Here is a 267,126-nt window from a genome sequence, read left to right as displayed (position 1 = left end):
AATAATTCCCCAAAATGCATCCTCTATCACTGTACTTATCACACTAACCTGTGATCTGTCCCCCAGCCCTAAGCCCTGAAATGCATATCATCTGGCACAAAGACATCGCTTACATTTGTTGAATAGCCGCGTGCTTAGACTTGATCCGATCTTATTCACCAGTTATACTGTAAGTCTCTGAGTGTACCCAACGGGAGTCTATTCCTCTTTTCTCGGAATTCAACAGTCTTTAATTATGTCGTGTCCAGTGTTGCTCTTACTTGTTTCATGCATGTGAATCTCATCTACTGGCTATAGTGTAAGCTTATAAGGACTGTCTGAGTCTGATAAATGTTTTACCTTTCCTAAAGTGCTGGTAGCATGACATTTACAGATGCTACTTGACTTAACTTGGGGTTACCACCTGCTAAACCCATCCAAGTTGAAATATCTCGAGTTGAAAATGCATTTAATACACCTAACCTACTGAACACCACAGCTTAGCCTGGCCTACTTTAAACGTTCTCAGAACATTTACATTAGCCTGTAGTCAGGCAAAATCATCTAACACAAAGCCTATTTTATCATAAAGTGTTGAATATCTCAAGTAATTTATTGAATACTGTACATTACTTCAAAACTGTAGTTGTTTCGTACCATCATAAAGTTGAAAAATCGGAAGTCAAACTATCATAAGTAGGGGACGGTCTGTACTTAGCGATCAATTGCCTAAAAGGTTTTTTGACACTGTATTAGGAGATATGATCATATTCCTGCTACTCTGATTCCCCTAGAATCTTGGGTAGGAAAATGTTTGAATTCCTTAGGCTACTCTAAACAGTTCAAAGCCCTGAGAGTCTCTTCCTCCACAACTACTTGTTGCTAATGAAGCTTTTGCCTGCTGATTGAAAGAGTCAGACCTACAGTGAAAGCATTAACCTATAGAATAGATGGTCTCTGGCATAGCTGATACTGTCAGTGCATCACCCACAGCTTCTCTGATCCATTTTTTTATTAGCTCTGGGGCCCATCTCCCACTTTCTGTTTGGTTTCCTTTCAATCAATCCACTTCACTATTATTCCCGGAAACCCAGAATTGTCCCAAGGGAACCATAGCCATTGCCTGAGTAGTGTCTGAGTATGAAAGCAAAACTTATTTGCCTCAAAGCTAGATAAGCCTGAAGGTATGACTTATGCTCCAGAGCTCTCCACAGGATCAGGCTGAGGCCAGACATCATCTGAAATTGTACCTTTGCTTGGCTTCTTTCCCCCTTCCCTATCTTACTCCTCATTCTCTTCTTAAATTAGTGAGGCAATTAGGATCTGTACTTAATAGTGTCTGGGTTGTAGCATAAAAGTAATGAAAAAAAGCTTTATGTTCCATGATTTTAAATGTTACAGTTTAATAAGTCTTTGTTATTCCCTCAGGATGTGTATCTTTGGAATATAAACCATCAACAAAACCAGACCTCAGGAGTCTTTCTGCCCTATCCTTTAGAAGGACACATTCTGCCCTGAGCGGGATGATAGGAATAAAGAAACAGCACTTTGGTAGGCCGAGGCAGGCAGATCACTTGAGGTCAGCAGTTTGAGACCAGCCTGGCCAACATGGTGAAACTCCGTCTCTACTAAAAATACAAAAATTAGCCGCACATGGCAGCGCACACCTGTAATCCCAGCTACTCGGGAGCCTGACGCACAAGAATCGCTTGAACCTAGGAGGTGGAGGCTGCAGTGAGCTGAGATTGCACCACTGCACTCCAGCCTGTGTGACAGAGTGAGACCCTGTCGAGAGAGAGAGAGAGAGAGAGTGAGAGAGGAAGGGAGGGAGGGAGGGAGAAAGGAAGGAAGGAAGGAAGGAAGGAAGGAAGGAAGGACAACAAACAATAAGAACTGACCAAATATTTAAATACTTCTTTTTCTTTTTGTTTTCTTTTTTTTTTTTTTTTTTTTTTTGAGACAGTCTTACTCTGTCAGTGCAATGGCGCAATCTTGGCTCACTGCAACCTCAGCCTCCCGGGTTCAAGCAATTCTCCTGCCTCAGCCTCCCAAAGTAGCTGGGATTACAGGCACACACCGACACGCCCGGCTAATTTTTGTATTTTTAGTAGAGACAGGGTTTCACCATGTTGGTCAGGCTGGTCTTGAACTCCTGACCTTGTGATCTGCCCGCCTCGACCTCCCAAAGTGCTGGGATTACAAGTGTGAGCCGCTGCGCCCGGCCCTCATCAAATATTTCATAATCAATTCTAATTTATTTACAGATGACATTTATCTATTTCCACTTTTGACAATGCTTTTCTGATGAGCATCTTAGTGGCTTTTTGGAATTAAATAATGCAAAATGAGTTCACTAATCCTGTAGTGTTGTCCAGCATACAGTCCACATTTCAATAAATTTTGCTGCATGATCACTTTATAGAAGTGCATCCCCTAATGGCTCCAATTCCCCTCTTACTATATCCCTTGTAATACTTTGGATTCTCAAAAACAAATCTCAGCATCTATTCTAATGAATGGAATAGTTACATAAGATAACACCCTTTGGCCAGCAATTTCACAAATTTGATTTTTAAAATTTATTGGCTAGGCGCGGTGGCTCACGCCAGTAATCCTAGCACTTTGGGAGCCGAGGTGGGTGGATTACCTGAGGTTGGGAGTTCAAGACCAGCCTGGCCAACATGGTGAAACCCTGTCTCTACTAAAAATTAAAAAAATTAGCCAGGTGCAGTGGCTTGTGCCTGTAATCCCAGCTACTCAGGAGGCTGAGACAGCAGAATCGCTTGAACTCGGAAGGCAGAGGTTGCGGTGAGCCGAGATTGCGCCACTGCACTCCAGCCTGGGCTACAGAGCAAGACTTCATCTTAAATAAATAAATAAATAAATAAACAAAAATAAAATGTCTTTAAAACTCTTAGATGTGCACTGGCCATCAGAGAAATGCAAACCAAAACCACAATGAGATACCATCTCACACCAGTTAGAATGGCAATCATTAAAAAGTCAGGAAACAACAGGTGCTGGAGAGGATGTGGAGAAATAGGAACACTTTTACACTGTTGGTGGGACTGTAAACTAGTTCAACCCTTGTGGAAGTCAGTGTGGCGATTCCTCAGGGATCTAGAACTAGAAATTCCATTTGACCCAGCCATCCCATTACTGGGTATATACCCAAAGGACTATAAATCATGCTGCTATAAAGACACATGCACACGTATGTTTATTGCGGCATTATTCACAATAGCAAAGACTTGGAACCAACCCAAATGTCCAACAATGATAGACTGGATTAAGAAAATGTGGCATGTATACACCGTGGAATACTATGCAGCCATAAAAAATGATGAGTTCACGTCCTTTGTAGGGACATGGATGAAATTGGAAATCATCATTCTCAGTAAACTATCGCAAGAACAAAAAACCAAACACCACATATTCTCACTCATAGGTGGGAATTGAACAATGAGAACACGTGGACACAGGAAGGGGAACATCACACTTCGGGGACTGTTGTGGGGTGGGGGGAGGGGGGAGGGATAGCATTGGGAGATATACCTAATGCTAGATGACGAGTTGGTGGGTGCAGCGCACCAGCATGGCACATGTATACATATGTAACTTACCTGCACGTTGCGCACATGTACCATAGAGCCTAAAGTATAATAATAATAATAATAATAATAATAATAATAAACTCTTAGATGTGGTAGATGCTGGTGGATGGTGAAAAGAGCACAAGCCTTGAAGTGAGACAGCTCTGGTAATGAATTCTAGTTCTTCTTATTTTATGGCCTCAAGCAAGTTGTTTAATTCTCCTGAGCTTCAGTTTAATTTCCTTAACAAAAGTGTTATGAATAAATGAATGGGCCAGGCGCGGTGGCTCACGCCTGTAATCCCAGCACTTTGGGAGGCCAAGGCGGGCGGATCACTTGAGATCAGGAATTCGAGACCAGCCTGGCCAATATGATGAAACCCCATCTCTACTAAAAGCACAAAAAAATTAGCTGGGCGTGGTGGCGTATACCTGTAGTCCCAGCTACTCTGGAGGCTGAGGCAGGAGAATCGCTTGAACCCAGGAAGCGGAGGTTGCAGTGAGCCGAGATCATGCCATTACGCTCCAGCCTGGGCGACAGAGTGAGACTCCATCTCAAAAAACAAACAAAAACAAAAAACAAAAATTAGGCCAGGCGCGGTGGCTCATGCCTGTGATCCCAGCACTTTGGGAGGCCAAGGCGGGTGGATCATCTGAGATCAGGAGATCAAGATCAACCTGGACAACATGGTGAAACTCCATCTCTGCTAAAATAAATACAAAAATTAGCCGGGGGTGGTGGCAGGCACCTGTAATCCCAGCTACTCAGGAGGCTGAGGCAGGAGAATTGCTTGAACTCAGGAGGCAGAGGTTGCAGTGAGCTGAGATCGCACTATTGTGCTCCAGCCTGGGCAACAAGAGCAAAACTTCGTCTCAAAAAAAAAAAAAAATTAGCCAGGTGTACTGGTGCATGCCTGTAATCCCAGCTACTCAGGAGACTGAGGCAGGATAATCACTTGAACCCAGGAGGCAAAGATTGCAGTGAACCGAGATCGTGCCATTGCACTTCCAGCCTAGACGACAGAGTGAGACTGTTTCTCAAAAAGAAAAAGAAAAAGAAAAAAAGAAATGAATGAGATAATATGTACCTGTTGAGAAGGAACTGAGATGTTAATCTGTGTTTTGCTCAGGCTGCTGTAGGTATTTTTGCCTCACTCATCTGAAGAAAGTAGCCCTCTGCTTCAGGGAATGGTTAATAGCCCTAATGTCGCAGGGCCAAAATTAAAAGTTGCCTGACACTTAGAATACAACCTTCCATCTAGTCTTGGAGGTGATATTGCTGGATTATTGGAGGTGGCAAGAGGCACCAAGGGTTGGGAGAAGAAGTAGACCAATACTGGAAATAAAGTTATTTGGGGACTATCTCCCCAAGTTTAGGAGAAAGTGCTTATAGGTTTCAAGAAAATCAGGGACATGTGTGCTCCCACACAGTACCTGGGTCCAAGGCCTCTGATCGTGATAGCTGACTTGGCAGTGTGCTGCACTGCAGGGGGCAAGAAGGGTTGGTCACTAGACTTCAAGGCTTCCAATTTTAGAATACACCTCTGGCTCAATCTGTGCTCAAAAGTAGAGGAATCGCCAGGCATGGTGGCTCAAGCCTGTGATCCCAGCACTTTGGGAGGCCGAGGAGAGCAGATCATGAGGTCAGGAGACAGAGACCAGCCTGGCCAACATGGTGAAACCCTGCCTGTACTAAAGACACAAAAAATTAGCCAGGCGTGATGGTGCACGCCTGTAATCCCAGCTACTTGGGAGGCTGAGGCAAGAGAATCGCTTGGACCCAGGAGGCGGAGGTTGCAGTGAGCCAAGATTGCAACACTGCACTCCAATCTGGGCGACAGGGTGAGACTTCGTCTCAAAAAAAAAAAAAAAAGTGGAGGAATCACCTATCCACAAGGACAGAACCACCTGTAGACCTAGGAGAGACGAGCTCTTGCCCTGGGTCCCACACTTTAGAGAGCCCTACTCTGGCCCTCCATGGGATTGTGCCCCTCTTTGTGGGGGAAGAGGTCCACAAGGGGCATGTCCACCTGGAGCCCACACCTCACCCTTGTAGACTGTGCTTCATATAAATGGGACCCCAGAATTCCCAGCCCAAATGGCCTGAACTATTTCCAGGTCCTGAGCCAGCCTCTTTCCAGGATTTACATTCCTGAAGGCAGCCATGCCTCTGTGTACACGCCCTCACATGAAGGACAGTTAAAAGGTGACTTTTTGGCAGGAATGGGGATTGGTGAACAGAACTTGGATGTGTAAGCTGGTCTACACACACACATGCATGCAAGTTCCTTTATTGTCCTGAACAGAGCTGGGATGGGAAGTGAAAGAGGGGAAAGAAGGAAAAAACACCAAATATACAGGAAAAACAAACTATTTTTTTCTATACTCACACCACTCTCAATACTTCATGTCTGTCACCAGATGTGTGGGGTTTTGTTCCCATACTAAGCAACTCTCCAATTCTCTATGGACACCAACTGGGAATTAAACTCACTTCTGACACTGTCTAGCGGGAGTCAGTGCAGATTCCAAAGGTTAAGGGCTCAGTCCCACAAGACTGCCCCCACATCAACTACCTATCACAAGTCCAGGTTGCCACCTGTGCTTCTGACAGACTGTCTCTAAACCAGAGGTTCTTATGACCTCCTCCTTAGGCTCAATCATTTGCTAGAATGACTCACAGAACTCAGGGAAACACTTTACTTACATTTACCCATTTATCATAAAAGATACAACTCAGGAACAGCCAAATAAAAGAGATGCATAGGGCAAAGTATGTGGTAAGGGGCATGCAGCTTCCATGCCCTCTCTGGGTACACTGCCCTCCCAGCATGTCCACACATTCCCCAGCCTGGAAGCTCTCTGAATACTGTTCTCCTGAGTCTTTATAGAGGCCTGATTGAATAATCACTGGCCGTTGGTATCAACTCAGTGTTTAGCCTTCTCTACTGCCTGGAGGTCAGGGGATGGGGCTGAACATTCCAACCCTGTAATCACCTGGATGGTTCCTCTGCAACCAGCCACATCCTTAAGCTATCTAAGGGCCACCGAGAGATGCCTCATTAGAACAAAACACTGCAATCACCCAGGAAACGAAGCTCTGTGCAGGAAAAAGAAGAAGACCCAGTATATATTTCTTATTATTAATCACAATATCATCGCAGGCCAAAGCTAGGGCCTAGGGCCAGCTTTTCTTACACCTGCACATTCAAATGCAGAAGCCCAAGAAGTCCTCAAATTCTAAATTTGAACAAGGACTTCCAGCTTGCTATGAAAATATATTTGTCAAGACAGAATGACAGAACCTATTTAACAGGTTGTCAGCTTGATTTATAACTTTTTTTTTTTTTTTGAGGCAGTTTTGCTCTGTCGCCCACACTGGAGTGCAGTGGCGTGATCTCGGCTCACTGCAAGCTCTGCCTCCCGGGTTCACGCCATTCTCCTGCCTCAGCCTCCCCAGTAGCTGGGACTACAGGCACCTGCCACCACGCCTGGCTAATTTTTTGTATTTTTAGTAGAGACGGGGTTTCACCATGTTACCCAGAATGGTCTCGATCTCCTGACCTCGTGATCCGCCCTCCTCAGCCTCCCAAAGTGCTGAGATTACAGGTGTAAGCCACCGCGCCTGGCCTGATTTATAACTTTCAAATATTTAACATAAACTTCCATTTGTACTCTCGTCCTAGACCCTGAAAATATTAGGAGTGGGCCAGCCAAGAAACCACAGGACTAGGATCATCAACACCCAGCAGTGGTAGCCAGTATGGTCTGAAGACCAGAGGGCTTACCTCTGAATATTCTGGAATGTGTAGGACCCTGGGAAGGTGAAGATACCCTAGGAAATGCCCCCCTCCTCAAAGTAAACATGACAAAACCCAGATTTCCCATCTCCTTTGACCAATGTGGTACAGAGCCAGATTGAACTTCATTTAGAACAAAAATGGGCAAAGACTTTTGTCTGTCCTGTTCACTGCTTCCTCCCTCCATAGCACTTAGAACAGTACCAATATACTTTTTTTCTTTCTTTCTTTCTGTTTTTTTTTAGAGACAGGGTCTCACTATGTTGCCCAGGTTGGTGTTGAACTCCTGGCCTCAAGCGATCCTCCTGCCTCAGCCTCCTAAAGTTCTGGGATTACAGGCATGAGCTACCACGCCTGGCCCCAATATACTTTTTTTTTTTTTTTTTTTTGAAGCAGAGTCTCGCTCTGTTGCGCAGGCTGGAGTGCAGTGGCATGATCTTGTCTCACTGCAACTTCCACCTCCTGGGGTTCAAGCAATCCCAGCTACTTGGATTATAGGTATGTGCCACCACCCTCAACTAATTTTTTTATTTTTAGTAGAAATGGAGTTTTACCATGTTGGCCAGGCTGGTCTCGAACTCCTGATCTCAAGTGATCTGTGTGCCTCAGCCTCCCCAAGTGCTGGGATTACAGGTATGAGCTACCATGCCTGGCCCCAATATACTTTTATTGAACTAATGAATTCTTGCTCCCAGTGTGAGGGACCAAACTCATGCCTGCCACATGTGTAAGCTCCTGTTTTTTGTTGTTTTTTTGTTTTTTTGAGACGGAGTCTCACTCTGTCGCCCAGGCTGGAATGCAGTGGCGTGATCTTGGCTCACCGCAACCTCCGCCTCCCAGGTTCAAGCGATTTTCCTGCCTCAGCCTCCCGAGTAGCTGGGATTACAGGCACCTGCCACCACACCCTGCTGATTTTTGTAATTTTAGTAGAGACAGTATTTTGCCATGTTGGCCAGGCTGGTCTCAAACTCCTGACCTGAGGTGATCCACCCGCCCCAGCCTCCCAAAGTACTGGGATTACAGGCATGAGCCACTGCTCCCAGCCAAGCTCCTGGTTTTGTGCTACCACATATTAGGTGTCAGTGTCAGGTACTTTATTTTATTTTATTATTTTATTTTATTTTAGAGACAGGGTCTCACTATGTTGCCCAGGCTGGACTCAAACTCCTGGGTTCAAGTGATCCTCCCACCTCAGCCTCCTAAGTAGCTGGGGCTACAGGTGCTCACCACTGCCAGGCACGTTTTCTTTGTGCTGAACACTATGTGATACTTATTTGTATCTAACTTGTCAGATGAATCTAGAATACTCTGTTTATTTTCTAAATTATTTTAGCACCTGTGGACTGTCTGCTAGGCCCAGACTACTGGCTAGGTCTTGCCTGCCAGGTTCTCTTGCTTACTGTCATCATAAGGAAATGACATCCTACTTTCTGATGGAGACCCTATCTATTAAAAACTCAGTTTCTTGGGTCCTGTATCTGAAACCACTTCTGTTTCACCCACAGCTTTGGGGCTCTAGACTTTCTCTATTTATGACTTTCCAATCCTTCACGGTACAGTTCTGTTTACTGGTTGTGCCCACATTTAATGTAGTACCTGCCTCTCTCCCATCCTAGATGCAAACCTAAATTAGAAATCCCACTTACAAATAGTTCATCGCCAGGTGTCTGCACAGTAGACATGCCCGTTTGATCTGTGGGCCAGAAAGTGATACTCCTACTGTCACTCTTTAGGACAGTTTATTCAGAAGAAAGTTATAGAAACAGTGAGTCCATCTAAAAGGCATCTTCTTTCTTGACATTCTAAAGGCTGAGGAGTACTGTTTTAGAGACTTCTGGCCGGGCGCGGTGGCTCATGCCTGTAATCCCAGCACTTTGGGAGGCCAAGGTGGGCAGATCACCTGAGGTCCAGAGTTCGAGACCAGCCTGACCAACATGGAGAAACCCTGTCTCTACTAAAAATACAAAACTTGCCGGGCATGGTGGCTCATGCCTGTAATCTCAGCTACTCGGGAGGCTGAGGCAGGAGAATCACTTGAACCTGGGAGGCAGAGGTTGCGGTGAGCTGAGATCACACCATTGCACTCCAGCCTGGGCAACAAGAGTGAAATTTCATAAAAAAAAAAAAAAAAAAAAAAGGGAGAGAATTCTGTAAGTCCCTATGCACCTCTGTGTTTCTCAGCTCCCTGCCATCTGCAGAGAATGCATCCATTCTCTGAAGACTAAAAACCATATGATCTCCATCCTGTTGTTGAGCTGTGATCACAATTGCAGCTAGGATTTTATTAGTCTGAGTTTGACCACCTTCTGAGTTTAACTAGCTTAGTAGTTTCACTACAGTGCAATTCTACTAATAGTACCAAGCTAAGTAAGCTGTATTCTCAGTACTCAGCATCCTGCCTGGCATGTAATATTATTAAGTGAAATAAGTAGTCTCTCCCTCTAGAGAAAGCTTATGTCAAGAACTGTAAGGGATCTGAGATTGTACCCTACTTACAAGTTAACACGTTAGCCTGTCATAGTTTCACGGATGTTTATAGAAGACATGAGACTCCTGGATCAAAGATAAAAATAGTTTATTACCCACAGCAATAGCAGTATCTACAGTGTCTGAATCTTTTGAGCCAGCTCCCCAAGTCCCATTCCCCACAAGATAATGTAAATAGGGCCAGTTAACACCAGTACAAGGAACTCTGAGCTTCGGGAATCTGAATTTTTTTTCCCCAGAGTTTTTATGGTTTTATTTAACACAACTAAAACTTACACATGGGCTGTGTGAAAGAACAAAATTTCAGCAAATTGAGTTTCAAAGATCTTTTTTGTTTTGTTTTGCTTTTGTTTTTCATTTTTTGTTTTTTGAGACAGATTCTCACTCTGTCACCCAGGCTGGAGTGCAGTGGTGATCTTTGCTCACTGCAACCTCTGCCTCCCAGGTTCAAGCCATTCTCCTGCCTCAGCCTCTGGAGTAGCTGGGATCACAGGCACCTGCTACCATGCCTGGCTGATTTTTGTATTTTTAGTAGAGATGGAGTTTCACCATGTTGGCCAAGCTGGTCTCAAACTCCTAACCTCAGGTGATCTGCTCAACTTGGCCTCCCAAAGTGCAGGGATTACAGGCTTGCGCCACCATCCCTGGCCAAGTTTCAAAGATCTGATTGGCTTTTATTGGCAATTCATAAACCAGGCAGCATCCAGTCTACAAAATAGAAAGGAGCTCTGATGAGCTAAAGAGAGTGGGTGAGTTTAACAGGCAAAAAAAAGTGGAGAAAAACAGAAACAAGAAACAAATAGCAGATTTGTCATTTCAAGGTTATCTTCCTTATAGGGACATAGGCAAAATCTTGTTGGCTTAATGGGATTTGGCTATAATTTGTCTCCTGATTTCTCAGAAGATCATATCTTACAGGTATACAACCTAGGTTTCAGTTTGCTGAACTTCAGCATGAATGACTCTATTTGAGGCCTGCCGTCTTTTAACAGCTTTTAACAGCTGTCTATTCATTTTCTTTGCTGTGCAACTTGGCCTTGGGATTGGTGACTCATGGCCAGCCGGGCTTCTCTTTCCTCTATGACTTTTCAGTTCTTAGACATTGTGAGCGATCCCAACACAGTAAGATTTATTGCACATCAGCAGCACTTACAGCTCCTTGACACTGTAGACCAGAAACTCAGAAGCCACTGAGCAGCATGTGCTTTGTCTTCTTGTTGTTCCCATATTCAATGTTGGGAATCAAGATCTGGCATTTGAACTTTCTCCACACTCTGTTGTCAATGCCTCTGGGTTACAGTCAACCTGCAAACAGCCCTTGTTTTCTGGGTACCCTGTCAATCTATCCTTTCCTGCCCCTGTGGATTTTTAGGTTTCAATGAGAAATAACCAGAGTAAAAAAATACACACACACACACACAAACTATAAATCTGTTTTCATTGCAAATGAACAAAACAATTCAAATATTCGGAAACTCTCTGGATATCATATTAGAAATATGTATTTCTAACCAAAGGTTACATTTGATCATGTTTAGTCTGAATGTTCACAGTGAATTCATTAGTTGTGTGGTTGGGTCATTTGGAATTATACAACTCAATCTTTCAAGTAAAAAAATCTATTCACCACTACTGAAATGAACTTCACATTGTAAATATTTGGCCTAATGGGATAATTATGTTATTAAAAAGAAATTAAAATTGTTTCATCTTTAAGCAATTGGCACAGTGTATTCTCGGTACTTTTTTTTTTTCTCTACTTGGTGGCAGTATAAACTGGAAGTACAGGTTAAGCCACCTTTCTGACACTTGGAAAGTTGAAGACAGGAGGCAGAAAGGCCTGTCACAGCTGATTTCATGTTATGACTTGTAAATAGGCCCAGCCAAACTACCGTTGCAGTAGTTCAGGGAATTAAAAAAGGCATCCCCAGGGCTATGCAGCAAGAATATTTCTTGCACGACAGGATTGGAAAAATAAAGAGGGTTTCTTTGAAAATTGTGCTTGATGGCCCAGATTGAAATATATGCCAAAGGATAAAAAATTCTTGGCCGGGCATGATGGCTCATGCCTGTAATCCCAGCACTTTGAGAGGCTAAGGCAGGTGGATCACCTGAGGTCAGGAGTTCGAGACCAGCCTGACCAACATGGAGAAACCCCATCTCTACTAAAAGTAGAAAATTAGCCAGGCATGGTGGTGCATGCCTCTAATCCCAGCTACTTGGGAGGCTGAGGCAGGAGAATCGCTTGAACCTGGGAGGCGGAGGTTGCGGTGAGCTGAGATCGTGCCATTGCACTCCAGCCTGGGCAACAAGAGCAAAACTCCATCTCAAAAAAAAAGAAAAAAAAAAGTATTTTTTAGTAGAGACAGGGTTTCTCCATGTTGGCCAGGCTGGTTGCTGGTCTTGAACTCCTGACCTCAGGTGATCCACCCACCTCAGCCTCCCAAAGTGCTGGGATTACAGGCATGAGTCACCACACCCGGCCAAAAAATCCTTTTCATTCAAAGTCTTATCAATTATCTTATTGTTTGCACTCATCTTTTCTATAAGTAAACCTGGAAAAAGCTATGAACTCTGAAATCCATCAGCCTGGGTTCAAATCCCAACTCAATGTCTTGGCCAGATTATTAGTATTATTATTATTTTTTTTTCCTGAGACAGAGTCTTGCTCTCTCACCCAGGCTGGAGTGGGGTGGCATGATCTCGGCTCACTGCAAACTCTGCCTCCTGGGTTCAAGCAATTCTTCTGCCTCAGCTCCCAAGTACCTGGGACTACAGGCCCACAACAATGCCCAGCTAATTGTTGTATTTTTAGTAGAGATGGGGTTTTGCCATGTTGGCCAGTCTGGTCTTGAACTCCTGACCTCATGATCCACCTGCTTTGGCCTCCCAAAGTGCTGTGATTACAGGCATGAGCCACCACGTGTGGCTTAACTTTCAAAGATTCATTTTCCTTACCTGTAAAACAGGAATATAATGGCACCTAAAGGATTTTTTATATGGATTAAATGAGAATATAGAGCTCTAAGCACAGTGACTGATCAATGGTAAGCAGCAAAGAACTGTTTTGTTGTCTCGTAATTGTTAAAATAAAATTAAAAAGCAAATTTTGATACAAGTTTGTAATGAAGACCACACTAAAAACTCCTGAAGACTTCATCACAAGATGAGTAAGAGAAGATTTTAATGGCAAATAATCCATTTATTAATCCTTCTATCCTCTTCCTAATCTCTTCACCCTTCTGACACTAAAAGTTATACACATAGTCTTGGAATATGGAATATTTCTTCAAAATATACTACTTTGCCGTATTATTAAGGAATTATAATCCTGTTACTGCTTGTATTTTTTCCAACTGGTTACATGAAAAAGATAGCCTATTAAGAGATTTATAAACATGAAAATTTAAAAATGATTTTTCTTTTCATTTTAAAACTGATTTATCACACAGTCATATAAGAAAAACTTTCAGTGAAATTACATAAAATGTGGTGGCTCACACCTGTAATCCCAGCACTTTGGGAGGCCAAGGCAGGTGGATCACCTGAGGTCAGGAGTTTGAGACCAGCCTGGCCAACATAGTGAAAGCCTGCCTCTACTAAAAATGCAAAAATTAGCTGGGTGTGGCGGCAGACGCTGTAATTCTAGCTACTTGGGAGGCTGAGGCAGGAGAATCGCTTGAAACCAGAAGGTGGAGGTCGCGGTGAGCCGAGATCACGCCACTGCACTCCAGCCTGGGCAACAAGAGCGAAACTCCTGGGCAACAAGAGCGAAACATGAGCCAGGTATTGTAGCTCATGCTTGTAATCCCAGCACTTTGGGAGGCCAACGCAGGAGGATTGATTGAGGCCAGGAGTTTGAGACCAGCCTGGGCAACATAGGGAGACTCTGTCTCTACAAAAAAGCAAAAAAAAGGTAAAAATACAAAAGTGTTTTTCCCACACTCACAAACCATTTAACACAATACTTCTGACACCAGGTGTGTGTGGGGAAAAAAACCCACAAATAATTCTGCAGTAGACACTAGCCGGGTGTCCTCTAATTCAATTAAATCCTGACACTATTTACCTAGAAACAGTGTCAGATCGCATGGATTCAAGGCTAAGTCACACAAGGATGCCCCCTACTTCAGATGCCAGTGACGAATAGTCAGTTGTCACCTGTACTTCTGACTGACCAGCTATAAATCAGGGATTCCCATGAGTCTCTCATTGGCTTTGATTAATTCTCTAGAACAGCTCGCAGAACTCAGAGAAACAAGTTAGTTACATTTACCCATTTATTACAAAGGATACAGATGAACAGCCAGACGGAAGAAATGCATAGCTCATAGCATATGGGATGGGTGCAGAGCTTCCATGCCCTCTCAGGGAGTAGCACCCTCCAAGAACCTGTATGTTTTTTTTTTTCTTTTTTTTTTTTTGAGGCAGAGTCTTGCTTTGTCACTCAGGCTGGAGTGCAGTGGCACCATCTCAGCTCACTGCAACCTCCACCTCCCAGGTTCAAGCAGTTCCCTGCCTCAGCCTCCTGAGTAGCTGGGATTACAGGCACCAACCACCATGCCTGGCTAATTTTTGTATTTTTAGTAGAGACGGGGTTTCACCATATTGTCCAGGCTGGTCTTGAACTCCGGACCTCGTGATCCACCCGCCTCAGCTTCCCAAAGTGCTGGGATTACAGGCATGAGCCACCGCGCCCGGCCCCATGTTTTCAACTATCTGGAAGTTCTCTGTACCCAGTCCTTTTGGGTTTTTATAGGAGGCTTCATTATGTAGGCATGATTGATTACATCATTGGCCATTGGTGATCAACTCAACCCTCTCCCCTCTATGGCAGTTTTGGAAGTGCCAGTCATGGCTCAGTCTTTCCAGTGATCAGCCCCAATCCTGAAGCTATCTAGAGGCCGCCAGCCATCAGTCATATCATTAGCATACAAAAGACAATCCTACCACTCAGGAGATTCAAGGGTTTTAAGGGCTGTATGCCAAGAAAAAGGGAAGAAGACCTAATATATACAATCGTTCATTGCTATCTTTGGGGGATTGGTTCCAGGCCCTCCCTCAGATACCAAAATCCCCGGATGCTCAAGTCCCTTTTATAAAATGACATAGTATTTGCATATAACCTAGGCATATCCTCTTGTATACTTTAAATCATCTCCAGATTACTTATAATACCTAATACAATTAAATGATTTGTAAATTGTTGTTATATTGTATTGTTTAGGGAATAATGGAAAGGAAAAAAGTCTATACATGTTCAATACAGACGTAACTATCCTTTTTTTTCCAAATATTTTCAATTTGTGGTTAGTTCAATCCACTATGAAATATGGCATACAACATGGTACCTCTGGCTCAGAGCTCTAAGACGGAGTCAGGAGGCCATTCTACAAAGGACCTACAACCTGGATTTTTGAAAACCCAGGAACTTGCCTTTACCTTTGAACTGGGCCAAACTGCAATCACCACAACATCCTGGAAAACAGCTGAATTTCACCAGTACTGCAACTCCTGAACAGCAACAACCAATGAACTATAGACTCACATACTAAGCCAGCTGCCTTCACCAATGATAATTCTTTCAAAACAACTTCCATAATCACCCTTAACTTCCTTATAAATCTCCTCTCTCCTCCCTCTTATTGGAACACAATTTGGCTTCCAGCCAAATGTATGTCTTCCGAATTACAACTCCTAAGACCCCAGTAAAGCCTTGTCTTACTGCTTCGCAGTCTGGTCTTATGCCTCTTTTTCTTCATTGACATGCAGAACAGATACAGAGAACCAAATGTATATATTTTATTGTAAATCACAATATTATAATTTGTTAAACAGGTTCATCTTTATGGGCCCAGTTCAGTCAGTCCTCAATGAACTTTTTATTGACTGAATAAAGTAATGAATAAATCAATGAATGATTATATGATTATAGCTTGCTTCTCCCCATAAGTAAATTGACTTTTTGGCCAGGTGTGGTGGCTCATGCCTATAATCCCAGCACATTGGGAGGCTGAGGTGGGAGGATCACTTGAGCCCAGGGGTTTGAGACCAGCCTGGCAATATAGGGAGACCCTGTCTCTTAAAAAAAAAAATTTTTTTTTAATAAAAAGTAGGCCGGGCACAGTGGCTCACGCCTGTAATCCCAGCACTCTGGGAGGCCGAAGCAGGCAGATCACTTGAGGTCAGGAGTTCGAGACCACCTGGCCAACATGGTGAAACCCCATCTCTACCAAAAAATATAAAAAATTAGCCGGGTATGGTGGTGAATGCCTGTAGTCCCAGCTACTCAGGAGGCTGAGGCAGGAGAATCACTTGAACCCAGGAGGCAGAGGTTGCAGTGAGCTGAGATCGTGCCACTGCACTTCAGCCTGGGGGACGGAGCAAGACTCTGTCTCAAAAATAAAATAAAATAGAATAAAATAAAATAAAATAAAATGTAAATTAACTTTTTAAAAGGGAAACCATTTTAACCTAGTGCTATCAACCCCGTTTCATTCCTACTGTTGCTATCTCTCCTTTCTTTTCCTGTCATGGAAGAATGGCTATCTATTCTATCTAAAGTATCTCTTCCTTAACATACTTCTGGAAAATATTTACCAGTTGTCTTGCAACTAGTATGGGCCTTGTGACTAAGTCTCACGAATGGAAAGTAAGCAAAATGATGTATCTGTCTCTGGGCCTATCCCATAAAACACTGAACTTGAGATCCTCCCTCACTCTTCATTTCTTCAACCAGATGCAGAAAAACGAGCGGAGGATTCCAAGGCCCAAGAAGACACTGCAGCTACCAGATAAAAGATACTTGGCTTTTGAGTCCATGAATGACTGTGTGGAGTAAGCCTCCATCCACTTCACCCCCAACCAGTTTATTTATATATTGGACCATGACACGAATAGAAAATAGTTATTGTTTAACCATTGAGATTTTGTGTAAACAAATGAAATTAACAATTACATTTGACTGGGCACTGTGGCTCATACCTGTAATCCCAGCACTTTGAGAGGCTGAGGCAGATGGATCACGTGAGGTCAGGTGTTCAAGACCAGCCTGGCCAACATGGTGAAACCCTGTCTTTACTAAAAATACCAAAAAATTAGCTGGGCATGGTGGCGCGCACCTGTAATCCCAGCTACTCGGGAGGCTGAGGCAGGAGAATCGCTTGAACCCCGGAGGCGAAGGTTGCAGTGAGCTGAGAGATCGCACTACTTCACTCTAGCCTGGGTGAAAGAGTCAGGCTCCATCTCAAAAAAAACAAAAACAAAACAAAAAAACCCCAGTTACATTCAGAGCATTATATTCCCCCCGTTCCTTGATCCCTCCAGGGCTGGAATAAAAAGCACTTAAGCAGCTTGGTACACACCAGTCATCACCCGCAATATATAAGGGTTTGGAAGGAAGGAGCAGGTCCTTTCATTAGCGTTGACCACTTGACTCCTGTGTTGTCTTCCACTTCCTCCCTGCTTTATCTAACCTGAAATTTGGTCAGTGCCATTCATGGAAGAGCTGAGTTGTAGCTTTTTTTTTTTTTTTTCCTCAGACAGAGTTTCAGAGTCTCGCTCTGTCGCCCAGGCTGGAGTGCAGTGGCGCTGTCTCGGCTCACTGCAACCCTCTGCCTCCAGGGTTCAAGTGATTCTTCTGCCTCAGGCTCCCCAGTAGCTGGGATTACAGGCATGCACCACCATACCCGGCTAATTTTTGTTTTTTTGATAGACACAGGGTTTCACCATGTTGGCCAGGCTGGCCTTGAACTCCTGATGTCAAGTGATCTGCCTGCCTCGGCCTCCCAAAGTGCTGGGATTACAGGCATGAGCCACTGCGCCCGGCCAGGAGTTGCAGCTTTTTATGCTCATGAGGTAGCCTGTTCTGGTAACGGGCACTGCTTCCTGAGCCTGAGTTCCATTTTTGCTTGCACAACTTAGTCTTGATTTGGGGGATTTTAGCTTCATACACCAGGAGCTCCTAGGAGTAAGACCTTGCTTTGCTTTCCTTTTGCTGAGTCCTATTCCAGAAGCACACTCTATACTAATGAACCATGGTAAACATCCTAAAGCCAGCTTTCTGTACATTTGGAGTCCTGAGTTTTGTCTGTCCTCTTCATACCCTGCCTCCCACTCTTGCTGGGGAATCTTACTGTGCCCTGGTGCCCTAGTTGGCAGACCAATCATTTGTTTCAACTATGCGCATTTCCCTTGAAGTCTACTGAGGCCCCTTTGCTGTGCTGAATTGCCAGAGCATTTACTTTCAGCTGGGCCCACGCCTATCTTTTACTACCTGGTGTGGGTGGGTCTGGAGCAAGGTATCCTCTTGACCTTCCTCTCCAGCCTAGAGTGACCTCTGCGGTGCCCTACAGATGAGTTCTGAAATAGTACACTTCAGACGTTATAGAGGTATTTTGTTTTCCCATTGGCATTTCATATTTTAATGAATTTGCTTTAATTATGATAAATGTGTTTGAATCATAGAGTATCATAAATAAGTTAATTGTTTTAGGGCCTTATATCTTTATGAGATATGGATATACTGCATTTGGTACATGTTTGACATGCACATATTATTTTATTGTGTTAAATCCAGCCTACCCACACCTCAACTTAAAGTTTTGATGACTCGACATGTTTTACAAAGGTTCCAGCCAATTGCCCTACTGTAAAGTCATTGTGTAAGCAAGCTTTAAAATGTTTTCCTTCCTTAATCTTACTTTTGTCCTACAGTTCTTCCAAGTATGTCTTCCTTTCATTAGTTGGCTTGTAACTTTACTACCTAGCTAAATAGGCCTAGTTGTTTCTCAACAATGACTTCTATTATTGAGCTTATGAAAGTAAGAAAATAAAATCAAACCTACTGCTTGTGGATATAACTTGTCAATTATCAATTCACAGGAAAACAGCTGCTTCAAGTAGTCTGTCCTACACTCCAGGCAGCAACAATGACAATAAAAGCCCTCACCCCACAGATGTCCTGGAAACACCCAGTTTCCATGCTGGAAGGGCAAATCTATTTGCACTTGAAGGTCACCACCTACACTAAGGGTGCCTGCAGAGTCCAGTAAAGATAGCTAACACTGAGTGGCTGTTTTTGTTTTGTTTTGTTTTTGAGAGAGTCTTGCTCTGTGGCCCAGGCTGGAGTGCAGTGGTGTGATCTCAGCTCACTGCAACATCTGCCTCCCAGGTTCAAGCAATTCTCCTGCCTCAGCCTCCCGAGTAGCTGGGATTACAGGTGGCTGCCACCACGCCTGTCTAATTTTTGTATTTTTGGTAGAGACAGGGTTTCATTATGTTGGCCAGGCTAGTCTCGAACTCCTGACCTCAAGTGATACACCCGCCTCAAGATTACAGGCATGCACTGCACTCAGCCAACACTGAGTGTTTAATATGCACCAAGCATTATGCTGCACTTTTTATTTATTTATTTAATCACTGCAGCATTTTTTATTTTTTATTTTTTTGAGACGGAGTCTTGCTCTGTCGCCCACGCTGGAGTGCAGTGGCGCGATCTCTGCTCACTGCAAGCTCCGCCTCCCGGGTTCACGCCATTCTCCTGCCTCAGCCTCCCGAGTAGCTGGGACTACAGGCGCCCACCACCTCACCCGGCTAATTTTTTGTGTTTTTAGTAGAGACAGAGTTTCACCGTGTTAGCCAGGATAGTCTCGATCTCCTGACCTCGTGATCTGCCCGCCTTGGCCTCCCAAAGTGCTGGGATTACAGGCGTGAGCCACCGCGCCCTGCCCCACTGCAGCATTTTTAGAAGGCCAATACTATTATGGTTGAAACTGCCTTTGCAAAATTCTGACTGAGACAGTGAAAGATCTAACTTAACAAACTCCATCTGCTAACCTCCAAGCTGTCCTTGTTCATTACTGGGCATAGGCTGAACTAACTTTGGGAGAAACTTAGTTTTTGGTTTAAAACAAAAATGTTTAAAACAAAGACAACAACATCCCTTTCCCAAAGCAGACCTCCTTGCCTGGGGACTAGATTGCCTTTGTAGGACTAACATTAGCCACAATATTAGAAATTATGGTTTAGAAGTCATGCAGCTGGAGGCTACAAGATTCTGACCCTCCCTAAACTGCTCCTAAGATCAGTGGTTGAGATATTTTGCTGACCTTGTACTTGATGGATCAGTTGGCACCACCCAGATTGATAAACTGCCTCATCTGATCTTGTGGCCCCCGCCTAGGAACTGACTCAGCACAAGAAGACAGCTTGAGGCTGGGCGCTGTGGCTCACACCTGTAGTCCCAGCACTTTGGGAGGCTGAGGTGGGCAGATCACAAGGTCAGGAATTCGAGACCAGCCTGGCCAACATAGTGAAACTCTGTCTCTACTAAACAAAACAAAAAATTAGCCGGGTGTGGTGGGGGGCGCCTGTAATCCCAGCTACTCAGGAGGCTGAAGCAGGAGAATCGCTTGAACCTGGCAGGTGGAGGCTGCAGTGAGTTGAGATTGCACCATTATAATCCGGCCTGGGCGACAGTGCAAGACTACGTCTCAAAAAAAAAAAAAAGACAGCTTGGACTCCCTGTGATTTCATCCCTGACCAAGCAGCACCCCTGGCTAACTGGCTTCCTCCAATCCACCAAGTTCTTAAAACCTCTGCTCCCCGAATGCTTGGGGAAACTGATTTGAGTAATAATAAAACTCTGGTCTCCTGCACAGCAGCCCTGCGTGAACTACTGTTTCTCTACTGCAATTCCTCTGACTTGATAAATGGGCTCTGTCTAGGCCGGGGGCAAGGTGAACCCCTTAGATGGTTACGTTATCACTACAGATAAGGAAATGAGGCTTGTATGTCTTGGGTAACTTGGCGAATGTCAGTGTCAATTAGGATGGATTCAACTGCAAATAAAAACTTATGAGGAATAGCTTACACTAGTGTTTCTCAAATTTTAATCTATATAAGAATCACGGCCAGGCGCGGTGGCTTACGCCTGTAATCCCAGCACTTTGGGAGGCCGATGAGGGCAGATCACGAGGTCAGGAGATCAAGACCATCCTGGCTCACACGGTGAAACCCCATCTCTACTAAAAGTACAAAAAATTAGCCGGGCGTGGTGGCAGGCGCCTGTAGTCCCAGCTACTTGGGAGGCTGAGGCAGGAGAACGGCGTGAACCCGGGAGGCAGAGCTTGCAGTGAGCCGAGATTGTGCCACTGCACTCCAGCCTGGGTGACAGAGCAAGACCCCATCTCAAAAAAAAAAAAAAAAAAAAAAAAAATCACTTGGGACTGGGCATGGTGGCTCACACCTGTAATCCCAGCACTTTGGGAGGCTGAGGCAGGTGGATTACTTGAGCCCAATAGTTTGAGACCAGCCTGGGCAATGTGGCGAAACCCCATCTCTACAAAACATACAAAAATTAGCTGGGTGTGGTGTCGGGTACCTGTAGTCCCAGCTTCTTGGGAGGCTGGGGTGGGAAGAATCACTTGAGCCCAGGAAGTCAAGGTTGCAGTGAGCTGTGATCACACCATTGCACTCCAGCCTGGGTGACAGAGTGAGACCTTGTCTTAAAAGAAAAAGAATCGCTTGGGATCTTGTTAAACACAGATTATAATTCATTGGGGGGGGGGTGGGGTTGAGGTTCTGCATTTCTAATAAGCAATCAAGTGATGCCATCACTGGTCTGCAGACCACACTTTGAATATCAAGTGCTTAAGCCACAAGAATACTTACTGCTTAACTAATGGAGCGATTTGGAGGTAGGTGGTTCCAGGATTAATTCAACAACTCTATAATTTCCTTCAGGACACAGTCTCCTTCTCTATCTTTCTTTCTTTCTTTTCCTTTTTTTTTTTGAGACAGAGTTTCACTCTTGTTGCCCAGGCTGGGGTGCAGTGGCGTGATCTTGGCTCACTGCAACCTCCGCCTCCTGGGTTCAAGCGATTCTCTTGCCTCAGCTTCCCAAGTAGCTGGGATTACAGGCATGTGCCACCATGCCCGGCTAATTTTGTATTTTTAGTAGAGACAGGGTTTCTCCATGTTGGTCAGGCTGGTCTTGAACTCCCAACCTCAGGTGATCTGCCCGCCTCGACCTCCCAAAGTACTGGGATTACAGTCACCTGCTACCACACCTGGCTAATTTTTGTATTTTTGGTAGAAACAGAGTTTCACCATATTGGCCAGGCTGGTCTGGAACTCCTGACTTCAGGTGATCTGCCTGCCTCAGCCTCCCAAAGGGCTAGAACTACAGGCAGGAGCCACTGCACTCAGCCCTCTATCTTTCTGATATACCATCATAAGTAAACAGACTTTTTAATCTTAGGCTATTGACCAGGAGCAGTGGCTCATGCCTGTAACCCCAGCACTTTGGAAGGCTGAGGTAGGCGGATCTCCTGAGGTCGGGAGATCGAGACCAGCCTGACCAACATGGTGGAACTCCACCTCTACTAAAAATACAAGAATTAGCCAGGTGTAGTGGCGGGCACCTGTAATCCCAGCTACTCGGGAGTCTGAGGCAGGAGAATCGCTTGAACCCAGTAGGCGGAGGTTGCAATGTGCTAAGATCGCATCATTAAACTCCAGCCTGGGTGACGGTGAGTCTCAAAAAAAAAAAAAAATCTTAGGCTATTTTCTCATGGTCACAAGATGGCTACCTCTGCTTCAAGCATCATATTTATAGCCCTAAACTATAAATATGGTTTATTCCCTGAGACTGCGCACATTGCCAAATGGAAAAAATCTAGTAAGAAAGATCTGTGAGTTGCCAGGTGTGGTGGCTCATGGCTTTAATCCCAGCACTTTGGGAGGCCAACGTGGGCAGATCACGAGGTCAGGAGATTGAGACCATCCTGGCCAACATGGTGAAACCCCGTCTCTACTGAAAATACAAAAATTAGCTGGGTGTGGTGGCACGTGCCTGTAATCCCAACTACTCAGGAGGCTGAGGCAGGAGAATAGCTTAAACCAGGCAGTCAAAGGTTGCAGTAAGCTGAGATCACGCCACTGCACTCCAGCCTGGCGACAGAGCGAGACTCCGTCTAAAAAAAAAAAGACCTAGGAGTTGACAGAAATACAGGTAGAAGAAGTAAAGGGTAAAAAAGGCTGATAGGTAGGCATTAAACAGTGTCTATCATTGCTAAAGAGTAATATAGCCAGGATTCAGATGAACCTCTGTTCAAAGCTGTAATACCTCTCGTCTGTTGAATTGCCTATCACTGATGTGAGGTGGAAAAATCTCAGAAGGCAAGCCTAGAATGTGATTGTTCTATACATGTTTAACTCTGATGACTTGTACCATGCCAGCCTGAAGAATGAGTGTGCTATAAAAAAGGGAAAGAATTTGTTTAGTACCTAGAGATGAAGACCCAAATAAGCATTGTCTAATTACAAATGTTCTGCTCAGCAGAGAGCTATTCTGTTATAAGGCAGGGATTATTTTTCTGGATTAGATGTGCCCATAAAAATATCCCTTAAAAAGATATCTTTTATCTTAACTCCATACTCACCAAGAAAATTTCTGATACTTCATTTGGCTTGCCAGGTAATTGGATACCAGAAAGGGATGGGTGTGTGGAGTTCTCTGATAAATCTACACAAGTGTTTGTTTCTCTGAAAGTGCATAGTTCCCACTGGGAATAAATTCATGGATTAAGAGAAGAGCTTCAAGACAACCCATGTCCAGACTGAAATTTATTATGTAATAAAAGTGGAACCACAAGTCATTATGAAAGAAACAGATTGTGTAGGAGATGTTGGAAAACTGGTTCACCATATGGAAGGAAATAAAACATAATCCACATCTAACATCACATATGGAACCTAAACCATTTAAAGACCTAAATGTGAATGGTAAAACTATAAAGTTCACAGATTAAAAATATAGACCAGTATATTTTTAACTTAGAGGCAAAGAATAAATTTTTAAACAATATTTTAAAAGCCCAGTGAGAAATCAGTTTACATGGAGTAGTTGGTTTCTCAGGGAGCATGTAAGAAGAGGGTGTTCACTGAAGAAATGTATATGGTGCTGGGGAATAGGGAGCAACATGGATGCCATCACTGAGAGAGACAATAGGTTGGACCAGGTGCACTGGCTCATGTCTATAATCCCAGCACTTTGGGAGGCCAGGGTGGATGGATCACCTGAGGTCAGGAGTTTGAGACCAGCCTGGCCATCATGGTAAAACCCTGTCTCTACTAAAAGTACCAAAATTAGCCGAGCATGGTGGCAAATGCCTGTAATCTCAGCTACTCGAGAGGCTGAGGCAGGAGAATTGCTTGAACCCAGGAGGAGGTTGTGGTGAGCCGAGATCACACCACTGCACACCAGCCTGGGCAACAGAGCAAGACTCTGTCTCAAAAAAAAAAAAAAAGAGAGAGAATAGGTTGGATATAATGGATCAGGTGTACCCTATAGCAAGCACATAAAATCATACGTATTTTGCATAATACATTCAAATAAAAAGATATCTATTAAATACGTTAAATTGCCAATGGGAGTAGGGGAATGGAAACAGTATGGTGATAAAATGGAATGAATGGATGAATAGATAGGTACATAAATAGAATGGGGGGTCTTCATGGGACCAACAATGATAACATGCCAGTTACTGAAGAATGCCATTTAATTCAACCCTTGGTACCTAAGATCTAAATACATAAAAAATACATAAATTAACACATGTAGGCATGCATATATACAGACATTTATGTACAGTTTCATATATAAATATAAATTTTTTGAAGTTAAAAAAATGAATACATGAAGATTCTTGTTTATTAGTTTTCTTTTTTTTTGAGACAGAGTCTCGCTCTGTTGCCCAGGCTGGAGTGCAGTTGCACAATCTTGGCTCACTGCAAGCTCTGCCTCCTGGGTTCATGCCATTCTCCTGCCTCAGCCTCCCGAGTAGCTGGGACTACAGGCACCTGCCACCACGCCCAGCCAATTTTTTGTATTTTTAATAGAAACAGGGTTTCACCATGTTAGCCAGGATGGTCTCAATCTCCTGACCTCACGATCCGCCGGCCTTGGCCTCCCAAAGTGCTGGGATTACATGCATGAGCCACCATACCCAGCCTGTTTATTAGTTTTCTTGTAATTTCTTTTTTCTTTTCATTCTTTTTTCTTTTTCCTTTTTTTTTTTTTTTTTGAGATGGAGCCCTGCCCTGTCTTCGAGGCTGGAGTGCAGTGGGGTGATCTCAGCTCACTGCAACTTCTGCCTCTAGGGTTCAAGCAATTCTCCTGCCTCAGCCTCCCAAGTAGCTCTGGGACTACAAGCATGCTCCAACATGCCTGGCTTATTTTTGTATTTTTAGTGGAGATGGAGTTTCACCATGTAGGCCAGGCTAATCTTGAACTCCTGACTTCAAGTGATCTGCCCACCTTGGCCTACCAAAGTGCTGGGATTACAGGCATGAGCCACCTCACCCAGCCAGTTTTATTGTGATTTCTTATAGTTGTCCTGATAAAATTCAGTCTTGGAACTCGCAAAGCTGAATCAGAGCCTGCATCTGGGACCCATCAAACCCCGCCCCAATAAGTAAGCCTAGTCCATGAACATCATGTCTCTTTCTTTTCTTTCTTTTTTTTGAGACGGAATCTTGCTCTGTCACCCAGGCTGGAGTGCAATGGTGCGATCTCAGCTCACCACAACCTCTGTCTCCCGGGTTCAAGCAATTCTCCTGCCTCAGCCTCCTGAGTAGTTGGGATTATAGGCGTCCACCACCATGGCCGGCTAATTTTTGTATTTTTAGTAGAGACAGGGGTTTCGCCATGTTGGTCAGGCTGGTCTCAAACTCCTAACCTCAGGTGATCTGCCCACCTCGGCCTCCCAAAGTGCTGGGATTACAAGCATGAGCCACCATGCCCAGCTTCGTCATGTCTCTTTCTAACTACAACCATAAATTTGGAAGATTTCAATTATTAAAATTGGATTCCATCTTTCTGTCTGGTTAGAATGTATCCTTCCTTTCCTTCAAACAGGAAGTTATAAATTTTCTTTTTTTTTTTTTTTTTTTTTTTTGAGAGGGAGTCTCTGTCACCCAGGCTGAAGTACACTGGCATAATCTCAGCTCACTGCAACCTCCACCTCTCAGGTTCAAGCGATTCTCCCACCTCAGCCTCCCAAGTAGCTGGGACTACAGGTGTGTGCCACCACACCGGGCTACTTTTTGTATTTTTAGTAGAGATGGGGTTTCACCATGTTGGCCAGGCTGGTTTTGAACTGCTGACCTCAGGTGATCCACCCACCTAGGCCTCCCAAAGTGCTGGGATTACAGGTGTAAGCCACCACACCTGGCCTACATTTTCATTTTTATCTCTACTTAGTTACTGTCTCTTTGTCTAATTAAGTACTTCAGTTGATGGGAAGAGTTGGGCAGTTATTAAAGATAGATAAACTCATTTGCACTAACAGTTTTCACACTCTCGGTATTATTACAGTAAGTTATTTTCTTGGTCAATGTAGTTTTTTTGGTGTGAAAGTAGATATCCTTTTTTCGTGTTTTAAAAATAACTCCTGATATTTGAGGGATAACATTTAAGGTGAAGACACTATAAATAGAAAACTATCTCACTGAATTGTAAACTGGCATTTAGAATGGAAAAAGAAAAAAAAGAAGTGTGTTTATAAATGGAAGAGAATGTTTGTACAGGAGGCCAACTGTTGTTTTTAAACTAACCTTGATGCTAGGATTTAACCCTTTGCTCCTAAGGACATTAAATAGGTTAACTTCTAACCACTTGGAATCAAAGGGCAACAAGGACAAAATTATGAAAATTCTTAGGTAATGCCTGAATTTAGAAATTCTATAATCTAAGTGCCAAGTAAAAGGTCAAGACAAATCCTTTTTAGCCTGGCTTTTTATAACGGCAAGTTTGTAAGTTAAATAACCAGTATATTTAAGGAAAATAGCTGCACAAGTAAAGCGAACTGTTAAAATATCTGCTTGATTTTAAAAATCCAAATGAATATACAAAAACTTTTATAATAACCAATAGAAAACTTAGAACAGCTAAAAATGTGTCTAAATTATGTGCTTTTTATAGTTCCAGTCCAGCTCCAAAGGAACATTATGAGTTTGTGGCTTTACGCTTTCTTCCTTTTAAAATGCCATTTATATGCATACAGGTGTAGCTCACTGCTAGTGCCTGGTGTTCCAGTTTGCCTCTAGGCAAGACTAGCTGGGAATGCATTTTGCAGATGCTAGACACTACACGCCCTCATCTCCCATAAGATATAGGACTTAAAGGCAAAATTGTAACAAATTCTAATTATATGCCTACCAGACTAAAATCTGTGGACCAAGTCACTGTAGTTGTAGAAATAAAAAATAGAATCAATCCAATCAAATTGCCAGAAATAATTCAATAAAAGGGGTTCTCCAAGGAAGCAAGTTTTTCTAGACAAACAGAAAGAGGTGTTTGAAAAAAGAATTACTAAATTGATAAGGAGTAACCTAGGAAAGATGTGCTTCTTTAGGATTTTATTCAAGAACCAAGATGTATTACATTATTTAAACAACTGCTCAAAAAAACAAGATTGCAGGCACTGTCATTTGTCTCCTGGTGCTTTCCAATTGGAGAACGAAAATTGAAAAAGGAGAAAAAGGCACAGAGACGATTAGAGGAAGCTGACTCCAGGAAGTAATTTTGAAAATATTCTGTCTTGTACCTATTAGGCTAATTAGGCTTTGGGCAGAGAAAGGGCTATAAAATAAGGTGACTATTTAATTTATTATCCAGACATTTTGAGAGTGAAAGGGAGCACTGTTAATAAATACGCAAGGGTAATAGGTATAAACAAGGACTGTCCCAGGCAAAATGGAGGTATAGTTCCCCTAACTGTAAATGTGGTACTAGTTCAGGAGCACTAGAGATGCTTAGCTGATGTCTGAAATTCCACAGGCTTTATTCCTTTTTTTTTTTTTTTTTTTTGAGATGGAGTTTCGCTCTTGGAGTGCAGGTGGTGCGATCTCAGCTCAACTGCAACCTCCGCCTCCTAGGTTCAAGCGATTCTCCTGCCTTAGCCTCCCGAGTAGCTGGGATTACAGGTGCCTGCCATCACGCCCAGCGAATTTTTGTATTTTTTAATAGAAACAGGGTTTCACCATGTTGGCCAGGCTGATCTCCAACTCCTGACCTCAGGTGATCCACCCGCCTTGGCCTCCCAAAGTTCTGGGATTACAGGCATGAGCCACCGCACCCGGCCAGCTTTATTCCTTTGACTTAAGTCAACAAGGCAGTTGGCTCAGTTTCCTGGAAGAAGTAACCACTAAACCTATATATATATAATTTGAGACAGGGTCTTGCTGTGTCGCCCAGGCTGGAGGCATTGGCACGATCACAACTCACTGTACTTTTCATTGCCTGAGCTCAAGCCATCCTCCCGCTTCAGCCTGCCTAGTAGCTGGGAATACATGCATGAGCCACCACAGCAGGCTACTTTCTTTCTTTCCCTTTATTTTTTTTTAGAGACGAGGTCTCACTGTGTTATCCAGGTTAGTCTTGAACTCCTGAGTTCAGGTGATCCTTCTGCTTCAGCCTCCTAAACTGCTGAGATTACAGGCATGAGCTACCCTTCTTCCTAGCCAATCATTTATATTTTAATATGAACAAACTTTTCAGAGTCTTCTCAGAGGGCAAGTTGGGAGCGACTCTGCCGCCAGTCTGGAGATCTCTGAACTATTTTTGGCTGAGGGAGGAGGAAAAAGATAAGACCGACCCCCACCCAGGGAAGTATCCGCATGCAACCACAGGTGTCAACCAGGCCTCCTTAGCTCAAAGGATCTGTGCTTACCTATGCCCATGAAACACATGTTCCCCCAAAGATCCCATCTCATATCAGAATATAGAGAGTGAGCTCCCAGCTACTCATGGATCATTCTGTTCTACATAAGCCAGTTTAGAAGCTCACAGGATAACTGCCTTTTTTATGAAGTTGAGTGACTGCTTTTCCTTCATTTCACCAACTAGAGAAAAGTCCCTGGTTGAAGTTTTAACAGTCCCATACCACACCCAGAGTGGGAGCACTGAGGAAAGAATGGGGTGAATAACTGTGAATTCATGCTAAAAAGCATCCTTTCTCACAAAAAAGATTATGGGATTTTTTTTGCACTTCTTAACTCTGAGCAATTTATATCTCAGAGCAATTTACATCTCTCATTTAATCACATCTTAACCTGAATGCATGTATTAAAAACAGCCACAAAATAAATAAATGAATAAATTAAAGTCTCTAGGCTATAATTTGGGCCATCTTTGACCAGTAATTTGCATCAATGCCATCCTTGCTTTTCACAACAGGTTATACAAGCAAGGTAATAGCCAGTGATCACTCACTTTTTATGAATATATAAATGAATACTAGAGGATGTCTCTGGAGAAGATTACAGGTTTTATATAAAGCTACTTTTAGATATAAGGTCCTGAAATAGAAACTTACAATCTGAGCAGAAATCAAATGGCTCCAGGATTCCTGTACCAAGGTGTTCTTGCCAAAAGATCTGCTAGGGCAAATGCATCATCTGTAAAAAGGCTAAAAACCAGCCTATAGTCCACCCCAGCAAGGTTTGCTGTCTAGAGTAGCTGCGTCCAATAGGACATTCTGCAGTGATGGACATGTTCAGTATCTGTGCTGCCTGACATGGTAGCTATTAGCCAAGTGTGGCTATTGAATACTTGAAATGTGACTAGTACAACAGAGGAACTGAATTCTCATTTTGTTTTGATAAGTTTAAATTCAAATACCCACATGTGAGTACTGGCTACCTTATCGAACAACACAAGTCTAGAGGCTAATCCAGCCTAAAGAAAGCAATCCAGGCCAGGCACAGTGGCTCACGCCTGTAATCTCAGCACTTTGGGAGGCCAAGGAAGGCGGATCACCTGAGGTCAGCAGTTCAAGACCAGCCTGACCAATATGGTAAAACCCTGTCTCTACTAAAAAAATACAAAATTAGCTGAGTGTGGTGGCGGACACCTGTAATCCCAGCTATTTGGCAGGCTGAGGCAGAAAAATCGCTTGAATCCAGGAGGTGGAGGTTGCAGTGAGCCGAGATTGCACCATTGCACTCCAGTCTGAGAAACAAGAACGAAACACCGTCTCCAAAAAAAAAAAAAGGAAAGAAAGCAATCCAAAAGTCACCTTTGAATTCAGCAAGGAATCTGACAACATTTCATAACTTAATATTTTAGCTGTATAAAAAACTATACTTTCCCCTATTAAATTATCTCAATTCGGCCAGGTGCAGTGGCTCACGTCTGTAATCCCAGCACTTTGGGAGGCTAAGGCAGGCAGATCATAAGGTCAGGAGTTCGAGACCAGCCTGGCCAACATAGTGAAACCCCATCTCTACTAACAATACAAAAATTAGCTGGGTGTGGTGGCCCGCGCCTGTGGTCCCAGCTACTCAGCAGGCTGAGGTGGGATAATTGCTTGAACCAGGAGGTGGAGGTTGCAGTGAGCCAAGACTATGCCATTGCATTCCAGCCTGGGTGACAAAGTGAGACTCCGTCTCAAAAAAAAAAAAAACCCAAGTCTTCACAATGGCCTTCTAGGCCTTTCATAATCTGGCCTTCCATCCCTCACTACCTTCACTCATTACCTCTGGGATTTCAGCTCCTGCTCTATCTACTCTTACTCATGTAGCCCCAGTTCTAGTGGCCCCCTTGCAGCATTCTTGCCTCAGGGTCTCTGCGTTTGCTGTTTTCTCTGCCTAAACTACTCTTCTCTTACCTATACTCACGGCTTGTTCCTCCCCTTCCTTTCAATTAATGTTCAAATATTATGTTCTCAGTGAGGCCTTTCCTGACCACCCTATTTAGAATTGTAATGCTCACCACCACCCAGACTCCTTACTTCTTTCCTCAACTTAACTTTTCTCTTTAGTGTTTTTCCTCTCCTAATATACTTTTTCTTTCTTTTCTTGTTTTTGAGACAGACTGGAGTGCAGTGGCACAACCATGGCCCAAGGCAGCCTCAACCTCCCGGGCTCAAGTGATCCTCCCACCTCATCCTCCTGAGTAGCTGGGACTACAGGCATGTGCCACCATGCCCAGCTAGTTTTTTTTTTTTTAATTTTCTGTAGAGATGGAGTCTTCCTATGTTGCCCAGGCTGGTCACAAACTCCTGGGCTCAAGCAATCTTCCTACCTCGACTTCCCAAAGTGTTGGGATTACAGGCGTGAGCCACCATGCCCAGCCTTTTCTAATATACTTCTAACATAATTCAGTTACTTGTTTTGTCTCTCTCCCCATCTAGAATGTGAGCTCTATGAAGGCAAGGATTTTTGTTAGTTTTGTTTACTTCTGTACTCAGTGGTGTACTAATAAATGTTTAACATCTAGCTCAGGGATGGGGGCAACACCCTGATTTGCCGATTTCTGTGGTGTAAATATTTCCACTACAGCCAGTTTCAAACTACCAACAAAAACTTACTGAACATAGAGCTGAACAAAATCTGAGAAGAGACAAAACTAATATGTGGTGATTGAAGTCAGAAAACAGTTATTCTTGGGAGCAAAAGCCAGCTAGAAGAGAACAGTACAGGGACTTCTGAGTAGATAGAAATGCTCAGTTTCTTGAAAGGATGCTGGTCACACAGATGTATTGAGTTTGTGAAAGCTCATCAAAGTCTACACTTGCAATATGCACACTTTCCTGTCTTTATATTATACTTCAAGAAAAAAGTAAATTTAAAGAATATATAGGGGCAGACACAGTGGCTCACGCCTGTAATCCTAGCACTTTGGGAGGCCGAGATGGGAGTATGACTTGCGGTCAGGAGTTCAAGACCAGCCTGGCCAACATGGTAAAACCTTATCTCTACTAAAAATACAAAATTAACTGTGGTGGCCCATACCTGTAATCCCAGCTACTCAGGAGGCTGAGGGAGGAAAATCACTTGAACCTGGGAGGCAGAGATTGCTGTGAGCCGAGATTGCACCACTGCACTCTAGCCTGGGCAACAGAGCAAGACTCTGTCTCAAAAAAAAAAAAAAAAAAAAAAAGAATATATACTGAGTGCTCTTTTGACCAGGCATGGTGGCTCACTCTTGTAATCCCAGCACTTTAGGAGACTGAGGTGGGAGGATCACTGGAGCCTGGGAGATGGACATTGCACTGAGCTTGGATTGCGCTACTGCATTCCAGTTTGGGCAACAGAGTCAGACCATGTCTCAAGAAAATTAATTATTTTTTTTAAAAAGAATATATAGTGCCCTTTTATGTTCATAAGTTGTAAAATACTTCTCTCACTCCTCCCAGTTTCCAGAGCGCCACCCTTTTGTTACTGAATTTTAAGCTCATGGCCTTCGGTCTTTATCTCGTGACAGTGGGTCACCTCTCTAAATACACTTTCATTTAAACTGATGTTCCCATCTCAGCTGATCCAGGTGACTGGAAATGACTGGCTGTACTTGCTGATGGGGTCGCACACTAATGCCTAGACTAGGCCAGCAATATCACATGGCCCTATCATCGTGATCTCTGGCATGTACACCTGACACAGAATGCCAAGTATAAGTTAATGAAAAACAAGAAAAACCAGGGGAGGTGTCTAATAATGTCAAGACTTCTTAAAGAGAAAATATAATTATATAGTTTGTATTTTCAGCAAAAAACTCATGGGGGTCAGGCTACACATTGTTATGAATGTAACATTCCTGCCAAATTGGATACTTGGTATTAATATTTAAATACTGACTTAAAAGTCCAGGCTCCGTGGCTCATGCCTGTAATCCCAGCACTCTGGGAGGCCAAGGTGGGTGAATCACCTGAGGTCAGGAGTTCAAGACCAGCCTGGCTAACATGGCGAAACCCTGTTTCTACTAAAATACAAAAATTAGCCAGGCGTGGTGGCAGGTGCTTGTAATCCCAGCTACTTGGGAGGCTGAGGCAGGAGAATCACTTGAACCCGGGAGGTGGAGGTTGCAATGAGCCGAGATCACACAACTGCACTCCAGCCTGGGCGACAACAGTGAGACTCCATATTAAACAAACAAACAAACAAAACAAAACAAAACAAAATAAAACACACACACACACATAACTGACAAATACTGATTTAAGATGCTAATTTATATTTATTTATTTATTCATTTTTGAGACGGAGTCTTGCTCTGTTGCCCAGGCTGGAGTGCAGTGGCAAGATCTCATCTCACTGCAACCTCCGCCTCCCGGGTTCAAGAGATTCCCCTGCCTTAGCCTCCTGAGGAGCTGGGACTACAGGTGCGTGCCATTGCACCCAGCTGATTTTTGTATTTTCAGTAGAGACGGGTTTCACCACATTGGCCAGGCTGGTCTCCAACTCCCAACCTCAGGTGATCTGCTTCCCTCAGCCTCCCAAAGTACTGGGATTACAGGCGTGAGCCACCGTGCCCTGCTGGTGTCATGGGGAGGCAGCATTGGTTTATTCCTCATTCCTCCTGCACACAGTATTTCTTATTCCTCCTGCACATAATAGCAGTGGCTATTAGTGGAATTGCACTATTAGTCAAAAATCCTGAATCTGTTTTCTGCTGAGCAGGCATATTTCATAGAATCATAGTAAAATAGAGCCAGAAAAGTCATGTGGAAAGTATACCACTGTGTAACAAATGGCACCTTAGAAGTCTAAAATTATCCTTGTGCATCAAAAAGATCTGACTGCATTTACTTGCTCTGGGTGATAGTTTATTAATCTGGAGGCTCCTATAAACAAACAACTTTAGGCTGGGCACAGTGGCTCACACCTGTAATCCCAACACTTGGAGAGGCCAAGGTGAGCAGATTGCTTGAAACCTGGAGTTCAAGACCAGCCTCGAACATGGTGAAACCCCGTCTCTACAAAGAAATACAAAAATTAGCTGGGCGTGGTGGTGTGCACTTATAGTCTCAGCTACTGGGGAGGGTGAGGCAGGAAGATTGCTTGAGCCAAGGAGGCAGAGGTTGCAGTGAGCTAAGATGGTGTCACTGCACTCCAGCCTGGTGACAGAGCGAGACTCTGTTTCAAATAATAATAATAGTAATAAACAACTTTGGTTTAAAAAGCCCAGAGTAGTCTCAATATGTCAATAGTTAATACTGTAGTGCCCAACCAAGAAAATCATATAAATTAATTTACCTGGAGTCAGAGGAGGATTTGATTAATATGTGAATCAATCCACTATGCCAGAAAACTTTGGATATGGATTGGGTTTTGCTTTTTCCAGCAATATCTAAAGTCAACTACTGTTCCTTGCAGCAACACTGATTTATACAGACAATAGCAGCCGTTGGTATACCTCAACACCAAGAACAATATAACTCTAGCTTACAATTGGTTATCTCTTTTTTTTTTTTTTTAAGAGGGATTCTCACTCTGTCACTCAGGCTGTAGTGCAGTGGCATGATCTCAGCTCACTGCAACCTCCACCTCCTGGGTTCAAACGATTCTCCTGCCTCAGCCTCCTGAGTAGCTGGGCCCACAGGCCCACACCACTGCGCCCAGCCAATTTTTGTATTTTTAGTAGAGATGAGGTTTTGCCATGTTGGCCAAGCTGGTTGCGAACTCCTGACCTCAAGTGATCTGCCCACCTTGGCCTCCCAAAGTGCTGGGATTACAGGCGTGAGCCATTGAGCCTGGCCTATTAGTTATTTCTTTGAAATTTGTATTTAAAGACCATTCATACAAAAGAATATATATGTATATAAATAAAATCTCTCTATAAAGTTATCTTATGTACCAGCCTATTTTTATTCATTTTTAGTGTAGAAATATGTCCTGGAGGGAAAAATAATTCAAGCTTTTATCAGTGAAGAAAACCTTGGACTTTTTTTTGAGATGGAGTCTCGCTTTGCCGCCCAGGCTGGAGTGCAGTGGCGCGATCTCAGCTCACTGCAATCTCCACCTCCTGGGTTCAAGGGATTCTTCTGCCTCAGCCTCCTGAGTAGCTGGGATTACAGGCATGCGCCACCACGCCCAGCTAATTTTTGTATTTTTAGTAGAGACAGGGTTTCACCATGTTGGTCAGGCTGGTCTCGAACTCCTGACTTCGTGATGCACCCTCCTCGGCCTCCCAAAGTGCTGGGATTACAGTTGTGAGCCAACGCTCCCAGCTGAAAACCTTGGACTTTTTAGGCAAATCAAAACCTAAAGAGTTGATTTTGTTTGAAATTAGATCCAGTTATTCTTCAAAAGATGAGTCTTTTTTATGTTTTATAAGACATTTCAGAGGTAATTTAGTCAAACTCAAAAATATTCAAAACCACAACACTGACTTCTTAATTATTAGCAAAAGTTTCTTAATTTAATAAACATTTATAGAGCACCCACAACTGGATTTAATTTCTTGCACCATTTCTTGCTGGGAGATTTCATATGCATAAATTTCCTTATCTGCAACATAAGAGTAATAATTTATGTCATAAAACTGCTTCAAATGAACCTAGTTAGAAAAAAATAGTAACTTATAAGACATTATAAAACCTTGCATGGCTTTGCATTCAAGTTCTCTTGCTGAGAGCTTATAAAGATTTCCTGGCTGGGTGCGGTGGCTCACGCCTGTAATCCCAGGACTTTGGGAAGCCGAGGCGGGTGGATCACCTGAGGTCAGGAGTGCGAGACTCAGCCTGGCTAACACGGTGAAATCCCATTTCTACTAAAAATACAAAAAATTGGCCGGGCGTTGTGGCACGTGCCTGTAATCCCAGCTACACGAGAGGCTGAGGCAGGAGAATCGCTTGAATCCCAGAGGCGGAGGCTGCAGTGAGCCGAGATCACGTCATTGCACTCCAGCTTGGGCAACAAGAGCAAAACTCGGTCTCAAAAAAAAAACAAAACAAAACAAAAAAAGATTTCCTAAGGGAAGATGACCAAAGCCTGAGTTTTGGTTTATCACCTTGAGTCCTCCAACTGTGAGCTGTGTGAAATCCTTTCTCCTGAACTTTCCATCTACTGAATACATCTCTTCTGAACTCCCTGCCATTCAAATCAACATTTCAATTCACCTGTCTTATAGGAAGTATATACTATGTTTCACTGATTGACACAATTTCAAAGGAGCAGTAGCTCTGTCAAGAGCAGTAATAAATACATGTGAACAGGTAAACAGAAGATACAGTGATGAAACCACAGCTGACAGCTTGCCTCTCTGCTCCTAGTCACCTCCTGTGAACCAGGAAGCATTCAAGCCACACGCTTTGCTCAAGAAGAAATGTCTCATAAGCAGGTATCAAGGAGGCAAGCATTTAGCCAAAGTCAGATATTCAGAAAAATACCACCAGGACACTTTGAGCAGCTTTTTCATCTGTGAACAAGATAATTACTGAGACTGAGGTGGTAACATTGATTATTCCCATTAAAAGGGTAATAAACATATTTTTATTTATTTGTTTGTTTATTTATTTATTTATTTATTTTGAGACAGAGTTTAGCTTCTGTTGCCCAGGCGGAGTACAATGGTGCAATCTCGGCTCACTGCAACCTCCACCTCCCGGGTTCAAGTGATTCTCTTGCCTCAGCCTCCCAAGTAGCTGGGATTGCAAGGCACCCACCACTACGCCCAGCTAATTTTTTGTATTTTTAGTAGAGATGGGGTTTCATCGTGTTGGCCAGGCTGGTCTTGAATTCCTGACTTCAGGTGATCCGCCCACCTCAGCCTCCCAAACTGCTGGGATTACAGGCGTGAGCCACCGTGCCCGGCAAAGGGTAATAAACATATTGTCTCCTATAAGTTATGTTCAGAGATAGGTATTGACACACAAACCCAAACCCAACAACACAACCACTAAATGAAAATGGTGGGAACCAGCAATCCCACTTCTGGGTATATATCCAAAGGAAATGAAACCAGTATGTCAGAGATATCTGCATGGCCATGTTCATTGCAGCATTATTCATAACAGCCAAGATATGGAAACAACCAAATTGCCCATCAGTGGATACATGGATTTTAAAACGTGGTAAAGAAGCCAGGCACAAAAAGACAAATACCTCATGATTTCACTTATATGTGGAATCTAAAAAAGTTGAATTTATAGAAGTAGAGAGTAGAATGGTGGTTACCAGAGGCCTACAGGTGGGGGGGGTGGACAGGGAAAGGGGAGACATTGGTTAAAGGGTGTGAAGTTTCAGTTAGACAGGAGGAATAGGTTCTAGGGATCTATTGCATAGCATAGTGACTATAGTTAATAACAATATATTGTATCCAGTATTAAAAATAGCTAACAGAGTGGATTTTAAATGTTCTCACCACAAAGAAATAAAAAGTATTTGAGATGATGAATATGTTAATTAGCCTGATTTGATCATTCCACAATGTATACATGTATTGAAATCACATTGTACCTCATAAATATATATAATTATTATTTGTCAGGTAAAAATGAAGTAAAGCTTAAAAATAACTCATAAGATATCTTTTCCCATTTTTAGAAAGGAAAACAATGAAGCAATAAAATTTGGTTCATATCCTTGTTGGCTGGAAACTCCTAGAAATTCTTTGAGTTTACTAGTAATAAAGAGTTGATTTCTCTGCTTGAACCCGCGAGGCAGAGGTTGCAGCAAGCTGAGATCGCGCCACTGCACTCCAGCCTGAGCAACAAAGTGAGACTCCATCTCAAAAAAAAAGTTGGTTTCTCTATACCAGTAGTTATATTAGGTACATGATGTTTTAAATTTACATCTCTCTACTGACTAATGATATTGAGCATCTTTTCATGTGCTTATTTGTCATATGTGCATCGTCTTTGGTGAATTATCCAACTATTTGCTTCATTTAAAAAATTTTTGTCTTCTTATTTAGTTATAAGAGCTCTTTATATATTCTGGATTCATTTTTTGTTGTTGTTGAATGCAGGTTTTGCAAATATTTTCTCCCAGTCTAGGCTGTGCTTTCATTCTCTTAACAGTATCTTCCAGAGAGCAGTTTTTATTTTGATGAAACCCAACCTATTTTTTTTTTTTTTTTTTTTTTGAGATGGAGTCTTGACCTGTCACCCAGGCTGCAGTGCAATGGCATGATCTTGGCTCACTGCAACCTCCGCTTCCCGGGTTCAGACGATTCTCCTGCCTCAGCTTCCTGAGTAGCTGGGATTATAGGCACCTGCCACCACACCCAGTAATTTTTGTATTTTTAGTAGAGATGGGGTTTCACCATGTTGGCCAGGCTGGTCTTGAACTCCTGACCTCATGATCTGCCCACTTTGGCCTCCCAAAGTGCTGGAATTATAGGCGTGAGCCACCACACCTGGCCAGTAAATGGTATTTTCTTTTCTTTCTTTAGACAGGGTCTCACTCTGTTGCCCAGGTTGGAGTACAGTGGCTCACTGCAGCCTCAAGCTATTGGGCTCCAAAAATCCTCCCACCTCAGCCTCCTGAGTAGCTGAGACTACAGGTGCATGCTACCATGCCCGTCTAATTTTCAGTTTGTTTTTGCTTTTGTTTTGAGACAGAGTCTTCCTCTGTTGCCCAGTCTGGAGTGCAGTGGCACGATCTTGGCTCACTGCAAACTCTGCCTCCCGGGTTCAAGAATTCTCTGCCTCAGCCTCCCAAGTAGCTGGGATTACAGGCGCATGCCACCATGCCCAGCAAATTTTTGTATTTTTAGTGGAGACAGCATTTCACCATGTTGGCCAGGCTGGTCTTGAACCCCTGACCTCGTGATCTGCCTACCTTGGCCTCCCAAAGTGCTGGGATTACCAGCGTGAGCCACCACACCCGGCCACACTCATTTTTTTTTTTTTTTTTTTTGAGATGGAGTTTCGCTCTGTTGCCCAGGCTGGAGCACAGTGGTGTGATCTCAGCTCACTGCAACCTCTGCCTCCGGGGTTCAGGTGATTCTCTTGCCTCAGCCTCCTGAGTAGCTGGGATTATGGGCGCACACCACCATGCCTAGCTAATTTTTGTATTTTTAGTAGAGACGGGATTTCACCATGTTGGCCAGGATGGTCTCGATCTCCTGACCTTGTGATCCACCCACCTCGGCCTCCCAAAGTGCTGGGATTACAGGCGTGAGCCACCGTGCCTGGCCTGATTTTCATATACTTTTTAATAGAGACAAGGTCTTGCTATGTTGCCCAGGCTGATCTTAAAATCCTGGGCTCAAGCAGTCCTCCCATCTGGGCCTCCCAAAGTGTTGGGATTACAGGCATGAGCCATTGTACCCAGTCATAATCTTAAAAATTGAATTTGTAGCCAGGCCTGGTGGCTCACACCTGTAATCCCAGCACTTTGGGAGGCCCAGAAGGGAGGACTACTTGAGCCCAGGAGTTCAAGGCAGGTGGATCACCTGAGGTCAGGAGTTCAAGACCAACCTGGGTAACATGGTGAAACCTCATCTCTACTAAAAATACAAAAATTAGCTGGGCATGGTGGTGTGCCCCTGTAATGCCAGCTACTCAGGAGGCTGGGGCAGGAGAATCACTAGAACCTGGGAGACAGAGGTTGCAGTGAGCCAAGATTGCGCCACTGCACTCCAGCCTGGGTGACAAAGGGAGACCCTGTCTCAAAAAAAAAAAAAGAAAGAAAAGGCCGGGTGTGGTGGCTTACGCCTGTAATCCCAGCACTTTGGGAGGCCAAGGTGGACAGATCACCTGAGGTCAAGAGTTTGAGACCAGCCTGTTTAACATGGTGAAACGCTGTTTCTACTAAAAACACAAAAAATTAGCCGGGTGTGGTGGCTTGTACTTGTAATCCCTGCTACTTGGGAGGCTGAGGCAGGAGAATCACTTGAATCCGGGAGGTGGAGGTTGCAGTGACCTGAGATCGCGCCATTGCACTCCATCTTGGGCAACAAGAGCGAAACTCCGTCTCAAAAAAAAAAAAAAAAATGCAGATTCTGATTCTGATCCCGCAGGGGTTTGTTTGTTTGTTTTTTGTCGCCCATGTTGGAGTGCAATGGCAAGATCTCGGCAAGATCTCGGCTCACTGCAACCTCTGCCTCCCAGATTCAAGCAATTCTCCTGCCTCAGCCTCTCGAGTAGCTGGTTTTACAGGTGCCCGCCATCACACTCAGCTAATTTTTTTGTATTTTTAGTAGAGATGGGGTTTATACCATGTTGGCCAGGCTTGTCTTGAACTCCTGCCCTCAGGTGATCTCTGCCCATCTCTGCCTCCCAAAGTGCTGGGATTATAGGCGTGAGCTATGGCGCCCAGCCGATCCAGCAGGTTTTAACTGCACCTATTCCTGGCATGATTATGCATTTCTAACAACATTTCAGGTGATGCTCTGATGTTGGTCCAGAGTACATGGTTATAGACTTTATTATGAATAGCAGTGAAACTAAATGGTCCCCTAGACAGTACAGGGGTCCTCTTAGGAGTTTTCTCAAGAGATTACAGTCACAATGCATCTGCAGTCTGATGGCACAGACATTTGTGTTTGGGCAAGCAGTTCTCCCATTCTTCTCATGAGTTTATTCAAAACTCTTCAGTAGATGCATCACTTGGTCCCACTTTCACCACCCACCTCAGCCTCCCAAAGTGCTAGGAATGCAGGCATGAGCCACTGCACTCAGCGCATATGTCGTATTTCCAATTATCTAGGGATTTTCCAGACATCTTTTTGTTATTGATTTCCAATTCTCTTGTGGTCAAAGAACATACTTTGTATGATTTAAAACCTCTTAAACTTGGCCGGGCGCGGTGGCTCACGCCTGTAATCCCAGCACTTTGGGAGGTCAAGGCGGGCGGATCACAAGTTCAGGAGATTGAGACCATCCTGGCTAACACGGTGAAACCCCATCTCTACTAAAAATACAAAAAATTAGCTGGGCGTGGTGGCAGGCGCCTGTAGTCCCAGCTACTCGGGAGGCTGAGGCAGGAGAATGGTGTGAACCCGGCAGGCGCAGCTTGCAGTGAGCCAAGATTGTGCTACTGCACTCCAGCCTGGGCGACAGAGCGAGACTCCATCTCAAAAAAAAAAAAAAAAGAAAAAAGAGAAAAAAAAACCTCTTAAACTTATCAAGATGTGTTTTATGGCCAAATAGTTTATTTGGTAAAGGTCCTGTGTACCCTTAAAATTATGTAGTTGTTGGGTGGAGTGTTCTATAAATGCCAATTAGGTCAAGTTGGTCAATGGTGTTGATCAAGTCTTCTGTATCCCTGCTGATTTTCTGCCTACTTGTTCTTTCAATTATTAAAAGATTTCACTTGAAATCTTTAACTATAATTATGAATTCATCTATTTTTCCTTTCAGTTTAATTCGTGTTGGAGCATGGGATTTATTTTTCATTTTCATTTCTCAGATCACTCTAATATGCAGCCAGAGTTGAGGGACATTGCTTTAAGCCAATGGTTCTCAAACTTCAGCATACATCAGAATCACATAGGGAACTTGTCATTAATAGAATAGATTGATGGACGCTACTCCCAGAGTTTGTGGGGTGAGGCCCAAGAATTTGCATTTCTTTCATTTTTTAGTAGAGACGGGGTTTCACCATGTTAGCCAGGATGGTCTCAATCTGCTGACCTCGTGATCCACCCGCCTCGGCCTCCCAAAGTGCTGGGATTACAGGCGTGAGCCACCGCGCCCGGCCAAGAATTTGCATTTCTTATAGTTCCCAGGTATTTCTGATATGCTGATCCAGGAGCCACACTTTAAGAATCACAGTCTAAGCCAACATTTCTCAACCTTAGCTGCATATTAGAATCATCTGGGGAGCTTTAACAATCCTGATTCACCACACAACCCAGATCCATCTGCTTTTAAAGAATAGAATGTGAGGCAAGTTTCCACTAAGCAGTTCTCTACTTGACTTTTCCCTTTGGCTTCGTGATTTTGGGGTCCCAAGATTTATTTTCCTTTCACAAGTTCCAGCACTTTGGGAGGTAGGCGGATCACCTGAGTGCAGGACTTCAAGACCAGCTGGTAACACAGCGAGACCTCATCTCTACAAAAAAATACCAAAATTAGCCAGTCATGGTTGTGCATGCCTGTAGTCTCAGCTACCTAGGAGGCTAAGGGGGGAAATCACCTGAGCTGGGAGATCGAGGCTGCAGTGAACCGAGATCGTGCCACTGCACTTCAGCCTGGGGCACAGAGTGAGACCCTGTCTCAAAAAATAAAAACAAACAAAAACTAGAGCTCTTCTGATAGCCCAGGAGCCAGTTTAGAGATTCACTAGGCGAAGGGTCACGAGAGGCAGAAGGGAATATTTACAGATGAAGTCATCCAGTCCATCACAGCTATTCTATAAAAGGGGAACCTAGGCTGGGCATGGTGGCTCACGCCTGTAATCCCAGTACTTTGGGAGGCCGAGGCAGGCTGATCACCTGAGGGCAGAAGTTCAAGACCAGTCTGGCCAACGTGATGAAACCCCGTCTCTACTAAAAATACAAAAATTAGCCGGGTGTGTTGGCGGGCACCTGTATTCCCAGCTACTTGGGAGGCTGAGGTAGGAGAATCGCTTGAACCTGGGAGGTGGGGGTTGCAGTGAGATGAGATCATGCCACTGCACTCCAGCCTGGGCAACAGGAGCGAAACTCCATCTCAAAACAAAAAGAAAAGGAGGGGGTGGGGAACCTGGCTTGCTGTGGGCAACTAGAAAGTATGAAAAGAGTCCAGAATTGATAGGCTGCAGATGAGGCAGTTCTTACCTCACTGTGCCCCTAAGCTTCAGACCAACCCACATAGCCATTGACAGCAGATATTTGCACTTGGATATCCTAAAAGCATTTCAAACCCACTTCCAAAAGTATTCTCCCTCCCTCATTTATCCCATCAACCCCCACCTACTTTGCCTTTGGCACCCAACTCAATAAATAGCCCAGGGCAAGACCCTGGGAATCATACCTCTCCCTTTATCTCCATGTCTTCTAAGTTACCAAATTCTGCTACAAATCTTTTAGATCCATCTTCTCCTCCCTATTTCTTCTGCCACAGTTCAAGCCCTTAGTGTCCCTGGATTTTGTTACTACAGATGTCTAACAGGTCTCCTGGCTTCCACTTCTTGACCTGTTTCAACACATCTGCTGCCCTGCCAGCCACCATAGAGAGCTTTCTAAAACAGAAAGTGTATGTCATTGCCCTATTTGTTATTCATTTGTTCTCTACCCCTGGCAGGACAAAGCCCAAAGTCACAAACAGTCCCAATGTATTTATGATTTGGCCTCTGACCTCTTCTCACATGTCATCTTTCACCACTCATAACTTCAGCCAAGCCCAAGTTTTGCAGTTCCTTCAATGCCACCTTTGGCTTTGACACTAATGGCTCACTCTTCCTGGAAGTGCCCCCCTTCTTCTACCCTTTGCCTGGCTAAAATTAACTCACCCAGACTCAGCTCAGGCTGGTATTTTTCCTGGCACCCCTTTTATACCTCCTTTTGATACTTCCATAACATCTTGTGCAAACAAGAGTCACTACTCACCCTGAACTGTGTTTGCTCACACATCTGTGTCCCTCGTTAAACTGTGAGCTGTGGGGTGGCAGGCACACTGTCCTATTCAGCATTTGATATTAAATATTCATCCAACAAATATCTGAGAACCTACTATATGCCAAATACTGTAGATGTAAAGGGTATAGCAGTCAACAAAGCAAAGACACCCCTTGCTATGAAGTGGGAGGTGGCATAAATAAATGACCTATACATAGAATGAAAAGTGCTGTGCAGAGAATTAAAATAAACAATAATATGAAAGTGACTGGACAGGCCGGGTGCGGTGGCTCATGCCTGTAATCCCAACACTTTGGGAGGCCAAAGCGGGTGGATCACCTGAGGTCTGGAGTTTGAGACCAGCCTGACCAACATGGTGAAACCCCGTCTCTACTAAAAATACAAAATTAGCCGGGTGTGGTGGCATGCGCCTGTAATCCCAGCTACTGGGGAGGCTGAGGCAGGAGAATTGCTTGAACCCGCGAGGCGGAGGTTGCAGTGAGCCGAGATGGCGCCATTGCACTCCAGCCTGGGCAAGAAAAGCTAAACTCCGTCTCAAAAAAAAAAAAAGAGAAAAGAAAAGAGAGTGACTGGACAGGTACTTTAGATTGGGTATGTCAGGAAGTCCCGTCTGGGGAAGCGACATTGAAGCTGATAAGTGAATGTCAACAAGGCAGGCATTCTGAGCTTTGGAGAGAAGAGCACTCCAGCAGGGAAGACTACCAGAGCAAAGTCCGGGAGGGCCACCAGAGCAAAGGCTGGGAGGGCCAAAGGTCCGTGCGCCTTAAAGCGTGGGAAAGTAGTGAAGATGGGGAGACAGGAAGGCAGGGGCTAGATTTATCTTTGCAGGCTAGAGTAGAGTTTTGATTTTTTTTTTTTTTTTTTTTTTTTTTGGAGACCGAGTCTGGCTTTGCCGCCCAGGTTGGAGTGCAGTGGCACGATCTCGGCTCACTGCAACCTCCGCCTACCCGGTTCAAGCGATTCTACTGCCTCTGCCTCCCGAGTAGCTGGGACGACAGGTGCGTGCCACCACGCCCAGCTAATTTTTTGTATTTTTAGTACAGACTTGGTTCCACCATGTTGGCCAGGATGGTCTCGATCTCTTGACCTTGTGATCCGCCCACCTAGGCCATCCAAATGCTGGGATTACAGGTGTGAGCCATCACACCCGGCCAAGTTTTTATTTTATTCCAAGTGTGATAGAGAGAGACATGATCTGACTTACATGTTTTGAAAGATGGCTCTAGGACTGCTATGTGGCTACTGGGCTGTCCGGAGGGGAAACTGAGACCCGTTTGGAGGAGAGAGAAGTTGGTGGCCTGGATAGAGTGGTGGCAGCAGTTCTGGAGAAAGTGGATGGATCTGGGTTATGTGGTGAGTTACAGTGGCCAGGAACAAATGACAGGCAGATGAATTAGGGTGACCCTTAGATTTCTGGCTGCATGCAACACTCGGGTAGTTACTGGGGAACCAAGCAGACGCTCAGACACTTCCGAGCCTTCAGAAATCCGTTCCCCCGCCAGGCTTCGGTGTGAGTTAAAGTCGGGCAGCCGGAAAGCGACAGGCTCAGACCCGCAGCCGGTGGCCTCGTAGCGCCGGGACGCCGGGACGCCTGGACACCGGGAGAGCGCGGGGACTCTCCGAGCCCAGCGCGGGGGTTTCCGCATCTTACGGGCGGGGCCGGAAGAGGAAGTCGCGCTGCCGTGGCGGCCCCTGTAGCAGCGACGGTCCAGTCGTAGCCCGGCCGCCCGCGCCTGTCCGGTCGGGTCCGGCCACGGAGGCAGCGCAGCGGCGGGACCCCGAGCCTACCCCGCCGAGTGAGCTGCGCCGCACCGTGCCGCCCCACCCGGCACCCACCAGTCCGATGGGGCCGCAGCGGCGGCTGTCCCCTGCCGGGGCCGTCCTACTCTGGGGCTTCCTGCTCCCGCTGGTAAGGGGGCGGGAAGGCGCGCAGGCCTCCCAGGGGCTGGGCGGGGCCGGGGCCAAGGCCGGGGCTCCCTTCCCCTACTCCCCGCCCGGCCTCCCCTCTGCCCGCGCCTCCGCGGCCTGCTCTCGCGCTCCTCTTTCTTCCCCTCCCCTTCCCATTACTCATCTCTTTCCTTCCAGCCTCCTCTTTTCCACCCTCTTTCCCCCAACTTTCCCGCCCCCCACTCGGTTCCCGCCCATTGAAGTCCGGCGAAATACCTACCGCAAAAAGATCAGAGGAGCCCCTTAGGTTACATTGACCTTGGTGCTTCTCGATAGTTGCTCTCTGTCCCAGCATGTTTAAAATTGACCTCTGGGTTTTATTGTCTAAGCCTTTCTTACCGCTTCTTACCCTTGGGAAGAAAAAAAAAAATTATACAAGGCTCCAGGATGTTTAGCGGTTCGAGGACTGCACTTTAATTGCACTAACACGGATGTCTTTTTAAAATTTCCTTCCCCCACTGTAGTTCCTGCTTCGCCTTAGGGCTCATTTGATTCTGTTATGAGGGGTTTTTTTTGGGGGGGGTGTTTTGTAATAGCAGTAATTTAAAATAACTTTTAAAAGAAGACACCAAAATGTAATGCTTTTAGTGGTTTTCAGTTTTCTGTCTAATTTAAAGGGATGGGTGGGGAGCATCGGTTAAATATAAGTAAGAAATATGTGTTCATAGGTTTGTTTTCATAGTTACAGAGAAGTAATAGTGTTTTAAAATTCAGCCTCAAGTAATTCGAGCTTCAGTGTGGGAGTGGGGTGTCAGGAACCCGGTGTTTCAGTTTTTGTTTCTAGTGACTTTTACTTAGGGAGTTTCAGGTTGGAAACTTATGCATGTTATTTATTACAGAATTGGTGTCGTGTAAGCTTGTTTCGTTCTATTGAATGTGTGATTTCTTTGAAAGACTGTTTTGCTGACTCTCCAGTTTAAGGGGTTAGTATTAGTGAATACAAAAGTGTCTTTAATATTTATTGAAAAACCAAAATCTAAGCCAAAAAGTAAGTGCCTTTTGGTGTATTCATAACTTTGACAAGCAACATCAGGAACCTGAGAGAATGTATCTAAAAATTGCTGGGGGAGGGGAGTTCGATATAAAAAGAGCAACAAAGTAGCAGTGTTCGTCGGAGTCTTTGAGGTGTTTACTGTGTAATCAGACAGATAATACTTATGTCCAAAAGATATTCAGATAGTATGTAGATGTATGCAAAACTATAACCTAGATATAAAACTTTTCAAAGTGTTTTTGCACTCATTTTCATTTGAATCTCTTGAGCTGATTTTAAGAATGAATATATATCACATTCGTACTAATCCCTTCTCAACATAAATAGCTTAGTGATACATCAGTTCCTCATAAACTCAATGAAATTCTTATTAAAGGCCCTAAGCCCTCTCATCAGAAAACTCTACTTAAGAGACTTGTCATATGATTTCATAGCCTTCACAAATCTAAAGATCATCCCTGTTCTAAATTGTATCTAGGCTGTCTCCCACGTTCTGGATTTTAGGCCTTTTTTTTTTTTTTTTTTGAGATGGAGTCTCACTCTGTCGCCCAGGCTGGAGTGCAGTGGCACGATCTTGGCTCACTGCAACCTCCGCCTCCCAGGTTCAAGCAATTCTCCTGCCTCAGCCTCCCGAGTAGCTGGGATCACAGGCAAGCACCACCACGCCCAGCTAATTTTTGTATTTTTAGTAGAGATGGGGGTTTCACTATGTTGGTCAGGCTGGTCTCGAACTCCTGACCTCGTGATCCACCCTCCTCGGCCTCCCAAAGTGCTGGGTTTACAGGCGTGAGCCACCACGCCCGGCGATTTTAGGCCTTTTATATTGCACCTATGTACTTTGTTGTACCTCACCATGGTAATCTGGGGTTCTATACTCCTCGGTTCTAGGGTTGTTGTGAAGATTAAGTAACATTTTTCTACACTGCAAATGTTTGGTGTGCATCTTATTATATGGTATGTAATATCCTGATGACTGAATAAACTGACAATATCTGTTTAAATTGTAAGGCTCTTTTTTCGATACCAGCTAGTATCACTGATTTTTCTATTTCTTGTTGATTTCTTTATGGATTTGTTTTCTTCTTGGTTCCTCCTTCCTTTAATTTCCTGAGACGGTCTTTCTCATTCCTTTCGTGTTCTGAGAACTTGGGTAGATCTGGTTTCCTTTTCCTCAGCTGGAATTCTTTCTCCTTTCTGGATACCTAGTTCCTTTCCTCCAACTCTGTCTGAAGTCTTCTACCATTTTCTCCCTGAAGCCCTTTGTTTATTCCTCTTCCCTAATTTTACAGCTCTAGGTAGGCTTTCTGAGTTCATTTGATTAGTGATGCCAGCTCAATCATTTCATTTCTCCTCTCTGGGCTCTTGAAACTGGCACTACTTGTCCGGGCGCGGTGGCTCACGCCTGTCATCCCAGCACTTTGGGAGGTCCAGGTGGGTGGATCACAAGGTCAGGAGTTTGAGACCAGCCTGGCCAATATGGTGAAACCCCATCTCTACTAAAAAAAAAAAACAACAAAAAAAAATTAGCTGGGCGTGGTGGCGCGTGCCTGTAATCCCAGCTACTCGGGAGGCTGAGGCGGAAGAATTGCTTGAACCCGGGAGGCAGAGGTTGCAGTGAGCTGAGATCGCGCCACTGCACTCCAGCCTGGGTGACAGAGCGAGACTCCACCTCAAAAAAAAAAGAAAGAAACTGGCACTGCTTCCCCTTAGTCATGTAATAACAGGGCCAACATCCTCATCTATAATAGAAGCAGCACATAGTCTTCAGAAACCACTGGCACATCCATCTAGAAGAGGCAGAGGATTTAGTATTGGAAAGGCCCTTAAAGATCATTTGCCTACCCTCCTCATCTTGTCATCTTCACATCAGAGTGACCTCACTGTGTATTTTGAACTGAAGCTACAGCACATCTGGCTGTTTTAATATTTTTTAAACCCATTAGGTCTAGAAATAAAATGAGTGCCTAGCAGGTAGTTAGCTGTGTCTTGACCTTGCCATAAGTACATTTTATTTTTTGGGTTTTTTTTTTTTTTTTTTTTTGAGATGGAGTTTTGCTCTGTCAGCCAGGCTGGAGTACAGTGGTACGATCTCAGCTCACTGCAGCCTCCACCTCCTGGGTTCAAGTGATTCTCCTGCCTCAGCCTCCAAAGTACCTGGGATTACAGGTGCCTGCCACCACACCTGGCCAATTTTTGTAATTTTAGTAGAGATGGGGTTTCACCATGTTGCCCAGGCTGGTCTCGAACTCCTGACCTCAGGTGATCTTCCTGCCTGGCCTCCCAAAGTGCTGGGATTACAGACATGAGTCACCATGCCTGGCTGCCATAAATTCATTTTGCACCTCTCCTTCCCCAGTTCAACCCTGACCCTGGGCCGCAATGGTCAGAACTTTATTTCGCAGTGTGGACCCAGTCATGGGATTCTGTTTCAAAGACAATGGATGTTGTTTAGGCTGGCTCTGTCTTTTTTTTTTTTTTTTTTTTTTTTTGAGATGGAGTCTTGCTCTGTAGCCTAGGCTGGAGTGCAGTGGCCCTATCTCAACTCACTGCAACCTCTGCCTACTGGGTTCTAGCAATTCTCTTGCCTCAGCCTCCCGAGTAGGATTACAGGTGCATGTCGTGATGCCCGGCTAATTTTTTGTATTTTAGAAGAAACGGGGTTTCACTGTGTTGCCCAGGCTGGTCTCGAACTCCTAAGCTCAGGCAATCCACCCACCTCGGCCTCCCAAAGTGCTAGGATTACAGGCGTGAGCCACCGCTCTTGGCCCTGGCTCTTTTTATTTTATTTTATTTATTATTATTATTTTTTGAGATGGAGTTTCACTCTTGTTGCCCACGCTGAAGTGCAATGGTGCGATCCCAGCTCATCACAACCTCTGCTTCCCAGGTACAAGCAATTCTCCTGCCTCAGCCTCCCGAGTGGCTGGGATTACAAGCATGCGCCACCACGCCCAGCTAATTTTGTGTTTTTAGTAGAGACGGGGTTTCTCCACATTGGTCAGGCTACTCTCTAACTCCTGACCTCAGGTGATCTGCCTGCCTCATCCTCCCAAAGTGCGGGGTTGCAGGTGTGAGCCACCGTGCCCGGCAGCTCTGTCTTTTTAAATTGCTTCAAAGTTCTTTGAAGAATCCTGAGTCTTCCTCATAGTGTCTTTATAAAAGTTCTGTTTTGGAGGATTGCTTGAGCCTAGGAGTTTGAGACCAGCCTGGTCAACATAGCAAGACCCCACCTCTACAAAAAATTAAAAAATTAGCTGAGCATGGTGGCTTGTGTCTCTAGTCCTAGCTACTTGGGAGGCTGAGGTAGGAGGATCACTTAAGCTCAGGAGTTTGAGGTTGCAGTTAGCTATGATCACGCCACTGTACTCCAGCCTGGGTGACAGAGAAGACCATGTCTCTAAAAAAAAAAAACACACACACACACACACATAAATGAAAAAATAGTTTTGTTGATTTTTTTTTCTTCAAAGAATTTGAAGTAGCATATAGCTGCATCTTGAACTTCTTACAATGAAATGATAATCAGGATCCCCAGCAGAAAAATCTGTTGCTGAAAATTTGCCTTCCTTTTGTATACTACACCAACTCAAAGATTCTTCAATTCTTTCTCTTCTGCTCTGTTCCCTCAACCCCCAGGGGAAAGTAGGTATGTTCTGCTACCCAGGCAGTAAGAAATCTGCTGAGCTGCTGTGCTGTGGAATGAATTGTGTCCCTCACACCCCCAACAGCCCCACCCCAAATTCATATGGTGAAGCCATAACCCCCAGTGTATTGATATTTGGAGATGGGTCCTTCAGGACATCATTAGGTTTAGATGAGCTCATGAAGACGGGACCCTCATGATAGGATTAGTGCCATTTTAAGAAAAGACATCAGGCCAGGTGTGGTGGCTCATACTTGTAATCCCAGCACTTTGGGAGGCTGAGGCAGGCGGATCCTGAGGTCAGGAGTTCGAAACCAGCCTGGCCAACATGATGAAACCCCGTCTCTACTAAAAATACACAAATTAGCCGGGCATGGTGGTGGGCGCCTGTAACCCCAGCTACATGGGAGGCTGAGGCAGGAGAATCACTGGAACCCAGGAGGCAGAGGTTGCAGTGAGCCAAGATCGTGCCTCTGCACTCCAGCCTGGGCGACAGAGCAAGACTGTCTTGGGAAAAAAAAAAAAAAGACATCAGAGAGCTTTCTCTCTCTCTTTGCCATGTGAGGACACAGTGAGAAGGTAGCTATCTATAAGCCAGGAAGAGAGCCCTCACTAGAAACTGGCCCAACTGGCACCTGATCCAGAACTGTGAGAAAATAAATTTCTGTTGTTTAAACCACCCAGTTTGTGGTACTTTGTTATGGAGCCTGAGCTGACTAAGACATGCTAGGTTTATTACATTTCCTCCTTTTAACTTTCAGGTTCTTCACAATTTTTGTTTTACCTTGCCTCTGAACTGTCTGTGATTTCTACAACCCATTGGCTGCTTTCTAAGTCACTAATGGCTATATATCTCTTTCCCAAAATTCAACACCTATAATCTCCTTTGAAACTCAAAAAATCCTGAGAAGGTTCAGGAAAATTATGACTTATCCTAGATCACATAGAAAGTCATGAAAAATAGGACTAGAACCAAGGTCTTTTGGTATTTTTCCACTAAATTAGGCAGTAATAATTTTTCTTTTTTTCTTTTTTTTTTTTTTTTTTTGAGACGGAGTCTCGTTCTGTCGCCCAGGCTAGAGTGCAGTGGCGCAATCTCGGCTCACTGCAACCTCTGCCTCCCGGCTTCACGCCATTCTCCTGCCTCAGCCTCCCGAGTAGCTGGGACTGCAGGCACCCACCACCATGCCCGGCTAATTTTTTATATTTTTAGTAGAGACGGGGTTTCACCGTGTTAGCCAGGATGGTCTCGATCTCCTGACCTTGTGATCCACCCACCTCGGCTTCCCAAAGTGCTGGGATTACAGGCGTGAGCCACCGCGCCTGGCCTTTTTTTCTTATTAATGTAATATAAATAGGTTATATATGTTTTAATAGCGACAGAATCTTGCTATGTTGCCCTGGCTAGTCTCAAACTCCAGGGTTCAAGCAGTCCTCCTACCTCAGCCTCTCAAAGTGCTAGGATTACAGATGTGAGCCACTGTACCCAGCTAATAATTTCTTTCTGAATCAAAAATAGAGTACAAGACTGATAGGATAAATTTGTGAACTTTATTTATAAGAAAAGGCTTAAAAATAGGAAAAGTTGGCCAGGCATGGTGGCTCATGCTTGTAATACCAGCACTTCGGGAGGCTGAGGCAGGAGGATTGCTTGAGGCCAGAAGTTTGAGGCCAGGCTGCACAGTATAATGGTAAGACCCCATCTTTAAAAAAACTTGATAAATTAGCTGGGTACAGTGGATCATGCCTGTAGTCCCAGCTGCTCAGGAGGGTGAGGTGAGTCACCCAGGAGTTGAAGGCAGCAATGAGCTGTGACCATGCCACTGTTCTGTAGCCTGGGTGACAGAGTGAGATCCTGTAGGTAGGTAGGTAGGTAGATAGATAGATAGATAGATAGATAGATAGATAGATAGATGGATGGATAGATATGCTTATTATATATTTGATCAGTTGTTTAAAATCACCTGAAATTTGGTCTGTTTATGAAAATCCAAACCATAAAGTCTCCAAGTATAGGCCCTTCCCTCAAGATAGTAAAAATTTTTTTTAAGTTGATTGTTTTTAGGCCAGAATTTGCCAAGCTTTACCATGCCCTATGGTCTTAAATCAGTTCTGACTTAAGCATTTATATTACTTGCCTGGCCTTGTAGGCATTTGAGTTTGTGAATTCTAATTTAAATCATAAATGGCTAGGTGTGATGGCTCACGCCTATAATCCCAGCACTTTGGGAGGCCGAGGCAGGCAGATCACGTGGTCAAGAGATCGAGACCATCTTGGCCAACATGGTGAAACCCCATCTCTACTAAAAATACAAAAAAATTGGCCGGGGGGCACCTGCTCTAGTCCCAGCAACTCAGGAGGCTGAGGCAGGAGAATGGCATGAACCTGGGAGGCAGAGCTTGCAGTGAGCCGAGATCACGCCACTGCACTCTAGCCTGGGCGACAGAGTGAGACTCCGTCTCAAAAAAACACAAAAATTAGCTGGGCGTGGTGGTGCACACCTGTGGTGCCAGCTACTCGGGAGGCTGAGGCAGGAGAATCACTTGAACCCGGGAGGTGGAGGTTGCAGTGAGCCGAGATCACTCGCCACTGCATTCCAGCCTGGCAACAGAATGAGACTCCGTCTCAAAAATAATAATAATAAATTCTATAAAAGTTGAGATATTAAGTAGGAACATTATTTAGAGAAAACCAGGAAGAAGGCTGAATCTAGGTAACAAGTGGAGTATAAGCCCCGTGAAGCAGGAACCCTACCTAACTCATTTTCTGCTGTCTCCCCTAACGTCTCATAGACTGCAGAGTATTGAATGAATGAATGAATGAGTGAATGAATGAATAGTTGCCTTGTCTTCTCCCCACACCCTGCTACCCCTTAGCTTTGCTAAGGGGTGCATTCTATGTTGCCAGATTGTCCAGATGGAAGGAATGATCCTGTTCCTGCTTTTCCCACGGCCCACAGACAACTTTGATTCCCTGTAAATCCCTATTTGATGTCCTAGCTCCCACTTAGTCACTATTTAAATAATTACTCGTAATCTCTGTAAATTTAATTGTAGTCACTTTCAGGGCATCGTTTTCATAAACCTTGAATACTGGATGTAAGAATAGAAACAGGCCGGGCGCGGTGGCTCACGCCTGTAATCCCAGCACTTTGGGAGGCCGAGGCAGACGGATCAGAAGGTCAGGAGATCAAGACCATCCTGGCTAACACAGTGAAACCCCGTCTCTACTAAAAATAAAAAAATTAGCTGGGCGTGGTGGCGGGTGCCTGTAATCCCAGCTACTCAGGAGGCTGAGGCAGGAGAATGGCGTGAACCCGGGAGGCTGAGCTTGCAGTGAGCCGAGATCACGCCACTGTACTCCAGCCTGGGCGACAGAGCCAGACTCCGTCTCAAAAAAAAAAAAAGGAATAGAAACAATGTGTGTTGTCTTGATTATATAAGTTATTAGGGAGGAAAGAGTGAATGATGAGAAAGTTTTTTAGGCCTGACTTTGGAACGTGTGTCATTCAGACAATCCCAACTCCGCCTTTCCTGCAGGGGCTCCTTTCAATTCTTTTATTCTGTTGCTGTTGACTTAAAACTGACACCTGTGTAAAAGAGAAAGATATTTGTAAAGAAAGGGATATCTCTTACATTGCTATGATGTAAGGGCAGGTGACTGTTGCTGCTTCGAATTTACCAGTGATTACATTGTAACTTTATATATTCTGGTTTATGAATACAGATTTTTAAAAATTGCTAGTTCTCATTCTAAATAAATTGTTTATTAACAACATTTGTCCCCCAAGCCCTCCCCCTATTTGGTAACTAAAAATAGAAGCATGCATAATTTAATTTGTACATTTTATTTATTTATTTATTTATTTATTTATTTATTTATGAGATGGAGTTTCACTCTCGTTGCCCAGGCTGGAGTGCAATGGCACGATCTCAGCTCACTGCAACCTCCGCCTCCTGGGTTCAAGCGACTCTCCTGCCTCAGCCTCCCAAGTAGCTAGGATTACAGGCATGCGCCACCACGCCTGGCTAATTTTGTGTTTTTAGTAGAGATGGGTTTTCTCCATGCTGGTCAAGCTGGTCTCAAACTCCTGACCTCAGGTGATCTGCCTGCCTCAGCCTCTCAAAGTGCTGGGATTACAAGCGTGAGCCACCACGCCCAGCCAATTTGTACCTTTTATAAAGAAAGATTACATAGGGGTTAATTGGAGAGAGTTATAGTCACATTCAAATATTATCTCTTTAAACTGAAGACAAGTATATCTGATGGAAAACAATACAAATAACATGAACCAGGTTTAACTTACAGACCGTGTAGGGGAGTGTTGAAACTGGGACCCAGTGACGCATCTACTGAAGAGTTTTGAATAAACTCGTAAGAGGAATGGGAGAACTGCTTCCCAAACACAGATGTCTGTGCCATCAGACTGCAGATGCATTGTGACTATAATCTCTTGAGAAAACTCCTAAGAGGACCCTTGTGCTGTCTAGAAGACTAGTGAGTTTCACTACTATTCATAATAAAGTCTATAACCATGTACTCGACCAACATCAGAGCATCACTTGAAAACTTGTTAGAAATGCATCATCATGCCAGGAATAGGTGCAAGTAAGAACTGCTGGATCAGAATCTGCGTTTTTTTTTTTCAGACGGAGTCTCCTCACAGTTTTGCCCTGGCTGGAGTATAGTGGCGCGATCTTGGCTCACTGCAACCTCTGCCTCCCGGGTTCAAGCGATTCTTCTGCCTCAGCCTCCTGAGTAGCTGGGACTACAGGCACACACCACCATCCCCAGCTAATTTTTGTGTTTTTAGTAGAGACGAGGTTTCACCATATTGGTCAGGCTGGTCTCGAACTCCCGACCTCAGGTGATCCGCCTGCCTTGGCCTCCCAAAGTGCTGGAATTACAGGTGTGAGCCACTGCACTGGCTGGAGTTGTCCTTTTTTTAGATTTGCGAAATCTTTTGACACTTGTCATACCAAAAGCTATTTAGTAGAAAAATGATCAAAGGAATAGGCAACATTAAGATATATTTAAACATTAAAATTGTTCTTTTTTTTTTTTTGAGATGGAGTCTCACTGTGTCGCCCAGGCTGGAGTGCAGTGACGCCATCTCAGCTCACTGCAAGCTCCGCCTCCCGGGTTCACGCCATTCTCCTGCCTCAGCCTCCTGAGTAGCTGGGACTACAGGCATCCACCACCATGCCTGGCTAATTTTTTGTATTTTTAGTAGAGACGGGGTTTCACCGTGTTAGCCAGGATGGTCTCGATCTCCTGACCTCGTGATCCACCCGCCTTGGCCTCCCAAAGTGCTGGGATTACAGGCGTGAGCCACCGCGCCCGGCCTTTTTTTTTTTTTTTTTTTAATTGATACAGAGTCTCACTCTGTCGCCCAGGCTGGAGTGCAGTGGCTCAATCTCAGCTCACTGCAGCTTCCACCTCCTGGGTTCAAGTGATTCTCAGGCCTCAGCCTCCCGACTAGCTGGGATTATAGGCGCCTGCCACCATGCCTGGCTAATTTTTGTATTTTTAGTAGAGACGGGGTTTCGCCATGTTGTACAGGCTGGAAACATTAAAATTCTTTAATTTGAAAAGAAAATGATAGGGAATATGATTGAAGTCAGTTGGTCTGGACAAAGTAAATTAAAATTGTTCATGAGATCCCAGAATACCGTAACAGGCACCTCATAAAGTCAGAGAAAAAGGAAGTAGAACTTCACAGTATGGGCTAGTAAACTTGCTTCCTTTGTGTGTAAGGATCGAATAAGATGCTGAATATAAAGGTGCTGTTGTGAGCTTGATTTGATGGCCCTGGAGGACACTCGATTCCAGGACCAGTCTGAAGGAATTGGCCTGTAAAAGGAAGATTGGGGGTGAGCAGTAAGGAGCATTTGTCATAGGGAAAGGAGTTCCATGAGCTCTACAGTCCTAGAACTGGGAGTATTTAGAAGAGTATAAGGAAAGGATTTAGGGCCGGGCGTAGTGGCTCACGCCTGTAATCCCAGCACTTTGGGAGGCCGAGGCAGGCGGATCACAAGATCGAGACTATCCTGGCTAACACGGTGAAACTCCGTCTCTATTAAAAATACAAAAAATTAGCCGGGCGTGGTGGTGGCCACCTGTAGTCCCAGCTACTTGGGAGGCTGAGGCAGGAGAATGGCGTGAATCCCAGAGGCGGAGCTTGCAGTGAGCGGAGATTGCACCACTGCACTCCAGCCTGGGCGACAGAGTGAGACTCCGCCTCAAAAAAAAAAAGGAAAGGATTTAGGATGTGGGAGGAACTGATTGGTTATTAGAGGAACTTGAGAAGCGGTAGGAAACCCATGCCAGTATTGTAGAAGAGGAGTTAACAGCTAATGCAGAGAAATATGTGATCATTATTAAAACTGGAGTGTGATGGTTGGGCACTGAGAATGAGGTGCTTGGGGATCTAGCTGTGTGAAGGGACTTGAAGTGACGGCAGATTTCAAAGACTGCTGATCTTGGTTTTAGAGAGCTCAGTTCTAGTCCTGAGACTGACTGACCTCATCCTTTTAGTCATTTTGGATCTGTTTCATATATAAGATGAAGAGACTAGATTATGTTATTTCTAAATCCGTTCTACCTCTTAAATGATTCTTTTCAATTGATATGGGGTCTGGCTATGTTACCCAGGCTCGTCTCAAACTCCTGGCCTCAAGCGATCTTCCCACCTCAGCTTCCCAATGTGCTGGGATTCCAGGTATGAGCCACCATGCCCAGCCTCTTTTAGCTCTTGATACTAAACTTTTTACTAAAAGAATTTTTTTTAAGGTTTTAATGAAGCCATAGAAGACCAGACCACCGTTTATTACAAAGGAAAATTCAGACATTCTGGAGCATGTCTCTAACTTAGAAGGTGAAAAGGAAGGATCTTTGTCAAATGATCTAATACTAGTATGAGTGGATCACCTAATTTGGCACTTGTAATGTTCAAACAGACCCTGACTTTTTTTTTTTTTTTTTGAGACGGAGTCTGACTCTGTCAGGCTGGAGTGCAGTGGCATGATCTCAGCTCACTGCAAGCTCCGCCTCCCAGGTTCATGCCATTGTCCTGCCTCAGCCTCCAGAGTAAGTGGGTCTACAGGCGCCTGCCACCACACCCGGCTAATTTTTTTGTATTTTTAGTAGGGACAGGGTTTCACCATGTTAGCCAGGATGGTCTTGATCTCCTGACCTCATGATCCGCCCACCTCGGCCTCCCAAAGTGCTGGGATTACAGGCATGAGCCACCACGCCCAGCCCAGACCCTGACTTTCAAGCCCATTTTCTGTATGTTTCCCAACTTAATTGACACAGCACTGTGGTTTCCACTGTTCTGTTCTTTTATAGCCTTGTTACTCAAGGTGTAGTCCATTGACCATCAGCATCACCTAGGAGCTTATTAGAAATGCAGAATATCAGGCCAAGCATGGTGGCTGATACGTGTAATTCCAGCACTTTGAGAGGCTGAGGTGGGAGGATCACTTGAGGCCAGGAGTTTGAGACCAGCCTGAGTACCACGGCAAGATCTTGTCTCCTATAAGCACTGCTCCTATAACAGTGGTTCTCAAACTTTAACTGATGTCAGAATCTCCAGAAGGGCTTGTTAAAACATAAATTGGTCAGAACTTCTGATTCAGTAGGTCTGGAATGGGGCCCAAGAATTTGCTTTTTTCTTTTCTTCTTCTTTTTTTTTTTCAGACAGGGTGTCCTTCTGTCACCTAGGCCCTAGGCTGGAGTGCAGTGGCATGGTCATGGCTCCCTGCAGCTTCAACCTCCAAGCCTCAAGTAATCCTTTCACCTCAGCCTCTGGAGTAGCTGGGACTATAGGTACACGCCTGTACACCAAGCTAATTTTTTTATTTTTTTGTAGAAACGAGATCTCTCCATATTGCCCAGACTGGTCTAGAACTCCTGGCCTCAAGTGGCCCTCCAGCATTGGCCTCCCAAAGCACTGGGATTGCAGGCGTGAGCCACCATGCCCTTCCAAATTTGCTTTTTTTTTTTTTTTGAGACAGAGTCTCGTTCAGTCACCCAGGCTGGAAGGCAGTGGCGCGATCTTGGCTCACTACAACCTCTGCCTCCCGGGTTCAAGCGATTCTCCTGCCTCAGCCTTCGGAGTAGCTGGGACTACAGGCACGTGCCACCACGCTCGGCTGATTTTTATATTTTTAGTAGAGACGGGGTTTCACCTTCTTAGCCAGGATGGTTAAGAAGATCTCCTGACCTCGTGATCCTCCTGCCTAGGCCTCCCAAAGTGCTGGGATTACAGGTGTGGGCCACCATGCCCAGCCCCGAATTTGCATTTTTTTTTGTTGTTGTTTTTGTTTTGTTTTCGTTTCTGTTTTTTGAGACCGAGTTTCACTCTTGTTGCCCAGGCTGGAGTGCAATGGCTCGATCTTGGCTCACCGCAACCTCTACCTCCTGGGTTCAAGTGATTCTCCTGCCTCAGCCTCCCGAGTAGCTGGGATTACAGGCGTGGGCCACCATGCCCGGCTAATTTTTTGTTTTTAGTAGAGACAGGGTTTCTCCATGTTGGTCAGGCTGGTCTCGAACACCCAACCTCAGTTGATCTGCCCACCTCGGCCTCCCAAAGTGCTGGGATTACAGGCATGAGCCACCACGCCTGGCCAATTTGCGTTTTTAATACCTTAAAAACTATTAAAGTTTTTGCTAGGAAGTCTTTGGCTTTAATTACTTCCTTCTCATGATTATCAGTTTCAAGTTTGCTTTTAATCTCCCCAGTAAGACTATACTTTCTTGTTTTGTGTTATTTTTTCAACAGCTTTATTGACGTATAATTTGCATACCAAACAATTCACCCATTTAAAATGTATAAGTCAATAATATTTAGTATATTCACAGATACGTGCAACTATCACCACAGCCAATTTTATAACATTTTCATCATCAGAAAAAGAAACTCAATAGGTGGAGCACTGAGGAATTTTAGGGCAGTGAAACTATGTAGTACAATGCTGTAATGATGGATATCTGTCATTGTACACTTATCAAAACCCATAGGATGTACAACACCGAGAATGAACCCTAATGTAAACTATGGGCTTTGGATGATAAAGATGTGTCAACGGAGATTCATCAGTTGTAACAAATGTACCACTCTGCTGTGGGATATTGATAGTGGGAGAGGCTACACATGTGTAGGATAAGAGGCTCTGTTGAAACTCTGTATTCTCTGCTTTATTTTGCTGTGAAACTAAAACTGCTCTAAAATAAAATCTTTTAAGAAAGAAAGAAGTCCGGGCATGGTGGCTCATGCCTGTAATCCCAGAACTTTGGGAGGCCAAGACGGGCAGATCGTCTGAGGTCAGGAGTTTGAGAACAGCCTGGCCAACCTGGTGAAACTCTGTCTCTACTAAAAATACAAAAATTAGCCAGGCGTGGTGGTGGGCGCCTGTAATCCCAGCAACTCAGGAGGCTGAGGCAGGACAATTGCTTGAACTCGGGAGGCAGAGATTGCAGTGAGCCGAGATCACGCCATTGCACTCCAGCCTGGGCTTTAGAGTGAGACTCTGTCTCAAAAAAAAAAAAAAAAAAAGAGAGAGAAAGAAACTCTATATCCTTTAGCCGTACCCCTTATCTCCAAATCCTACCAGGACCCAAGTAACCACTAATCTTCCAAACATTAATCTTTTGTATTTCTTTTACATTACATAAGTAGTTGGCAAGGTGCTAGATATATTTATTAGAGATTAATATGTATAAACAGTTGCATCATCTAACTTAATCCTTATCATAACTGTGAGGTCTGAGTGTTTATTGTTATCTCAAAGCTGAAGATATTGAAACTTAAGATGGGTTAAATATCTTGTAACATAACCAGTAAATGATGAAACTAGCATTGTATCCTTGTGCTATCATTTAAAAACTCATTCTCTTAACCTTTCTACCATATCTATTGTAGTAAACTGAATTTTCGAAGCTATGCAATATCTATGAGAAATTTTACTAAGATATTTAAAATGTCATGGAAAGCCTTAACTTGTTTGGGCATGCTGGCTCCCTCACAAAATTTGCTGCATGTTCTTTTCTTTTAATAGCCTCTTTATGTATCTCTCCACATTTTTCCTCAAGCTCATATAAATGCACAGATACATTGTAGGGGCTTCTTGAGGGGTCATTATATAAAAATAGGATTATACTATAAATATCACTCTAAAACTCACTATGGACATCTTCTGTTTCTAGAAATAGATCTAGCTCTTTGTTTTGAGTAGCTATGTACTGCACATATCATAATGTAACAGTTACCTTATTGGTGGAAGTTGGGTTTTTTTGCTATTACATACAATATTGCAGTTAATATCCTTAAACATTTATCTTTGTGCTTTTGCATACTATATCTGTAGATATGAATCACAAGATTCTATGTATTACAATTTTTGATAGATACTGCTCATTTTTTATTAAAAAGGTTATACCACTTGAGCAGCAGCATGCACAGTTAAGACCCAGATCCTGATCTGGGTATCTTTCCTCTCCACAAGGAGCTTAATGGAATGGCTGGATCCGGATGTATAGCAGATAAAGGACAAGGTCAGCCTAGGATACCTGTGTCAAAAAAACAAGAAGTCCTCAAAGACAAATGGAGTCTTGTTTTTTGTTTTTTTGGGTTGTTTTTTTTTTTCAGATGGAGTCTTGCTCTGTTGCACAGGCTGGAGTGCAGTGGCACGATCTTGGCTCACTGCAACCTCCACTCCCCAGGTTCAAGCGATTTTCCTGCCTCAGCCTCCTGAGTAGCTAGGATTACAGGCGCCCACCACACCCAGCTAATTTTTGTATTTTTAGTACAGACAGGGTTTCACCATGTTGATCAGGATGGTCTCAAACTCCTGACCTCAGGTGGTCCACCCGCCTCGGCCTCCTGAGGTGCTGGAATGATAAGTGTGAGCCACTGTGCCCAGCCTAATTTTTGTATTTTTAGTAGAGACGGGGTTTTGCCATATCGGCCAGGCTGGTCTCGAACTCCTGACCTCAGGTGATCCACCCGCCTCAGCCTCCCAAAGTGCTGGGATTACAGGCATGAGTCTTGTATAAAGGATACAAAGAGCCAGCTAGAAGAGGCTCTAAATGACCAAATTTGGAACAATCTGAATATCAAACAAACCATTGTAATTATACCACACTGAAATTTTTAAAAAATTAATGCATCTCTACTGATACTAAAAGATGGTAGGGGAGAGAGTAAAGCTCTTTTAAAAAGAAGGATATGGCTGGGTGCAGTGGCTCACACCTGTTATCCCAGTACTTTGGGAGGCTGAGGTGAGTGGATCACCTGAGGTCAGGAGTTCCACACCAGCCTGGCCAGCGTGACAAAACCCCGTCTCTACTAAAATACAAAAAATTAGCTGTGCGTGGTGGCAGGCACCTATAATCCCAGCCACTCGGGAGGCTGAAGCAGGAGAATCGCTTGACCCCGGAGGCAGAGGTTGCAGTGAGCCAAGATCATATCATTGCACTCCAGCGTGGGCAACAAGAGCGAAACTCTGTCTCAAAAAAAAAAAAGGATACTAGCCAGTAAGGGTAGAAGGAATGACAATATTTTAAAAATTCACCATTTTGTAATCCCCAGTATGATATGGGAAATTAAATGTAGGCAAGGATCATCATGGAGGCTAATATCCTGGTGAGAAGAAGCTGTTGGGCTGTTCACATGGTGCCATAGATTACTTACTCATCAAACATAAAGGGAAAAACATGTCTTTACACTAGAGAAATCCTATGGTTACTGCCTTAACCAGATCGTCAAAGTCAGCATCACTAGTGCAGGAAATCATGACGTTAATGTGTTATTTTGTTGGATGCAGTAAGAAGTACCCAATTCACTTATGAAGCATTCTTTCCAAAAATGTTTAAATTAAATCTAAGCAACCTTCGTGTTTATCTGCAGGATTATCTTCTTTAGTTAGAACTGTAAATGATTTTACTATATGACCTTAGGTAGGTTACATTAGTGACTTGTCTGAGTCTCAGAGCCCTTGTTTGTAAAAACAGTGACATTGAATCAGAAAAAATGTATGAAAGTAACCTAGCATGTAGTTTGTTATATTATAAGAATGTAACATACTAGTTCATCTCTGCTGTCAGAATCCATTCATAGCCACCAAGTATATAGCTGAATGAAAACTACATTTCTCTTTTTCACATCTTATTTCCTTATCTAATTCTATGTAATTTGATGGCATGTTTTATGAATTCCCTATACTTGCTTAGATCCATGAGCTGTGAAGCCCCAAGTATGCCATAAACCCTCTAATCCAAAATGTTCAAGGGACATTTTAGGTAACAGAGCATGGGATTAGAACATTTCTATACTCATTAGAAATTTACGTTGGCTTGTATAAAACTACCAATTTTGTAGATTAAAATTGGTCAGATATCAGCAATGTCATGTGATTCAATCTAATAATGTGCTTTGGTGGCAGAAGCTTAGTATATCAACATTTGCCAAGCATTCTTTCTTTTTCCTTCCTTACGGTTTTAGAAAAAGATTTGCTCAGAGGAGGAGAGAAGGATTTGTATTGAGCCAAGTTTTAAGGAAATTGTGATGTGAACTCTTAATCTGTTGTGATGTGTATTCTAAATATTTTTGGATATTTCTTCATTTTATACTCTCCTCTCCCCCCAGGTACAACAGTTATTCTTTCTAATCATTTCTTACCTCTTGGCTTTTCTTTCCAGGTAGTGGGAAATGAGACAAAGCTTTTCTTTTTCTGTACTTTAAATTCTGGATTGGTCTTTTTGAATAGGCAGTTGCAGAATTTTGAAAACATGAGCAAGAATAATTTACTTCAAGTTCCAGCTGGTTCTCTTCCAAAGATAGCACTTAGAAATGATAATGTACTTTTTTTCTTTGTACCCTAGTTCCTAGTAGAATATGGAAGGTAAGACAGATTGATGGATTTTGAGTACATGTTGTTTTATAGAATATAAACAATGGCCAGGTGCGGTGGTTCACACCTATAATCCCAGCAGTTTGGGAGGTCAGGAATTCGAGACCAGCCTGACCAACATGGTGAAACCCTGTCTCTAGCAAAAATACAAAAATTAGCTGGGCATGGTAACACACGCCTGTAGTACCAGCTACTTGGGAGGCTGAGGCAGGAGAATTGCTTGAACCCAGGAGGTGGAGGTTGCAGTGAGCCAAGATTGTGCTACTGCACTCCAGTCTGGGTGACAGAGCAAGACTCTGTCTCAAAAAAAAAAAAAAGAATATAAACAGTGAAGTAATAATTCATAGGAGATTGGAAAGGAAAGTTTCCAGCTGTGAAGTATTGAAATTACATCATAGCAAGAATTCTCCCTGGGGTACGGCCCTTATAACAAGAGTCATAATTGTTACTCCCTTGAGAAAGTGACCTATCTTCCTTAAAGAAGGTGTGCTGGGCAATTGTGTATAGTTTTAATATTCCTGACCCTCCTTTTTATTTCCTCAAACAAGAAGAAACAAATTCATGGAAGACCATCCCTCTCAAGGAAATGTGATCACCCCTGCATATAAATAGCGTTATTAAAATCCTTAGTTGTTGGCAAGCCATAACATTGCAAGTTTGAAAGTTATTGTTTGTCTCCTAGACAGCCGCTCAGGAAGCAATCTTGCATGCGTCTGGAAATAGCACAACCAAGGACTACTGCATGCTTTATAACCCTTATTGGACAGCTCTTCCAAGTACCCTAGAAAATGCAGTAAGTAAATCACAGTTACTATTCATAAACATAAAAATAGTGAAGAAGGAGGCTGGGCGCGGTGGCTCATGCCTGTAATCCCAGCACTTTGGGAGGCCGAGGTGGGCGGATCATGAGGTCAGGAGATCGAGACCATCCTGGCTAACACGGTGAAACCCCTTCTCTACTAAAAATACAAAAATTAGCTGGGTGTGGTGGCAGGCGCCTGTAGTCCCGCTACTCAGGAGGCTGAGGCAGGAGAATTGTGTGAACCCAGGAGGTGGAGCTTGCAGTGAGCTGAGATCGCGCCACTGCACTCCAGCCTGGGCGACAGGGTGAGACTTCGTCTCTGGAAAAAAAAAAAAAAAAATAGTGAAGAAGGCTGTGTACAATGGCTGATACCTGTAACCCTAGCACTTTGGGATGTCAAGATGGGAGGATCATTTGAGACCAAGTGGTCAAGACCAATCTGGTCAGCATAGTGACACCCTGTCTCTATTTAAAAAGAAAAAAGAAAAAAATATTGAAGAAGTGAGAATGACTGATAATTATGTTTTATTGTGAACCATTGTCATATACGGTTGTTAATAAATAATTATTGATTTTTCTCAAGTATTTTTCTCTCTGGGAAAATAGGGAATTTTAAAATACTTAATTCTAAGCCTAAATATTTCTAATTCAAAAGATATTGTCTTAAACCAATACTGATAACCAAATGCAGTATTTATAACTGAATGCATTTGGGATGAAATAGATTTTTAACATGTTAAAAAGACATTTCTTATTTTCAGACTTCCATTAGTTTGATGAATCTGACTTCCACACCACTATGCAACCTTTCTGATATTCCTCCTGTTGGCATAAAGAACAAAGCAGTTGTGGTTCCATGGGGAAGCTGCCATTTTCTTGAAAAAGCCAGAATTGCACAGAAAGGAGGTGCTGAAGCAATGTTAGTTGTCAATAACAGTGTCCTAGTAAGTTATAAAAACAATCATATCTTATTTTGAGTTCATGATGTGAAATTTCACAAAAATGGAATTAATGTCTTTGTGTGTGGTTTAGAGGCTGAGTTTTGAATGATCTGATGACAAGATTCTTTGTAAATAAATAATCAAGATCTAATAGGCATTTACTTGGAAAGTTTTTCAGTTTTTCTATTCCTAGAGCAGACAAGACTTTGTTAGGAACAAATATATATATCTGCATATATATAGATATATATGTGTTACACATATGTAATATGAATATATCATAAATGCTATATATATTATAGCATTTATCAGTTTAAGTTCATGTTAAAAGGATTCAATTTTGAGAACTTATGGAGCATTAAGAAAGAATACCTGAAATTTTGTCTTATAACTTAAAGAAAGATGTAATATTTACATTTAATGGAATAGTATTTTATTCTATAAATATATTAGTAGTAAATAAGTTTTCATAATTTTTTTTCTTTTAGTTTCCTCCCTCAGGTAACAGATCTGAATTTCCTGATGTGAAAATACTGATTGCATTTATAAGCTACAAAGACTTTAGAGATATGAACCAGGTAAATTAGCAATTACATATTAGATAAAGTTTATAAATATTATATCTCTTTATTTTTAATCACTAATGTTTAATTTTGAGTGTTATATTTGCTCCATTTGCTAACAAGAAGCTATAAGGCCTATCAAGTTTTTGTTTGGAAAGTACTCATCTCTCATTTGGCACAAAGTGTCTCAAAGCCTAAACTTTAGAAAGGATGTTTGTTTTCAGTTCTTTAAAAATTTCTTGTCATGTCATTTATCTTAACTTTAAATTCCTGAACAAAATATGATTGTGTAGAACACTGCACTTTAAAGATTTTATAAACCAAAGCATATCGTCATACTTTTGACTAGAGAATATATCATGTCATCAGACAATAATTCTAGTCTTCTTAACTGTCTGATGTATAATGTCCATTCCAGAGTGAAATGTGGACTATTGCTGTTATGACTATAGTAGAGAGAAAAGTTATTCCTGTGTTTAACTGTTATTTTGCCTTTCAGACTCTAGGAGATAACATTACTGTGAAAATGTATTCTCCATCGTGGCCTAACTTTGATTATACTATGGTGGTTATTTTTGTAATTGCTGTGTTCACTGTGGCATTAGGTGGATACTGGAGTGGACTAGTTGAATTGTAAGTTTAATTAACTTAAGCGTTTTTGTAATAAATGGTTAAAAATTTCTGCAATCATTTTAATTATATAACAACATTTAAAAATTTTATCTGCCCTCAGAATATGATGCCAGTAAGCCCAGTCTGCAGGTTTGTCCTCATGTAGATCATTTACATTTTCACCAGAGAGAAAAGAGTCACAGATTTCTCTAACTCTTCCACTGTCAGAGGAACATTGACATCACATCAGAGACTCTTTTAAGTTAAAATGTTTAATTCTGTCTCCCAGGAAACGTCATGGGAGATATCCTAATATGCCTATTGATTTAGATTGGAAGAAAATAAGCAAGAGAAAGTGGGGAGTTTTTCAGCTCCTCCTGGGCTGGGTCATTACAGTGTGGCCTCATCATTCTGTTTAATGCTTTAGGAATTCTAAGGATGTTAGTAATGGCCATCTTTTTTTTCACTTAGTCAAGATTTATTTCAAGGCTTGAAAACATTCAGGCCAACTAAAATGGTACTACTGTCACTTTTTATAATACATAAATAGGCCAGGCACGGTGGCTCATGCCTGTAATTCCAACAATTTGGGAGGCCGAGGCGGGCAGATCACCTGAGGTCAGGAGTTTGAGACAAGCCTGGCCAACATGGTGAAACCCTGTCTCTACGAAGAATACAAAAATTACCTGGGTGCAGTGGTGCGTGCCTATAATCCCAGCTACTTGGGAGGCTGAGGCAGGAGAATTGCTTGAACCCGGGAGGTGGAGGTTGCAGTGAGCTGAGATTGCGCCATTGCATTCCAGCCTAGGTGACAAGAGTGAGACTATGTCTCCAAAAAAAAAAAAAAAAAAAAAAGTAAATAATTAATATAAAACTTTGAAAAACATAGACACAGTTAAATAACCACTAAACACCACACTATTCAATTCTCAAAAGCAATGGCTATTTAGCAAACTGTAAGGTAGCAGTAAAATATCAGAGAACTTTTATGCATTTAGAGAACATAATTAGCCGCAAGCTAGTCAGACAAAATAAACATAAATGTTTTTACATTTTCCATTTTTTTTTTTTTTTTTTTGATACAGAGTCTCGCTCTGTTGCCAGGCTGGAGTACAGTGGTGTGATCTTGGCTCACTGAAAACTCCGCCTCTCCGGTTCAAGTGATTCTCCTGCCTCAGCCTCCCAAGTAGCTGGGACTACAGGCACACACCACCATGCCCAGCTAATTTTTGTATTTTTAGTAGAGATGGTGTTTCACCATGTTGACCAGGATGGTCTTGGTCTCTTGACCTTTTGATCTGCCCGCCTTGGCCTCCCGAAGTGTTGGGATTACAGGCGTGAGTCACCGTGCCTGGCCTCCATGTTTGTTTTTAATTTTGCTTTATAAAGTCATGGATAAATTGAGGCATCTCTCAATTTTAGGATTTCTCAATTAAAAATTATTTATTTATATATATTTTTTGAGATGGAGACTTGCTCTGTCACGCGGGCTGGAGTGCAGTGCTATGATCTCAGCTCACTGCAACCTCCGCCTCCCAGATTCAAGCGCTTCCCCTGCCTCAGCCTCTTTAGTAGCTGGGATTACAGGTGCCTGCCACCATGCCTGGCTAGTTTTTGTGTTTTTAGTAGAGATGAGTTTTCACCATGTTGGCCAGACTGGTCTTGAACTCCTGACCTCAGGTGATCTGCCCACCTCGGCTTCCCAAAGTGCTGGGATTACAGGCGTGAGCTACCATGCCCGGCCTAAAAATTATATTTTCTAGCCTTGGCAACATAGCAAGACCTCATCTCTTCTAAAAATAAAAAAATTAGCCAGCGCCAGGCGTAGTGGCACATGCCTCTAGCCCCAGAGGCTACTCAGGAGGTGGAGGTGAGAGGATTGCTTGAGCCCAGGAGTTTCAGGTTACAGGGAGCTGTGATTGTGCTACTGCACTCCAACCTGGGCAACAGAGTGAGACCCTACTAAAAAAAAAAAAAAAGGCCAGCTGCAGTGACTCATTTTTGGGAGGTCAGGTGGGCAGTTCACTTGAGCCCAGGAGTTCAAGATCAGCCTGGGCAACATAGTGAAACCCCGTCTCGGCCAGGTGTGGTGGCTCACGCCTGTAATCCCAGCTCTTTGGGAGGCTGAGGCAGGCGGATCATCTGATGTCAGGAGTTTGAGATCAGCCTGGCCCACATGGCAAAACCCCATCTCTAGTAAAAGTACGAAAATCAAACAGGTGTGGTGGCGTGCGCCTGTAGTCCCAGCTACTCAGGAGCCTGAAGCAGAAGAATCACTTGAACCCAGGAGGTGGAGGTTGCAGTGAGCCAAGATCATCCCATTGCACTCCAGCCTGGGTGACTGAGCGAAACTCCATCTCAAAACAGAACAAAACCCATCTCTACAAAAACATAAAAAATAAAAATTATATTTTCTAAGTATTTTTATTGAAAGAAATGAAAAAGCCACAAACTGCATTGTTTGCCATAAATTCATACACCAGAAAGTAAAATGCAATCCAACTGAATCTGTATATGCTTCCCTTTTCTCCAACAACAGCTTTAAATGTTTTCTATATACTTTATAAGTTTTATTAAAATCAGTTCTAATTAATTTATGCAGATTAGAGGAAATGATTTATAATAAATTATCCTTAAAATTACCTTTTACAAACTTCTAACCCTACTGCCCCCATAGCTACCACATCTGCTGCTAAAGTGAACAATGATGCAATGTACTGTTTCTGGGGGCGCAAAGCATCTGTAGTCTTGATTTCCTGAATAGCCAAATATTTCAACTTTCTGCCAGTTTAAACAAAAAGACTCAAATGGCCAAAATTATACAGTGAGAAGAAAAATCTATAGCATGAAGATTAACTAAAACTTTAAAGCATGTCCGTATTTTAATTTAAATATAGAAATTTCAAATGTACATAAAATTCAGATTTTCCTATTTAGTAGTAACCTTAACTCGGTCTCCTTACAGTTTTGCACTTTTGGCTCTAAATTAAAAAGAGTCAATGTATATTCATAACTCTCAATGAAAAAAATGTGCCCAGAGCATATTATTTCATGTATGAAGGGCAAAATATATTTGCCTTGTGAATTGATCTATCGCTTCCATTTAAAAGATCTTATTTGTAACTAAATGAAGCTAAGGTTATTTGTAATTTCTTAAATACTAAAATTTGATTGACTTACATCAAGAGGGAAATGTTGAGAGTTTAACAAGTGTAGGTTCCTGGAGCGTTGAGCTTTAAACATTTTATGTATTTGGAAAGCATGTTTCAACATATATCAGTCACATCTTTCATATGAGCATGTTTTTTTCCTTCATTATTAATCTTTAATCTTTTTTTTTTTTTTTTTTTGAGATGGAGTCTCACTCTGTCACCCAAGCTGCAGTGCAATGGTGCAATCTTGACTCACTGCAACCTCCACCTCCCAGGTTCAAGCAATTCTCCTGCCTCAGCCTCCCAAGTGGCTGGGATTGTAGGTGTGAACTACCACACCCAGCTAATTTTTTGTATTTTTTTTAGTAGAGATGGGGTTTCGCCATGTTGGCCAGGTTGGTCGCGAACTCCTGACCTCAGGTGATCCGCCTGCCTCGGCCTCCCAAAGTGCTGGGATTACAGGTGTGAGCCACTGTGCCTGGCAATTATTAATCTTTATAAAGCATAGTATGTAAGATCTCCATATTTCTAAAATCATTTTGTATATTACTTAGGGAAATTTTAGAAATAATTTTCCAAAAGCTGCTGATTTGTTGAAAATGTTTTCCTATTTATTATAGATTCTTACTGTACTTCCATTACCCTGTAAATTTTTTCTTCTCTAGAATAGTGCTTCTCAAACTGTAAAGTGCATATACTTATCTAGAGATCTTATTAAAATACAAATTCAGGCCAGTTGTGGTGGCTCACACTTGTAATCCTAGCACTTTGGGAGGCCGAGGCAGATAGATCACTTGTGCCCAGGAGTTTGAGACCAGCCTGGGCAACATAGTGAGACCCATCTCTACAAAAAGAATTTACAAATTAGTTGGCTGTGGTGACATGAACCTATAGTCCTAGCTACTCAGGAGGCTGATGTAGGAGGACCATTTGAGCCCAGGAATTTCAGGCTGCATTGAGCTGTTACCATGCCACTGCACTCAAGCCTGGGCAGCAGAGCAAAATCCTATCTCAAAAAGATAACAATAAGAATAATAAAATACAAATTCAGATTTAGTAGGTTTGGGATAGGGGCCCAGATTCTGTATTCTGTTTTTTGTTTTTTTGAGATGCAATCTCACTCTGTTGCCCAGGCTGGAGTGCAATGGAGTGCAACCTCTGCCTCCCAGGTTCAAGCAATTCTCCTGCTTCACCTTCCCCAGTAGCTGGGATTACAGGTGCACGCCACCACGCCTGACTAATTTTTTGTATTTTAGTAGAGACAGGGTTTCACCGTGTTGCCCAGGCTAGTTTTGAACTCCTGAGCTCAGGCAATCCGTCCGCCTCAGCCTCCCAAAGTGCTGGGATTACAGGTGTGTGCCACCGTGCCTGGCCCAATTCTGCATTTTTAACAACTCCCAAGTGATTTAGCTGGCCTATGGACCACACTTTGAGTTTAGCAAGGCAAGCTTTTTTATATACATGCTAGGACAAACTCCTCCTTGAGAAAATTGAAAATTGGAGGGGAGTACATATCAGCTTTTTTATTTGTAAAACATGATGATGGAGCAGAAAGAAGTAATTTGTTGCCTTAGGAAACCAGATTGGGAGAGGAAATGTCCCATACCTGCAGGATCATGGATTTTAAAATTGAGGGGGCTGATTCTAAGAGCAAAATAAAGATAGAGAGAAGTAAGTGTATGTGGGAGGAGAAAGGGGTGGTGACCGTATGGAGAAAGAGAATATGAATCAGTGATATAAAGGAAAAAGTTCCATAAAAAGAATTATTAAAAACGTAAGGCCCATCATTTAGCAAGTAATGACAGTTGGATGGAAAGAGAGTAAGGCTTAGGGAAGGGAAAATGTGCCAGAACAGGACCTCACAACCCAAAATTACTCTACCAAATGAGAGATGTACCTTAAGCAAAAGGGAAAGATGCCTGGGTTCTATAGAAAGACTTTTCAGCAGAGTGTTAAAATCTTTTTTGTTTTTTTTTTGGAGTCGGAGTTTTGCTCTTGTTGCCCAGGTTGGAGTGCAGTGGCGCGATCTTGGCTCACTGCAACCTCCGCCTTCTGGGTTCAAGCAATTATCCTGCCTCAGCCTCCCAAGTAGCTGGGATTACAGGCATGGATCACCACGCCCAGCTAATTTTTGTATTATTAATAGAGATGTGGTTTCACCATGTTAGCCAGGCTGGTCTTGAACTTCTGACCTCAGGTGATCCGCCTGCCTCGGCCTCCCAAAGTGCTGGGATTACAGGCGTGAGCCACCATGCCCAGCCTAAAATCTTTTTATAATAAGGTCACTGGTCCTCGGCCTTTATAACCTCTAGATGGCATGCAATAAAGCTTAGGTTCCTATTGCATATGGCTCTCAAGCTGATATGAAAGTACAATTTTTTTTTTTTTCAAAAAAGATGAATTGTAATTTTTTTTTGTGTGTGAGTTGGAGTCTCACTGTCACCCAGGCTGGAGTGCGGTGGCATGCGGTCTTTGCTCACCGCAACCTCTGCCTCCCAGGTTCAAGCGATTCTCCTGCCTCAGCCTCTCAAGTAGCTGGGATTACAGGCACGTGCCACCACACCTGGCTAATTTTTGTATTTTTAGTGGAGATGGACTTTCATCATGTTGGCCAGGCTGGTCTCAACTCCTGACCTCAAGTGATCTGCCCACCTCAGCCTCTTAAAGTTCTGGGATCACAAGTGTGAGCCACCACACCCAGCAGAATTGTAATATTTTAATGTGATCTAAATCTAGTACATTGTATGCTTTCCTTCAAGAAATTGCCTGTGCTTTTTAGTTCAATGACTATGAATAGATAAATATTTAATTATTATGGCTTATATGTATACTATGACAAAAATTTCTTTAAATGTATTTCTGTAGTGGCAGATATCATAATTAGCACCTTTTTACACTCAGGTGCCACATTTATAGAAATTTATTTAATACCCTGTCATTCAGCTCTAGAGTTTCAGGGGAGGTGCTAGCATGTCTCCATCAACCCTCTCCCTGCTCTTTTCCCAGGCAATCTACTCTTTTTTTTTAATTTTTAAAATTAATTTAAAAAAATATATTGAAAGAAATAAACATTTTTAACCTAAATTTTGTATTGAGCCCAGACCTAACAAGCAGGGCCAGGATTTGCCCAGGAGGGAGCAGAGTTTAGAACAGAGTTGTTGAAAAGTATTCAGAAGTAGTATTAATAATATGTCGTAGGTCGCATATAACTAGGAGGAGACAGTAGTAAGGTTGCCCAACAAACAACAGTTGCAGTTCTTTTCCTCCTCGACTTCTGTCTCTGTTATTAGCTCTGTGGCCTAGCAAGGGTTGAGACAATATTTCGTTATCTTAAATAAAGGTAGGACAAAGTTATGCTTTGAATTTCTTTTGAGTCCTTTATAATACATTGATGAGCGTAGACTAGGCATATAGTAAATGCTAAGTTGATTGAGAGGAGAATTTAGCATTTACATTTAAGAGAAGCGGCCAGGTGCGGTGGCTCACGCCTGTAATCCCAGCATTTTGGGAGGCCAGGGTGGGTGGTTTGCCTCAGCTCAGTTCGAGACCAGCCAGGGCAACATGGTGAAACCCCGTCTCTACTAAAATACAAAAAATTAGCCGGGCCTAGTCACATGTGCCTGTAGTCACAGCTACTCGGGAGGCTGAGGCAGGAGAATTGCTTGAACCTGGGAGGCAGAGGTTTCAGTGAGCAGAGATCACGCCACTGCACTCCAGCCTCAGCAACAGAGCAAGACTCTGTCTCAAAAAAAAAGAGAAGCTAATTTTTAGAAGTATTTTACTACCTGTAAGTTGATAATAGTAAGTTTGTAAGAAGCATTGGTTTTAGTTTGAAATTTATTATGTCAATATAATTTTCAAATTAGATAATATAAACATCCACAAGTATTACTTTGTTTATATAATAAATGTCATCTCTTTCTTTTTTTTTTTTTTTTTTGAGACGGAGTTTCGCTCTTATTGCCCAGGCTGGAGTGCAATGGCACAATCTCAGCTCACCACAACCTCCGCCTCCCGGGTTCAAGCAATGCTCCCACCTCAGCCTCCCAAGCAGCTGAGATTACAGGCGCACACCACCACGCCCGGCTAATTTTTGTATTTTTAGTAGAGACGGAGTTTCACCATGTTGGTTAGGCTGGTCTTGAACTCCTGACATCGTGATCCACCTGCCTCAGCCTCCCAAAGTGCTGGGATTACAGGCATGAGCCACCATGCCTGGCCAATGTCATCTCTTTCAACAATTTTGCCTGCAGAAAAAAATGTTTCAAAAGTTAGTGGTTGAAACAGATCATCTCTGGAAAGTAGCATTTAAGAGGATTTTACTTTCTAGATTAAATATTTCTTTTTAGGGTACAGTTTTTAAAAAGTACATTACTTGCTGTAACAAAATAGCTTAGAAAAATAATAAAATAAAAGTATTTTAATAAATAAAAATACATTGTTTTCTTCAGAAACAAATTTAAATTGGTGTTAGAGATAAATTTTTTAAATAACTGTACTTGGCTAAGATTTGCTAAAGTTCCTGTGTGTTTGTACAGGGAAAACTTGAAAGCAGTGACAACTGAAGATAGAGAAATGAGGAAAAAGAAGGAAGAATATTTAACTTTTAGTCCTCTTACAGTTGTAATATTTGTGGTCATCTGCTGTGTTATGATGGTCTTACTTTATTTCTTCTACAAATGGTTGGGTAAGAAGTCATATTTTATGTTTGCTACTGTTAACATACATTCTTTTCACTGACTATTACTAGATTTATCTTTTCCTTTAAGCCATTCTACCTGGAAAACGTATGTGAATAATTTGGTTAATATTAATTTTTTTAAAATTATCAGAGTGTTAGGTCTCTGTTACTCTGAGATAAAAATATTCAGATTAAAAATACAATATGTGCCAGGAGCAATGGCTCACATCTGTAATCCCAGCACTTTGGGAGGCCAAGGTGGGCAGATCACCTGAGGTTGGGAGTTTGAGACCAGCCTGACCAACATGGAGAAACTCCATCTCTACTAAAAGTATAGAAATTAGCCGGGTGTGGTGGCACGTGCCTGTAATCCCAGCTACTCGCGAGGCTGAGTCAGGAGAATCGCTCGAACCTGGGAGGTGGAGGTTGCAGTGAGCCGACATTGCGCCATTGCACTCCAGCCTGGGCAACAAGAGCGAAACTCCGTCTTAAAAGAAAAAAAAAAAAAAGGTACGTTATGTTTTCAGATAAGAACACTTCTTCGTGGATGACTTGAAATAACTGCCATGGTCCCTAAGTTTTCCTCTCTGTAGATGAATGATATAGTTCAGTATCTAAGCAGTGGATTAAGGAGTTCTTGGTGGCTATATTTAGTTACATGAAATAGAAGATTATTCAAATTACTGATGTATTGCCTCTACTTACTCCCAAAGTGTAGTTTATCTTTTGTCAATTTGCAAATCAAGATGTTTTATTGCTTGAATTTTATGTTACTTATATAAACATTTAGGATCATATTATATCTGAAGACACACAGGTACTTCCCTGTGGTCTAGAGAGTAACTAGTCCTTTTTTTTCCTTGAAGAAAGTGGGAGCAGGAACTATAATGGCTTGTCCATCTCCTGAACAGTCTTATTAATGGCTTAATAGAATGGAAATTTGCCATCCCTGGACTGTATACAGCACAAAGAGAAGGGAGTCCAGGGTAAAAGGAGTGTACCTGATAAGAACTAGCAAAAAGCCCTTTTAAGAACCACCAAAGGCTACCATGCTTATGTGTATAGCATTAGCATACATTTCTGGACTAGAAAACTAGGGCCTAGGATTTGTTTCATTCAGCTTTTTTTTTTTTTTTGAAACAGAGTCTCGCTCTGTCGCCCAGGCTGGAGTGCAGTGGCGCAATCTCGGCTCACTGCAGCCTCCGCCTCCCAGGTTCAAGTGAGTCTCCTGAGTAGCTGGGATTACAGGTGTGCGCCACCGTGCCCAGCTAATTTTTGTATTGTTAGTAGAGATGGGATTTCACTATGTTGACCAGGCTGGTCTCAAACTCCTGACCTCAAGTGATCCACCCGCCTTGGCCTCCCAAAGTGCTAGGATTACAGGCATGAGTTACTGCGCCCAGCCTCATTCAGTTTTTGTTCAGTTTCTCTTGTCCTGTGACAGCAGTTTAAAAACTAGACCTATGATATCTTTTTTTTTTTTTTTTTTTTTTTGAGGCAGTCTTGCTCTGCTCTATTCTGTCACCCAGGCTGGAGTGCAGTGGCACAATCTGGGTTCACTGCAACCTCCGCCTCCTACATTCAAGCAATTCTCTTGCCTCAGCCTCCCAAGTAGCTGGGACTACAGGCACATCCCACCATGCCCAGCTAATATTTGTATTTTTATTATTTGTATTTATTTATTTATTTGAGATGGAGTGATTCTCTTGCCTCAGATTCCCGAGTAGCTGGGATTACAGGCATCTGGCACCACCCCCAGCTAATTTTTGTATTTTTAGTAGAAACAGGATTCCACCATGTTTGCCAGGCTGATATCAAAGTCTTGACCTCAGGAGATCCACCCGCCTCGGCCTCCTATAGTGCTGGGATTACAGGTGTGAGCCACTGTACCCAGCTTATGACATGTATTTTTTAATTAAAATTAAGTCATTCTGGCTGGATGCGGTGGCTCTCGCCTGTAATCCCAGCACTTTGGGAGGCCAAAGTAAGTGGATCACTTGAGGTTAGGGGTTCAAGAGCAGCCTGGCCAACGTAGTGAAACCCTGTCTCTACTAAAAATACAAAAATTAGCTGGGCGTGGTGGTGCGTGCCTGTAGTTCCAGCTACTCAAGGGGCTGAGGCAGGAGAGTCGCTTAAGCCTGGGAGGCGGTGAGCCAAGATTGCCCCATTGCACTCCAGCCTGGGTGACACAGTGAGACTCCGTCTCAAAAAAAAAGAACTCATTTTGTTAATATCACTCATTTTAAACTGTTGTTGAGAGAGCAAGTACTAGAATGATATTTGTATTATGTTGGCATCAAACAGGTGATTTTATTAATTTAATACTCCTTCAGATTAATTTCTGTTATCAACTCTCAGTTTATAGTAGTCATTGATAGAAAAAAGAGAGCCCTGTACTTTACCTGAAAGCATATTTTAGTTTTTGGTAAGAGATTTCCTTAAATTCATTGCTATTTAAAAAGAAGACAGCCGGGTGCAGTGGCTCACTGCTGTAATCCCAGCACTTTGGGAGGCCAAGGCAGGCACATCACCTGAGGTCAGGACTTTGAGACCAGCCTGGCCAACATGACAAAACCCCATCTACTAAAACTACAAAAATTGGCTGGGTATGGTGGCGCACGCCTGTAATCCCAGCTATTCGGGAGGCTAAGGCACGAGAATCACTTGAGCCCAGGAGGCAAAGACTGCAGTGAGAGCCGAGATCACACCACTGCATTCCGGCCTGGGCGACTGGACGACAAAGTGAGACTCTCAGAAAAAAAAACAAAAAACCTCACGATCTAAATTTCAGCTTAGTAAGTAATTCAGGTCATCGTATAGTCACTTCATTGGAAGTATGATTCAATAAGGAAAGCTAAAGAATTAATATTGCTTGTATAAATATTTTCTTATCACCTTTCCTTCTGTTCTCATGTAATTTAGTGTTTTGTTTTTTTCTAGTTTATGTTATGATAGCAATTTTCTGCATAGCATCAGCAATGAGTCTGTACAACTGTCTTGCTGCACTAATTCATAAGATACCATATGGACAATGCACGTACGTATCTCTTACAGGAAATCTTATAATGTTGGTGTTTATAATTTAAAACAATACAAAAGTAGGAGTATTATTTGAAACCTATATAGTCCGATATACATTGGACCTATAGGTGTTTAAATTTAAATTTAAGTAAAATTAAATAAAATTAAAAATTGAGTTTTTCATTCTTATTAGCCACATTTCAAGTGCTCAATAGCCACATATGACTAGTAGCTACTATACTGGACAGCACAGATATAGTACATTTTTCATCATCACAGAAAATTATATTGGACTGATAAACATTTTATTATGTCTCATTTGTTTTACTTAAAATCAAGACTTTCAAAATTGGTATTTCAGTCACTTCTTATGACTGTGGTTAACATTTGCTACTTCTTATATCAAGTGAACATTGTACTTCATCTGCGGTGTTAACTATTTCAATCTGTTTTTTAGGATTGCATGTCGTGGCAAAAACATGGAAGTGAGACTTATTTTTCTCTCTGGACTGTGCATAGCAGTAGCTGTTGTTTGGGCTGTGTTTCGAAATGAAGACAGGTATGAATACTCAATGTATTTGCTTTTCGATTAAGGATGAATTGTTTCCTATCTTGCCCTGATACTTATTATGATTATTACGGAATTTTTTTGCTTCTATGCCAGAACACCAGTCTTGTAATGAACTACTTCTTAAATAAGCAGATCTTATGTTAATGTATTTGAACTCATATAGAGAAGGAAATATGAATTATGATTTCAACACATACACTGAAATAGACTTTAAAAATATACTTAATTTCACGCCTGTAATCCCAGCACTTTGGGAGGCTGAGGCAGGCGGATCACCTGAGGTCGGGAGTTTGAGACCAGCCTGACCAACATGGAGAAACCCCGTCTCTACTAAAAATACAAAAAATTAGCCGGGCGTGGTAGTGCATGCTTGTAATCCCAGCTACTCGGGAGGCTGAGGCAGGAGAATCGCTTGAACCCGAGAGGCAGAGGTTGCAGTGAGCGAGGGTTGCAGTGAGCCAAGATCGTGCCATTGCACTCCAGCCTGGACAACAAGAGTGAAACTCGATCTCAAAAAAAAAAAAAATATATATATATATATACGTGTGTGTGTGTGTATGTATATATGCGTACGTGTATATATATATGTATGTGTGTGTGTGTGTATATATACACACACACTTAATTTTGGTATAGCCACACAGTTGAGTGCAGTGCAGCTCTAAACAATGAAGATCTCTATGAATTGATATGCAGGGAGTTCCAGGAGAGAGAGAAAGAGAGAGTGCAGAAACAATCAAAACGTCCATCAAACTTTGAATGGGTGAATACATTATGTTATATTTACACAATGGAATACTATTCACCAATAAGTAAGCCATATACCACATGCACAAGCATGAATGAATCTCAAACGTAATGCTAAGTGAAAGTAGTCAGATACAAAAGAGAACATACTTGCCAGGCGTGGTGGCTCATACCTGTAATCCCAGCACTTTTGGAGGCTCGAGGTGGGCAGATCACCTGTGGTCAGGAGTTAGAGAAGCCCCGTCTCTACTAAAAATACAGAATTAGCCGGGCGTGGTGGCATGTGCCTTAATCCCAGCTACTTAGGAGGCTGAGGCAAGAGAATCACTTGAACCCGAGGCAGAGGTTGCAGTGAGCCGAGATCACACTATTGCACTCCAGCCTGGGGAACAAGAGTGCAACTCCATCTCAAAAAAAACAAAAAAAGAGAGAGAGAGAGAGAGAGAATATACTCTATGATATATAAAGTACAAAAGGAGCACAATCTATACTTTTAAAAAAGTTTTATTTTTAATTATTATGGGAACATAATGACTATATATATATATTTATGGGATACATGTGATGTTTTGATATAGGCATACAATGTGAATGATCACATCAGAGTAATTGTGGTATCCATCACCTCAAGCCTTTATCATTTCTTTGTGTTGGGAACATTCCAATTTCACTCTTTTAGTTATTTTTACAATATACAATAAGTTATTAACTATATCACCTTATTGTGCTACCAAACACTAAATCTTATTTATTTTATTTAACTATATTTTTGCACCCATTAACCATCTTCACTTTATCACCCCCACTCTCTACCTTTTTTTAGCCTCTGGTAACCATCATTCTACTATCTCCATGAGTTCCATTTTTTATTTTTATTTTCTTAATTTTAGCTCCCACTATGAGTGAGAACATGCAATATTTGTCTTTCTGTGCTTGGCTTATTTCACTTAACATGATGTCTTCAGTTCCATCCATGTCTTTGCAAATGACAAGACTTCATTATTTTTTATGGCTGAATAATATTCCATTGTGTGTATTTGTAAAATTATATATATATATATGTATGTGTGTATAATATTTCCTTTATCCACTGATGGACACTTAGGTTGATTCCATATCTTGGCTATGGTGAATAGTGCTGTAATAAACATGAGAGTTCAGGTATCATCTCTTTGATATATGGAGTTCCTTTCTTTTGCATGTATATCCGGTGGTGGGATTGCTGGATCATATGGTAGTTCTGTTTTTAGTTTTTTTGAGGAATTTCCGTACTGTTCTTCATAGTGGCTGTGGTAATTCACATTCCCACCAACAGTGTACCAGGTTTCCCCTTTTCCTACATCCTTGCCAGCATTCTGGGATGAGATGATATCTCATTGTAGTTTTGATTTACGTTTCTCTAATTGCAATCAGATTTCATCTGATTGGAGATGTTGAGCATTTTTTCATATATCCGTTGGTCATTTGTATGTCTTCGGAGAAATGTCTATTCAGATATTTTGCCCAATTTGTAATTGGATTACTTGTTTTTTTTTTTCTATTGAGTTTGAGCTCCTTATATATTCTGGTTATTAATTGCTTGTCAGATGGGTAGTTTGCAGATATTTTCTTTCATTCCGTGGGTTGTCTCTTCACTTTCTTGATTTTTCCTTTGCCATGCAAAACCTTTTAGCTTGATGTGATTCCATTTGTCCATTTTTGCTTTCATTGTCTGTGCTTTTCAAGTCTTACTCAAGAAATCTTTGCCAAGACCAATGTCCTGGAGCATTTCCCCAATGCTTTCATCAAGTAGTGTCATAGTTTCAGGTCTTAGATTTAAGTCTTTAATCCACTTTGATTTGATATTTGTATTTTTTTAAGTGAAAAAAGCAAAGTGCAAAAAATATGTAGAGTATGCTGTCTTTTATGCAAGAAAGAGGGGGATATAAGAAAATATACAGATATCTGTTCATTTGTAGGAAGATAACCAGAAAAAATATATACTTAGGTTTATATTAATGGTTTATTAATAAAATTATTGAGGACTGAAAGGATTTAATGGCCTAAAATTTGGGAAACAAAGCTCATACAGCTTTATGCAGCTTCAGGTAGGATAATCAATGGATAATTACTCATGTCAATTTCTGATGGAGTAAGTTGCATAGCTCTTGTTTTCTTTATGTTCAAGCTATTTGGATCTGTGTTAACACTGATATTTTGTTAACAGCTGTTTTCTAGAACAAGACATGTGTTAATGCACTTATGTCTGATGTAAGTTCTTCTGAGGTAGCCTCTTCAACTTTTTCTTAGTGTAATAATATTCATTATTCTACTAGGACAGTAAAATGACCAAATACAGAGTATATGAGGGGTTTTGTTGTTATGCTTGCTGTTTAATAATTGAATAGTCAGAAATCAGCCAGGCATGGTGGTGTGCACGCCTTTAGTCCCAGCTACTTGGGAAGCTGAGACACGAAAATCACTTGAACCCAGGAGGCGAAGGTTGCAGTAAGCCGAGATCATGCCACTGCACTCCAGCCTGGGTGACAGAGTGAGAATCTGTCTTAAAAAAAAAAATGGAATAGTCAAATCATAGCAATTAAATGATATTACCTCAGTGATCTATGTCTTTTGAAAGGCTTCATCTAAACATTGATAAAGCAATAGAGTAATATCTTTTGATTTTAGGTGGGCTTGGATTTTACAGGATATCTTGGGGATTGCTTTCTGTCTGAATTTAATTAAAACACTGAAGTTGCCCAACTTCAAGGTAATGTATACAATACTACTTTGCTAGTTAAAATAAATTTTTAAAAGACAACTTTATTAAGGCATAATTTACCTACAATTAAATGCACCAATTTTTGGTGTACTGTTTATGGAAATTTTATGAATGTGTAACTTTATAACCACTATCCCAGTGAAGTTGTAGAACATTTCTCATCTCTTCCAAAAGCTCTACCATGGCCTTTGCAATCAGTCCTAACCCCCAGGCCCAGACAACCACTGATTTGCTAGCTAAACTATTGTTTTTTTTTTTTCTTTCTTTTATTTGTATAAATTTAAGGGGTTCAAGTGTAGTTTTATTACATGGATATGTTGGGTACTGATGAGGCTTATAGTATAACCATCACTCGACTAATGTGTATTGTCCCCATTAAGTAATTTCTCATCCCTCACCCCTTCTAACTCTTCCACCATGCCGAGTATCCAGTGCCTGTTATTCCTCACTCTTATCCATGTGTACACTTTATTTTAGCTAAATTTTGTTTGTTTGTTTTTGTAGAGATAGGGATCTCGCTGTGCTACCCAAGCTGTTCTGAAACTTCTGGCCGCAAGCAGTCCTTCTGATTTGGCCTCCCAAAGTGCTGGGATTACAGGCATGAGCCACTTGCACCCTGCCTAAAATATTTTTTTTTATTTATTTGGTTTTTTGTTTTGTTTTGTTTTGTTTTTTGAGATGGAGTCTCACTCAGTCTCCCAGGCTGGAGTGCAGTGGTGCGATCTCGGCTCACTGCAGCCTCCACCTCCTGAGCTCAAGTGATTCTCCTTTCTCAGCCTCCCAAGTAGCTGGGATTACAGGCACCTACCACCAAGCCCTGCTAATTTTTGTATTTTTAGTAGAGACAGGGTTTCACCATGTTGGCCAGGCTGGTTTTGAACTCCTGACCTCAAATGATCTGCCCACCTGGGCTTCCCAAAGTGCTGGGATTACAGGCGTGAGCCACTGTGCCCGGCCTGCCTAAAATATTTTTAATCATTCATATAATGTGCCAAATTCATAAAATCTTTAACATGACCAAATATCAGGGAAGCACATTTCTTCTTTTTTTTTTTTTCCAAGACAGAGTTTTACTCTGTCACCAAGGCTGGAGTGCAGTGGCACGATCTCAGCTCACTGCAACCTCTGCTTCCCGGGTTCAAGTGATTCTCCTGCCTCAGCCTCCTGAGTAGCTCGGTTTATAGGCACGTGCCACCATGCCTGGCTAATTTTTGTATTCTTAGTAGAGACAGGGTTTCACCATGTTGGCCAGGCTGGTCTCGAACTCTTGACCTCGTGATCCACCCCGCCTCAGTCTTCCAAAGTGCTGGGATTACAGGCGTGAGCCACCAGGCCCAAACCAGCACATTTCTTTGGTTCGGTGATTTTTTTTTTTTAAATAAGATAAAGAAGATAAGGGTTTTAATATGTAGAATAAAACTATACATAGTATTAACCATAAGATATCTTTTTAAAAGTAATATTTAAATGTATATTCATATATTTATTTGCGCTTGAAAAATAATTTAATGCCTTAATTTACATTTAGGAAGATTGACCTTAATTTTGTTTCTTTCTTTGACAGTCATGTGTGATACTTCTAGGCCTTCTCCTCCTCTATGATGTATTTTTTGTTTTCATAACACCATTCATCACAAAGGTATGACCATATTTTTGAAATGGGTGAAGAAACATGCTAAAAACTGATCATCTTAAATCTGCTCCTAGATTATTAATTTTGCAGATGTTTACCACTGAGTGAATTCTAATTCTCTTAAAAGAATTGTCATTGAAATTGGCCTTTTAACTTTCAAGTCTTTAATCCATTTTGTTAGATTTTAAAATGTCTCTTGACTGATACAAATATGAGAATATCTGTAATTTTCTTCCCTTTTTAAAGTATTTTTTCTTATGAGCTAAATGTTTACTGTAGGCAATATAGACAATAAAAAAATAAAATATCATTTCTGAAGCCCTAGTTTGAGACTAAGAAAGAGCAGCACACTGGAAATCAGAAGGCCTAGACTGTAGCTCTGTAATCTTGCAACCATAGGCAAATTACTTAGCCCTTTCTGCTTGCATTTACTAACCCGTTGTATGAGGGAGTAGTGCTAGCTATTCATCTTCCACCTCCACCAGTGGAATTCTTTTGGTTCCAACTAACAGAACCCAACCTAAGCCTTCTGTACCAAAAAGGTCCCATTTATCTAGGCTGTGTTTGTAGGCCAGTGTGGGGCTGGCATCTAGAGAAACTAGACTCAGGGCCACATACTCTCCCTTTTTGCTTCTGTCCATTTGTTCATTCTCTCAGACTGGCTTTTTCCATGAAGTTAGAATCTGAGCAACTGGCAGCTCCTAGGTCATATATTCCCAGATCTGCCGCTAGCTCTTCAGTAAAATGAGGAGAGGTGTTGGGTGAGTATGGTGGTCCTTAATTATTTGTCAAGCTTTTCTACCTTGATCCTTTTCCTTTCTCATGAATATAATATTAATTATTGCTTAATTCCCCTACTTTCTGCCATTTTGAGTCTTGCTTTGTAACTTTATATTATCCATGTATCCTTTGTCACTCTCATATATTTAAGTATTTGATATTCTCTACTTTATTTATCATTCCTTCTTTTTTTTTTTTTTTTTTAAAGGCCGAGTCTTGAGGCTGAAGTGCAATGGTACAATCCTAGTTCACTGCAGCCTCAAACTCCTGGGCTCAAGCCCAGGAGTCCTCCCACGTTGGCCTCCCAGAGTATTGGGATTACAGGCATGAGCCGTAGTGCCTGGCCTCATTTCTTCTTTACCCATTCATTAAACCTATCATCTGTGAAATCACTGTAAAAATCTACACTTCTGATATTTGCTATAATGGCATAAAGACAAACTGTACCCTATTGGGGAGCTAAAATTGTAATAGGTAACAAATATAATTAACTGTCCCAAAGTACAGCTAACCAACCAAACTTTTTTCTTTTTCCTCTTCTTTGAGACAGGGTCTCAGTCTGCCGCCCAAGCTGGAGTTCAGTGGCTCAATTATGACTTACTGCAGCCTTAACCTCCTGAGGCCCAGGTGATCCTCCCACCTCAGCTTCCCACATAGCTGGTACTACAGGGACATGCCATTACACCCAGCCAATTTTTGTATTTTTTGTAGAGATGGGGTTTTACCATATTGCCCAAGCTGGCATATGCGCCAGCTGGCATATGCCTGGCCTAACCAAACCATTTTACTAGCACCTTTCTGTCACTTAATGATGAGCCATTTGATTCATTGACTTCACTGAACAATAGTAACCTAAAAAAAAAAAATTCATAGAACTAGTATTATGGGTTATAACTAACTTGTTAATTTGGCCAGGTGCGGTGGCTAATGCCTATAATCCCAACACTTTGGGAGGCCAAGGCAGGCAGATCACTTGAGGTCAGGAGTTCGAGACCAGCCTGGCCAACATGGTAAAATTATCTCTACTAAAAATACAATAATTAAGAGGCCGGGTGCGGTGGCTCATGCCTGTAATCCCAGCACTTCGGGAGGCCGAGGCGGGTGGATCACTTGAGGTCAGGAGTTCAAGACCAGCCTGGCCAACATGGTAAAACTATCTCTACTAAAAATACAGTAATTAAGAGGCCGGGTGCGGTGGCTCATGCCTGTAATCCCAGCACTTCGGGAGGCCGAGGCGGGTGGATCACTTGAGGTCAGGAGTTTGAGACCAGCCTGGCCAACATAGTAAAACCCTGTCTCTACTAAAAATACAAAAATTTGCCAGGCACAGTGGTGGGCGCCTGTAATCCCAGCTACTTGGAGGGCTGAGGCAGGAGAATCGCTTGAACTCACGAGGTGGAGGTTGCAGTGAGCCAAGATTGCGCCACTGCACTCCAGCCTGGGCAACAGAGCGAGACTCCATCAAAAAAAAAAAAAATACAATGATTAGCCAGGTGTGGTGGTGCATGCCTGTAGTCCCAGCTACTCAGGAGACTGAGGTGGGAAGATCGCTTGAAGCCAGGAGCGGAGGTTACAGTGAGCCGAGATCGTGCCACTGCACTCCAGCCTGGGCAACAGAGTGAGACTCCGTTTCAAAAAATAAAATTGTTGGCCGGGCGCGGTGGTTCACGCCTGTAATCCCAGCACTTCAGGAGGCTGAGGTGGGCGGATCACGAGGTCAGGAGATTGAGACCATCCTGGCTAACACGGTGAAACCCCATCTCTACTAAAAAAATAGAAAAAAATTAGCCGGGCGTGGTGGCAGGCACCTGTAGTCCCAGCTACTTGGGTGGCTGAGGCAGGAGAATGGCGTGAACCCAGGAGGCAGAGCTTGCAGTGATCCGAAACCGTGCCACTGCACTCCAGCCTGAGCAACAGAGTGAGAATCTGTCTCAAAAATAAATAAAAATAAAAATAAAAAATAAAATTGTTAATTTATTAGGGTATTTTTAACTTGGTTCAAAAGTGTTTTTGTAGGATACCCCATCAGAGATCTCATAGCAAAAGTGAAATGTTCCCTCTACAAAGCCATTTCCATAAATAACAGATAATCCATAACATATGACACATATATTACACAGTAGATATAGCTGTAAACTGTAACTAAACTGTTTTTTAAAATAACTTTTCCATTCTGACACTACTCTCACTTTGTGAATAAACATATCTGCCCCAGCAAACTGTTTGCATTCCATATAGATAGAATGTTTCAGAATTTTAAAGGTACAGGATGAAAATAAAGGTGTCTTTTAGCCTTCTTTCTTTTGTGCTTAAGAAATTTTTCGTCTTCCTATTTCTATCTTAGTTCCTACTGACTAGGAACATGATTTCTAGCAACCTAATATGGTGGAAAAAGCTAAGTGCTCGCTCTTTGGAGTTCACTGCTGTAGATTTACTTTAATACCTTCTTCTGAGTCTGATTTGTTTTTATTAAGGCAGCAGGCCTTAGTTTAGTAGGTAACTCAAAAATCAGATTGCTGATTTTCCTGGTTTTCACTGTAAATTTGAAGGATTAAATATTGCATATTCTAAACATGTTCTTGACCCAAGTATTAGTGGCCTTCTAGTGAGTTGGCAAGGCAGGTCACCATAAGAGTACAGCAATAAGAGCCTGTCTTATTCATTTTTTTCCATCCACCACTGTGCTCAGTATTGTGTCTTACAAGTAGTAGTTACTCAGGTATCTTTAAATGTATGGGAGGATGTCAATGATGGTCTTCAGTTAAATGTTTTACATAACAATTAGAAAGTGAACCAAAATGAACTCTTTATCTGGAAATGTTATCACAACCTGGGAATCTGCTTTAAGGAACTGTACTTAGTATTAGTTTATTTTCCTAAACTCCTTTGACTTAACCCTTCTGTAACCCAAAGCTTAACATGAGCAAAAGATTTCTACAGCTACGGGTTTTATCTTCCTTTCTACTCAGCTCAGGAATCAGTGAGGTCCTTTTAAAAACACTCAAGTGGTTTCTCCTGTGCACCCCACCCACATGGAAAATATTATAGTTAGTCAATCAAATTTTCTTGAAATTCAGCATTTGTTTATCTTCCCTGTACCTGCTTTGCTGATACACTTACAATAATACGAAAGATAAAATGAGTGGTTCATGCAGTCTTAGCTTGCCGCCTCACAATGTTTTCCCTTTCCACAACAGACTTGGCTATCAGGAAAAATTTTTTAAATGAACCCCTCACACAGCCCACATAAAAAGACTTTATCCAGGCACAAGGGAGGGAAATTTAGCTAAGGTTAATGTTTTGATTGGATCATAGAAAGCAGCCAGGGCTGAAATTGGATGAGAGTTAGGCTAGAGAAGCTTCTCAGGTTCTATAGGGTTGAGTCTTTTCAAGTTTGGTTTCATTGTTTTGTTATTGTGGTGAGTAGCCAGAAGGTCAGATGTATATTTATTCAAATAAAGTTACCAATATTTTTTACAAAGCTAAGTGTAAGAGATTTTAGTATGATCTTCTTCATTGACATTACTGAAAACTGCTAAGAACATATAGTATAAGGCATAATGTAACTAAAAATACTGTACCTAAAATTTTTAACCCATTACAAATGTCAAATATGAATATGTCATTACAAATCAGAACTGAGGGTTCGCTTGAATTATTTTTACATGATTCATTTGCCAATTTCTGAGAATTATTGAGCTCTGATAAAGTGGAGCAACTGTACTAGGTGGACTTTGTTTTAGATGACTTCAGTGTTTGCTATCTACAAAGACTTTAGGAAAAAAGCAGTCTGCAGCCCATTTTCAATCAGTGTAACTGGCCATATGCCATGGGGCTTAAATCACACTTGAATGGCGGCAGATTGTTCTCTTTAAATGATTAGACAACTTCTTTTCTCTTCCTTCTCAATTTTAGAATGGTGAGAGTATCATGGTTGAACTTGCAGCTGGACCTTTTGGAAATAACGAAAAGGTAGGGATGGCAGTGAAATAGAAATGGCTATCCAGTGTATGTATGTGTATCCAGTTAATAATTTGCCTTCCTGTGTAATTCATTGGTCACGTAGTGCATGTTAAGGTATTGTAAAACTTATTTCTCAGAAAATATAGCTCTTTTCTTAGTTATTCTAAATTATTAAATACCTATTGACTTGGGTTTCATCCTAGAATGATGGAAACTTGGTGGAAGCCACTGGTCAACCCTCAGCTCCCCATGAGAAAGTAAGGATTGTATTTCAGATATGTTCATTGGACTTTAAATCATACCCTCTGAGACAAGACTCTTCTTTGGGGAAAAAAAAAATCCAGATTGCCAAAAAAAATAAGGCCTGTTCTATTTCTGTGTTTCAAGGCCTGGTTCTATTCTTGGTAAAGAGAAAAAAAAAGGTTAAATGTAGGGATACTTGGTTAATACTGTTAATCCTACATGTGTGTTGAGCTTCATTTTTTTCAAAACTAATCTTTTTCTTTTGGAAATAGATAGAAACAGAGTATTTCAAGTTCCTTTAAACTGTCAAAAGAACTATTCTAATGTTAATCATTCCCTTTTTAGAAGATATGGGTGGCCAGGCACGGTGGCTCATGCCTGTAATACCAGCACTTTGGGAGGCTGAGGCAGGCAGATCACCTGAGGTCAGGAGTTTGAGACCAGTCTGGCCAACATGGTGAAACCCTGTCTCTACTAAAAATAGAAAAATTAGCCAGGCGTGGTGGCTCATGCCTGTAACCCCAGCTACTTGGGAGGCTGAGGCAGGAGAATTGCTTGAATCTGGGAGGCAGAGGTTGCAGTTGCAGTTGCAGTGAGCTGAGATCGCGCCACTGCACTCCACTTGGGCGACAGAGCGAGACTCTGTCTCCAAAAAATAAATAAGTAAATAAAAGATATGAGTAAAGATTGCCAAGAAGTTCATTGGTGGCCTCTGTTTTGTTTTGTTTTGTTTTGTTTTTGAACAGTTGCCAGTAGTCATCAGAGTACCAAAACTGATCTATTTCTCAGTAATGAGTGTGTGCCTCATGCCTGTTTCAATATTGGGTTTTGGAGACATTATTGTACCAGGTAAGCAATTGTAACAATTTTAGTTAAAAAAAATACTGATGATTTTAAATCGTCATATGTATAGAATCTGTTAAAAGTTACCTACTCTGTATTAACTATTTCTGGCTGTCACTAGAGCTGAGATTGTCATAACAAAAAAGCTTGTTGAGGGGTAGAAGGTAAAGCCCAAATGGTAACAACTAAAGTACTGTAATAGCTCCCATGGCTCAAAAAGTTTGTTAGAGGAAGCAACTAGGATCAGTTTAACCTTCTTCTTCAAGAAAGTATATTTGTGACTCTTTTTAGAAGTTGAATATAATAATGCCAAACAAATAGTTTATATTACTTATATTTTAAGATAATAGTTATGTTTTAGAAAAAGGGGTTTAAGAATATTAGGCAAGGCTGTGATCAAGAGGAGAAACATAGAAGAACACCAGCTTGTAGGACTGCATAATACAAAAAGACACAGTTTATAGTGGAATTGATCACCATCTCTTAGCATGTCTGCTCTGACAGTGTAGTTTTGCCTTAGTTTCCTCACTGTACTGTCTGTAGAATAAACTTAATCCAAGCCCAGTAATAATTTAGTTTAGAAGTAATTAATAATATTCCTCTATCAACTGAGTTTTTCCTTCTTCATTTTTCTTTTTTTTTTGAGATGGAGTCTCGCTCTGTCGCCCAGGCTGCAGCGCAATGGCATGATCTCAGCTCACTGCAACCTCCGCTTCCCAGGTTCACGCCATTCTTCTGCCTCAGCCTCCTAACTGGGACTACAGGCGCCTGCCACCACACCTGGCTAATTTTTTTGTATTTTAAGTAGAGACTGAGTTTCACCATGTTAGCCAGGATGGTCTCGATCTCCTGACCTTGTGATCTGCCCGCTTTGGCCTCCCAAAGTGCTGGGATTATAGGCGTGAGCCACCGCGCCGGCTCCTCCTTCATTTTTCTTACAGTCTCCCTATGTACTAACTGCCTGTGGTGGATGGATGAGGAGTACTGGTGCTTCTGAAAAAGCCCTTCTATTTACATAGTAAAACCAGGTAGAGAGAAAAAAGCTAGCAGTGTTGCCTTGCAAGTTGACATGGCAAAGTCCATTATAGCAGCTCTCTTAGCTCAGTGAATCTTGATTCACATAATTGATAAAATAAGGAAAACATTCTATTGAGTAACCTTACACTTCTTTGAATATCATTAAACTTATGCCTGATTTTACCATTTCCACACCAAGGGCTATACAAGATCTTCTACATAGAACTTGGCATAGAACTGGTAAAAATAGTATATAAATACTACATTATTGAAGTAAATGTCAAAGGTCTAAAACAAAAATATTTCTCCAAAGAGCAGAGGTACTGACAATACATGACTTAGTCCTAAAAGCTAAATTTGAATTTAGGGAGGAAAAAAGTACTATTTTTTAAAAAACGTGGAAATGTGATTAAACAGCAAAAACAACAAGGGACTTATTTTATTAATTTTGTAGAGAACAAAACTAATTAATTCAAATAACTAATGAAGACAGTAAAATTATTTTATGATTTTTAAGTTGTTAAATGTCATTCTTTCTGTTTTTATAACATTATAAATAAATACAAGCTGAAATTTCTTCTTTGGGAAGAAGAAAAGGTTCAACAAATTTCTTACAAGAAATAGATATTAAATGAGTTGTTTCTGCATAATTGCATGTTTACAAATGAAAGCATGAGCCGAGCGTGGCGGCTCATGCCTGTAATCCCGGCCCTTTGGGAGGATGAGGCAGGTAGATCACTTGAGGACAGGAGTTCAAGACCAGCCTGACCAACATGGTGAAACCCCATCTCTACTAAAAATACAAAAATTAGCCATGTGTGTTAGCACATGCCCATAATCCCAGCTACTTGAGAGGCTGAGACAGGAGAATCACCTGAACCCAGGAGGCAGAGGTTGCAGTGAGCTGAGATCACATCACACTCTGGCCTGGGTGACAGAGCGAGACTCTGTCTCCAAAAAAAAAAAAAAAAAAACCCAACTGAATAGTATTCCAGTCTGTGTATGTACCACATTTTCTTTATTCATTCATCTGTTCATGGACACTTAGGTTGCTTCCATATCTTGGCTGTTGCGAATAATGCTGCAGTGAATATGAGAATGCAAATATCTCTTTGACATACTGATTTCAGTTCCTTTGGATATATACCCAGTAGTGGGATTATTAAACCAAATGATAGTTCTAATTTTAATTTTCTGAAGAACCACCATACTGGTTTCCATAATGGCTACACTAATTTACATTCCCATCAACAACGTACAGGGTTCCCTTTTTGCTACATCCTCTCTAAGGCTTACTTTTCATCTTTTTAGTAACAGCCATTCTAACATATGTAAGGCGATCTCTCATTGTGGTTTTAATTTGCATTTTTCTGATGATTAGTGATTTTGAGCAATTTTTTCATATACCTATTGGCTATTTATGTGTCTTCTATTGAGAATTAGCTATTCAAATCCTTTGCCCATTTTCTAATTGGGTTGTTTACTTATTATTGAGTTGTTTGAGTTCCTTATGTTAATATATTTTAGGTGTTAACCCCTTATCAGATTCATAGTTTGCAAATATTTTCTCCCATTTCATAGGTGTTTTCTTCACTTTGTTGACTGTTTCCTTGGCTGTGCAGAAGCTTTTTAGTTTGATGTAAACCCATTTGTCTGTTCAATACATTTTTTAATGATAAATTTTAAAAGCTTTCTTCATGGCCGGGCTTGGTGGCTCATGCCTGTAATCGCAGGACTTTGGGAGGCCGAGGCCAGTGGATCACGAGGTCAGGAGATCGAGACCACTCTGGCCAACATGATGAAACCCCATCTCTACTAAAATACAAAAAATTAGCCAAGCGTGGTGGCACACGCCTGTAGTCCCAGCTACTCAGGAGGTTGAGGCAGGGGAATTGTTTGAACCCGGGAGGCGGAGGTTGCAGTGAGCCGAGATCGCGCCACTGTACTCCATCCTGGGCAACAGAGCAAGACTCCGTCTCAAAAAAAAAAAAGTTTTCTTCATGACATGGAATATTGAGCAGCTAATAAAAATGATAGTTAAAAACTATTTAATAGCTTGAGGAAATGTTTAAACTATGGTATTAAGTATTTTTAAAATCAGCATATAAAATTTTGTCAAGAATTTGAGGTACTTGAATGTTCTCATAATGCAACAATGAAGATTCAATATAACATATACTGTTACTATTGTTAACAGTTGAATTTGCATTGCTGTTATTGTTTTAAGAAAATAATTTTTTTTTTTTAAGGCCTGTTGATTGCATACTGTAGAAGATTTGATGTTCAGACTGGTTCTTCTTACATATACTATGTTTCGTCTACAGTTGGTAAATTTTTTTTTCTTTGTATTAAATGTTGAATTGTATTGTCTGGAGGAAAAGACAGAGGTCCAAAAATAAAGGAGTACAGTTTAGGCATGGTGGTTCACCCCTGGAGTCCTAGCACTTTGGGGGCCAAGGCAGGCAGATTGCTTGAGCCCAGGAGTTCTAGACGAGCCTAGGCAACATAGTGAGACCCCATCTCTATAAAAACAGTTTTAGGGCCAGGCACAGTGGCTCACGCCTATAAGCCCAGCACTTTGGGAGGCCGAGGCAGGCAGATCATGAGGGCAAGAGATTGAGACCATTCTGGCCAACATGAGGAAACCCCGTCTCTACTAAAAATACAAAAAAAATTAGCTGGGCATGGTGGCATGCACCTGTAGTCCCAGCTACTGGGGAGGCTGAGGCAGGAGAATCACTTGAACCTGGGAGGCAGAGGTTGCAGTGAGCCAAGATTGCCCCACTGCACTCCAGCCTGGTGACAGAGCAAGACTCTGTCTCAAAAAAAAAAAAAAAATTTATTTTTGAATTAGCTGGCTGTGGTGGTCATGCCTATGGTCCCAGCTCCTCAGGAGGCTGAGATGGGAGAAATGCTTAAGCCCAAGAGGTCAAGGCTGCAGTGAGCCATGATCGTACCACTTCACTATAGCCTGGGCGAAAGATTGAGTCCCTGTCTCAAAAAAAAAAAAAAAAAGAAGAAAAAGAAAAGAAATAGCTAAGTGAGGGAGAAGATGAAGAAAAGAAAAAAAGTATAAAAAAATTCAAAAAGCAGTCTCAGCTGGGCACAGTGGCTGGCCAGACGTGGTGGCTCATGCCTGTAATCCCAGCACTTTGGGAGGCCAAGGCAAGTGGATCACTTGAGGTCAGTAGTTTGAGACCAGCCTGGCCAACATGGTGAAATCTCATTTCTACTAAAAATACAAAAAGTAGCTGGGCATGGTGGCGCACACCTGTATTCCCAGCTACTCGGGAGGCTGAGGCAAGAAAATTGCTTGAACCTGGGAAGTGGGTTCAAGGGACAAGATTGCACCACTGCGCTCCAACCTGGGCAACTGAGCGAGGCTCCGTCTCAAAAAAAGCAGTTTGAGGCCACTAAGTATGGTACTCTCCAGGGCTTTAACATATTAGTATCCAAAAGCAGATTATAGGAGTGTTCATTAATTCTCCTGTGTACCTTTGGACAACTCAAACTCCCTGTTCCTCCATTGCCTCATCTTTAAAATTAGAAACTATACTAAATTGTTTATAAAGGGAATATTCTGAGATCCTATGTTCCTAATAAAACCCTGAGTCATTAAGAAAAGTTCAGGCCGGGCGCAGTGCTCACACCTATAATCCCAGCACTTTGGGAGGCTGAAGCAGGCGGATCACCTGAGGTCGGGAGTTCGAGACCAGCCTGACCAACATGGAGAAACCCAGTCTCTGCTAAAAAATACAAAATTAGCCAGGCATGGTGGCGCATGCCTATAATCCCAGCTACTTGGGACGCTGAGGCAGGAGAATCGCTTGAACCCAGGAGGCGGAGGTTGTGGTGAGCTGAGATCGTGCCATTGCACTCCAGCCTGGGCAACAAGAACAAAACTCCGTTTCAAAAAAAAAAAAAGAAAAGTTCAAAAGTATGTGCTTATTAACAAAGCTTAGGAAGTATGTAATCAGTGTTAGGAAGATTTTTTAAAACAACCTATAGTACCTATTGGTACAGATTTAGTTATCTAAAATACGAAACTATTTAACATCTTTAATAGCAACAGATAATTGAAACTCTCATGAATTATTATCTCTTATCAATGATACATGGTTAGGTTAGTAATAATTGAAATGCTAACCAGTTTCCACATTTTTCAAAAGCTCCGTAGAAGATGTCTCCTAATCCTATCTAGGAAAATGATGAAATTACAAGAAGTCATAGAGGAAAAATATCCTCAGAAATATTTGAAAACCAGTACATAAATGAGAGGGGAAAAAACCCACCTTTGGTAACATGTAGAAATGACTTATAGCTTGGTATTCTTCTTGCAGCCTATGCTATTGGCATGATACTTACATTTGTTGTTCTGGTGCTGATGAAAAAGGGGCAACCTGCTCTCCTCTATTTAGTACCTTGCACACTTATTACTGCCTCAGTTGTTGCTTGGAGACGTAAGGAAATGAAAAAGTTCTGGAAAGGTAACAGCTATCAGGTATGTGCTTATACTTTGGTTACCAAGTTATCTTATGACTTAATTTACTGATTTTGGGTGGGAACAGCCTATATGTAGCAAAGCTTTTATGTACCAAAAAGTACTGTAATACCCCCTTACTCACTGTCCACCTGCTGAATCATCATTTGTGACCTCCCCTGCAATCTAATGCCAAAAGCCTGGTGATTCAAGACAAAACTACAGAAAAACAGCAGAGGACATCAGGGAAAACAAAATAGCATTTTCAACATGTATTTTCAAAACCTACAAAAAAGCAGACTTCATGAAAGATACAATTCGTTGTTTAAAATAAGTACTTAATTTTGAGACTAAGCATTAGCTATTTATAGTAAGAGTCCTAAGGTTTTGCAGATAAAAAGTGCACTCTGGCCAGGCATGGTGGCTCACGCCTGTAATCCCAGCACTTTGGGAGGCCGAGGCAGATGGATCACCTGAGGTCAGGAGTTCGAGACCAGCCTGGCCAACATGGTGAAACCCGTCTCTATTAAAAATACAAAAAATTAGCCGGGTATTGTGGCAGGCACCTGTAATCCCAGCTACTTGGGAGGCTGAGGCAGGAGAATCACTTGAACCCAGGAGGCAGAGGTTACAGTGAGCCAAGATCGTGCCATTGCACTCCAGCCTGAGCAACAGGAGTGAAACTCCATCTCAAAAAAAAAGTGTGCTCTTCAGCATCTAAATGGGCCTAACCAAACTAGATAGGGCACTCATTTGAGATTTAAATGAATCAAGATTTAGCTTTCTTTAAAATTTCTAAACAAAGAAAATCTTGATACCAAGGTCTCTTTTGCTTGAGTGGTTTCTTCATTGAAGTTAAAGCCTTTTCTTTTTTTTCCCCCTAAATGTTCTTGGTATTCCAGTACAGTCTGTTTGCATTGAAATTAAGAACAGTTGGGAAACCCTAGCCTATTGAGGTCAGGGCCATGGCACTGACCCCTTCATGAAGGCACTTTGTGAGGCAGTTAGCTCTGCTTTCCCCTATTACAACTACCACCCTCCTCCATCCACCCTCATGCTTCTGTGTCAGTTGTCACGTGAACAAAAAGAGAGACACTTTGGATGGGTGGCTGAAATTCTGATAGTAGATAAACAGTTCAAAGTCCATGTCCATCTTGTGCTTGGTCTTTCATGTCATTTATAGTGTTACTTAATGAGAGGTGGTTAACACGTTAAGTTACAGACTACTGTGATTTGAAAAAACACTGGTTTAGAATTCTTTTGAGGAAATCTTAAAATTTCTTTGAGATTGGTTAAGCTAGTAATACCTGTCTTGCCTATGTCACAAAGCTGTTGGTTGTGTCAACTTATACTGTTATACATAGAATTAGTTTATGATCCTAATGCCCTTGACTAAACTAGTAAGGTAATTTTTAACTTTTCCATTCAAGATGACACTCACATAGGTTTTTTATTTTTATAGATTTTTAAAAATAAAAGTGTATCGTATGATATACACTATGCTAATAACATCTAAAAAACACATCTCAAAAAGTACCCTGCATCATTTTTTAATGGTTTTATATTTCTTCATTTAGCAAATGTTTATGAGTGATTCTATGAGAGGATACTATTTTTGGTATTGGTGATACAAGATGATCAAGTTAGAAAGAGGCCTATTCTCATGACCTCTTGAAAGTTACAGTCTAGCCAGGCGCGGTGGCTCACGCCTGTAATCCCAGCACTTTGGGAGGCTGAGGCGGGAGGATCACGAGGTCAGGAGATCGAGACCATCCTGGCTAACACGGTGAAACTCCGTCTCCACTAAAAAATACAAAAAAAAATATTAGCCGGGTGTGGTGGCGGGCGCCTGTAGTCCCAGCTACTCGGGAGGCTGAGGCAGGAGAATGGCATGAACCTGGGAGGCGGAGCTTGCAATGAGCCGAGATCATGCCACTGCACTCCAGCCTGGGGGACAGAGCGAGACTCCGTCTCAAAAAAAAAATTTTTAAAATGAAAGTTACAATCTAGTGGGGAATAGAGATAAAGTCATTAACAATAAAGTGTGATAAACATATTAGTTACGGCAGGTGCCATGAAAACTATAGATGGGATATCCAGTGCTTGTGGTTTCAGGAAAGAGTCCTAGGTGATTTGGGGAAGGCTTTCTAAAGAATATTAAATTTATGTCCAGACTTTAACACTGAGCTGTATGTTCCATGTTGAAGGAACCACGTCTTCCGAGGCTCAGAGGGAAGAGAACATGGCACATTCTAGAAACTCAGTGAAGGTTAGGATGGCTATAATGCTGAGTAAGGGTTATGGGAGCTACAGGAAATGAAAACTGGAGAAGGAAGCAAGAGTGAGAGCCTTGTAGCATCTTATAAGCCACATTTAAGAGTTTGGACTCTATACTAAGCATTGGAGACCATTTAAGGTTTTAAGAAATCTAGAAAATTAAGAGAGCAAAACTGGGGACAATTATTGCAATAAGAAGTGATAGAAGGCCAGACATGGTTGTTTACACTGATAATTGCAGCACTTGGGGAGGCTAAGCCAGGAGGATCACTTGACCCCAGGAGTTTGAGACCAGCCTGGGCAACATGCAAGACCCTGTCTCTACAAAAAAGAAAAAATTTTCTGGGCGTGGTGGCACATGCCTTTGGTCCTAGCTACTCGGGAGCCTGAGGTGGGAGGATTGCTTGAGTCCGGAAGATAGGGGCTTCAGTGGGCCAGGATTGCACCACTGCACTCAGCCTGGGCAACAGAGCAAGCGAGACCCTGTCTCAAAACAAAAACACAAACAAAAAAGAAGTGATAGAAGCCTAAATTAGCAAAGTAGTGAGATGGAAAGACATGAACAAAGTTAAGAGAAATTTAGAGGCATAGTAGGGCCTGATGATGCAGTCAGTATGGGTAGAGGAAAAGAAGTAGAGTCCAGGGCTTCTGGATTGGGAAACTGAGTTGGGGGATGGTGATGAAGGAAAGGCAACAGGGTTAAGGAAGATGATGATGAATTCAGTCTTGAACATTTCAGAAGTACCTATTGGATCACCACAAAGAGAGAAATAATAGGCAGTTGAATAAATAGGTCTGATGTGCAAGAGACATACCTGGCTAGAGACAGATAATTGGGAGTGCCATTAGCATACAGAATAAAGAGTGAGAATGTAGAGGCAGAAGAAAAGACTCAGGACAGGCCTGTGAGCAAGAGATTTCTATTATTAGGGGTACTTATCTGATTAACTGTAAATCAGGACAAAGAAGACGAGCAACATCAGGAAATTTTGTTGTGAGTTGACATTAAATCTTTGTTTAGTTTAGAAGTGAAATTTAGGATTGTTAGTGAGAGCACATGTGCTGTCTTACAGAATTATGTTTCTTGTTATTTTCATTGTCAGAATTTATTTTTACTTATAAAAAATTCATTTCCCTTTCATACAGCTTTTAAAGTATTTTATTATTAAAAATATATACTTACAGGCTGGGCGCAGTGGCTCACGCCTGTAATCCCAGCACTTTGGGAGGCTGAGGCAGGCAGATCACCTGGGGTCAGGAGTTTGAGACCAGCCTGGCCAACATGACAAAACCTCATCTCTACTAAAAATACAAAAATTAGCTGGGCGTGGTGGCACATGCTTGTAATCCCAGCTACTGGGGAAGCTGAGGCAGAAGAAGTGCTTGAACCTGGGAGGTGGAGGTTGTAGTGAGCTGAGATTGCGCCATTGCACTCCAGCCTGGGTGATAGAGCAAGACTCCATCTCAAAAATAAATAAATAAAAATAAAAATATGTGATTATAGAAAATTTGGAAAATATTTTTTAAAAATACAAGAGGAAAATTAAGTCCACCCGTAATCCTACCACCTAGAGATAGTTAAGGTTTAAGTGAATTTCTTTCTGTGCCTTCTCTGGATAAATGGATAGATGAGTGAATGATACTATAAATAGTTCTCTTTCTTTTTCACTGCATTTTATATTTTATTTTAAATTCGTTATAAAGTTATTTTAATGGCTATATAATATTCCCTTATATGCATATATCATACTTTATTATTTGCTTTGACCCAGTAATTTCTCTTTAAGGTATTTTCAGAAAATGATTAAAAATTTAGGCAAAAATGATGTGAAAAGATGTTCATTATAGTAATTCTAGTCTTCTTTGTTCTATTTTAATGTCTTGTAGGTTAATATTATTGGTAGTTAATTTACTAAAATTTTTACATAGACTTTTACTGTTTTCATTTTAGTAATTTTTCTTTTTTGTATCTTAATTACAAATTAATGCATATTTGTGTTTTTAAAATAAGCAATACAAAAGTGTCTAAAGTAAAAATGGGAGTCCTTTTTCTAACCATTCTTCCCCCACCCCCACCCTTAATGGGCAGCTACTGTAAACAGTTTCTTTCTTTGTAGCTTCCATATCTTTTTATGCTAACTCATACTGGAAATAGTTGAATATTTAGAGTTGTTGTATACATAAAGTTATTAACATTGCATTTCTTTGGAAATATTCTACAGCACATTTTTTCCTCTGGTTGATTCTAGCACCGTTCCTCCTTTTTTTTCCATAATTGTTACTGACACAGGATTGTAGTTAAGGAAAGATTTCAACCAAGGGGTGCATTTATATTCCCAATGAACAAATGCTTTGCCCTGGACCATCCAAGTTTCATTCTTAGGCCGGGAGCGGTGGCTCACACCTGTAATCCCAGCACATTGAGAGGCCAAGGCTAGTGGATCACTTGAGATCAGGAGTTCGAGACCAACCTGGCCAACATGATGAAACCCCATCTCTACTAAAAATACAAGAAAAAAGTAGCCTGGTATGATGGCGCACACTTGTAATCCCAGCTACTCAGGAGACTGAGGCAGGAGAATCTTTTGAACCTGGGAGGCAGAAGTTGCAGCAGTGAGCCAAGATTGTACCACTGCACTCCATCCTGGGCAACAGAGTAACACAGTCTTAAAAAAAAAAAAACAGCTAAAAAAACTTCTTAAAAATCATGATCTTGAGAAAAATTTTTTGGGCGGGGAGGGGTGGCAGAATTTGCTCTATCACCCAGGCTGCATCTTGGCTTACTGCAACCTCCACCTCCTGGGTTTAAGCAATTCTCCTGCCTCAGCCTCTCAAGTAGCTGGGATTATAGGCGTGTACCACCATCCCTGGCTAATTTTTGTATTTTTAGTAGAGACAGGATTTCGCCATGTTAGCCAGGCTGGTCCTGAACTTTTGACCTCAGGTGAACCCACCCGCCTTGGCCTCCCAAAGTGCTGGGATTACAGGCGTGAGCCACCGTGCCCGGCTGAGAAAAAAAAAATTTTTTTTTTTTTTGAGATGGAGTTTCACTCTTATTGCCCAGGCTGGAGTGCGATGGTACTATCTTTGCTCATTGCAACCTCCGCCTCCGGGGTTCAAGCGATTCTCTTGCCTCAGCCTCCCAAGTAGCTGGTATTACAAGCATGTGCCACCACGCCCAGCTAATTTTGTATTTTTAGTAGAGATGGGGTTTCACTATGTTGGTCAGGCTAGTCTCGAACTCCTGACCCTCGATGATCCACCAACCTCGGCCTCCCAAAGTGCTGGGATTATGGGTGTGAGCCACCATTCCTGACCTGACAAAAAAATTTGCCTCTGCTTCACAGCAGCTACCTACAAAGGGAAAGAACACTGTTGCTAGTCACTAAGTAATAATAGCCCCAGGAGGGCAGACATCAGGAGCTTTACCATATAACATAGTAGCTAAGTAAGGCATTTGATTGTAGGAAAATCTGTTTAAAAGCTTCTAAAAACATAGGCCAACTTTGTTAATAAAATTCTCACTTTCTAGTGTAGTATCGTTAATTGTATTAGGTAAAGACATTCAGAATACAAAATAACCCATAGAAGTAAAGAGCATAGAGTCTAGTACCAGGCTGCCTAAATTTGAATTCTAATTTTGTTAATTATTAGCTGTGTAGCCTTGGGCAAGTTGCTTAGCTTCTTGGTGCCTCAGTTTTTCTACATTGTAAAATTGGATAATAACCTATTTTAGAGAGTTGCTGTAATAAATATGTTAATATCTACAGATTGCTTATAGGTGCTGTGAATTTATTTGCTATCATTATTTGTAGGAGTGAGGATTTTTTGTTTTGTTTGTTGGTTTGGTTATTTCTCGACTCATTGACTAAATTTTCGTTTTCCTGGTCTGGATATGAAAACTTTGGGTTTTTGTTAAATCTGCTTCCTTTAACTTACTCGTAAAAGAACAAATTCTGAGCTATCACAAGCTGCAGAGAAAAATTATGTTTAGACTCAGTCATTTTTCTCATTATGCACAAAATTTTGAAATATGGGAATGGACATTTGCTCAAATTTTAGGCAAGTTGCAGATGTTAAAAAAAATACTCAGGAAATGCTGGGCGCGGTGGCTCACTCCTGTAATCCCAGCACTTTGGGAGGCCGAGGCGGGTGGATCACCTGAGGTCAGGAGTTCGAGACTAGTCTGACCAATATGGTAAAACTCTGTCTCTACTAAAAATACAAAAATTAGCTGGGCATGGTGGCGGGTGCCTGTAGTCCCAGCTACTCGGGAGGCTGAGACAGGAGAATTGCTTGAACCTGGGAGGCGGAGCTTACAGTGAGTCGAGATTGTGCCACTGCACTCTAGCCTGGGCGACAGCGAGACTCTATCTCAAAAAAAAAAAAAAAAAATAGGAAAGAGTATTTTTTCAGAAAACTAGCATTTTTGAAAGTTATGTAATATAATGCCTTATTTCCCTTTTAAAAAGAAAATCTCTCATTGTTTATGTCCAACATTTAAAATCAAAATTAGCTTACCTTGAATGTTGTCATTTGTGGGAGACAGGGTATTGTGGCCTTTGACATCAGTTCTGATGAATAACTTAATCTCTGAAGACTGTCTCCTCATCCATAAAATGAGATTGGATCTACAGGGAGGTAGGGGAATAAGAAATCCATAGTGGGGCCGGACACGATGGCTCACGCCTGTAATCCCAGCACTTTGGGAGGCCAAGGCAGGCAGATCACGAGGTCAGGAATTTGAGACAGCCTGACCAACATGGTGAAACTCCTGTCTCTAATACAAAAATTAGCCAGGTGTGGTGACGGTCGCCTGTAATACCAGCTATTCAGGAGGCTGAGGCAGGAGAATTGCTTGAACCTGGGAGACAGAGGTTGCAGTGAGCCGAGATTGCATCACTGCACTCCAGCCTGGGTGACAGAGCCAGACTCCGCCTCGAGAAAAAAAAAAAAGGGAGGGAGGGAGGGAGGAAGGGAGGAAAGGAAGAAAAGGAAGGAAGGAAATCCATAGTGGTGGGTTAGCTTAAGGCTTGGTGTGAGGCAGGTGGATGTTGAAATCTGTTAAGGCTAGGCAGAGACTTCTGAAATAGAATGGGGAGCTTCTACATGCCTGGTGAGACAGAGGGAGACTTGATATGGTTCCACTGTGAGATGGGCCTGAGGGTCAGCTCTGGCTCATCTCTTAGGCTAACAGTGTAATAATAATCATTTGCTTCTCTCTCCCAACCTCCATCATCTCCTAAGCTTTGTCAGTTTCTATTTCCAGAATATCCCTGTTTAACTCCCAACTTAAATTCTGCCTTCTCCAAGCAGATCTCTAAGAAATTAGAAGGAAGTAGGCGCTCCAATTAAAATCACATTTACCTTTCACCATATTTTTTTTAGACTTTGTACTTTAAATACTTACTAACATCTGCCCTGCAGTGCAGGTATTTATATATGCCTCCCTCACTAAGTATTAGCTGTTACGTATTAGGAATCCACAATGCTTATGACAGTAGTCTTTATGCTGTAAATTCTCAGCTGATGTTATTGAAAGTCTTTATGCAGTGCACCTCTAATGCTCAATCCTTCATCCACTGGCCTTTAGTTACTTTTGCATGTGTGTATAAGCTTCCTGATTGTATTTCAGCAGCCCTTATAAAATGACTGTAATTGTCATATGCCACTGTAAAAGTGAGGCACTTTTAAAACATTAAACTAGACATGTATCTCTACAGTCTTTATGTGCAATCTTTTTTTGTAAATATTGCAAGTTTTTGCTGCTGTTTTGAAATAATCAAAAGACAAAACAGGTAATATAAAGTTACAATCTAAGGCTAAGGCAAATTTGTTTATACTATTAGTCATTTGGTTCATTTGAATGCCTGATAATAGAGTTGAGTGCAAGAATATTGGTAGTAAAAAGCAGGACTTTTCACTGGAGATTCTTTAAATGTCCAGGTACCCCTGACAGTCTTTTCATGCTGTTATTAGGGGGCAAGTTTTACCTCACTTGTAACTTGGAGACCTTATTGAAATTCTTCAGGGTCTTACTTCGAGTCTTTTAGCCCTTACTGTGAGTTTCTCTCATCAAAAGAAGTAATGTTTCTATAGGGTTTCACTAAAATAATACTAATTTGGGCTGGGCGTGGTGGCTTATGCCTGTAATCCCAGCACTTTGGGAGGCTGAGGCGGGTGGATTGCCTGAGGTCAGGAGTTCCAGACCAACCTGGCCAACATAGTGAAATCCCATCTCTACTAAAAATACAAAAAATTATCTAGGCGTGGTGGCACATGCCTGTAATCCCAGCTACTAGGGAGGCTGAGGCAGGAGAATTGCTTGAACCCGGGAGGCGGAGGTTGCAGTGAGCCGAGATTGCGCCATTGCACTCTAGCCTGGGCAACAAGAGTGAAACTCCATCTCACACACACAAAAAAAAGGGATACTAATTTGGAAATACTAATTGTAAATTATTTTCTACAGCCCAAAACTAGTTACACTATATTTCCTATGAATATTTTTTGTGGAATGCTTCAAGAGCTACAGTACTCAGACCCATTTATTTGATTTTACATGAAGTCTTAGTTCTAATTAGTATAAAGCAAATAAAGATACTTTTTTCTCAGAAGAGAAAAATCAAGCAGAGTCATAATTACTTTGGCATATAGCACAATGAAGAGGAGTCATCATTTTAGGGGATATTTTTTGCTTCTATAATGAAATAAGTGGAGTTAAATTTGTGCAGCAATATCCAATGGGCTATTTTTCTCTGGGCAGGTAGTAAGTTTTAAGTTTGTGATACCCAGTAAACAGTAAGTTGTGTCTGTTAAATGTCACTAGTACTTCTCATTATTTTTAGAAGTCACAAGCTGTAACTGACAAGTCAGAATACAGAGATAAGTTAGAACAACTCTGCTTTAGTATCAGCAAGTCTCCAGTTACCCTGCGTTAGTGAGTGTTTTATTAGACTATTTCTGGAGATTGGTTCAATTATAAGCAAGCAGAGCTATCAGAAAATGCAAGGTTAGCTGATCTGATTTCAGAGCCCATCTTTCCAAATCAAGCTTTCCTGTTTCCAAATATGATGAAAATGTTTGCCAATTTTGTCAATTAATTGTATTATTTATGTTAATTTATTGTCGTATTTTTTAAAACTTTGTTCTTTATGTTTCTGTATTGTTTTTATTGGAAAGTCAGTAAAGAAAAGTAAATAGGGAATAGGGATGCTTACTTCTCAATAAGTTGATTTTGAAAGTGGTTTTTTTAATTAATATATTTCTATGTTCAGGGATTAGATTATATAGTGCCAGTGAGGTACCTGGGGATTAGGAAAGAAGAGGCAAGTTAGATGAGACTGACTCACTACCTACTGTGCTAACGAGGCACCAGGGAAGCATGTTATAATTTAGGGTATGTGGGCTATCATTTCATTAGATTACAGTTGCTAGGGTAAGCAGATCCTGCGGAAGAAAGAGGGTTTCTCCACCATCCATTCTGCTGAGGCTGCTTCAATTTTCTCTCTACACAGCCCTAATCTCTTAGACCCAGAACTTTTAAATTCCTAGAAGAAAAGGGGCCTAAATATATCTTACATACTTTTCCTTTCCCCTCTTCATTTAAATTGACTAAAATTAAATGTTCAACATCTTCATCTTATGTTTCGTGTAGCGAACTGCTTAATGTTATCTGTCTTGATTTGGCTTTTTTTTCCCCTTAGAATTGCTACAAACTAGTGACCTTAAATCTAGGGGATATCTTTGGCAATTAGAAGACCTCAAAACGGTTTTGGGTCTTGAAATGGCTTGTAGAGTCCCAGCAGGTTTTTTATTTTTTATTTATTTTTTATTTTTTTGAGTCAGGGTCGCTCTCTCTATTGCCTAGGCTGGAGTGCAGTGGCGCGATCTTGGCTCACCAAAGCCTCTGCCTCTCAGGTTCAAGCAATTCTCCCACCTCAGTCTCCTGAGTAGGATTGGGATTGCAGGCGCACCACCACGCTTCACTAATTTTTGTATTTTTAGTAGAGACAGGTTTTCACCATGTTGGCCAGTCTGGTCCCAAACTCCTGACCTCGTGATCCACCTGCATCGGCCTCCCAAAGTGCTGAGATTACAGGCATGAGCCACCGCGCCCGGCCCAGATTTTGATTTTGTAAGCTGTCTTCATTAGTTGAGACAGTTGTCAGCCAAAAGCCTTAGCTCACGTTGTATTCTTTCTGCCTGGCAAGTCAAGAGACCGTGTTTGGAGATGGTTCCACCCTCTTGTTCTTCTTCCAAAAAACACTAAAGCCTTCAGAACCACTTTTCAAAAATAGGAACATTCATCTTGCTGATCTTTCCTTCTTCTAATTCTTGATGAAGGAAAGGAAAAAAGTGCATCGCAATACTGAAATTTAATCACTAGTCTAAAAGTCTTTAACAGTCTTCACAAAGGCATTAAATACTTTTTTCTATTTTTAGTAATTGTATTTGAATTGCTGAAACACTGAAAGCATTTAAAGTTTCTTCATCCTTCATTTCCAAATATAAGACAATTTTTTATGAGATTTAGGCAGAGCTGAAGTGACCATTTGAAAAAAGTTTAACTGGTAATTTCTTTTTTTTTTTTGGTCGGAGTCTTGCTCTGTCACCCAGGCTGGAGCGCAGTAGCACGATCTCGGCTCACTGCAAGCTCTGCCTCCCGGGTTCACACCATTCTCCTGCCTCAGCCTCCCAAGTAGCTGGGACTACAGGCGCTTGCCACCATGCCTGGCTAATTTTTTTGTATTTTTTAGTAGAGACGGGGTTTCACTGTGTTAGCCAGGACCGTCTGGATCTCCTGATCTCGTGATCCACCCACTTCGGCCTCCCAAAGTGCTGGGATTACAGGCGTGAGCCACCGTGCCCAGCCGGTAATTTCTTTAAAATAGTCTATAGCAAAGGTATTTTTTTTTTTTTTTTTTGACAGAGTCTCACTCTGTTGCCCAGGCTAGAGTGCAGTGGCGTGATCTCGGCTCACTGCAACCTCCGCCTCCTGGGTTCACGCAATTCTCCTGCCTCAGCCTCCCGAGTAGCTGTAACTACAGGCGCCCACCACTACGCCCAGCTAATTTTTGTATTTTTATTAGAGACGGGGTTTCACCATCTTGGCCAGGCTGGTCTCGAACCCCTGACCTCGTGATCTGCCCATCTCAGCCTCCCAAGGTGCTGGGATTACAGGCGTGAGCCACCGCGCCCGGCCTAGCAAGTGTATTCTTGGATTTGTTTTCAGATATCATTTGACCTTAAGTTCATTTTTTGTAGAAATTATTATAATGTTTCCAAAGTTTAAATTATCTTATGGTTATTCCAAGGTGTCAATAATACCACACTGTCCCAGAGTCAGCAGGTGTTCTCACAGTGACTCATGAGGCCATTTTTAGTTTTCCCATTTGTATGATTGGACACTGCCTGGAATAGTGTCCTGGAATAAGTGTCAGGGATATCTACATTTGTTCTGGAGTTCTCACTGCCATGAAGGGCAGTATTCATATTGGGAAATGGAGATAACGGAAGATCCAGAGAACACAAATTGGCTTTGAGTCATGTGATTAGTCTTCCTGAGAGGTTCAGTGTCACCCTGACTATCTCCTTAGAAGTGTGGATGTTAAACCAGAACAGTGCTCCAGAAGGAGTGCTCGGTTTCATAGAGCAATCTGTGTTTTTTAGAAAAACTCAGAATCCTTTTGCTAATGTAGTGAATATTGGGGGCAAGTTGAAATTTTGCATTTCCTAACGTCTTTTATTTATGCCTAGATGATGGACCATTTGGATTATGCAACAAATGAAGAAAACCCTGTGATATCTGGTGAACAGATTGTCCAGCAATAATATTATGTGGAACTGCTATAATGTGTCATTGATTTTCTACAAATAGACTTCAACTTTTTAAATTGACTTTTGAATTGACAATCTGAAAGAGTCTTCAGTGATATGCTTGCAAAAATATATTTTTATGAGCTGGTACTGACAATTACATCATAAATAACTAAAACGCTTTGCTTTTAATGTTAAAGTTGTGCCTTCACATTAAATAAAACATATGGTTTGTGTAGTTTCCGAGATGTACTATATACAGTATGTTTTTCTAAAAAAAAATGCCTTGACCCACCCCTATACTTTTTTTTACTGAAATCTGTTTCTTTCAGCTCTGATGGTAGATACAAGTAGTTACTATTTCTGAATGAGTTTTACTGTAAAGAATTATGCAAATTGGCCAGGCGAGGTGGCTCATGCCTGTAATCCCAACACTTTGGGAGGCCGAGGCGGGCAGATCACAAGGTCAGGAGATCGAGACCATCCTGGCTAACACGGTGAAACCCCTCTCTACTAAAAATACCAAAAATTAGCTGGGCGTGCTGGAGGGTGCCTGTAGTCCCAGCTACTGGGAAGGCTGAGACAGGAGAATGGCGTGAACCCGGGAGGTGGAGCTTGCAGTGAGCCAAGATTACGCCACTGCACTCCAACCTGGGTGACAGAGCGAGACTCCGTCTCAAAAAAAAAAAAAAGATTTATGCAAATTATATCTGCTCTATAGAAATAACTGTTTAACACCATGCAAGAAGGCGGTTCAACGGTGAAAATTTGGACCTTATATCACTGCAGAGGTTAGAAATACATAATTTTGGAAATACAAGTGCATATTTTTGTAGTATTTTTTTAAACCCAATCCTTTCATAAACTTGAGAACTGAAATTACTTCAGACTGCATGTGTATTATATTAAGAACATTTTTCCAGGTATAGAGAAACATAATATATAGAACTAGTCACTAAAAGGAGACAGAAACTGAAATCTAGTTTTCATTGGTTTGACAGCCTTTTTTTTGAAAATGTAGCTTAAATTTCAATACTAACATTCAGTTTCACTTTGGTATTTCTGATCTTTGAAATTTGGTTCTGTTGATGTTAAGGTTTGATTTTTTTAAAAAATTATTTTTCTTAAGAAATTATGTATTAATACATATGGCTCATTGTTGAATACAACATTCCTAACATTATCCCACATTCCCCTGCCCCCACCTGTTATCTTTTTTTCTTCCTGATTCCCACCGCTTTCCCCATAGGTAATGATTTTTAATCTTGGTGGAGGATGTACAAAGTGCGGTTCAGAGAAAAGAATTGGCAACAACAGCAAGAGACTTGGTGTTAGTCTGAGTTTAATTACAATACAAAGAAGAGTTGAGTAATTTGCCGCATCTCAAGACACTTGTATCTCAGTCTTCTAATCTGCAAAATGAGTAGGTTAGACCAGCTAATCACTCTGGTACCTTTGAACTTGAAAAAGTTTTTTCCTCATTCTTTGTTAAATTTTAGATGTGGCCTGAACATTCTCCTGGAGGTCAGAGGTCAAATTATCTTTCCATTTTCTTTTATTTTACTAAGAAATTCACAAATGACAAGTGATAACAAAGGCAGCAGGATTTTTCATTTCTCTGTAAATAATGTATAAAATATGTGAACAGAACTGTATCTTTCATCTAAGGCCAGTTCAATTTATTAAAAATAAAACTAATGCATTTGAAAATTGATCAGACCTTTGATATTTGAACTAAATTTTACATTAGAGACTTTTTAAAAATTGTTCGCTTTTGCTGAATAAATTGCAAATAGAGAAGCTCCATTGACAGTCAGTCCCTCTCTGCTTAATGCAGTTATGGGTCCTTTCGTTTATGGCAAATGACTTACCTGACAAGAGTTAATTTTGCCTCCATTGTATCAAGTTTGAATATTTTCCAAGAAATCTGATTTATTTGGCAGACTCTGAGAGAGAGAACAGATTAAATCAGTGCCATTTTAAAACTCTAACTATATTTTCATTTATAATAATAAAATATTTGCCAAAATATAGCTGTTTTGTAAAATTATCTGCACCCTCATCCAAGCTTTATGATATTTAATAGCCTTAATCACATTTTATGAAGAATGTTAAAGAAAATTATTTTTTTTACTACATCGAAATCAGATAATTAATTTCTTTTTTTTTTTTTTTGGAAATGGAGTCTCCCTCTGTCACCCAGGCTGGAGTGCAGTGGCAAGATCTTGGCTCACTGCAACCTCTGCCTCCTGGCTCAAGCAATTTTCCTGCCTCAGCCTCCCAAGTAGACGGGATTACAGGTGCGTGCCACCACACCTGGCTAATTTTTGTATTTTTAGTAGAGACAGGGTTTCACCTTGTTGGTCAGGCTGGTCTTGAGCTCCTGACCTCATGATCTGCCCGCCTCGGACTCCCCAAGTGCTGGGATTGCAGGCATGAGCCACCGCGCCTGGCAAAATAAGATAATTTCTCAAAATAATTTGGTTTCATATAACTGGAGTACTAATTAATATTTTAACTTCAAAAACTAGATGTATCTCCTCAGTAGCATAGTAACTGGTACATCCAGAAATCTGAAGTCTGAGTTTCTTGATATAGATTCTACTTTATCTAACCATTAGTTATTAAGGAGGTAAAATCTTGTTCTAATTTGCTATTAAAATCTTATTGGTTAAATAGAAATAAGAAAAAGTGTAATTACTCAAGTTTCTTCATCCTCAATGTCAACTTTATATTGTAATTAAATGTGTAGCAACCAAGCTGACAATAGTGACTAAAAATTAAAGTACAGAAATATTTTATTTGGGGACTCAAAATGAACAAAAGATAGATAAGATGAAAATTTAACTTAAAAAGCTGTCATCTCTTCCTCTCTTGCCCTCTCACCACCAATAACTTTAAGGGGAAGAGAAGCTGGTTTTTTCCCTAAACATGTCTTTAAAATAATGATACACTGTATTTATTAATTCTTGATGCAAAAAAAAAAAAGTTCTTAGTTAGAAAATCCCTTTGAACATTTTTGTGGCTTATCAACAGAAATCACTATCTCAAATTGTAATGTAGATTACTTTTGTCTCGGTTTAGTTTAGCAAAAATAAATGTGAGGCTTGTGGGGAAAGACCTTGATATTCTAATACATTACATTTTCTTCTAGCTTGTAGATTTTTTTTTTTTTTTTTTTTTTTTGAGACAGAGTTTCACTCTTTTTGCCCAGGCTGGAGTACAATGGCATGATGTCAGCTCACTGCAATCTCCGCCTCCCGGGTTCAAGCGATTCTCCTGACTCAGCCTCCTGAGTAGCTGGGATTATAGGCATGTGCCACCACACCCGGCTAATATTGTATTTTTAGTAGAGACAGGGTTTATCCATGTTGATCAGACTGGTCTCGAACTCCCAACCTCAGGTGATCCGCCCACCTCAGCCTCCCAAAGTGCTGGGATTACAGGCATGAGCCACCGTGCCTGGCACTTGTAGATTTTTTTTTTAGATTAGCAATTCCTTAGTAGAATCTGCAATTTATTTCTCTTTTAAAGAAAGAATTTTAACCCATCTGCTATTGGCATTCGTATATTTTACTTGTCCATAGAGATTTTAGTGAATTGATACATTTATAATAAATACAAATGAGCTCTCCAGTTTTCTTTGCTCTTTCAATTTATGCTTTAGTATGAGCAAAAATTACTATTTTGACATTTTTAAAAATTGTGGGTACATGTAGGTGTATATATTTATGGGGTGCATGAGATGTTTTGATACAGGTATGCAATGTGAAATAAGCGGATCATGGAGAATGGGGTATCTATTCCCTCAAGCATTTATCCTTTGAGTTATAGACATATTTTACATTTGAATAAAAAATATTTGAACTAAGGCCGGGTGCAGTGGCTCACACCTGTAATCCCAGCACTTTGGGAGGCCAAGGCAGGTGGATCACGAGGTCAGGAGTTTGAGACCAGCCTGACCAACATGGTGAAACCCCGTCTCTACTAAAAAAACAAAAATTAGCTGGGCTTGGTGGGGCTCGCCTGTAACCCCGGCTACCCAGGAGGCTGAGGCAGGAGAATCGCTTGAACCTGGAAGGCGGAGGTTGCAGTGAGCTGAGATCATGCCACTGCACTCCAGCCTGGGCGACAGAGCGAGACTCCGTCTAAAAATATATATATATATATATATACATATATATATATATATGAACTAATTATTTAGGCTTAATCTCTAAAATTTCAGCCTGATCTTAACCAATGAAATTTCAAAAACAAAAACTGTACTTCAGTCTACAATTGAATGGAATTCAGTGTAGACCAGTACAATGGAATGTACTGGTCTGAAAGGCTTTATAGTTTCCCATTGTCAAGGAAAAATATTGAATTTATTTAAGATGTTGCCCGATAACCAGTTCTGCAGTTAAAAAAAATTCATTAGCAGTGCCCTATTTACCTCAAAGGAATTAAAGGAGTTAGTGAAGGTAATGCAAATAAAACCAAAATATCGAATATAAGCTAGGCATGGTGGCATGCACCTGTAATCCCAGCTATTTGGGAGGCTGAGATGGGAGGGTCCCTTGAGCCCAGGAGTTTGAGGCTGTAGTGAGCTGTGATTGTGCCTGTGAATAGTGACTGCACTCCAGCCTAGGTGACATAGCAAGATGCCATCTCAAAGAAATATAGATATATAACATAAAATAAATAACTTTATACATTTCCTGAAGGAAAAGTACTCTGTAAATTCAAGAGATCTGAATCAAATTACTCAACCTTTTGGAATTTGATCCTCTACTGTAATACTCATATGCGAGATTACTGAATTTTCAGAGTGAAAAAAATTGACAGGGTAATATATAGGCCATATTATAGTGAAGATCATAAGCATAAATGTCCTCGTTTAATCTTTCCATACTGAGGACAGCCTCTGTATATAAAAGTGTTCATTGGGAGAAAAATTATTTTTAAAACTAAATTTTTATAGTAGTCCTCCATTATTGGCAATTAAGGAGCAACCCACAAAATGTCATTATGTGGTTCTTTGATTAGGCATAAAAAGTATTGCAAACAGCTTTTCTATTCCTTTGGAATATGAATCTTTTTAATGTCTAAAGTTAACCTGCAGCATTTTCTAGTAGGACAAGTCAATGTAAATTAGGTAATTTTTGCCTGTTTTATACCTTCTGTTGCATTTTGTTCAAATGAAAACATTTTTAAAAACATATGATTGAATTTTTACTTCTCAGATAATTGGTTTGAGTGTGGAATTTCTTTTTTAACACTTTGATATGTAAGTTAGTGTAAATTAATACTTTTATAACACTACTAGGCTTTATATTTTTATGGAATGTTTTAAAATTTGAAATTTTTGAAGTGTTAATTTAGCAGTACTTTAAACTATCATTATGTGCCAATACTGACAAGAAAAACAATTTTTTATGTATTTAATTTACTATGGTATTCAATAAATTCTATTTTAAAATAAAATTTGAATTTGTTTTATTTTGAATGATGAAACAATAATTGAAAATGAACTAACAGTGTACTAGATAGATGATGTTCATATAACACAAAAATGGTAATAATTGCTTAAGAAATTATGTAGCTATTTAGGTTTTACAAATTATCCTTAAAACCTAGATTCTGGCTGGGCACAGTGGCTCACACCTGTAATCCCAGCACTTTGGGAGGCCGAGGTGGGCAGATCACGAGGTCAAGAGATGGAGACCATCCTGGCCAACATGGTGAAATCCTGTCCTTACTAAAAATACAAAAATTAGCTGGATGTGGTGGCATGCGCCAGTAGTCCTGGCTACTCGGGAGGCTGAGGCAGGAGAATCACTTGAGCCTGGGAGGCGGAGGTTGCAGTGACCAAGATCGTGTCACTGCACTTCAGCCTGGCGACAGAGCGAGACTCCGTCTCAAAAAAAAAAAAGTACTAAGGTCTATATGGGCTCTTTTTTACCAAAAAACAAAGTCCCACCCCTTGTGATGAACAATCCTGGCATTTGCATTTTTGCTGATATTGTTCCCAGAAATTACCAAGATCCTTGCTGCCATTGTACTTTCTTTTTAATTCAGATGAGATTGGCCTTGATATGTATTGTAGTTTGTCTTGATGCTATGTTGAGAAAATCCTGTTCTTCCCTCCATACAGGAACCTTGTGTCATACTACAGGCCCATATATCTGGAAAGATACATAACTTTCCAGAAACTGGAAAGAGTGGCTTTTTTTTTTAGGGAGAAAGGAAGTAAGATGGCTAGGGCACAGGAGTGAGGACTTTTCCATGTATACTTTTTTTTTTCTCTTATTTAATTTTTTGAAAAATAGAGATGAGGTCTCACTATGTTGCCCAGGCTGGTCTCAAATTCCTGAGCTCAAGTGATCTGCCTCAACCTCCCAAAGTGCTGGGATTGCAAGCATGAGCCATCAAGCCCAGCCTGTACTCTTACTTTCTGCATTTTCTATCATATGCTTCTGTTATGAATTTAAAATACAAATATCATAAAAATCTACTGAGTTAATTTTTGGGGGATGTTATAAAATTTATTCATTTAAGCATTCAAACAATTATTTTTCTCTTAATAAATATTCATACTAACAGCTGGTTAAATAGTAAATTATTCATATCGTTTTCTTTTGTTTTTTTGAGACAGAGTCTTGCTCTGTTGCCCAGGCTGGAGTACAGTGGCACAATCTTGGCTCACTGCAACCACCCCCTCCCTGGTTCAAGTGATTCTCCTGCCTCAGCCTCCCAAGTAGCTGGGAATACAGGTGCATGCCACCACACCACACCTGGCTAATTTTTTGTATTTTAGTAGAGACGGGGTTTCACCGTGTTGCCCAGGCTGGTCTTCAACTCTTGAGCTCTGGCAATCCACCTGCCTCGGCCTCCCAAAATGCTAGGATTACAGGCGTGAGCCACCATGCCTGGCTAATTTTTGTATTTTTAGTGGAGACGGGATTTCACCATCTTGGTCACGCTGGTCTCAAACTCCTGACCTCGTGATCTGCCTGCCTCGGCCTCCCAAAGTGCGTGAGCCACCTCTCCCGGCCAGATCAATAGTTTTGAACTTTTTTTTGTTGTGATGCTTACCCTACTGACCCACAACAAATTAAAAATAAAGCAAAAATTAAAATATCACTGAAAAGCATTAGTGCTAGAAAATGAAAACAATGACCATTCTAGGTAACACTGATGATAAAATGTTCTCTCTAAAAAAATTTTGGAAATTCCAATTACCTGCGTATGAGCCCTTAGGATAGAAGCATTGCACTTGTAGCAATAGCCAGACTTCTTAGCGGACTTCTGGAGAGAGGTCGCTGTAAACTATAGTAAGGCACTAATTGTTTCTTCCTTAGGAGGCTATGGGCAAATATTAACAGTTCCTAGTCAGCTAAAACTGAATGTCTATACTTTGGCATATCATTCTGTTAAAAGCAATTTAACAATTTAGATCAGAGAGTCACTTCTCTAGATTAAGTGGGAAAAGGTACCAATTGGCTTCTAATTAGTAAGTCACCTATAAATAGGCTCTGCTACCTATTTAATTATATAGAAAACCAAAAAAATTTTTTATAAATGTGAAAAATGTTTTATCCACAAATGTATTAATATGTATGTGCAACACTTTTCAACTGAAGCCTCACCAACTATTGACCAAATTCAGTCCCTTTCAATGCAGAGAAATAAAATATACAAAGGCAGTTGCCAAGTCCTCTCCATTCTGTCTTCCAGATGTCTCTCAAAAGAGTTCCAGGAATCACCATCCCCACTGCCACTAAATTAACTTAATCTGTCTGTACTGCAACAGTTTCTTAATGGGTCTTCCAGCCATTAATTGTGCCATTGATTCCCTTTCCACATCATAGCCAGTGATCTTTCCAAAGTGGAAATCTGATCATTCAACTACAGTGCTTTAGAAAAACCATTAACAGCACCTAATTTATCTAAGAATAGTCCAAAATCGTTAGCCTGAATTTTTTTTTTTTTTGAGATGGAGTTTATACAATGGGAAATTAAGTTGGAAATGAACAGGGGCTACACTAGTCAGACCTTAAAAATCACATTAACGCCTGGGCATGGTGGCTCACACCTGTAATGCCAGCACTTTGGGAGGCCAAGGCGGGCGGATCACCTGAGGTCGGGTGTTTGAGACCAGCCTGACCAACATGGAGAAACCCCCTCTCTACTAAAAATACAAAATTAGCCGAGCATGGTGGCCCATGCCTGTAATCCCAGCTACTCAGAAGGCTGAGGCAGGAGAATCGCTTGAACCCGGGAGGCGAAGGTTGCGGTGAGCCGAGATCGAGCCATTGCACTCCAGCCTGATGACACAGCAAGACTCCATCTCAAAAAGAAAAAAGAATAATGAGACAAGGATTGACTTGGTGGCTCATGCCTGTAATCTCAGCACTTTGGGAGGCTGTGGCAGAGCTCAAGATCAGCCTGGGCAACATGTGGGACCTCGTCTCTAAAAATAAAATTAAAACACAAAAAGAGAGAGGGCCAGCGAGGTGGCTCACGCCTGTTATCCCAACACTTTGGGAGGCTGAGGCAGGCGGATCAACTGAGGTCAGGAGTTCAAGACCAGCCTGGCCAACATGGTGAAAACCTGTTTCTACTAAAAATACAAAAAATTACCCAGGCATTGTGGCAGGCACCTGTAATCCCAGCTACTCAGGAGGCTGAGGCAGGAGAATCGCTTGAAACCGGGAGGCAGAGGTTGCAGTGAGCTGAAATCTTGCAGTGAGCGACAGAGCAAGACTCCATCTCAGAAAAAAAAAAAAAAAAAAAAAGAAAGGAAAAATAAAAACAGTGAGACATGTATATATACACTCATACACATAAAAACCCATACAGTAACTTTGAATTGATGCCATTTATCTTGCATTTTAGGATATTCCTTAGCTAATCTTACAATGTTAAAATTTTATTATAATAAACTGACATTAAGTTAACAATGTTAATATATCATAGAAATAGAAATGTGATTATATCCAGTACCAGAAAATCAGATCTTTTTTTTTTTTTTTTTTTTTTTTTTTTGAGACAGTCTCGCTCTGTCGCCCAGGCTGGGGCTGGAGTGCAGTGACGCGATCTCAGCTCACTGCAACCTCCGCCTCCCGGTTTCAAGCAATTCTCCTGCCTCAGCCTCCCTAGTAGCTGGGATTACAGCTGGCTAATCCCACCACACCTGGCTAATTTTTGTATTTTTAGTAGAGATGGGGTTTTACCATGTTGGCCAGGCTAGTCTCGAACTCCTGACTTCAGGTGATCTACCCGCCTCAGCCTCCCAAAGTGCTGAGATTACAGGCGTGAGCCACCGCACCTGGCCCCAACAATAATATTCTTAATCAACATAGGGCTTTGCTAAATTCAAAGGGGAATTTCTCTCTATGGTTACTGGTAATTTGTCCTGGCTTTTGCCCAAATCTAGTCACTTGGGGCAGAGTTTTAGAGCTTTAGGAAGGAACTTTTTTCCCTTTTAGAAATAAACACAGGCCAAAGAAAAGGTTATTAAAAGTGGGAAAATATGCCGGACACAGTGGCTTACACCTGTAATCCCAGCACTTTGGGAGGCCGAGGCAGGCAGATCACGAGGTCAAGAGATTGAGACCATCCTGGCCAAATGGTGAAACCCCGTCTCTACTAAAAATACAAAAAAAAAGTTAGCCAGGCGTTGTGGCACGCGCCTGTAATCCCAGCTACTTGGGTGGCTGAGGCAGGAGAATCACTTGAACCTGGAAGGTGGAGGTTGTACCACTGTACTCCAGCCTGGAGACAGAGCAAGACTCTGTCTCAAAAAAAAAAAAAAAAAGTGGGAAAATATTTAAAAATTTTTTAGTTGCATATTGTGTAACTGATTAGCATATCACATATAATGCAATTGAAAGAAGCCTGATTTTCATCCTCTCAATTATTCAAGAAATACTTATTGAATACTTATGATATGCCAGCCACCGTACTAAGGTACTGGGGTTAGAGATTAGTATTTGAAACATTCCAGGTATTTTTAGTTGGCATTTTATAAGCTTTCCACTAGCAAATGAGGGTAATTCTTTTGAAAGAGTCCCTAAGAAAGAAAATCCATTAATCCTCTATCCAAAGTACAGCAAAATTTGTTGGAACTGGTTTAATCACCTTCTGCTTATATAAACAAAAGCTTCTGTAGTCATTTGCCAAGCATGTATGAGTGTCTGAGTTTAAGTGACAGAGAAAGTTACATAAAATGGACATTTCATATATTGACTCTATCTTTGTTTTCATGCTTTAAACAATTTTAATTGTTTTAATGTTGTCAACTTTCTAAGTCATTTCTTTTTAAAATTTTTTCTTAGAGTCAGGGCCTTGCTTTGTTGCCCAGGCTGGAGTGCCCAGGCTGGAGTGGCATGATCATGGTTCAATGCAGCCTCAAACTCCTGGGCTCCAGTAATCTTCCTGTCTCAGTCTCCCATGTGCTGGGATTACAGGCGTGGTCCCTGTGCTTGGCCCTAAATCATTTCTTTTTATTTATTTTTATTTGTATATATATATATATTTTGAGACAGCATCTCACTCTGTCACCCACGCTGAAATGGGATGGTGCAATGACAGCTCACTACAGCCTCGACCTCCCCTGATGATTCTCCCACCTCAGCCCCCTGAGTAGCTGGGACTAGAGGCACGTGCCACCATGCCCAACTAATGTTTGTATTTTTTGTAGAGACACAGTTTTGCCATGTTGTGCAAGCTGGTCTCCAGTTCCTGGGCTCAAGCAATCTGCCCATCTCAGACTCCCAAAGACTTCCACTTACAGGTGTGAGCCACTGCACCAGCCCTAAATAGTTCCTTTTTAGTTTTGCAATAAAGTGTGTGTCTCATTTTCAGTTGCCTAGGGACTCACACTGATGGCAGATCCATTCAGAGAGAAGCCAGAGGCATGATTAATGTGGAAACAATCACATAAGCCAACAATTTGTATCTAGTGCATTAAACAAAGATCTTTGACTGGGCTGGGCACCATGGCTCACGCCTGTAATCCCAGCACTTTGGGAGGCCGAGGCAGGCGGATCACGAGGTCAGGAGATCGAGACCATCCTGACTAACACGGTGAAATCCCGTCTCTACTAAAAAATACAAAAAATTAGCTGGGCGTGGTGGCGGGTGCCTATAGTCCCAGCTACTCGGGAGGCTGAGGCAGGAGAATGGTGGGAACCCGGGAGGCGGAGCTTGCAGTGAGCCGAGATCACACAACTGCACTCCAGCCTGGGAGACAAGCCAGACTCCGTCTCAAAAAAAAAAAAGATCTTTGACTAGTTGATTAAACAGGTTGAGGTAAAGATTTTGTGAAAGACTGAATCACATATAATCTGTTTTCTATTGTTAGTGACAGATTTCTCAGTTGTGACTTACTGTCACAAGAGGTAATATAGCATAAGGCTCAAGGCACAAACTCTGGAATTAGACTGTAATGGTTGAAATCCTGGCTCTGCCCTGTGCCTCAATTTTCTCCTTTGTGCAGTGGAGGAATAATAATAGCATCTGGCTTACAGAGTTGAAAGGAGCCAATGAGTTAATACATGTTAAGTGAATAGAACAGCACCCAGCAAGTAAAAAACCACACAATAAATGCTAGCTTTTCAATATAAGGAGGGAAGGACTCTCATGTCTTCAATAGTCCTACTTCAGATCCTTCAGGATTCTGCTTTTAGTTTGTGTTTTGTTTTGTTTTCTAGAGACAAGGGTCTCCCTACGTTGTCCAGGCTGGTCTTGAACTCTTGGACCTAAGTGATCATCCTGCCTTGGCCTCCCAAAGTGCTGGGATCACCAGTGAGAGCCACTATGCCTGGCCTCCTTTTGCTTATCTAAATGTAAACTCTGGCTGGGTGTGGTGGCTCACGCCTGTAATCCCAGCACTTTGGGAGGCCAAGGTGGGTGGACCACCTGAGGTCAGGAGTTTGAGAACAGCCTGGCCAACATGGTGAAACCCCGTCTCTACTAAAAATAAAAATTAGCTGGGCATAGTGGTGCATGCCTATAGTTTCAGCTACTTGAGAGGCTGAGGCAGGAGAATCGCTAGAACCCAGGAGGAAGAGGTTGCAATGAGCCGACATGGTGCCACTGCACTCCAGCCTGGGTGACAAAGCAAGACTCCATCTCAAAAATAAAATAAAATAAATTTAAACCTCTATTTTTGTGAATGTCAACATTTTAAATAATTGTGGGAAGTTATAAAACCTGAATACCGTAAGAGATAGTAATTTTTTTTTTTTGAGGCAGAGTTTCACTCTTGTTGCCCAGGCTGGAGTGCAATGGGCACAGTCTCAGCTACAAACTCCACCTCCCAGGTTCAAGTGAATCTCCTGTCTCAGCCTCCAGAGTAGCTGGGATTGCAGGCATGAGCCATGACACCCGGCTAATTTTGCATTTTAGTAGAGATGGGGTTTCGCCATGTTGGTCAGGCTGGTCTCAAACACCTGACCTCAGGTGATCCACCCACCTCGGCCTCCCAAAGTGCTGGGATTAGAGTGTGAACGCACCTGGCCTTTTTTATTTTTTGATGGAGTCTCACCATATTGCCAAGGCTCACCTCAAACTCCTGAGCTCAAATGATCCCATTTGGGAGCTCAGCCTCCCAAAATGCTGGAATAGGCGTGAGCCACCAGGTCCAGCAAAATACTATAATGATTAAATGTACCCATTGTCACTCATTTAAGAAAGTTAACAAACTCTCCTTCAAAAACAGGAAATTTTGGGCTGAGTGCAGTGGCTCATGCATGTAATCTCAGCACTTTGGGAGACCGAGGCGGATGGATCACCTGAAGTCAGGAGTTCAAGACCGGCCTGGCCAACATGGTGAAACCTCATCTCTACTAAAAATACAAAAATTAGCTGGGTGTGGTGGCGCATGCTTGTAGTCCCAGCTACTCAGGAGGCTGAGGCAAGAGAATCACTTGAACCCAGGAGGCAGAGGTTGCAGTGAGCTGAGATCATGCTACTGCACTCCAGACTGGATGACAGAGCGAGACACCATCTCAAAAAAAAAAAAAAAAGGATAACCAATTGTAAGCTAAAGTTTGCCATCTGTATACTTTGATGAAATGTCTGTTCAAATTTTTTACCTTTCTTCAATGTTTTTAACTTCAGATTTTTTTAGTTGGGCTATTTTCTTAGTGAGTTGTTTTATTGTTTTGTTTTGTTTTTTTGTTTTTGTTTTTTTGAGAAAGATTTTCGCTCTTGTTGCCCAGGCTGGAGTGCAATGGCATGATCTCGGCTCACTGCAACCTCTGCCTCCCTGGTTCAAGTGATTCTCCTGCCTCAGCCTCCCGAGTAGCTGGGATTACAGGGATGCGCCACCATGCCCAGCTAATTTTGTATTTTTAGTAGAGATGGGATTCCACCATGTTCGTTAGGCTGGTTTTTACTCCTGACCTTACGTGATCCACCCATCTCGGCCTTCTTATCAATTTTAAAGAGTTCTTTTTATATTTTGGATACCATCCCTTCCTTGATCAGATATGCATATCGCAAATATTTTCTTCCAGCCTATGGCTTATCTTTTTATTCTCTTAATAGCATCTTTCACAAAGTAGAAGGGTTTTTGTTTTTGTTTTTATTTTTTGGGTTTCTTTTGAGACAGTGTCTCACTCTATCACCCAGGCTGGAGTGCAGTGGTGCAATCTCGGCTCACTGCCACCCCTGCCTCCAGGGTTCAAGTGATTCTCATGCCTCAGCCTCCCGAGTAGCTGGGACTACAGGCATGTGCCACCATGGTTGGGTAATTTTGTTTTTTAATTTAAATTTGATTTGATTGTTTCTTTGTTTTTGAGACAGAGTCTCACTCCATCACTCACGCTGGAGTACAGCGGCACAATCTCAGCTCACTGTAACCTCTGCCTCCCAGGTTCAAGGGACTGTTATGCCTCAGCCTCCCCAAAAGCTGGAATTACAGGCACACATCACCACCCCTGACTACTTTTTGTATTTTTAGTAGACTTGGGGTTTCGCCTTCTTGGCCAGGCTGGTCTCGAGCTCCTGATGTCAAGTGATCCACCAGTCTTGGCCTCCCAAAGTGCTGGGATTACTGGCATGAGCCACCATGCCCAGCCTAGAAGTTGTTATTTATTTATTTATTTTTTTGGAGATAGAGTTTTGCTCTTGTTGCCCAAGCTGAACTGCAGTGGCATGATCTCAGCTCACTGCAACCTTGGGCTCTGGGGTTCAAGGGATTCTCCTGCCTCAGCCTCTGGAGTAGGTGGGATTACCGGCGTCCACCACATCGCCTGGCTAATTTTTTTTTTTTTTTTTTTGAGACAGAGTCTCACTTTGTCGCCCAGGCTGGAGTGCAATGGCGCAATCTCGGCTTATTGCAACCTCCACCTCCCAGGTTCAGGCGATTCTCCTACCTCAGCCTCCCGTGTAGCTAGGATTATGGGCACGCGCCTCCAAGCCCAGCTAATTTTTGTATTTTTAGTAGAGACAGGGTTTCACCATGTTGGCCAGGCTGGTCTCAAACTCCTGACCTCGTGATCCACCTGCCTTGGCCTCCCAAAGTGTTTGGATTACAGGCGTTAGCCACCGCGCCTGGCCTTTTTTTTTTTTTTTTTTTTTGAGACAGAATCTCGCTCTGTTGCCCAGGCTGGAGTGCGGTGGCATGATCTCGGCTCACTGCAACCTCCGCCTCCCGGGTTCAAGCAATTCTATTACCTCAGCCTCCTGAGTAGCTGGGACTACAGGCGCATGCCATCACACCCAGCTAATTTTTGTATTATTATTAGAGATGGGGTTTCACCATATTGGCCAGGCTGGTCTTGAACTCCTGACCTCGTGATCCACCCACCTCGGCCTCCAAAAGGATTACAGGCTACTGGGATTACAGGCGTGAGCCACCACGCATGGCCTAATTTTTTGTATTTTTAGTAGAGACGGAGTTTCATTATGCTGGTCTGAAACTCCTGACCTCAAGTGATCTGCCCACCTTGGCCTCCCGGAGTGCTGGGATTACAGGTGTGAGCCACTGTGCCTGGCCTAGAAGTTTTGTTGTTGTTGTTGTTGTTGTTGAGACGGAGTCTTGCTCCGTCGCCCAGGCTGGAGTGCAGTGGCGTGATCTCAGCTCACTATAAGCTCTGCCTCCTGGGTTCATGCCATTCTCCTGCCTCAGCCTCCCAAGTAGCTGGGACTACAGGCGCCTGCCACCACGCCCGGCTAATTTTTTGTATTTTTAGTAGAGACGGGGTTTCACTGTGTTAGCCAGGATGGTCTCGATCTCCTGACTTCGTGATCCGCCCGCCTTGGCCTCCCAAAGTGCTGCGATTACAGGCGTGAGCCACCGAGCCCAGCCAGAAGTTTTTAATTTTAACAAAATCCAACATCAATTTTTTTCTTACATGGATTGTGCTTTTAGTGTTATATCTAAAAGTCATTTCCAAACTCAAGATCACCCAGATTTTCTTCTATGAGTTTTATTGTTTTTTATTTTCCATTAGGTCTAAAATCTCTTTTGAGTTAATCATTGTGAAGGGTATAAGGTCTGTGTTAGATTTTTTTTTTCTATGTGGATGTCCTGCTGTTCCAGCACCATTTGTTGAAAAGACTGTCCTTTCTCTGTTGAACTGCCTTTTCTCTTTTGTCAAAGATCAGTTGACTGTGTTTGTGTGGGTCTACTTCTGAGGTCTCTGTTTTGTTCCATTGATTTAGTTTGTTTATCCTTTTGCCAAAACACAGTCTTTATTACTATAGTTTTGTAGTAAGTCTTGAAGCTGGGTAGTATCATGTCAGTCCTCAACTTTGTTCTTCTCCAATATTGTGTTAGCTATTCTGTGTCTTTCGCTTTTTTACATAAACTTTAGAATTAGTTTGTCTATATCCAGAAAACAACTTGCCAATATTTTGATTAAGAGTGCATTGAATATATAGGTCAAGTAGGGAAAAACTGGTATCTTGACAATATTGAGTCTTCTTATTCATGTAGATGGACTATCTATTTGTTTAGAGCTTGACTTTTTTTGTCAGAGTTTTGCAGCTTCCTTCATATAAATCTTATACATATTTTGCAAGATTTATACCTGTTACTTTTTTTGGTGCTAATGTAAATGGTAATGTGCTTAAATTACAAATTTTAATTGTTCATTTCCCCATATAGTCTTTTTTAAGAGATGGCCTCTCACTGTTTTGCCCACAACTCCTCGACTCAAATGACCCTCCTGCCTCAGCCTCCTGGGTAGCTGGGACTACAAGTGCATACTGCTATGCCTAGCTTCTACATGATTTTTTTTTTTTGAGTTTTTTGGAGACAGGGTCTCACTGTGTCACCCAGGCTGAAGTGTAGTGGTGTGATCTTGGCTCACTGCTACCTCCACCTCCTGGTCTCAAGAGATCCTACCACTTCAGCCTCCCAAGTAGCTGGTACTACAGGCGTGTGCCACCATGCCCAGCTAATTTTTGTATTTTTAGTAGAGATGTGTTTTCACCATGTTGCCCAGGCTAGTCTTGAAATCTTGGACTCAAGTGATTTGCCCATCTCAGCCTCCCAAAGTGCTGGGATTACAGGCGTGAGCCGCTGCACCTGTCCTCTTATATGATTTGCTTTAAAATATTGACCTTATAAAATTCGCTTTAAAATATTGACCTTGCTATGATACTTCTCTACCACAAAATTATACACATACCAATAGATTGAAGCACTGAGATGAAAGAGGTGCAATCAGAGTTAGTGTTTAAGGCAGTCGTCCTCAAACTGAGGTATATATGCCATGATGATGTACAAAGAGTTTCCAAGGAATATGGGTAGTATTAGGGGAAGTGATATTTACATAATTGATTTTATAAGGGAAATTTAACTTTATGTTTCTCTTACTTCCACTTTCTTTTCTTTTCTTTTTTTTTTTTTTTTGAGACAGAGTTTCACCTTTGTTGCCCAGGCTGAAGTGCAGTGGCACAATCTCGGCTCACTGCAACCTCTGCCTCCCGGGTTCAAGCAATTCTCCTGCCTCAGCCTCCCAAGTAGCTGGGATTATAGGCATGTGCCATCACGCCCAGCTAATATTTTGTATTTAGTAGAGACAGGGTTTCACCATGTTAGCCAGGCTGGTCTCGAACTCCTGACCTCAGGTGATCCGCCCGTCTCAGTCTCCCAAAGTGCTGGGATTACAGGCATGAGCCACTGCGCCCGGGTACCCTCTACTCTTTAGGAATGGTATTTTATCTTAATCTGACATGACACCCTGCATGCCAGAATCAAAGGACAGAGTAACATTTTAAGATTCTGGCCTATCAAGAGAGTTTGTTTGTTTGTTCAACAAATATTTATTAAACGACTGAATGCTTGATGACACCTACTTAGTAGGCATTTAAGATGGATAATGTTATGATCCTCACGTAGTTGAATGTTTAGTAGGGGATTAACAAGTAAGTTGGTTGAATACAACAGGGTAAATGCTATAATAGAGAATATATAGGCTGGGCATGGTGCCTCACGCCTGTAATCCTAGAACTTTGGGAAGTCGCGGGGTGGGGGGGGGCGGATCATTTGAGGTCAGGAGTTCGAGACCAGCCTGGCCAACATGGTGAAACCCTGTCTCTACTCAAAACTAGCTGGGGGTGGTGGCACATGCCTGTAATCCCAGGCACTCAAGAGGCTGAGGCAGAAGAATCATTTGAACCCGGGAGGCAGAGGTTGCAGTGAGCTGAGATCACGCCACTGCATTCCAGCCTGGGCAACAGAGTGAGATTCCATCTCAAAAAAAAAAAAAAAAAATCAAGAGACTTTTTATTATTATTTTTTATTTCTTTATTTTGAGACAGGGTCTTGCTCTGTCACCCAGGCTGGAGTACAGTGGCATGATCTTGCTCACCACAGCCTCAACCTTTTGGGCTCAAGCAATCCTCCTGCCTCAGCCTTCGAGTAGCTGGGACTACAGGCACGCACAGCCACACTGGGCTAATTTTTCTAGTTTTTTTGTAGAGACAGTGTTTCACCATGTTGCCCAGACTGTATCATTTTATTCTCATACTATTTTGCTTAGCATTTTAAACAGTATAGTAGTAAGTGTTGAAATGTTGTAACTAGGCAAGGACAAGCAGGAGAATTAGTATGTGATCTAGTGAGAGTGAAAAATAGACATGCCATTGACCAAAATGGAAACAAAACCCTTCTGGAAAAAAAGTGTAAGAACATTTAACAAACATTTTCTGAAGCACTGAATTTATCAATCTTGTCATCACCGAACACTGACTATAACTGCTCCTGACATATTCTTAGACACTGAATATAAATATATATATTTCAAGATTTATTTATTTATTTATTTATTTTTGAGACGGAGTCTTGCTCTTTCACCCAGGCCGGACTGCAGTGGCGCTATCTCAGCTCACTGCAAGCTCCGCCTCCCAGGTTCACGCCATTCTCCTGCCTCAGCCTCTCCAGTAGCTGGGACTACAGGCGCCCGCCACTGTGCCCGGCTAATTTTTTGTATTTTTAGTAGAGACGGGGTTTCACAGTATTAGCCAGGATGGTCTCAATCTCCTGACCTTGTGATCTGCCCACTTCGGCCTCCCAAAGTGCTGGGATTACTGGCGTGATTTTTTTTAAGAGATGTGGTCTTGCTATGTAGTCCAGTCTTGAGTGCAGTGGCTATACACAGGCACTGTCCAACTACTGATCAGCAGGAATTCTGACCTGCTCAATTTGTCCTGGGTTGATTCACCCCTCCTTAGGCAAGCTGGTGGTCCCTTGCTCCCAGGAAGTCACCATGTTGATGCTGAACTTAGCACAGCCACCCAATCTGCATAGTGCACTACAGCCCAGAACTGGGCTCACATGAGCCTTCTGCCTCAGCCTCTGGAGTAGCTGGGAATACAGACGTGGGCCACTGTGCCTGGCTCAATACATATTTTTTGAATGAATAAATTCATTCTCCAGAAATGATTGCTGATTGAAAGTCAGCATCTATGAATTTCAAGGCTGGTTGATCACTTGAAAATTAAGGAATTTATTTTGATTAGTTCAATAAAGGATAAATCCTGTTCCCCATTTCTTTCTTTCTTTTTTTTTTTTTTTTTTTTGAGACGAAGTCCTGCTCTTGTCCCCCAGGCTGGAGTGCGATGGCGTGATCCCGGCTCACTGCAACCTCCACCTCCTGGGTTCAAGCGATTCTTCTGCCTCGGCCCCCCCCCCGAGTAGCTGTGATTACAGGAGCCTGCCACCATGCCCAGCTAATTTTTGTATTTTTAGTAGAGATGGGGTTTCACCGTGTTGGCCAGGCTGGTCTAGAACTCCTGACCTCAGGTGATCCACCTGCCTCTGCCTCCCAAAGTGCTGGGATTACAGGCATGAGCCACCGCACCCACCCAATCCTGTTCCCCATTTCTAACTCTAAATTTTGCAGTTTACCAAAGAGTTCTGGCAAGTGTCAAGGAGCTCATCTTGTTTCATTTCTACACCACCCAACTAAGGAGCGAAGCATTCGTGAGTACAAAAAGACCAGAGTTACAAAGTTCTAACGAAACAAAGCACTCTAATCTCATTTTATTTTGATTTTCCAGTTTGTCTGCCTCCACCTTCTAGATTATAAAGTCCTTACAGGCAGGAAATGTGTAGGCCCAACTGAAATCCAGAAGATAAACATTTATTGAATGCATGCATAAATTAGTCAAGATGCCTTCCCCAAGGCTGACAATTTAGTGTGACACATATATTAAAACATGTTTAAGTCTTGGTTCTGCTGGACCTGCCAGATGGGGAAGAAATACACAATACCTGAAGATTGTTCACAAGCTGGGGGAACCAGTGGGGTGGATTAGTTTTTTTCTGAGAGAAGATCCTACTTCAGTGAATTGTGGGTCATAATGTTTGAGAGGCAGTAATTACGTTGAATGAAAGAAGTTAGACCGAAAAGAAAAAGGTGCGTGCTGTATGATTCCCGTATATAAAACTTTAGTATGTGCAAACTTATCTGTACTGAAAGTAGATCTGTAGTTGATAAGGCATGTGATGGAGAGGAACGAGATGAAGGGATTATGAAGAGAGGGGAGGAAACTTAAGAGGTGAATGTGTTCATTTGATTATGGTGATTTCATGGGTGCACAGGTAGGTCAAAACTTATCAAATTGGACATTTAAATACGTGCAGTTTGTCATGTCAATTATTTTAAAATAAAATCGTTTTTTAAAAAGAGACAAGATAGAGTCAGATCCCTGAGGGTCAGACTGAGGAACTCTCGAAGTCTTCAGGAGCAGAAAGATGTTAAAGCAGGTTTAAGAAAACTAAACTGATTGTGGTCTTCCCAGTAGATAAGGAGTAACATTTAGTAAACCATTGCTAATAGCCAAACCTTGGCATGTGTGACGGCAAAATAAACAGAAAGGTGGATAGGTACGTATTACATCAAGGGAACAACCCAGTTTTTGGTCCAGAACGTGTGGTGTATGCGTGTATGTGGGTGAGTATCTCTGGAGGGAAAAAGACAGTCCCATAGTTGAACCAAGAAGAATATTTACCGGCAGCAACAGGAGAGGCTAGAGAAAGAACATGATTGGGGTAAGAAGATGATTTTGCATTTTGGACGAGGAGAGAGTAACATTTAAAGCCTCTACTCGCTCTGAAGCACAGAGAGTGTGTTGCGACACTCGAGTTTGCTGGAGCGGGTCGGCACAGGCCAGGCCTAGTTAGCGGAATGAGCCCACACAGCAACTCCAGACTGGATCCGGAAGCCTGGAACCTTAACCCTCAACCTCCGATTCCCCAAGTTCCACTCTCGTAGCTGAGGCTGAAGTTTGTCTAAGTCCCGCCTAGGTACCCAACGGAGATACGGCGTGAACACCCCACCACTTTCTGGGAACCCGGAGGCGGTCGGCGTGGGGGCACGAACCTGCCCAGCGCGTGCGCGCGGCGCGCAGGGAGGTGGCCTGGAAGCGAGGGAGCGCGCGCCCTTCACGTGACCCGACCCGCGGGCGGCGACGCACGCGCCGCGCGGCGCCGCTCACGTGGTCCGTCCCTAGTCCCGTCGCCGGCGGAGGCGGGCGCGGGAGCGTCCCTGTGGCCAGTCACCCGGAGGAGTTGGTCGCACAATTATGAAAGACTCGGCTTCTGCTGCTAGCGCCGGAGCTGAGTTAGTTCTGAGAAGGTTTCCCTGGGCGTTCCTTGTCCGGCGGCCTCTGCTGCCGCCTCCGGAGACGCTTCCCGATAGATGGCTACAGGCCGCGGAGGAGGAGGAGGTGGAGTTGCTGCCCTTCCGGAGTCCGCCCCGTGAGGAGAATGGTACTGGACCCACGCAGGCCCGGGCGGGGAATGGTCCTAGGGTTGCGGGCGGTAAAGGAGAGACTTGGCAGGCAAGTGTGTGGGGAGCCGCGTTCCATGCGGCGAAGGACCCCCGAATTGCCTTGAGGCTTCCGGATTTGTCCTCGCGGGACGGGTGTGCAGTTCATTCTGGGGTGAGGGGCGGGAGCAGGTAGCAAGTTCGACGCGACACCCCTTCGCGGAAATCCCCTGAGCCGACACTCGGCTCCCGGCGAGGGCCTCTCGAGGCGGCAGAGGCGCTAGCAGGGGACTACCTGGCTGGGCTCAACTGAGCGGCCTCAGCGCGCTAGACGCAGGGTTCAGCCTACAAGCTCCGCATCTCCTGGGAGCACGGTCCTCCTGGCGCCAGTTGCTGGCAGATAAGGGAACCAAATGCTCTGCTCAAGTTCTACATGGAAAAAAGGGAGGGAGGGCTAGAAGGGTGCAAAAAGGGGGTAGAGGACACGGGTTTGGAGCAGTGCCTTGTTTGCTGTGCAGCGGAAACTCTACAGGTACATTTCCTTTTTGGAACCAAAAGGGAGGGATTTGACAATATTGATGGTAGATCTTTTTTCTTTAGCAAGAATTAAGGATTTTGGTGGGTGGGGGGAGGCTTCTGTGGGGACCAAGACGATGTACTGTCAGTCAGGATTTAAGTCGAACTACCTCATCCATTGCCCCAGAGAACAGTTGATCGTGTTTTAAACCAAAAGGTGCGGAATGGAGAGAGGGAGGCGGTGCATTGCAGCTTCCGATAGAGCTTTTTATTTTTGGATATCAGGAACAATTTTGAAGATTTCTTAAAAAGAAAGTCATTTACATCAGGGACATGAAGAGCAGAGTGGGTATTTTTGGTCAGTACTTGAATTTGATAGGCTTTATGCAAACAACTCTCCCTCTGCTGGTGTCTGGCAAGTTTGCTTTTTCACTGGACGCTAATTCAAGTGCCATACAAAACTAAAATAAGAGTTTTACTTATACCACAAATGTAGTAATACTTTGAATAAATAATGTGTCTTTCACTATTTTCCACCTTATTCTTTTTTGTTTGTTTGTTTGTTTTGAGACAGTGTTTCACTCTGTCGCCCAGGCTGGAGTGAAGTGGCGCGATCTCCGCTCCCTGCAACCTCCGCCTCCCGGGTTCAAGCGATTCTCCTGCCTCAGGCTCCCGAGTAGCTGGGACTGTAGCCACCATGCCCGGCTAATTTTTGCATTTTTAGTAGAGACGGGGTTTCACCATGTTTGGCAGGCTGGTCTCTTAATTCCTGACCTCAGGTGATCCGCCCGCCTCAGCCTATCAAGTGATGGGATTACAGACGTGAGCCACCACGCCAGGCCAACATGAGAGATTTCAAACTTGCAAAGATATATTGTAGAATGAACTACCATATACCCATTGGCCAGTTTCAACAGCTTCAACCATGTGAATTTTATTTCTTCTATCATTCCTCAATGGGATAATTTTAAAGCAAATCCCAGACAAATGTCATTTATGGATACTTTATTGTGTTTATGTCTAAAAAGACAAGGACTTTTTAACATAACCACAATATTATTATCATGCCTAAAAATTAATAATTGCTTAATATCATTAAATATTCAGCATATTTCACTGATTGTCTCATGTTTTAGTCAGTTGATTTGTTAGAATCAGGTTACAAAGAATTTTGCACATAGCATTTGGTCGGTAACTCTTTCAGTCTCTAGTACCTTCTCTCTTGGGGTGTGGGGGTGTCGTTTACCATTTATTTGTTGGAAGAAACCCATCATTTGCCTTGTAGAATTTCCATCAGTTAGGATTTTGTTGACTGCATCCCTGTAGTGTCATGTAACATGTTTCTTTCTCCTCTGTATTTTTTTTGTCTTTTTTCTTTTTGCTTGAGACGGAGTCTCGCTCTGTTGCCCAGGCTGAGTGCAGTGTAGTGATCTCGGCTGACTGCAGCCTCTGCCTCCTGGGTTCAAGTGATTCTCCTGCCTCAGCCTCCCAAGTAGCTGGGACTACAGGTGCGAGCCACCACACCTGGCTAATTTTTGTATTTTTAGTGGAGATGGGGTTTCGCCATATTGGCCAGGGTGGTCTTGAACTCCTGATGTCCAGTGATCTGCCTGTCTCACCTCCCAAAGTGTTGGGATTACTGGCATGCCCCACTTTGCCCAGCCTCTACTCTTTATTTCCTGTGAACTAGTTAGTAGTTAATCTAAAGACTTGATCAGTAGTCAGGCGTGGTGGCACTTGCCTGTAATCCCAGCTACTCAGGAGGCTAAGGGAGGAGAATCGCTTGAACCTGGGAGGTGGAGGTTGCAGTGAGCGGAGATCCTGCCACTGCACTCTAGCCTGGGCGACAGAGTGAGACTCTGTCTCAAAAAAAAAAAAAAGGACTTGATCAGGTGGGGCGCAGTAATCCCCGCACTTTGGGAGGCTGCGACAGGCTGATCCCGGATCACTTGAGGTCAGGAGTTCAAAACTAGCCTGGCCAACATGGTGAAACCCTGTTTCTACTAAAAATACAAAAATTAGCTGGGCGTCGTGATGGGCACCTGTAATCCCAGCTACTCGTGAGGCTGAGGCGGAAGAATCGCTTGAACTTGGAGGCGGAGGTTGCAGTGAGCCAAGATTGCGCCATTCACTCCAGCCTGGGTGAGAATCTGTCTCAAAAAAAAAAAAGATCAGATTCTAGTTTCATACTTTGACAATACTCACAGATAGTACTATGTACTTTTTGTTGCATTACATTAAGAGGCACATACTTTGTTTTTTGAGAAGGAGTCTTGCACTTGTTTTTTTTGTTGTTGTTTTATTTTGTTTTTTTTTTTTGAGACAGAGTCTTGCTCTTGTCGCCGAGGCTGGAGTGCCTGGCGTACTGCAACCTCTGCCTCCCTGGTTCAAGCAATTCTGCTGCCCCAGCCTCCCGAAGCTGGGATTACAGGCGTCCACCACCACACCCGGCTAATTTTCGTATTTTTAGTGGAGACAGGGTTTGCCATGTTGGCCAGGCTGGTCTCAAACTCCTGACCCCAGGTGATCCACCCGCCTTGGCCTCCCAAAGTGTTGGGATTACAGGCGTGAGCCACTGCGCCCGGCTTCTTTTTTTTTTTTTTTTTTTTTAATGTTAAGACTGACCAGTGGATTCGTGTTGTCTGATGCCTGATCTCTCAGTTGTGAAGTTCCCCATAAGTTAGTTATTCATGTAGTAGTTTTTGTAGTAGTCATTTAGTTTTTGTCATTGATCTATTATTTCATTCTGGGTTTCCTTTTCTCCTTTCTTTTTGGGAAATCTTTCAACATATAAGTAAATTGCAGTTTTTTTTTAAGTGCCTGCCTGTTAAATGTCAAATGCTTTAAGTTTGGTACCTGGGTCAGGGTGCAGTGGCTCGTGCTTGTAATCTAGCACTTTGAGAGACTGAGGCGGGTGGATCCCTTGAGCCCAGGAGTACAAGACTAGCCTGGGAAAGATGGCGAAATCCAGTCTCTACCAAAAAAAATAAAAAAAGATTAGCTGGGCATGGTGATGCGCACCTGTGGTCCCAGCTACTTAGGCTGAGGTGGGAGGATGGCTTGAGGTTGCAGTGAGCTGAGATCATGCCACTGCACTCCAGCCTGGGTAACAGAACCATACCCTGTCTCAAAAAAAAAAAAAAAAAAAAAGTTTGGTACCGGGAAGCAAAATTCAGTCGTTGAGGTTAGTTTAGGACATAAGCATTGCTTGACTGTGGGAATTTTAACTGAGTCATTTATGTGAATCAATAAAAAGAACTTAAGATGGGTGTCACTTTTAGATGGTGCTTTGTAATTATTAGATTAGTTGAATGTGAATGCAGTGTTTGACTTGGAGAATTGGTCCTCTTGTACTTTATAAAAATATGATTAGTTCTAATTTAAATTGTTAGTTCTTTTAGAGATTTTGTTGACTTTTTGGTACAGTTAATTTTGGATTTAGGAAATTGCTCTGGATTTATTTATTTATTTTTTTGAGATGGAGTTTCCCTCTTGTCGCCCAGGCTGGAGTGCAATGGTGCGATCTTGGCTCACTGCAACCTCCGCCTCCTGGGTTCAAGTGATTCTCCTGCCTCAGCCTCCCAAGTAGCTGGGATTACAGGCACGCGCCACAACGCCCATCTAATTTTTATATTTTTAGTAGAGATGGGGTTTCACCATGTTGGCCAGGCTGGTCTCGATCTCCTGACCTCATGCTCTGGATTTTTTTTACCTGTTTTTCTGGGAGTGTGTATTTAGTTTTCTGACCATGTAGAGGTTTTAGAACCCTGTTAAAGGAATTTTGGTGTGTGGAGGTAAGCAGTTTTTTGAAGTTGATAAGTCAAGACTTGACTCTTGATATATTTTTGCCAGGTCACAGTCCTTTTTTTTTTTTTTTTTTTTTTTTTTTTGAGACTGAGTTTTGCTCTTTCGCCCAGGCTTGTGGTGGTGCGATGTCGGCTCACTGCAACCTCTGCCTTCCAGTTTAAAGTGATTCTCCTGCCTCAGCCTCTGGAGTAGCTGGGATTACAGGTGCCTGCCACCATGCCCAACTAATTTTTGTACTTTTAGTAGAGACGGGGTTTCCCCATGTTGGCCAGGCTGGTCTTGAACTCCTGACCTCAAGTGATCCACCTCAGCCTCCCAAAGTGCTGGGATTACAGGCGTGAGCCACCGCACAGTCTTTTATGAACATCACTGTTATCTTCTCAATCTGTAAAAGGCAAATGATAATCTTTTCCCTACTTGACCTAAGGAGCAATATTAGGATTAAAGTCTGTGAAACACTGTTTACCCCTCTTACTATCATATAAACATGTCAATAACGTAACACCTTAACTATCCAACTGCCAGACTTCTGGAAACCTTAACCTTTGGAAACCAAGCTCCTTGTGGAAAGTGAGCAAAAAGCTTTTGAGCTTAGTCATCAATAATATAGCAACCTTGAGACAGAGTTCACTGATTGAAAAATGTGTGCAAAGTGAAATTTAACAGGCTTAGTTTTCTGCTTTCTGCTGGCAGTTTGGTAGTACACTGGAGATAACAGGAGGAAAGTTACCTGAGAAGCAGACTATTACTGTTAAGAGGACACTGGAGAAACATAATTAGACTAGAAAGATAGGGCTATACATTACCCTTTACTATATGAACTGATAGTCTTCCTAGTCTGATTTATCATACCCAATACCTGGAAGATACTCTGGACTAAGAGAAGTATGTAATAGGCTTTAGGCACATTTTTGCATTAGCTAACGTGTCAGCATTTAGCTGTGGCCATTGCTCTGAATGCTTTATGTGTGTGTGTGTGTGTGTGTGTGTGTGTGTGTGTGTGTGTGTGTGTGTGTGTGTGTATTTATTTATTTTTGAGACGAAGTCTTGCTCGGTCACCCAGGCTAAAGTGCAGTGGCGTGATCTCGGCTCACTGCAACCTCTGCCTCCTGGGTTCAAGTGATTGTCCTGCCTCAGCCTCCTGAGTAGCTGGGATTACAGGCATGTGCCACCATGCCCGGCTAATTTTTGTATTTTTAGTAGAGACGGAGTTTCATCATATTGGTCAGGCTGGTCTCAAACTCCTGAGCTCATGATCTGCCTGCCTTGGCCTCCCAAAGTGCTGGGATTACAGGCATGAGCCACCTCGCCCGACACTTTACATATATTAATCCCGCAGGAAAACTCTGTGATGTCAGTACTGTTTTCTCCATTATTTATGTATAAAGAGCAGAGAATCAAAAATCACTTGCCAACGGTCACAAGGCTAATGAGTGGTAGAGTAGGTGTTGACCTGCCAAACTACAGAAACTTGGAGAAGACTTTTGATATTCAGGGACATGTATATTGATAAGACCTCAGATGACAGGTGTTACGTCAAGTTAAAAAGGTTTTTTTAAAAAATGTTATAACTTAAAAAGTTTGCTGTACTTGATTTTCTTCAAATGATAATGAAACCTAATAGAATTTCCTTTACTATCAAATTTCTGTATATTAACCTTAAGACAGATAATTTACAACTCAGTTGTCTGGTTTTTTTTTGTTGTTGTTGTTTGTTTTTTTGTTTGTTTGTTTTTGAGACAAGTGTCTCTCTCTGTCAATTAGGCTAGAGTTCAGTGGTGTGATCTTGGCTCATTGCAGACTCCGCCTCCCAGATTCAAGCCATTCTCCTGCTGCAGCTTCCCAAGTAGCTGAGGTTACAGGTTGCGCCACCACATCAGGCTACTTTTTGTGTTTTTATTTTTATTTTTTAAAAATTTGTGTTTTTAGTGGAGACAGGGTTTTGGCATGTTGCTCAGGCTGGCCTTGAACTCCTGGTCTCAAGTGATACCTGCCTTGGCCTCCTAAAGTACTGGGATTACACGCATTGGTCTGTATGCATTTTATTTTATTTTTATTTTTATATTTTTTGAGATGGAGTCTTGCTCTGTCACCCAGGCTGGAGTGCAGTGGCACAATCTCAGCTCCCTGCAGCCTCTGCCTCCCGAGTTCAAGTGATTCTCCTCTCTCAGCCTCCCGAGTAGCTAGGATTACAGGCACTCGCCACCATGCCCAGCTGATATTTGTATTTTTAGCAGAGACAGGGTTTCACCATGTTGACCAGGCTGGTCTCAAACTCCTGACCTCAAGTGATCCACCCACCTCGGCTCCCCAAAGTGCTGGGATTACAGGCGTGAGCCACCACCCGGTCATGCATTTTATTTTGACAAGTGCAGAGACACATACTCTGGGGCAATCCTTAGTAGATTAGAAAAGTCATTAAATAGATTTCTGGATGGGTGTAACTCTTTGTTAAAAGCAGCAGGAAAAGACTGGGCATGGCGGCTCTTGCCTGTAATCCTAGTACTTTGGGAGGCTGAGGTGGGAGGAGTGCTTGAAGCCAGGAGTTTGAGACCAGCCTGGCGAACGCGGATAACCCCATCTCTACTAAAAATATAAAAATCAGCTGGACGTGGTGGTGTGCGCCTGTAATCCCAGCTTCTTGTGAGACTGAGGCATGAGAATTGGTTGAACCCAGGAGATGGAGGTTGCAGTGACTCCAGATTGCGCCACTGCACCCCAGCCTGGGTGACAAAACAAGACTCTGTCTCAAAAAAAAAAAAAAATATATATATATATATATAAATGAAATAAAACCTGTAGAAACCTATCATGAATGTATCAACAAAAGTATCAACACCCTACTCACTGATAATGGGTTGATATGGCTTACTCGCACTGTGAACGTCCAAGCGTTCAAGTTTTCTGTGTTTTTTTTTTTTTTTTTTGGATAGTGTTTTGCTCTGTTGCCCATGTCAGAGTGCAGTGGCGTCATCATGGCTTACTGTATTCCCAACCTCCTAGGCTCAAGTGATCCTGCCACTTCAGCCTCCCAAGTACCTAAAATGACAGGCCCATACCACCAACCTGGCTAATTAAAAAAATTTTTTGACTGGGTGTGGTGGTTAACGCCTGTAATCCCAGCACTTTGGAAGGCTGAGGCGAGTGGATCACCAGGTCAGGAGATCGAGACCATCCTGGCCAACATGGTGAAACCCCATTTCTACTAAAAATACAAAAATTAGCTGGGTGTGGTGGCACGCACCTGTAGTCCCAGCTACTCGGGAGGCTGAGACAGGAGAATTGCTTGAACCCAGGAGGTTGAGGTTGCAGTGAGCTGAGATCGCACCATTGCACTCCAGCCTGGGTGACAGAGCGAGACTTCGTCTCAAAAAAATTTTTTTCGTTTTTGCAAAGATAGGTTTCTCACTCTGTTGCCCAGGTTGATCTTGAACTCCTGGGCTTAAGGGGTCCTCCTGCCTTGGCCTCCCAAAGTGTTGGGGTTACAGGTGTAAGCCACTGCACCTGGCCTTAAGTTTTTAAATATATAGAACTTTTCTACCAATTGTTACAGAATTATAGATGCTTTTCAATAATATCTTTAAAACTCTCTCATAGGGTTCGCATCTAAAATGTCAGTAATATCTAATTATTAATTAGTTGAGTAGTTGGCAGCCAGTTTAGAGTAAGAGTGGAACTCTGTGACATAATAAAATTGTGTACGTGTATGTATGTATATATATATATATATATATATATTTAAAAAAAGAATGGAACTAGAGAGTAGGATCTGTAAGAGTGTCAGAAAGTCAAATGTATTGGACTCTGATAGGGGAAGTCAGAGAGTGCCAGCTTATGTCAACATTTTGCTTTAGGCTAGTCTTATTTGTCATTGTCTGTGTCACCCTTGACAGGCATGTTGACCCATGTACAAATTTATCACATAACTGAATTTCTAGGTGTTGGTTGTTTTTTTTGTTTTTTTTTGAGACAGAGTCTCACTCTTTTGCCCAGGCTGGAGTGCAATGGCCCATCTCAGCTCACTGCAAGCTCCACCTCCTGGGTTCAAACCATCCTCCTGCCTCAGCCTCCCGAGTAGCTGGGACTACAGGCGCCCACCACCACGCCCGGCTGATTTTTTGTATTTTTTTAGTAGAGACGTGGTTTCACCATATCGGTCAGACTGGTCTCAATCTCCTGACGTCGTGATCCGCCCGCCTCGGCCTCCCAAAGTGCTGGGATTACAGGCATGAGCCACTGCGCCCAGCCAATTTCTAGGTCTTTAGTGTCATTTAACTTTCTTTTCTTGAGCACATGAACTTTATTAGTAGGCGATTTCTTTTAATTTGATTACCGTTCTTTTGAATATGGGTCACATTTTCCTGTCAATTACCATATATAGTCATTTTGGAGTGTATATTGGACATTGGGATTGTTACTTAGTAGAGGCTCTGGGTTACCTTTTTTTTTTTTTTTTTTTTTTTTTTTGATACGGAGTCTTGTTCTGTTGCCCAGGCTGGAGTGCAATAGTGTGATCTCAGCTCACTGCAACCTCTGTCTCCCGGGTTCAAGCAATTCTCCTGCCTCAGCCTCCCGAGTAGCTGGGATTACAGGCGCGTGACACCACACCCAGCTAATTTTTGTGTTATTAGTAGAGATGGGGTTTTACCATGTTGGTCAGGCTGGTCTCAAACTTCTGACCTTGTGATCCGCCTGCCTTGGCCTCCTAAAGTGCTGGGATTACAGGTGTGAGCCACCTCGCCCAGCCTCTGGGTTCTCTGTTAATCCTGTGCTCTGTGTGTGTGTGTTGTTGTTGTTATGTACTGAATGTCTGTGATCTCCCTTGCTCCCCGAGAATTCATATCTTGAAGCCCTGACCTCCAGTGTGATGGTATTTGGAGATGAGAACTTTGGGAGATGGAGGTAATCAGGGATAGATGAGGTCAGGAGGGTGGGACCCTGAGTCTGATAGGATTTATGTCCTTAGAAGAAGAGATACCAGAGAGCTTATTCACTCCCTCTTCACTGTGTGAAGACACAGTGAGGAGGCAGCTGTCTGAGAGCCTTCATCAGACACTGGCCCTCCTGGAATCTTGATCCTGAACTTTCAGTCTCCAGAACTGTGAGAAAATTTATTTCAGTTGTTATCCCACCAAGTCTGTGTGGTATTTGTTGTGGCATCCCAAGCCGACTAAGACAGTTGTTGACTAACTTTATTGTACTCAGACTCCAAACTGTCTCTCCTACAATGGGCAGCAGGAATATCTGCTCAGTTATTTTATTTAGCTGGGCTGCCTGGAGGCTGCCCCATGTGTACGATCTTCATGGGTCAGCGAGAGATTTGTGTAGAATTAATATGAAGTATTTAGGATTCCTTTTCTCGACTCTTGTGGAAACTTTCCCATCACTTTCCAGCTGCTGTTTTCACCTTGAACTGGGTATTCTGGTTCTATAAGTCAGTAAGACTGTGGGATTTCTATTGATATTTAGCTGTTCACTAGGCATAGGATGGGGACCGTTTTCAGGCAAAAAGCCTTAAAAATCGGGAAACTCACTCAATACCATTCCTTTATTGTAAGTATAGACTCCCGTCTAGTTTCTGCTTGCTTTTGGTTGCTCTTTGGTGTCCTCAATTCTCTTTTATCTTTTTATTAAAAAAAAAATTTAAACCATACAGATGAGGTCTTGCTATGTTGACCAGGCTGGTCTCAAACTCCTGGCCTCAAGCAGTTCTCTCATGTTGGCCTCCCAAAGTGCTAGGATTACAGGTGTGAGCCACTGTGCCTGGCGTCTTTTTTATCTTTTGTCCAGAATTTATGGTGGTTATCTGAGGGATGGTTAGCCTAATGGGACCTACTTCTCCATAGCTTGAATTTTCTAATTTTAATATATATAATCATAGAATGTATTTATTTGTTAAAAAAAATTTGATTTCCACATGTTACCTTAACAGCAGAATTTTTTAGGAATCTTTAATTTTTTCCCCAAATTTTTGCTAGCAGCATCTAGGCAGGAAGGATGTGCTGGTAGTGATTTGTTTAGAGAGTAAGATGTGCTTAGGTTTATTTGCAACACGTGTCCCTTATTGCTGGTAGACTGGTATAAGAATTTATAATTTAAGGAGTTTTGAAGTGATCACCATCATAGTCGAAATTTGACTATGTGCCATGCATTGTGCTAAAACAACTTACATGGATCATTTTGTTTAATCATCAGAGTAACATTGTGAGGTAAGTACTGTTGTTATCCTATTTTACAGGTAAGGAAGCAAAAAGAGGCTCTGAAACTTGCACAAGGTTGCACACATAGCAAACAGCAGAACTGGGATCCTAACTCAGATCAGTCTCATTCCAGAATCTGTACTATTTAACCACTGAAGATCACCAACTGATCTTTAAGATTCCCTGCTCTACTAGCATTCTGTGGATATAGTTACTTTTTACATTACCTGGAACATACAAATGTAGGAATTTTCAGATTTGTGTTTGTAGTTTGCCATCTCTTGGTAAAATTTGGTAGTGCAACCTAGCAAAAGAAAAAAGCAAAGTGTATAAAACTAGGAATTTTTATGTGTATTTATAACCAGGGCACATTTGATTGGGTAACTGATGGCAGAGCAGAAACTTAGAATTTCAAAAACTATAAAAACTTCTTTTTATCATTAGGTGATATTTACAACTTTCACCTGGGGTATGTGAATATTGGGTTTGTGAAGCCAATTTCTGTGTAACAATTGAAGGCCGTAAAATGATGAGAATGCTACGTGTAGGAAGAATATATGTACATTTGGCTGTTACAAAAACAGAATGAGAGGTAGTAAGTTTTTGAAATAAACAAAATTGGTGAATGAGGTAGGGAAAGCTGTAGGAGATTTTCTTTTTTTTTTTTGAAATGGAGTTTTGCTCTTGTCGCCTAGGTTGGAGTGCAATGGCGTGATCTTGGCTCTGTGTCCTGGGTTCAATCAATTCTCCTGCCTCAGCCTTCTGAGTAGCTGAGGTTACAGGTGCCCGCCACCATGCCCAGCTAATTTTTATATTTTTGGTAGAGACTGGGTTTCACCATGTTGGCCAGGCTGGTCTCAAACTCCTGACCTCAGGTGATCCACCTGCCTCGGCTTCACAAAGTGTTGGGATTACAAGCATGAGCCACCGTGCCCGGCCAGGAGATTTTCTTGAAACATGCTAATGTCATTATGTGTCCCTGTAGGCATAAAATTTAGTAAAAGTCTGTGAGTATGGGAGTGACACAATTTAAGTGACTTTTAGCAAATTGTTTGCTAAAGTTTTGGGTGGATTTGCCAATGAGAAACAACTCTGGTTTCCAGCTCTTGGAAAAAACCCAAAACTATGGGATGTAGTAGAGGGGATGATGTATTCGAAGTGTTGAAAAAAAAAAACAAAAACAAACCCATCATCCAAGAATACTGTACCTGGCACAGCTCTCCTTTAGAAATGAAGGAGAGATGAAGATTTTCCCAGACAAAAGCTCAGAGACTAGACCTGTGTTACAAGAAATGCTAACAGAATTTCTTCAAGCTGAAAGACAAGGTTGCTAATTAGTAACAAAAAGAATATGAAAAGTATAAAACTTACTGGTAAATGTAAATAGAGTTAATTTAGAATACTCTAATACCATAATGGTGGTGTGCAAATCATTTGTATTTTTAGTATGAAGGTTAAAAGACAAAAACCATTAAAAATAATAATAGCAACAATAATTTGTTAAGGGATACATAGTACGAAAACATATACATTGTGACATCAAAAATTTATTAGAAACCAGGCACTGGCTGGGCGCCACAGTTCACCCCTGTAATCCCAGCACTTTGGGAGGCTGAGGCGGGTGGATCGCCTGAGATCAGGAGTTCAAGAAAAGCCTGACCAACATGGTGAAACCCCATCTCTACTAAAAATACAAAAATTAGCTGGGCTTCTGGGCATGGTGGCTCACGCCTGTAATCCCAGCACTTTGGGAGGCCGAGGCAGGCGAATCACTCGAGGTCAGGGGTTTGAGACCAACCTGGTCAACATGGTGAAACCCCATCTCTACTAAAAATACAAAAATTAGCCGGGCCTGGTGGTAGGTACCTGTTATCCCAGCTACTCCGGAGGCTGAGACAGGAGAATCGCTTGAACCTGGGAGGCAGAGGTTGCAGTGAGCCAAGATCATGCCATTGCCCTCCAGCCTGGGCAACAGAGTAAAACTCCATCTCAAAAAACAAAACAGAAAACCACAATGCAGTACCACCTTATTCCAGCAAGAATGGCCATAATAAAAAAAACAAAAAATAATAGACGTTTATGTGGATGTGGTAAACAGGGAACACTTCTACACTGCTGGTAGGAATGTAAACTAGTACAACCACTATGGGAAACAATGTGGAGATTCCTTAGGATACCATTTGATACAGCAGTCCTACTACTGGGTATCTACCAGAGGAAAATAAGTCATTATAAGAAAAAGATACTTGTATACACGTTTATAGCATAATTCATAATTGCAAAAATGTGGAACCAACTCAAATGCCCATCAAGTCAACGAGTGGATAAAGAAACTGTGGTGTGTATATACGATGGAATACTTCTCAGCCATAAAAAGGAATGAATTAATGGCATTCACAGTGACCTGGATGAGATTGGAGACTCTTAATTCTAAGTGAAGTAACTCAGGAATGGAAAACCAAACATCATATGTTCCCACTCGTAAGTGAGAGCTGAGCTATGAGGACGCAAAGGCATAAGAATGACACAGTGGACTTTGGGGACTCAGGGAGAAAGGGTGGGAAGGGGGTCAGGGATAAAAGACTACAAATAGGGTGCAGTGTGTACCGGTCGGGCAGTGGGTGCACCAAAATCTCACAAATCACCATTAAAGAACTTACTTATGTAACGAAACACTACCTGTTTCCAATAACCTATGGAAATGAAAAAGTAAAAAACAATAAATAAAAAATAGTATAGGTGTATAGGGCATTTACTGTGAATGGAGCTTGTGGACCTGGAAGTTGTTCTGGGCCAGTCAGTGAGTGAGTGGTGAGTCATTGTGAAGGCCTAGGGCATTACACTTATGTAGACTTGATAAACACTGTATACCTAGGCTACACTAAATTTATAAAAAGTATTTTTTATCCAATAATAAATTAATCCTAGCTTACTGTAACTTTTTAATTTAACAGACTTGTAAACATTGTAAAAATTTTTGACTTTCATAATAACACTTCGTATAAAACACATTGTACAGCTGCACAAAAACATTTTCTTTATATCCTTATTCTATAAGCTTTTTTTTTTTTTTTTTTTTTTTTTAAGACAGAGTCTCACTCTGTCACCCCGGCTGGAGTGCAGTGGCGTGATCTCGGCTCACTGCAACCTCCGCTTCCCTGGTTCAAGCGATTCTCCTGCCTCAGCCTCCTGAGTAGCTGGGATGACAGGCATCCGCCACCACACCCGGCTAATTTTTATATTTTTAGTAGTGACGGGGTTTCACCACATTGATCAGGCTGGTCTCGAACTCCTGACCTCAGATGATCCGCCTGCCTCAGCCTCCCAAAGTGCTGGGGTTACAGGCATGAGCCACCGCGCCTGGCTACTTTTTTCTATTTCAACATTTTAAAATTACTATTTTACTTTTTAAACTTTTTGTTCAAACCTAAGACACAAATATACACGTTAGACTAGGCCTATACGGGATCAGGATCATCAGTAGAATTGTCTTCCACCTCTCATCTTGTCTCACTGGAAGGTTTTGAGGGACAATAACATGCATGGAGTTGTCATTTTCTATGATAACAGTGCCTTCTGGAATACTTCCTGAAGGACCTGCCTGAGGCTGTTTTACAGTTAACTTAAAAAAAAAAATAGGTAGGAGTGGCCGGGCGAGGTAGCTCACACCTGTAATCCTAGCACTTTGGGAGGCCGAGGTGGGTGGATCACGAGGTCAGGAGATCGAGACCATCCTGGCTAACATGGTGAAAATGTCTCTACTAAAAATACAAAAAGTTAGCTGGGCGTGGTGGTGGTTGCCTGTAGTCCCAGCTGCTCAGGAGGCTGAGGCAGGAGAATGGCGTGAACCCGGGAGGTGAGCTTGCAGTGAGCCAAGATCATGCCTCTGCACTCCAGCCTGGGTAACAGAGTGAGACTCCATCTCAAAAAAAAAAAAAAAAAAAAAAAAAAACGAACAAAAACCAACCAAACAAAAATAGGTAGGAGTACACTCTAACCATAAAAAGCGTAATTTAGTGAATACATAAATCAGTAACATAGTCATTTATTATCATTACAAAGTATTATGTACTGTACACATTTGTATATGCTATACTTCTATGCAACTGGCAGTGCAGGTTTGTTTACACCAATCAAAACAAATACCTAAGTAGTCCTGGTGCTATGAACTTATGATGGCTACAATGTTAGTAGGCCATAGGAATTTTTTTTTTTCCGAGACAAGTTCTCTCACCCAGGCTGGAGTGTAGTGGCGTGATCATAGCTTACTTTAACCTCAAACTCCTGGGCTCAGATGAACCTTCCTCAAACTCCTGGGCTCAAATGATCCTCCCACCTCAGCCTCCCAGGTAGCTGGGACTATAGGCAGGCACCAACATGCCTGGCTAATTAAAAAAAAACTTTTTTGTAGAGACAGGATCTCATTATGCTGCCCAGGTTGGTCTTGAACTCCTGGCCTCAAGCAGTCCTCTCATCTCCTCCTCCCACGGCAAGATGCTGGGATTACAAGTGTGAGCCATTGCGCTCAGCCTGCAATAGGAATTTTTCAGCTCCATTATAATCTTTTATGGGACCACTGTTAAATATGCAGTACATCATTGACCTCAGTGTTGTTATGTGGCACATGACAGTATGCACAAAGGAATATCATTCAATCTTAAAGAAGGAAATTCTGTTTTTCGTGACCCGGATGGGCCTGGAGGACATTACGTTAGGTGAAATAAGCCAGGAACAGAAAGACAGATACCACATGGTCTCACTTCTGTGTAGAATCTAAAAAATTGAACTGATAAAAGTTCAATTTCTGGGTGGAGAGTAGAATGGTGGTTATCAGGGACTTGGGTGGGGATTGCTGGGGAAATGTTGGTCAAAGGATACAAAATTTCAGGAAGAATAATTTCAAGAAATCTTTTGTACAACATGGTGACTATAGTAAATAACAATGTATTTTTGAAAAATACTAAGAGTATATTTTAAGTGGTCTCACCACAAAAAAATAGTATGTGAGGCAATGTGTATGATAATTAGCTCGATTTAGCCATTCCACAATGTATAGTAGCCCCCTTTTATCTGGTCTCAAATTCCTGAGCTCCAGCAATCTGCCCCCATTGGTCTCCCCGACTGCTAAGATTACAGGCAAGAGCTACTGCACCTGGCCTACTTAATATGTTTTGACACGTTTTGGCACAGAGTTGTTGATAGTATCCTCTTATTATTTTCTTGCTTTTTTTTTTCTTTTTCTTTTTCTTTTTTTTTTTTTTACAGTAAAGTGAAGGCAGGTTTATTAGGAAAGTAAATAAACAAAAGAGTGGTTACCCCATAGGTTGAGCAGTCCTGAGGGCTGCTGGTTGCCCACTTTTATGGTTATTTCTTGATTATATGCTAAGCAAGGAGTGGATTATTAATGAATTTTCTGGTAAAGGGGTGGGCAGTTCCCAGAACTGAGGGTTCCTCCTCTTTTTAGACTATATAGGGTAACTTCTGGATGTTGCCATGGCATCTGTAAACTGTCATGGTGCTGGTTAGAGTGTCTTTTAGTATGGTGATACATTATAATTAGCATATAATGAGCAGTGAGGAAGAGGTCTACTCTGTTGCCATCTTGGTTTTGGTGGGTTTTGGCTAGCTTTTTTACTGCAACCTGTTTTATCAGCGAAGTCTTTATGGCCTATATCTTATGTTGAACTCCCATCTCATCCTGTGACTTAGAATGCCTAACCTACTGGGAATGCAGCCCAGCGGATCTCAGCCTTATTTTACTCAGCCCCTATTCAAGATGGAGTCACTCTGGTTTAAACACCTCTGACGTTTCCCCCCTTCTTGTATAAGAGAATCCTTCATCCTAAGGGTTGTAGAGGGATGAAGATCCACCTTTTGTAACCTCTTCTTGCTGAATAGGGTGATGATATTCTTGCCTAACTATTAAGGTCTCTTGTGTCCATGGTAGAGAGGCGCTCATTCAGAACACATCAGTTTGCTGAGGGCCATCCATAACTTTGAGTTCTGACAAAACGTGATATCTGAAAGATTAATAAATTTTTAATAAAACATTCAGTAAGCTTATCCTGCATTCCTATACAAAGAGTACAACAGCAATATATTCCATAACAGTAAAGCAAAATAAGTAAAACTGTCCCAAGTAAACTAAATTAGAAGGCTTTCCATGAACTGCCAACTGTTGGAACCATGCTGATAAGGGATCGCTGATTGCATTATGTGCCCAGAATTAGAATATTGATCCAGATTTTTACATTAGCCACCCCTCTTTTTTTTCCTGCACTTCAGTCAGAGATCACTGATTGGTTCACAGGAGGAAGCAAGGTCAGCCTAAATTGCAGGAAAAAACCTCAAAAACAACTGATGAGACTAGAATCTACTGACAGGTATACCATAGTTCTTGAAACACAATTTTTTCTCACTCCAGTGTCCCATTTTTACTAAAGACAGATTATAGTATGACTGATTTGCTTTGTTATACTTGGCCAGATTATTTGTATAAAGTGCAGCAAGAATAATTATATAGGCTTTTGAAATTGGCTTTGATGGAACTCTGTTCCATAAGGAATCTCCGATAAGACTTTTAAAGCCGAGCCCAGCATGGATTTTTTTTTTTTTTTCCTTTTCTTTTTGAGACAGAGTCTTATTCTGTTAACCAGGCTGGAGTGCACTGGCATGACCTCGGCTCACTGCAGCCTCCATCTCCTGAGTTCAAGTGGTTCTCCTGCCTCAGCTTCCTGTGTAGTTGGCATTACAGGCACACACCACCACGCCTGGCTAATTTTTTGTATTTTTAGTAGAGATGAGGTGTTGGCCAGGCTGGTCTTGAACTCCAGACCTCAGGTGATCCACCCAACTCAGCCTCCCAATGTGCTGTGATTACAGGCGTGAACCACCGCGCCCAGCCATGAGCCACTGTGCCTGACCTCAGCTGTGGGTTTGTACCCTCAAATACCTTTATGTGTTGGGTAAATTTCTGTCTTCTTGAGGTCCCAAGGTAACTTGGGGCTCCTGGGCCTGTCAAAAAGTGACATTCTTTACTTATCACAGGTTAGGAACCCTGTACAGGGACTGAGTAGGCGAGGTATGAGGCCAGTTTTCCCAAGCGGCTTTTAATTGGCTCTACAAGTCAGGTTTGATTCCTTTAAGGAGAGCACATCATTCCAGTCAAAGCCTTGGTAAAATAACCAGTTTCTCCAATTGTGTCCTGTCACAAGAGAAAACCGATTCTTACTGCACTTATACAAATATCTATTGTAGGCCAGGCATGGTGGCTCATGCCTGTAATCCCAGCACTCTGGGAGGCTGGGGCAGGTGGATCACTTGATGTCAGCAGTTTGAGACCAGCCTGGCCAACATAGTGAAACCCCGTCTCTACTAAAAATACAAAAAGTAGCTTGGTGTGGTGGTGGGCACCTGTAATCCCAGCTACTTGGGAGGCTGAGGCAGAAGAATTACTTGGACCCAGGAGGCGGAGTTAGCAGTGAGCTGAGATCATACCACTGCCCTCCAGCCTGGGCAACAGAGCAGAACTCTGTCTCAAAAAACAAAAAACAAAAATCTATTGCCATAAGTTAAGAGTACTCATAAATAGTCTCCAAATTGAGAAATGGGGTAGAGAGAAACAAATATGCTCCAAATTTTGTCCACAGGAATATACTTTACTCAATTGTTAATAGCTGTCAATAGCTCAAATCCTTGACTCTGAAAAACAAAATAAAGGATCAGTGACGTTTTAAGCAAAAAAGCAAAAAAGATGAGTCTTACATTAATTCAGTCCATGAAGTTAACTCCTGTTCTGTTTGATACACATGAACATTCCAGCCCTCCATGACAGTCCTGAATGTTTTTTCCTTTATTCTAATGTTAGAGTCTCCAAAGTTATCAGAAACCTGCATTTAAGAGCAGCTGTGAAAGTCCTATAGCTGATTATAAACCACCTTTTGAAGAGGATCAAAACATGACAACAGTTGTATGTTGATGACAGAAAGTCTTAGGACAGCCATAGTCTAAAGACACGATTGACAAAGAATTTTGGTTACCTTTGTGGCACACAATAATTTAACATAATAATCATAATTACTACTGATAAGGTACATTAAATCATATCAGAATTATAGGAGCTTTTCATAATTTTGGAACACATACCAATAACATATTTATACAAATGCAACCCAAAGAAAGCCAAACACCATTTCATATTTGGCAATGCTTCCTATGTGATTTTTATGTCAATAAGCCAAATTTCACTGTTGGATTAGTGCATTATTGATATGTGAAACCCAGTTCTTAATAAAACCTTATAGACAAATTGATCCAATTTTATTTTATTATTTCTTATTTAAATATTTTTTTTGGAGGGGGATGGAGTCTCCTTCTGTTGCCCAGGCTGGAGTGCAGTGGCACAATCTTGGCTCACTGTTACCTCCACCTCCTGGGTTCAAGCGATTCTCCTGCCTCAGCTTCCCTAGCAGCTGGGATTACAGGTGCAAGGTACCATTCCCAGCTAATTTTTTGTATTTTTAGTAGAGGTGGGGTTTCACCATGTCAGCCAGGCTGGTCTCAAAACTCCTGGCCTCAAGTGATCCACCCACCTTGGCCTCCCAAATTGCTGGGATTACAGGCGTGAACCACTGTGCCCGGCCAGAAGCTCTTATTTTTAAACCAGTTAATCAAAGCTCTTTCATATCACACACACACAACACATATAAATACATAGACGGGAGATCCATCAGTTGTAAGGTCTTTCATTTGCCAATTTCTTAATTGGATTACTGGCTTCAAGGTAGAGCCCTTGGAGGATCAGGGTGAGGAAAGCGTTCGGTTTCTAGGGCCTAGTAATCAGGCACAGCTTCTAGGGGGCCAAGAGCATGTTTCTCTGATCCAGACATGCAGAGAGCTGTGTATTTCCCCATAACTGCCATTAGACACCACCAGAGTCAGCCAATCAATGCTACAGTCTATTTCCTTTGGGTTGGAGGTCTCCTCAGTATCATCCCTTTATGGTTTGCCAGGAAGATGTTACCAGAAAGGGGTCCTGATCCAGACCCCAGGAAAGGGTTCCTGGATCTTGTGCAAGACAGAATTTGAGGTGAATCCATACAGTAAAGTAAAAGCAAGTTTATTAGGAAAGTAAAGAAACAGAAGAATGGCTACTCCAGAGGCAGAACAGCCTGTTATTTTCTATTTTATCTTTAAATTACCTTGTATATTTTCAGTCTTACTGTTAGTTGTGCTGCCACCTCCACCGCCTTTTCTTTTTTTTTGGAGACAGTTTCGTTCTTGTTGCCCAGGCCAGCTGGAGCGCAATGGCACGATCTCGGCTCACCATAACTTCCGCCTCCCAGGTTCAAGCAATTCTCCTGCCTCAGCAATCCAAGTAGCTGGGATTACAGGCATGTGCCACCATGCCTGGCTAATTTTGTATTTTTAGTGGAGAGGGGGTTTCTCCATGTTGGTCAGGCTGGTCTCGAATACCCAGTGTCAGGTGATCTGCCCGCCTCAGCCTCCCAAAGTGCTGGGATTACAGGTATAAGCCACTGTACCTGGCCTCTTCTTCTTTTTCCTCTTCCTCTTCGTTTTCTTCTTCCTCTTCTTCCTCTTCCTCTTCTTCTTTCTCCCTTCTTCTGCCTTCTTCTCCCTTCTCTCATTCTGTCACCCAGGCTGGAGTACAGTGGCATGATCACAGCTCGCTGCAGCCTCGAGCTCCCTGGGTTCAGATGATCCTCCGGCTTCAGCCTCCTAAGTAGCTGGGTCTATAGGCACGTGCCATCACATGCCTGGCTAATTTTTTTTATTTTTTGTAGAGATGGGATTTTGCCCTTTTGCCCAGGCTGGTCTCAAACTCCTGGACTCAAGTGATCTGCCTGGCTTCTTGTTCAGTCTTGATAAAGGTTTACCAATTTTGTTAACCTAAGAACCAACTTTTAACTTTTGCTTATCTTGCTGTTTTATTAAAATCTGTTTTACTGATTTTTTTCTTTAATTTTATCTCTTTCCTTTGACTTTATTCTTTCAATATGTTTTTAAAGTCTGAGAGTTACCTCATTAATTTTCAGCCTTTTTTTTTTTAATTATTATTTTTTGAGAGAGAGTCTCGCTCTGTTGCCCAGGCTGGAGTGCAGTAGCACGATCTGGGCTCACTGCAAGCTCTGCCTTCCACATTCAAGCAATTCTCCTGCCTCAGTCTCTCGCGTAGCTGGCATTACAGGTGCCCACCACAACACTGCTAATTTTTGTATTTTAGTAGAGACGGGTTTCACCATGTTGGTTAGGCTGGTCTCTAGCTCCTGACCTCAAGTGATCTGCCCACCTCGGCCTCCCAAAGTGCTGGGATTATAGGCGTGATCCACCGTGCCTGGCCCAGCCTTCATTTTTAAATGTAATCACTTAAGCCTATACATTTTCCTATACATGCACCATTTAGACTGCATTGTACAGGTTTTCAAATGCATACAATTTTCATTATTATTCACTTCTGAGAATTTAAAATTTTTAATTATGAATTTTTATTGGATCCTCAAGTTATATAAAGTGTTGAATGTTGGTGGTTTAAAATTTTTGTTTACATTACGTTAATTGCATTGTGATCAGTGAGTATGATCTGCCAGATACTCAGTGTCTGAAATTTGTTGTATCTTATTTTATGGTCAAGCACATGATCAATTTTTTTTTTTTTTTTTTGACAGAGTTTTACTCTTTTCACCCAGGCTGGAGTGCAGTGGCATGATCTTGGCTCACTGCAGTCTCTGCCTCCTGGTTTCAAGCAATTCTGCCTCAGCCTCCTGAGTAGTTGAGATTACAGATGTGTGTCATCACACACGACTTATTTTGTACTTTTAGTAGAGACGGGTTTCACCATGTTGGTTAGGCTGGTCTCGAACTCCTGGCCTCAGGTGATCCATGAGGCCTCCCAAAGTACTCGGATTGTAGGTACGAGCCACTATGCCTGGCCCATGATTAATTTTTATAAATGCCCCATGTGTGCTTGAGAAGAATGAATGGATCTTCTGTTTCTAATATACAGAAACATGCATATATTTATTAAATGAAGCTTGTTAACATGTTGTTAAAATCTTCTAAATATTTCTGCTGATTATTTATTTATTTATTTATTTTTAAGACAGGGTCTTGCCCTGTCAACGAGGCTGGATTGCAGTGGTGTGATCTTGGCTTACTGCAGCCTTGACCTCCCAGGCTCAAGTGATCCTCTCACCTCAGCCCCTTGAGTAGCTGGGACTATAGGTGTGCACCACCACACCCAGTTGACTTTTTGATTTTTTTGTAGAGATGGAGTCTCACTGTGTTACCCAGCTGGTCCTGAACTAACAGGCTCAAGCCATCTTCCTGCCTCCCAAAGTGCTGGGGTTACAGGCGTGAGCCACCATGCCTGGCTTCTGCTGTTAGTTTTTGTTTGATTGACTTCAGTATTGAGGGAAATGTGTTAATCTTCTGTGAGCCTAGATTTGTCTAATGCTATTAATTTTTTCCCTTTATGTATTTTGAAACTGTTTTATTTGGTTAATCATATTTAACATTGTCATAGCAATCTGGCAGATTTAACGTTTGTAATAACCTGCTCTGTCCCTACTGATGTGTTGCACTGATTTTTCTGACACTATCTTTCTTCTAATTAGAATTTGCTCTATGTCTTTTTATTCCTGTATCATTAACCATTCCATGCCCTTATGCTTTAGGTATTTATATTAGAAATGGAATGTAGCTGGGTTTTATTTTTTATCAATCTATCACTTTTTTTGAGACGGAGTCTTGCTCTGTCGCCAGGCTGGAGTGTAGTGGCGCGATCTCGGCTCACTGCAACCTCCGACTCCCTGGTTCACTCCCTGGTTCAAGCAATTCTCCTGCCTCAGCCTCCGGAGTAGCTGGGATTACAGGCACACGCCACCATACCCAGCTAATTTTTGTATTTTTCGTAGAGACGGGGTTTTACCATGTTGGCCAGGATGGTCTCGGTCTCCTGACTTCATGATCCGCCCACCTCAGCCTCCCAAAGTGTTGGGATTATAGGTGTGAGCCACTGCACCCGGCCAAATCTGTCAATTCTAATTGTCTTTTTTTCATTTTTTTTCTGTTTTGTTTTTTGAGACAGGGTCTCTCACTCTTTCACTCAGGCTGGAGTGCAGTGGCCTGATCATGGCTGACTGCATCCTCAGCCTCCTCAGCTTAGGCGATCCTCCTGCCTCAGACTTCCAAGTAACTGGGACTACAGGAGCACATTACCACACCTGGCTAATTTTTTAGCTTTTGGTAGAGATGGCGTTTCACCACGTTTTCCAGGGTAGCCTTGAATTCTGTCTGAAAGGATCCTCTCACCTTGGCTCCCAAAATGTTGAGATTACAGGTGTGAGCTACTGTGCCCAGCTAGTTGTCTTTTAAATGGCTCATATCCCAGAATAATACCAGCCCCTCTTAAGGTTTTTGGTTCATAGTGGGAATCTCAAACTTGGCTTCCCTCCTGTTTGACTATTTGAAGCAATAGTATCTACACAGTACTGTTGATTTAATAACCTAGGTCACTTGGGATTTAAATGGAATTATTCTGACGTTTTGGGGTGCCATCCTCAGACTATAGTATGTAGTGAAAAGTAAATAAAAAATTATGTAGTATAGAAGTGTTTATGGGCCGGGCACGGTGGCTCACGCCTGTAATCCCAGCACTTTGGGAGGCCGAGGCAGGCAGATCACCTGAGGTCAGGCGTTCGAGACCAGCCTGACCAACATGGAGAAACCCCATCTCTACTAAAAAAATACAAAATTATCTAGTTGTAGTGGTACATGCCTGTAATCCCAGCTACCTGGGAGGCTGAGGCAGGAGAATCACTTGAACCCGGGAGGCAGAGGTCATGGTGAGCCAAGATCACACCATTGCACTCCAGTCTGGGCAACAAGAGCAAAACTTTGTCTCAAAAAAAAAACTGTTTATGTGTTTATCATGAAATTGTTTCCTTCTTATTTAGTGGGTTAACTTATAATTCTTTAAAACATTTTGTTTTAGTCCCAGAAATCCTGGATAGAAAGCACTTTGACCAAGAGGGAATGTGTATATATTATACCAAGTTCCAAGGACCCTCACAGGTAAGTACACCTTTGTTACTTCTGGGCTCTTCTAGAAATTTTAATGTAAATTATATTGTTATTTCTTTATTGGAAACAAAAACCACTAAATAAATTATTTGTACTTACTGTTACTTTTTATAGTTACTGTTAATTATTTAATTTGGGAGGGATTGGGAGGAGGAAACAGCATTGAAATCAGTATTTTGGAGTTCTTAATGCCATTTACAGCGTACAGTCTCTTCCTTGAAGTGTTCCTCCATCTCTAAACTCCCTCAGATCATAGTGTAGTGTTTTACAAAGGTAAGGCAGTTAAGACTCTCTCTTTTATTTTTTACTGGATTCACTGATATTGGGAACTTAAATTTGTGTATCTATTGGGCATCTACTGAGTATCCAACACTGTGGTTCATATCGAAGAAAGCAATATGAACCTAATAATAGTCATTCTTTTTGTTTGCCAATATATAGATACAGATCATTATTTACTGGAAAATCTATTATCAGAGACTATGGGTGTCTGTGTCTTTGGTCTCTAAAATGACTTTGATAATAGAAAAAAATTAAAGGACATTAACTTAGTAACTGAAGAAAAAGTTGAGCTCATGAAATATTTACTTAAACATTTTTGCCAAAATTATTCTTTTTACTTTTTTTTTTTTTTTTTTTGAAACAGAGTCTTGCTCTGTTGTCTAGGCTGGAGTGCAAGCTCCCTCCTGGGTTCAGGCCATTCTCTTGCCTCAGCCTCCCGAGTAGCTGGCACTACAGGCGTGTGCCACCACACCCGGCTAAATTTTTGTATTTTTAGTAGAGATGGGGTTTCACCATGTTAGCCAGGATGGTTCAATCTCCCGACCTCGTGATCCACCTGCCTCGGCCTCCGTGAGCCACCGCGCCCAGCCCTAGTTTTTGTATTTTTATTAGAGACAGAGTTTTACTATGTTGGCCAGGCTGGTCTTGAACTCCTGACCTGAGGTCATCTGCCTGCCTTGGCCTCTCAAAGTGCTGGGATTACAGGTATGAGCCACCGCACCCAGCAAATTTTTCTTTTTTCTGAGGCCTAAAGATAGAAAAAAACTTAAACAAGGAAATCTAAGATATGGTTATTTCCTAACCTATAGAGCACTTTTCTTCATGGGCACTTAGAAAAAATGAAAATTAATTGACAAAAGTATTTGCAAGATTTTTGAATCTTCCTTCCTTTTCCGTCTCCTGTCACACTGTGTTCTCTACCCATTTACCTTCTCTGCAACTTTCATTTCTGTTAGATATATAACTCTTAGAAAAACATGGCTAAATAGACAGTTTTTATTAACTGATATCTCTTTATATTATAGAATACATCACTATTTTTGTTTATAGTGGATATGTAGTAAATATTTGTTGAATAGCATTTCCAAAAATTTCTCTTTATTTTAACATTTAAAAAAATTCTTAACTTTGAACAGATCTCTCACAACAAACACATTTCCATGGAAAGTGTAATGTGCATGATACATTTAAAAAACTTTTGAGAAACAGAAAGTTGGATCAATACGTAGAGTTTCAATACATTAAGACTGTCATTATTAATAACATTTGGTGGCTTTATTTTTAACTTTTTCTCAGAGTATTGCTTTTGTTTTAAAGTATTGCTATATTCAGTCTATATGCAAAATGTTGTACCTGCTTTTCATACTACAGATATTTTATAAGAATGGTAGTTAATAGGCCTGGCGCGGTGGCTGACACCTATAATCCCAGCACTTTGGGAGGCCGAGGTGGGTGGATCACGAGGTCAGGAGTTCGAGACCAGCCTGGCCAACATGGTGAAACACCGTCTCTACTAAAAATACAAAAATTAGCCAGACGTGGTAGTGGGCACCTGTCATCCCAGCTACTTGGGAGGCTAAGGCAGGAGAATTGCTTGAGACCGGAAGGCAGAGGTTGTAGTGAGCTGAGATCCACACTGCTGCACTCCAGCCTGGGTAACAAGAGTGAAACTCTGTCTCAAAAAAAAAAAAAAAAAAAAAAGAATGGTAGTTAATATTCTGTTATTGTGTATACCACGATTTATATACCTATTCTACTATTGGTCAATTTAGTTGTTTTCAGTTTTTAGCCATTTAAAATTTAATTAGGCCACAATGAAGATCTTTGTGGATAAAACCTTTTTGTATTTAAGATTTTCCCCCCTTAGGTTATGTAATGCCAAAATCTTTTCAAAAGTATTAAAGCAATATAAATGATCACCCAGTAGTGAATGAGATTGTCTCCTTTACTGAGTAATGACTAGAGTAACATTTTCCATCACCATCAAGAAAACGTGATAAGTAGAAAATAGTATGTATATATTTTTAGGCTGGGCATGGTGGCTCATGTCTGTAATTCCAGCACTTTTGGGAGACTGAGGTGAGCAAAGTCTGCCTTCCGGGTTCAAGTGATTCTCCTGCCTCAGCTACCTGAGTAGCTGGGGCTATAGGCATGCCCTACCACGCCCACTTAATTTTTTTTATTTTTAGTAGAGATGGGGGTTTCACCATGCTGGTCAGGCTCTTCTGGAACTCCTGACCTCAGATAATCTGCCCGCCTCAGCCTCCCAGAGTGAGCCACCATGCCTGGTATACATTTATTTATTTTTAGTTGACAGTAATTATAATAGATATTTTAAATTTGCATTTATTTATTATTGAGAAAATATTTTATGTTTTTTAAATATCCCTCAATTTTTAAATGAATTCTGTAAATGTTTTTGATTAGTTCTTTTTGGATCATTAAAATAACCTTAACATCTCTTCCAATCATGAGAGTCTATGATTTATTCTGATTTCTTATTAATTATTAAAGATATGTTTTATTACAACATCATATCACATTTCTCAACAAGAGGATAAATGACATTTCCCAAGTCACATGGCTATTCATAAAGATGGGATTAGTATTTACGCCTCCTTAGTTCAGTGTGCCAGTTCTAAAATAAAATACCATTTTTCTTCGGGAGAAATTGTTGTTTTGCTTTATTAAAAAAATAGATTTTGTTGGTCGGGTGCGGTGGCTCACGCCTGTAATCCCAGCACTTTGGGAGGCTGTGGGTGGATCACCTGAGGTCAGGAGTTCGAGACCAGCCTGGCTAACATGGTGAAACCCCGTCTCTACTAAAAATATAAAAACTAGCTGGGCGTAGTGGTGGGCGCTTGTAATCCCAGCTACTTGGGAGGCTGAGGCAGGAGAGTTGCTTGAACCCAGGAGACAGAAGTTGCAGTGAGCCGACAAGGTGCCACTGCACTCCAGCCTCAGTGACAGAGTGAGACTCCATCTCAAAAAAAAAAAAAAAAAATAGATTTTATGATTAAGGAGTTTATTTTCTATAGTTTTATTAATTCCACTTTGCAATAGAAATAATAAAAGCACTCAAGGTATTAAAGAAATCCAAAGCTGTTACTAAGTATCCCCACCTTTAACCATTCATGAGGGACATAATTTACAAACAGTTAGCTGGTCACTTCTTTCTACACTAGTTGGACTCTTAATTTTATATGAATAGGTAATTCACACTTGGTTCATAACTTAAAAGGTACCAAATGCTTTAAGTGAAAGTCTCCTTTCCAGTACTGTGCTTTAGCTATAAGTTTACCTTGCTAATAAAAAATCTGATGTTATCCATTCCTTGGAATGTCTTCCAGAAAGTTAGATACAGTCTTTGCATGTCCAAGCAGATGATTATCCCCCTTCCCCCTTTAAAATATATAATGTAGCCCACTGTGACTGTAACTTACCTTGGCAATCACTAGTTTGTTCTTTCTTTTTTTTTTTTTTTTTTTTGAGACGGAGTCTTGCTCTGTCATCCAGGCTGGTGTGCAGTGGTATAGTCTCACTGCAAGCTCCGCCTCCTGGATTCAGGCCATTCTCTTGCCTCAGCCTCCCGAGTAGCTGGGATTACAGGCGTGTGCCACCACACCTGGCTAATTTTTTGTATTTTTAGTAGAGATGGGGTTTCACCACGTTAGCCAGGCTGGTCTTGATCTCCTGACCTCGTGATCGGCCCACCTTGGCCTCCCAGAGTGCTGGGATTACAGGTGTGAGCCACCGCGCCTGGCCACTAGTTTGTTCTTAATTGTTGCAGCCTATTTAATTATGTCTGAATTGTAATTTGTTTTAGTAATCCCTTATTGAACATTTTAGCTATTTTCACTTTTTCTTTTGGCTGTTAGGGAAAAAATTCTGCAGTCAACAACCTTGTACAATTTTCATTTTATACGTATACTACAGATGTGTTTTACCTATGCTTTTAGAACTGGAATTAGTGTGTGAGAGTCAACATTTTTTATTTTGATGGATATTGCCAAGTGGCCTTCCATAGGAATTATATAAATATATACTCTCACCCACAGATACCAGACTCTCTCTGTATTCTCGCCAAGATAATGTCTTTTTTTTTTTTTTTTTTCTTTTTTTTTTTGAGACAGTTTCTCGCTCTTTCACCCAGGCTGGAGTGCAGTGGGGCATGATCATGGCTCACTTTAGCCTCGACCTCCCATGCTCAAGGAATCCTCCCACCTCAGCCTCCCTAGTAGCTAGGACTATAGGCCTGCACCACTACCCCTAGCTAATTTTTTTTTTATAGAGACGGAGTTTCGCCTTGTTGCCCAGGCTGGTCTTAAACTCCTGGACTCAAGCAATTCACCTGTGCCTCCCAGAGTGTTGCAATTATAGGTGTGGACTGTCTGCCAGGCGCGGTGGCTCACACCTGTAATCCTAGCACTTTGGGAGGCCGAGGTGGGCGGATCACAAAGTCAGGAGATTGAGACCATCCTGGCTAACACAGTGAAATCCCATCTCGACTAAAAATGCAAAAAAATTAGCCAGGCGTGGTGGCAGGTGCCTGTAGTCCCAGCTACTTGGGAGGCTGAGGCAGGAGAGTGTCGTGAATCCGGGAGGCGGAGCTTGCAGTGAGCCGAGATTGTGCCATTGGACTCCAGCCTGGGTGACAGAGCGAGACTCTGTCTCAAAAAAAAAAAAAAAAAAAAAATTGAAACTGTCAGTTAAAAAATAGGTATTTGAATTATAAATCAAGGTATACGTGATCTATGATATCTACTGAAAAATTAAACTAGGCATATAATTTTTTTTGTTTTGTATTTTATGTATTTTATATACTTTAGTTTAAAATCAGAAAGTTTTTCCCCTGAAATAATTTATTTACCTTTTTGTGTTCAATAGATGCCTTCCAGGATGTCAAATTTGTCAACAACTCGTCAGGTAAGTTTAACATAACTATACTGCACAAATTCGAAAAATAAATAAAACTAATCTATTAGAAATATGAGTTAGAACACAGTGGCATGAAACTCACATGCTATTATATTTGATGGGTACTTTACCTAGACTTGGAAGGTGAAGGGTCAGTCAAGGCTGTTTGAAACTCAGGTGAAGCTACCTAAGAAGAGTTGTAAAGTTGTGTCCGTTGAGCAGAAGTTGAAGGACAGGAATTTTAGGCAGCGAGAGCAGTGTATGGGAAGGCCTGATAGTGAAAGACATCATGGTTCTGTCAGGAAACTGCAGAATATAAGATGGAGATTTGAGAGATTTGGGCCTGGAAAAATGAGAGTTTCAGTTACTCTACAAGGCTTTTTGTTGCACATGCTTTTGATTTCATGTTAAAAGGCTATTGTACAGGCAATTAATAACATGCTATATTAGTATTATTATTTTGAGACAGAGTCTCACTCTGTCACCCAGGCTGGAGTGCAGTGGCACAATCTTGGCTCACTGCAATCTCTGTCTCACGGGTTCAAGCAATTCTCCTGCCTCAGCCTCCCGAGTAGCTGGGATTACAGGCATGTGCTACCATGCCCGGCTAATTTTTGTATTTTTAGTAGAGATGGGGTTTCACCATGTTGGCCAGGCTGGTCTTGAATTCCTGACCTCAGGTGATCCACCTGCCTCAGCCTCCCAAAGTGCTAGGATTACAGGTGTGAGCCACCAGGCCTGGCTGATTTTATTTTTTGTAAGAGCAGTTTGCATTTTTAGATTGGATTGGAAGAAAATAGACCAGTTGCTGAAGTTTTAGAGTGATTCAAGCAAAAAGATGAGAACCTGAAGTAAGATGTTTTTGACAATGAAGAGAAGTAGGCATATTTGAAGGGATTAATGAGATAAATGCAATAGGATTTGGTGAATGTGAAGAAAAGGGAAGATTTGAGCATGGTAACTACATTTCCTTCTTAGGCAACTGAGTAAATTGTAATATGCTTTAGGGTCTGATGAGGAAGTATAAGAGGAAGAAGAGAAGGTCTCTGGGTGGTAGGCTAGGAATGAAAGTACATAGAATGGGTTTATTTTAGATATGTTGAAGAGTTTTTCAAGGAAGTCTGTAAAAACAAAAACAAAAAGCCTGACAGGCTGGATGTGATGGTTCACACCTGTAATCCCAGCACTTGGGGAGGTTGAGGCAGGAGGATGATTTGAGCCTAGGAGTTTGAGACCAGCCCCGGTAGCATAGTGAGACCCTGTGTCTACAAAAAAAAGAAAACCACACACAAAAATCTTGGCATGGTAGCATGTACCTGTAGTCCCAGCTACTTAAGAGGCTGAAGCAGGAAGATCATTGGAGCCGGGAGGATCGTTTGGACCTAGGAAGTTGAGGCTGCAGTAAGCCCTGATCACACCACTGCACTCCTGCCTGGGCAACAGAGCAAGACCCTGTCTCCAGAAAAAAAAAAAAAAAAATCAACAAAAAGACCTGACAGTCTTTCATATTTGCCCCTGTACTTAACCATCTCCAATCCTATTCATTTCGTCTTACAGATGGTGAGGTTCCATCTGGTGTCCCTTGTTTGACAAGGCCAAAGAGTTTCTTTTATTTAGCATTTCATATAGTGCAGCTACACTGAACTGAACATGAATTTTCTCAGTTTGGTCTATCTGAAAATATGTTTCTTTTATTTTCATATTTGAAGAATGTTTTTACTGGATATAGAATTCTGGGTTGTGTTATTTTATTGCAGCAGGTGTTTTTTTTTTGTTTTTTGTTTTTTGTTTTTTTTGAGATGGAGTCTTGCCCTATTGCCCAGGCTAGATGGAATACAGTGGCGCGATCTCAGCTCCCAGCAACCTTTGCCTCCCAGGTTCAAGTGATTCTCCTGCCTCAGCCTCCCCAGAAGCTGGGATTGCAGGCACACACCACCATGCCTGGCTAATTTTTGTATTTTTAGTAAATTTTTTCTCTAGCTACTTTAAATATATTTTTTTCTATTCCTTTGGTTTTCAGCAGCATGTCTATAATATTCCTGAGAGTGATTCTCTTTGTTCTTATTCTGCTTGCATAAATATTTGCACGTTCAAATTTTTTACCTGATTGAGAAGGTTTTTTTTTTTTTTTCCCCCTTTGAGATGGAGTCTTGCTCTGTTGTCCAGGCTGGAGTGCAGTTGCGATCTTGGCTTACTGCAACCTCTGCCTCCCAGGTTCAAGCAATTCTCCTGCCTCAGCCATCCGAGTAGCTGGGATTACAGGCGCATGCCACCATGCCCGGCTTATTTTGTATTATTAGTAGAGATGGGATTTTACCTTGATGGTCAGGGTGGTCTCGGACTCCTGACCTCGTGATTCGCCCACCTCGGCCACCCAAAGTGCTGGGATTACAGGCATGAGCCACTCGTTTGGCCAGGAAGGTTTTTTTTTTTTAAATTAACTTTTTTTTCTTTATCTGATGTATTGAGTAATTTCTGTTGATGTCTTCAGGTTCACTCACTTTTATTTCTACAGTCTCCATTTTGCTGCTTTGTCCATCCAGTGAATTTTCTTTTCTTTTCTTTTTTTTTTTTTTGAGACGGAGTCTCACTCTGTCGCCCACACTGGAGTGCAGTGGCACAATCTCAGCTCACTGCAAGCTCTGCATCCTGGGTTCACGCCATTCTCCTGCCTCAGCCTCCCGAGTAGCTGGGACTACAGGTGCCCGCTGCCACACCTGGGTAATTTTTTGTGTTTTTTTTTAGTAGAGATGGGGTTTCACCTCATTAGCCAGGATGGTCTTGATCTCCTGACCTCGTGATCTGCCCGCCTGTAATCCCAAAGTTCTGGGATTACAGGCGTGAGCCACCGCGCCCAGCCCATCCAGTGAATTTTCATTTCACGCATTACATTTTTCAGTGCTGGGATTGCTATTTGATTCTTTGTTATAGTTTCCATTTTACTGCTGAGATGCACCATGTGCACTCTCATTATGACTGTCTATTCCTGTATGTCCTTCAACATATTTATAACACCTGCATTAGAGTCTTTGTCTACTGATTCCAACATTTGCCATCATTTAGGGTCTGTTTGTGGTGACTGCTTTTTTTCCTTTATCTTTTTTATATATCTAGTTTTGTTTTTTTGTTTTTTTTTTTTTGAGATGGTGTCTTGCTCAGTTGCCCAGGCTGGAGTGCAGTGCTGCAATCTCAGCTCACTGCACCCCCTGCCTCCTAGGTTCAAGCAATTCTCCTGCCTTAGCCTCCTGAGTAGCTGGGATTACAGGCGCGCACCACCACGCCCGGCTAATTTTTTATATTTTTAGTAGAGATGGGGTTTCACTATGTTGGCCAGACTGGTCTGGAACTCCTGACCTCAGATGATCCGCCCACCTTGGCCTCCCAAAGTGCTGGGATGGTGTGAGCCACCGCACCCGGCCAGTAATTTTTTATTATATATTGTTGTTCTGGAGTAAATAATTTTCTTGTAAGGAGTGTTCGGTTTCTTTCTGACAGGTGATTAAATTAATTATTGGTAGATTCTTTTGTCCATTCAGGTTTGATTTTCTTCTTTGTTAGGGCAGTTCTACTTCTATTTTAAACTTAGTCCTAGGATGTGGACCTTCCTCTTAAGGTATAGCTTTTTTGTGGTCTCAATTGAGTGTTCAGGGGGTTCAGTGATGTCTTTTCGCGCTAAACTAAAACTGCTATGTCTTCCAGACCTTTAGGACCCTGTTCTCAGACCCACACACAGCAAGTGATTGCTGCTGGGCATCACAGAATCTCTCACAGATACACCTTAGACCATGGCCAAAGACCCATGGTGAATCCCCATGTGAGATTTTTTTCCTTCTTGTCTTTATAGCTCCCTTTTCTCTGGTAACTGCTACAAATTCCAGCTGTTTCAACAGCCTAGAATTCTGTTCTCTACTTCCTTGCTTGGCTTAGTGACTACCGTTTTCTGCCTAGGTGTCATCTCTAAGATTGAGAAATTGCCCCCAAGCTGGTGCAATCATGGGGGTTTACCTTGTGTAGTTCCCTCATTTCAAGGATCACAGCTTCATGTTTCTTCTTGTTTTAATGCCTGAAACAGTTATCTCATATATTTTGTTCACGTTTATGTCAGGAATCTCCGAGACCACACCTTGATTCCATGATTAGCTAGAATGAATCATAAGACTTAGCATGTAGTAGTACTCTTGATAAGATTTAATAAGTATTATGTTATCTCTGTTGAGGAAGTTTCCTCCTTTCCTAGTTTGCTGACAATGCTTATAATGAATAGACATTCAGTTTTGTCCAATGCTTGTTTTCCTTTTTGTGGAGAACGGGGTCTCGCTATATTGCCAAGGCAAGTTTTGAACTCCTTGGCTCAAGCTATGCTCCCGCCTATGCCTCCTTAAGAGCTGGGATTGCAGGTGTGAGCCACCACGTCCATTTCTTTTTTCTTTTTGGGGGGAGTGGGGAAACAGGTTCTCACTCTGTGGCCCAGACTGGAGTGCAGTGACACAGTCACTGCAGACTTGACCTCCCGGGCTCAGGTGATCTTTTCCCTTTAGCTTCTCAAGTAGCTGTGACCACAGGTGCATGCCACCATGCCTGGCTAATTTTTGTAGAGAAGTTTTGCCATGTTGTCAGGCTGGTCTTGACTCCTGAGCTCAAGTGATCCTCCCATGTTGGCCTCTCAAAGTGCTGGGATTACAGGCAAGAACCACTGTGCCCGGCCTAGTCTTTTCTTGTAATGCTGATGCTTTGCCTTTTTTTCTTTTTTTGAAATGGAGTTTCTTTTGTTACCCAAGCTGATCTAGAACTCCTGTCCTCAAGCAGTCTTCCCACCTCAGCCTCCTAAGTAGCTGGAATTACAGGCTGGTTTTATTTTTTGTTTTTTTCCAAAGCAGAATGAGTCTCACCTCATGAAATGAATTGGGAAATGTACCCACTTACGATTTTTTGGAAGAATGTATGTAGAATTGATATTTCCTCCTAAATGTTTGATGAAATTCACCAGTGAAGGCATCTGACCTCGAATTTTCTTTGTGGGAAGGTGTATTAATGATTTTTTTTTTGAGACAGAGTCTTGCTGTATTGTCCAGGCTGGAGTGTTAATTTATTTTCCTGTTCAGTTTTTCTCATTATTCTGACTTCAGTTTATCAATTTTATTTATCTTTTCAATGACAAGCTTTTTGTTTTCTTGCTTTCCCCCACTGTTTTTTCTCTTTTCTGTTTCATTGTGTTCTTTTTTTTTTTTTTTTTTTTTTGCGATGGAGTATCGCTCTGTCAGCCAGGCTGCAGTGCAGTGGCATGATCTTGGCTCACTGCAACCTCCGCCTCCCGGGTTCAAGCAATTTTCGTGCCTCAGCCTCCTCAGAAGCTGGAACTGCAGGCGCCCACCACTACACCCAGTGAAGTTTTGTATTTTTAGTAGAGACAGGATTTCACCATGTTGGCCAGGCTGGTCTCGAACTCCTGACCTCAAGTGGTCCACCCGCCTCGGCCCCCTGAAGTGCTGGGATTACAGGCATGAGCCACCGTGCCCGGCCCATTCTGTTTTCTTTATCATATCTTTTCTTCTGCTTACTTTGAGTTTAATTTGCTCTTATTTTTAGTTTTTAATGTAGAAGTTTAGGTTATTTTTTAAATGAAATTTTTAAAAACTTTATTTAGAAAATTATTATTTTATTTATTTATGTATTTATTTATTTTAAGAAGGAATCTTGCTCCGTCACCAGGCTGGATGTGCAGTGGCATGATCTCAGCTCACTGCAACCTCCACCTCCCGGGTTCAAGTAATTCTGCCTCAGCCTCCCGAGTAGCTGGGATTACAGGCGCGTGCCATGACGCCCGGCTTATTTTTTATATTTTTAGTAGAGGTGGGGTTTCACCATGTTGGTCTTCATCATGCTCATATTTTTTTTCCCACATAGTCTTTTTTTCTTTAATTTTTTCGTTTAGAGACAGAGTCTTACTATGTTGCCAGGCTAATATCGAATTCATGGGCTTAAGCAATCCACCCGCCTCAGCCTCCCAAAGTGCTGGGATTATAGGCATGAGCCACCATGCCCAACAAGCATGGTCTTTTTTAAAATTTTTTTTATTTTTATTACAGACGGGGTTTCACTGTGTTAGCCAGGATGGTCTCGATCTCCTGACCTCGTGATCCACCCGCCTCGGCCTCCCAAAGTGCTGGGATTACAGGTGTGAGCCACCACACCCGGCGTCAAGCATGGTCTTAATAGTTGGAGCTCATTTATAATACTTGTTTTTGTGTCATTTTCTGATAATTCCATCATCTCATTCTTTTTTGGTCTTCATTTAGTGATTTTATTTTATTGATAGTTTTCTGCTTCTTTTCATGCCTCGGTATTCTTTGAAATTTTTATTTATTTACTTTTTTGAGACAGGGTCTCTCTGTGTCACCCAGGCTGGAGTGCAGTGGCACCATATCAGTTACTGCAACCTCTGCCTCCTGGGCTCAAGCAGTCCTCCCATCTCAGCTTCCCAAGTAGCTTGGACTACAGGCATGCATCACCACGCGCGACTAACGTTTGTATGTTTTGTAGAGATGGGGTTCACCATGTTGCCTGGGCTGGTCTAAACTCCTGGGCTCAAGCAAACTGCCAGTCTCCATTTCCAAAAGTACTAGGATTACAAGTGTGAGCTACCACGCCCAGCCGTCTGGGAATTTTTCATGCATGCTGACAATAGTGAATTTTATGTTTTTGGGTACTGGCATTTGTTGTATTCCACTAGCGAGTTTCAGACTTGCTATAGCATGCAATTAGATTACTTTGGATCAGTTTGATCCTTTCAGGTCTTGCTCTTAAACTTTGTCAGAGCATGGGCTGTCTAGGTGTGATTTTTTTTTTTTTTTTTTTGAGACCTGGTCTCGCTGTGTTGCCCATCCTGGAGTGCAGTGGCACGATCTCGGCTCACCGCAACCTCTGCCTCCCAGGTTCAAGCGATTCTCATGCCTCAGCCTCCTGAGAAGCTGGGACTACAAGCGCACACCACCATGCCTGGCTAATTTTTATATTTTTAGGAGAGACAGGGTTTCACCATATTGGTCAGGCTGGTCTAGAACTCCTGACCTCAGGTGATCCATCCACCTTGGCTTCCCAAGGTGCTGGGATTACAGGCATGAGCCACCGTGCCTGGCCTGTCTAGGTCTAATTTAGTCCTTCTAATTAAATGATACTTTTTTTGAGGACGCTATCATAAGCCTTGTGTGTTATGAGATCTCTACTCTGGCTGGTGGGAACAGAAACAGTTCCCTGCCCTTTATGAGCTTCAGAAATTGTTTCGGCTGTTGCTGTCTAGTTAGTAGCTCTTAACTTTGCCTTAAGTAGTTATTCTTTTTTTTCTTTTTTTTTTTTTTTTTGAGACAACGTCTCACTCTTTCGCCCAGGCTGGAGTGCAGTGGCCCAATCTCTGCTCACTGCAGTCTCCCCGTCCCAGGTTCAAGTGATTCTCCTGCGTCAGCCTCCTGAGTAGCTGGGTTTACAGGCACGCGCCACCATGCCCAGCTAATTTTTTGTATTTTTAGTAGAGATGGGGTTTCACCATGTTGGCCAGGATGGTATCGAACTCCCGACCTCAGGTAATCTGCCCGTCTCGGCCTCCCAAAGTGCTAGGATTACAGGTGTGAGCCACTGCACCTGGCCAAGTAGTTATTCTTCCACATGCTTAAGGAGACCCTTCTGCAGATACTTGGAACTTTCTCGTAGCTCCCTCCTCTTTTTGTTTTCTACCTCACAAACTCTAGCTGCCTTGGCTTCCTCAAACTCTGATCTGATTTTAAGATTGTATCAAATCAATGAGACTGCCCAGCTCCATTATGTTCCTACTTACGGTGTTATAGTCCAGTATGTGCTTCTGGGTAGAATGCCATCTATCTTTGAACCCTAGCCTCAGACACCATTGATCACCCTTTTGTCACTATATAGATTAGTTCATGGTTTCTTGAATTTTGTATATGTGGAATCATACAAATATATAATCTTTGGTGTCTAGGTTCTTTCACTCAGTATGATGATTTTGAGATTTATCCATTCTGTAGCATCATTAGTGTACATCATTGTGTACACTAGTGTAGCATCATTTCTCTCTATTATTGGATAGTATTTCTTTTTCTTTCTTTTTTTGAGTTAGGGTCTTGCTTGCTCTGTCGTCCAGGATGGAGTACAGTGGTATGACCAAGGCTAACTGCAGCCTTGCTGGGCTCAACCAAGCCTCCCACCTTAGTCTCCTGTGTAGCTGGGACTACAGGTGTATGCCACCACACTTGCCTAATTTTTTAAAATTTTTTGTCAAGCCAGGGTCTTGCTGTGTTTCTTAGGATGGTCTTGAACTTTTGACCTCGAGGTCGTCCAGCCTTGGCCTCCCACAGTGTTGGGTTACCCGCATGAGCCACACCCAGTGTAAATACTATTTCTGTTATATGCCTATACCATGTTTTGTAGATGCCTCATGTTAAATTTAGATGATGAATTCATCTTAAACTAATTATACTATTTCAGTGCTATGATGAAGGTATTAATATATAGATATCCTAAAATCAAAAAGCTTATTTTTATGCTATTTGTCGATTCATTCACTTTTAATTCCATTTTTTCATTAACTTTAATTTTTTGAAGGGTCTTTTAATCTCACCTTTTTCTTTTAGGTGTTTTTGTGGTCGCTTGGTCAAGCAACATGCTTGTTTTACTGCAAGTCTTGCCATGAAATACTCAGATGTGAAATTGGGTGACCATTTTAATCAGGCAATAGAAGAATGGTCTGTGGAAAAGCATACAGAACAGAGCCCAACGGATGCTTATGGAGTCATAAATTTTCAAGGGGGTTCTCATTCCTACAGAGCTAAGGTATGTCACATATTGGATTTTTCTTCATTTATGTTGTTAAATAATAAACATCACAATTTGTGTAGCAACATTGACAAAAAGTTGGTCTCAGTAATTTATTTGCATATTTTAAAGTACAAAGGTGCATACAAATATAGAATTGTATCTTTCTGGTGGATTGAACCTTTCATCATTATAAAATGTATTTTGTTTCTTGTCATTTTTCTTGACATGGTTTGCTTTTTCTGGAATCAGTGTAGTTAAGCCATCTTTCTTGCTTTTCGGTTTTAACCTTTTATGTTTAAGGGATATCTTTTAATTGTTTTTAAAAATGTTGTCTGCTGTGTATTTAAGTTTAAATTTACCATTATGTTATTAGTTATCTATTTGTCTCACTTTTTTCTTTGTTCTGTTTTTTTTTCTTATATTATTTTGGATTAAATATTTTTTATTATTTTCTTACTCCTTTATTAGCATATTATTTATACAGTCATCCTCCAGGGGCCTTGGTTCCAGGACTTCCCTCAGATACCAAAGTCTACAGATATCATAGTATTTGGATGTAATCTGTACACACCCTGTTGTATAGTTTAAATCATCTCTAGATTCCTTATAATACCTAATATAGGCCAGGCACAGTGGCTCACGCCTATAATCCCAACACTTTTGAGAGGGTGGAAGGATGGCTTGAGGCTAAGAGTTGGAGACCAGCCTGGGCAAAATAGTGAGACTCTGTCTCTACTTAAAATAAAAATATTAATAAAATGCCTGATACAATGTAAATAGTTGTTAAATTGCATTGTTAAGGAATAATGACAGGTAAATAAAGTCTACATATGTTTAGTATAGGCTCAATTTTTTTTCTTGAATATATTTGATTCACCACTGGTTGAAACCATAAACGTGGATCCCACAGATACAGAAGGCCTACTATACGTTCTTTTTCTATTCTTTTTTTTTTTTTTGAGATGGTGTCTCTGTCGCCCAGGCTGGAGTGCAGTGGCGCAATCTCGGCTCACTGCAACCTCTGGCCTCCTGGGTTCAAGCAGTTCTCCTGCCTCAGCCTCCAGAGTAGCTGGGACTACAGGTGTGTGCCACCATGCCCAGCTAATTTTTTGTATTTTTAGTAGAGACGGGGTTTCATTGTGTTAGCCAGGATGATGTCCATCTCCTGACCTCGTGATCCTCCCACCTCCGCCTTCTAAATTGCTGGGATTACAGGCCTGAGCCACCATGCCCGGCCTGTTTTTCTGTTCTTTAGAAAAACAATATTATAGGTAAGGCACGGTGGCTCACACCTGTAATCCCAGCACTTTGGGAATCCAAGGCGGGTGGATCACCTGAGATCAGGAGTTCGAGATCAGCCTGGCCAACATGGTGAAACCCTGTCTCTACTAAAAATACAAAAATTAGTCGGGCGTGGTGGCATGAGCCTGTAGTCCCAGCTACTTGGGAGGCTGAAGCAGGATAATCACCTAAACTTGGGAGGTGAAGGTTGCAGTGAGCCGAGATCACGCCACTGCACTCCAGCCTGGGCTTTAGAGTGAGACTCTGTCTCAAAAAAAGAAAAAAGAAAAAGAATACTATAATAAATGTGATAATGTGATAAAATGCATTTTTAACTTGTTATATGCAGTCACGCATCACTTAAGAATGGGGATATGTTCTCAGAGATGTGTTAGGCAGTTTCATCATGCTAACACCATAGAGTGTATTCAGACCTAGATGGTATAGCCTACTATATGCCTAGGCTATATGGTATAGCCTATTGCTTTTAGGCTGTAAATCTCTATGGCATGTTATTGTACTAAATACGATAGGCAGGTGTAACCGTGTAACACAGTGGGAAATATGTGTCTAAATATATATAAACAAGAAAAAGGTACAGAAGTATGGTATTATAATATTAGGGAACCACCTTATATATGCAGTTTGTCATTAATCAAAATGTGTGGCACATGACTGTACTGTAAATTAGTCCTTTACCACTTTTTTTTTTTTTTTAAATGAAGTATTTATTGATCATTCTTGGGTGTTTCTCGGAGAGGGGGATATGGCAGGGTCATAGGATAATAGTGGAGAGAAGATCAGGAGATGAACACATGAACAAAGGTCTCTGGTTTTCCTAGGCAGAGGACCCTGCGGCCTTCTGCAGTGTTTGTGCCCCTGGGTACTTGAGATTAAGGAGTGGTGATGACTCTTAAAGAGCATGCTGCCTTCAAGCATCTGTTTAACAAAGCACATCTTGCACTGCCCTTAATCCATTTAACCCTGAGTTGACACAGCACATGTTTCAGAGAGCACGGGGCTGGGGGAAAGGCCATAGATCAACAGCATCCCAAGGCAGAAGAATTTCTCCTAGTCAGAACAAAATGGAGTCTTCTATGCCCACCTCTTTCTACATAGACACAGCAACAATCTGATCTCTCCTTCCTTTCCCCACACTTCCCCCGCTTCTTTTCAACGAAACCGCCATCGTCCTCATGGCCCGCTCCCGATGGTCGCTGTCTCTTCGGAGCTGTTGGGTACACCTCCCAGACAGGGCGGCCGGGCAGAGGCGCTCCTCACCTCCCAGACAGGGCAGCCGGGCAGAGGCGCTCCTCACCTCCCAGACAGGGCGGCCGGGCAGAGGCGCTCCTCACTTCCCAGACGGGGCCGCCGGGCAGAGGCGCTCCTCACTTCCCAGACGGGGCGGTCGGGCAGAGACTTTCCTCACCTCCCAGACGGGGCGGCCGGGCAGAGGCGCTCCTCACTTCCTCCCAGACGGGGTGGCAGCCAGGCAGAGGCGCTCCTCACCTCCCAGACAGGGCGGCCGGGCAGAGGTGCTTCTCACTTCCCAGAGGGGGTGGCCTGGCAGAGGCGCTCCTCACTTCCCAGACCGGGCGGCCGGGCAGAGGCGCTCCTCACTTCCCAGACGGGGTGGCCGGGCAGAGACGCTCCTCACTTCCTCCCAGACGGGGTGGCGGCCAGGCAGAGGCGCTCGTCACCTCCCAGACAGGGCAGCCGGGCAGAGGCGCTCCTCACTTCCCAGACTGGGCGGCCGGGCAGAGGCGCTCCTCACCTCCCAGACGGGGTGGCCAGGCAGAGGCGCTCCTCACTTCCCAGACGATGTGGCGGCTGGGCAGAGGCGCTCCTCACTTCCCAGATGGGGCAGCCAGGCAGAGGCGCTCCTCACTTCCTCCCAGACGGGGTGGCAGCCAGGCAGAGGCGCTCCTCACCTCCCAGACGGGGCGGCCGGGCAGAGGTGCTCCTCATCTCCCAGACGGGGCAGCCGGGCAGAGGTGCTCCTCACTTCCTCCCAGACGGGGTGGCGGCCGGGCAGAGGCACTCCTCACCTCCCAGACGGGGCGGCCGGGCAGAGGCGCTCCTCACCTCCCAGACGGGGTGGCCAGGCAGAGGCGCTCCTCACTTCCCATACGGAGTGGCGGCCGGGCAGAGGCGCTCCTCACTTCCCAGATGGGGCAGCCAGGCAGAGGCGCTCCTCACTTCGTCCCAGACAGGGTGGCGGCCAGGCAGAGGCGCTCCTCACCTCCCAGATGGGGCGGCCGGGCAGAGGTGCTCCTCATCTCCCAGACGGGGCAGCCGGGCAGAGGTGCTCCTCACTTCCTCCCAGACGGGGTGGCGGCCGGGCAGAGGCACTCCTCACCTCCCAGACGGGGAGGCCGGGCAGAGCTGCTCCTCACCTCCCAGACGGGGTGGCCGGGCAGAGGCGCTCCTCACTTCCCATATGGGGTGGCGGCCGGGCAGAGGCGCTCCTCACTTCCCAGATGGGGCAGCTGGGCAGAGGCGCTCCTCATTTCCTCCCAGACGGGGTGGCGGCCAGGCAGAGGCGCTCCTCACCTCCCAGACGGGGCAGTCGGGCAGAGGTGCTCCTCATCTCCCAGACGGGGCAGCCGGGCAGAGGTGCTCCTCACTTCCTCCCAGACGGGGTGGTAGCCGGGCAGAGGCACTCCTCACCTCCCAGACGGGGCGGCTGGGCAGAGGTGCTCCTCACTTCCCAGACGGGGTGGCCGGGCAGAGGCGCTCCTCACTTCCCATACGGGGTGGCGGCCGGGCAGAGGCGCTCCTCACTTCCCAGATGGGGCAGCCGGGCAGAGGCGCTCCTCACTTCCTCCCAGACGGGGTGGCGGCCGGGCAGAGGCGCTCCTCACCTCCCAGACGGGGCAGCCCGGCAGAGGCGCTCCTCACTTCCTCCCAGACGGGGTGGCGGCCGGGCAGAGGCGCTCCTCACCTCCCAGATGGGGTAGCCGGGCAGAGGTGCTCCTCATCTCCCAGACGGGGCAGCCGGGCAGAGGTGCTCCTCACTTCCTCCCAGACGGGGTGGTAGCCGGGCAGAGGCACTCCTCACCTCCCAGACGGGGCGGCCGGGCAGAGGCGCTCCTCACTTCCCATATGGGGTGGCGGCCGGGCAGAGGCGCTCCTCACTTCCCAGATGGGGCAGCCGGGCAGAGGCGCTCCTCACTTCGTCCCAGACGGGGTGGCGGCCAGGCAGAGGCGCTCCTCACCTCCCAGACGGGGTAGCCGGGCAGAGGTGCTCCTCATCTCCCAGACGGGGCAGCCGGGCAGAGGTGCTCCTCACTTCCTCCTAGACGGGGTGGCAGCCGGGCAGAGGCACTCCTCACCTCCCAGACGGGGCGGCCGGGCAGAGGCGCTCCTCACTTCCCAGGCGGGGCAGCTGGGCAGAGGCGCTCCTCACATCCCAGATGATGGGCAGCCGGGCAGAGACGTTCCTCACTTCCTATATGGGATGGCGGCCGGGCAGAGGCGCTCCTCACTTCCCAGATGGGGCGGCCGGGCAGAGGGGCTCCTCACATCCCAGACGATGGGCGGCCAGGCAGAGACGCTCCTCACTTCCTAGACGGGGTGGCGGCGGGGCAGAGGCTGTAATCTTAGCACTTTAAGAGGCCAAGGCAGGAGGCTGGTAGGTGGAGGTTGTAGCGAGCCAAGATCACGCCGCTGCACTCCAGCCTGAGCACCATTGAGCATTGAGTGAGCGAGACTCCGTCTGCAATCCCAGCACCTCGGGAGGCCAAGGCAGGCAGATCACTCGAGGCCAGGAGCTGGAGACCAGCCTGGTCAACACGGCGAAACCCCGTCTCCACCAAAAATACAAAAACCATTCAGGCGTGGCGGCGCGCGCCTGCAATCCTAGGCACCCGGCAGGCGGAGGCAGGAGAGTCACAGGAGCCCGAGGCAGGGAGGTTGCAGCGAGCCGAGATCACGGCAGTACAGTCCAGCTTCGGCAACAGAGGGAGACCGAAGAAAGGGGAGCGGGAGGGGGAGGGGGAGGGACCCTTCACCACTTTTTCAACAATGCGAGAACCTTTGGAATATTTGAAACTGCACTTATTTCTCTTAAGACTTATGTGCTCTTGTCGGCATAAATTTTAATTTTCTGTTTTAAACCCCTAAAACATAGTTGTTATTTATTTAGATTTGAACATTTTAACCTTGGCATGGTAGCTCATGCCTGTAATCTCAGAACTTTTGGAGGCCTAGACAGGAGGATCACTTGAGTTCAGGAGTTTAAGACCAGCCTGGGCAACGTAGTGAGACCTTGTCTGTACTAAAATTCAAAAATATTAGCTGGGCATGCTGATAGACGCCTGTAGTCCCAGCTACTTGGGAGGCTGAAGCAGGAGGATCAGTTGAGCCTGAGAAGTTGAGGCTGCAGTGAGCCCTGGACCATGTCACCAAAGTCTAGCCTGGGCAACAGAGCCAGACCTTGCCTGAAAAACAAATAACAACAGCAAAAACCATTTTAACCTCTACATTGTTCTGCCTGCCTCCTTTTTCTGATGAGGAAAACCTTGCCAAACAGTGAGCTCATCATCTCTCCAAGTTTTTCTTTTCTCCTGGATCCCAATCCTACAAATTCTTACTGCCTTTGTACCCTGCTAATGTCTTTTTTTTTTGAGACTCACTCTGTTGCCCAGGCTGGAGTGCAGTGGCGCGATCTCAGCTCACTGCAGCCTCCGCCTCCTGGGTTCAAGCAATTCTCCTGCTTCAGCCTCCCAAGTAGCTAGGATTACAGACAGGGTTTCACCATGTTGGCCAGGCTGGTCTGGAACTCTTGACCTCAAGTGATCCATCTGCTTCCGCCTCCGCCTCCCAAAGTGCTGGGATTACAGGTGTGAGCCACCATGCCCGGCCACCTGCTAATGTCTTCAAGCAGGTGTTATTGTTCTTTTTTCTAGTTTTTCTGGTTCCCAGGGGCAGAGTATGTCCAAACCAACCTAGCCCATCATTGTAGGAAGTGGAATTTCTCATTTATTTCTAATATAGTATTAAAAACATTAACTTTAGACTGCTTCTCTAATACTACTTTATGTGCCCAAATATAATAATGAGTTAAACAAAACTGTTACAGAAAGACTTATTATAGAACAAATCCAGCTGGGCTGGGCGCGGTGGCTCATGCCTGTAATCCCAGAACTTTGGGAAGCCAAGGCAGATGGATCACCTGGGGTCAGGAGTTCAAGACCAGCCTGACCAACATGGCAAAACCCTGTCTCTACTAAAAATACAAAAAGTAGCTGGGCCTGGTGGTGCATACCTATAATCCCAGCTACTCTGCTTAGGAGGCTGAGGCAGGAGAATCTCTTGAACCCGGGAGGCATTCCAGCCTGGGCGACAGAGCGGGACTTTGTCAAAAAAAAAAGAACAAATCCTATTTACAAAGCATTCTTGGTCTGGTGTGGTAGCTCATGCCTGTAATCCCAGCACTTTGTGAGGCTGAGACAGGCAGATCACTTGAGCCCAGGAGTTCAAGACTAGCCTGGGCAACATGGTGAAACCTTGTGTCTACAAAAAATACAAAAAAAATTAGCCATGCTGGGTGCCGTGTGTCTGTAATCCCAGCACTTTGGGAGGCTGAGGTGGGCAGATCCCTTGAGCCCAAGAGTTCAAGACCAGCCTAGGCAACATGGTGAAACCTTGTGTCTACAAAAAATATTTAAAAAATTAGTTATGCAGGGTTCTGTGTGTCTGTAGTCCCAGCTGCTTGGGAGGCTGAGGTTGGGGGATGGCTTGAGCCTGGGAGGCAGAGGCTGCAGTGAGCCAAGGTGGCACCACTGCACTCCAGCCTGGGCAACAGAGCCTGACCGTGTCTAAAAAAAAAAAAAACAAAACCAAAAACCAAAGTATTCTTAAGGGACTCCAGAGTCTTCTACTCAGTTTTATGGAATGCTGGGTTTTTTTTGGCTTCATTTCTTTTGTTTTTTTGTTTGTTTGTTTGTTTTGAGATGCAATTTCGCTCTTGTTGCCCAGGCTGGAGTGCAATGGCGCAGTCTCAGCACCCTGGAACCTCTGCCTCCTGGGTTCAAGCGATTCTCTTGCCTCAGCCTCCCAAGTAGCTGGGATTACAAGCACTCATGCCTAGCTAATTTTTTTGTATTTAGTAGAAACGGGGTTTCACCATGTTGGTCATGCTGGTCTCGAACGCTTGACCTCACTCAGGTGATCCACCTGCCTCGGCCTCCCAGTGTTGGGATTACAGGCGTGAGCCACTGTGCCTGGGCTTTTGGCTTCATTTGTTTGTCAGTACTGAGATTTTCAGTGGTGTTTGATCTTTGTAAAGGAATGGGAAATACATCCTTTTGCAAATAAGATTTCTTAGAGATGATTTTTAAATCTCTCAGTGTCTGAATATTTGAAGTTTTTATGAGCTACTTCATATATGTGCTTTAGGCCAAGAGAATGAATTAATGTGAGTATAGCAAGTAAGTCTTATGATGTCACTTAAACAGGAAGTTAATTTTTAAAATCTTTCAAACCAGAAGAAGTTATTTCACACACGATAGCTTTTTTTTTTCTATTTTTCTATAGAAAGATGTTTTCAAAAATTAAACTGGAGAATCCATCCGAACACCATGAAAGGTCGATTACGATTTTCTGGTTATTTCTCAGTCTGATCAAATCCAGTTACTTACAGCGAAGAAAATAATCATCTATATTAAATATATCTTTTTAAATTTTACTCCATAGTCACAATTTGTTTATAAATGGACTAGATCATTGCCAAACTTTCAAACAGATAATTCAGTATTTGCCTCTCTTCATAGCAAGAGCCTTAGAAGCCTCCATATTTTCCCCCCAATTCCCTTTTTTTGCTTTTCCGATCCTCTTCAGCCAGTCTTAATGTTTCTAACTCACCGTGTAGTCATAGTTAAAGAAGGCAATAAATACTGCAGGTACCTTGGTAAATTGGGTCAGTGGTAATTGAGTTTAAACAGAAAGAGTAACATTTGTGTCTACATGTTTAAAAGTTAGTTTCGCTATTTCTGTAGATCTCACAGAAGGATTTTTTCAACTTTAAAATCATTTGCTATTGCTTATTCCTTGGAGTATAAATATATTGAAAATAGCCTATGAAATCTCTTTCTACATAATCTGATTCATATAAAATTTTCCGAAGTCATATAATGTCGCATTATGAAACCTGTGAACATGTTCAATTATTTTGTCCTTTTAAAATCTTTTTCTAGTATGTGAGGCTATCATATGACACCAAACCTGAAGTCATTCTGCAACTTCTGCTTAAAGAATGGCAAATGGAATTACCCAAACTTGTTATCTCTGTACATGGGGGCATGCAGAAATTTGAGCTTCATCCACGAATCAAGCAGTTGCTTGGAAAAGGTCTTATTAAAGCTGCAGTTACAACCGGAGCCTGGATTTTAACTGGAGGAGTAAACACAGGTAATGTGATGATTATACCAATTTTATTTAGTGTGTTTTAATTTTTTTTTTTTTGAGACAGACTCTCACTCTGTTGCCAGGCTGAAGTGCAGTGGCACAATCTCGGCTCACTGCAACCTCTGCCTCCCGGGCTCAAGCAATTCTCCTGCCTTAGCTTCCTGAGTAGCTGGGATTACAGGCATACGCCACCATGCCCGGCTAATTTTTGTATTTTTAGTAGAGATGGGGTTTCACCATGTTGGTCAGGCTGGTCTCGAACTCCTGACCTCATGATCCACCACCTTGGCCTCCCAAAATGCTGGGATTACAGGCATTAGCCACGACGCTCAGCCCTTAAATTTTTTTATAATAGCAATTAGATATTTGAAATAAAGATCAACACTGAATATAGATATACTTAACTCTTGATTAATAATCTACAGTTTGTAGGTAAAAATGATAATCGAACCTGTTTGGTTATTATTTTGTCTTTAAAAAAAAAAAAAAACGCAACACTTCAGAGCAGGATTTGGCAAACTGTAGCCTGTGTGCCAAATCCAGCCCAAACCTTGAATAAAGATTTACTGGAACACTCACTTATTTACTGTATTAGTCTGTTTTCATACTGCTATAAAGAACTGCCAGAGACTTGGTAATTTATAAAGGAAAGAGGTTTAATTAACCCACAGTTCAGCATGACTGAGGAGCCTCAGGAAATTTATAATCATGGTGGAAGGTGAAGGGGAAGCAAGGCACCTTCTTACACAAAGTGGCAGGAAGGAGAAGTGCCAAGCGAAGAGGGAAGAGCCCCTTATAAAACCATCAGATCTTGGGAGAACTCAGTCACTGTCACCAGAACAGCATTGGGGAAACCGCCCCCATGATTCAGTTACTTCCACCTGGTCTCTCCCGTAAAACCTGAGGATTATGGAGATTACAATTCAAGATCAGATTTGAGTGGGGACGCAAAGCTTAACCATATCAGTTTATATATTGTCTATGGCTATTTTTGTGCTGTAACAGCAGAGGTGAATAGTTGTGACAGAGATGGTATACCCTATAAAGCTTATTATACTGTTTAGCCTTTTAGAAAAAGGTTTTTGACCCTACTGTAGAGCAAAGCATTATTTCCATCACTTTCCGACTAGTGGTAAATTGATACAAGAATGGCAATCCATTGCCTCAGCAGCAGTAAGAAGTAGCTTTCAAAAATTAATTTGTAACATACTACTGTCTTTTATTCTGTATCTTCCCTATCACATATACAGGTTGAATATAAAGAGGGCAGATTACTTTCAATGTCTAAAATAAAACATTTAAGTCAGCTTGCAAACATCTAATTCATTATCAGCAACTTTTTTTTTTTTTTGAGACAGAGTCTTGCTGTCACCCAGGCTGGAGTGCAGTGGTGCCATCTCAGCTCACTGCAACCTCCATCTCCCGGGTTCAAGTGATTCTTATGCGTCAGCCTCCCAAGTAGCTGGGATTACAGGTGCCCGTCACCACACGTGGCTAAGTTTTGTACTTTTACTAGAGATGGGGTTTCACCATGGTGGTCAGGCTGGTTTTGAACTTCTGACCTCAGGTGATCCGCCTGCCTCGGCCTCCCAAAGTACTGGGATTACAGGTGTGAGCCACTGCACCCGGCCAGCAGCTATTTTTTGAACCTCATTGCGTCAGATGTTTTTCAGGCTGCTAAGAATTTATTCCATAAACAATAAAAATATCTACCTTCATGGAACTTCTAGTGGGGGAGATGCAGATAAGAAACAGATAACTCAGTAATGTATAACATGTTAGATGCTGATAAGTGTTATACAGACACATGAAGTCAAGAAGAGGGATAGTTAGGGATGATGGAAGGGCTGCTATTTTGTTACATGGTCAAGGAGAGCTGATAAGGTGACACTTGAGAGGGAAATGAGGAAGCAAGATACAAGAAAAACATAAGGCAAAGCATGTAAAGGGGAGGAGATGGCTCGTGTGTTGGAAGAATAGTAAGAACAGTCTAATATAACTTGAGTGAAATAAGCAGAGAGTGCTAGGTGATGAAGTCAGAAGTTCTGGTGTGTGGTGGTAGAGAAGCATGGTGACTAGTAGAGGCAGTAGGCAGTTCATGACATGAGACCTTGTGGACCATTATAAGCATTTTGGCTTCTGCTCTGAATGAGAAGAGGAGGTTTTAAGTAGAGAGTCAACAGTTGCAAAGATCACTCGGATGATGTTTTCAAAATGGAGTATAATGGCAAGGCAGCAGTTGAAAGACCTACGAAGATGCTGTTTTCATAATTTGGATGAGGGATGAGATGTGATGCATTATGAAGATCAAACTGAGTGATGCATTTGTTTGCCAGGGCTGCTATAACCAAATATCACAGACTGGGTGGTTTAAAAACAGAAATTTATTTTCTCATGGTTTCGGAGATTAAAAGTCTAAGAGTAAGTGTCAGCAGATTTGGTTTATCTTGGGGCCTCTCTCTTTGGCTTGCACATGGTCATCTTCATGCTGTGTCCTCCCTCTCATGGCTTCCTGTGTATAGGTATCCCTGGTGTTTCCTTTTGTATTCAAATTTCTTTACAAGAGAACCAGTTGGATTCGGGGCCACTCCAAAGGCCTTATTTTAAATTAATCGTCACCTATTTAAAGGCCCTGCCTCCAAGTACGGTAATGTTTTAAGGTATTATCACATATATAAAGGCCCTGTCTCCAACTACAGTCATATTTTGTGGTATTGGGAGTTAGGGGACATAATTCAGCCCATAAGAAGTAATAATGGGCCAGGCATGGTGGTTCATGCCTATAAGCTCAGCACTTTGGGAGGCTGAGGTGGGAGGATCACTTGAGCCCAGGAGTTCAAAACTAGCCTGGGCAACATGGTAAGACACTTTCTACAAAAAAAAAAAAAAGAAAAAAAAAATTACCCTGGCGTGGTGGTATGTGCCTACCGTCCTAGCTACTTGGGAGGCTGAGGTGGGAGGATTACTTGAGCCCGGGAGGTCAAGGCTGCAGTGAGCCAAGCCATGATCACACCACTGCACTCCAGCCTGGGCAATAGAGTGAGACCCTGACTCCCTCCCTCAAAACAAAGAAGTGATAATGAGGAGTTATATGCTCTTTGGAACTGCCTTTTACACTTTTCTCTCTCATTTTTGACTGAAATAGACTTTTGTCATTGTTTATTGTGTGTGTGTTTGTTTTGCATATGGTCCTGTGCCACCGAGCTGTATTCTTAATTTTTTCTAAATGACGTGTAGGGCAATAATAAAAAACTACAGTTACTTAGAGGAGAAATGCAAAAACGGACTAGACCAAATAACATGGTAAAATTTAGTGTTATATGTGTTTCTGGCATTTGTAGTGATTTGATATTGTGAGGTTTAGTGGTTTTTGTTCCTTTTTGGTCCTTGTGTGTTTTGTAGGTTTGGCTATGACCTTCTTTTAAGTTTGTTATGACTTTGTTGCCTTATATCTTGTATGTGTAGAGAAATATATCACATATTATAGTGTTACAGATTGAGCACAGGAGTGTTCTGAACACAATAATGACTGTAATCCCAGAACTTTGGGAGGCTGAGGCATGAGCCCAAGAGTTCAAGACCCGCCTGTCTCTACTAAAAAAAAAAAAAAATTAGTCGGCTGTCTTAGCATGCACCTGTAGTCCCACCTACTGGGGAGGCTCACAAGGGAGGATTGCTTGAGTCCAGGAGTTTGAGGCTGCAGTGAGCTGTCATTGCGCCACTGCGCTGTTTCCTGGGTGACCCTGTCTTTAAGAAAATAAAAAAAACAAAATGAATAAACTTTTTTTATGAGCAGGTGTGGCAAAACATGTTGGAGATGCCCTCAAAGAACATGCTTCCAGATCATCTCGAAAGATTTGCACTATCGGAATAGCTCCATGGGGAGTGATTGAAAACAGAAATGATCTTGTTGGGAGAGATGTAAGAATTATTTTTAAAATTTCTTATGTTTGAAATTATATATAAACAAAATTATAGTAAGAATAGTGCCAGTTTAAAATATTTATGATTGTATATACTTTTCAAATTAAGTTTAAAAGGTATTTTCCTGAGGTTTACTTCTGAATTTTTGGAAATGCATAAATATAAATAATTCATAACTATAAATAATTAAGTTCATAAATATAAATGCTGTTATAGTGTTGACACATTTTGCTTTCAGTGTTTTATGTATAAAATTATTTCACATTTTCCATATAAGCTAGTCTTTGTAATTAAATTTTTAATGACTACATGACATGAGAATTAATTTTATTCTCACTAAGAATAGGGAATAGGAGTTAAATGCTAGTGTTTTGTTTGAATAGGTTAAAGACATGTGAATTGGTTATAGATATTTATCAACACTGTTAAAAAGAATTACTGGCTGGGCGCAGTGGCTCACGCCTGTAATCTCAGCACTTTGGAGGCCGAGGCGGGCTGATCACTGGAGATCAGGAGTTCAAGACCAGCCTGGCCAACATGGTGAAACCCTGTCTCTACTAAAAATACAAAGATTAACTGGGTGTAGTGGCCTGTGCCACCTAGCTACTTGGGAGGTCAAGGCGGGAGAATTGCTTGAAACCGGAAGGCAGAGGTTGCAGTGAGCCGAGATTGAGCCACTGCATTCCAGCCTAGGTGACAAAGCAAAACTCCATCTCATACATACATACATACATACAATTACTGAATTATAATGAACACTTTCAAGTGTTCTAATGTCAGTTTTTGAGTCTACTCATGGCTGGAAAAATAGCAATATTACATTTTATTGTTTTTTACAGTGTCTTTTTTTTTTTTTTTTTTTTTTTTGAGATGGAGTTTCACTCTTGTTGCCCAGGCTGGAGTGCAGTAGCGCAATCTGGGCTCACTGCAACCTCCACCTCCTGGGTTCAAGTGATTCTCCTGCCTCAGCCTCCTGAGTAGCTAGGATTACAGGCACCCACCACTACACCCATCTAATTTTTATAGTTTTTGTAGAGATGGGGTTTCACCATGTTGGCCAGGCTGGTCTTGAACTCCTGACCTCAGGTAATCCACCCGCCTCAGCCTCCCAAAGTAATGGGATCACAGGCATGAGCCACTGTGCCTGGCCACAATATCTTTTATATATTGTAGTTTAGTCACTTAATAATCTGATAATAGTTTATTTGCACTATTTAGTTATTTATTGCTTCTCTCTTTGCATGTGATGATGAAATATATAATTCTGCAGTATGGGTCAAGATATAATCATGTGTTTCAACCCATTATTGATTAATCTTCAGCTGCTTAAAAGCTTATGCTTTTTGATACATTCTTTGTCATTTGGTATTTATTTCTGTATGTAAAATAGAATTTTACTTCTTACTTGTCTTTACGGATTATTTCAAAATTTATTTTACATCATATTGTATTTAATCCTGCTCACTAACTCTTTTGTTTGCTGTTGTTTAGGTGGTTGCTCCTTATCAAACCTTATTGAACCCCCTGAGCAAATTGAATGTTTTGAATAATCTGCATTCCCATTTCATATTGGTGGATGATGGCACTGTTGGAAAGTATGGGGCAGAAGTCAGACTGAGAAGAGAACTCGAAAAAACTATTAATCAGCAAAGAATTCATGCTAGTAAGTGAGTTCACAAATTTGTTGTTGAAATTGTCCTGGGCTGTACTAATAGCCAAATTCAAAGAAGGTAGAATGTTTTTTGAAGTGCCCTTTCTTACATAGCAAGATAACATATGAAACAACCAACAGTGGTTGATCTTAGACAAAATGATAAGACCAAGGAAAAGAAGTCAAAATTGAGTACTCAGTTATCAAGGCTAAAACCAAAAAAGGTTCATTGGAAGCTCTGTTGTTATTGCAATATTCCATTTCAGCCCAAGGAATTCATAAATATTCTTTTTTTTTTTTTTTTTTCTTTGAGGTGAAGTCTCACTCTGTCACCCAGGCTGGAGTGCAGTGGCATGATCTTGGCTCACTGCAAGCTCTGCCTCCCGGGTTTACACCATTCTCCTGCCTCAGCCTCCTGAGTAGCTGGGACTACAGGTGCCTGCCACCATGCCCAGCTAATTTGTATTTTTAGTAGTGATGGGGTTTCACCATGTTAGCCAGGATGGTCTCAATCTCCTGACTTCATGATCCGCCGGTCTCGGCCTCCCAAAGTGCTGGGATTACAGGTGTGAGCCACTGCACCTGACCCATAAATATTCTTAGTGTGTGATTTATTCCAATACATGGCTGTGAAATTCAAGATTGAAAACTAAAAGGGAAAAAAATCACTGAAAGAAATAAATCATCTTAAAATTTATGAAATGAGTATCACTGTTTGGCTAAATGTGTCTTAAAAATTGTATTCCTGGGACTAATTTTTCTTTCCAACCATGTCTGAATTTTCTGGTTCAACGTCTAAATTTTTATTTCAAATAAAGGAAAATTTGTAACCTAAGGACCCCAAGAAGTTGAGCTCTGTGATAAAGTGAAATAGAAATTAAAAAACTACAGAACAGTGTTTACGGATTATGGTGGAGTCAGAACTTTTGCTAAAAGTTAAGAATGGGCTGGGCGTGGTGGCTCACGCCTATAATGGAAGCACTTTGGGAGGCCGAGGTGGGTGGATCATCTGAGGTCAGGAATTCTAGACCAGACTGACCAGTATGGTGAAACCCTGTCTCTCCTAAAAATACAAAAATTAGCCGAGAATGGTGGCGTGTGCTTGTAGTCCCAGCTTCTCGGGAGGCTGAGACAGGAGAATTGTTTGAGCCCAGGAGGCGGAGGCTGCAGTGAGCCGAGATCGCGTCACTGCATTCCAGCCTGGGTGACAGAGCAAGACTCCATCGCAAAAAAAAAAAAAAAAAAAAAAAGAAAGTAAGTTAAGAATTGTTTATAGTCCTACAGATACCTTTTTTTTTTCATTTTCTCAGTGCACCGCAAGTTATTGTAAAGGCAAAAATTCATATTCTTCACTAATTTTTTTCTGTTGCTCTTCTAGAGGTCTTGGAATTTTATTGATCAGTTCCAGTTATGTAATTCTGTCATCAGTTTCTTCTTTAATCTTTAATTTTTTTTTCTTTTTTTGAGATGGAGTCTCGCACTGTCGCCCTGGCTGTTGTGCAGTGGCCTGATCTCACCTCGCTGCAACCTCCGCCTCCTGGGTTCAAGCGATTCTTGTCCCTCAGCCTCCCCAGTAGCTAGGATTACAGGCACTCGCCACCACGCCCTGGCTAATTTTTTGTATTTTTGATCGAGAGGAGGTTTCACTATGTTAGCCAGGCTGCTTTTGATCTCCTGACCTCGTGATCGCTGGCCTCGGCCTCCTGAAGTACCGCAATTACAGGCATGAGCCACCGCACCCAGCCGTCCTTTTTTTTTTTTTTTTTTTTTGAGACGGAGTCTTGCTCTGTTGCCCAGGCTGGAGTGCAGTGGCGCGATCTCAGCTCACTGCACCTTTCGCCTCCCGGGTTCAAGCAGTTGTCATGCCTCAGCCTCCCGAGTAGCTGGGACTACAGGTGCGTGCCACCATGCCCGGCTACTTTTTTGTATTTTTAGTAGAGATGGGGTTTCACCGTGTTAGCCAGGAAGGTCTTCATTTCCTGACCTTGTGATCTGTCTGACTTGGCCTCCCAAAGTGCTGGGATTACGGCATGAGCCATTTCTTTTTTCTTTTTTACAAACCTTTCGTGTAGCATTTGAGACAGTCATTAATTTTTTTTTTTTTTTTTTTTTGTGAGGCCGTCTCGCTCTGTCACCAGGCTGGAGTGCAGTGGCGTGATCTTGGCTCACTGCAACCTCTGCCTCCTGGGTTCAGGTGATTCTCCTGCCTCAGCCCTCCTGAGTAGCTGGGACTACAGGCGTGTGCCACCACACCTGGTTAATTTTTTGTATTTTTAGTAGAGATAGGGTTTCACCGTGTTAGCCAGGATGGTCTTGATCTCCTGACCTTGTGATCCGTCCGTCTCGGCCTCCGAAAGTGCTGAGATTACAGGCATGAGCCACTGCGCCCGGCCAAGACTGTCATTAATTTCTATTTTAATGTCTCATTTGGAATCAGAAATATATATTTTAAAAATGAATAAAAATCAATGTTAGAAGTTCAACTAATGTATTAAAAAGCAAACTAAAAAATTAGTATTTACATTTCACTTCAAGAGCTCAGTAAAATATGGAAAACAAATTTTTACTTTTAAGTAGTGAATATATAAATTATTTGCTATTATATATTGGATTTTCTAATTTTGTCATTTAGAGAACAGCCTTTAAGATAGTGACAAAGTATTCATTATTTAATTTACTTATGTGAACTGATATCAGGTGGAGTGCTTAAAGTCAAGTCAACATAGTCTTAGAAATTATGTTTTTACTTTTTAATTTTTTTTTCAGTAAAATCTAAAATTAGAGTACTGAATTTTGCCTAATTTTTTTTTCTTGGAGAGAAACTTAATTGGGATGAAATAATTTTTTAATTTAACTTTGCTCTTTTTAGGGATTGGCCAGGGTGTCCCTGTGGTGGCACTTATATTTGAGGGTGGGCCAAATGTTATCCTCACAGTTCTTGAATACCTTCAGGAAAGCCCCCCTGTTCCAGTAGTTGTATGTGAAGGAACAGGCAGAGCTGCAGATCTGCTAGCATATATTCATAAACAAACAGAAGAAGGAGGGTAAGTGTATGACCAACATTTTAATTAATTTTATTTATTTATTTATTTATTTATTTTTGATACAGAGTCTTGCTGTGTCTCCCAGCCTGGATAGAGTGCAGTGGTGCAATCTTGGCTTACTACAACCTCCACCTCCCAGGTTCAAGCGATTTTCCTGCCTCAGCCTCCCAAATAGCTGGGATTACATGCATGAGCCACCACGTCTGGCTAATTTTTGTATCTTTTTAATAGAGATGGGGTTTCACTGTGTTGGCCAGGCTAGTCTTGAACTCCTGACCTCAAGTGATCCACCTACCTCGGCCTCCCAAAGTGCTGGGATTACAGGCATGAGCCACTGTGCCTGGCCCATTTTAATGAATTTATTAAAGTGGCTTGTGGTTTTTAGAATACAGTGTTGGATTCCTCCCTGTGTTTTATGAACATGAAAATTTTAAGTTTAATACAATACTTTGTTAAGGGTTGAGGAAGTAGCGTGACTCATATGTTATTGGAACAAATTAAAATAAAACCATCTTCATGGAACGCAGTTTTGTAAGGTCTGTCAAACGTAGAGGCACTTATCTTTTAACGTAGTAGTTTCATTTCTGGGAATTGTTCCTACAGATGTACATCTGTGAAATAATATATGTTTAAAGCTACTCATTACGGGGTTCTTTATAAGATTGGAACAAAGTAGAACATGAGAAGACTAGATACGTTATGGTGTATTTATACAAAGAAATGGTTTATAGCTGAGTAAGAATGGTTTTGAGAAGATTACCAAAATATGTACATGCAAAAAGGAGGGTGTAGAGAAGCATATATATTGTGCCACTTTTTATATAGAATAAAAGGAGAGGAGATAATTATTTGTATATGCAGAAAGACATCTTGGAAAGTTATATAAGTAAATTATTCCTAAAAATAGTTGTGATAGAACTGGGCAGATGAAAGACAGTGGGAAGGAGACTTTCACTATTAATTTTAATATTTTAACATTTTATATTTTCTACTATTTTTGAGCCATGAAAATGTATTAAGTATTCAAAAAAGAAAAAATATGAGTTCCTATGTTTAAGAACATCGTGGTGAAATACTAGTTTATACATCATAATATCTTCAAATTATTTTTATACAGTATCTTATGTGAGTACTGATATTGCCACACACATACTTTTTGATAAAATTCACAAAGTAATTCAAAGAGAAAAATCACTCCATTTCATTTATTTTCCTTCTAACATTTGTGTTGGGAGTCTAATGAAGGAAGAAATAATCCCACCCAAGGTGAAGTATGTAATATTAATACATTATTTTCAAAGGTCTTACATGGATCTACCTGTACTTCATATTGATCCTACAAATAATGGAAGATGACATGAGTGAATTATGTTCCCTTTTATTCCAGGAATCTTCCTGATGCAGCAGAACCCGATATTATTTCCACTATCAAAAAAACATTTAACTTTGGCCAGAATGAAGCAGTTCATTTATTTCAAACACTGATGGAGTGCATGAAAAGAAAGGAGCTTGTAAGTAGATTTCAGCAGAAATTTAAAAAGCTGATAAGCCTTTTTTCTTTCATTCAAAACACATTCTAAATTGGTGAAATACTTTTGTTTTTATTTGGATTTTAGACTTTGAAATCTTTATTAACCATAAAAATATGTCATTTATTGGTCTGTTCAAGTTGAGAGGTATCATAGAAGGAGGCCTGTAGTTTTTTTATATGATATTGAGACTGTGTATTTGTGCTTCTGTTTTAGGAAAAGTTTTAAGAAAAGTAACTAGGTCTCAACAGATAATGTTCAGTACCAAGGAAGAACTATAAAGAGTTGTTAATGGTTTCTCTAATAAAATGTTTGGAAAAAAGATTGTTATGTGCTTAAGCCTATTAAATTAAAGACCAGTGCTGCTTTGTTTCAATCATGTAAACGTGGGCATAAGTTTTCAGAGATAAAATTTTTTAGCAAGCCTATAAATACATAACACGATTTGATTTGCTGTCTTTTTCATTGCAGGTTTTTGTAAACTATGAAATAAAGTTGGCCAAAAATTTTGTATTGGGGTTATAATAATGTTTCACGTTCTTTTCTTTATTTTTCTTTATTTTTTATTTTTGGAGACAGAGTCTCGCTCCATTGCTCAAGCTGGAGTGCCGTGGTGCAATCTCAGCTCACTGCAACCTCTGTCTCCCGGGTGCAAGCGATTCTTCCACCTCAGCCTCCCGACTACAGGCATATGCCACCATGCCTGGCTAATTTTTGTATTTTCACTAGAGACGGTGTTTCACCGTGTTGGACAGGCTGGTCTCGAACTCCTCACGTGATCCGCCCACCTTGGCCTCCCAAATTGCTGGGATTACAAGCATGAGCCATGGGCTTGGCCATCTTTCACTTTATGAAAAATGTTATTAAATTACAATTTCTGAAATGGTGCTATGTTTCAAGTAATTTAAAGACATTTGCAATAAAAATATTGACCAAAACAAACATTTATCTTTCAAGAATATATACATTATGTGAACATGTAAATGTTCATTCTGTGGAAGGAACTGTAGGATTTATTTACCCTGATAAGGAATCTATAGTCTCAGCCTCTAAATTTCTTACTCTAGTAAGGGACATAAGATAGGTCAAAATATGAATGTAATATGAAACCAAATATTTTTAGTATATTTGCCATTTTATTTAGTAAATGATAAAGTTTTTTAAATTTTTTGGTTTTTTGGTTGAAATGAAGTTACTAACTATATACATAAATATATTATGTGTATGTATGTTTATATATACATAACACATAGATTCCTAGATACATACATATATATTCTGCCCCCCATATAGTTTGAAATTACTGAGTTTTATGATGCCTTTGTTTTAAAAACATAAAGGCATAATGTTATGAATTTATCTTTAAATAGATCACTGTTTTCCATATTGGGTCAGATGAACATCAAGATATAGATGTAGCAATACTTACTGCACTGCTAAAAGGTAAGCCTCTAAGAACTTTTTTATTTGTAAGACCTTTTATTTTATATATGTATATGTATGTGTATGTGTGTATATGTGTATGTATATAAAATATAGAACCTTTTAACATGGCTAAATGCTTGCAAAGTGAATTTTCAGTCATTTTTCTTTGTGAAAGACACAATGTTGGTTTCCTTGGTGGTAAGGTAACTTTTAATTTAATCTTGTAGAATTTAAAAAATAAAAGTTTTTAGCAAGGTTTATGCCACCAAACCTATTTAATAGTCCTATTAAGAACGTCTAACATCCTGGGCCAGGCATGGTGGCTCACACCTGTAATCCCAACACTTTGAGAGCCAAAGCAGAAGGATCACTTGAGGCCAGGAGTTCGAGGCCAGGAGTTCAAGACCAGCCTGGACAAGATAGACCCATCTCTACAAAAAATTTAAAAATTACCTGGGCTTGGTGGCATTTGCCTGTAGTCCCAGCTACTTGGGAGGCTGAGGTGGAATCACTTGAGCCTGGAAGGTTGAGGCTGCAGTGAGCTGTGATCATGCCGCTATATTCCAGTTTGGGCAACAGAGCAAGACTCTGTCTCACAGCAAACAAAAATTAGCTGGGCATGGTGGTGTGCACTCTGTAGTCCCAGCTGTTCAGGAGGCTGAGGTGGGAGGATTGCTTGAGCCCAGTGTTGGAGGTTACATTGAGCCATTATCACACCGCTACACTCCAGCCTGGGTGACAGCAAGACCCTGTCTCTAAAAATAAATAAAAATGTGTCACTTTCTTAATCAGCTGAAAAATAAGTGTATAAAGGTTATAAGGCATTAGTTGTTAGAATTTAAAGATAGGATTTTAAAACATGTCATCTTCATTATGAAGGGAAAATTTGAAAACTAGTGGTATCTTTTAGGACTAAGGGATTGAAGCACACACACACTGATCCTCTCATTATCTCCCCAAAGACATCCAACAGATATAACAACATTATAGCGAAAAATCTTCTCAGAAATTAGAAACTATGACAGTATCCCATCTGTTTACCTGAAAGTTAGTGTAGAGTGATGTGCCAGGAACCCAGCACATGGAGAGGATACTGTCCTTTTATTTACAAGAATTTTCTTGCATATTAGACCATAATAAATTGCCAATACATTAAGCATTTTTAAAATACTGTGATAAAATATATTTATATCATCTGGGATCATGGTATCAAGAGATCACAAGTGATAGGAAACCTAGAAACAAAAAAGGAAAAAAAAATTAATAAATGGGATTGCATAAAAATAAAAAATAAGACTGCGTGCGCTGGCTCACACCTGTAATCCCAGCAATTTGGGAGGCTAAGGTGGGTGGATCACTTGAGGTCTGGAGTTCAAGATCAGCCTGGCCAACATGGCGAAACCTCGTCTCTACTAACAATACAAAAATTAGCTGGGGGTGGTGGTGGACGCCTGTAGTCCCAGCTACTCTGGAGGCTGAGGCACAAGAATTGCTTGAACCCGGAAGGCAGAGGTTGCAGTGAGCCAGGATCACACCACTGCGCTACAGCCTGGGTGACAGAGTGAAACTGTCTCCAAAAAAAAAAAAAAAAAGATTAAAAAGAAAGTACCATATTCATGAATTATTTACCATGTACTTTTCTGTGTATTAACCACTGTGTTTAAGTGGTTTACATTATTTATCTCATTTTGTTCCTACGAGTCAGATTTCCTATGGTTTTACTCATTTTATAGATGAGGAAACTAAGGAATAGAAATGTTAAAGTGGAGGGATCAAAAAGAGCTGTTAAAAATTAATAAGAAAAAGATGACTACCTCTTGGAAAAATGGGTCAGAACTTACGTAATAGATAATTAGTAGATGAATCCAAATGCTTAGAGAAAATATGGAAGGATGGCCAGTGTTATAGTAATAAATTTTGGGAGGCTGAGGCAAGCAGATCGCTTGAGCCCAGGAGTTTGAGATCAGTCTGGGCAACTTGGCAAAACCCTGTCTCTACAAAAAATACAAAACTTAGCCTGGTGTGGTGCCATGCACCAGTGGTCCCAGCTACTTGAGAGGCTGAGGTGGGAGGATCAGTTGAGCCCAGGAGGCAGAGGTTGCAGTGAACCAAGACCACGCCACTGCACTCCAGCCTGGACAACAGGGAGAGACCCTGTCTCAGAAAAGAGAAGAAGGAAACTCCCCTCTCCGTGGCACATGGAGAAATGGTTATGGTTATACCCCTGCCCTGGTGGATGGTAGAAGCAATCTGAAGTATTTTGGAGTATATCAAAAACCTTAAAGTATATATCCTTGTACCTAGCAGTTTGACTTCTATAATATCATCCTATTTGAATAATCAAGCATGTGCACAAAAACATACTCAGCAAAAAATTCAAAATAACCTGAATATCTACCATTTGAAGTATTTGTTAAATAAATGTGGCTTACCTAACTATATATAAGGGAGATTTATATATAATTTTAAGAAGAACCAAGGTACGATATCAAGGTACATAAAGCAAGCTACTGAACACTTTCGTAGTATGAACCCATTTTTGAATAAAAAATGGAAAGCATGTGCATGAGCTTGTATGTACACAGAAAAGTACCTGACAGGCTATTTTCAGAATCCTAATAGCGCTATCTCTGTGATAGAAACAGTTCATCTTTTTGTCTTCTTCTCATTTTTCTGCATTTCTAAATGTTTGCAATGAATGGGAATATGTCGTTTGTAGTTGGAAAGGTAAAGTTCTTAACCCTGGGGCTAATCTTGTCTCTCTGAGGCAGGCTACTTCTGAATGGTGGCTGACACCAGCTGTGTAAGTTAACTAAAGAATGGTGGGGAGATGTCATAAGTGTTCGTGCTGGGCACTGTGGCTCACACTTGTAATCCTAGCACGCTGGGAGGCCGAAGTGGCAGGATCACTTGAGGCCAGGAGTTTGAGACCAGCCTGGTCAACAGAGTGAGACTCTGTCTCTACAAAAAAGTTAAAAAATTAGCTGGGTGTGGTGGTGCTCATCTGTAGTCTCGGCTACTTGGAGGCTAAGGCGGGAGGTACACTTGAACCCAGGAATTCAAGGCTGCGGTGAGCCATGATCACCTTTGCACTTTAGCCTGAGCAACAGACCAAGACCCCATCTCTTAACAAAAAAAAAAAAAAAAAAGTGTTCACCTTTTAATGGAGATAAATTAATTGAACCTGTCAACTATTTTCTTTATTCGATTAGGTACTAATGCATCTGCATTTGACCAGCTTATCCTTACATTGGCATGGGATAGAGTTGACATTGCCAAAAATCATGTATTTGTTTATGGACAGCAGTGGCTGGTATGTAAATAATCTACATACACAATACAATTAAATTACACTAAGTAATAAAAAAGTATTTATGGGAACTGTGACCTTTTACCTTTCTGCCAATAGTTCAAAAATAGTTTAGCCAAGTATTTCTACACCATTCCGATCCAGTTTAGGATTTAATATATGCCTCTAGATAAAACCTTATTTTTTTATAGAGTATATAGATCTCTAAGAATCTTAGAACTGAAAGAAGCTTTAGAACTCATGCTCTGTATACCAGAGAGTCCATTCTAGCATTCCCCCTGATGTTTAGACCTATTCCTTTTTTAGTCTTCCTCATCCTACTAAATGGGAACAACTTCTTCCTAGTTTCTAAGATGAGACTCTTTAGTGTTATCCTTTACTTTTCTCTTTCTCATGTATTCCAATCCAATTCCATCTGTAAATCTTGTCAGATCTAGTTTCAAAATACCTAATTTTATCATCCTGGTCTAGTCTGTCATCCTTCTTTTGTGTTATTTCGGTAGCATACTTTTTGGTTTCACTACTCTCATACTTGCTCTCCTTTTATGGACAGGAGATGAATCACATTCCATTTACTCAGAGCATAATCCAGAGCCTTACATGCTACTACTATCCTCTTTGTTCTTTTTTATCTAACCTTGTTGACGTTCTTGCTCTTCTTTGAACGTATCAAGCATGCTCCTATCTCTAGGCTTTGTACTTGCCTGTCTCTCTATCTTAACATTCTTCCCTACATACCCACGTGGGCTTAATTCCTCCTATCTTTCTGGCCTCTAACCAAATGTCTCCTCTTTGGACTTCCTCTGTCCACCCTGTTTCAATAGCATCCCCCTCAACCAGCATTCTTCCCTGCTATTTTTTTCTAACTTTTGTCACCATCTGACAAACCATATAATGTAGCTATTATTTATTGTTTGTCTTTCTCCTGGAAAGTAAACTTTCTGAGGGCAAGAATATTTTTCAGTTTTGTTTACTACTGTATTGACAGCTTGGTAGGTAGTAATCACTTAAAATTTTGTTACATGTCTGAATCAATAGGAGGCTGGGCAGATTAACTGTTCATCTGTACCTTGAAGTATTAACAGCCTTTACGGAGGACGAACTAGATCCTTTTTGTCCACATAGTAAATATAAACAGCAAATTGCAGAAAAGTATGCACAGTATGATCTTAATTGTGGCAAATTCTCCTTATGAATGTACAAACATTCATGCATATCTACATGTACTGTGTAGTTAATAGTACCTTTCTAAAACTGTTAACATGGGATTCATCTTGGAGAGATGGGGGCTGGAGGAAAGTTTTATTTTATACCATTTTGTAGTGTTTGATTTTTTTTTTTTTTTTAAACCATGGGAATGTATTTCCTATATAGCAATAAAAAACAGTTTATTTAGTCACTTCTCCTCTTGCAGGACTACAGAGGAAAAAAATTAATGTTAATCATCTGTGGTGATGACTATAACCAACCTTATTTTCCCTTGAATAATTTAACTGGATTTTGTTCTCCTCAGATGTAAAGGCTTGGATGAAGCATTTATCTTCTGTGTATATGTGGTTTGTCTGATGAATTTCTTCTGCATAATGTTACCTATTTGATTTTGTGCTTCTTGCTAAACTTAGAATTTGCAGGACAGTTGTTTTTCTTCTTTCTTCTTCTTGCCAGGAGTTCAGTATGCATTGAGTGATTGAGGAAATGCTCCTTACAAAGCAGACACTTTTTTAAAAATGGTCCCTTTTTTCCCCTCAGATATGAAAATTAAGTTTTTGTTCTAGGGCAGTGGTTATAAACACAGATAGAATGTTCTTGTTTTAAAAACAATATTTTGTTATATCCCCTTTTATTCTACTAAAGTGAAATTTCATAAGTAATTACATAAATTAAGAATATATGTATAATGCTCTAATTGTAATAAGACAGAAAAAATGATTTATAATAAAAAATAAATATTTCAGTATATAAATGTTCAACAGTGGCAGTATAAAACACATAATAAGTCAGATGCCTGCAGTTATAATAAGAATCAGTGTAAATGCTGCAGTTATACATACCTAGTACAAGTATGTTGTTGGTAACTTAAATATCCTGGGGAACAGATAAACACCCTTTGTAAGTGTAGGACAAAGAAAGACCAAGGGGCACTAGAGTAATGTTAGAAGATTACTGTTAGAGTAAGTAATAACATCAGGATTATTTGTATGTGATAAGAGAAAGAAGGAAATAATCTTAAGTAAAATAGTAACATGCCATGATAAACTACAGCCTAATAATGTAGAGAAAACTAACAAGTATTATTTTCTTGGAAATCAGGCCTTATTTTTAAGCATGTGAAAGTATTTTCCTTGTTGTGACAGAACTGAGTGTTGAAAAATGTCACAGAAAATATACCTTTCATCTTTAAATTCCCATCATGTAAAAAGCATACATTTCATCAGTATATACTTAAAATAGGCCTGGGTGTGGTGGCTCATGCCTCTAATTCCAGTACTGTGGGAGGCTGAGGTAGGAAGATCACTTGAGGCCAAGAGTTTGAGACCTGTCCCTATTTTAAAAATAAAGAAAAAGAAAAAAGGCAGGTACAGGAGTGCACACCTGTAGTTCTTAGCTACGTGGGAGGCTGAGGTGGGAACATCCCTTGAACCCCTGAGTTTGAGGCTGCAGTGAGCTATGATTGTGCCACTGGGTAACAGAATGAGACCCCGTCTCAAAAAACAGAAAGTATATACTTAAATATCGTGAAGACTATATCCCTGCTAGGTGATTTAAATTGAAGATAGATTGGAGAAAGAAATGGTAATATAAGTTGCTCTAGAGAAGTTGTGTAGTGTGTGTTAAACCTCTGAAGATAGAATAAGATTGAAAAATAATGGGTAAAAAAACCAGTGGTTTTGTATTGATTTTTGCCACAAAGATGTCTTTAATAATGTGGTACTAAAATATTTAAAATACACAGAAATATACAAAATATTAAAAAATATACAGACTATATTAAAACATCCTTTATTAATAAAACTCAGTGAAATACCTATATTTCATGTCTCTACTAATTTACCAATATTTGATTTCAAGTCTGTTGAAGTTTATAAAATAGGCTTTAATATATAAAGGACAGCTACAAATGCTGAATGATACAGATGTGTTATATTAAGCACAAAGGACATAAGTTGTATTGCTGTCAAGTGATTTCTTTTCCCTAATGACGAATGATTTCTTTTAAAGTTCTGAAGAAAACTAAGTACAATCTTGCCTGACTTATATCTGGTGGTTGTATTTTTGGAAAATTCATTGTAGAACAAAAACTATGATGAAATACTTTGTGTTCATTTGTAAGGCAGAATTACTGGTTTTTCACTCATGAACATCTAACAGGATAATAAAAAGTTGTGTGGGATGCAGGATGGTTTCTTTCTGAGTAGAATTCTCCAGCATATTGCATGATTTCTGATGTCCCTTGACCCTACCCATTAAATGTTAGTAACAGCACTCACTTATTGAAATAATCCTTCCCACAAAACCTTCCCTAAACACTGAGAGCATTGCTTTAAGGTATTCTTTCCCAAGATTTAATTGATAATGGATTCTGTTTTTTCCCCCATGTAACACTTATTCTCCTACAGAAGTAGTGTTTGTGGAATATTCTTTAAGAAATGTTGTTCTAGAGAGGTCTTTTAATCTATTCCCTAAACACCTTAAGTCTTATTAGCTTTTTACTGTGTTGCATCTTTCTAATTTTGTTCTAAAACTGTTGGGAACAAATTAAATGTAAATCCTAAGGACTTAAAAGTGTTTGTGTAATTAGAATATGTGAAATATGTATTTATTAAATTTGATACTCCTAGGTTGGATCCTTGGAACAAGCTATGCTTGATGCTCTTGTAATGGATAGAGTTGCATTTGTAAAACTTCTTATTGAAAATGGAGTAAGCATGCATAAATTCCTTACCATTCCGAGACTGGAAGAACTTTACAACACTGTAAGTCTGCATTAAAATTCTTTATTGACTACATTTTATCTTTTGGGAAATGTTACTTTACCTGAATATAGCCATTCCGATTGATAAAACCCTGAATGTCTTTCTTGGTTATATGAAAAAATTATGGCCAGTCTTAGTATGGATTGGTTGTATTACAGTCTGAAACCCTTTCCTTGTTTTTAGAACCCATTCCCTGTCACCATAACCACGTAGGGCTATTAAGTCTCCCTCTCTTTCCTGTATATTTCCCTTTCCCTCCCCTTACCAAAACTAGAGGATCAACTTCTTAATTATAGGGTGATTATGTTTCTTTTGACTCCGTTGTCTAATGGAGGAATTATGCATTGCTTTTTTCTCTTTTTTTTTTTCTTTTTTTACATTCATTGTTTGACCTCATGGTATACCCCTTTTAGCTTACATACTGTTTTCATTTTTTTTGTAAAGGACTCCTGAAAACTTACTATTCTTGTCACAAAGACTTTCACATTTTATTCCAAATTTTTATTATATTAGCATTGAAGATATACTACCCTTCTTAGTGGTTTTCTGTGTTACGAATATGAGTTTACTACCCAAATCCTTAACTTGATTTTCAAAGATCTTCATATATTGCCCCAGCTACTTTTCTCACTTGGCCTTTTTATTGCCCCCTAAATCTGGGGCGGGGCAGCAATAAGATGGTAAATGTCTATCTACTATTTACTAAAAATACAAACTTTTTTTTTTTTTTTTTAGACAGAATCTCACTCTGTCACTAGGCTGGAGTGCAGTGGTGCCATCTTGGCTCACTGCAACCTCCGCCTCCCTGGTTCAAGTGATACTCCTGCCTCAGCCTCCCAGGTAGCTGGGACTACAGGCGTGTGCCACAGCATCCAGCTAATTTTTGTGTTTTTAGTAGAGTCGGGGTTTCACCATGTTGGCCAGGATGATCTTGATCTCTTGACCTCATGATCTGCCCGCCTCAGCCTCCCAAAGCACTGGGATTACAGGCGTGAGCCACTGCACCCGGCCAAAAATGCAGACTTTTTTTAAAAAAGCATTTGCTATTTTCACAGTGCTGGTCTGTTTTGCTTCCAACTAATAACCCGTTTATTGAAATTTTATTCATTGCGTAGAACTTAGCTTAAATGCCATGCCACTGGTTCCATGAAGCTTAGTGGCATAGTTAAGTACAATTATTATGTCTTTCCCTTTGGATTGTAAATTTCTTTAAAGTAGGTATTATATCTCATTTTCTCCCTTTTTTTTCTTTTTTTGAGACAGAATCTCACTCTGTTGCCCAAGCTGGAGCACAGTGGCACGATCTGGGCTCACTGAAACCTCTGCCTCCCGGGTTCAAGCAATTTTCCTGCCTCAGCCTCCTGAGTAGCTGGGATTACAGGTGCATGCCACCATGCCCAGCTAATTTTTGTATTTTTAGTGGAGATGGGGTTTCGCCATGTTGGCCAGGCTGGTCTTGAACTCCCGACTTCAGATGATCCACCTGCCTCAGCCTCCCAAAGTTCTGGGATTACAGGCGTGAGCCACCGGGCCCAGCTTCCATTATTTTCTTTTAGTAGTGCATAGCACATTTGCATTGAACTTTGTTGGCATTTTACTATCCCTAGTGGACAGATGTAAAAATTAAAAGGATTATTCGTTGTGCTGTAGTAAGGTTTATACCTGAACTATAAAGCAATGTAAAATAATAAAAATAAAAATTGATCCCATTAGCAAGACAAGTAATTTTTTAAATTGTATAACTCAAAGGTGTTAAGATAACACTGTAGTTACTTTCAGCATCAATTATTGATGAAGTTTTAAAACATTTAAGGGCTTGCAACATGATAAAGCAGTGGTTCTCAAACTTTTGATTTCAGGGTTCCTTTACATTAAAATTATTGAGAACTTCAAAGAGCTTTTCTAAAGAGGTTTAGTTTATGTGTGTTGGTATTTTAGAATGTAAAAATGAGAGTTTAAAAAATATTTGTTTTTATTAAAGTAGCAATTATGTTTACTTAAAATTTCTAAACTTATCCCATGTTAACATAAATATTTGTTGTTATTTCTTTTTTCTTAAATTAGCACCCTTCTGCCTGATATGTTTTTATTTTTTTTTTTATTTTTTTGAGACGGAGTTTTGCTCTTGTCATCCAGGCTGGAGAGCAGTGGCACAATCTTGGCTCACTGCAACCTCCACATCCCAGGTTCAAGCGATTCTCCTGCCTCAGCCTCCCGAGTAGCTGGGATTATAGATGCCCACCACCAAGCCCGGCTAATTTTTGTATTTTTAGTAGTGATGAGGTTTCACCATGTTGGCCAGGTTGGTCTTGAACTCCTGACCTAAGGTGATCCACCCACCTCGACCTCCCAAAGTGCTGGGATTACAGGCATGAGCCACCGCACCCAGCCTGCTGTGTTTTTATTTTTAAAGAAAACAAAAAAATTGGTGAGGAGAGGAAAACATTTTTGCAAATGTCTTTAAAGTCTAGCCTTATAAAAGCAGCTGGATTCTTGTATTTGCTTCTGAATTTAATCTCACAATATCACACATCAGAAAGCCTCTGGAAAACTCCAGCAAACACTGAGAGAATAAGAATGAAATAATACAAATACAATTTTAATATGATTAGGAAAAAAGTCTTGATCTTATGGAACTCCTGAAGGAATCATGGGGGCTTCAGGTGTCCCCAGGTCACACTTTGAGAATTACTATGTTAAAGTACATTTATTATTTATTAACAATTTATTTTTAATGGATAAACATTTAATAGAGTAGGATAAAATAGAATTTAAAAAATTGTAAGTGCCTTTCCATGTGATTATATACTGTTAGAGAAAAATGCAATGAAATTCCCCAATACCCCCAAAATATGAGATACTTCTTATTAACTTAGAAGAAACTTTTATTTTAAAAAGTTAACCTGTGGGGGAGAATTGGCAGAGAGAACTTAGCCCCTGAGTGGATCGACTAAATAAATACTGTTTTTTTTGTTTGTTTTTTTTTGTTTTTTTTTGAGATGGAGTCTCGCTGTCGCCCAGGCTGGAGTGCAGTGGCGCGATCTTGGCTCACTGCAGGCTCCGCCCCCAGGGGTTCACGCCATTCTCCTGCCTCAGCCTCCCGAGTAGCTGGGACTACAGGTGCCCGCCACCATGCCCGGCTAATTTTTTGTATTTTTAGTAGAGACGGGGTTTCACCATGTTAGCCAGGATGGAATTTTTTAAATTTGTTATTTTTTTGGGATGGAGTTTCGCTCTTGTTGCTGAGGCTGGAGTGCAATGACGCGATCTCGGCTCACCGCAACCTCTGCCTCCCGGGTTCAAGCGATTCTTCTGCCTCAGCCTCCTGAGTACCTGGAATTAAAGGCATGCACCACCACACCGGGCTAGTTTTGTGTTTTTTTAGTAGAGACGGGGTTTCTGCGTGTTGGTCAGGCTGGTCTTGAACTCCTGACCTCAGGTGATCTGCCCGCCTCGGCCTCCCAAGGCGCTGGGATTACAGGCTTGAGCCACTGCGCCCAGCCCTAAATAAATATTGTAAAGAGAAGACAGAGCAAAGTAAAGTAAAATATAATTCATATGCAATATCAATTGTAGTCATCTTAAATATATAGAATTTGAAAGCCAAGAATATCAAACAAAATAACTTTTTCTCCAAAGAAATAATGGTAGGTGGCCAGGCACGGTGGCCCACTCTAACAGTATATATAAAGAGAAGTAAGATAATGGCAAAATTATGGCATATATAAGAGTTAAATCAGGGATGTCCAATCTTTTGGCTTTCCTGGGCCACATTGAAAGAAAAATTGTCTTGGGCCACACATAAAATACACTAACACTAACGATAGCTGATGAGCTAAAAAAAATAAAAAAAAAAATTGAAAAAAAAAAAAAATTGAAAAAAAAACTCAATGTTTTAAAGAAAGTTTACAAATTTGTGTTGGGCCACATTCAAAGCCATCTTGGGCTGCATGCAGCCCGTGGGCTACAGGTTGAACAAGCTTGTGTTAAAGGCTTGTTACCCAAAATATTTAAAGTCTCAATATGACTTTATTAGTGACAGAAACAGAGGAACAGACATTTTAACAAGAAGAAAGGTATTGTACAGCGCCATTATCAATGAAGGAAATGTAAATTTAAATTTAAGATACAATTATAAAGTTGCAGTGTTGACTTTTATGAAACAAAAACTTATGTATCATTTTAGTGATACTCTAAGATTGGTTTTTGGCAGTAAATGTGAAAATTCTTTGTTGTTCTACTTTATGAATAGAACTTGAGGAAATAACTCCAAAACAATGTAATTTGTGTAAGAAGGTTCATAAAAATCCTCTAAGGTTTAAATTATTTTAGAAGAAAAAATAATAGTTTGCTGTAACTTTTTCTCCCTAAAGAAACAAGGTCCAACTAATCCAATGCTGTTTCATCTTGTTCGAGACGTCAAACAGGTAAGAGATTATTTTTGCTTTTGAAAAATGTTATTTTAAAAAATCATTTATATTTCATCTTTTTTTTAAAAAAAGCATTTAAATACATTTTAGAAATACCAATAAAATTACAGTTTACAGAACAAGATAAAATGTGGGCTGAATTTGTGGTAAGAGAGGAGTAAAGAGCATAATGTATCAGAAAACAAGAAAAAAAGAGAGTTTATGAAATTAAGACCAAGGCTGGGCATGGGTGGCTCAAACCTGTAATCTCAGCATTTCGGCAGGTTGAGGCTGGCGGATTGCTTGAGCCCAGGAGTTCAAGACCAGCCTGGGTAGCGTGCTGAAATCCCATCTCTACAAGAAGTTAAAAAAATTACCTGGGCATGGTGGTACACACCTGTAGTACCAGCTACTCAAGAGGCTGAGGTGGGAGGATCATTTGAGGCCAGGAGGTAGAGGCTGCCATGAGCCATGATCTTACCACTGCATTCCAGCCTGGGTGACAGAGTGAGACTCTGTCTCAAAAAAAAAAAAAAAAAAAACTATTGAGCTTCTGGTCATCCAAGATAGAATATGATGTATAAAGCTCATTGGTTCATAAAAGAAAGACTGTTCATAGAATGTATCTTTTTTCCTCTATCTTCAGCAGAAATTTGTTCCTTAGAAAATTGTCCCAATGTAAAGGATGTTGAATAAGGAAATTGAGGACTGGGTCATGATCTTAATGGCAGACTTTGCCAGTAAAAATGCTGAAAAGCTCTCTCCCCTTTAAAAAAAAATCTAGTATTTCTACTTAGCCATACAAAAGAATGAAATCATGTTCTTTGCGGCAGTGTGAATGGAACTGGAGGTTCATTATCCTAAGTGAAATAACTTAGTCAAATACCACGTTTTCACTTAGAAGTTGGAGCTAAACAATGGGTACCTATGGACATAGAGTGGAATGATAGACATTGGAGACTTTACAAAAGTTGGGAGGTTGGGTGGGGGTGGTGAGGGTTGAACAACTACCTGTGGGTACACTATTCACTGTTCAGGTAATAGGTACACTAAAAGCCTAGTCTTCACCACTACATAACATATGCATGTAAGAAATCTATATTTCTACCCCCTAAATATATATAAATCATTTTAACATTTATTTATTTATTTTTTGAGACGGAATCTCGCTCTGTCGCCCAGGCTGGAGTGCAGTGGCGCAATCTCGGCTCACTGCAAGCTCCACCTCCCAGGTTCACACCATTCTCTTGCCTCAGCCTCCCAAGTAGCTGGGACTACAGGCGCCCGCCACCACACCTGGCTAATTTTTTGTATTTTTAGTAGAGACGGGGTTTCACCATGTTAGCCGGGATAGTGTCGATCTCCTGACCTCGTGATCTGCCCTCCTTGGTCTCCCAAAGTGCTGGGATTACAGGCGTGAGCATTTTAACATTTTTAAAAGTAAAAAACATCTAGTATTGGTAGTGATGAACGCATAACACTGTCATGATCTCAGGCTATTCTGTGGCCACTAAATTGATGTACTCTTATTCCTCTTCTATCAGGATTGTTTGTGAACTAAAAGTTTTAAACGTTTATCACCACTTTTATAGCCATTTATATTATTGGTATTCAATACAATTTTGTTTTCCTTGATAAAATAGTATTTATATTTATTTGGTTAAAATATCTTCTAAATTTCTAAACTTAAATTTTGTTTGGAATTATTTATTTATTTCAGCTTTTACTTGCTACTAAGTATGAGTGCATTATTAAAAACATAGAAGGCTAGGGCTGGTGGCTCATACCCGTAATACCAGCACTTTGGTAGTCCGAGGTGAGTGGATCACCAGAGAGAAGGGATTTGAGACCAGCCTGGGCAAACAAAGCAAGACCTTGTCTCTACAAAAAAATTTAAAAATTAGCCTGGCATGTTGTCATGTGCCTGTAGTCCAAATGATTGGTGGGGGTGTGGGGGGGGCACTAAGGGAGGATCACTTAAGCCCAGGCTGCAGTGAGCTGTCATCGAGCCACTGTACTCCAGTCTGGGTACACATCAAGACCCTTCTTAAGAAAAAAGAATGACAGAAATGTCATTTTAACAGCCTTGAGGATGTTTTTAAAAAATGTCATTTTCTGTTTTCATTTTCTTTATTTTGTAACTGATTTAATACTAAACTACTATCCCATAGGAAGAACTGAGACATTTTATACTTAAAAATTTTTTTTTTGAAATGAAGTTTTGCCCTTTCTTGCCCAGGCTGGAGTGTGGTAGTATGATCTCGGCTCACTGCAACCTCCGCCTCCCGGGTTCAAGTGGTTCTCCTGCCTCAGCCTCCTGAGTAGCTGGGATTCCAGGTGCCTGCCACCACGCCTGGCTGATTTGTTTTTTTTTTTGAGATGGAGTCTTGGTCTGTTGCCCAGGTTGTAGTGCAATGGCGCGATTTTGGCTAATTGCACCCACTGCCCCTCAGGTTCAAGCAATTCTCCTATCAGCCTCCCGAGTAACTGGGACTACAGGCACGCACCACCACGCCTGGCTTATTTATTTATTTATTTATTTATTTATTTTTGGTAGAGATGGGGTTTCATCATGTTAGCCAGGCTGGCCTCAAACTCCTGACCTCAGGTGATCCATCCACCTCGGCCTCCCAAATTGCTGGGATTACAGGCATGAGCCATTACGCCCAGCCTGCACGTGCTTTTCTTTATAGCTTTATTGAAATATATTTCACAAATTACAAAATTCATTCATTTAAAGTGTATATTGGCCAGACACAGTGGCTTGAGGTCAGTAGTTCAAGAACAGCCTAGCCAAAATAGTGAAACCCTGTCTCTACTAAAAATGCGAAAATTAGCCAGGTGTGGTGGCATGTGCCTGTAGTCCCAGCTACTCAGGAGGCTGAGGCAGAAGAATTGCTTGGACCTGGAAAGCGGAGGTTGCAGCAAGCTGAGATTGTGCCATTGCACTCCAGCCTGGACAACAGAGCAAGACCCTTTGTCTAAAAAAAAAAAAAAAGTGTACACTTTTTGACTTTACTATATTCACAGAGTTGTGCAACCATTGCCACAGTCTAACTTTAGAGCATTTATAATACTTCGAAAAGTTACCCTGTACCCTTTAGCAGTCACTTCTCATTTCTTCTCCTTCTCTACTCCCCACTTGTGTCCCTGACCTATGGTAGCTATTAATCTAATGATTTTCCTATTCTGGTCATTTCACATCGATTTAATTTGGTCTTTTTAAATAATTAAAATTCCCCCTCCTTCCCCTAGAAATCTTAAGTAATGGGGGAGACCTTAAGACCATGTTTCTAAGAAAGAATTATGGTAGTTAAAAGTTTGGAAACAAATGTGAGAACTTGTATACATTGTTGTTACATTGGTGGCTATAATAATAAGCCCTTTTTTTTTATTTCTATAAGTGATAAATCTTGAAATAAAGGCAGTAATTGAATATTTTTATTCAAATTGGTAACCTGAGTTTTATGACTTAGTATAGTTTGAGAACTTGATTGTCATGACATTTGTTAGATAATTCACATTATTTTGCCTAATTTAAATATTTCTTATTCAAGTGGGTTCATATAATGGCATTTGTGGTTTTTAATAAATAATATTGAAGAATGTCATAGGTGACATTCTCAGTCATTCTGCATATTTTGAGATTGCTTGAGTTAAAACCAAAAATCTTGTATTCAAGATGGAAATATGTATTTTGATTTATTTTCAAATTAGAGATTTAAAGGATATAGTTATCTAGAAATTAGAAATTTCACAGATGAAACCAAGTTTTTGTTTTTTGTTTTTTGTTTGTTTTTTTTTTTTTTTTGAGATGCAGTTTCGCCTTTGTTGCCCATGCTAGAGTGCAATGGTGTGATCTTGGCTCACTGCAACCTCCACATCCTGGGTTCAAGCGATTCTTCTGCCTCAGCCTCCTGAGTAGCTGGGATTACAGGTGCCCTCCACCACACCCAGCTAATTTTTGTATTTTTAGTAGAGATGGGGATTCATCATGTTGGCTAGGATAGTCTCAAACTCCTGACCTCAGGTGAGTCACCGTGCCCAGTGAAACCAAGATAGTAAAAATACAGACATTAAAAAAAAAACAACAACAATAAGTTCATGACATAATCAGGGAAATAAAAAAATGGTGATGGTAGGAGGGCAGAATTAGTTAATAAATACAAATTATCTGATGATTAAATCCCTTTAAGATTATTTAATAAAATTAACCAGTTTTTAAATTTTAAAACAGGCAATCTTTCCAAACTCACAAATGGTGTATGTTCCAAAAGTGCATTTGTAAATTGCCATGGGAAAATGAAGTCTTATCTTTAAACAATGTTGCAAGTGGTAGTTAATTCCTGGACAACACTATAAAAACCTATAATATCACCAGTATAATTTTGGTTAAAAAAATACTTACGTGTATTTCTGGGCCAGTCTGGAAACATAATACAGCATTATTTTTGCAGAAAAATGCAATTTTTTTATATGTATCACAATGAAAATGGAATATTTGGCTGATTAGCATTTCCATTGTCTTTTTTTTTTTTTTTTTGAGACAAAGTCTCGCTCTTGTCGCTCAGGCTGGAATGCGGTGGCACTATCTCGGCTCACTGCAACCTCTGCCTCCCGGGTTCAAGCCATTTTCCTACCTTAGCCTCCCAAGTAGCTGGGATTACAGGTGCCTGCCACCATGTCCGTCTAATTTTATATTTTTTTAGTAGAGATGGGGTTTCTCCATGTTGGCCAGGCTGGTCTCGAACTCCCGACCTCAGATGATCCGCCTGCCTCGGCCTCCCAAAGTGCTGGGATTACAGGCCTGAGCCACAGCGCCCAGCCTGCTTTGTCTCTTATGTGTGAAGTGTTGGGGCAATGGAGAGATGAAATTGTTATCTTCCTGCTTTAGGTCATACTCCTGTCTCAGGACACACCTTTGAGACCTCAGAACTTCAGAATCCCATATTTTTACAGAGGAAATAGAGAAACAAGCATTTCCTTCTGTAAAGATAGCTTAGCTGCTGGCAGCCCTTGCTGCTGCTGCTTTTTTTTTTTTTTTTTGAGACCAAGTCTCGTTCTGTCTCCCAGGCTGGAGTGCAGTGGCACCATCTTGGCTCACTGCAACTTCCACCTCCCGGGTTCAAGCGATTCTCCTGCCTCAGCCTCCTGAGTAGCTGGGACTACAGGCATGTGCTAGCTTGCCTGGCTAATTTTTTTGTATTTTTAGTAGAGATGGGGTTTCATCATGTTGGTCAGGCTGATCTCGAACTCGACCTCAGGTGATCCACCCGCCTTGGCCTCCCAAAATGTTGGGATTACAGGCGTGAGCCACTGCACCTGGCCCTTGCTTCTTATAAGAAGTAAACATTTGTCATTTTGGAGAGTAGGCCTGTTCCTAGGCAGGGCATGGCAGTATTGAGAAATGCTATCTGATCTATTTAAAACAAATGTTTTGTTTCTAGGGAAATCTTCCTCCAGGATATAAGATCACTCTAATTGATATAGGACTTGTTATTGAATATCTCATGGGAGGAACCTACAGATGCACCTATACTAGGAAACGTTTTCGATTAATATATAATAGTCTTGGTGGAAATAATCGGGTATGTAAAATTTGTGGGGAAATCTATATATATGCTTTAACGTTAACACATGCACTTTAATTGTTAAGAATTAACATTAGAACGGAGAAAGTAACGCTGTCATAAAGTTGAAGATTTTCAACTAAGGGTAATTAGAAATATTATGTCGTCAAAATCCTAAATCAGTCATATTTTGTGTGTATACACAAACACATTTGCACACATATATGAATTGATTCTTGAGTTTTTATAATGTGTCAGCATGTTTAAATCTATAAAAGCTAATAAGATCTCATTTTCAGAGGTCTGGCCGAAATACCTCCAGCAGCACTCCTCAGTTGCGAAAGAGTCATGAATCTTTTGGCAATAGGGCAGATAAAAAGGAAAAAATGAGGCATAACCATTTCATTAAGACAGCACAGCCCTACCGACCAAAGGTAAATTTATTTAAATATTATTCTTTCTGGGTTTTTATTTTCTTCTTTCTAAATTACTTAGTATTATTAAACAAAAAAACCTAATTGATATAGTAAGAATTACCTTTCATTTTTGGATATGTCTTAGAATTGTCATTTTCTCATACACAGAGATATTAATTATAAGTCAATGATTCTGTTACTTTTTTTTTTTTTTTTTTTTGAGACAGGAGTCTTGCTCTGTCACCAGGCTGGAGTGCAGTGGCACAATTTTGGCTCACTGCAACCTCCGTCTCCCGGGTTCGAGGGATTCTCCTGCCTCAGCCTCCTGAGTAGCTGAGACTACAGGCACCCGCCACCACACTGGCTAATTTTTTGTATTTTTAGTAGAGACGGGGTTTCACCATGTTGGCCAGGATGGTCTCGATCTCTTGACCTCGTGATCCATCCTCCTCAGCCTCCCAAAGTGCTGGGATTACAGGCGTGGGCCACCGCACCCAGCGTACATTTTCATATTTAGGTATGATAATAACCAAATTAAAATGTTTTAATAAATGTTTACCTGACTCCTTTCATTTCAGTTTTACTTGATTAAGAACATGTATGACAAAAATGTTATCTAACCCTTTATTAAAATTATGTTCTATTAGAATATTAGTTGAAATATTTAGGCCCTTAAATTTTGGAAAATGTTTATTGCAAAGACATTTTTGTTGAAACAGCATTTTCATAAAATGAATTATGAGCTATAATAAAAATCAAGTTTATAAAATTTATGCTATTACGTGCAGTTGTATGGAGCTGAATAATGTAAAGATATTTTACTAAAATTTTCACTGACATAAATTTCATATGGCCTTATTATAATGAGCTTTATAACTTTATTTTCCCTGGAAGATTGATACAGTTATGGAAGAAGGAAAGAAGAAAAGAACCAAAGATGAAATTGTAGACATTGATGATCCAGAAACCAAGCGCTTTCCTTATCCACTTAACGAACTTTTAATTTGGGCTTGCCTTATGAAGAGGCAGGTCATGGCCCGTTTTTTATGGCAACATGGTGAAGAATCAATGGCTAAAGCATTAGTTGCCTGTAAGATCTATCGTTCAATGGCATATGAAGCAAAGCAGAGTGACCTGGTAGATGATACTTCAGAAGAACTGAAACAGTATTCCAAGTAAGTGATATTTTATTATTTGAAAACATTTTAAAAATTCAAAGTAGGTATTGTTCGAGTGGCTGTTACAGTGCCACATACTTAATGGTGATGTATTTATATGTATAATCTTATTGGTACAATTGACAGAAAATTATATGAGTATTTTTTTTTAATTAAACTGTCTGCCTTTATGAAAAAGAAGTTATTATATTTGCAACTCAAGAATTAAATATCTCAGCAAGAAAGAAGAAATGCAGCCTGGGCAACATAGGCAGACCCTGTCTCTACATGACATTTAAAAATTAGCTGGGTGTGGTGGCACTTGTCTGTTGTCCCAGCTACTCAGGAGGCTGAGGTGGGAGGATCACTTGAGCCTGGGAGGTTGAGGCTGCAGTGAGCTGTTACCATGCCATTGCATTCCAGCCTGGGTGACAGCAGTAGACCCTGTCTCGAAACAAAGAAGAAATGCCAGAATTCATTTTAATTTTTGCAAATAGTAGCAATTGGATTAGAAAGTTCCATTTGAATTGGTAAGGAAAGAGTGGAAGTGAGGTTGGAGCTGTGTTGTAAGAAAATAGATTGAATTCAACTGGGAGGACACTTCAGAAGCTAGAACTACATACATAGAATAACGACATAGTTCATAAAAGTTTACAGTTTACTTAGAGGGGCAGTGTTGGAATATTAAACTGGAAAAGTCGTTTGTAGAAGTTTTCTAATATATACTAAGACCTCCGGCTCCCCAAGTGGGGTCTTTAGAGGGCAGTGATAATTGTTACTGAAAATAACTCTTAACAGGGATCCTATGGTTACTTAGTGGGACTTCAAGATTCAGATGTTTTTCATAATTAGGTTACTGCCTAGTCACATAGTTCTTCTCTACCAGGTACCAACTGTTTTCTGTGTTTGAAATACTACATAAACTTTTTTGAACAGAGCATTGTAGCATTGTGAGTTTTGATTCCCTTTGAGATTATAGTTTGATTTCTAGGACCGGGAGAAAGTGCTCTGGATTCACCTTTTCAATCTTGTACCTAATGTGACATATTTTAATATTTTGTGATTTCCACGTAGATGTAGATGTCTGAAAACAGAGTTATGGTTTTAATGCCTCATAATTCTGTAAGTGTGTGTGAGAATATTAAAAAGTAGAAAAGCATTAATATATATAAGAATAGTGGTTTAAAATTGCAGTTTGTCAATCTGAGTATATTTTGGCTTTTATCTTTTTATAGTGATTTTGGTCAGTTGGCCGTTGAATTATTAGAACAGTCCTTCAGACAAGATGAAACCATGGCTATGAAATTGCTCACTTATGAACTGAAGAACTGGAGTAATTCAACCTGCCTTAAGTTAGCAGTTTCTTCAAGACTTAGACCTTTTGTAGCCCACACCTGTACACAAATGTTGTTATCTGATATGTGGATGGGAAGGCTGAATATGAGGAAAAATTCCTGGTACAAGGTATACCTTAGAAATAATTTGATATAAAGCATGTGATTAGATAAAAAGAACAGAAGAATTAGTCTAAATGTGTAGTAAAATGCCTTGATGTGTGAGTGTAATGGTGGGAGGTAAAGAGGGAGCAAGAAGGATGATTGGCATTTCATCCCAAGTGGTATAATGGGCTTCTTTTTTCCTCTTCTTCTTTACTTTTGAATCCTTTTCAAGTGTCTATAATGATTATGGCCTCTCTTTGAGCTAGAAGGGGAACAAATGGGAAATATCGGAGATTATGGCCCTGAGCAGCCTTGAAAAAAGTTACTACTTTATGAAAGGATTATTCCCAAATTCTGAAATTCAAGACCTATCTGCTAATTTAATAATCTGTTACTTTTAAGTTACTTAAAGTATATTGGATGAGTATATTGATATACCCATTATAGATAAGTATATCCATGTGGCCTGTTTTTATGATTAAAAATTTGGGTAAAATGGCATGTACTTTTGGTTTCATCATGGTGATAGATACTGCTTTGAACTTTGCTTTTTGTTCTCTTATATCTTTTAAAATAAGGTACAGAAATGTAGGAGTCAGAAATCAGGCAAATAGTTTAACCATAGGCCACTGAATAACCAACAGAAAACCTGTTACACAATTACAATTTCTTCATGCTGTGGGATTTTGCAAGTAATAAGTAAAATTTTAGAAATAAACCTTTTTGTTTATAGAGGCACAAGCTGAGTAATCACGTTATGACATGGAACACTTGCAAAGAGATTTAGGATAAAATTAAGGACATAGCACTTTTATAAGGCTTGAATTTTGTTTAAACAAAATGCATTTTCTGAACAAATTGTAATCTGATTTTATTTAAAGGACAAGTCTATAATAATTATTGAATCTATCCTATACCCTTATTATCATAATAATCAAATGTTTTGTTACTCTTTAAAACAATTAAAATTGGGCTTCTTTAAATACAATATATAAGTAAAAAATCAATTTTTTGTTTTTTTCCCTCCACTGCTAGGGGCAAAATGGCTAATCAAAGATATTTAATATCTTTTATTGTTTTTATTATATTCTTTGTTTTGTTTTGTTTTTATTATATTCTTGAAGGTCATTAATTTTAAAATGCAAAATTATGTTTCTGAAAATTTAGGTCATACTAAGCATTTTAGTTCCACCTGCCATATTACTGTTAGAATATAAAACTAAGGCTGAAATGTCCCATATCCCACAATCTCAAGATGCTCATCAGATGACAATGGATGACAGCGAAAACAACTTTCAGAACATAACAGAAGAGATCCCCATGGTAAGCAGGAAAACATTTTAAAGTAAATATAAGTTTGTTCTGAATAATTATACAAAAGAATATTTTTTTAATTTTAGGAAGTGTTTAAAGAAGTACGAATTTTGGATAGTAATGAAGGAAAGAATGAGATGGAGATACAAATGAAATCAAAAAAGCTTCCAATCACGCGAAAGTTTTATGCCTTTTATCATGCACCAATTGTAAAATTCTGGTTTAACACGGTATGTTTTTAAATTACACGAGCATGATGTTTTTAAGAGGCTTTGGGGGACCATTGGTTCAGAATCCATACTAATGTTGATATAACTTAGATCACTGAAAAGGCATTTCACATTTAAAAGAGTGATACATTTGCCTTAGTTTCATTTAAATTGTCATCATCTAGAGTGATAAACACTAACAAATTTTAGGTCTAATTGGAACCAAAAATGTACCTAACAAATATACGATACCATTGGCCTTTGTAAGTTGGTAGCAAATACTAATCAACTAGTAAAAATAATGATAAAAGATGGACCAAAAGAGATTCTGATACACACTTACAATTTTTTGTGCTTTAGGATTTTGCAGATAATACATAAAAGTCTAGAAATAAACCTGTTTGCAGTGTTAACTGATGATGATAAAAAGTAATCCAGATTGTTTATCTGGTTTTATTTATCTGTGGCTTATTTCTTTAATCGTATTAAAATGTATGCTTGATTACCTTCCATATAATTGGCTTTTCTCTTGCTTTATGGAAAAATTGATTTTACTAGCAGGTTAAAGAGCATATGTCCATACAAGGATGGACTCACCTGTTATTTTGGTTGAACTGTAGGTGTTTATGTGTTGTTTTGGTTGTTTCGTGTGGAGAATGAGCACTAGGAAATATTAGTGGGCTGTCTTGCTGGTGCTACTCCCTAGCAATGGACCAACCTGAAGGAACAGGTGATACAGCAAATGAGATTAGCCCCTACTTTTAACCAGGGACTGAGTAAATGAGTTCTTAACTCCCCTTCATAGGAAAACCCTTAATGAAGATGTTTTTTAACTTTGTTGTTGTGGAGATTTTTTCATTTTAATCAATAAGAATTTGTTTCTTTGGTGATTGCTTTTTCACCCACACATGTGACCATTAACCTGAGATTAACATTTCCTTACATCTCTATATGAAAATGTTCTTGTTCCTTCCTGTTCAGAGGCTGAAATTGCAAATATCAGTTATCTGATCTAATCTCCAAATTCTGTCTCCACTAATGAAAATAGGGCAGTTTTCTTACGTTTGCATTCATGTGAATGGCTACGTTAAAATAGCCAACGTGGGTGACTACAGGAATTTCTCTTTTCTTTCTTTACTGCAGTTTACTCCCTAGCCTGCCATAGATAATCAAATAAAGGATGTGACTTACTCTAGGACTGGTGGAGACAAGACAGAGATGAGAGGATTCTTACCCATAATTTTTCGAGGGTCAATAAGTGTGGGTTTTCTTCTGAAATGAAATAAATACTCACATGTGTTTATACATAAACTTTAGCACCTCTCTGTAACCTGTTTTGTAAAGAGTATCAAAGGTGGGCTGTTTCCTTACCTGGGGCAAAGGCTTTTCACATTTTTTCCACTTTTTGGGGTTCAACTTTCGTGACTGGGAGCTAAGAAAATACCAGTTGTCTGTCTGTCTTGTCTTGTCTTGTTTTTTTTTCTTTTCTTTCTCTCTTTTTTTTTTTTTTTTTTGGACAGAGTCTCGCTCTGTTGCCCAGGCTAGAGTACAATGGCATGATCTCAGCTCACTGCAACCTGCACCTCCCAGGTTCAAGCAATTCTTGTGCCTCAGCCTCCCGAGTGGCTGGAGTTGCAGGCATGCACCACCACGTCTGACTAATTTTTGTTTGTTTTTTTTTTTTCAGTAGAGATGGAGTTTCACCCTGTTGGCCAGGCTAGTTTCGAACCCCTGACCTCAGGTGATCTGCCTGCATTGGCTTCCCAAAGTTCTGGGATTACAGGCGTGAGCCACCGTGGCCTGCCCCAGTTGTCTTTTTTAGGAATACTGTTTGGTTGGGGGAGGAAGGAGGCAGGAAACATGTGTTCCTTGATGATAATGGTGGTGAAATTCTGCAGTAATTTTAATATATTATGATACTGTAGGTATGAGTTAAGCAGAATTGTGTGGCATATGCTGAGAACATAAACCTGATTGTAAAATCTCTTCTGTGGGACGTTCTAAAGGTTGACAAGAGTTGTAGAACAACACGTTTATACCCTGGGGACCATTTATACTGCAGTAAATGCAATGTCTGTGCTGAAGAAGAGATATTTCTAAAATTGTTTTAATAAAGGAAACTAGGGGATAATTCACAAAGTTTCATTTAATGTCTATTTTTGTGTGTGTTTGAAAATGTTCATAATTAAAAGATTTATTTTGTAACCAATGTTATTTATGTAACCTTTATTTTTTTATTAGTTGGCATATTTAGGATTTCTGATGCTTTATACATTTGTGGTTCTTGTACAAATGGAACAATTACCTTCAGTTCAAGAATGGATTGTTATTGCTTATATTTTTACTTATGCCATTGAGAAAGTCCGTGAGGTATGTCTTTAGTTTTTTCTACCAATAATTTACTGTATACATGGAAGATTTTCTGTTTTGTTTTGTTTTGGGTGTATACGTGGATGTGTGTGTGTGTGTGTGATGACATTGTAGAAGTGTAGAACCTGTGTAATTTTGCTGTTCCCAAAATAATGACAAAAGAATAGAGATTAGTGAGTATGCTGTATACTTTGTTGCCATTACAAATAAAATGATTTGTGTCAGAAATATAGCCTATAAAAATGTACCCTATATTTTGTTTATTTCCTGAACATTCACATTTTTGCTGTCACTCTTCAAAAAGTATTAAATATACTTAGCTAAATGACTTTTAATTTACGTACCTGATTTAGCCAATTAGGTAGGTAAATTATAAATAGGTCTTTAGGCCAGGCGTGGTGGCTCACGCCTGTAATCTCAGCACCTTAGGAGGCTGAGGCGGGCAGATCACTCGAGGTCAGGAGTTCGAGACCAGTCTGGCCAACAGGGTGAAACCCCATCTCTACTAAAAATACAAAAATTAGCTGGGCATGGTAGTGGCCACCTGTAATCCCAGCTACTCGGAAGACTGAGGCAGGAGGATCACTTGAACCCGGGAGGCAGAGGTTGCAGTGAACTGAGATTGCACCACTGTACTCCAGCCTGGGCGAAAGAGTGATACTCTATCTCAAAATAAAAATAAAATAGATAGGTCTTTTTTAATATCCTGATTTTGAAGAAAATCTTTTTCTTAATATTTATACTTTGTTTTTGAAGTAGTAGCTACATGAATACTTGTTTTTTTTGTTTGTTTGTTTGTTTGTTTTGAGACGGAGTCTCCCTCTGTGACCCAGGCTGGAGTGCAGTGGCACAATCTCAGCTCACTGCAACCTCTGCCTCCCGGGTTCAAGCGATTCTCCTGCCTCAGCGTCCCTAGTAGCTGGGATTACAGGTGCGTGCCACCAAGCCTGGCTAATTTTTGTATTTTTAGTAGAGATATGGTTTCGCCATGTTGGTCAGGCTGGTCTCGAACTCCTGACCTCGTGATCCACCCGCCTTGGCCTCCCAAAGTGCTAGGATTATAGGCGTGAGCTACCGCACCTGGCCATGAATATTGTTTTATAACATACTTGCATAAGTACCTCTGAATTATTTAATGTCTCTACCTTACATTTAGAGAATACAAGAAATTGCAAAAATAATTAGAAGGCGTTGTATTTCTCTCTCACTTAGATATCATAAGAATTTCTTTTTTTTTTCTTTTCCAAACACCATCTCGAACCAGAAGGAATTTCTTATTAAATAGCTTATTTTGTATTTTAAATTCCTCTGAGTGTTATGGTCCATATGTTTATTAAATCTGTTGTTTTATCAGCATGTTTGAAGAAATTGATTTGTTAAATGATAAAAGCAAATTGCAAAGCATTTTAAAATATGTATATTCATAAAATAGCTCTGCCAGTGTTCATGAGACAGTAATAGTAGTGGTTGCCTCTAGTGGGAAGAGTAATTAATTGGCTAAGGGAGAAGAGTGAAACGGATGCTTTGCAGTATTTATGATACACCATGAATTTTGAAGTTGCGAATGTGTTACCATTCCTCCCAAAAGATAATTCTTAAACTTCATATATTCAGGAGAAGAGTCATATGTTTTAAATAAGTTAGGTAAATACAGCTACTTAAACCATTGAGTTATTTACTTTCTACAAAGAAGGCAGGTTTGGCAGCTACTACCAGGATATCCAGGTGCTGCTTTAATTTGAAATAAAACAATTTTTCAAAAGTATTTTACAATCCAGGTCTAGAGAACTGGCTTGTAATCTGAATTTTCAACTTCTTAGTTGGATGAATCTCTTGAACCTGGGAGATGGAGGTTGCAGTGAGCCGAGATTGCGCCTCTGCACTCCACCCTGGGCAATAGAGCAAGACTCTGTCTCAAAATAAATAAGTTAATAAATAAAAGCTATGTGAAATTCTACTGTAATGTTATAGTTGAATGCTGTATGTGTTTTAATAGGAATAAATTGATTACACTTTTTTTTGTTGTTGTTAAACCTTTAGATCTTTATGTCTGAAGCTGGGAAAGTAAACCAGAAGATTAAAGTATGGTTTAGTGATTACTTCAACATCAGTGATACAATTGCCATAATTTCTTTCTTCATTGGATTTGGACTAAGATTTGGAGCAAAATGGAACTTTGCAAATGCATATGATAATCATGTTTTTGTGGCTGGAAGATTAATTTACTGTCTTAACATAATATTTTGGTATGTGCGTTTGCTAGATTTTCTAGCTGTAAATCAACAGGCAGGACCTTATGTAATGATGATTGGAAAAATGGTAAGTTGAGAGACGTTTGATAATACTCATGGGTTTATTGATTTTTTTAAAAAATCACAAAAATGTTATTAACATAATTTTATTTGAGCCAGTGAATGTCTTTTGTTTTGTGTTTGTTTGCCTCATACTTCAAATCTGCCATTCCTTAAGAGTTTCTCATGCTCAATCCCAATCCCCTACACCCATTTTGTGCTTTGCAAGATAATGTTAGCTATACTATCTATAGTTTATGTCTGTAGGTAACTCCTTTTTCCTGTCTTCACTGATCCAGGCTTTTTTTTTTTTTTTTTTTTTTTTTTTGAGACGGAGTTTCACTCTGTTGCCCAGGCTGGAGTGCAATGGCACTATCTTGGCTCACTGCAACCTCTGCCTCTCAGGTTCAAGTGATTCTCCTGCCTCAGCCACCCGAGGAGCTGGGATTACAGGCGTGCGCCACCATGCCCAGCTAATTTTGTATTTTTAGTAGAGACAGGATTTCACCATGTTGGTCAGGCTGGTCTCAAACTCCTCACCTCAGATGGTCTGCCTGCCTTGGCCTCCCAAAGTGCTGGGATTACAGGCGTGAGCCACCACACCCTGCTTGATCCAGGCTATTTTATAAAAGTTAATTCCAAAATACCTGATCTTTTCCTAATACAGTATGCCCAGTATTTTGCTCTTTTCCTTAGTCTTATCTGAGTGGCAGGTTTTATTTTTTAAAATCGAGATGTCAAGTTGAATGTGTAATTTTTTTATACACTGAATCTAAAATATATTGGGTCTACTCCTTGCCATAATTCCTTTTAGTTTTCAGTGGTGAAAAAGGCAAAATTTGTAATACAGCTATTGCTGTTCCTTATTCTGAAATTCCTGTTCATCCTAGGAAATTTCAGCAAATGCAGACAAATCACTATTCAGAGACATTCACTATTAACAGTTTAACGTACATCCTTCATCTCTCAAGACATGTATGAACGCATGTGTTTGTTTCAAACTTCTCGTAAATAAATATATACAGTAGTTTTATCAAAATATGCTTTAAAAATACGTGCTGTTTCTCAACTATTTTAAAATATTTGTCCCATTTTAATAAATATAAAAAGCTATTCTTAGAGTTTCTTATACTCCCTTAATCTTAGAAAATCAGTCTTCTCTTGGAACCAACCCAAATGTCCATCAGTGATAGACTGGATTAAGAAAATGTGGCACATATACACCATGGAATACTATGCAGCCACAAAAAAGGATGAGTTCATGTCCTTTGTAGGGAGATGGATGAAGCTGGAAACCATCATTCTGAGCAAACTATTGCAAGGACAAAAAACCAAACACCGCATGTTCTCACTGATAGGTGGGAATTGAACAATGAGAACACTTGGACACAGGGTGGGGAATGGGGAACATCACACACTGGGGCCTGTCGTGGGGTGGGGGTCAGGGGGAGGGATAGCATTAGGAGATATACCTAATGTAAATGACGAGTGCAGCACACCAACATGACACATGTATACATATGTAACAAACCTGCACATGGTGCACATGTACCCTAGAACTTAAAGTATAATAATTTAAAATAAAATCAGTCTTCTAAATTAAATATTTCTTGAGTAACCCTGCTAAGCTCACAAGATTATCTTCGCATCTTGAAAACAAGATTTTTAGGTTTTCTAAATATAAATTATTATATTTGCAGTTTCACGCTGCACTGTTCCCCTCCAAGAGAATGTGTCTTCCCCCCTTAATTGAGAATAACTGGTGTACTGTTTTTCACATCAAAGTATTACTCATTATTCACACATTTTGGCATTCTTATGGTATTTCAAGGAAAAATAGGGCAGTTAAGGTTTTTTGGGAAGAATTGGTTTTAGCCTAACATTTTAGCATGCAAAAAAGGTGTTGTAGCTCTTATATGCTTACCAGGTCATTTAGTGACTTAGTGGTGTCTAGTTACTTTAATGGTAATGTAAATGGAAGAGTTAGGAAGTACAGAAGCCTTTATTTGTGATCTTCTCTAGAACCACCCTCTGCTGGGATGTCTTTCTCCTTGTCAACTAGTAATTTGTTCCATCATTGTCTGTTTTCCCCTAGTGCCAGCTTCCCTTTACATCCCCTTTGGAAGTTTCATAATGGTTACTGTTCTAGTTCTAACATTCATTATTTCATCATTGTGTATCTATTACATGTTAAGACTTAAACTAAGCTGGGGCTACAAAGTTGAATAAGACATGGTCCAGATCCTCATGGAACTCAACAATTGAGTCTCTAAATATAGACATGTGAACAGATAGGTACCTATTGAAAAATATGATAAATTGTTATGTGAAGATAGAAGAGCTAGTAACCAATTCTGTCATGAAGGCTTTCACAAAGATTATGGCATTTCAAAGGAGTTTAGAAAATACGTGGGATTTACATAGGTATACATGCACCATGTTGGTTTACTGTACCCATTAACTCATCATTTACATTAGGTATTTATCCTAATGCTATCCCTCCCCCTGCCCCCTACCCCATGACAGGCCCCGGTGTGTGATGTTCCCCACCCTGTGTCCAAGTGTTCTCATTGTTCAATTCCCACCTATGAGTGAGAACATGCAGTGTTTGGTTTTCTGTCCTTGCAATAGTTTGCTCAGAATGATGGTTTCCAGCTGCATCCATGTCCCTGCAAAGAACATGAACTCATCCTTTTTTATGGCTACATAGTATTCCATGGTGTATATGTGCCACATTTTCTTAATCCAGTCTATCATTGATGGACATTTGGGTTGGTTCCAAGTCTTTGCTGTTGTGAATAGTGCCACAATAAACATACGTGTGCGTGTGTCTTTATAGTAGCATGATTTATAATCCTTTGGGTATATACCCAGTAATGGGATAGCTGGGTCAAATGGTATTTCTGTACCTTAGAACTTAAAGTATAATCATTAACAAAAAAGAAAATACGTGGGATTTTTCTTCTGAGCAGGGAGTTTCTAACCAGAGGAAACAGCTTTGAAAAGCTTGAAGACAATAAAAGATTAAAAAGAAGAAACCTCCCTCACACTTTATAGGCTAGTGCAAAAGTAATTGCGGTTTTTGCCATTAAAAGTAATTGCAAAAACTGCAATTACTTTTGCATCAACCTAATACATCTTTTAATAGCAGACTAATGAAAATTATATGGTACATGCTAAACTTCTCACACTCATTCTGTATGCATTATAAGAATCCTCATTTTTTAAAATTTTACTTTATTTTATTTTATTTTTTAAGATGGAGTCTCGCTGTGTCACCCAGGCTGGAGTGCAGTGGCATGATCTGTGCTCACTCCAACCTCCACCTCCTGGGTTCAAGCGATACTTCTGCCTCAGCCTCCCAAGTAGCTGGGACTACAGGCATGCGCCACCATGCCCGGCTAATTTTTGTATTTTTAGTAGAGACAGGCTTTCACCATATTGGCCAGGCTGGTCTCGCACTCCTGACCTTGTGATCTGCCTGCCTCGGCCTCCCAAAGTGCTGGGATTACAGGCGTGAGCCACCATGCCCAGCAAAATTTTACTTTAAGAATCCTCATTTTTATGAGCAAGCCGATACTCACATATTTTTAATTAATTAAATTCGTATCAAGCACAAGGAAAGTGGTTGTCATTTAGGCTTTATGTGAAAAGGCGTGTGAAATGCAAAGATGACTATGAATCATCAACCATAGAGCTTGAATAATTTTAGTTTACGTCAATACAGATTTGGGTTTCATTTGGAATATTTGACTTGGCTTTTCCTTTAATTACAAACATTTATATTCCAAAATATATCAAATAGCATGAATAATGTTTTAATACATTTTTTGCCTTTTAAAATCTTTTATCTTAATATATTTTTTGTTTTGCAATATTTTGTTTATTTAAAAACATGCATTCTCTCAGTAATGTTCTCAGATGCTCAATGAAGGCATTATTTGTCCATTTTGCAAATAAGAACACCCAGTTAAGAATTTTGGAGCGTGTTAGGCCTCTGCAAGTTGTAAAGACCCAGCTCTTAATTTAAAAAGGAAATTTATATGTTCATCTAACAAAATTTTAAAGATGAAGCATCAAGTCTCATCTCTTCATTTGAATTGACATTTTAAGACTCTCAGCTATCTACACAACTTTTCTTCCTAATCTTAAGCCCCTATAAAATTACTTTATCCGGCCTTGACTACTTACTGTCCCCTTTACCTTTCACATCTTACTTTCCATTTCTGCTGTCACTGTATATTCATTTTAAAAATATATGAATATGTCATAATTTATTTTAAGTTGTCATTACAATTATTTTAAGTTTACAGTAGGTTAATGTACAGATTTATTGTAAATGTATTCTCTTTTGCATGAGGCCTTTCTCCTCAGCTAGATGATTATTTATGAATGAATATTACATATTGCTAGAGTGAGAAAGCATTCACTTCTTTATATGTATATTCCTTTTTTTTTTTTTTTTTTTTTGAGATGGAGTCTCGCTCTGTCTCCCAGACTGGAGTGCAGTGGCATGATCTTGGCTCACTGCAACCTCCGCCTCCCGGGTTCAAGTGATTCTTCTGCCTCAGCCTCTTGAGTAGCAGGGATTACAGGAGTGTGCCACCATGCCCGGCTAAGTTTTATATTTTTAGTAGACACAGGGTTTCACCATGTTGGCCAGGCCAGTCTCGAACTCCTGACCTCAAGTGATCCACCTGCCTCGGCCTCCCAAAGTGCTAGGATTACAGGCTTGAGTCACTGTTCCTGGTCGTATATTCACTTTTTTATATTTTCTAGGCTAGACAATAAGTAGTGCAGGCTGGAGAACTTATATACCTAAATAAGTAGATGGGAGGTAAAGTTTTATTATAGCATTCTGCTTAATTCTTTGAATCCTTACATAATTATGTCAAAATGTACATTGTAATTTAACAATGAAATTTAACAATGAAAATAATTTTTCAATGAATTACTAGATTTTAGCTCAATTAGGCCCTTTTATTGAAATTAAAGAATTACAAACTACATGACTTACAAAAGTATTTGTTTCCCAGACATTGGTATCTTTTAGTTTTTCAACACCCATGCTAATAATTCAGATTGTTTTGTTTGGCTCCTAGGAAGTTTTCATATCCCAGGACAAGGCACCCATGGATTCAGGGTGGGTGGGAAGTATTATTTTTTTGTGTGAAGTGGGCAAAGTACAATTATCAGAGGCAACATGGAAAAGAGAGAGTCTGTGCTTCCATTATAAGAACAGAGAAGCTTTAGGAAAGGGCAGTTATGGAAATTGATTCCCTAAATCTGTCCCTGTCTGTGTACTTCTTGAAAATCTTCACGTACCACAGAGATAGCCACACTTCAGTTTGAACCAGTGATACAGTTCATTATGTAGATAAAGATGCCCATGACTTGCTTAGCTTAATAGATTTTTTTTTACATAATCTCCTAGATGTTAAGATTTATATAGTGATGAAATTCTTCTGAAAGCTATCACTAGGAACAAAAATAATCTCAAAGATTTTTTGTGTTTAATGGATTTTTTTGGTCTATTAGAACATTAGAATCTTTTAAAAAGATTTGTCATAGTGTTTAAACTTCCTTGTATTTTAACAGTGTTCATTTTTTAACAGGTGGCCAATATGTTCTACATTGTAGTGATTATGGCTCTTGTATTACTTAGTTTTGGTGTTCCCAGAAAGGCAATACTTTATCCTCATGAAGCACCATCTTGGACTCTTGCTAAAGATATAGTTTTTCACCCATACTGGATGATTTTTGGTGAAGTTTATGCATACGAAATTGATGGTAAGAATTGTATATTTACAGATTTATCTTTTGGTTATTTTGTGTTTTAAAACCAATATTGAATTATAGTAATATTGCATATTTTCAGAAGTCAAACTATTACCACCCTAAGCCCCACACAAAGGCGTTAGTGAACTCCAGAAGAAACATACAAATTAATTGGAAGAAAAAGTATTTTAGAATTTTTTTAGTGGCAGGTATTAGAAATCTAGTCTAAACTGTCCTAGGACACAATAAGGACATTTATTAACTCACATAACAGTATTGAGCTAGGTCCAGTGGTCTTTAGGGTTGGTTAATTCATAGCTAAGGACACTTGTTCTTTTTCATCCGGCTGCCAGCTCTGTAAGTTTCCCTTATGATCATAAGACCGTCATTAGCAACAGGAGGAAAGAGACACTGTTTATCGATAGTTCTCTTTAGAGGGAAATGTCCCTTTCATAGAAATTCCCTTTTGAACCTGTCCTTTCATTTCATTAGCTTGAGTTGGCTTCAGCCTGCCTATCTCTAAAATGATTACAGACAAGGGGGATGGGATTGCCATGATTAGCGTAGATCATTCAGGGTAGATTCGATATTGAGAAGTCAAGCACAATGTTAATTACAAAAATAATGATCCTGTGTGAATACTGAAAGCTTACAGCAAGTTGAGTTTTACAGATGACAGATACTCAAGGTTTTTGTTGTAGCTTGTGAGTACATTCTCTGGATAATCAATGACATAACTCCCACTGATTCAACCCTATTCTTAGAGAGAATATTAAGTTTGTTGTTCAATTTTGTTACTATTCACATTTTGACTCTTACGTTGTCTTAGTCAGTGAGACTAGATAACCTGTGAACATAAGTGATGCTGTCAGCTTTCAGTGATATTCTGCTGACTTCCACATTTGAGATATAGAATCTTTATTTTGTTAATTCTCTCTCACTCTTGTTCTTTCTTCTTCCTTCACTCTTCCCTCCCCCAGTATCTGTGTTACTCCCTTCCTACATGTTTATGGATGATTAGGTCAAGGGTTGGCCATGTAGTGAGAGGATTGTGGTTAGGTCCAAGGGTGGCCACATAGAAAATTTGTGGTCATTATTTGTTCTTGGGCGGTAGTTAAACTAATGTTGTTTTACCAGCCTGGTCAAATTTTGTGTTTAATGGCTTCTGTTTGGTGTTATTTCCAGGTTTTCATTGTCTGCTACTTTTTTTTTTTTTTCTCTTTGAGACAGAGTCTCACCCTATCACCCAGGCTGGAGTGCAGTGGTGTGGTCTTAGCTCACTGCAACCTCTGTCTTCCAGGTTCAAGTGATTCCCATGCCTCAGCCTCTGGAGTAGCTGGGATTACAGCTGCATACCATCATGCCTGGCTAGTTTTTTGTTTTTGTTTTTTTAAGTAGAGACAGAGTTTCACCATGTTGGCCAGGCTGGTCTTGAACTCCTGACCTCAAGTGATCGGCCTGCTTTGGCCTCCCAAAGTTCTGGGATTACAAACGTGAGCCATCACGCCTGGCTGTCTGCTATTTTTCTAATGATATGACTCTAATTGTGTAGTTGTTATAAAGCATTGAGTATAGTTTTTTAGTTTTCTGCATTCTCTTTCTTGGGTATTTGCTTCCACAAACTAATCTGAATAGAATGGAAATAGATTCATAAAATTATTTAGGAGTGAAAAGACCTTACCATTAATTTGCCCGTAAAACCATTTAAACGAATGATAGAACCATTATGAGTGTCATTGATGCATATACTTTTAAAAAATTACCAAATACTAAATGCTAAGTGTACTATAAATATTTAGCTAGAACTTATCACTAATTCATCATTATTTAATTCTAATCCTTGCCCTGCCTAATTTATTTTATTCCTTGTAATGCTGTGGGGGGTATTAAAGCTCTTCCTTTCCTTGTTTGTGATTAGCTATGTTCTGGCTTCAGAAATTTTTCAGATAGGGGTAATGAAAAACAAGGAATTCAAATCTAATCACTGTATAATTGAGAAGCACTTTTTAGCTATTTCTTCAGCCCCATTTTTGTGACATAATAAGATAAACTCAATACTCTTAATGTTTGTAAATGTACAGGTTTTGCTATGAGTCAACCAAACTCTTAAAGTTGAGTCATGCTTGTAATCCCAGCACTTTGGGAGGCCAAGGCGGGCAGATCACGAGGTCAGGAGTTCGAGACCAGGCTGGCCAACATGATGAAATACGGTCTCTACCAAAAATGCAAAATTAGCTGGGCATGGTGGCGCATGCCTGTAGTCCCAGCTACTCGGGAGGCTGAGGCAGGAGAATTGCTTGAATCCAGGAGCCGGAGGTTGCAGTGAGCCGAGATCGCGCCACTGCACTCCAGCCTGGGTGACAGAGCAAGACTCCGTCTCAGGGGAAAAAAAAAGTTCAGACATTTTTCTTACAGAAATATTGTCATATGGTTGATCCAGGAATTTTACCCTCTTTAATGCTCCTCAGGTTAAACCCTGCCTCAAAGGGTAAATATAACACCTAAATATGCTTTCTTTTCTGGAATGGAGTTGTAAAACAGATAGCACCCACTTTTCTCACAGCATCTTTTTGTGTTTGAACACTCTTAAGCTGGGGTTCCTATGGCTCCCTGCCCAGAGGCTTTTGCTGGAATCTGTGAAACAGATTTGTACATAATCGAAACTTACTTTAAGTAAATAAATAACCAGAAACACTCATGAATAGCAGTTACTGATGAATTACTATATTTAAGTTGTTTTTATTTTTTTCTTTTTTTCTCTCTAAAGTGTGTGCAAATGATTCTGTTATCCCTCAAATCTGTGGTCCTGGGACGTGGTTGACTCCATTTCTTCAAGCAGTCTACCTCTTTGTACAGTATATCATTATGGTTAATCTTCTTATTGCATTTTTCAAGTAAGAATTTTGTTCAATTGCTTGTTATAAGATGATTTAATATGCAATTCTACATATTTTGAAGGAAATTTATAGAACTTAAAATCTAAAAATTTTATTGAGGCTTAAACTACTAAAATTAGATTTGAAAAATTACAAATAGGAGATGCTTTTTCTAATCAAATGAGTTCTAAATTTTAAGTTCGATTATCTTTCAACATGCAGTTTTCTTTATAAATTTAATCGTTATCTGGGATTTTTCCTCGGTTGCCAACAAATACGCATTCAATATAGAAAATTCATCAGTAATTCCACTGTTAATATTTGGGTGTACACCTTTCTATCTTTTTTTTGCAAATATATATAAACCATTTTTCTTTTCAGAAATAGTATTTTTATTTATTTATTTATGAGACACAGTCTCCCTCTGTCACCCAGGTTGGAGTGGCACAATCTTGGCTCACTGCAACCTTAGTTTTCTGGGTTCAAGGGATTCTCATGCCTCAGCCTCTCAAGTAGCTGGGATTGCAGGTGTGCACCACAATGCCTGGCTGATTTTTTTTGTATTTTTAGTAGAGATGAGGTTTCACCATGTTGGCCGGGCTGGACTCGAACTCCTGGCCTCATGTGATCCATCCACTTCAGCCTCCCCAAGTGCTGGGATTACAGGCATGAGCCACAGTGCCTAGCCTATTTTTATATTTTATGTACTGTTTTATAACTAAGCAAAGCATCATGAACGTTATTTCAGATAAACAAATATTCTTCTCCAGTCTATTTTTAATGGCTACCTGATACTCCATGATATAGACCATAATTTTTCAATCTAGTATGTTATATTGGTCAATTAGATTGTTTGTAATTCTTGCTCTTAAACACCACATTGTAGTTAAATCTGTGAGCAATACTTGCTTGTTTAGAATGTTTTTCTAAAAGCAGGGCTGTTCAGTATATGTACTTTTAGGGCTTTTGCACTTAAGTCTAAATAGGCCTGTTTCCTCAACTCTGTGCCCACACTGAGTATTTTTGTTAATGGCTGCCAGTTTGATAGTAAATAAAAGAATTTATTGTATTTTATTTTTTGAGACAGCCTGTTGCCCAGGCTGGAGTGCAGTGGCACTATCACAGCTCACTGTAGCCTCTTCCATCTGGGCTCAAGTAGTCCCTCCTGTCTCAGCCTCCATAGTAGCTGGGACTATAGGCATACACCATTACGCCTGGCTAACTTTTTTGTTTTTAAATAGACAGGGTCTCACTATGGTGCCCAGACTCGTCTTGAACTCCAGGCCTCAAGCACTCCTCCTGCCTCTTGGCGTTCCAGAGTGCTAAGATTATAGACATGAACCACCATGCCCAGCCAGGATTTTGTTTTTTAAAATTTGCACTTATTTGATTACTAATAAGTCTGAGTATTTTCTTATGTCTTACCCATTTACATACAATATTTTAAACTTTTTTAATTATTTTTTTCTGCTGAATATTAATCTTTGCCTTATACTTACTGCCTGTATCTTTTCCAGTTTCTCATTTGCTATTAGTTTTGTTTACAGAAGGATATTTTTTGAATTCTTATTTAGTACAGAATTACAATGAAATCATCAGTATTTAAAACTTTAAGAGATGGTTAGCAAAGTTTATTTTATTTTTATTATTTCTCTAGCAATGTGTATTTACAAGTGAAGGCAATTTCCAATATTGTATGGAAGTACCAGCGTTATCATTTTATTATGGCTTATCATGAGAAACCAGTTCTGCCTCCTCCACTTATCATTCTTAGCCATATAGTTTCTCTCTTTTGCTGCATATGTAAGAGAAGAAAGAAAGATAAGACTTCCGATGGACCAAGTAAGTAAACTATATTAAGGCAAATGTTTTCATTTTATTCTCATTTTTACACCGAAGGCTATATATTGATTTTATTCAAAAATGACTTAGTGGGTTAATGTTATGGTAAAGATTTTTGTTAAATTTGCCTATACATAAAGGAATTTTTAAGTGCAATATGATATCTATAAAAATGGATTTAGCGTTAAACTTCGTTATGAGAATGGCATCTCTGTTTCTGTTAAAATGGTAATGTAAACCTAACTTCTTTGCTGTTCTACAAACCATTTTTACAGCTCTGTAAACAGTAACAGTTTTAGTACATTCTGTGTACATGAGACTAATCATACTGTGTCAAATTATGCTTAAAATTTTACAGGGACTTTCAAATTAGTTCTTAAATTTCTCTGAGTAGATACGTGAGGGAGAGGTATGAGAGAGATAGGGGAGGGATGTTGTACAGGAAAAGGAAATCAGAAGAGGAGGAGGAAGTACCTGATCATATTCTGCTGACATCACACTGGTGAAGCAAAAAAGAAAGATAATTGTCTAGTGCTTTAGAAGCATAGTAGTAAAAGTTTAAAAAGTGCAGATGATGGATGTAGTCTTAGAAACCTTGAATAATTCGTAAGAATTATGAGCTGAAGTTGATAACTTGATAGCTCTTCATTGATTTTCTTCTCCTTTTCCTCCCATAGAACTTTTCTTAACAGAAGAAGATCAAAAGAAACTTCATGATTTTGAAGAGCAGTGTGTTGAGATGTATTTCAATGAAAAAGATGACAAATTTCATTCTGGGAGTGAAGAGAGAATTCGTGTCACTTTTGAAAGGTTCAGAAGCCCTTTAGTTAAAATCGGTTATATGTCTAAATGGGATCTATTAGTTATATCTCTTATACATGGTCATTGTTAAATTTATTTTGTCAAACAATAAGCATAGTTATAGTTTTACATTATATATTGGAAAGATCGTTCAGTTCTATTAATACTTCATATAAGTCAGTTGGTCAGTCTCTTATTTTTTACCCTAGTTACAGAAGATAGAAGAGTTTACTGTTCTTTACTGTTTGGAGGGAGAAAAGTAAAACTATCCTCACTATTTTACAGCATTTCTTTTATTATCATTATTATTATTATTATTTTTTTTTTTTGAGACAGAATCTCCTCTTTTGCCCCGGCTGGAGTACAGTGGCACGATCTCGGCTCACTGCAACTTCCGCCTCCCAGGTTCAAGTGATTCTCCTGCCTCAGTTTCCTGAGTAGCTAGGATTATCAGCGTGCACCACCACACCCAGCTGATTTTTTTATTTTTAGTAGAGACAGGGTTTCACCATGTTGGCCAAGCTGGTCTCGAACTCCTGGCCTCGTGATCTGCCCGCCTCAGCCTCCCAAAGTGCTGGGATTACAGACGTGAGCCACTGCGCCTGGCCAGCATTTCTTTTTTTCTGTTGGCTTCACTACATTCTGGAAGCATATGGTGTTTGGTAACAGTTATAGCAACAGTAATGGTAGTTCTGTGTATATGTAGCTGTATATACATTATTTTGTGTTACTTTGATGTGGGGTAATTGGAGTAAGTAGCCTGTGGAACAAAAACGTTTTTTGAAATCTTGCATTTTAATATAAGATTAGCACTGGATCCTTCTTAAACATAAGGTAGGCCTTGTATATTTAAATAACCGTACCTTATTTTATATCTTGTTTAAATGCATGTAAAAATTTTCTCTTTTTATCATTATTATTTGAGGCTACAAAATAAAATTCTACATTATTTTTTCACATTTGTAAAAAAAAGCTTATTTCTCTCCTACAGAGTGGAACAGATGTGCATTCAGATTAAGGAAGTTGGAGATCGTGTCAACTACATAAAAAGATCATTACAATCATTAGATTCTCAAATTGGCCATTTGCAAGATCTTTCAGCCCTGACGGTAGATACATTAAAAACACTCACTGCCCAGAAAGCGTCGGAAGCTAGCAAAGTTCATAATGAAATCACACGAGAACTGAGCATTTCCAAACACTTGGCTCAAAACCTTATTGATGATGGTCCTGTAAGACCTTCTGTATGGAAAAAGCATAGTGTTGTAAATACGCTTAGCTCCTCTCTTCCTCAAGGTGATCTTGAAAGTAACAATCCTTTTCATTGTAATATTTTAATGAAAGATGACAAAGATCCCCAATGTAATATATTTGGTCAAGACTTACCTGCAATACCCCAGAGAAAAGAATTTAATTTTCCAGAGGCTGGTTCCTCTTCTGGTGCCTTATTCCCAAGTGCTGTTTCCCCTCCAGAACTGCGACAGAGACTACATGGGGTAGAACTCTTAAAAATATTTAATAAAAATCAAAAATTAGGCAGTTCATCTACTAGCATACCACATCTGTCATCCCCACCAACCAAATTTTTTGTTAGTACACCATCTCAGCCAAGTTGCAAAAGCCACTTGGAAACTGGAACCAAAGATCAAGAAACTGTTTGCTCTAAAGCTGCAGAAGGAGATAATATAGAATTTGGAGCATTTGTAGGTAAGTTTGGCAAATTCATATTTGTGTATCAATATTATTTACTTTTCACCTTAGAAATAATAGAAACATGTACTGTGTTAAAAGTCATTATCTTTTCATAGAGTATAATTATAAAATTTTTAAAAAGAATCAGACACCTGTGATTCTGGTACTTTGGGAGGCTGAGTGGGGAGGATTGCTTGAGCCCAGGAGTTGAGGACCAGCCTGAGCAACATAGCAAGACCCCATCTCTACAAAAAATTTTTGGAAGTAGCCAGGCGCAGTGGCATGTGCCTGAAGTCCCAGCTACTCAGGAGGCTGAGGCAGGCGAACCGCTTGCACCCAGAAGCTCAAAGCCGCAGTGGGCTATGATCACATACAACTGCACTATAGCCTGTGTGACAGAATGAGACCCTGTCTCTAGAAATGAAATGAAAAAAAAAAAAAATCAGAAGTAGGGGAAATAGACTGAATTAGGCTATAAGAGTTATATTGGCACATAACCTCTTTGATGGAATTTTAGGTTCTGTCTTTTGAATTTGAATATCTTCAATTGGGTTTCATCAACTCTTATTGAAAACTTAAGTGATTCTTAAGTGTTAAGTACTTGGAGAACCTCCTAGGGGAGGTTAGAATCAACTGGAAAAGAGCAGTGCCCTGTAAATAGATGACCATATAATTTTTTTACCCAAACGAACACACTTTAAAAGTGAAAGGGTGCACTATTAATAATTATATCAGAACAACAATGGAAATCTAGGAATCTACTGGGAAAATTAGTACTTACGGTCTACCTATTTATATATTCACAGAGAAGAACATTTCAAAAAGGAATGACTTATTCTTATACCTATGAAAGCTTAAATAAGATAAGAACAGAAAAAAAATGTTTATTTTGGCAGTAACACATTAAAGACCTTAGTGAAAACTTCCATGCATAGAGATTGTTCACACAGTATGTTAATAAGCCCATGGAAAATTGCCACATTAAGGCCAGCCTAGGAAGTTATCTAGGCACTAAACGTGTTGATATTACTTCTAGGCTATATGGGATTCACTCTAGATACATAGATATATAACTTTTCCTACATTAAATTATTCCTTTTTTTTTTTTTTTTTTTTTTAAGACGGAGTCTCCCTCTGTCTCCCAGGCTGGAGTGCAGTGGCACAATCTCGGCTCACTGCAACCTCTGCCTCCCAGATTCAAGTGATTCCCCTGCCTCAGCCTCCTGAGTAGCTGAGATTACAGCCACACGCCACCACACCTGGCTAATGTCCAATTTATTTTTTAAAATGCATTTTAGCCTATTTGTTAATGTATTACCAGTGGGGTATATGTATATATCATATATATTTTTTCTACATGTATATTATATAGGAAAAGTTATATATCTGTATATCTAGAGTGAATTCTATATAGCCTAGCAGTAAATATCAGCATGTTCAGTGCCTAAATAACTTGCTAGGCTGGCCTTAATGTGGAGATTATACATGGGTTTATTAACATGTTGTCTGAACAATCTGTATGTGTGAAACAGTTTTCATTAAGGTCATTAAAGTGCTATTGCCAAAATATTTTTGTTCTGTTTTTAAGTTATAGGCATAAGAATAAATCATTCCTTTTTGAGTGATTATCCGTATATATGTAATGCTTTTTTTTTTTTTTTTAAATAGTAAAAATGCTTGGTCCCCTTTTTTCTTTTAAATTTCGAGCTATTTATTCATATCACATGTTGGTTTCTTTTGTAAGGACTTTGGCTTTTAACGTTACTGTAAAATTAACTATAATCTTGGCCAGGTGCGGTGGCTCAGGCCTGTAATCCCAGCACTTTGGGAGGCCAAGGCAAGCGGATCTCGAGGTCAGGAGTTCAAGACCAGCCTGGCTAACATGGTGAAACCCTGTCTCTACTAACAATACAAAAATTAGTCAGGTGTGGTGGCGCATGCCTATAGTTCCAGCTACTCAGGAGGCTGAGGCAGGAGAATTGCTTGAACCCGGGAGGCAGAGGTTGCAGTGAGCCGAGATCACGCCACTGCACTCCAGCCTGGGCAACAGAGCGAGACTTGTTCTCAAATTTAAAAAAAAAAACTGTAACCTTCACCAGCTTCTTGGCAATTTTCAATTTTATTTATCAAAAGAGCTAAAGGAGACTGCAGAGCCATCAAATGTACTTGAAAAACAGCATAAACCTATTTTTTTATATAAACTTTAAGCAGTGCCATTATTTTGGTGAAGAAAAATAAAAATTTCTCATTGCAACATCTTTTTTTCTATTAAAGGACACAGAGATAGCATGGATTTACAGAGGTTTAAAGAAACATCAAACAAGATAAAAGAAATACTATCCGTAAGTAAATCCTTATTAAAACACCCACAGTTCTATTTATTTTACCATCTTGATGTTTAGTTCAAAATTTAATTAAACATTTTTTCAGCAAAAATACAGTTTTAGCAGATAACATGCTAATACCAAATATTTGAAGCTGTCCTCAATTTGAAAAAATGAACAATTGAGGAACATGAAAAGGTACAAATAGCTTGTGTAATTATACTCACTAAATAAAAAACATCAGCTATTTAACATTTCTCTGTTTTTTTTTTTTGAGACGGAGTCTCACTCTCACCCAGGCTGGAGTACAGTGGTGTGATCTCCGCTCACTGCAGCCTCCACCTCCTGGGTTCAAGTGATTCTCCTGTCTCAGCCTCTTGAGTAGCTGGGATTACAGGTGCGCGTCACCATGCCTGGCTAATTTCTGTATTTTTAGTAGAGATGAGGTTTTACCATGTTGTCCAGTCTGGTCTCTCAAATTCCTGACCTCAAGCGAAATAAGTTTCAAAATTGTAGAACAGCTGGCAAAAAAGGTCTATTCTTGCCTGCAAGTTAGTTTTATTTCTTAAATGTTGCTCTCGTATATTACTTGTGGCTATTTAGAGCCTTTAGAATAGTAACGTGGCTACACCAAGATAATTAAAAACACCTAGAAAGGTGTTAAGCTTCTCTAGAGAACTTACATTATAGAAATGTTAAGTGACATACACAGTGAAAACAGGACCTTTCCTAAAGCTAAAACCAAGGAGATGATAATGACATAGAAGTTTCTATGAATGATTACTTTTTATGTGATCCAAGTTAATTATATAATTGCTGTCAGGCCATATTACTTACTACCCTACATATAAAAAGTAGACTCAAATGCATTTTTATATTGTAACATTTTGTATTTTTATTATCATATTTTGATTAAAGTATTGTACTAAATCGATTAACTTAACATCTATTAACTAGATATTGATAACTTGGAATTTAATTGGTTATTGTATGCAAATTGAGGCGTAATGATTACCTGGGTTTTTTCCTTTCTGTATCTGCCTTTAAGTTTGAGAATAGTTGCATAATTTTCTTACCTCAAATAGGAGCAGCAGAATGATGTAAGAAATGTGATTATGGAGTGTACAGAGATGCCTAAATATGAGGTAAAGTCTCTTTAGTATATGCAGAAGTCAGAAAGTCAGCTTAAAATATACCCATGTGCTTTTAGCTGGAGGAAATAGGTGTAGGTTCAGCGGACCTATCATAAGACTATAATTTGCAGTGTTTTCTAACCATTTTAATTATGGCATATTTAGACTGAGAGAGCTAAATAAATGGATCAAGTTCACTTAGGTAGCCTTAGCTGACACATGATAAAAAGAGAAAGAAGAAAAGCAGGAATGAGAAAAAGTGCTAGGAAGTAGAAAGAACAGACTGCTGTCTACCAAATTGGTTTTACAATTGTTGCCATATGACATATGGAATATCTGTATTCCATATAGGGTTGAAGTGGATTTTATAGATAAATGAAATGTTTTATGGACTTTCATAAGTTTTAGTAAAGCTGTTTATAATGTAGAATTATTTAAACCTAAGTTCATCACATTTTCTTTTTCTTTACACAAATTATTGTCATATTGCCACACTCTGGTGGTATCATTTTGCTATTGCAAAGCACTTGATAGAAGTAAGACATAAAATTTAGGATAAATGGACATTTCTTAATGGGAAAAGGTAAAGCATCAGAGTTTTCCCACAGATTTCACCTTTTTAATAATGAACTTAAAGAAAAAACGTGCTGAAAATTTTTAAGTGGCAGATACTCCTTGATAAAAACAAGACATTGCAAGTTTCTGTGAGTTAGCAGAAAAGCAGTAGCTGTGTTTTGATTTAAACAACTTTTTTTTTTGAGACGGAGCAAGACTCCGTCTCAAAAAAAAAAAAATAGCAGTATTTATTGAGCCAGTAAAGCCGTCAGGGCTTTCCAAATACATAAATAATAGAAAAATATTAAGGGGAAATATAGAGATTTAAGTACCTAAAGAACGTAGAGATTTAAGTACCTAAAAAATTTCAATTTTGTCAAATTGAAATTTGACAAAATAGTGAGCATATAGATAACCTTGTTGTATAAATAGCTCATACAAAGCAATAAGAAAGTTACCAAGATCCCCAAAAGGAAATAGTTCCCCCACCATTAATGTTATCAGTGTGTCAAGATACGTGTAAGATAATAGCTTCTTTGGGGGTGAGGTGAATTCATAATGATTGCATTTTTTCTCCACAGTTTTGTATATTTTTCCAACTTTTTTGTGAGGTTTTTTGTTTTCTTTTGTTTTTGTTTTTGTTTTTTTCTTGAGACGGAGTCTCGTTCTGCCAGCAGGCTGGAGTGCAGTGGCTTGATCTTGGCTCACTGCACCCTCTACCTCCCGGGTTCAAGTGATTCTCCTGCCTCAGCCTCCCGAGTAGCTGGGACTACTGGCGTGCGCCACCACACCCAGCTGATTTTTGTATTTTTAGTAGAGATAGGGTTTCACCATGTTGGCCAAGATGGTCTCGATCTCTTGACCTCATGATCCGCCCTCCTAGACCTCCCAAAGTGCTGGGATTACAGGTGTGAGTCACCACACCCAGTCTGAGTTTTTATGATTATAAAAAATTCATTTGGATGGATTTATAGGAACAGTAGTCAAATAAGGTGTTTTGGTGCAGTTTTTGAAATTGGCATTGAAGAAAATAACCATAATCTATAATATACCCATTGGTGTCCAGGTAGAATAAAGCATATTGAGCTGAATAGATCAAGGGACTCTTATACTACTTAGAGTAATGGGTTGAAATTTAGTTCAATTATTTTCAAATTATATGTATGCACAATATTTGCAGAATAACAACACTTCTGAAAACACTTTGAAACGAGTGAGTTCTCTTGCTGGATTTACTGACTGCCACAGAACTTCCATTCCTCTTCATTCAAAACAAGGTGAGTATTTTGACTATATGAATAGTGTCAGAAAACATACTCATTTACACTTTAAATGTATTTTATGTTTGTCAAACACGTGAGTAGTGAATGGTGCAGGAGTCAGAAGATGAAAATTCTGGTCTGCCATAGTTACTGTAACCTTGAATAAGTTGTAATCCTAGCATTCATTAGAATGTTTTATTAGAATATGTTTTACAAATTATTTATTCTGTAAAGATAGAATAGAAAAACTTTTTATAAATCTGCTGCTTTTAGCTTTTACAGATGTATCTGTTCATCTGTATCATGTTTTAATCTATCATCACTTATTCAACATATTTTTCTAAACTTTTAAAAATCATACATTTTTGGTTCAAAATTAAAATACAAACACTCTGAAAATTTTCCCTCTCACTCTGTTCCCACATGTAACCACTATTTGTCTACCCTTTAGAGTTTCATGCTTGTACAATCATGTATGACAGTACAATCTTATACCTCTCATTTTTTACACAAAAGGTCATAGATAATACATGTTGCCTTGTACCATTAATTTTTCGTTTACTGTATTGTGGTGATGTTTCCATATCATAATTTTTTTATAAGTCAAAATTATATATGCACATCATTGAAAAGTTGAATAATTATAAAGGTTCCTTAAGAAAAACAGTACTACATTGTCCACCTCACCATCACTTCTTTCATTTTCCTTTGGCATACTGAATTCAGCAACGCATATTACGACCAAATTGGGTTTATTCCAGGAATGAAAGTTGTCTTAACATTCAAAAATATAATTGTGATAATGCATGATAGTAGCAGATTAAAGGAGAAAAATCATGAGATTATCTTAACAGCTGCAGAGAAGGTATTTGGTTAACATTCAGTATTCATTCTTAATCTCAAAAAGGATATCAACAAAAAATTATCACAAAGCATCAAACTTCACAGTGAACTATTGAAAGCCCAAGATGGGGAGCAAGACAAGGATTCTGACTGTTACTGTTTCTGTTTTACATTCTAGCCAGAGCAGTAAAGCAAGTAAAATAAATGGTAGAGGGGGCTGGGTGGCTTGCGCCTGTAATCCTAGCACTTTGGGAGGCCGAGGCAGGTGGATCACCTGAGATCAGGAGTTCAAGACCAACTTGGTCAACATGGCGAAACTCCATCTCTACTAAAAATACAAAAATTAGCTAGGTGTGGTGGCGCACATCTGTAATCCCAGCTACTCGGGAGGCTGAGGAAGAAGAATCGCTTGAACACAGGAGATGGAGGCTGCAGTAAGCCAAGATCGCACGACTGCACTCCAGCCTGTGCAATGGGAGCGAGACTCCATCTCAAAAAAAAAAGAAAAAGAAATGGTAGAAGGATTAGGAGGGAAGAAAAAGAATTCTCAGTATTTAAGATAACATAGATGTTATTTCTAAGTTAGTATGAACATCCCAAAATCTAAAATGCTCCAAAATCCAAAATTTTTGAGTACTGACTGAAAGGAAATGCTCATTGGAGCGTTTCAGATTTCAGATTTTCAGATGCTCACCTGGGTGAGTATAATGCAAATATTCCAAAATTAAAAAAAAAAAAAAACAGAAATCTGAAACACTTCTGATCCCAAGCATTTCTAGTAAGTGATACTCAAACCTACCTGTATTGCAGCATCGTCATATTTCAGTTTTAGGCTGTATCTGTTGACCTTCCACTAAAGAAGACAAGAATTGAACTCTCTTTTCTCACTCTGTATTCCCAGAACGAACACACACACATGCACCCGTTCACCCTTTTCCACCAAGTATAGTTACAGTTTTGGTTAAATCAGCACTCTAGGTTCTCTGGTATTTAACCAAATTTCTTCATGATATTCAGAATATAATGTATTCTGTCAGTTTCATCATATTGAAAACATTTTGCCCAGAGTCTTCTAATATATCTCAGTCTGGTCTTTTTGTCCTCTACACCTGGAATACAAATTTTGTTCTGAGATTTTCCTTTCTTCATTCTGAGGTTATCCTTTGTTGTACTGTAAAATTGTGAGCTTTCTCTGATTTGTAACTTAATGTCCTGACTTTTTTTGGAAGTAGGCTTAATTCTAAAGTTCATTTTGGATAAATAAGATATGACAACAAAGGTATTATCATAAATTGGGGAAAAGGATTATTCATTGCAGCATTGTTTATCATAGGAAGAGATTGGAAACAGATCAGATTTCCATCAGTAGGAGTTTGTTTAAATACATTACTGTATATCCAGTATGAAATAAAGAGAGCATCAAAAGATAATTGGGAAATCATCTCTGTTCTTCTGTAGAAAATCTCTAAGCTGGCTAGGTGCAGTGGCTCATGCCTGTAATCCCAGCACTTGGGGAGGCTGAGGCAGGTGGATCACCTGAAGTCAGGAGTTTGAGACCAGCCTGAACAACATGGAGAAACCTAGTCTCTACTGAAAACAAAATTAGCCGGGCGTGGTGGCACATGCCTGTAATCCCAGCTACTAGGGAGGCTGAGACAGGAGAATCACTTGAACCCGGGAGGCAGAGGTTGTGGTGAGCTGAGATTGCACCACTGCTCTCCAGCCTGGGCAACAAGAGTGAAACTCTGTCTCAAAAAAAAAAAATCTCTAAGCTTAAAGTTTAAAAAAACAAAACCCTCAAGACATATATGTTTCCCTACCATTTATGTTAAATATTGGCAGGGGTATGTGTATACACATACAAATATCCCAGGAAGAATATACAAGAAATGAATTACCTTTACTGTCCCCAGTCAGGGTGATTGGGAACAGGAGGGAGAGAAATATTTTTTTATTTCATACTCTCATTTATTGTTGCCTTTTCACAATAAATTGAATAGTTTACTCAAAATAAATTGAATAATTTATGGGCCTCATGTAACTCTTGTGTTCAGCGTGTTGAGGAAAGGTTGAGTTATCTTATGAAGGTCATACTGTGCCTAGAATACTTTGTGTTTGGTTAGTTGGTATTCATAAAACTTCAGTTGTGTAGCTTTTTTATATTTTTTAATTTTCTTTTGGCAGAAAAAATCAGTAGAAGGCCATCTACCGAAGACACTCATGAAGTAGATTCCAAAGCAGCTTTAATACCGGTTTGTAGATTTCAACTAAACAGATATGTATTATTAAATACATAAAACTTTTTTAGATAAGATCTACAAAGTGGTGATATTTGGGACTATATCAAAAATTCAAAAAAATTTTTCTTAAGAAAACTGACTTTAGCATAGTAGCAGTTATAGAAAAGTTTCTTACAGTGAATAGTCAGGAATTTTAAAGAAAAATTTATGCAGAATAAAGGCAGGAATCTCTTTTTGTTTGAATTGAAGCTAATTGTATGAACTCATTTCCAGCTAACTGCAATAATAATTGATTTTGCAAATTCCCTTTAAAAGTACACACTGACAAGACAAAAAGCTCAGGAAAAGGCAGAAAAATTACTCCTTTATAATCAAGTATTATGTATAAGTCAGTGCTCATAATTTTGCTCAAGAAAATACTGACTTACATTCAAAATATATCTGTTCTGGCATAGAGAGATTATGTTGTTAAAATCATGTTATTGAAAAAAGTTATTTCAGTGGGGAAAGAGGTTAGTTAACAAAGAGATTCACGGTAACAAATCCTCCTTTCTGGAGGGACTCTTCCTGACCCTGAGCTGCACAACTTTGCAACAAATTAAAGCCTTACCGAAGATGACTTCACAATGGCAATTTAGAACTCATGGGAGTCAACTTACATAAACGGTATTTGATTTCTGATAACTTAAGATAGTGGACTTATTGGTTACAGATGACAAAATAAGTATGTTTAAAGTGATTATGGACATAAAGTTTTAAATATAAAACATGAGAAAAGAAGGAGATACGATTCAAAAGGACTGGCAAATTTGAAAAACTAGAAATAAAAAAAAAAACTCAGTGGGGGCTGGGTGCAGTGGCTCATGCCTGTAATCCCAGCACTTTGGTTGGCCGAAGCAGGTGGATCACTTGAGATCAGGAGTTCAAGATGAGCCTGGCCAACATGACAAAACCCTGTCTCTACTAAAAATCAAAACTTACCTGGGTATGGTGGCACATGCCTGTAATTCAGCTACTCAGGAGGCTGAGGCAGGAGAGAGTCTCCTGAACCGGGGAGGTGGAGGTTGCGGTGAGCCGAGATTGCGCCACTGCACTCCAGCCTGAGCTTCAGAGTGAAACCCCATCTCAAAAAAAACCCCACTCAGTGGGAGTTAATTAACAGATTAGGCACATCTGAAGGGAGAATTACTAAACTGGATCAGAATGCAACACAGAACTGTAATTAAATGGATTAAAGTAATAATAATAAATTGTCCACAAGATGATTAAAGTAAAAAAAAAAAAAGATAAACTACATAGTAAGATGGAAAATATGTTAAAGGTAAAGAGACATGGAAGACACGTCTAACTGGCCTTGAAAGAGCAGACAAAATTTGAAGAGGTTAGAAATGGTTTAGAATTTTACAAAATGATAAAATATGTGAAGATTCAAATTCAGGCAGAATGAGTCTCAAACTGGGGAAGTAAAAATAAACCCACACCTAGGAACATTATAAAACTGCAGAATAAAAACCATATGCACATATACACAACAAAGGCTGCAGTGAAATATGCCTAAATGTCATGAGCATTCACAGCTTACATGATTTTAATTTTTCTGTTTGTATTTTGATGTTTATATGTATATGTGTATATACATATATATATATATATATATATATATATATATATATATATATTTTCGAGATGGAATCTCGCTCTGTTGCCTGGGCTGGAGTGCAATGACACAATCTTGGCTCACTGCAACCTCCACCTCCCAGATTCAAGTGATTCTCCTGCCTCAGCCTCCCAAGTAGCTGGGATTATAGGCGCCCGCCACGATGCCCAGCTAATTTTTGTATTTTTAGTAGAGATGAGGTTTCACCAGGTTGGCCAGGCTGGTCTCAAACTCCTGACCTCAGGTGATCCACCCACCCACCCACCACTCCCAAAGTGCTGGGATTACAGGTGTGAGCCACTGTACCCCGGCCACAAATATATATTTTAAGAGAATAGAATTGTCTTCAAACAATATAAAAATTCATAAAGAATAGAAAGACTATGTTGTGGGAAATAACAGAATTTTTTATTCCACCTTGTTGAATAGCCTTATGGTAGTTACATTTACAGTAAATACAGTTACAATAAATAAATTTATTGTTTTATGAAACAAGAACTGTATGTTAGTTTTTTAGCCTTTCATTCTTAAAACATAAGAAAAAAAGTTAAACAGTTATGCTTCATCTAGAGATTTTTGTCTTTAAGGTTTTTGTGTGTGTGTTTTGTTTTTTTTTACTGAAGGATTGGTTACAAGATAGACCATCAAACAGAGAAATGTAAGTAAGCTTTTTCTGACCATTAGCTTGCAAAGTATCATAGTTATTGAATGTTGTCTTTTTTCCTGCTCTTTGCATCATCTCTTTAACATTTCTTTATGAGTGATGATTATTTATTCTAGCATCTCCTCTCTTCACATAGATGAGATTAGGGGAACAAGTTTATGATGAGTTAATATATAAGTTAAAATTTATTATTTTCATATAGTTGTACTATAATTATAACTCTACTAAGGTCTTCCTAATAGTGATACAATTCTGATTTTATTATTTAGTCCTGTTTCTAACTTATTCCTGAATACATTTGTTGAGAGACCTAGTTTGAGACTTTAGTTTTGTACTTGCTTGATTTCTCTATCCATCATTCTAGTCAAACCTTGCATCTGCTTTTGGAAAGCACTTTGATGATTAGAGCAGTAATACACAGTATACATTAGAAAGCCTGTATACAGGAAGATCCACTAGAAAGCTGATGTGGTAATCCAAAACCAAAAGTGGAAACTATAGGCAATCTGACAGGTTATTGTCCCCAGAAAGTAAAACTTTTTAGTACATATTAGACATAAGGGTAAAGACAAATCTAAGATAATCTCTGTGTTTCCATCCTAGGAATTAGTGTTGTAGAATTCCAAAGGATATGCAAAAAAAAAAAGTCTTGTTTTGACACCCACCTGATACTGGAAGCATGGTGGAGTTACTCTCTCATATGGATTTCTTGAGCAGAGAAGCCAATTTGGGGGAAATTATTATTCTGCAGTGTTTTTCCCCTTCTGTGAATCAGAGATAAATCTGGGCCAGGCATGGTGCTTCACACCTGTGATCCCAGCACTTTGGGAGGCCAAGGTGGGTGGATCGCTTGAGCCCAGGTGTTGGGGACCAGCCTGAGAAACATAGACCCCATCTCTAAATTAGCTGGGTATAGTGGTGTGCACTTGTGGTCCCAGCTACTCAGGAGGCTTGAGGCAGAAGGATTGTTTGAGCGCAGGAGTAGTGAGCCGTGATTGTACCATTTCACTCCAGCCTGGGCAACAGCGAGACCTAGTCTCAAAACAAATAATTTTTTTTAAAAAAGAAAATAAATAAATCTGAATATATAGAGAAGAAAATAAACCTGGGCCACAGGATAAGCAGCTGCTCAAATTGAGTTTCCTGACCCTGGAATGGCATTTGGAAGGCCCACCTATAGTCAGACCTCTTCAAGGAATATTTTCTTTTATAACCAAAGCCATAGGATGTAAGTACAAAATAGGTACTTCAAGTTGGTGTTAATTCTGGTGTCTAACAACAGAACATTGTCTTGCAGAATGCTGACCCTGAGAATTACCCATAAAGGTGGAGCTGAGTGGCAACCCTTTGAGTGCTGAGAAAAGAGTGATTGATTAGCAGCAGGCAAAGGAATGATGTTAGGTTCAAAATACTTTTTGTAAGAAAATGTTTCTATTAAGGTGAAAATCAGCAGGAAACAACAGGGTCAAATAGAATGTAGGAGCTGGAAAGAGACAAGGTTGTCTACTCCCAAGGTCCTTTCTGGATCTGGTCCTTTCATTCCTGAGCAAGGCTACATAGCTGTGTAATGAAAGTGCTAAGTCTCTAACCCGTTTTCCTTTATTCTCATTCTGTTCTCTTTTCCACTCTACCTATGTGTCTAATTGACACTGGAATCCTTGGAAGTAAAAGAACCTCCATTTGGTGCCAGTATATGTTGTTATAAATAAATACAGTTAACATTAGGAGAAATATTTTTCAACATTAGAAACTAAGAGGCAAAATGACATCTACTTACTTTTCTCTCAGTTCTTTGTCCATCAATTCTATTGAAATATTTCTAGCATCCTGCAAAGTCATCTCAATGTATTGTTACAGTACTGGAATGAATCTCCACAAATACAGAAGTTATGAAATAGTTTATTAGTATAGAGCCTTCGATTTGGCACCAAACTACTAATAATATTTAGGCATAAATTGGAGATACAAGTTATTAATAAGTAGATACATATGGATGTATATATGTATAAATATATGTATCTATATATGGATTGGGATTGGCTTAAGGGAAGTGGCAAATACTCAAAGGGAATCAATATCAGAATTTCCTTAATAATATTTTTTATATAATAATTGTATAAAATCAAAAAATTAAATGATAGCCAAAACTTAAATCATAGCACAGCTTATACTATATTTTTTGGTGTTTCTTTAGGCCATCTGAAGAAGGAACATTAAATGGTGAGTCTGTGTGGTAGATTTAATGTGAAAAAAATGAGAATCTTACATGATCTGTTATAGCAAACACCACATTATTCTAGGTAAGACATTTTAGACTTCAAGCTAGAAAAAGCCAAGGTATTGAAGAGTTCTTCCCTCATATACTTTCTCCTTACTATAGATGTTTCACAAACACACGAACCACCCTGTGAATGATGATCTCTTTACTGTCACACTTCCTCCCTGCTACTTGGTCTCTGCTATACAGCCTGCTCCTTTTCTAATATTCTGTGTGTTTTAACAAATGAAACTTGTAGTCTGCTGAGTTATTCTTGACCACCTTGACTTTGTTCTCACAAAGTCCTGTTGCATTTACTTCCTACATGTCTCTAAAATCCATCCTCCAGTATACATCCCACTGCTCCTTTCAGTTTAGACCATTACTTTGTCAACCTTTTATCGAAGTGTATAGTGCATACAGAATAGTGCAGAATTCAGTGAATTCTTACAAAGTAAGTATAGCCATGTAATCAGCACCTAAAAACAATTTTGCCTATATCCCCATTCCTTTGTTTCTACTTCTTAGAGTCCCTGCCCCTAAAACAATAGTTTCACCTATTTTGGGGTGTATATGCATGTGTGAGTGTTTGCATGTATGTGCATATTGGCTATATAAATGAAATTGTACAGTATATACTGTTTTGTGTCTTCTTCCTCTTAACATATTGTTATAAAATTAATCAATATTGCTGTGGATAGTGGTAATTTGTGCATTCTCACTACTATATAAAATTTCCTTACGTAAATATATTGAATATACTTATCCATTCTGCTATTTGGTGGTCATTTCAGTAGCTTCCACTGTATGGCTATTATGACTTGCTGCTATAAGCATTCTTGTTCATGTTGTTTGATAAACATATGTATTTATTTATTATTGGCATATGCCTAGGAGTGGAATTGCTGAGTCAGAGTTAGCATGTGTTCACATTTGGTAATTACTACCAAATAGGTTTTCAAAGTGGTTATACCAGTTAGGGGTCCCTGCCTGTAGTTTTACTTCTCATCAATGTTCTATTCTGCCACCCTTCCCCGCCCCCGGCTGAGAAGGAGTCTTGCTCTGTCGCCCAGGCTGGAGTAGGGAGTACAGTGGTGTGATCTTGGCTCACTGCAACCTCCACCTCCCAGGTTCAAGCAATTCTCCTGCCTCAGCCTCCCGAGTAGCTGGGATTACAGGCGCCCACCACCACATCCGGCTAATTTCTGTCTTTCTGTAGAGACGGGATTTCACCATGTTGGCCAGGCTGGTCTCTAACTCCTGACCTCATGATCTGCCCACCTCCACCTCCCAAAGTGCTGAGATTACAGGCGAGAGCCACCGCACCTGGCCTGATTTTTCTAAAAGATGTGATCTGGTCACTCCTCCACTTTACATTTTTTCCCCATTGTTGTTTAATAAAATCCAGTGTTCTTCCTTAACATGACATATTAGGCTTTTAATTCCCCCCACACACACTTTAGGCTCTTCATTCCATGCCCCCCACCCCCCTCCCACCCCCTGCCAAAGACAGGATCTGTCTGTCACCAGGCTGGAGTGCAGTGGCACAGTCTTTGCTCACTGCAGCCTCAACCTCCTAGGCTCAAGCAATCCTCCCACCTCTGCCTTCTGAGTAGCTGGGACCACAGGTGGGTGCCACCTTGCCCAGCTACTTTTAAAAATCTTTTTTGTTGATAATGGGGCCTTGCCATGTTATCCGGGCTGGTCTTGAACTCCTGGCCCCAAAGCAGTCTTTCCACCTCAGCTTCCCAAAGTGTTAATGATTACAGGTGTGAGCCACTGTGCCTGGCCTCCTCTTAACAATTTGATATTCCCTGTTTCTGTAGCTTCACCTCCTGCAGTTATCCCTGTACTCTTGCTCATTAATTTGTAGTCTTAGCTGCATATTCAGATCATTTGTAGAGAATCATTTCTATGATGACACATACCTACAGAATTAGAATATTTTGGAGTGGCATCTGGGTGGGTGTATGTCCAAAAAGCACTATAGGTCAGTCTTCCCCCTTCTCTTACTCTGAGATAGCCTTTGACGTCTTCTCAACCAGAAGGCATTAGGTACTCCTTCTGTACAGTCATACAATATGTGCACACATGTATGTGTATATACACATTTTTAAAGTATATTTTTATATTATACAGTATTAAAACTGTTGGCTAACTTCCTTTTCCTGCAAGACAGTAGGTTTCTTTTTATTTGTGTTCTAGAAACTTAGCACATAGCAGATTTGACTTGTCTTTGTCTTCTTGCAACATTTAAAGGTCAATTCCACACACACACAAAAAGATGGGGGAAGGGCTTTTGATGGGTATATTTCACATTCCAGAGGTTCATCCTCTCATGGTAGACCTGCTAAAATAGTTACATGGCTACAGTCCCCAACCCCCAAACATCAGAATCAAAGAGAGATTTTTCTTTTTGAGTGGGAGGTATGGGAGGAGTGAGTTTATGGCAGGAGTTAGGATAGTGTGCAGCATAATGTGCTCTTCACTTGTAGGTGTCTAAATGCACAGCTCTCACTAATCTGGCATAATTAAATAGGGTAATATAGCACAGTGGACATACTTTATCCCTAATTTTTTGTTTTTGTGAAGAACAGTTACACAATGGAAATTCAAAATGATATTATGAGAATATCCGGGTTAAAATTTTTGCTGTACTAGTACTTTTTAAATGGTCTCGTTTGTTTATTTGCCATTCTAGGTCTCACTTCTCCATTTAAGCCAGCTATGGATACAAATTACTATTATTCAGGTCAGTAATATTAAAAACAAAATTTAATAGTATTTTGAACCTTTACAGATTTCATCATTTCTCTCTCATTTTATGCAGCTGTGGAAAGAAATAACTTGATGAGGTTATCACAGAGCATTCCATTTACACCTGTGCCTCCAAGAGGTAAATCCAAAAATTAAAGAAATAAATAGAAGTGAAAATTAACCCTTTAATGATTTTTAGCTATAATATAGAATGTGGGTGGGATTACATTAAGAAGTATCGATTTCAAATAAATTCTTGATTAATCTGACTACCACAAGGGTGAGGTATGTTTGAATAGAAGAAGGGAAGCATCAGAATTATTGAATTTCTCCATTACTGGCATATTCAGAAGCAACAATATATTCTAATTCTAAAAAGTTCTTGATCCACTATCTAGTAATGTATATAAATTGACATCACAGTGTCCATGAAACAGATAGCTCTAACTTCTAAGTTTAATTCAGAAGTGTGTAGAATTTTAGTTGCTTTTTTAAAGGTTTTCTCTAAAATGCTCAGAATTTCAAAAATGCCTAACATTACACATGAATTCAAAGATATTATGAAAGTATCCTTGATTTCCTACCTATTGCTATTAAATTTCATTTTATAAAACTACATCTTGGTCCATTTTATCTTCTGTTCCTTACTTAAAGATGCCTGCTAATTTTTATTTTACTTTGTCGTTTTTAAAAAGTCACAATTGAATCTTAAACTGTTTCCATTCGTGTTGCAGGGGAGCCTGTCACAGTGTATCGTTTGGAAGAGAGTTCACCCAACATACTAAATAACAGCATGTCTTCTTGGTCACAACTAGGCCTCTGTGCCAAAATAGAGTTTTTAAGCAAAGAGGAGATGGGCGGAGGTTTACGAAGAGCTGTCAAAGTACAGTGTACCTGGTCAGAACATGATATCCTCAAATCAGGGCATCTTTATATTATCAAATCTTTTCTTCCAGAGGTGATTAATACATGGTCAAGTATTTATAAAGAAGATACAGTTCTGCATCTCTGTCTGAGAGTAAGTGTCAGTGAATGTTTAATAGTGGAACATAATTTAAGCTTTATATTTTAACTACTGAAATATCAATAAGCCAAATATAATCTTAGTTTAAATATTAAACAAGGGTTCTCCCCACCCTTCCTTTTATAGGAAATTCAACAACAGAGAGCAGCACAAAAGCTTACATTTGCCTTTAATCAAATGAAACCCAAATCCATACCATATTCTCCAAGGTAAATCTTTAATTTTTTTCTTGGATCTTTTATTATATGGATAGCAGTCCCTTTTGACCTTCATTTTTGATGTTGAATATTTAATTATCCATTTTGTAGATCAGTTAGAATTTTATTAACAAAACTGCTAGTAATATTTATAACTATTTTTTATAAGGTTCCTTGAAGTTTTCCTGCTGTATTGCCATTCAGCAGGACAGTGGTTTGCTGTGGAAGAATGTATGACTGGAGAATTTAGAAAATACAACAATAATAATGGAGATGAGATTATTCCAACTAATACTCTGGAAGAGATCATGCTAGCCTTTAGCCACTGGACTTACGAATATACAAGAGGGGAGTTACTGGTACTTGATTTGCAAGGTAAATTTATTAAAATATTGCTAAGGTGAAATTCTGCAGTAGGTTCTCACCTATTCATGTTATAATATACAGAATCTGCTAATTTATAGATAAATAAAATCTTAGGCCAATAGAAGCTATAAAAAAGCAAGTTAATCACAGTCATAGCATATAGCCATCAGGGCCTTGAGTAATAGAATCTGGCTTTTTTTCGTTCCCCCGCCCCCTCCCCCACCCCCAGAGGGAGTCTTGCTCAGTCACCCAGGCTGGAGTGTAGTGGTGCAATCTTAGCTGACTGCAACTTCCGCCTCCCGGATTTAAGCAATTCTCTTGCCTCAGCCTCCCGAGTAGTTGGGATTACAAGGCGCCTGCCACCACACCCAGCTAATTTTTGTATTTTTAGTAGACAAGGTTTCACCATGTTGGCCAGGCTGGTCTTGAGCTTCTGACCTTGTGATCTGCCCGCCTCAACCTCCCAAAGTGCTGGGATTACAGGCGTGAGCCACCACACCCGGCCTGGCTATCTAAATTGTTGTTAAGATAATACAGATGTTTTGATAAGCAAAAACATGTAAAAATTCCCTATTCTAAGATATGCAGTCTAGTATTTCAAAAGTATAAAGACCGTTTCTTTAAAAATAACAAATACCTCTATTATTCCTGGTGTTTATGTTACCTGTTATTGTGAACTAAACTACCTAAAAATTTAGTGGATTTAAAACAACTACCATTTTATTTCCTTATAGTTCTTTCATTCAGAAATTTGGATGGGACATAGTGGGACTGTCTCTCTCTGCTGTCACCTCAAAAGAGTGGAATGGCTGGAGACATTGAACAGCTTGACTGGAGTCAAGTGTCTGAGGTCTCTGTTCACTGTCAACTAAATTCCTCAATTCTTTAGTGTTCTCTGTCTACATGGCTAGCTAGCTTGGGCTTGCTCACAGCATGGTAGTTTCAGGTATTTAGACTTCTTACATAGCAGCTGGCTTCTAGAGAGAAGGCAGAAACTCTTAAGGCTAGGCCCAGGATTGAGATGCCTTCTGCCACATTTTACTGATCAAGGCAACTTAAAAGGGTAGCCCACATTCAGAGGGAGGCGAAGTAGATTCAGCAGTTGACGGGTAGAACGACATGCATCTATAGAGGGAAAAATTGCTCATAGCCATCTTAGCAGATAGACTGTGTTTCGTACATATAAAAGAAAAAAGACTTTCATACATGTGAAAGAAAAAAAAGAAATGGTGACTGCAAGAGGGCAGGTTTGCTTGGAGTAATGTCTGCTGAACTTCGCAGTGAGTCAAGGGAAAGTTAAATTGAGCAAGTTGCGAGCTCTTCTCTTCATTATGGCTTCCATAATTTTTCTGCCTGAAGAGCAGACTTAATTTCAAATGTAAACACAGACCAGATTTTAAATCACGTGAGAACAATTGTTTAGAATGTTTATTACTCAGTGACTCTTTAGTGTACAGGTATAAATATAAAAGATTTGTTGAAAAGCAAACAGGTATTGATTCAGCTCAAGAATGAAAATCTATGTAAAAACAACTACACTTTTTTCAGTAGTTCATATCTTTATAAAAATGATTATGGTGGTGTATGTAGTGAAAAACTGTCTGATGTCCATTATGAGTTAGGCCAATCCAATTAAGTTTAAAAATTACAAGCATACATTAGAGATACTGCAGGCTCAGTTCCAGACCACTGCAACGAAGCAAATATTGCAATAAAGCATATCACATGAATTTTTTGGATTTGCAGTACATATAAAAGTTATATTTACACTATACTGTAGTCTAAAGTGTGTGATAGCATTGTGTATGAAGAACAGTGTACATACCTTAATTTAAAAATACCTTATTGTTAAAAAATAGTAAGAATCATCTAAGCCTTCATCAAGTTGTAGTCTTTTTCCTGGTGAAGGGTCTGGCCTCCATGTTGATGACTGCTAACTGGTAGTTGCCAAAGTTTGCGACGAGTGCAGCAATTTCTTTTTCTTCCTTTTTTTTAAAAATAGAGGCAGGGTCTCTTTCTGTTGCCCAGGCTGGAGTGCAGTAGCTCAATCACAACTCACTGCAACCTCAAACTCCTTGGGCTGAAGCCATCCTCCTGCCTCAGTCTCCTGCATAGCTGGGAATACAGGCTCACGTCACTGCACGCAGCTAATTTTAAAAAATTTTTGTAGAGATGGGTGTCTAACTAGGTAGGTCAGGCTAGTCTTGAACTCCTGGCCTCAAGCAGTCCTCCCACAGTGCTAGGATTACAGGCATGAGCCACTCTTCTGGCCACAGTGAAGTTTGCTACATTAATTGATTCTTCCTTTCATGAAAGACTTTTCTTTAGCACGCAATGCCATTTGATAGCATTTTACCCACAGTGGAACTTCTTTCAAAATTGGAGTGAACCCTCTCAAACCCTGCTGCTTTATCAACAAAGTTTATGTATATTCTAAATCCCTTGTTGTGATTTGAACAATGTTCACGGTATCTTCACCGAGTAGATTCCATCTCAACATAATGTTTATTGAACAATTTTTACATAGGAATATCTTAGATGATTACAAGTTAAACAGTGTAGCAATATATAAAGAACAAAGTGTTCCCATCTTTTTTATTTCTCTACTTCTTTGAAGACATATACACAAATGGAGACTTTTTTCCCTCTTTTTTATTATTTTGTTTTGTTGTGTTGGTTTTACCCCAACTGGGATCATGAGATTTTTTTTTTTCCACTTTTTTTTTCTGCCTAACGATATATCATGGGCATTTTCTAGAGTTATTTCTTTAGTAAGCTGCGTGATAGTCTATAGTGTAGCAGCTATAGCATGATTTACATCTGTGTTGATAGACATTCACTCTACTTCTAGTTTTTTGCTTCTACAAACAGTGCTTGCAGCAAACCATTCTCATGCACTGCTACTTTTATTTCCATAAAGTGAGTTCCTAAATTGGCTTAGAAAAGAGATTAGTACAATTTTAATTTTAATAACAACTGCCAGATTACTTTCCCAAAAGCTTATCAGAAATCATACTCAGCATTCTACGGAAGTTCCCGCTTCTCTACAGTCTTTCCAGTATTGAATATTCTTAATGTTTGCCATTCTATTGGATGGAAAATAGTATTGTGTTTTAATTCTGGTTTTTCCTTTTGTGAAATTGAACCATTTTATTAGATTTTGTTCTAATGGGTTAAATATTTGTGATTATTCAAAATATCAGTAGGTATTAAGTGTGTGTGTGTGTGTATGTGTTTATATATACACACATGAATATATAAGAGACTGGAAAGATTTAATCATAATACTTCTGGAGAGGGCTGGAGGTGAAGAAAGATCTTCACAGTCTTACTCTTTGTGTTACGTGAATGTTTTGCAAGAAAATGTGGTATGTGTTAATGTGTGTGGTTTTTTTCCCTTAAATCCCAAACAGTTGTTGTTTTGTTTGTTTGTTTTTGTTTTTGTTTTTGTTTTTGAGACGAATTTCACTCTGTTGCCCAGGCTAGAGCGCAGTAGTACGATTTTGGCTCACTGCAACCTCCACCTCCCGGGTTCAAGCGATTCTGCTGTCTCAGCCTCCCAAAAGTAGCTGGGACTACAGGCGCCCCCTACCACGCCCGGCTAACTTTTTTTTTTTTTTTTAAGGGATGAAGTTTCACCATGTTGGTCAAGCTGGTCTCGAACTCCTGACCTCAGGTGATCCATCTGCCTTGGCCGCCCAAAGTGCTGGGATTACAGGCGTGAGCCACTGCCCTGGCCAATCCCAAACACTTTTAAAGTCCTATGGATTATTCCTTCATGTACCAAATTGTTCTTTGCTAACTAAGATGAAACAAGGGCAGATTGACCAGACCTTTTACAAGTAAGGAGGTATTTGCATCCTTGGTGCTGTAGGATAAGGAACTTAATGCCTACCTACCAACTCTGGCGTTTAACTCTTGTTCACATTACAAGGAGATATGCCTCTCCCTGTAGAATGCCAGGGTCATAAATCAAGTTATGAAATATCAAAAGAGAAGAACTACACTCCTTGAATAGTTTAACATTGTAATGATTGAGATACTATAACATCTCTTAAGATGATTTTTATTATGCAGATGTCAGTATTTATGTCAATTATATAATATAAATTATTTGTCTTTTTTATATACACATACAAAGGTGTTGGTGAAAATTTGACTGACCCATCTGTGATAAAAGCAGAAGAAAAGAGGTAATAAGTTTTAACTATTTCATTAAGGCATAATTTCACATTTTATATTTGTACCTGCATAAACTGCCCCTTTTTTGGTTGTTTTTTTTTTTTTTAATTACCAATTCTACAGATCCTGTGATATGGTTTTTGGCCCAGCAAATCTAGGAGAAGATGCAATTAAAAACTTCAGAGCAAAACATCACTGTAATTCTTGCTGTAGAAAGCTTAAACTTCCAGGTAAAAAATTTCTTAATCAGTATAGTATATAAATTGTTACAAAACTTGGTTACTACAATACCTCATAAGGCCAGAGGTACAAATGTTTAATATAATGGTCCCTAATTGTGCCAGCCTCAGCAGCTCCTTTGCAAATACATATTGTTGGTTATAAATGAATCTGTGTTTTCTTTCTTTCTTTATACAAAGTTCATTAATTTAATATAGTATGTGTCTGCAGAATGCCAGGAATTGTGCTCAGTGTTGAAAGTAGAATATCGAACCAGACAGCTATGTCTCTGTCCTCATGGAGTTTAGCCTCATGTTGAATATTGACAAGATTAGCAGGGAGTTACAGGACTGATAAATGCCAAGAGAGAGGAAAAAACAGAACAGAGTGGTATAGAACATGTAAGCGGGTCCCTTAACTCAAACCCAGGTCAGGGAATGATCCTGGGAAACTAACGTATTTGCCTTTATTTGGAGAATGAATAGACCTTCAAGTTAGCCTTGCAGAAGAATTGAGAAAAGGCTATTTGATCAAGCAGGAACAGGAACTGTAAATATATTGTCTCATGATATTAACATCATCTTTGTATGCAGAGAGTTACAAGTTATTATTTAATTGTTAGTTAAAGCACAAACCCGTGGTTGTCTCTCTTTGACGTGCATCATAGTCCCCTGTGGAACTTTTAAAAAAAAAAATTACCCTACCAGGAGCAGTGACACATGCCTGTAGTCCCAGCTACTCAGGAGGCTGATACCAGAGGATCGCTTGAGCTCAGGAGTTCAAAGCTGTAGTGCCTACTTCAGCCTGGGCAACATAGTGAGACCCCGTCTCTTTTAAAAGTTAAATTTAAAAAAAAATTACATGTCTGGGACCCACCCTTGAGCTGTTTGTTTGTTTGTTTTTGAGACAGGGTCTCACTCTGTTGCTCAGGCTGGAGTGCAGTGGTGCGATCTCAGCTCACTGCAGCTTCCACCTCCCAGGCTCAAGTTATCCTCCCACCTCAGCCTCCCAAGTAGCTGGGACTACAGGCACGTGCCACAACACCTGGCTAATTTTTTGTAGAGATGAGGTTTTGCCATGTCACCCAGGCTGGTCTCGAATTCCTGGGCTCAAGCGATCCACCTGCCTCAGCCTCCCAAAGTGCTAGGATTACAGGCGTGAGCCACCACGCCCAGCCCTTGTGTATTTTTGAAAGTCCCACTTAATATGCCCAGTATTGTAATAGTTAAGGGCTTAGACTTGAGAGCCAGGATGCATGGCTCCAGAGAATACCTACATCACCAAGGAGTTTTTGAGGACTTAATGAGTTGGTTTTGTGAGATACTTAGTACCAGCCATATAATAAGCATTATTAGGTATGTAAATGGTACTATTTTTTAAAATTTGTTTTTTATTTATTGCTAGTATACAGAAATGCCATTGATTTTTTTGAGCATATGTCCCTGCAACGTTGCATAACTCTTTTTTAGGAGCTTTTTGTAATAGACTTCTCGGGATTTTTTTTGTGTAGACAATAAAGACAGTTTCTTTCTTTTCAACCTGTGTATCTTTTTTTTTTTTTTTCTTGACTTTTTGCACTGGCAAGGATTTCCAGCACAGTATAGAATGGGTGTAGTGAGAGTAAACATAATTTGCTTTGTTTCTGATGTTAAGAGGAAGGCATTCTGTCTTTTCACTATTAAGGTGATGTTAACTGTAAGGATTTTGTAGATGCACTTTATGAGGCTGAAGAAATTTCCTTCTACTCCTTGTTTCTTTTTTTTTGAGACAGAGTCTTGCTCTGTCGCCCAGGCTGGAGTGCAGTGGTGCGTTCTCCGCTCACTGCAAGCTCTGCCTCCCGGAGGATGGACGCCGTTCTCCGGCCTCAGCCTCCTGAGTAGCTGGGACTACAGGTGTCCGCCACCGCGCCCGGCTAATTTTTTTTTGTATTTTTAGTAGAAACGGGGTTTCACCGTGGTCTCGATCTCCTGACCTTGTGATCCGCCCGCCTCGGCCTCCCAAAGTGCTGGGATTACAGGCGTGAGCCACCACGCCCGGCCTACTCCTTGTTTCTTGAGAATGTTTATCTTGAATGGATATTGAATTTTGTCAGATTTTTTTTTCCTGCATCTTTTGGTATGATCATGTGGTTTTTCTCCTTTAATAGGTTAATATAGTGTATTACATCGATTGTTTTTTTAATGTTGAGCCAGTATTGCATTCCTAGGACAAACCACACTTTGTTGTGATACATATCTTTTTTATTTATTGTTAGATTCAGTTTTCAATAATATGTTGAGGATTTTGCATCTGTGTTCATGAAGAACATTGGGTCTGTGGTAGGTTTCTTTTATGGGGCACTATGTTTGTTTTCTTTTAGTGTTAGGATAATACTTATAAAATAAGTTTTATTTTTGGGAATAGATTGTATAGAATTGATATTGTCCCTACCGTGAATGTTTGATGGGATTTTCCAGTCAAACCATCTTGGCCTGAAGTTTTCTTTGTCACATGGTTTTAAACTAAGCATTTAGCGGGGAACGGGGAGGGATAGCATTGGGAGATATACCTAATGCTAAATGACGAGTTGATGGGTGCAGCACACCAACATGGCACATGTATACATATGTAACAAACCTGCACATTGTGCACATGTACCTTGAAACTTAAAGTATAATAATAAAAAATAATAATTTTAAAAAATAAAAAATAAAAAAAAACTTAAGCATTTAATTTGTTTAATAGAGATAGGACTGTTGATTATCAGTTCTTTTTGAGTGAGTTTTGGTAGTTTGTGTCTTTTAAGGAATTGGTCCATTTTTTTTTTTAATTGTCAAATTTGGGGGCATAAAGTTATTTATGCTGTTACTATCTTTTTAATATCCGTTAGGTCTGTGGCAAATCCCCTTTTTCCTTATGGCAATTTGTGTCTGTGCTCTTTGTTTCTTGATCAGCCTGGCTAGAGGTTTATCAATTTTATTGATACCTTCAAAGAATCAGTTTTCGTTGTCATTGTTTTACTGTTGCTTTTCTGTTTTCAATTTATTTGATTTATTCTTTTTATTATTTCCATGTTTATACTCGCTTTAGGTTTAGTTTGTTCTTTTTCTAGTTTATGAAAGTGGAAACTTAGATTATTGAATCTCAGATCTTTATTTTATTTATTTATTTATTTATTTATTTATTTATTTATTTATTTATTTTGAGATGGAGTCTCACTGTGTCACCAGGCTGGAGTGCAGTGGTGTAATCTCTGCTCACTGCACCCTCCACCTCCCAGGTTCAAACGATTCTCCTGCTTCAGCCTCTAGAGTAGCTGGCACTACAGGTGCGTGCCACCACACCCAGCTAATTTTGTTATTTTTAGTAGAGTCAGGGTTTCACCATTTTGGCCAGGATTGTCTTGATCTCTTGACCTCGTGATCCACCCGACTCGGCCTCGCAAAGTGCTGGGATTACAGGCGTGAGCCACTGCGCCCAGCCTCAGATCTTTATTTCTAACAAGAGATTTAGTGCTATAATTTTCCCTCTAAGCATTGTTTTAGCTCCATCTCTCAAATTTGGGTATATTTTATTTTCATTTTTATTTACTTTAAAATAGTTATAATTTCAGTTGTTATTCCTCTTTTATGTATGGATTGTTTAGAAGTGTCTTGTTTAGTTCTCAAATACTTTAAAATTTTCCAAATGTCTTTTATTGATTTCTTGCTTAATTCTATTTTAAAAGAAACATACTTTGTACTATTTCAATTAAATTTTTTTTAACCTTACAAGTTTATGGAGCTGGGTTCGGTGGCTCACACCTGTAATCCCAGCACTTTGGGAGGCTGAGGCAGGTGGATCACCTGAAGTCAGGAGGTCGATACCAACCTGGCCAACATAGTGAAACCCCATCTCTACTAAAAAATACAAAAATTAGCTGGGTGTGGTGGTGGGCGCCTGTAATCCCAGCTACTCAGTAAGCCAAGGCAGGAGACTCACTGGGACCGGGGAGGCAGAGGTTGCAATGAGCCAAGATCGCGCCACTGCACTCTGGCCTGGGCGACAGAGCAAGACTCCATCTCAAAAAAAAAAAAAAAAAAAGTTTATGGTCTCTGAGCATTCCATGTGCTTTGGAAAGTAATATATATTCTGCTATTGTTGGATGGAGTATTCTGTAAATATTAATTAAAGAAAGTTTGTTGCTAGTGTTCAGATTTCTTATATCCTTGCTGGTTTTCTGTGTATTAGTTCTATTGATTAACTAGAAAGGAAGTCTCCAAATATAATTGGATTTGTCTGTCTTGCTTTTCAGTTCTATCAGTTTTTCCTTCATGTGTTTTGAGGCGTTGTTCTTAGATGCATACACATATACTATTGTTAATGTCTTCTTGGCGAATTGATTATTTTGTCATTGTGTATTAATAATATCATGGTAATTTTCTTTATTTTGATGTATACTTTTTCTAATATTAACATAACCACTCCAGCTATCTTTTGATTAATGTTTTCATCATATACCTTTTGCCAATCTTTTTTTCAAAACATACACACACACACATCTATATATAATTATATTTAAGGTGGGTTTCTTATAGACAGCGTATACTTAGGTTCTTGATTTTGTTTTAAATCTAAACAGTTTCTATTTTTTAAGCCAGCATGGTACCCCTGTAATCCCAGCACTTTGGGAGGCTGAGGAGGGCAGATCATTTGAGGTCAGGAGTTCAAGACCAGCCTGGCCAACATGGTGAAACCCTATCTCTACTAAAAATACAAAAATTAGCTGGGCGTGGTGGTGGGTGCCTGTAATCCCAGCTACTTGGGAGGCTGGGGCAGGCAAATTGCTTGAACCCGAGAGGCACAGGTTGCAGTGAGGAGAGATTGCACCACTGTGAGACAGAGTGAGACTCCATCTCAAAAAAAAAAAAAAAAGCAATCTGGCCCAGATCCTTCATTTTCTAGATTATATAATTAAAGTTGAGATGATTTGCTCATTGATACACTTACTAGTTAACAATATAATTAAGATGAGCTATAATTGTGTTTCTCTCCACTGTTCTTTGTACAATAATTGCAGATTAGCTTGTATTCCTAAAGCCATACTGACATAGTCTTGAATTTAAAATTTATCAAAAATAATTAATACAGTTGCAAATATGTTTGGATTATTTAATATAGGCTGTTTCTTAGATTAAAATTAACAGTTTATGATTCAGTGAGGTCAAATATTTTTATTTTTAAAAAAAATTAGTTCATATTCTGAGTATCAGTTATATTTTATATGGAGATAAAAATATAAGGGTTTACACCATGGCACACATATACCTATGTAACAAACCTGCATGTTCTGCACACGTATCTTTTTTTTTTTTTTAGAAATAAAAACATACATATATATGTTTATGCATGACTTGGTTAGTTTATAATGTTGATATTACTGCATTGTTTCCGGTTCTGCAGCTATTTTCATATATGTCTGTAACTTCTTAAGTGATTTCTTCTTGTCCCATACCTATAAATATGTTTATATACTGATCATAGCAATCTGTCTGAAGACTTAACGTATTTCCCAAGCTCCTGTTTCTATTCAGCTACCTATATTTCTACTTGGATACTATTTTATTTTATTTTATTTTTTGAGACAGTCTCACTCTGTCACCCAGGCTGAAGAAGAGGGGTCCATCCTTTTGGCTTCCCTGGGCCACATTGGAAGAAAAATAGTTGGGCAGGCACCATGGCTCATGCCTGTAATCTCAGCACTTTGGGAGGCCGAAGTGGGCAGATCACTTGAGGCCAGGAGTTCAAGACCAGCTTTGCCAATTATGGCAAAAACCAGTCTCTACTAAAAATATAAAAATTGGCCATGTGTGGTGTCACAGGCCAGTAATCCCAGCTACTTGGGGAGGCTGAGGCACAAGAATCGCTTGAACCCCAGAGGTAGAGGTTTCAGTGAGCCGAGATCGTGCCACTGCACTTCAGCCTGGGCAACAACAAGACCTTGTCTCAAAAAAAAAGAATTGTCTTGGGCTACACATAAAATACACTATCACTACCAACTACCATAGCTGATGAGCTTAAAAAAAAATTGCAAAAAAAAGCCATCATGTTTTAAGAAAGTTTATGAATTTGTGTTGGGCTGCATGTGGCCTGTGGGCCGAGAGTCGGGCAGGCTTGCTATAAAGCATCTTTAGTAACATGTCCAATCCAAAATTCTTGATTTACATCTACCACCCTACATAGAACTCTGTATCCCCATCTTATTAATGGTTACCCAGTTGTTCAAGTCCAAAACCTAAAACTATCCAATTCTTCTTTTTCCTTGCCCTTCATAGCCAGTTCATCAAATTCTGTCTGTTCTAATTTTGAAATCTCCCTAGAATTCATCTGCTCTTCTCTGTCTTCATGGCTACCACCTTGTTTCCTGGACTGCTGCCACCCATCCTCTCACAAGAGTTTTCATAGTCATCAGAATAGTTCTTGAAACAAATCTGATGATGTTTCTTTCTTGAGACTGCTTAAAACCTTCCAGTGGATTTTGTATTGTATCTGTACTTCTCATCATAGCTTGTATCTTCTAAATCAAGATCAGCAAACTTTTGTAAAGGACAAGGTAGCAAATATTTTAGGCTTTGTGGACCATGTGGTCTGTCCCAGCTACACAATTCTACCGTCGTGGTGCAGAAATAACCATAGACTGTGAACAAACGAGTGTGACTGCATTCCAGTAAAACTGCTTACAAAAACAGGCAGCAGACCAGATTTGGCCCACAATCTGTAGTTGACAATCTTGGGCCATTAACTGCTGCTTGAGCTCAATTTCTACTAGTTTTCCTCTCATTCACTATGTAGAAGCCACACTGTCTTCTTACCATTTGCAAAGCACACTAAGTCCATTTCCTTCTGACAGTCTTTGCAGTTAACCCTCCCTCTGCCTAGAACACTCCTCCTAGAGCTTTGATAGTTCACTTCTCAATATTCAGGTATTTACTCAAATCTCTTCCTCTGGCTTTCCTGCCCAGACCTGTTTGAAACAATCACCCTATACCATCTTCCATCTGTCCCTCATTATAATTCACTACACTCTTTTCTTCAAAGCACTTTTTTTTTTTTTTTTTTTTTGAGACAGGATCTCACTCTGTCGCCCAGGTTGAAGTACAGTGGCATGATCTTGGGTCATTGCAATGTCTGCCTACTGGGGCTCAAACAGTCCTCCCACCTCAGCCTTCTGAGTAGCTGGGACTACAGGCACTCACCACCACACCTGGCTAATTTTTGTATTTTTTGTAGAGACAAGAGACTTCACCATGTTGGCCAGGCTGCTCTTGAACTCCTGACCTCAAATGATTCTCCCACCTTGGCCTTTCAAAGTGCTGGGATTACAGGCATGAGCCACTGCACCCTGCCTTCAAGGCACTTTTTACTGCTTATAATTCTGTCATTTTTCTGTTTGCTTATTTTTTGTCACCCACTAGAATATAAGCTCACTGAGACCAGGGACCTTGTCTGGTTTGTTCACTGCTACATTCCCACGCCTACATGAGTTTCTGACTCATGGTCAATATGTAATTATTTGTTGAATGAATGAATGACTTCATTTTTATGTGTATAAATTTGGTGACTACTGAATTTATAACAACCTGATAGAAAACAAGTCTGACATGTTTGGAGAAAAATTGATTAGAAATGTTCCTAATTTAGCCGGGCATGGTGGCTCACACCTATAATCCCAGCACTTTGGGAGGCTGAGGCAGGTGGATCACCTGAGGACGGGAGTTCGAGACCAGCCTGACCAACATGGTGAAACCCTGTCTCTACTAAAAATACAAAAAATTAGCCAGGCATGGTGGTACATGCCTGTAATCCCAGCTATTTGGGAGGCTGAGGTAGGAGAATCGCTTGAACCCGGGAGGTGGAGGTTGCAGTGAACCGAGATCGCGCCATTGCACTCCAGCTTGGTCAACAAGAGCTTGGGCAACTCTGTCTCGAAAAGAAAAGAAAATGTTCCTAATTCTCCATTTCTAAGAAATACTAACTTTTTTCTTTTCTCTCTCTCTTTTTTTTTTTAATTGTTGTGGGTGTTCAATGTAGATCTGAAGAGGAATGATTATACGCCTGATAAAATTATATTTCCTCAGGAGGAGCCTTCAGATTTGAATCTTCAGCCTGGAAATTCCACCAAAGAATCAGAATCAACTAATTCTGTTCGTCTGATGTTATAATATTGATATTACTGAATCATTGGTTTTGCCTGCACCTCACAGAAATGTTACTGTGTCACTTTTCCCTCAGGAGGAAATTGTTTGGTAATACAGAAAGGTGTATGCAAGTTGAATTTGCTGACTCCAGCACAGTTAAAAGGTCAATATTCTTTTGACCTGATTAAACTAATCAGTCAGAAAGTCCCTATAGGATAGAGCTGGCAGCTGAGAAATTTTACAGGTAATTGATAATTAGTATTTATAACTTTTTAAAGGGCTCTTTGTATAGCAGAGGATCTCATTTGACTTTGTTTTGATGAGGGTGATGCCCTCTCTTATGTGGTACAATACCATTAACCAAAGGTAGGTGTCCATGCAGATTTTATTGGCAGCTGGTTTATTGCCATTCAACTAGGGAAATGAAATCACGCAGCCTTTTGGTTAAATGGCAGTCAAAATTTTCCTCAGTGTATTTAGTGTGTTCAGTGATGATATCACTGGTTCCCAACTAGATGCTTGTTGGCCACGGGAAGGGAAATGACTTGTTCTAATTCTAGGTTCACAGAGGTATAAGAAGCCTGAACTGAAGACCATTTTCAAGAGGGACGGTATTTATGAATCAGGGTTAGGCTCCATATTTAAAGATAGAGCCAGTTTTTTTTTTAAATAGAACCCAAATTGTGTAAAAATGTTAATTGGGTTTTTTTAACATTGTTTTATCAAGTCACTGTTAAGTAGAAGAAAGCCATGGTAAACTGATATATAACCTAAATTATAAAAGCAGAAACCTAACTCACTCGTCAAGGGAAGTTACCTTTTGAGGAAAGTTAAAGTACTTTTTCCCTATCTGTATCTATAGCAACAACCCAGAACTTACATACTTCTCCAAAGATTTTATTGATTGTTATATCAAGTCAGAATGTAAACATGAACTCTTGCATATATTTAAAATTGTGTTGGAATATTTGAACATGAATGCTGTTTGTGGTACTTAAGAAATTAATTCAGTTGGATTATCATTATGTGATACTGGCAGATTGCAGTGCAACCTTATGCCAATAAAATGTAATTTAACAGCCCCAGATATTGTTGAATATTGAACAATAACAAGAAAAGCTTTTCATCTAAGTTTTATGCTTTAATTTTTTTCTTTTTCTTTTGTTTCCTTGGTACTAATTTTAATTTTTATTTGGAAGGGAGCAGTATAAAGCTTATTTGTATTTAGTAGTGTATCTCATAGATACAGACAAGGCAAGAGATGATAAGCTGTTTAAATAGTGTTTAATATTGGTTGGGGGTGGGGAGAAAGAAAAAGTGTATTACTTAAAGATATTATATACGTTTTGTATATCATTAAATCTTTAAAAGAAATGAAATAAATTTATTGTTTACAGATGTTTAGTGAGTTTAATCATTCTGAAAAATTATCTGACATTTTCAGGGTGTCAATTTGAGTATCAGTTTTTTTAAATGAACCATTTGTATACTTATGCTTTTGATCTCCTACCCTGTACAGTGTTTAAATTAATACTGATTTCTTACTGTCTTCTTAGAAATCTGTTTTTTGTTAGGCCAAAAAAGGGCAATATGGGCTGTCTATTGATTTTTAATTTTATGTTAATTATTTTCACAGGATTATAATAGTAGCTACACTTTTTTTTTTTTTTTTTTGAGATGGAGTCTCGCTCTGTTGCTTAGGCTGGAGTGCAGTGGTGCGATCTCAGCTCACCACAACCGCTGCCTTCTGGGTTTAAGCGATTCTCCTGCCTCAGCCTCCCGAGTAGCTGGGACTACAGGCACACGCCACCATGCCTGCCTAATTTTTATATTTTTAGTAGAGACGGGGTTTCACTATGTTGGCCAGCATGGTCACAAACTCCTGACCTCATGATCCACCCGTCTCGGCCTCCCAAAGTGCTAGGATTACAGGTGTGAGCCACCGCACCTGGCTGCTAACACTTATTTAGTGCCTACTGTGTACCAGACATTACTCTAAGTATTTCACATATATTAACCTACTTAATCCTTATAACAATGTTATAAAGAAATAGGTGTTATTATCCTGTTTTGCAGATTTGAAAGTCAAGGTGCTAGAGAGGTAAAGTAACGTCTCTAAGATTCTTACGTTTATTTAATAAGTAGCAACGGTAGGATTTGAACCCAGGCTGGCTGCCTTTCATCTATACTGTTTTGTTTTGTTTGTCTTGGTGGGGCGTGGTGGCTCATGCCTGTAATCCCAGCACTTCGGGAGGCCAAGGCAGGTGGATCACTTGGGCTCAGGAGTTTGAGACCAGCCTGGGCAACATGGCAGAATCCTATCTCTGCTAAAAAAAAAATAGAAAAATTAGGCCCAGTGCGGTGGCTCACGCCTGTAATCCCAGCACTTTGGGAGGCCAAGGTGAGCGGATCACAAGGTCAGGAGTTCGAGACCAGCCTGACCAACATAGTGAAACCCTGTCTCTACTAAAAATACAAAAAATTAGCTGGGCGTGGCGGTGAGTGCCTGTAATCCCAGCTACTTGGGAGTCTGAGACAGGAGAATCGCTTGAACCCAGGAGGTGGAGGTTGCAGTGAGCCAAGATCGTGCCATTGCGCTCCAGCCTGGGCAACAGTGCGAGACTCCGTCAAAAACAGCTGGATGTGATGGTGTGCACCTGTAGTTCCAGCTACTTGGGAGACTGAGGTGGGAGGATCACTTGAGCCTAGGAGATTGAGGCAGCAGTGAGCTGAGATCATGCCACTGCTTTCCAACCTGGGCAACAGAGTGAGATCCTGTCTCAGAAAGAAAAAAAAAAGAGACAAGCTCTTGCTTTGTTGCCCAGGCTGGAGTGTAGTAGCATGATCATAGCTCACTGCAGCTGTAAACTCCTGGGCTCAAGTGATCCTCCTGCCACTGCCTCTTGATTAGGTAGGACCACAGGCATGCGCCACCACACCTAGCTAATTTTATTTATTTTTTTAATTTTTATTTATTTTTGTTTTTTTGAGTTGAAGTCTCACTCTGTTGCCCAGGCCGGAGTACAGTGGCACAATCTTGGCTCACTGCAACCTCTGCCTCCCAGGATCAAGCAATTCTCATGCCTCAGCCTCCAAAGTAGCTGAGATTACAGGTACCCACCATAATGCCTGGCTAATTTTTGTATTTTTAGTAGAGACAAGGTTTCACCTTGTTGGCCAGACTGATCTCAAACTCCTGACCTCAAGTGATCCGCCTCCCCTGGCTACCCAAAGTGCTGGGATTATAGGTGTGAGCCACCATGCCTGGGTAACACCCAACTAATTTTAAATATATATTTTGTAGAGATGGGGTCTTGCTGTGTTGCCCAGGCTGGTCTCAAATTCCTGGGCTCAAGTGATCCTCTCGCCTGAGCCTCCCAAAGTGCTGGAATTGCAGGCATGAACTGCTGCACCCAACCTCATCTGTGCTGTAAATTATGTGCTGTATTGACTCTCAAGCATGATGACCATTGGTGGTTTCTGTACCATTTCCTGTTACTTTACTGAAACACACCTACTCCATTAACTTCTTGGGTTAAGTCTAGAAAGTAACAATTTACTTGTAAACCACATTTCTTATCCCCAATAAGTATTTTTTAATGATTATTGAAGTTTATTATTACTACCCTATGATGTGAAAGTGTCATTTGCTTAATCTTTTTAATTTTTTATTCTCAACCTCATCTTACTGAAGAGAATAAAACTCTTTTACCATAGTCTTAAAATGTGGAATTCTCGGCCAGGTGCAGTGGCTCACGCCTGTAATCCCATCACTTTGGGAGGCCAAGGTGGGCGGATCATCTGAGGTCAGGAGTTCGAGACCAGCCTGGACAACATAGTGAAACCCCATCTCTACTAAAAGTACAAAAATTATCCGGGTGTGGTGGCGCGTGCCTGTAGGTCCAGCTACTCGGGAGGCTGAGGCAGGAGAATTGCTTGAACCCAAGAGGTGGAGGTTGCAGTGAGCTGAGATCGCTGCCACTGCACTCCAGCCTGGGTGACAGCAAAACTCCGTCTCAAAAAAAAAAATGTGGAATTCTTTTCTGCAAATGTTCTCTAATAGTATACCTTCTTCAGTCTGTCGATATATGTATGCTATTATTTTACAAGTAATACATGTTGATTGTATTGGAAATTATAGAAAAGATTATATTGGATTGTTTAGAAAATATTTTTAAATGTGAAGAAAAATACAAAAATTACTCCCTTGTTCTACTTTCACCACTCTCAAGTCAGACTATTGTTTTCATAGTTAGTAGCTAGCAGTCTACCCCACTAGATTATATGCTTCACAGAGGGAAGGGACCCTCAAGACTTCATTGGATGAGTAGCACCCCAATACCTTGCTTGCTGCCTGGTTTGTGATGGGCATACTGTAAGAAAAAAAGAATCTGAATGACAAAATGTTTTTCCATAATACCAGACTTCCTCTTGAAAAGATGGGTCATAATGTTGTAGTCTTACATGCTTACGTAGACAATCAAAGCAAGAATACTCAATAAATGGCTGTTTACCACTTGAAAGAAAGATCAAGTAATTATTTACAGAAAATGATGTGTCTGCACAACAGGGATTTTTGAATTTCTCCTTATTTACCATATCCGATCTTATTGCTTCCTAGCTGGGTTTCAACAAGGCATCTGTATTTAAAGGTCCCAAATGATCTGTGAGCTTTTTCTCAGGAAAATTCCAGGCTAAGGCTCTGGTCCTCTCTAGAATATGATTTTCTAACTTCTTTGGAAACTCCTTAAAACAGATTTCCATTTCTGGGGCCCATTATTCCACACTGGTGGGCATGGAGATGGGAGAGGATGTGGTTATTCTTCAGAAAAGCCACACACTTCAGGCTAACAGTAAATAGCACCAGTGAACGGAGCACTTTCATGTGCTGTCCAAACCAACATTAGGCTCTCTCCTTGTATTTCCCTTGGAATTTCTGTGTAATCCTGCATTACGGAATTTTTCTTTCATTTTAATTATAAATGTCAGTATATGTTTTTTAAATATTAAGAACTATAACATTATTACACCTGAAAGTTTAACCAAAAATATTGTCAAATATATAATTATTGCTCTAAAAAAAATTTGTTTTAAGTAATTTGAATTAGGACACAGAAGGTCCATACATTGCAGTTCCTTGCTCGTTTTTTGTTTTTATTGGAGGCAGAGTCTTACTCTGTTGCCTAGGCTGAAGTACAGTGGAGTGATAACCTTCGCTTTCCGGGTTCAAATGATTCTCCTGCCTCATCCTCCCAAGTAGCTGGGACTATAGGCACACGCTGCCACACCAGGCTAATTTTTGTATTTTTAGTAGGGACGGTGTTTGACCATGTTGGCCAGGCTGGTCTCAAACTCCTGACCTCAAGTGATCCGCCTGCCTCCGCCTTCACCTCCCAAAGTGCTGGGATTATAGGCGTGAGCCATTGCACCCAGCCAACAATTGCTTGTTTTTAAAGTCTCTTAGTATGTAGGTTTTCTGTCTCATCTTTGCCCCCAGCTTATGTTCTGAAGAACCAACTTACTCGTCCTGAAAAGTTTACTACATTTGAGATTTTGCTGATTGTTTCCTGCATATGTCATAAACTAGCTGTTAGTTAGGTCTAAAGGCTTGATCAGATTCAGTATTGAATTTTTGGTAAGAATGCTTCATTGGTTGGGGTATATAATTCTGTTAGGAAACACATGCCTGGTTGTCTTTTTGATAGTCATTGCCTAGGTCTATTATTAATTAGGTCAGTGGTGCTCATGGTGGGTCACAGACCCCTGAGAGTCTCCCCTGGACAATTTCAAGGGGTATATAACATAAGGTCAAAACTTATAATACTAAGACACTGTATTGAGAGTTTTATTGATGGAGTAAAAGCAGTGATGGGTAAAACTGCCAGAACCTTACCATGAATCAAGTGAAAATTGGAATTTTGGAAAACTTGACTTTAACACCAGTAGCACTATAGCTTCCTAATACTTTCCTAATGAAATCAGTAGTGTTGATATTAAAAATGTTTTGTTGTTTTTTTTTTTGAGACGGAGTTTTGCTCTTGTTGCCCAGGCTGGAGTGCAGTGGCATGATCTCCACTCACTGCAACCCCCACCTCCCAGGTTCAAGTGATTCTCCTGCCTCAGCCTCCCAAGTAGCTAGGAGTACAGGCATGAGCCACCACGCCCGGCTAATTTTTGTGCTTTTGGTAGAGACGGGGTTTCACCATGTTGGCCAGGCTGGTCATGAATTCCTGACCTCAGGTGATCCACTCACCTCGGCCTCCCAAAGTGCTGGGATTACAGGCATGAGCCACCGCGCCAGGCCAAAAATGATTTTATTTAGATAGTGTGTAATGAGATGTGTCAGTGTTTCGAAGATCTGCATAACTAAACCAGTATTTTCGGAATGACCAATGCATAGTATTACAAAATAATGCATGAGTGAAAGATCTAACATAGTAGAAAAGGTTTGTTTATGAGGTTTCAGAGTCTACATTACAGTTAACCTTTAGGAAACTACTTCTCATCCAATTTTTGTGTCCTCATCCTCAAGAATATCCACAGTTATCTAAAAGGCTATTAAAATACTCCTTCCCATAAAGAATTACAATAATCAAGACAGTGTATGATACCATGATAGACATATCAATCAATAAAATTGAAATAAGAGGCTAGGCGCAGTGGCTCGTGCCTGTAATCCCAGCACTTTGGGAGGCAGAGGTGGGTGGATCACTTGAGGTCAGGAGTTTGAGACCAGCCTGGACAACATGGCGAAACCCCGTCTGATAAAAACACAAAAATTAGCTGGGCGTGATGGCTCATGCCTGTAATCCCAGCTACTTGCGAGTCTGAGGCAGGAGAATTGCAGACTCCGTCTCAAAAAAAAAAAAAAACCTAATTTTAAAATGGCCTGAGGATCTGAATAGATATTTCTCTATATATACATTGGATATGTATATATCCATCCAATGGAATATTGTTTAACAAAAAAGAATGAAGTACTGATATTAAGGGTCTTTCAATTCTGTAGCTACTACATTATAATACACTGCAATGTAAAATGGATCTGAATAGACTTGGACTGTCATTCTTACCCTGCCACTTATTCCATGAGTGACTGGCTTACTGAGCAACCGTTTCTGACAATACTTCATGGTGGTCTTGTGAAAGTGGAATGAGTTAAATATTGGGCACGTGGAGGTCTCAAGTATTGGGTCCCTCCTTGCTACCTTTTTAATTCGGGAATTCCGACGAAGACAGGAGGACATGATGGGAAATAGAAAACATTCTGAGAGTGATTTTTTTTTCTATGAAGGAATTTATCTTGTAGCTTCTTCCATTCGTACTCTAATTAAAGTATGACCACACGCTTAAGATCTTTGTAGATGTTTGTAATGTGCATCAGAGTGCATAAGTCTAACCCATCTCAACATTTGAAGGCACTTTTAGGTTACTCTTTAAGAGTGAGACTAGGGGAAAAGGCTGAAAGTTGGGGCAGGATGGTACAAGATATTAATAAAAAGTGGCCACAAGCACCAAATGTAAAACGAAAGTAATCATACAAGTGTTCAACTACATACAAATGCATATGTAAGAAGAATGAGGCCAGGCATGTTGGCTCATGCCTGTAACCCCAGCATTTAGGGGGACTGAGGCTGGAGGATCGCTTGAGACCAGGAGTTCCAGATCAGCCTGGGCAACATATTGAGACCTCATCTCAACAAAAAAGTTAAAAAAAAAAAAAAAGTCAAAGTGATGGAAAACGTGGGAAGAGTTGGAAGTACAGAGAATAATCCAAGTTGTCAATAAGTTTTCAATAGTTTGTAAGCTATATGAGAGTGAATACTTCTATTTTATTCAGTATTATACACTTAGCATGATGACTGGCACAAAGTAAATGCATATTTTCTGGATTAAGGATATACCATAGCTTTTTGTGTTTGGGGGGTTTTTGTTTTGTTTTGAGACAGGGTCTCACTCTCGCCCAGGCTGGAGTGCAGTGGTGTGATCTTGGCTCACTGCAGTCTCCGCTTCCCAGGCTCAAGCGATCCTCCCACTTGAGCCTCCCAAATAGCTGGGACCACAGGCGCCCACCACCACACCCAGCTGATATTTTTCTATTTTTCTGTAGTGATGGGGTTTCATTTTGTTGCCCAGGCTGGTCTCAAACTCCTGGGCTCAAGCAATATACCCACCTTGGCCTCCCAAAGTGTTGAGATTGCAGGTGTGAGCCACCATGACCGGCCACAAGAACTGTTTAATAAACGTTCTAGAATAAAAACACTAGAAGGAAGGAAATAACCCACTAAATGCCACATTTTGTGATTCTGCAAGTAAAGAAAGAACAAGTTTACAGGGAACAGATTGACATCAAAATTCTCACATAGGCCAGGCGCGGTGGCTCACACCTGTAATTCCAGCACTTTGGGAGGCTGAGGTGGGAGGTTCGCTTAAGCCCAGGAGTTCGAGACCAGCCTGGGCAACATAGTGACACCTTGTCTCTACCAAAAAAAAAATTAGCCAGGCGTGGTGGCACACACCTGTAGTCCCAGCTACTCTGGAGGCTGAGGTAGGAGGATTGCTTGAACCTGGGAGGCAGAGTTTGCAATAAGTCCTGTTTGTGCCACTGCACTCCACCCTGGGCGACAGAGTGAGACCCTGTCTCAAAAAAAACAACAACAACAACAAAAAAAAATATATATATATTATATATATATATTATTATCTCCTGTATCTAAGAGGCAGCAAAACAATATTGTTAGGGGAAAGAGGGAGAAAGTTGAATCCAGTCATGGATTCATCAAAGCCAGTGATGGCGTTCACAGAAAGTCTACTTCCCATGCTTTTTCTTGGAAAATGTTAAGGATATCTTCAAAGAAAAAGAATCTAAATAATAAGACACAAGGTAAAAAAAGGCACAGAAGTAAACAATGGTGTATGAAATACACAAATTTAAATGCTTACTGACAAATGTTTTTATTTATTTTTTTGTTTGTTTGTTATTTTAGAGATGAGGTCTCACTGTGTTACCCAGGCTGGTCTTGAACTGACTTCAAGCAATCCTCAGTGCCTCAGCCTCACAAAGTGCTGGGATTGCCATTGCGAGCCACTGCACCTGGTCACAAATGTTTTTTGAAAAATGTAAACTAGAAAAAGGTTTTTAAAAATATTGAAAGTGATTCAGGGGAAGATAGTAAAACACATTAAAGGTTTCATTTCTATTTGGGAAAAGTTATGGATATTTTTGACATTGAAAGGTAATTCTAAATACGGGTAACCCTCGCTATCCTCACTTTCACTATGTGAGCTCAGGAACTACATAGATTAATGTACACACAGAAAATTAATGTAATTTTCACACAGACTCGTGGCATCCAGAGTTTAGAAACCAAATAGGTTGGGATAATACAGTATTGTTTGCTATTCAAACCTTAGACCCAAATAGATTAAGGTAACAGGTTACTTTTATTTTTTTTTAATATTTAAAGGAAATAAATAGAATATAAAAACAATACACTTCTTGGCCATTAGAAGGAAATAAAAAAATTTGAGGAGAAGGAGAGGATTTTTACAAAGTAATCCACTAGGGCCAGGAGTGGTGGCTTACGCCTGTAATCCCAGCTACTTGGGAGGCTGAGGCAGTAGGATAATTTGAGCCTGGGAGTTCAGGAGGTGCCCAACAACATGGCAAGATGCTGTCTCAAAAACACACACAAACACTAACAGGAAGATCAGGCCCCAGGTCCCTTTCATCTTCATTCATTCATAATTTAGTGTAAAATCCATTAGGTTTCAGACCAATCATAGGTGTTCATGTTGGGAGGCAACAGTGACCTGGTGGGGGGTGTCAGCAAAGCAGGGTGAGGATAGTGCTTGTGTGTTGTGTAAAGAGGGAAGTGGGGTTGATGTCAGCAGTGACAGGAGATCAGTTATTTGCAGAGGGGTTGATCAAATAAGGAAGTACATTGAGGACAATGAGAAGTGCCTCTCTGTTGGAGATGGGGTTGTAAATATGTAAAAGGGAGGAAACTAGAATAAATCCTGAAATGTAGGTTTGGAATTGGAATTACTGGCATGAATTCATGGTTCCCAAAATATCAAGATGTACTCAGTATGGTAGTAATACTGAAAAAAAAAAAAATGTAGAGAGATATACCTATGGATGTGAATGTATGTATGCATAGAGGACCTGGAAGCAGCAACACTATAATAACATGAGTATACCCAGCTCCCAGATCTTGGTTTCTAAATACCATTCTTCACTAAAAGGAACCAGGGCTTGGAGAAACACCTGACTTCAGGATTGGGGCAGGAATGGTACTCTAGAAGATCTTGCTGTGCCAAAAAAAGGAAGTGCTCAAAGAACAATGAGGACATGTCAAATGGATACAGAAGACATCTTGAAGGGCTTCCTGCAGGCTAATCTTGAGACAATTTGAACATCTAAAATAAATCATGGCCAGGCGTGGTGGCTCACACCTATAATCCCAGCACTTTAAGAGGGCAAAGTGGTTGAGCTTGAGACCAAGAGCTCAAGACCAGCCTGGGCAACATAGTGAAACCCCTGTCTCTACAACAAAATTTAAAAATAGCTGGGCTTAGTGGCATGTGATGTAGTCCCAACTACTCAGGAGGCTGAGACAGAAGGATTGCTTGAGCCCAAGAAATTGAGGCTGCAGTGAGCTGAGATCATGCCACTGCACTCCAGTGAGCAACAAAGCAAGACCCTGTCTCAAAAAAAAAACACAAAAACAAACAAACAAAAAAAAACCATGAAAATATCAGATGTGCACCCATAAAAAAGGATGAGTTCATGTCCTTTGCAGGGACATGGATGAAGCTGGAAGCCATCGTTCTCAGCAAACACAAGAACAGAAAACCAAACACCACATGTTCTCACTCATAAGCGGGAGTTCAACAATGAGAACACATGGACACAGGGAGGAGAACATCACACACCGGGGCCTGTCAGGGAGTGGGGGACTAGAGGAAGGATAGCATGGGTGCAGCAAACCACCATAGCACACGTATACCTATGTAACCTGCACGTTCTGCACATGTATCCCAGAACTTAAAGTATAATTTAAAAATAAATAAAATGTCAGATGTAATCCATTGAACAAAACGGGAATTTGTGAGTCCATGCTGATTAAAATAAAAGAATAAATGGAGACAGCCAGGTGCGGTGGCTCACGCCTGTAATCCCAACACTTTGGGAGGCCAAGGTGGATCGCTTCGAGCTCAGGAGTTCAAGACCAGCGTGGGCAACATGGCAAAACCCTGTCTACAAAAATTACGAAAATTATCCAGGCATTGGTGGCGTGCACCTGTAGTCCCAGCTACACAGGAGGCTGAAGCTGGAGAATCGCTTAAGCCTGGGAAGTGGAGGTTGCAGGGAGCCGAGATTGTGCCATTGCACTCCAGCCTGGGGGACAGTGAGACCCTGTCTCAAAAAAAAAAAAAAAAAAAAAAGAAATGGAGAAACTTCTCTTTATAGTCGAGTACCAACAGATGAATGTAGTCAGAATAATGACATTAGAAAATCACCACTTGGCAATCACCATAGCAAAAATCCAGCCAAGAAACATCAATTGCTAAAACTAGTGTATGAAAGTTTGATGAGGAACAGACCATTTACATAGTCTCAAAGTCCTCCCTGCAAAATGCTTCCTGATGATTACAAAAGGAAAAACTACATTGGAGAAACCTGGGAGACCCTACTTCATTCAAGTTATCACAGTTAATCACAGTTCACATAACCAGTGCTGGGACAAATCAAAATTGTATAACATTTGATACAATGCAATAAGAACATAGCTTCACTTCTGTGATATTCTTCATAAAAATGCATAATGTGAATCTAATCATGAGGAAACATCAGACAACATAGTTCCCATAATGTTCTTTTATGGCAATTTTTTTTTTCTGATCTGGGATTCAGTCCGGATAGATGTAGCTCCTGAATAGAAATTAAGGGATATTATTCACAATAATTGGTCAGTAATCTTCAAAAGTCAAGTTCATGAAAATCAAGGAAATACATAGAACCGTTTCAGGTTGAAGGAACCTAAAAGAGACATGACAACTAAATGCAGTGTGAGATCCCAGCTAAACTATACATGGTTTTCCTTTTTGAGTTTTGTTTTGTTTTGTTTTGAGACAGAGTCTTGTTCTATTGCCCAGGCTAGAGGGCAGTGGCATGGTCTTGACTCACTTCAATTTCCACCTCCCAGGTTCAAGGGATTCTCGTGCCTCAGCCTCCAGAGTAGCTGGGATTACAGGCCCGTGCCACCATGCCCAGCTATTCTTTTTGTATTTTTAGTAGAGACAGGGTTTCGCCATGTTGGCCAGGCTGGTCTCTAACTCCTGGCCTCAAGTGATCTGCCCGCCTCAGCCTCCCAAAATGCTGGGATTGCAAGTGTGAGCCACCACTCCTGGCTTTTGGGGTTCTTTTTGAGACAGGGTCTCACTCTGTCACCCAGGCTGGAGTGCAATGGCACAATCACAGCTTGTTGCAAGCATAACCTCCTGGGCTCAAGTGATCCTTCCACCTTGGCCTCCTGAGTAGCTGGAACTACAGTCATACACCACCATGCCCAGCTAATTATTATTATTTTTTTTGGTAGAGGGAGGGTGGGGAGTGGGGTGGGGGGAATGGGGGTGGGGGTGGGGGATATTCTCACTGTGTTGCCCAAACTGGTCTTGAATTCCTGGACTCAAGCGATCCTCCTACCTCGGCCTCCCCAAGTGCTGGGATTACAGGCATGAGCCACCACACCCAGCCCCATGTCTGGTTTTAAACTAAGCTTAGTAGTTTGTTATAGAGCACAGAGCATTAACACATAGATAATCTAACTCATGAACATAGATACGAAACCCTTGAACAAAAAGATTAACAACTAGAGCCCAACAATTCATGAAAATAATAACTACATCACAAACAAAATATACCTGAGGAATAGAAGATTAGTTTAATATGGGACCATCATTGATAATGAACAACAATAACAGAATAAGGAAGAAAATCTCATGATTACCTCAATAAATACAGAGAAATCTGGTCACACTCGCTATCCATTCATGATTACAACTCTTCAATACTATGACTGCAAACATCATATTTAATGGTGAATTATCCAAAGCTTTCTGAGTTAAGCAATTAGTTATCTCC

At 40.7% G+C, this 267,126-nt stretch overlaps 2 protein-coding genes across 5 annotated transcripts; both read left to right on the top strand.

The window, feature by feature from the left end:
- Positions 1–44,589: 44,589 nt before the first annotated feature.
- On the top strand, positions 44,590–105,806 carry SPPL2A (signal peptide peptidase like 2A). Of its 2 annotated transcripts, XM_009249828.4 has the most exons (16): positions 44,806–45,065; positions 63,338–63,448; positions 64,219–64,401; positions 64,887–64,976; positions 65,461–65,594; positions 73,264–73,412; positions 76,347–76,443; positions 76,885–76,986; positions 80,413–80,494; positions 82,071–82,145; positions 86,835–86,891; positions 87,086–87,139; positions 87,872–87,974; positions 91,235–91,312; positions 93,326–93,486; positions 105,499–105,806. In XM_009249828.4, exons 1-16 carry the CDS (start codon positions 45,000–45,002, stop codon positions 105,571–105,573), a joined length of 1,617 nt encoding a protein of 538 aa, XP_009248103.1. In that variant the 5' UTR covers positions 44,806–44,999; the 3' UTR covers positions 105,574–105,806. The 2 variants fall into 2 exon arrangements, with proteins under 2 accessions (XP_002825493.1, XP_009248103.1); XM_002825447.6 differs by lacking the exon at positions 87,086–87,139 and having other exon boundaries at positions 44,590–45,065.
- A 20,664-nt stretch (positions 105,807–126,470) lies between these two features.
- TRPM7 (transient receptor potential cation channel subfamily M member 7) lies at positions 126,471–255,375 on the top strand. 3 transcript variants are annotated; one of them, XM_054531466.2, is made up of 40 exons: positions 126,473–126,781; positions 150,315–150,394; positions 155,573–155,611; positions 164,245–164,443; positions 172,909–173,122; positions 176,916–177,040; positions 178,535–178,706; positions 181,564–181,738; positions 183,126–183,249; positions 184,638–184,710; positions 187,905–188,005; positions 191,842–191,976; positions 196,350–196,403; positions 201,833–201,973; positions 202,255–202,389; positions 203,266–203,546; positions 204,764–204,992; positions 206,135–206,290; positions 206,368–206,511; positions 208,732–208,860; positions 210,901–211,179; positions 216,767–216,941; positions 219,697–219,823; positions 221,463–221,647; positions 222,325–222,457; positions 223,440–224,155; positions 226,415–226,482; positions 227,550–227,609; positions 229,333–229,429; positions 232,442–232,509; positions 234,778–234,812; positions 237,013–237,038; positions 239,777–239,827; positions 239,906–239,971; positions 240,567–240,850; positions 240,983–241,065; positions 241,223–241,428; positions 245,561–245,612; positions 245,725–245,831; positions 253,870–255,375. In XM_054531466.2, exons 1-40 carry the CDS (start codon positions 126,779–126,781, stop codon positions 253,998–254,000), a joined length of 5,658 nt encoding a protein of 1,885 aa, XP_054387441.1. In that variant the 5' UTR covers positions 126,473–126,778; the 3' UTR covers positions 254,001–255,375. The 3 variants fall into 3 exon arrangements, with proteins under 3 accessions (XP_002825490.3, XP_054387441.1, XP_054387442.1); XM_002825444.6 differs by lacking the exon at positions 227,550–227,609 and having other exon boundaries at positions 126,471–126,781; XM_054531467.2 differs by lacking the exons at positions 126,473–126,781; positions 150,315–150,394; positions 155,573–155,611; ... (1 more) ...; positions 172,909–173,122; positions 176,916–177,040 and having other exon boundaries at positions 178,599–178,710.
- The last annotated feature ends 11,751 nt before the right edge of the window (positions 255,376–267,126 follow it).

This window comes from Pongo abelii, chromosome 16, assembly GCF_028885655.2.
Source record: "Pongo abelii isolate AG06213 chromosome 16, NHGRI_mPonAbe1-v2.0_pri, whole genome shotgun sequence".
In the NCBI taxonomy this organism is placed as follows: Eukaryota; Metazoa; Chordata; class Mammalia; order Primates; family Hominidae; genus Pongo; species Pongo abelii.
Note: the sequence above shows the minus strand (reverse complement) of the source record. Positions and strands in the feature narration are given on the sequence as shown.

What these genes read in the sequence shown, in the direction of transcription:
- SPPL2A (XM_009249828.4), top strand. Translation starts at nt 45,000, where the DNA reads ATGGGGCCGCAGCGGCGGCTGTCCCCTGCCGGGGCCGTCCTACTCTGG. An exon ending in ATACCATATGGACAATGCAC is followed by an intron (nt 76,444 to 76,884) that starts GTACGTATCTCT and finishes TCTGTTTTTTAG; the next exon opens with GATTGCATGTCGTGGCAAAA. An exon ending in TGGAGACATTATTGTACCAG is followed by an intron (nt 87,975 to 91,234) that starts GTAAGCAATTGT and finishes TTTTTTTTTAAG; the next exon opens with GCCTGTTGATTGCATACTGT.
- TRPM7 (XM_054531466.2), top strand. An exon ending in ATGATCTTGTTGGGAGAGAT is followed by an intron (nt 177,041 to 178,534) that starts GTAAGAATTATT and finishes GCTGTTGTTTAG; the next exon opens with GTGGTTGCTCCTTATCAAAC. An exon ending in TGGAAGAACTTTACAACACT is followed by an intron (nt 191,977 to 196,349) that starts GTAAGTCTGCAT and finishes TTCTCCCTAAAG; the next exon opens with AAACAAGGTCCAACTAATCC.